Source organism: Oncorhynchus keta, chromosome 5, assembly GCF_023373465.1.
Source record: "Oncorhynchus keta strain PuntledgeMale-10-30-2019 chromosome 5, Oket_V2, whole genome shotgun sequence".
Lineage (NCBI taxonomy): Eukaryota > Metazoa > Chordata > Actinopteri > Salmoniformes > Salmonidae > Oncorhynchus > Oncorhynchus keta.
This window is the reverse complement of record NC_068425.1, coordinates 16000945-16289302: the sequence shown is the minus strand read 5'-3', so window position 1 is coordinate 16289302 and position 288358 is coordinate 16000945. Positions and strand designations below refer to the sequence as shown.

Sequence of the window (288358 nt, the reverse complement as noted above, 5' to 3'; positions counted from 1 at the left end):
TGAAGTAGATTTTTTAAATATTTTACATCTCTCTTTAAGATGCTTTTGGGAAACCAGACCCAGTTCTAATTTCAGAGCACAAATGGCAGTTCCCCCCCCAAAATGGCCGTTCTGGCGATCGTAATTTACATAGGCTTTCTAGGGCAGATCAGGTCCAGTTTCCCAACAGTGTTGGAATTTAGGCTTACGAGTGTTAACGATGTGTCGTTACAATAGTTGCTCCGTGCTGAAAATGATTCCGGAATATAGGCTCAACAGCTCGCAGTAGCTCTTAAAATGATTTATGGCTATTCAAAGTCATCAATACAGTTTTCCCATCAAGAGAAGAAATGTTCTGTAGCCTATAACAGTGCATTCGGAAAGTATTCAGACCCCATGACTTTTCCACATTCTGATCCAATACAGCTTTATTCTAAAATAGATTTTTAAAAAGCTACACCAATACCCAATAAAATACCCAATAATGACAAAGCAGTTCTTTGTTTAGCAAAACCTGAAATAGAAGTGTAAATGTGATTTCTGTATTTGTCTCTATATGGTATGCATGTATGTATGCGTATATTATTGTACTGCTCTAGGGATGCAATTATTGTTTGGATAACCTTACAATTATGTATTGATTTAAAAAAAATATGCGATGTGCAATGCAGAGAACACCGGAAGAAGAATTATAATTGAATTACCATAGTTAATTATTATAATGTTTGTTTATGCGTCAATTAATCCCATAAGGGATGGGCTGCCAATTTGACACAAATATATTTTTCTCCATTCATTCATAAATATTCAGACCCTTTACTCAGTACTTTGTTGAAGCACCTTTGGCAGTGATTACAGCTTCCGGTCTACTTGGGGATGATGCTAAAAGCTTGGCACACATGCATTCTTCTCTGCAGATCCTCTCAAGCTCTGTCAGGTTGGATGGGGATTGCACAGCTATTTTCAGGTCTCTCCAGAGATGTTCGATCGCATTCAAGTCCGGGCTCTGGCTGGGCCACTCAAGGACATTCAGAGACTGCTCCCGAAGCCACTCCTACATTGTCTGTGTGCTTAGGATCATTGTCCTATTGGAAGGTCAACCTTCACCCCAGTCCGAGGTCCTGAGCGCACTGGAGCAGGTTTTCATCAAGGATCTCTCTGTACTTTGTGCCGCTCATCTTTCCCTTGATCCTGACAAGTTTTCCAGTAACTGCCGCTGAAGAAAAATCCCACAGTATGATGCTGCCTCCAACATGCTTCACCATAGGGATGGTGCCGGGTTTCCTCCAGACGTGACGCTTGACATTCAGGCCAAAGAGTTCAATCTTTATTTTATCAGACCAACGAATCTTGTTTCTCATGGTCTGAGAGTCCTTCAGGTGCCTTTTGACAAACTCCAAGCGGGCTGTCACATGCATTTTACTATAGAGTGGCTTCCGTCTGGCCACTCTACCATAAAGGCCTGATTGGTAGAGTGCTGCAGAGATGGTTGTCCTTCTGGAAGGTTATCCCATCTCCACAGAGGAACTATAGAGCTCGGTCAGAGTGACCATCAGGTTCTTCGTCACCTCCCTGATGAAGGCCCTTCCCCAATTGCTCAGTTTGGCCGGGTAGTCAGCTCTAAGAGTCTTGGTGGTTCCAAACTTCTCCCATTTAAGAATGATGGAGGCCACTGTGTTCCTGGGGACCTTCAATGCTGCAGACATTTTTGGGAAACCTTCCCCAGATATGTGCCTCGACACAATCCTGTCTCGAAAGCTCTACAGACAATTCCTTCGACCTCGTGGTTTGGTCTTTGTTCTGCACTGTCAACTGTGGGACTTTATATAGACAGGAACGGGAATTTCCATGTCCATGTTCAATCAATTGAATTTACCACATGGACTCAAATTAATTTGTAGAAACATCTCAAGGATGATCAATTGAAACAGGTTGTACCTGAGCCCAGTTTCATGTCTCATAGCAAAGGGTCTGAATACTTATGCAAATAAGGTATCTGTTTAAGTTTAATACATTTTCTAAAACTACTAAAAAACTGTTTTTGCTTTGTCATTATGGGGTCTTGTCTGCAGATTGAGGATTTATATTTATTTAATCAATTTTAGAATAAGGCTGTACTGTAACAAAATGTGGAAAAAGTTTAAGTCTTCGTTTTAGAATGCATAACATATGGAAATCATATAAGTGTTTTCTCATGCTATTTTGTATGCAATGTTTGATTACAGATGGCATACAAGTTTGTTATTAAGGCAAATTAAAGTTAACATATTACACAAGGCATGTCTGCCAAAAAAAATATTTGTATTTATTCCTAAAAAAATAAGTTCAAATGCCCCTCCCATGAAGTAGTGACATGAAACATATGCCTAGCTTCTTGAAACAGGTCACATATGATTGAAATAAGCCTATAGCCTACTGGATTTATATTTTAATGCAGTCAACTCGGTTTTCATCTTAAGTCATATATATATATATATATATATATATATATATATATTTATTTATTTATTTTTTAGGAGCATATACCACCGTGGATGATTGAAAGATGAACTAAGGTCCACACTCCAGTCCAGTTGGTAGTGCATGGTTGGTAGTGGTAATGCACTTTAAAGTTGGTTGCCAACCACCATATAAAATCCAAAGAAGAAGCCTGAAGGAGGAGAGATTACTAGAAACAAACTCGGTTAACCTGTTTATCTGTGGATTAGTTGTCAGATTAGAGGACCTTGTGCAGGACTTTGTGCTCTACTGGGGCGGCAGGTAGCCTAGTGGTTAGAGCTTAAAAATGCACTTGTAACCAAAAGGTTGCAAGATCGAATCCCCGAGCTGACAAGGTCAAAATCTGTCGTTCTGCCCCTGAACAAGGTAGTGTTCCTATGCTGTCACTGAAAATAAGAATTTGTTCTTAACTGACTTGCCTAGTTAGGTTAAATAACATTTTTAAATCAGGTTAAATAACATTTTTAAATCAGGTAAAAACCAGTGTCAAATTAGCTAGCAACAGCAAGCTAGCTAGCTAAATTGACGTACATGTTTAATGCTTTTCGACCTGTCCCCAAATTAATAGTTGGTTCAAAGTTTGTTTTTATATTTTAACTTGCTTGTCCTGATCGCATCTTGTGTGGAGGGGCAAAATCAACATGCGCGCGATGGCGCAAACACACATGCGGTCTGGTCAGCATGTTAGATTAATAGTTTAAGTGCAACGTTTATAACGATGGTTTTGGGAAACAGCTCAGAGATTTAGCTGCTCCTACGAAGGTTCGAACGACTAATTTAGCCTTAAAGGGCAATTTCTAAATTGTTCAACTTCATATTCATAATCTCCAGCACCACCCCAACATCAACAAAACCCAGAAACACGCCATTTGGCATATATTGATGTTGGCGTGGTGCTAGATATTACATTTCTCTTTAAAATGCTTTTGGGAAACCAGACCCAGTTCTGTCACCACTGGAAATGTAAGAAACACATAATCCATAATGGCAGTAATGCATTAAATGTCCTAACGCCAGTTTGCTTTAAAATGTATGGGGGTTGTGAATGCACAAAGATTAAGCATGTATACATTTGGTTTACAGAGCCATTCAGCAAATGCCATGGTATAATTCACCAAGGGCATAATGCCTCTTAATACACATACTCTATATTTAACTAACGTTAGCCAGGGGGGTAGCTGTCATTCTAAATTCAAAGATGTTCAGCAAGTCAGTTTGAGGCGTATGGCGAAAGAATACACAAAAGGCGTTTCTTTGTGTAATTAAATGGCCACATTGTTCACTGTGTGGCGTTAGGTTGTCCAGCTAAATATAACTACAGTAAAAAAACATGTTCGAAAATGACATGGTTGTCAAATAGCGAATGCTAACTATGTTAGTTTGCTAGCTACCTGCAATACAATAGATGATTGGGACACTTCGATGCGGATATATAGCAAGCGCTAGCTAAAACAGTGCAGCACAGCAGACACAGAACATCACATTATTTGGCTAGGACTAACGTTATTCTGCCAACTCATTCGAATTTCGTGTTTCAAATGTAGCATTGTCATTCGCTGTCACGTACCTTGATTTTTTTCACCTCCTCCACTGTCAAATAAGCCGAGGCAAGAACGTCCCACTGACCATTAAACCCGTGTCAGTTCGTAGATAAACGTCAGTGCAATGGCTAGCTAACGTTTCAGCAAGATTTCCAGAAAGCAGCTGGACCACAACACAGCCTTCGCGAGCGTGCGTAAAGATTCGACGTGTTCGATCGTTCCGTCCTTCTCCCACTGTGGTACCTCCTACTCCAGGTTTTGAGGGAGGAGAAAATCCCGGAATTTCGCTCAATTTGCCTCCAATGATAACCACCCAGTGAAGAAGAACGAGATACTATTCATTATGCGACTGCAAGAGAAGGACCAAACATTGCTAAGAAGATGTGTGTGTGTGTGTGTGTTGAAAACGCTTTCATACAGTCGCATGAGGCGCGAGTGGCTGCTGAATTATTCATGAGGGGGCGGGTGCTCAGATCCTGCGTTCAAATTCAAGTGGGAAGGTGGTATTTTCGAGAAGGGTGCAATTGCAGCCCACAATGTGGGGGCGTTCCTGCACGTGGGCATTCCTTAATCTGCAGGAACTCTTCTCTATAGAAGGCAGTAGGTGGCGTTAATGCATAAATAACGTTGGATATCAGCTGATAAACCCCACAGAAGAAGGGGCGGGGACGACAATGGTGTGGGAGTGCTGTACTGTACGGGAGTGAAGGACACTTTGATTTGATTTGATTTTGATTTGAGTGAAGGACACTGTGTGCTAGCTTAGCCAGTTGGTCCTAAGGAGGACTCATGTACACAGCAGGCGGGAGGCGAGGGCGACACCGTGTGCTAGTGTAACCGATATGAAATGGCTAGCTAGTTAGCAGTGGTGCGCGCTAATAGCTTTTCAATCGGTGACGTCACTCGCTCTGAGACCTTGAAGTAGTGGTTCCCCTTGCTCTGCAAGGGCCGCGGCTTTTATGGAGCAATGTGTAACGATGCTTCGTGGGTGACTGTTGTCTGTGTGTGCAGAGGGTCCCTGGTTTGCGCCCGGGTAGGGGCAAGGGGACGGACTAAATTTATACTGTTACATTGATGCTGTTGACCCGGATCACTGGTTGCTGCGGAAAAGGAGGAGGTCAAAAGGGGGGTGAGTGTAACCAATGTGAAATGGCTAGCTAGTTAGCGGTGGTGCACGCTAATAGCATTTCAATCGGTGACGTCACTCGTTCTGAGACCTTGAAGTAGTGGTTCCCCTTGCTCTGCAAGGGCCACGGCTTTTGTGGAGCGATTGGTAATGATGCTTCGTGGGAGGCAGTTGTTGATGTGTGCAGAGGGTCCCTGGTGTGAGCCCAGGTATGGGCGAGGGGACGGTCTAAAGTTATACTGTTACACTAGCTAACTAGCAAGCTAGCACATGGTGTCGCTAACTATCAAGTTAGCTTGTTAGCTAGCACACAGTGTTGCCCTAGCCTCCCTAATGCTGTGCTTTAGACAGTGTCCTTCTCCCCCACCTGTCAGACACAGTTTTCTTCAGTACACAGCTGGCGGGAGGCAGGGGTAACTCCGTGCGCTAGCTAACTAACTAACAAGCTAGCACACAGTGTCGCTAACTAGCAAGCTGGCACATACTGTCACCCTAGCGGGAGGCTGGCGAGAAAAGGGGACGACCAGTAGACAGTGTCCTTCACCCCCGCCTGTCATGAACAGTTTTCTCCGGTACACAGCAGGCAGGAGTGACACTGTGTGCTAGCTAACTAGTAAGCTAGCACATGGTGTTCTGTTTGGCAGGCGGGAGCGAAGGACACTGTTTCCCCGCTAGCTAGGAAGGAGGACTCCAGTAGGCGTGGGTGATGCTTTCCTGCAAATGTTAGGACAGGTGGAAGGCAGTAGGTGGCGTTAATGCATAAATAACGTTGGATATCAGCTGCCGATAAACCCCACAGAAGAAGGGGCGGGGGCGACAATGGTAGCTAGCTAGCCGTACACCAGTGGTAGACAGTGTCCTTCGCAGTGGTAGACAGTGTCCTTCCCACATGCAGGAACGTCCCATATTGCTGGCTGCAGTTGCACACTATTGGTATTTACCACATACTGACTGGGAAAAATCCCACTTGAACGCCCCTCCAACTCTATCATCCCTGAGCTACGACTTCTCCCACATGCTGACCTCTCACGTCGCCTACTAAGAAAATTAGGATACCTCGATAACAGCATTTTCAGCAGATGCAACAACAAAATATTATTTATTAAAAGCAATCTATTAATATGGTTTTTGAACGCTATAATTTGTTTACAAGCATGATAGTTGTGCTTTTAGTTTATGCTTGACGTAGATTGTTGGCCATTAGTCAATCAGAGTATCTCAATGAGTTCAAAGCATGTGCACGCATCCAACTAGTATTTACAACTTAACAACTGGTCATTTCCACCTTCCCACTTGGTTATGAATGCAGCATTGTCAAAGTAGCATACTGTAAAATGCAAGGTCATGTCAATCAAATGTACATTATTTACGGAATAACTCTGTAGTAACAACATTGTAGGTACATAGGACCTGCTATGTAATTGCAATTGAGGTTATTTACACAAGTGGAGGGAGGTCTTGTGGGTTACGTAGCCAGTGTCTCCAATCTCGGAATGGGTCATGCTGGCTTCGTCTGACACACACACACACTGCTGTAGTCTCAGAGTTTTGTTTTGTCTAGGAAAGCTAACTCTTGATAGATACAGGCATTAATTTGACTTCTGGTCCATCCTTGCTTTGATTTATCATGGAGTTTTCTCATAGCGAAGATGATGATATCTGTCTGAGATCCACATACCTTGCTTACTCCTGCTTTAGATGTGTGTAATCTCTGTGAATCTTTGTGTGGGAAATACTATAATACTCACATATCGCAATACCCACATTCTATAGAGATGGAACACTACAATGTACAATCTAACAAATGAACATCCTCTCACCCATCAAATCAAACTATATTTGTCACATACCCCGAATACAACAGGTGTAGATCTTACCGTGAAATGCTTACTTTGCCTGTCACAAGTTGGAACTTTAAGCTAACTATTTCCTAACTATTTCCTTTTTCTTTTGATCCAACTACCTCTTACTTATTGTGTATTACCAGAATGAATGTGATAATATAATGAGGGTGTCACGACTTCCGCCGAGGTCTGTCCCTCTCCTTGTACGGGTGACGTTCGGCGGTCGACGTCACCGGTCTTCTAGCCATCGCTGATCCATCTTTCATTTTCCATTGGTTTTGTCTTTATTTTCTATACACCTGGTTTTCGTTATCCAATTACATGTTCAATCGGTAACCCTCTGTTTCCCCCATGTTTGTTGTGCGTGATTATTTCTATGTTCAGTTCAGTTCATTATGGTTGGTTTTTGATGGGTGCTGTGTTCACCCTTGCGTAATATTTACCGTTGGTTTTTGGTCAAGTGTATTTGTTTACCTTGTGCCTTTATTGTATGAGTAAAGTACATTGCTCACTCATTTTGCTCTCCTGCTCCTGACTTCATGCACCAGCTACACTCAGCTTCTGACAGAATCACGCACCAAACCATATGGAGTCAGCAGGAGCAGACAACCCCGGATTAGTGGTTGAAGAGCGCGTCCAGCAGCATGCAGCCATGTTACAACATCTCGGCATCGCCATGGATCGCGTCCTGCAGAATCTGGACCGCTGGGAGAGAAGAGGAGTCCTCCAGTGCCTCCACTATCACCACCAAGGACACCACTACTCACGCCTCCTTCACACTGTCCCAGTGGGATTCAGCTCGATCTTCGGAAGGGGTATGATGGGACGGCTGCGGGATGTCAGGGGTTCCTACTCCAGTTGGAGCTCTACCTAGCAACCATCCACCCGGCTCCCTCGGGCCAAAGGATCGTGTTCGCCCTCGTCTCCTGTCTCTCAGGGAAAGCCCTGGAGTGGGCCAATGCCGTATGGGAGGAAGGAGAAGCGGTGTTGGACTAATTCGAAGAACGGCTCGTCCAACTTAAACAGGGGACGAGGAGAGCACAGGAGTTCTCTCTGGACTTTCAGACCCTGGCCGCCAGCGCGGGATGGAACGACGGGGCCCTGATCGATCACTACCGTTGTAGTTTGAGCGAGGATGTCCGTCGGGAGTTGGCCTGCAGGGACACCACTCTCACCTTTGACCAGCTGTTGGACCTGTCCATCCGTTTGGACAACCTGCTGTCCAGATCGGGGTCTGTCGATTCCATCCCCCAGCACCACAGCTCCTACGCCCATGGAGCTGGGAGGTGCTGCACGTAGGGCGATCGGAGGAGGGGCCGGTCCATGCACCATCTGTGGCCGCAGAGGGCACACTGCCGGTCGGTGCTGGAGAGGTTCTTCTGGGAATCGAGGCAGCAGGCAGGGCACTCTTGTGTCACCCCAGGTGAGTCGGCACCAGGCTCACCCAGAGCCCTCAAACACATGTTTGTGTATATTCATTTTCCTGAGTTTTCCCCGCATTCCCAGCTTAAGGCGCTCGTAGATTCAAGCGCAGCTGGGAACTTTATTGACAGATCATTTGCCCATAGTTTAGGGATCCCTATTGTTCCAGTGGATATGCCCTTCCCAGTTCACGTCCTAGATAGTCGACCATTGGGGTCGGGGCTATTTATACCCGTGGTGCTGGGTATACCCTGGTTGGCCTGACATGACCCCACTATTTTGTGGCAACAGAGTGCCCTCGTGGGGTGGTCGCGAGAGTGCTCGGGAGGTGTTTAGGGCTTTCCGTCGGTGCGACTACGGTGGAAAGTCCAGACCAGGTTTCCACCGTGCGTATCCCCTCTGAAAATGCCGAATTAGCTCTCGACTCAATTACCACCCCATCGACGGGGGGGATTGTGCGATAAATCTCCTGGTTGACGCAGCACTTCCCAGGAGCCACGTGTATCCCCTGTCACAAGAGGAGATGGCGGGGGTACATTCGGCCCTCCACTTCACCTGCCTCCTCAAGTTTCTTTTTTGTGAAGAAGAAGGATGGAGGTCTGCGCCCGTGTATTGACTATCGAGGCATCAACCAGATCACGGTGAGGTACAGTTACCCCCTACCTCTCATAGCCAGTGCGATTGAGTCAATGCATGGGGCGCGCTTCTTCACAAAATTGGATCTCAGGATCTCATATCCGGGAGGGGGACGAGTGGAAGACCGCATTTAGTACCACCTCAGGGCACTATGAGTACCTCATCATGCCGTACGGGTTGATAAATGCTCCATCAGTCTTCCAGGCCTTTGTAGACGAGATTTTCCGGAACCTGCACGGGCAGGGTGTAGTGGTGTGTGTCCCTGGTGCGCAGCGTGCTTGGTCGACTGTTGGAGCATGGTCTGTATGTCAAGGCTGAGAAATGCCTGTTTTCCCAACAGTCTGTCTCCTTCCTAGGGTACCGCATTTCCACTTCAGGGGTGGAGATGGAGAATAACCGCATTACAGCCATGCGTAATTGGCCGACTCCCACCATGGTAAATAAAGTGCAGCAGTTTCTAGGGTTTGCCAAATACTACCGGAGGTTTATCCAGGGCTTTGGTCAGGTAGCGGCTCCCATTACCTCACTGCTGAAGGGAAGACCAGTCCGTTTGCAGTGGTCAGCTGAAGCGGACAGGTCTTTTGGTCAGCTGAGGGCTCTGTTTACCTTGGCTCCCGTGCTGGCTCATCCGGATCCCTCTTTGGCGTTCATAGTGGAGGTGGACGTGTCCGAGGCTGGAATAGGAGCCATGCTCTCTTCAGCACTCGGGCAATCCACCAAAGCTCCGCCCCTGTGCCTTCTTTTCGAAGAACCTCAGCCCGGCGGAGCGAAACTATGACCTGGGGGACCGGGAGTTGTTGTCTGTCGTCAAGGCTTTGAAGGGGTTGAGACATTGGCTTGAGGGGGCTAAACACCCTTTTCTCATCTGGACTGACCACCGCAATCTGGAGTACATCCGGGCGGCGAGGAGACTGAATCCTCGCCAGGCAAGTTGGGCCATATTTTTTACCCGTTTTGTTTTCATCCTATCCTACAGACCAGGTTCCCAGAACGTGAAGGCAGACGCACTGTCCCGGATGCACTGTCTCCAGTTTCAACTGTTCTGCCTTACTATTATTCAACCATGCTGGTCATTTATGAACATTTGAACATCTTGGCCACGTTCTGTTATAATCTCCACCCGGCACAGCCAGAAGAGGACTGGCCACCCCACATATGCTCTCTCTAATTCTCTCTTTCTTTCTCTCTCTCGGAGGACCTGAGCCCTAGGACCGTGCCCCAGGACTACCTGACATGATGGCTCCTTGCTGTCCCCAGTCCACCTGACTGTGCTGCTGCTCCAGTTTCAACTGTTCTGCCTTATTATTATTCGACCATGCTGGTCATTTATGAACATTTGAACATCTTGGTCATGTTCTGTTATAATCTCTACCCGGCACAGCCAGAAGAGGACTGGCCACCCCACATAGCCCGGTTCCTCTCTAGGTTTCTTCCTAGGTTTTGGCCTTTCTAGGGAGTTTTTCCTAGCCACTGTGCTTTTACACCTGCATTGTTTGCTGTTTGGGGTTTTAGGCTGGGTTTCTGTACAGCACTTTGAGATATCTGCTGATGTACGAAGGGCTATATAAATACATTTGATTTGATTTGATTTGGATGTATGACACAGAGGAGCGGCCCATGGATCCCACTCCCGGCCTCTTGCCTGGTGGCACCGGTAGTGTGGGAGCTGGACGACATCGAGTGGGCGGTACGTACAGAGCCCACTCCCCCCAATGTCCAACTGGGCGTCTGTACGTTCCGTCTGCTGTCCGCGACCGTTTGATCTATTGGGCCCATGCGTCACCCTCCCGTGCGTAATATTGAAGTGTATTTGTTTACCTTGTGCCTTTATTGTTTGAGTAAAGTACATTGCTCACTCATTTTGCTCTCCTGCGCCTGACTTCATGCACCAGCTACACTCACCTTCTGACAGAGGGTAGAGAAATTATCCTTGTCCTGCTGCCAAGTGTAGCCTACAGATCTAAAAGACATAAATCAAATTATTGTTAATTTTGGAAAGAATGTAAACATCTGGATCAGTCCTAGGGGTTGATCAAACAACAACGGTTCGGAAGGCCTGCACCTGGAGGTAAGGTGAAGAGAGACATGCAGACGAGGCTGGGATGCATTTCTGTGCTATCTTCTCATCATAATGCAAATGTATGATTCCCTCATCACAAACCAGAGATAGGAATGCCATTTCCCTTGGTCTCTGGACTATGTTTGAGAGATGCCAATCGTTCATGGGTACACAATGTACGAAATATATATGGGGTTGGACATTAATTACCTAACAATAGCCTATTCCCTCTCAGTGGACTCAAACAAAAGATAGTTATGTTCTAGAATGTATTTATTCTATTTTTCTAAGTCCTCCAAGGACCACACACATGCCATGCTGTCCCAAAAAATAGACACTAAAGCTTACTGAAGCCATTTTTGCAAACCCACTGAACCAGTTCTTCAGCACACAAATGAACCGTCAACAATAACGTGGCCTACATACTTACTATTTATGTAAATCAAGTGAATCATGTGACAACATGTCTGGTCAAAGTATCCACACACATCCTTCCATCTGTGATTTACATGCATACACAGACTGACAAAGAAAGACACATTCCTTTTGAAATGCAATGTGTTGAGTCAAAAGACTGTGCCAGGCCAACGTAATGGACAAAGTAAGGAAAAAGCCTAACGCAAAATAGATTAGATTCCCAGTTGTTCAGTGCCAATGCTTAATTGAATTAAACAGCGGTGATTGATAAGTCGGGTTTGTTGGCTGAGGCTTTGAACTGGCCTGAGAGAATGGATGGGATTTTAATGCTTTACCGCAGTGTTTCCAAACCATTTCATGCTTTAGACTGATGACCAGTTCCTCTTTGTGAAAGTCCCAAACCAGCTCTTAGCACCTTCAATTTGTGTTTATGATAACCAAGCTGTGCTGTTTGTTAGCTGCTTACACTAATATATCTTAACATTTCTATACACCCAAAACATTGTATTGAATGTGTCAAATTCTATTTATTACGATGTCAATGCATCATTTGCAGATCTGCTCTATAACCTGGAGTATAGCCAAGTACAGAGAGAAGTTATAGAAAAGAAGAACGCATTAATATGACAATGGAGCCATGCAGGCAGATAATTACAATAAAAAAATGAAAACACCCATAACATGGTAGTGACTTAAATAGAGAGATCAGGGAATGAACCGTGCTTACTTAAATATTATTTGTTGGATATGTTAAACATTGTGTATTTCCCAGTAGATTTCAATAGATTGTTCTTCATTTTACTGTATAAGGTCCACAATTCAACCTATCTTGATTTGAAATTGATACTGGAATTTCCCGGAGTCCAACTTCGCTCAACAGACAATGGCTGCCAGCATGCAGTAGGCAGCCGTTCCATCAACGTCAGTCAGTTGACATTGACTTACTGGTTTAAGTTGCTTCTCTTAATAAAAGTAATACCTGAGAAGGTCACGAGCCCCATATATCTGGTTAAGGGAGCCCTAACAAAATGTCACTTCCCACCTGCCTGGGATGAAAAGGCAAACTCTGATGAAAAATTGAATGGGCTGTTTAAGGAATCTTCGACCCATCCTCCCACATCAATACAACCTGAGGCCAAATTGAATTACGTGTAAGTCTCCTCACACACACACACACACACACACACACACACACACACACACACACACACACACACACACACACACACACACACACACACACACACACACACACACACACACACACACACACACACAGTAGGCCTCTTCATTCCTCTGAGACACATCTGCAACACACAAAATTATTAAGTTGTTTACGTTTGTTGGTTCCTTTGATCACAGGATAGATTACACATGTTCCAGACCCCTAGTCCCATTACACACAAGTTATTAAGGTCTATTATTTTTTTCAGCATTTCCATTTTTAGCGCCATTAAGTCCCACAGGTGGGTATCGGGGACTGCTGCAATAATCTAAATTGGATTTCCTTTCCGCAAGGCTGCACGTTTCATCCCCTCCGAGTCAGATCTCCCTGGGTGTCTATCTACTAATCTATCCCGCCCAGTTAATTTATTTTGCCCTGGCCCCTGGAGAGGAAACCCTGCCAGCCCTCCCTGGATGGATTCAACAAAGCAACATGGCAAAGCAGGTTGCTGCTGTTTACTTCCTGTCCCCTGTTGAACCTCTCCTGAGTTCATGATTAAACAGTACGGTAGCCTTAGTAACAGGCTCAAAATTTAAACAAACCTTAAGGCTCACTCAAGCACAGTTGGATTCATTATTTGTCAATGATTTGTCATGTGTCTAACATCATCTGTCATGTTTCTATGTCAGAATTGAGGGCTATGTAGATACATCTTAAGACAATGACATAAACATTCCCATAAACTATTGATCTTATGCCAATATCTAGTTAGGGGATTTAAGACATGTCTATCAGATGAGTAGAGGAACAAGAGGTCTCCTAGCATCTAGGAGCTAGTTAGTAAATGCTTATGATTACCTTTGCTCACTGTATTGAGGCTGTGTGCCCTTAATCAGTTTAATTCAATTCAATCAGGTTGACTCTCATGACAACATTACCCTTCACGTTGAACTGAGTGGGTTATACAACATGTTGCAGCATTAGCCACAAGATAGCAGAAGAAAGGTTGAATATTTTGGGGAGTTTCGGGTGTTGCTTATCCTGTTGACATTCTCTTTCTTCCTTGGAAGAACTAACCTCCGGGGTGGTTGAGATGACATTGGTGGAGCCCCCCTTTGTGGGTGCTGGAGATAGAAGGCTTATTTTGAGCTCCAGGCAGCATCCTTCCTATTGGTCCATGCCAGCTAAGCACCATCAGAGACGGAGCACATGCCAATTGATCCTGCTAATCATTTTATCCCACTCTGGTATATCTGTTTTGGAAGAATTTGGGCCAGCCATCAGTGTCACATCAAAAGTTGCGATTGAAATGTGTTCTTGGAATCTAACTGTCTTTTAATAAAATAAAAAAAAGTGTCCTTCAATTCATCTTCATTGGTATGGTATGCACTATGTAGCCTGTGTATGCATATGACTTTGCTGTTGTGAAGGTCATTGTGAAGGCAGTTATTGACTATATGATTTATTTATTTACTACGGTTTTCATCATGACAACCTTGTGTCATTTCACAGTGTGAATGGAGAGGAGGCTAGATTTCTCCCCAAATCATCCAATAAGGCATGCAAAAATGGTTTCATTTGAAGAGTGTCAGGTCAGGTCATACTGCACGCTGGTCCATAAGTGTCTCACAGTCATTTTGTGTCTTCTCAACTTGATCAGTGGAACTTTAGTTGCTGTCTTGCTACTGTGACACAAGGATAAAGAGGGACAAGGTGTCTTCTCTCTGAATGGTATGCAATAGTGACGGTGTGTGTGGTCAGTGTGTTTGTTATTCTGTGTGTGGGAGAGGTGATCATCACCAACTGTTAAAAAAACATGGCACTCTCTGCATGGCAACGGGGTAGCATAGCAACCAGTTGCTAGGGACTGGGGCTAAGGCCCCCCTCTGCGGTGTTGATGTGAGTCTCTGGCAAGTGAACCGTTAAATGGAGGAATTCCCCTGTGACAGTGGGCTATCGCATGCCACTAACCTGTTGCCATGGCGACCAGCATGTGGAGGTTGACGGTACAGACAACGGGGACCATTAGCTTCAGTGGAAGAGGGTCCTGGAGGGGGGCAGGATGTGGGCGTCTATCTCATTGAAGGGCGAGATGCCAACACACACAAGTGAGGGTCAACACACAAGTGAGGTTGTGGTAATTGTGACACCCTTTCTAGGTACCACCCAGTCTCCATTGGCACTTCTGACTACACACTGATACAAATTATTGTGCAAATGTCAGGACAACATTTGGGTTTATTTTTGGATCAACACTGAGAATAGTGAATTATCTACAGGGCTGTACTTTCTGAATGCTTGGTGTTTTCCCTCTATACATACAGTAGTGTCTGTGTATATGCATCTATTAGACAGGTTCAAACAACTGATTGTTTGGTGGTACAGTACATTTACCATTGAAGTCTTGTTTTAGTTTTGACTTACAGTCAGTGGTAGGAGGGTAAGAGGACAATTGTCATCACTGTATCAGAACAGGAGGAGAGAAGTGGTGACCCTTTGCTGGCCTCCACTGGCGAGAAGAGGAACAGTTGCCGAAAGCCTCTTCACCAAATTCAACCAACCGTATGTGAGTCAGTCAGGTACATGAAAAGGCTCTAAGCCTATCTGGACATCAAGCCCCACATTCGAACATGGGGTTCTGTTTGAGAGGGGAAATCATGGATGGAGCAATTTTTGATTGTGTAGAGAGATGAAAAATAAAAAATTGAAAGAAAACAAACAAAAAAGAAACATTGATTGCCTTACTTGAGAAGAATGTTGCTTTTGGCCGGCAAGCAGGTAATTGATTTAGTTGTGAACTAATTGCCTATTCAGAGGAAGAGGAAGGACTGCATGAGGCCTCTATCAGCACAGTAGAGTAATGACCTGACCTGGCATAACAAAACAATAGGTGTCAAATTTAGCTCCACACCACACCTCTAAATATCTACAGTATCTACATACTGGATCTCTAACTGGATCGGTGCCTAGCACCGGGTCAATCCAGGCGGGTGTTTTTACATAAGAACCTTCCCAGCTGGTAACCCAAACTCCACGGTACAATGTAACACGCCTGGTACTCCAAAGTATCTTGGGAATGTGAGATGTTAAAAATAGTTGGTACTTGATGCAAAGCAGAAGATTTCTGCCCTATAAAAAGCTCCCACAGAGGATATGTGAAAGAAGCAGGCCATGGCAGATAGCCCTTCTAGCATGCCTTTCTCTGTCATCACAATGTGTGTGTGGGATATTTAAGAAGGGAGTGGTTAATAGAGAGATGGATTAATAGAGAGGTGTGTGCGTGTGTGTGTGTGTGTGTGTGTGTGTGTGTGTGTGTGTGTGTGTGTGTGTGTGTGTGTGTGTGTGTGTGTGTGTGTGTGTGTGTGTGTGTGTGTGTGTGTGTGTGTTTGCTTGCGTGTATGATTGCTTTGCCTAAATGTGCTCATAAAGGCTTCTTTAAAAGAAGAAAGAAGTGTTAACTCTTTTTTTTTAAACATTTTGTAACTCAAGAGAAATTAACAAATGTATACATTTGAAATATTTTTCAGTACAATTGAACATTTTGTAACAATTTCTGTAGTATCGTGTTATGAACCATAATGTTAGTTAATTCACTCACAATTAATGTGAGTGACAATTAAAAAAGTCTAGCATTTTATTCTCTATCTCCAAAAGTCCATATTAAGATAGTTTTTACAATATTGAAGTTATGAAAACATAACATTTTCCCCTGATCTACAGCAAACAATGTGATGAATCAGTATGGGTTTATTTAAGCAAAGCAATCACACACACACACACACACACACACACACACACACACACACACACACACACACACACACACACACACACACACACACACACACACACACACACACACACACACACACACACACACACACACACACACACACACACACACACACCTCTCTATTAATCCATCTCTCTATTAACCACTCCCTTCTTAAATATCCCACACACACATTGTGATGACAGAGAAAGGCATGCTAGAAGGGCTATCTGCCATGGCCTGCATCTTTCACATATCCTCTGTGGGAGCTTATTATAGAGCGGAAATGTTCTGCTTTGCATCAAGTACCAAATATTATATCTGTTAACAATGAGGTCATCCGCCCGTTTTTAGGTTATCTACCACATCTATCTATCTATCTAACACAATGTTTTTGTGGATTGAAATTAGCTCTATTTTGAGCAAAATTTATTTAAGGTTTTTTGTTTACTTGGACTGAGAAGAAGTACACAGTTTTCCAATGAGGCCATTAAACATCAACATATTGCTGCTTTGGACCCACAATCAGTGATTTCAACTAATGTCCTTGTCTTTTGTATGTGAACATAAAAACAATGAAATTGCCACTGAGAGCTTTTGGATTGGCTTTACTTTCATATGCAATTACTAGACACTTTCTTACCTTGTTTAGCTAAAATAATCGTGGCACCTTTGTAATTGGAGTTGTATAATGATGTAGAGAGAAAAGCTTTCGTAAATTGTATCAATATGTATTAGCGTTTATTGTACACTGGCTCGATGTTGGCCAATCAATTCGAGTAGTGTTTGTGGAGTAGCACAACGTGTATGATTAGCTAAGTTTGTTAGCTCTACAAGTTGACTAAGGCTTTAGTGTTAACATCAAAATCCCTCTATATCATCTAAAGGACATTCATTCCAATGCTTTTAAACAGTAAATACGTAATGCAAAAACCAAAATGTCCACCCAGGTGGGTCCCAGGACCAAGTTTGGTATACCCTGGTATAGGGTAGAAGTTAAATGTTATGCATATCTTTCTGGTAAAAATGAAAACAATTATTTGGAAATAGAAATGTCTGAATGATGATGATGAATGCCCCCTTAACATCAGTTATCAAATGTCAGGAGTCAGTTCTATTATATAATAGGCCTAAATTATATCATACCTACAGATGGAAACACAAAACACCAAATATTGAAATGATGTAGCACACTCAATTGTTTTACGAATTACAAATTACTTTTATTTGGTCAACATAACATATCTAGCACATATCAGTGATACGCCTCATGCTCATGAACCTCATGCCACTCATGCCCATGTCTCTGAAGTTCCTGTACTCTCCAGGCCTCATGTAAGTCATCCTGCCTCTGAAGTGGGGCTGCTCGTACATCAGCCAGTGGCCATCCATCACGTTGCAGGACTGGCAGTCGGACATACGGTAACGGTCCATGATGGAGTCACAGTCGTCCATCATCTCGTGCATCTGACCTCCGAAGTTATCTCTCTCGTAGATCCTCATTCTGTAGGATCCTCTGTGCTGTTAGGAGGAAATAAGAATATGTTGAATGAATTACTGAATACATCAGACTGCTGAAAAGCGTCACAGAGCCAATGTGATTTATTATGGACATCACAAAGCTACTTTGAGCGGGCTGTTAACAGCAGACTAAGTATCATATTGCCTACCATGGGGATCGTGCGGCAGGACCTGATATCAGTCATTCCCATCATACTCTGGAAGTCAGAGTACTCTCCCCTCCTCATGAAGTACTGGTTTCCCATGTAGTTGTTGCGGTCGTAGACCATGAAGCAGCCGCTCTGAACCCTACAGGAGTGGCACCTGCTCAGGTAGGAGGACATGTCAGCGCAGTCGCTGCTGCACTCATAGGAACGACCCTGGAAGTTCCTGTCCTCGTAGAAGACGATCTGAAAATAAAAAGGGATAATTTCTATGAACTAAAATATTTTCCGAAACAAACATTTTTGAGAAATGTAGGAACTTTAAAGAACTTTAATGTTGTAGTTGGGGGTGCTAGAACACTACAGGTCTTTTGCATGACAATCTATGAAAATTAAAGTATATATTTTGGTTTTAAACTTACCCTGCCCATGTTCATGCTGGTGGACATGTTTGCTCACTGTGCTGCTGGTTGCTGCTCCTGAACTGATTCCTACCTGGTTTAACCCTTTCTTTTATACCTGACCAAACCTAAACAATTCCCAGCTCCATTGTTCAAACCCCTGACCCAGCAACATGCTATAGAAACCTGTAGAGGCCACTGAGGTTACGTCCACATTTCCAGTGACTGGATCCCTCAGTGTCTTTAGAAAGACTGTTTCTCAATTGTCTGTTTCTCAAACAAAGTAACATATAGCCTTTTGAGAGTTTACAACAGCTAGTAACAGCCTTGAAAAGGAATGTTCTCCATACATTATGTCACAATGCTTTTCTACGTTTGTAATCTTATTTGATCAAATATTAACGATACATGGCTCAATGTTATATTGTAAGCTCATTTGATTTAAGACATTTAGCATAAATCACACATATTGAATGAAGAGTGAAAATCTGGGGTTAACCTGTTTGTTTAAACTATGTATTGTTACTCATCTTTTGTTCAGTGTGCTGATTTAACCATTCTTAAACCTCAGTGGACGCGACGTAGACCGACATTCCTAACCAGTGAATACATCATCAAAAGTGAGTCGAACTTAACTAACATTTACGGTTCATAACATGATACTACAGAAATTGTTACAAAGCGTTCAATTGTATTGAAAAATATTTCAAATACTTCAATTTGTTAATTCATTTATGAAGCCTTTATGAAAGGTTTATAAAAGGGTCTGTAAATAGTTAATTAGAGTTAATAACACTTTATAGACTGTTATAATACTTTACAGTTTAGTTAATTCACACACAATGGTACACTCTGCCCCCCTAAATTCAATATTAAGATAGTTTTTACAATATTGAGGTTATGAAAACATATTTTCCTCTGATCTATAATCTGGGCACATTTAGGCAAAGCAATCATACACGCAAGCAGGCACACACGCACGCACGCACACACACACACACACACACACACACACACACACACACACACACACACACACACACACACACACACACACACACACACACACACACACACACACACACACACACACACACACACACACACACACACACACACACACACACATACACCTCTCTATTAATCCATCTCTCTATTAACCACTCCCGTCTTAAATATCCCACACACACATTGTGATGACAGAGAAAGGCATGCTAGAAGGGCTATCTGCCATGGCCTGCATCTTTCACATATCCTCTGTGGGAGCTTTTTATAGAGTGGAAATGTTCTGCTTTGCATCAAGTACCAACTATTTTTAACATCTCACATTCCCAAGATACTTTGGAGTACCAGGCGTGTTACATTGTACCGTGGAGTTTGGGTTACCAGCTGGGAAGGTTCTTATGTAAAAACACCCGCCTGGATTGACCCGGTGCTAAGCACCGATCCAGTTAGAGATCCAGTATGTAGATACTGTAGATATTTAGAGGTGTGGTATGGAGCTAAATTTGGCACCTATTGTTTTGTTATGCCAGGTCAGGTCATCACTCTACTGTGCTGATAGAAGCCTCATGCAGTCCTTCCTCTTCCTCTGAAAAGGCAATTAGTTTTCACTATGAAAAAATCCTGGAAGACTGCTCTGAATCCTGTTGAGCTTCTGCCTTTCAGTCTTATCAGAGATACTTCTTGGCTTGTTGAGTTTTTGCCAATGGTGTGCCTGATACCGATGCAGCAAAAGCTTGTTATTCTGCCCATTTTGTAGGTTATCTACCTAACACGCACGTTTCTGTGGATTGAAATAAGCTCTATTTTGAGCTAAATTCATTAAATGCTTTTTGTTTACTTGGACTGAGAAGAAGTACACAGTTTTCCAATGAGGCAAGGCCATTAAACATCAACATATTGCTGCTTTGGATCCACAATGAGTTGCACGGTGGTGATTTCAACTAATGTCCTTGTGTTTTGTATGTGAACATAAAAACAATGAAATTGCCACTGAGAGCTTTTGGAAGTCTTCATGAAATGTAAAAAGAAAATCTAAAATATGAAACTAGTAGTGCAACCACAAACAAAGGCTGTCATAAGGATTATGTTGAAAACATACAGAGGGGGATGTTGTCCATGAACAATTATCGTCCTATGACTTACAACATGAGCGTCATAGAAATCACACCAATATTGCTAATGTTACATATTTTAATATTAATAATAAAATGCCATTTAGCAGACACTTTTATCCAAGTGATGTACGCTACAGTGAGTTTATTTATTTTATTTCACCTTTATTTAACCAGGTAGGCTAGTTGAGAACAAGTTCTCATTTGCAACTGCGACCTGGCCAAGATAAAGCAAAGCAGTTCAACACATACAACAACACAGAGTTACACATGGAGTAAAACAAACATACAATCAATAATATAGTAGAAAAATCTATATACAGCATGTGCAAATGAGGTAGGATTCTTAACGTAAGGCAATAAATAGGCCATGGTGGCGAAGTAATTACAATATAGCAATTAAACACTGGAATGGTAGGATGTGCAGAAGATGAATGTGCAAGTAGAGATACTGGGGTGCAAAGAAGCTAAATAAATTAAAACAGTATGGGGATGAGGGAGATTGGATGGGCTATTTACAGATGAGCTATGTACAGGTGCAGTGATCTGTGAGCTGCTCTGACAGCTGGTGCTTAAAGCTGGTGAGGGAGGTAAGAGTCTCGAGCTTCAGAGATTTTTGAGGTTCATTCCAGTCATTGGCAGCAGAGAACTGGAAGGAGAGGCGGCCAAAGGAAGAATTGGCTTTGGGGGTGACCAGTGAGATATACCTGATGGAGCACGTGCTTCCGGTGGGTGCTGCCTTGGTGACCAGTGAGCTGAGATAAGACCGGGCTTTACCTAGCAGAGACTTATAGATGGCCTGGAGCCAGTGGGTTTGGCGACGAGTATGAAGCGAGGGCCAGCCAACGAGAGCATACAGGTCGCAGTGGTGGGAAGTATATGGGGCTTTGGTGACAAAACGGATGGCACTGTGATAGACTGCATCCAATTTTTTGAGTAGAGTGTTGGAGGCTATTTTGTAAATGACTTCGCCTAAGTCGAGGATCGGTAGGATGGTCAGTTTTACGAGAGGATGTTTGGCAGCATGAGTGAAGAATGCGTTGTTGCCAAATAGGAAGCCACTTCTAGATTTAATTTTGGATTTGAGATGCATACACTTCAGTATATGTAATCCCTGAGGGAAACAAACCTAGCACCACACAATTTCCAACTGAACCACACAGGACCAATAATATGGCCGGAGGGTGATTATCAAACTGAAGTCTCTATATTAGTCTTTTGTTGCTTCATTTACATTTATTTATGTACTTTGTCTTGATTTGACTGTATTTTTCACTGATGATTGGCTTTACTTTTATATGCAATTACTAGACACTTTCTTACCTTGTTTAGCGAAAATTATCGTGGCACCTTTGTAATTGGAGTTGTATAATGATGTAGAGAGAAAAGCTTTCGTAAATTGTATCAATATGTATTAGCGTTTATTGTACACTGGCTCGATGTTGGCCAATCAATTTGAGTAGTGTTTGTGGAGTAGCACAATGTGTATGATTAGCTAAGTTTGTTAGCTCTACAAGTTGACTAAGGCTTTAGTGTTAACATCAAAATCCCTCTATATCATCTAAAGGACATTCATTCCAATGCTTTTAAACAGTAAATACGTAATGCAAAAACCAGAACGTGCACATAGGTGTGTCCCAGGACCAAGTTTGGGATACCCTGGTATAGGGTAGAAGTTAAACGCCACGTATATCTTTCTGGTAAATATGATAACAGTTATTGGGAAATAGAAATGTCTGAATGATGATGATGAATGCCCCCTTAACACCAGTTATCAAATGGCAGGTGTCAATTATATTATACTACTGATCAAAAGTTTTAGAACACCTACTCATTCAAGCGATTTTATTGTTTTCTACTATTTTCAACATTGTAGAAAATACATAGTTGATAATAGTGAAGACATCAAAACTATGAAATAACACATATGGAATCATATAGTAACCAAAAAAGTGTTAAACAATCAAAATATATTTTATATTTGAGATTCTTCAAATAGCCACCCTTTGCCTTGATAAAAGCTTGGCATGCTCTTGGCATTCTCTCAACCAGCTTCATGAGGTAGTCACCAGGAATGCATTTCAATTAACAGGTGTACCTTCTTAAAAGTTAAGCCAATCAGTTGTGTTGTGACAAGGTAGGGGTGGTATACAGAAGATATCCCTATTTGGTAAAAGTCCAAGTCCATATAATGGCAAAAACAGCTCAAATAAGCAAAGAGAAACAACAGCCCATCATTACTTAAGACATGAAGGTCAGTCAATACGGAACATTTCAAGAACTTTGAACGTTTCTTCAAGTGCAGTTGCAAAAACAATCAAGCTCTATGATGAAACTGGCTCTCATGAGGACCGTCACAGGAATGGAAGATCCAGAGTTACCTTATGCCTTCATTAGAGTTAGCAGCCTCAGTAATTGTAGCCCAAATAAATGCTTCACAGAGTTCAAGTAACATACACATGTCAACATCAACTGTTCAGAGGAGACTGTGTGAATCAGGCCTTCATTGTCGAGTTGCTGCAAAGAAACCATGACTAAAGGACACTAAAAAGAAGAAGAGACTTGCTTGGGCCATGAAACACGAGCAATGGACCTTAGACCTGTGGAAATTTGTCATTTAGTCTAGAGTCCAAATTGGATATTTTTGGTTCCAACCGCCATGTCTTTGTGAGATGTGGTGTGGGTGAATGGATGATCTCCACATGTGTATTTCCCACCGTAAAGCATGGAGGAGGAGGTGTTATGGTGTGGGGGTGCTTTGCTAATGACACTGTCTTTGATTTATTTAGATTTAAAGGCACACTTAACCAGCATGGCTACCACAGCATTCTGCAGAGATACGCCATCCCATCTGGTTTGGGCTTAGTGGGACTATAATTTGTTGTTCGACAGTTCAATGACACAACACACCTCCAGGCTGTGTAAGGGCTATTTTACCAAGAAGATGAGTGATGGAGTGCTGCATCCGATGACCTGGCCTCCACAATCCCTGACCTCAACCAGATTGAGATGGTTTGGGATGAGTCGGACCGCAGAGTGAAGGAAAAGCAGCCAACAAGTGCTCAGCATATGTGGGAACTCCTTCAAGTCTGTTGGAAAAGCATTCCAGGTGAAGCTGGTTGAGAGAATGCCAAGAGTATGCAAAGCTGTCATCCATGCAAAGGGTGACTATTTGAAGAATCTCAAATATAAAATATATTTTGATTTGTTTAACACTTTTAGGTTTCCATATGTTTTATTTCATCGTTTTCATGCCTTCACTATTATTCTACAATGTAGAAAATAGTCAAAATAATAAAAACCCTTGAATGAGTAGGTGTTCTAAAGATTTTGACCGGTAGTATATATAATTGGCCTATGTTATATCATACCTACAGATGGAAACACAAAACACCAAATATTGAAATGATGTAGCACACTCAATTGTTACGGATTATCAATCACTTTTATTTGGTCAACATAACATATCTAGCACATATCAGTGATACGCCTCATGCTCATGAACCTCATGCCACTCATGCCCATGTCTCTGAAGTTCCTGTACTCTCCAGGCCTCATGTAAGTCATCCTGCCTCTGAAGTGGGGCTGCTCGTACATCAGCCAGTGGCCATCCATCACGTTGCAGGACTGGCAGTCGGACATACGGTAACGGTCCATGATGGAGTCACAGTCGTCCATCATCTCGTGCATCTGACCTCCGAAGTTATCTCTCTCGTAGATCCTCATTCTGTAGGATCCTCTGTGCTGTTAGGAGGAAATAAGAAAATGTTGAAGGAATTACTGAATACATCAGACTGTTGAAAAGCTCACCGAGCCAATATGATTTGTGTGATTATGGACATCACAAAGCTACTTTGAGCGGGGCTGTTAACAGCAGACTAAGTATCATATTGCCTACCATGGGGATTGTGCGGCAGGACCTGATATCAGTCATTCCCATCATACTCTGGAAGTCAGAGTACTCTCCCCTCCTCATGAAGTACTGGTTTCCCATGTAGTTGTTGCGGTCGTAGACCATGAAGCAGCCGCTCTGAACCCTACAGGAGTGGCACCTGCTCAGGTAGGAGGACATGTCAGCGCAGTCGCTGCTGCACTCATAGGAACGACCCTGGAAGTTCCTGTCCTCGTAGAAGACGATCTGAAAATAAAAAGGGATCATTTCTATGAACTAAAATATTTTATGAAACAAACATTTTTGAGAAATGTTGGAACTTTAAAGAACTTTAATGTTGTAGTTGGGGGTGCTAGAACACTACAGGTCTTTTGCATAACAATCTATGAAAATTAAAGTATATATTTTGGTTTTAAACTTACCCTGCCCATGTTCATGCTGGTGGACATGTTTGCTCACTGTGCTGCTGGTTGCTGCTCCTGAACTGATTCCTACCTGGTTTAACCCTTTCTTTTATACCTGACCAAACCTAAACAATTCCCAGCTCCATTGTTCAAACCCCTGACCCAGCAACATGCTATAGAAACCTGTAGAGGCCACTGAGGTTACGTCCACATTTCCAGTGACTGGATCCCTCAGTGTCTTTAGAAAGACTGTTTCTCAATTGTCTGTTTCTCAAACAAAGTAACATATAGCCTTTTGAGAGTTTACAACAGCTAGTAACAGCCTTGAAAAGGAATGTTCTCCATACATTATGTCACAATGCTTTTCTACGTTTGTAATCTTATTTGATCAAATATTAACGATACATGGCTCAATGTTATATTGTAAGCTCATTTGATTTAAGACATTTAGCATAAATCACACATATTGAATGAAGAGTGAAAATCTGGGGTTAACCTGTTTGTTTAAACTATGTATTGTTACTCATCTTTTGTTCAGTGTGCTGATTTAACCATTCTTAAACCTCAGTGGACGCGACGTAGACCGACATTCCTAACCAGCGAATACATCATCAAAAGTGAGTCGAACTTAACTAACATTTACGGTTCATAGCATGATATTACAGAAATTGTTACAAAGCGTTCAATTGTATTGAAAAATATTTCAAATACTTCAATTTGTTAATTAATTTATTAAGCTTTTATCTAGGGTTTATAAGGGATCTGTCAATAGTTAATTAGGGTTAATAATACTTTATAGACTGTTATAATACTTCGACTCACTTTTGATGATGTATTCACTGGTTAGGAATGTAGGTCTACGTCGCGTCCACTGAGGTTTAAGAATGGTTAAATCAGCACACTGAACAAAAGATGAGTAACAATACATAGTTTAAACAAACAGGTTAACCCCAGATTTTCACTCTTCATTCAATATGTGTGATTTATGCTAAATGTCTTAAATCAAATGAGCTTACAATATAACATTGAGCCATGTATCGTTAATATTTGATCAAATAAGATTACAAATGTAGAAAAGCATTGTGACATAATGTATGGAGAACATTCCTTTTCAAGGCTGTTACTAGCTGTTGTAAACTCTCAAAAGGCTATATGTTACTTTGTTTGAGAAACAGACAATTGAGAAACAGTCTTTCTAAAGACACTGAGGGATCCAGTCACTGGAAATGTGGACGTAACCTCAGTGGCCTCTACAGGTTTCTATAGCATGTTATGTTGCTGGGTCAGGGGTTTGAACAATGGAGCTGGGAATTGTTTAGGTTTGGTCAGGTATAAAAGAAAGGGTTAAACCAAGTAGGAATCAGTTCAGGAGCAGCAACCAGCAGCACAGTGAGCAAACATGTCCACCAGCATGAACATGGGCAGGGTAAGTTTAAAACCAAAATATATACTTTAATTTTCATAGATTGTCATGCAAAAGACCTGTAGTGTTCTAGCACCCCCAACTACAACATTAAAGTTCTTTAAAGTTCCTACATTTCTCAAAAATGTTTGTTCGGAAAATATTTTAGTTCATAGAAAAGATCCCTTTTTATTTTCAGATCGTCTTCTACGAGGACAGGAACTTCCAGGGTCGTTCCTATGAGTGCAGCAGCGACTGCGCTGACATGTCCTCCTACCTGAGCAGGTGCCACTCCTGTAGGGTTCAGAGCGGCTGCTTCATGGTCTACGACCGCAACAACTACATGGGAAACCAGTACTTCATGAGGAGGGGAGAGTACTCTGACTTCCAGAGTATGATGGGAATGACTGATATCAGGTCCTGCCGCACAATCCCCATGGTAGGCAATATGATACTTAGTCTGCTGTTAACAGCCCCGCTCAAAGTAGCTTTGTGATGTCCATAATCACACAAATCATATTGGCTCTGTGAGCTTTTCAACAGTCTGATGTATTCAGTAATTCATTCAACATATTCTTATTTCCTCCTAACAGCACAGAGGATCCTACAGAATGAGGATCTACGAGAGAGATAACTTCGGAGGTCAGATGCACGAGATGATGGACGACTGTGACTCCATCATGGACCGTTACCGTATGTCCGACTGCCAGTCCTGCAACGTGATGGATGGCCACTGGCTGATGTACGAGCAGCCCCACTTCAGAGGCAGGATGACTTACATGAGGCCTGGAGAGTACAGGAACTTCAGAGACATGGGCATGAGTGGCATGAGGTTCATGAGCATGAGGCGTATCACTGATATGTGCTAGATATGTTATGTTGACCAAATAAAAGTGATTGATAATCCGTAACAATTGAGTGTGCTACATCATTTCAATATTTGGTGTTTTGTGTTTCCATCTGTAGGTATGATATAACATAGGCCAATTATATATACTACCGGTCAAAATCTTTAGAACACCTACTCATTCAAGGGTTTTTATTATTTTTACTATTTTCTACATTGTAGAATAATAGTGAAGGCATGAAAACGATGAAATAAAACATATGGAAACCTAAAAAGTGTTAAACAAATCAAAATATATTTTATATTTGAGATTCTTCAAATAGTCACCCTTTGCATGGATGACAGCTTTGCACACTCTTGGCATTCTCTCAACCAGCTTCACCTGGAATGCTTTTCCAACAGACTTGAAGGAGTTCCCACATATGCTGAGCACTTGTTGGCTGCTTTTCCTTCACTCTGCGGTCCGACTCATCCCAAACCATCTCAATCTGGTTGAGGTCAGGGGATTGTGGAGGCCAGGTCATCGGATGCAGCACTCCATCACTCATCTTCTTGGTAAAATAGCCCTTACACAGCCTGGAGGTGTGTTGTGTCATTGAACTGTCGAACAACAAATGATAGTCCCACTAAGCCCAAACCAGATGGGATGGCGTATCTCTGCAGAATGCTGTGGTAGCCATGCTGGTTAAGTGTGCCTTTAAATCTAAATAAATCAAAGACAGTGTCATTAGCAAAGCACCCCCACACCATAACACCTCCTCCTCCATGCTTTACGGTGGGAAATACACATGTGGAGATCATCCATTCACCCACACCACATCTCACAAAGACATGGCGGTTGGAACCAAAAATATCCAATTTGGACTCTAGACTAAATGACAAATTTCCACAGGTCTAAGGTCCATTGCTCGTGTTTCATGGCCCAAGCAAGTCTCTTCTTCTTTTTAGTGTCCTTTAGTCATGGTTTCTTTGCAGCAACTCGACAATGAAGGCCTGATTCACACAGTCTCCTCTGAACAGTTGATGTTGACATGTGTATGTTACTTGAACTCTGTGAAGCATTTATTTGGGCTACAATTACTGAGGCTGCTAACTCTAATGAAGGCATAACTGCAGCAAAGGTAACTCTGGATCTTCCATTCCTGTGACGGTCCTCATGAGAGCCAGTTTCATCATAGAGCTTGATTGTTTTTGCAACTGCACTTGAAGAAACGTTCAAAGTTCTTGAAATGTTCCGTATTGACTGACCTTCATGTCTTAAGTAATGATGGGCTGTTGTTTCTCTTTGCTTATTTGAGCTGTTTTTGCCATTATATGGACTTGGACTTTTACCAAATAGGGATGTCTTCTGTATACCACCCCTACCTTGTCACAACACAACTGATTGGATTAACTTTTAAGAAGGTACACCTGTTAATTGAAATGCATTCCTGGTGACTACCTCATGAAGCTGGTTGAGAGAATTCCAAGAGCATGCAAAGCTGTCATCAAGCATTGAAATGAATGTCCTTTAGATGATAAAGAGGAATTTTGATGTTAACACTAAAGCATTAGTCAAATTGTAGAGCTAACAACTTAATCATACACATTTTGCTGTCTTCACTAAACACTCAACTAATTTATTTTCGAGCAATGTTGAAAATAGTAGAAAACAATAAAATACATAATGATAGGTTTTAAAACTTTTGATCAGTAGTATATATAATTGAACCTCCGCCATTTGATAACTGGTGTTAAGGGGCATTCATCATCATCAGGAAAAAGACATTCACTATTTGCTATTTAATGCATTTACCAGAAAGATACACTGGCTGCTCAAAAACAAATGCCCCTATACCAGGGTATCCCAAACAGCAGGGACACGACCAGGAACAACTGGTTTTTGTCATTACGTATTTACTGTTTAAAAGCATTGGAATGAATGTCCTTTACAATGAAACAGGCGGGATTTTGATGTCTAATAAAGCCTTAACTAATTGTAGAGCTAACAAACTTAGCTAATCAAACATTGTGCTACTCCACAAAACTACTCAAAATCAGTGGCAGCTAATGGGCCAGTGACGATAAACGCTAATACATATTGATACAAACGCGAAGGGGAGCTTTTCTCGGTCAAACATCATTATACAACTCCAATTAAAAAGGTGCCACGATAATTTTCGCTAAACAAGGTAAGAAAGTGTCTAGTAATTGCATATAAAAGTAAAGCCAATCATCAGTGAAAAATACAGTCAAATCAAGACAAAGTAAATAAATAAATGTAAATGAAGCAACAAAAGACTAATATAGAGACTTCAGTTTGATAATCACCCTCCAGCCATATTATTGGTCCTGTGTGGTTCAGTTGGAAATAGTGTGGTGCTAGGTTTGTTTCTCTCAGGGATTAAATAGAGTATACTGAAGTGTATGCATCGCTAATCCAAAATTAAATCTAGGATTGGCAACAAAGCATTCTTCACTCATGCTGCCAAACATACTCTCGTAAAACTGACCATCCTACCGATCCTCGACTTCAGCGATGTCATTTACAAAATAGCCTCCAACACTCTACTCAAAAAATTGGATGCAGTCTATCACAGTGCCATCCGTTTTGTCACCAAAGCCCCATATACTTCCCACCACTGCGACCTGTATGCTCTCGTTGGCTGGCCCTCGCTTCATACTCGTCGCCAAACCCACTGGCTCCAGGTCATCTACAAGTCTCTGCTAGGTAAAGCCCGGCCTTATCTCAGCTCACTGGTCACCAAGGCAGCACCCACCGGTAGCATGCGCTCCAGCAGGTATATCTCACTGGTCACCCCCAAAGCCAATTCTTCCTTTGGCCGCCTCTCCTTCCAGTTCTCTGCTGCCAATGACTGGAATGAACAGCAAAAATCTCTGAAGCTCGAGACTCTTACCTCCCTCACTAGCTTTAAGCACCAGCTGTCAGAGCAGCTCACATATCACTGCACCTGTACATAGCTCATCTGTAAATAGCCCATCCAATCTCCCTCATCCCCATACTGTTTTAATTTATTTAGCTTCTTTGCACCCCAGTATCTCTACTTGCACATTCATCTTCTGCACATCCTACCATTCCAGTGTTTAATTGCTATATTGTAATTACTTCGCCACCATGGCCTATTTATTGCCTTACGTTAAGAATCCTACCTCATTTGCACATGTTGTATATAGATTTTTCTACTATATTATTGATTGTGTGTTTGTTTTACTCCATGTGTAACTCTGTGTTGTTGTATGTGTCGAACTGCTTTGCTTTATCTTGGCCAGGTCGCAGTTGCAAATGAGAACTTGTTCTCAACTAACCTACCTGGTTAAATAAAATAAACTCACTGTAGCGTACATCACTTTGGATAAAAGTGTCTGCTAAATGGCATTTTATTATTAATATTAAATGTTAATGTTACATTAGCAATATTGGTTTGATTTCTATGATGCTCATGTTGTAAGTCATAGGACGATGATAATTGTTCATGGACAACATCCCCCTCTGTATGTTTTCAACATAATCCTTATGACAGCCTTTGTTTGTGGTTGCACTACTAGTTTCATATTTTAGATTTTCTTTTTACATTTCATGAAGACTTCCAAAAGCTCTGTGGCAATTTCATTGTTTTTATGTTCACATACAAAACACAAGGACATTAGTTGAAATCACCACCGTGCAACTCATTGTGGATCCAAAGCAGCAATATGTTGATATTTAATGGCCTTGCCTCATTGGAAAACTGTGTACTTCTTCTCAGTCCAAGTAAACAAAAAGCATTTAATGAATTTAGCTCAAAATAGAGCTTATTTCAATCCACAGAAACGTGCGTGTTAGGTAGATAACCTACAAAATGGGCAGAATAACAAGCTTTTGCTGCATCGATATCAGGCACACCATTGGCAAAAACTCAACAAGCCAAGAAGTATCTCTGATAAGACTGAAAGGCAGAAGCTCAACAGGATTCAGAGCAGTCTTCCAGGATTTGTACATAGTAAAAACGTATCATCCCAACCAAAATGCTATTGTCACTGACAAATATGAAGTATTCTTGTAAATGTCTGTGAAATATGTATCATTTTAAGAGTAAATTGAAAATCCATTATTAATGTGTGCTCTTTACTTTTTAATGACTGGCTCAACAACAGTTCCCTTGGCAAATAGTCTGGGTAGCCATTTGAGGTCTCCTTGGCAACCACTTAATTTAATCACCTGTTGCCATTTCAAACTTGGGTTCTGAGTGGCACAGTGATCTAAGACACTCCATCTCAGTGTAAGAGGTATCACTGCAATACCTAGTTGAAATCCAGGCTGCATCACATCTGGCTGTGAATGGGAGTCCCATAGGGCAGTGCACAATTGGCCCAGTATTGTCTGGTGTAGGCCATCATTGAAATAAGAATTTGTTCTTAACTGACTTTCCTAGTTTAAAAAAACACAAAAAAAACAGTGGAACGCCTCTGAGCAATCTTCCCCCCCATAATTTTCAAACATGAACCTTTTCAAACACACATTGCCCTTTATAAGTGTCAATTGTAAGTTGTATACCAGCTAGAGACTTCCTTGTCTGACTTGCATACATCACCAAGGTACCTCCAGTGAAAATGCCATTCAGCATCATCCCCATCTGCATCAATATGCATTGGATAAACCATCAGAAGATAAATAATATTTTCTTGACCTTAAAAAGCACTCAAAATAACTCCATATGTGGTGATATGAATGTGAAATAACATCAATTTCACTTTTCACAACAACCATCACAATTACATGACAATGCAAAATAGTATTCAGTGATTTTCAAATGTTTTAAAATATATTTTTAACACTTATAGTGATGTATAGGCAATATTGAATTCAGTCCACCCAGTAATAAATAAAATGTCATTGAGAGCCATTAACCAACCAGTGCTCCCGCACATTGGCTAACCGGGATATCTGCATTGTGTCCTGCCACCCACCAACCCCTCTTTTACACGACTTCTACTCTCTGTTCATCATATACTTCAACAATATCTACATGTACATACTACCTCAAGCAGCCTGACTAATCGGTGTCTGTATGTAGCCTCACTAATTTTATGGCCTCGCTACTGTATATAGCCTTTCTTTATACTGTTGTTTTATTTCTTTACTTACCTATTGTTCACCAAATACCATTTTTGCACTATTGGTTAGAGCCTGTAAGTAAGCGTTTCACTGTAAGGTGTAACCTGTTGTAACCTGTTGTATTCGGCACACATGACAAGTAAACTTTGATTTGAAATGTACACCCAAGTGTGCTGGTTGTTAGCCAGTGCAGCACTCCCCTCTAGTGGTTAAATGGCCTCCTGACAAATGTTCAAAATGTAGAAGACCACTTCTCTTTAAAAAAAGGCCATTTTAACATACTTTATACACAAAGCAGGAAGAATACATTTACAATGCATTTGGTAAATGTAATAGTCCATTACATACAGGCCAAACAGCATGAGAAGCACTGTGGATAGTATGCTGCTTGTGCTATACGAGACCTTTATTCAACAGCATTATCTGCTCTACAGCCTTCATACTGAGGCAACTCCTCTTTTTATTGAACACATCTCCAGCTTTGGTGAATATGCGCTCGCATGGCACAGACGAGGCGGGAACGCTGAGGTATTTCCGAGCCAGCTGGAACAGGTGCGGGTACACCTTGGAGTGCTTCTCCCAGTAGTGCATGGGGTTCTCCACTCGGTTCAGGTACGGGTCACTGAGGTAGTGTTGTACCTCCACCGCTGCGTCCGCCGTGCTGCTCTGGACGCTCTGTGTCTCACCCACTTTACTGTCAAACATCTCCCACAGACCCCCATCGTGGGACTTAGACGGAGATGTTGCCATGGAGATGGAAGCGGTTTCCATTGCCCAGGAGGTGTGGGGTGATGTCGGGGAGGGCGTCGTTGACCCGGTGGTGGACGGCGGAAGAGTGTCATCCTTGTCCGGATTTATCCGGATTAACGAAGCGCACTCGGACGTGAGGAGCTTCACCGCCTCCTGAGCGTAGCCTTGGTTCCCGAAGGCCAACATTTTGAAGCGCGGGTCTAGGAGAGCAGAGAGAGCCAGGATTGGCTCGGTCTCCACCATACTGCAGCTCGTCTGAAGCTCCCTCTGCAGGTTAGACGCCAGCTGTGTTGCCGTAGGGTGTATGATCGCACCGTGCTTCTTCTCAAGGGTTATCTTCAGCATCCGGACAAGAGGAATGACCTTGGAGGCCGAGACGCGTTTCTCTGAGGCGAGCTCAGCTGTGGCCTGGTTGAAGGAACCCAACACTCCGAGACACTGGTGGATGACCTCGTAGTCAGCAGATCCCAGAGGGATGATGTCCGTGTCCAGGGTGCTGAGAGCAGCAGCCACAGACTCCCTCTGATCAAAGACGCGTTCCAGCATAGAAAAGCTACTGTTCCATCTCGAGTCCACTTCCTGGATCAGCTTCTGCTCCGGCCTGCCTAGCTGCCCCTGCACCTCGGCTAACCTCATCTCTGCGTTCTGATTCGACTTGAAGAAAGACACGATAGCCCGCGCTTGGGAGCGGATGTCCTGCAGCTCCAAAGTAGCCTCCATGGACCTCTTAATCACAAGGTTCAGGACGTGTGCAAAAGAGGGCAACTGGAGGATTCCTAGTTTCTGAACCGTGGCTACCATATTTTCGCTGTTCTCTGTGACAAATGCAGCAACCCTGCTGTGGAGGCCCCAGCTCGCTACCAGTTGGTTTTTGGCCTCCTCAATGTGGATCACTTTGTGGTTTTCAGGCAGCTTAGAAATCCCAAGGAGGAAAGTGGATAACTGGGCATTTTCTGCTACCAAATGCCCCGTCACTGAAATGTAACTGTGCTTGTCTATAGATGTCCACATGTCCGAAGTCAGGCTGACAAAGTCAGAAATTACCATCTGAGATACAACATTATCATTGATGAATTCACACCGAGACCCCACCATTTTCTTTAGCGCTTGCTTGTTTGGAAGATTGTAGCTTGGGTCTAGCTTTTGGACGAAAGCAGCGAATCCCTCTTCCTCAACTACTGAAAATGGCTGGGTGTCTTTAACCAACATGTTGACTAGGGCATCATCCAGGTCTTCTTGTCTGGTGGTCCTGACTGTGAAATGAAACAGTATAATCAATTAAAATTGAATTAGATGTACAATGAATGCTAATCTAAATATAATAATTGATTGAAACAGGATGAAAACCATCTAGGAAACAAGGAAACATACCTTGGATGTGGTGTCCAGCAGCAGCATTGTTTGTAAACATTGAGTTTAGTCCTGTAGTACCAGAGAACGATGAGTGGACTCCAGCACTACTAATTATTGAGTTAGAGAACGTTGAGTGGACTCCAGATGTTGAGTTGCTTGTGCTTGAGTGGGCTCCAGATGTTGAGTTGCTGTACCAGGCCTCGCTTGGGTGCCTTGATCGTAGGTGCCTTAACATGGCGGAGGTGTTTTTGTTGAAGCTAAGCCGTTGTGAACAGAGGGCGCACTGGACCTTATTGGGTGTCACTAGAGTGAAGTGATCCCACACCAGTGAGAAGGCTCTCTTAAACTCAGTCATCGTCTAGCCTGCAAAATAAAATAAACTTCAATCATCTTGCTGCAGCAATGTAGTAAACAGATCGAAATGGTTTTGGTTGCTTATGGGAAACAACTGTTACTAGGTGTAAATAATTAGGCTTGTGTGAGCTACGTGTAACGTTATTAGAAAATGTGTAGTGGGCGTGATTTAAAACATGAAGGAAAAACTGGAAATCTAGCTAACGTTACATTTCTACTAATCTGAACAGTGCTTGTTTGTAGCTAGCTAGTTGGCTAGCTACATAAACCTCAAACGGGACAGAAAGTGAAATAAAAGGCTCAGGATTGGAAGTCACAACGTTACACCTTCAACTGACATGATGGGGTTCACACGTTCAGGTCTGTACTAGACAGAGATCCATTCTAATGATGTGGTGCTAGTAACTAGTTAACGTTAGCTAGCTGTGTGGGTATGTTGAGCAAGGCTTAGGTCTGCTGGACAAGGTAAATGTCGGACAAGTAGCTAGCGTTGTGTCTGTGTTTGGCATCGTCGTTTTATTTTAAAACAACAGGAGTGCATGGTTGCAAATATTAACTTACCTTTGATTATTCGTAATTTAATGTAAAATATATAGTCGTTGAGCGCTGTATGCTTCTGAGCGCGCGATTTGATGATGTACGTCGCAGAATTACGTCACCTCCGATTTTCGAACCGCTTACTGTCAGCTGTTTTGACCGACTGAGTGGGTGCGTTCGAGCTTATGTCAAGTCCGATGGTCACCCCCTTTCAAAGTGAGTTATATTATGGGGATAACATTGTCCGACTAGGGCCTACATGTCGAATGCATTAACTTTACAGAAATCATGTGATCAAAGGTCATTCAGTTTTGACTGCAGTCGACAGCAAGTTTCTGCAGTTGCTCTTCACCAACTTCATCCATCGCCTAGTGTCAACCAGTCATTAAAGTGTTGTTTGACCCACTTGAATGTGACCAAAGACATGACTGAAACAGTAATTGATTGTACAATGAACACACATATGATTTCAGTTTGTGAGTGTGTAATATGGGGGATGAAACCATGTTTATTTCGACATTGTAATGAAAAATGTCTTTATCAACACTCCCATGTTGATCTGAGACTTGCTGTTGGAAAACCACATTAGTGTCCAACTTTCGGATGTCACAGATGCACCTCCCCCGACTTCACTTCTTGACTTGTCTTTCGCCTTACTACTCAAACGTGTCCCGGGTCTTTTCTGACATTAGCAAAAGTTGTTTCAAATCTTAGTTTCAAGTTTACTCATATTCATTAATCTATTGACATCTATTGACAGTCTGTATTGTAAACTTTTGTTACAGTTAGTCTATGTGCTGGGACTGTTCAACCCAGACCCTATAGGCTTTGACTAAGATTTTAATCTTTAAAATATATTCCTAACAAAAAGTATTGATTTCAAAGTTTAACAAACCATACAATTCTATGCACAAGGACTACTTTTAACAATTTACACAGAACATTTCACAAAAGCACATTCACTGGAAGAACTGTGCAGATGCAAAGTTTGGTAACAGAATTATGGTAAAATCTCCCTCAGTTTTTTTTTATGCGACCATGATTAAAAAATATATATCTGCTCCGAATTAAAATTCAAAGATGTCTGTAGAAAGAATGGGTTGTCATCTATGACATGACACCTTGAGTTTGAATACATTTAATTTGGTTATTGAATTACAGTAGGTGAAGTGGATTTACATCTGGTAACGGAATTAAGGCAACAGAATTACATAATTGTTTCCTGATCTGTACAATACAGAAATGCATTATTATGGAAAGGTAAATCTTAATGCTACAGCATGCATGACATTCTAGATGATTCTGTGCTTCCAACTTTGTGGCAACAGTTTGGAGAAGGCCCTTTCCTGTTTCAGCATAACAATGCCCCCGTGTATAAAGCGAGGTCCATACAGAAATCGTTTGTTGAGATCGATGTGGAAGAAATTGACTGGCCTGCACAGAGCCCTGACCTCAACCCCATCGAAAACCTTTGGGATGAATTGTCGTGAAGAGGGCACGACAAACCTATTCCCCCTCAGGAGACTAAAAATATTTGGCATGGGTCCTCAGATCCTCAAAAGGTTCTACAGCTGCACCATCGTGAGCATCCTGACTGGTTGCATCACTGCCTGGTATGGCAACTGCTCGGCCTCCGACCGCAAGGCACTACAGAGGGTAGTGCGAACGGTCCAGTACATCACTGGGACCAAGCTTCCTGCCATCCAGTACCTCTATACCAGGCAGTGTCAGAGGAAGGCCCTAGAAATTGTCAAAGACTCCAGCCACCCTAGACATAGACTGTTCTCTCTGCTACTGCACAGCAAGCGGTACCGGAGCGCCAAGTCTAGGTCCAAGAGTCTTCTAAACAGCTTCTACCCCCAAGCCGTAAGACTCCCGAACACCTAATCAAATGGCTACCCAGACTATTTGCATTGTCCCCCCCCCCTCTCTTTTACACCTCTGCTACTCTCTGTTGTTATGATCTACTCTCTGTTGTTATGATCTATGAATGTCACTTTAATAACTCTACCAACATATAACATATAACATATTACCTCAACTAACCGGTGCCACCGCACATTGTCTCGCTATAGTCTCGCTATTGTTATTTTACTGCTGCTCTTTAATTACTTGTTACTTTTATTTCTTATTCTTATTCGTAATATTTTAAACTGCATTGTTGGTTAGGGGCTCGTAAAGTAAGCATTTCACTGGAAGGTCTACAACTGTTGTATTCAGTGCATGTGACTAATAAAATGTGATTTGATTTGAAAGCTGACTGCGAGCCAGGCCTAATCGCCCAACATCCGACCTCACTAATGCTCTTGTGGCTGAATGGAAGCAAGTCCCCACAGCAATGTTCCAACATCTTGTGGAAAGCCTTCCCAAAAGACTGGAGGCTGTTATAGCACCAAAGGGCAGACCAACTCCATATTAACGCCCATAATTTTGGAATGAGATGTTCGATGAGCAAGTGTCCACATACATTTGGCCATGTAGTGTAGCTTTACATTTACATTTACATTTAAGTCATTTAGCAGACGCTCTTATCCAGAGCGACTTACAAATTGGTGCATTCACCTTATGACATCCAGTGGAACAGCCGCTTTACAGCTTTCATTTGACACCTAATTTGATATGCTCCTATTAACTTCACATGTTGGTGCTCATGGGTCCTTTTAGATGGACATGCCCTAAAGATATGCCTTGTAAGGCCGATAAATGATGGCTGTATAGTCAACATTACAGATTGGCTAATGGAAAACGCTGCCCTATATTTTTCTACCAACCTGGGACGTTTTCCAAAAGCATCTTAAGGCTAAGTTCGGGAGGCAGCGCTCAGGATTCCCTCTGAAGACCAATCTCCCCTGCCCTCACTGCGCTATCAAAATAAAATTAAATGTATTGCATACTCTAATAACCTATGAGATACGCCTATGCAGTGCTATTCCATATATAACTCACAGTGTCTCAGTGGGCTTCATGCTATAGCTAGTTATTTACAGATTATCTCATTTTGTTCTTTAGTAGCTTTGTCAACTATGTGTGTCACGCCCTGACCTTAGAGAGCATTTTTATGTCTCTATTTGGTTTGGTCAGGGTGTGATTTGGGGTGGGCATTCTATGTTTTTGTTTTCTATGATTTTGTATTTTGTATTTCTATGTTTTGGCCGGGTATGGTTCTCAATCAGGAACAGCTGTCTATCGTTGTCTGATTGGGAACCATACTTAGGTAGCCCTTTCCCTCCTTTGTGTGTGGGAAGTCAACTTTGTTTGTGGCACATGGCCCGTAAGCGTCATGGTTGTTTTGTATTGTTTATTGTTTTTGTCGGCGTCATTTCTAAATAAAAGGAATACAGTATGTACGCTCGCCACGCTGCACCTTGGTCCACTTCCTTTGACGGCCGTGACAATGTGTGTGTTTTCAAAACCTGTTCGCACCTATCTCTGTAGACGTTAAAGACGTTCCTCACCCCTTGGCTTCAACTCTTCTAATTTAGTGTACCCTGCGCGCACAACACACCTAAACACCGAGTTCATCTCAGCCTATGCTGCCCTTTTCCCCCCTCCTTGCCTCTTTTCACCTCACCCTTTCCCAATCTCCTCCAACTCACAAGGCAGGCAATACGCTTGACTTCATCTTTACTAGAGGCCGCTCGCCCACTAATCTCACTGCAACCCCACTCCAGGTCTCTGATCACTACCTTGTTTCCTTTTCTGTCACCCTTTTCTTCAACCCTAACGACTCAGCCCCTACCCAGATGGTCATGCACCGTCGCAATCTTCGCTCTTTCTCTCTGCCACTACTCTGTCCTCTTCTAACCTATCATCTCTCCCTTCTGCTAAATCATTCTCCCTCCGGTCTCCTGATTCTGCCTCTTCGACCCTACTTTCTTCCCTTTCCGCATCCTATGACTCGCACTGTCCCCATTTCTTCCTGCCAGTTCTGCCCTCCCCTCCTACTCTGTGGCTGAGTGACTCATTGCGAGGGTACAGAACAGGGCTGCGGGCAGCTGAGTGAAAATGGAGGAAAACAAACTTCTGGAGGACCTGATTCAGAGGACCATGCTAGATTACGGAGATGTAATTTATAGATCGGCAAGTAAGGGCGCTCTTGAGCAGCTAGATGTTCTTTACCATTCGGATATCAGATTTGTTACCAATGCTCCTTATAGGACATATCACTGCACTCTATAATCTTCTGTAAACCGGTCGCAAGACCCACTGTTTGATGCTTATTTATAAAACCCTCTTAGGCCTCACTTCCCCCCATCTGAGATTTCTTCTGCAGCCCTCATCTTCCACATACAACACCTGTTCTGTCAGTCACATTCTGTTAAAGGTCCCCAAAGCACACACATCCCTGGGTCGCTCGTCTTTTCAGTTCATGGCAGCAAGCGACTGGAACGAGCTGCAACAAACACTTAAACTGGACATTTTTATCTTAAATTTATTCATTCAAAGACTCAATCATGGACACTCTTACTGACAGTTGTGGCTGCTTTGTGTCATGTATTGTTGTCTCTAGCTTCTTTCCCTTTGTGCTGTTGTCTGTGCCCAATAATGTTTATACCATGTTAGGTGCTGCTACCATGTGCTACTGCCATGTTGTGTTGCTACCATGCTGTGTTGTCATGTGTTGCTGTCATGCTATGTTGTTGTCTTAGGTCTCTCTTTATGTGTTGTGTTCTCTTGTCATGATGTGTGTTTTGTCCTATATTTTTATTTAATGTATATGTATATATGTTTATATGTATTTTATATAAAGCCTTTTATTTTTTGGTAGGCCTTCATTGTAAATATGAATTTGTTCTTAATTAACTGACTTGCCTAGTTAAATAAAGGTTAAATATAAATAATCCTTTAACTTCCTCCTCTTTATGTTCTCTTCCTCTGTATCCGCTGCTAATGCCACTTTCTACCATTCTAATTTTCAAGCTTCTGTCTCAAACCCTAGGAAACTCTTTTCCACCTTCTCCTCCCACCTTAATCCTCCACCCCCTCCTCCCTCTCTGCGGACGACTTTGTCAACCACTTTGAAAAAAAGGCCTACTCAGCCTATTGAGTCCCCTGGTCTCCCTCACACAGAACTATCCTACTCCTTGACCTCGTTCTCCCCTATCTCTCCAGATGACATCCTGTGACTAGTTAAGTCTGGCCCCTCAACAACCTGCCCCTCCTCCTTCCTCCAGACCATCTCTGGAGGCCTTCTCACTTCCCTCATCAACTCATCCCTGACCCCTCTGACTTCAAAACGGCCCGAGTTGCTCCCTTCCTCAAGGAACCAACACTTGACTCATCTGACGTCAACAATTATAGACCTCTCTCCCTTTCTTTTCTTTCCAAAACACTTGAGCATGCTGTCTCTGATCAACTTTCTCGTTATCTCTCTCAGAACGATCTTCTTGGCCCTTCAAGACGGGTCACTCAACTGAGACTGCTCTCCTCTGTGTCACGGAGGCTCTCTGCACTGCCAGAGCTGACGCTCTCTCCTCTGTTCTCATCCTCCTACATCTATCCACTGCCTTTGACACCGTGAACCATCAGATCATCCACTCCACCATCTCAGGGCCGGGCGTCTCAGGCTCTGCACACTCTTGGATTGCATCCTACCTTGCAGGCCACTCCTACCAGGTGACATGGAGAGGATCTGTGTCTGCACCACGTACTCTCTCTCACTACTGTGTCCCACAGGCCTCGGTTCTAGGCCCTCTCCTCTCTATACACCGTCACACGCCTCCGTCATATCCTCACATGGTCTCTCTTATCATTGCTATTGAGCATAACACTCAACTACTTTTCTCCTTCCAACCTTCTGACACCCAGGTGGCGACATGCTTTTCTGCGTGCCTGGCAGATATCTCAACCTCGACAAGACAGAATTGCCCGCTCAAAGATCTCTCCATCATAGTTGACAACTCCACAGTGTTGCCCTCCCAGAGTGCAAAGAACCTTGGTGTGACCCTGACAACCCTCTGTCTTTCTCTGCAAACATCAAAGCAGTGACCCGCTCCTGCAGGTTAGTGCTCTACAACATCCGTAGAGTATGACCCTACCTCACACAGGAAGCAGCACAGGGCCTAATCCAGGCACCTGTCCTCTCCCGTCTGGACTACTGCAAATTGCTGTTTGCTGGGCTTCCCGCGTGTGCCATTTAACCCCTGCAACTTATCCAGAACGCTGCAGCCCGCCTGGTGTTCTACCTTCCCAAGTTCTCTCATGTCACTCACTCCTCCACACACTACACTGGCTTCCAGTCGAAGCTCGCATCCACTACAAAATCATGGTGCTTACCTACAGAACAGCAAGAGGAACTGCCTCTCCTCCCTCTGAAACCCTACCTCAAACAGTATCTTAAATAATCCTCCTCCTCACCTCGACCCCCTCACCCCAAAATAAAGTATTAAAATTAATCAGCACTTTTACTTGACCCCGCCCCTTTCTAGCTCTCTACTGATAGCTACATTATTGAAGAAAAATGTACTTTCTATGCCTGTGCTGTGATATGTGGTTGTCCCACCTAGCTATCTTAAGATGAATGCACTAACTGTTAGTCGCTCTGGATAACAACAGCATCTACTGAATGACTAAAATGTAAGTACTTCCCTCTGGACAGTGGCCCTGACAGTAGCCTACATTTATAATCACCTGCATCAGGGTCCTGGTAAGTTGGTAACCCTTGACTCTGGCTCACATTTTGCCCTCAAAGCCACTGTGATGGCTCACTAATGTATGCCAAGAATCTTGAAGTTGAAGTGTGTAAGCCTACTGAAAACAACACACAATGACGGCCTCCCAAGAGATTGACACAAAATAGTGCTTCATACAGACTCAAAGCAGGCATTGACAGAAATCACCAGTGATACATGTGTTTAGTGTCTATCTAACAATATTGCAATCAAATATGACTTGTTTGCCATTGTCATGTAATTATTTTATCAGTGTTCATAAATTCCAATGATATTGATCTGTCTGATACCCAGAGGTTGTAAAGTTCTGGTCTTAAATAAAACAGACAGAATTCCCAGCTCACAATTGATTAGATCCCAATTTATTTGCGAGAGCTCTCAAGTTTTCACAAATACCTTCCTTCTTATACCATCCTAAACTACGCACATACATACACACCAACATGGATTTTCTTATGAGTCTAACCACAGTTTATAACCCCTCGGCTGACAGTTCCAGGCTCCCCCAGACACCATAACTCTGGAGGGGCCCTCCCGGTCCTCTCTTATCTCCACATACATTCCTTTCTTCCTAGGTACATGCCATATAACCCCTTCCTAATGAACAAACATTATTTAATACTACAAGAAAGACAGGGTAGAATTCTTGCCAGTTATAGTGTAGTATACCTCATTTAGTCATTATTGATTAAAAAAATCCCATAACAGCCATGTTCGCTTGTCAGCTGATTATTTTGTCAACATCAAGTTCGGCAAAAGCTCATCAGAATAACAAAACAGAATAACAATTTCCCTCCTTTGAATGTGGGTTTGTTTCAGTCTCATTAAACAGGGAACCATTATCCAAAATATAGTCACAATCTGGATGGACTCTTGGGAATTTCTGCCTCCACAAAAACATACTTATTATTTTCACATATTTGATATATTTTCCCTATGAACATAAGCACACTTTTACTAACGTAAACTCAGTGCTTAATTTGTCAATTGCGCAACGTTGCAGCCCAAGAACGCATGAAGAGAAAAGTCACTTTTATAATAAATCATTGCATGCATTATCATCGCCTTTGCGTACTGGCATAGAGCAGTAGAGTATAGAGAGGCGATTGCAGAAGTTACACACATGGGGAAATGTTTAGTCGCCTATGGTCCGGGAAAATGGCCTTCATAAACGTATTTCATACAATTCTACATGATTTTAGATGACTGGAGACTTTAGCCGAATATTTTTTAATACCTCACAAATGATCGAAATGACAGGCTGTACTTTGACACTGACAAACTGAGAATCGTAAATCAATGACAACGACTTTGTCTTGAATCCATCAATAGCCCAGGCCTAGGTGAGTGGTGACACACACACATATTGTACAAAATACATTTGTCCTAAAAAAGCTTTCGTTTCACTGACTCACTCAACGATACGCAGCTCACTCACCGGCGATGGCCGATACGCTCGTGCCAAAAGCATACCTCTCTCTTGTTTTACTTTGTAAAACAATGCTGTTCGCTCAATATGTATATTTGGAAGTTGATAATTTGCTAGCCTACAGACAGAATAGTCTTCTCTATTCATCAGGATCTGTGTTGTCCCGCGATTTGTATTTGCAGTGAATAGCCTGTTTTGGCTGACAGCAGTAATTCTATAACTTGGCAAAATGTATCAGAGGTTCTGTGATACCTCCAGCATCCTTCCCGCGGCTATGATTCTATAAGGAAATGAATGATTAAGTGCATAGCTGGAGAGATGAGAGTTGCATGATGATATGTATCAGAGCAGGGAAAGAGATTATAGAAAGTGACTCTCATTCTAGTTCTGAGGCGCACTTCTCTCATCACAGCAATGGCCACGCGTTGGTCTATTTGGACTACAACGTTGCGCAAACCATCCGGCTCAAATTAAGCACTGCTTAAACTCAGTATAAAACATTGGTTAATAGGGTTTAATGGTTAGTTCATACATCAGTGAAAGCAAACAACAAAGCCACCTAGCCCTGTTGTTGTAGCTCCAGAGTTGACACACACTCCCACATGCTGATGTGTGACTTGTTGACTGTAATTTGTAAGTCGCTCTGGATAAGAGCGTCTGCTAAATGACTTAAATGTAAATGTAAATGTAAGAGAAGAGTTGTAGATGTAACCCTACTCCATTATTCATTTTGTTCTGTCAGTGGTGTAGACAGACTTTGAGATACAGTCTTGCAACATGGGTCTGTGTTGTTCCAGTTAAGCCCACTAGGTGGCAACATCAATGCATTCCAAGTACAAGTGTAGTTCATTACATACTCTAACAAGATTAAGGAACATATGTCCTTCAGTTACCACATGGGTAGGTTAGGTGGGAATTTCATAGTATTGCTGTCACATACTCAGTTTTATTGGAGTGTTGGTGACCTACAGTAGGAGGCGAGGCAAGGATAGGGAGCCATTTATGAGTATTGGGACACAGCGTTGGACACCTTAGGCTGCATTTAGACAGTCCGCCCAATTATGATATTTTTTTCACTGATTGGTATTTTGACCAATCACATCAGAAAAGATCTGATGAATACCAGTTAGTGGAAAAAAATATTGGAATTGGCCAGGGATAATATAGGGTATGTGCATATTGATGGTCATTAGCATCCAAGGAAAGGAGGCCTCTCTTAAAAAGCCCACTCACTTTGAATGTATTTATCCCTCTTCTGTCTGAAAGAGCCCTAGCTTTTGTACTTGCATGCGGGCCCTGCTTGAGAAATTGTATGACCGGCGTGCTACTTGTCCATGTTTATTGAGTATGTTAACAACCTGGCAATATTCATCCAATGCCTTGTTTACAACTGGATTATTGCGTTATTACTACGCTACATATTATCATCCCACCTAAGTGCACACTTTAATATTCTGTTCACACTCAACAGTTCACATTGTTTTCCAACTGGTGAGCTTCCCTCTGTGTATGTTGGAATACACTTTCACAGTCAGGCATTTATGAGGATTGCTAAAGCCCTTGGAAAAGTTGCAAAAGCCACTAAGCTTTTAATGTAATATCATATCAATTTCCTTGACCTTCAAAAAAATAGGACCTCTGTTTATTATTCCCCTGTCAAGGCCCAGCCTCCATCCCCCTGCCCCGTGTCGGCTAAAGCAGAAAAGAACAGAGCGTATTGCACTGCCCGCCACGACGGGGAGATAAACAAACCATACAGCAGCAGAGAGAGCAGACAGAGAAGGGAGGACGACGTGCTGCTTTTTAGCTGGAATTGTGAAGAGCGCTGCGATTAGCATGTTGTCTACCGTGTGACCCATTTACATGCTGTTTCATGGGGATTTCTGTGCTACTCTTCTTTTCTGGAAAGGTGACTCTGCAGAAGCTCTCATCAAACATGAGTGATTAGCATTCGTGGGTGGCCGTCTGCTGCCATAGGAGCAATGTGTTCCTGCAGATAAGCTCCCCCTCTGACTGCTCCTCTCCCCTGCTCCACACAGCCTCTCTGTGAAGCTCATGTGACAGGTGGGGGATGGCTAGTTTAAGTCTCCTGGCAGTGGTTGTGAGGGCTATATCAGGTGCTGGGATTTGAGCTATCTATCTCCACGGTGCAAGCTCTTACACACACACACACAGGCGTACACACACACACTCATGAGGAGGGGATAAACAAAGAGTCCCTGGCCCTCTGTCTGTCTGTCGGTCTGATTGTAAGCATATGGCAACACACACCGGTCTACCCAGGAATCAAAGCCATAGCACATGCTCTCACTGGCTGGGGAGACAGTGACTGGAACTTCCCTGGCTGGAATCCTTAGTATGAGGGGAATGGGGTCAGTGTATCGCACAAGTCAACAGTAAGGTGTGTGTGGCACTCAGCTAATGTGACCTGAAATCACTTGGCCACACAACGCTAAGCCGCTCCCTCCACTTCGTCCCGGAAACCTGCTAAGATGAGGCCTCGGTCCGTGTCAGGGTGCTCACGTTAACCCTGGAATGGAGGAAATGTGTGTGTCTGTGGTGGAGAGTAACTGATGACGAAAATGTACCTACTGGGTGTGTTTTACATATCTATTCTTAATCGTTGATTGATATGCTACTACTGTGTTATATCACAAGTAACTGATGAGAATTTGTGAGATGTGTCAAACAGACATGAATAAACACCCTTTCCTATAACCACTATGCTATTACCCTTCCTTGACTAAATCTGCACACAACCCAACCCCCTATTACTGAGTTCATCATCAGACAAAAATACTTGACTGATGAGGACACGGTTGTAAACCTATTTTATAAGACAGTGAAACCTCTTTCAGCTTATGTGTATTGCTTTTGTCTCTGTGATTTAATTTCCTATTGAAGAGATTAGGTAGGTATAGCCTAGATTTAGATGGTCAGCTGTCTTTGTCTTTAGCTTAATCCAGACTTCTTGATGAAGCCTATTTCTACAGTGCCAGGATGGCAGGCTGGCAGGCCACTTGACATTAAGATGGATTCATTCATTTTGCTGTAGTCATTATCTCCATTTGTATCCTACCCACTTTTTCAACAGTGCCATATTATGTAATATTGCTAAAGATAATCAGTCAAAACCACAGATAAGTGGATAGCTCCTGTCCTGGGAGCAATTACCTCAGTAAAACAGTTATTATTATTATTAAGTTAATATACGTTTTGATGACTATTGTCCTCTGTTATCGTAATAATTTCCTTACAGTAGACATACAGTATAGCACATTATACAGGATAGTAAATCCAACATTCTAAACCAAAAGCTGGCATCTAAAGCCTTGGCACATTGCCAGAATGCATTCATATCACACTTGGACCAAGATTCTTGTGACTTATTAGGCTACCTTGAATAGTAAGTTTGCAAGTACTACTGTACAGTATGTTTAGGCTACTACACACCACAAACTAACAGCTTTCTAATTTCAAAGTAAACTTCATTAGAATGTTTTATTTTTTAGCAAATGTTAACTAAGAAAATATATACTGAACAAAAATATAAACGCAGCACGCAACAATTTCAAAGATTTTACTGAGTTACAGTTCATATGAGGAAATCAGCCAATTTAAATTAATTAATTAGACCCTAGTCATGGATTTCACATGACTAGGAATACAGATATGCATCCGTTGGTCACAGATCTCTTAAAAGAAATGGGCCTCAGAATGGGCCTCAGGATCTCATCACAGCATTTCTGTGCATTCAAATTGACATTGATAAAATGCAATTGTGTTCGTTGTCCGTAATTTATGCCTGCCCATAACATAACCCCACCACCACCATGGGGAACTCTGTTCACAACATTGACGTCAGCAAACTGCTCTCCCACATGACGCCATACACATGGTCTGCGGTTGTGAGGCCGGTTGGACGTACTACCAAATTCTCTAAAACAATGTTGGAGGCGGCTTATGGTAGAGAAATGAAAATGTAATTATCTGGCAACAGCTTTGGTGGACATTCCTGCAGGCAGCATACCAATTGCACGCTACCTCAACTTGAGACACCTGCACATTTCAGGGTGGCCTTTTATTGTCCCCAACACAAGGTGCACCTGTGTAATGAGCATGCTGTTCAATCAGCTTGTTGATATGCCACACCTGTCAGGTGGTTAGATTATTTTAACAAAGGAGAACTGCTCACTAACATGGATGTAAACACATTTGTGTACAAAATATGAGAAAGAAGCTTTTTGTGGAATGGAAAATAAAGTTTTGCGTGTATGGAAACTTTCTGGTATCTTTTATTTCAGCTCATGAAACATGGGACCGACACTTTACATGTTACGTTTATATTTTTGTTCAGTGTACGTTCAAGGGAACTATATCTTCTCAACCTATAATAGTCTATGGTTGCAGGCAAAATACAGATCCGAAATGTGTTTTGGGGGGTGGAGCTCATTGAGTGTTCACTGTGCGCTCGAGCAGTCTACCCGTTGTTGATACAGCGTTAATCCACATTGGGAGCGGACAGTTTGAAGACGTGCGACCAGAGACACGGTTTGAGGAATACTATCATTAATGTCATTTATTTTTCGTCTGTCTATGAGCAAGACCACGACCAAGTAAATTATATTTGGCGGATTTAAACAAGCACTTTTTACTAGGGAGAACTCGAACAACCTTCTTTCAGGTTGAGGTGAAGAGACTTGTGGGCACACTGTTTTTTGTATTGTTAGCCAATAGTCTAATATCCTATAGTTGAGTTGAACATACAAATCGAATTTATAAGCCAAATATGTAGACACCTTTTATATGTAGCCTATACTTATTTGTTTCATTTGGATTTTTGTAGCTTTTTGGTAGTTTTTATTTTTCGAAATAATTCACATTCCCTACAACCTATGATGTTCCCTTCTCCAGTTTATGTTTTTAAATAGCCTTCGTTCGGATTTGCAGATCCACTAGTTGGGACACAAGACCCACCTGTTTCATTTCGCGGCAAAACTCATAAAACAGACATGTCACAGCTTGAGGTCGACATGGCCGGACTGGGTTTCTCCAAATTACCTGCTGGGTTCGACGCCAACTCCTGCTTCCCTGGCCGAATACCACCAAGGCGCAGGAGACACTCCGCAAACTCCAGGAGAAACTCGTACAGGTTGAGCAAAATAAATACATTGGATTTGGAGCCTGAAGTTTACGATGATGCCCCTCTCTCCAAAACTCACTCCTGGTCTGCTGATGATATTTTAGCCGAAACAACGGCAGAGGAGAAAAAAGTGGACTCATCAGTACCAGCTTCACCTGTCTCAAGCCCGGGAACGAGTACGTGCTCACCTCCTGGTACCCAAGCATCAGACCCCAAACCACCACAGCCCAGCTCGCAAGCACAGGGCACAAGTTCAGATTCCGAGGAAGAAATCACTGACAAAAAGGTAATTTTATCTCGAGCTCCATTTGAAAGCAAACGGGAGCAAGAGGAAAAGGATGAAATTGAAACCAAAGCCGTGGCGACGTCACCTGATGGAAGGTTCCTCAAATTCAACATTGAAATTGGGAGAGGGTCGTTCAAGACGGTGTACAAAGGCCTGGATACGGAGACAACAGTAGAAGTGGCATGGTGTGAGCTACAGGTAAATAATTAATCTGCTATGTTTTGTGTACAGATGGGGAAAACTCAAAAGAACACACATCATTACCTTAAAATATCATTTGGGCCACCGCAAAAAAATAGTTTACAAAGGCTTTGGCTCAGCCAAGCAAAGTTCTCTCTAAATTGTGGAGTGGGTACCATGTGTGCTGTCTCGCTTAATTGGCTGGTGGCTCTACTATATGCGACAATGACATCAAATGAAATCCCAAATTCAATAACATTGGTAAACTGAGACAGTAGAAAACATAAAAAGGACAAATGAAAAAAATACATCTGCTCATTGCACTTCTTTATTGTCATGCCTTTATCAGATCAAGAAGTGTGCCAAATCCATAGTTCTTTTATACAAGTGTTTAGGTGATAATTACAATTGCCCACACCTTCTCGACATTATCAGCCACTCAGATAAGATGCCATACATGACTTCATTTATAATCTCTGTGCTATTTTGGTTTAGGCCTATCAGTTTTTGTCTGCTGTTATTGAGAACCTGTGTGGACCTACTGATTTTACAGCTCTCAAAGTAATCATACAAATAGCCCTATAAAGGACACTGCGTTTCCACACATGGGTGGGTGTCTTACATACAGTGGGTTTTGATCAGAGTTCTCGCTGCTCACCTTCCCACAATCCCCTGCACAATTCTCTTGAGTACCCTCGTTGAAAATGAATGGGGGTGGAACTTCTCCTGCTGAATTCGTTATTGGGGAAAACAGCAGGAGAAGTTCCACCCCATACGTTTCCAACGAGTACACACAGAGAAATGGGATTGTGGGAAGGAGAGCGGCGAGAACCTTGCTAGTCGTGTGGAAGAAAACGTTGAGTTATGCTCTACTTTATGCAAATTTCATGCGAAGCGAAGTGTTGGAGCGCAGCGTTGTTAAGATGAGGCGTTAACTCTGGTCAAAACCCAGTGCTAGGTGGTTACAATTTCAGAGGCCCCCCCCCAAAAAAAACTGTTACTGACGGCAAATAAACAATCTATAACTCCTCGTCTGCATTGTATAATAATATATATATATAATGTGTGAATATCTGTACTTCTCCAAACCGGCACCTATAACTCGGCTGTGATATAGAGAGTGGTAGGAAGCGCGGTTGCGAGCTGTCTAACACAGCGGACTTATCAAGTGATTTGAAAAGTGTCTTTAAAACCACTTGATAGTTGATAATTGCAGACAGAATACTTTGATTCGGTCAGTGTGTGCCCAGTGGGTAGGAAACAGTTGCCCCACTTAGTTTTCATATGCAGATCACCTGCAGCCAGACATAATGTGAACTACATTTGCCTGCACAAGGAAGCTGCCATCAGTTGAGGCTTCAGGAGTTGTGTAAGTAAGGAAATGTTATGTCTGATAATCGAAAACAAACATTGTATGATTTTAGTTGCAATTTAAACAGTTATCCACAACTGAGTATCACCACTGATGTTAAAGCAATTGAAAAATGGCAAAATCAGTTATAGGCCTATTTTCAACTGGGAAGCATATTATAAGTGTCTTTACTTACTTTAACCCCTTTATGAAGGGCATTGTGCTGTCACTGTTAATGCATATAAAGCCTATGACAAGGGGCGAGGTTGGAATGGTTTTCTATCATTGTTTTGCTGAATGCACACTAACAATTGACACAAGGGATTTTAGTCCAGACCAGATGGGGGGTGAGAATGGTCTTAATGATCGTAAAATGCTTGCATTGTCTTCATGATTGTTTCTCGCAAATTGTCACAATCCCCATGACAAGTGGTATCCTAGCAGCTGTCCTATGACTAGGAAGTGTGGGCAATGGGGTAAAGTGGGAGGTTTGTGGGGGTACACTACAAATTTTGACAAATACAGATGAAACACAGCAAAAAATAAAACAAAGTCTACCCTCAACAGAAAAGACTTGGTTTGCTTCTATGAAATCCCCTCCTTGCGCCACCCTCCATGGCCATATAAAATCTGTATCTCTTGGACTTTTTCTCTCTATCTTATCTCTGTGCACTGATTGAACTTCATGCTGTATGTGCTTGTGTAAGAGTAACTCAGTGCATGATATAGAGAAGATATCTGGTTTACCTGTCCATGGCAAGGCTTGCTTGCATGTTAAAGCCTTCACTAATCAATCAAAACACTCATTAAAATGACTAGATATTGCTTGGGAGATCTTCTTCTCAAGAACACACACTCATACAGCTGTGTTTCCTCTTTCAAAATGTCAAGATGTCAGTGGGAATCAGACCCATATATTTTGCAGTACACGTCAAGTTCGTATACATTTTCAAACCCCCGAGCTGACAAGGTACCAATCTGTCGTTCTGCCCCTGAACAGGCAGTTAACCCACTGTTCCACTGTTCCTAGGCCGTCATTGAAAATATGAATTTGTTCTTAACTGACTTGCCTAGTTAAATAAAGGTAAAATAAAATAAATCAAATTTACATTGATGGCCTACCCCGGACGATACTGGGCCAATTGCGCACCACCCTATGAGACTCCCAATCACGGCCGGTTATGATACAGCCTGGAATTGAACCAGGGTCAGTAGTGATGCCATAGACCACTGCCCCACTCGGGAACCTTATTGAGTGACCTTTTACAATGTACTGTAATGAGGAAAAGCCATTTTCATGCTGAGAGTACGAGTACATTCTGTAATCTATCTATGTGTGACCTCATAGTGTGAAAGCTGAACCTTGTGGTGGTGCTTGGGACAGAGAGATTAGTGGTAGTGTGACACTCAGTGCCTGACTGTCATCTTGCCTGGCCATTTCTCTTTTCATTGAGAACATTTTTACATTTACATTTAAGTCATTTAGCAGACGCTCTTATCCAGAGCGACTTACACTGGCACCAGCCAGCACTCAACCAGAGCTGCTTCTCACACTCAAATTTGAGCAATACTAGTTTAGAACAGATACACAGCAAGCAACTTGTTATTTCATGTATTTGTAAAATTTGCAACACAGTCATTCATTCACAGAAATGCTTATTACTGAGACTGACTGCCTGGCCTCCCGTTTATCTTCTAACACCTGCCACTTACCCAAGATCAAGATTACTCACACCAAAGTGACAATCAAGATCAAGATTACTCACACCAAAGTGACAATCATTAATTTTCAAGTTTAAAGTTTTTATTGTCACGTGCACAAGTACAGTAAAATGCCTTTCTTGCAAACGGAAAACTAATATCAGCATAGCTGTGCCCAGGAGTTCTACCACCCTAGAAGACAGATTTAATATATTTATGTTTCACTCAAAAATTATTATGGTAAAGCAATCAGTGTTCAGGACAGATCCACCATCTTTAAAATGCCTTTAACTCATCTTAATCTCCCCCAATGTCCCTCTGCAGAGCTTCCGCTGACAGCTTGCAGAGAGTTGTTTATAGCAGCAGCAGACTCCCTGGCCAGGCAGCAGCCATTGTAACAGGAGCCGCCCCCAACCCTCCAGGGGGCAGCTGGGAAGCTGGAGGGAATAGCAGGGACCAGGAGGTGTCATTCTAAAACAAGCCACATGATACAGTACAGGGGAGTGAAAGACGGCAGAGACTGGTGTGTCTTTATGAAACAGGTTTTGTGCACTGAAAGACAAAGTTGGTTGTGCTGCACTGACCTGTTGATTGTCGAAGTTCGTTGGCTACAGGGTTTCCAAGCAGGATGAGCAAGGTGCAGGGAGTCAGTGAACTCGGTTGAACAACCTCCTCAGAAATCAATCAAATTTCAATCAAATACATTTTATAAAGCCCTTTCTACATCAGCAGTTGTCACAAAGTGCTATACAGATACTCAGCCTAAAACCCTACAGAGCAAGCAATGCAGATGTAGGAGGAAAAACTCCCTAGAAAGGCAGGAACCTAGGAAGAAACCTAGAGGAACCAGGCTCCTAGGAGTGGCCAGTCCTCTTCTGTCTGTGTCAGGTGGAGATTATAAGAGCACATGGAAATTAAGGCCAGATTGTTCTTCAAGACGTTAAAATGTTCATAGATGACCACCAGGGTCAAATAATAACCACAGTCGTTATAGAAGGTGAAGCAGTTCAACACCTCAGGAGTAAATGTCAGTTGGCTTTTCATAGCCGAGCATTCAGAGGTCGAGACAACAGGTCCAAGAGAGAGAGAGAGTCGAAACAGCAGGGTCGGGACGAATTAGCACGTCTGGTGAAACAGGTAGTGGCAGCACAACCAGGTGGTTTGGGGACAGGGACAGGTAGTCCTGATGCATGGTCCTAGGGCTCATAGAGAGAGATCGAAGTTGCGAGAGAGTTCTTCGGACTCGTTGGCCTTAAACAAATCACACTGTGCATAATTACAAGGTCTCTCTCTCGCCCTCTCTTGGGAGTCCTGTAATGGCCCTTGAGTTCCTCCAGAGTGACTAACTACATGAGTAAACCAGAACAACAACCTGCCCAGGCTATGTATAGTGTGTGTGGTGTTCTTCTTTATCTGTCCTATGTGTGTTGGGCTTTTCTGTTCTCCTTTGTTTGCTGTACACTTCACACACTGGGAAGTTCAAGGAGAAGCCCTGCACTGTGGAATGTCACCACAAGATTGATTGTAGCAACACCTGGGTTAGGGTTGTGTTGTTGTTGTTTTTGGGGGAGGTGAGGGGGTCAAGAACACGAGGCCTGCCATTAATATGTTCTATGTTGTTGTGATGCATTTGATTTGTCATAGCAGTTGTTTATGATTCCCAATGACATCTGTTATGTAAGTATTAAGACAGCGCTGGCCTTCTGACCGAGGCTTCAGGTCAAGTGTTGACATAATGTCCCCTCATGAGGTACGATTACATACAAAATAGACCAATGCTTATTTAGGCAACACTGCCTAGAAATATAACATCCGTATCTCTTCGATTTTTCCTTTCTTTGTCTTCTCTGTGCACTGATTGAACTTTATGCTGTCTGTTCCTATGTAAGAGTAACTCAGTGCATGATATAGAGAAGATATCTGGTTTACCTGTCCATGGCAAGGCTTGCTTGCATGTTAAAGCCTTCACTAATCAATCAAAACCTTTAGACACTCATTAAAATGACTAGATATTGCTTGGGAGATCTTGTTCTCAAGAACACACACTCATACAGCTGTGTTTCCTTTTTCAAAATGTCAAGATGTCAGTGGGAATCAGACCCATGGGGAGAGAGAAAGAGAGGCCGCTTATACAAAGTATGAGCTGAACTAACTGAACCCTCCCTTACCCCACCTCTAGAAGAAAACAAGGAGGGCTTTCAGGCCAGAACTGACATTAGCTGTAAAAGCATTTGCCATACTAAACATGAGACTAGGATTTACAAAACCCAGACTGAGGCCAGGAGTCCATTGAATTGTCTCTCAGTCCCTCCGTCACTTGAAGCGTATTCCTGTGCCACACTAAGTGACAAGAGACTTGGTGACTAGTCTGGAACTTCCCTGGCTGGTAGCCCCTAATAATAAACGTCCTTTACCCCTATATATTTCCCAAACAAAGATGTATTTTCCCTCCCTTGGTGTTACTGTTCTCCAGGGGACACATTCTTCTGCTGCTCCAGCTGGAACCTTTTTTCCCCGTCAGCCTTTTCCACTTCAGAATGTCGCTCTTAACGCCTGTGGAGTGATTGAGCTAATCCGACTTTCCCTCTTCATTTATTTTACCCACAATACCAAGTTTAATTTGCCCTGATAAATTGCTGGCGGTCTCTACAAGGGCTACCATGGTGACGGTGGTCTGCTCTGACCCCCCACCTATCCCTAAACGTGTGTAAGTGAGACAAACACTGCCGTACTCATGGGCCTTCAGCGCAGCTAATGAGACTGCCCCAGGCTACCGGTAGTGATGCCACCGTGGCCACTGCTGACTACGTGGCTCTGATCAAGGATAACACCGACTGGCTGGCTGAGTGACTCAGCCTCTCAGCAGGCTTGCCCCCACACCCCCTGTCCATTCATTACCATGCAGTTTAGGGCTCATAATGTTTCATTTCCTTCACTGAGTGTGAAGGAAAACGGAGGGCAGCACTGCACACACTCAAGCAGCACTACATCCGTTTGGCTCTGTTTCATAAGCCGTGCTAACGGTGAAAAAAAGCAAACAACATTTAATTAAAACTGGCTATATTTAGGGGTCAACTGGTTTAATGGGAGTGCTGGCCAATATGTCCAGATGACTTGAATGGAGCCTGCTATCAGGAAAGCCAATCATCTCTCCTTCACCTGGGGCAGATTCAGTTTGCACAATGTTACATAAAGCTGTTGCCATGGAGGTAGAAATTGATTATAAATGCAGATAACTTCTATGATATCTATCATGCAGTGCTCTTAGTACTGAATATAGTCCTCATTCATCTCAGACTGCTTGATTGGTCGTGGCTGGGTTAGGGGTGGGAGGTGGGGCAAAGGAGGTGGGAACTAGCTTTATCTTTATGTGATGTCTGTGTTTTATGTACGTGTTGACGACAGTCCCCCCTTACACAAGACATTCTCTGTTACGTTTTGGAAAATGGGGCTTGGACGCCAGTTCTCATGGGGAACGATAATGGACACTGATCATGTCCGATCGAACTCATCCAACACATCTCATAAATACAGTGCCTTCGGAAAGTATTCAGACCCCTTGACTTTTTCCACATTTTATTTCGTTACAGCCTTATTCTAAAATATATATATTTTTTAATCCTCAGCAATCTACACACAATACCTCATAATAACAAAGTGAAAACAGGTTTTTAGACATTTTAGCAAATTGATTCAATATAAAAAACAGAAATGTACATTATTTACATAAGTATTCAGAGCCTTTGCTATGAGACTCAAAATTGATCTCAAGTGCATCCTGTTTCCATTGATCATCCTTGAGATGTTTCTACAACTTGATTGGAGTCGATCTGTGGTAAATTCAATTGATTTGGAAAGGCACACAACTGTCTATAAAAGGTCCCACAGTTGACAGTGCATGTCAGCAAAACCTAGCCATGAGGTCAAAAGAATTGTCCGTAGAGCTCAGAGACAGGATTGTATCTAGGCACAGATCTGGGGAAGGGTACCAAAACATTTCTGCAGCATTGACGGTCCCCAAGAACACAGTGGCATCCATCATTATTAAATGGAAGAAGTTAGGAACCACCAAAACTCTTCCTCGAGCTAGCCGCCCGGCCAAACTGGACCTCAAACTGGGGCGAAGGTTCACCTTCCAACAGGACAACGACCCAGAGCACACAGTCAAGACAACGCAGGAGTGGCTTTGGGACAAGTCTCTGAATGTCCTTGAGTGGCCCACCCAGAGCCCAGACATCTCTGGAGAGACCTGAAAGTAGCTGTGCAGCAACGCTCCCCATCCAACCCGACAGAGCTTGAGAGGATCTGCAGAGAAGAATGGGAGAAACTCCCCAAATACAGGTGTGCCAAGCTTCTAGCGTCATACACAAGAAGATTCGAGGCTGTAGTCGCTGCCAAAGGTGCTTCAACAAAGTACTGAATAAAGTGCCTGAATACTTATATTAGTTATAAATGAGCAAAATGTATATAAACCTGTTTTTGCTTTGTCAGTATGGGTTATTATGTGTAGATTGATGAGGGAAAAAATAACTATTTAGTCCATTTTAGAATAAAGCTGTAACGTAACAAAATGTGGAAAAGGTCAAGGGGGCTGAATACTTTACTACGGCATTGTACATGTTTTTTTTGTTACAAAGAAATGGTTAACTATAGATAAAATGCAGTAGTTGGTGGACAGCAAGTTGCCTTAAAGCGACCTCGTCACATCTCTCTGGGGTAATCTAAACTCAGTATTGCACCACTCCTGTCCCTCCCATGCCTCGGGTTGGTCTCTCTCAGAATCCCTGAAATGGCCCTTGAGGAGGGGTGGGTGAAACCTCCATAGTAACTAACCCTAAACCTGATTGAACCATAACAACGATGTGCCCAGGCCATGTATAGTTTGTGTGTGTGTGGGGGTGGTGTCCTTCTTTTTCTGTTGTGTGTTTGTTGGCCTTTCTGTTCTCCTTTGTTTGCTGTACACTTCACACACTGGGAAGTTCAAGGAGAAGCCCTGCACTGTGGAATGTCACCACAAGATTGATTGTAGCAACACCTGGGTTAGGGTTGTGTTGTTGTTGTTTTTGGGGGAGGTGAGGGGGTCAAGAACACGAGGCCTGCCATTAATATGTTCTATGTTGTTGTGATGCATTTGATTTGTCATAGCAGTTGTTTATGATTCCCAATGACATCTGTTATGTAAGTATTAAGACAGCGCTGGCCTTTTGACCGAGGCTTTAGGTCAAGTGTTGACATAATGTCCCCTTATAAGGTATGATCACATCAAAAATAGACCAATGCTTATTTAGGCAACACTGCCTTTTGTTGATTATACAGTGCCTTGCAAAAGTATTCATATCCCTTTGATTTTTTTCACATTTTATTGTGTTGTGGGATTGAAATTTATTTAATTGTAACTTTTTGTCAACATCCTACACAAAATACTTGAATGTCAAAGTGGAAGATTATTATTATTTATTTTTTAAGATGAATAGAAATATAGTTGTTGCATAAGTGTTCAGTCATGTTCAATACATGTTAGAAACCCCTTTGGTAGTGACTACAGCTGTGAGTCTTCTTGGAGCTTTACACATCTGGATTGTGCAATATTAACCCATTATTCTTTCCATAATTCTTCAAGCTCTGTCAAGATGTTGATGATTATGGCTGGACAGCAATTTTCATGTCTTGCCATAGATTTTCAAGCAGATTTAAGTCTAAACTGTGTTGTGTTGTAGATTATTGATCTGCTGAAAGGTGAATTGAGTCTGGTGTAAAGCAGACTGAAGTATGTTTTCCTCTAGGATTTTGGCTGTGCTTAGCTTCATCCCGTTTCTTTTTATCCTGAAAAACTCCCCGGTATTTGCAGATGTCAAGCATAGCCATACCATGAAGTAGCCACCACCATGCTTAAAAATGAGGTAGTTACTCAGTGATGTGTTCTTTTGGATTTTGCTACAAACATAAGTCTTTGCTTTTAGGCCAAAAAGCAAATTAATTTGCTATGTTTTTTCCAGTGTTAGTTTAGTGCCTTGTTGCATGTTTTAGAATATTCCTGTTCTGTTTATTTTCTGTCATTATTGTTGAGTAACTTTTATTTATCCCTTATTTTATCAGGTAAGTTGACTGAACACATTATTCTCATTTTACAGTAACAACCTGAGGAATAGTTACAGTGGAGAGAGATGAATGAGCCAATTGAAGCTGGGGATGATTAGGTGACTGTGTTGGTATGAGGGCCAGAATGGGAATTTAGCCAGGACACCAGGGTTAACACCCCTACTCTTACAATAAGGGCCATTGGATCTTTAGTGACCAGAGAATCAGGACACCCATTTAACATCCCATCTGAAAGACAGCACCCTACACAAGGCAATATCCCCAATCACTGCCTTGATGCATTGGGATATTTTTTTTAGACCAGATGAAAGGTCTCCCATTCAGGACCAACCCTGCTTAGCTTCAGAAGCAAGCCAGCAGTGGGATGCATGGTGGTATGCTGCAATGTTGATTCATCTTCAGTTTTCTCTTATCACACCCATTGAACTCAGTAACTGTTTTAAAATCACCAATGGCCTCATGGTAATGTCCCTGAGCAGTTTAATTATTTTCCTGCAGCGCAGTTCAGAAGGACGACTGTATTTTTCATGTGTCTGGGTGGTTTAATACATAATCTAAAGCATAGTTATTACCTTGATCATGCTTAGAGACATCAATGTTTGATTTGTTATTGTTACCCACCAATCACAGCCAACAAGTGCTCAGCATATGTGGGAACTCCTTCAAGACTATTGGAAAAGCATTCCAGGTGAAGCTGGTTGAGAGAATGCTAAGAGTGTGCAAAGTTGTTATCAAGGCAAAGGGTGGCTACTTTGAAGAATCTCAAATATAAATATATTTAGAATTGTAAAAAAAAAAATGTTACTACATGATTCCATGTGCGTTATTTCATAGTTTTGATGGCTTCAGTACTATTCTACAATGTAGAGAATAGTAAAAATAAAGAATAACCCTTGAATGAGTAGGTGTGTCCAATTCCACTTTGTAACAAAATAAAATAAATACAATAAAGAAATACAAGGGGTATGAATACTTTTGTAAGGCACTGTAGAGGCATGAATGGGTTTTTGTAGTATTTATTTTTAAACTCGTGTAGAAAACATCAACCCCCTTAGGGTACCTCCCATATTGGTCTCTTAAACCGTGAACCAGGCGTCCCGTCAACACGTATCCATTACGTAGAAGAAGAGCAACAGTGCCCCAGCTCTGCACTTTTCCTTTTGTTGTCTGACTTCTTTTGGCAGCTCATTTTAGAAAGAGAGGGTCCAGATTGTCTAGCCCAGCTGATTTGTAGGGAATTTCGATTTTGCAACTCTTCCAGAACATCAGCTCTCTGGATTTTGGTGAAGGAGAAGTGGGGGGTGGGGCAAGTTGCTGCGGGGGGTGCAGAGCTGTTGGCCGGGGTAGGAGTAGCCAGGTGGAAAGCATGGCCAGCCGTAGAAAAATGCTTATTGAAATTCTCGATTATCGTAGATTTATCGGTGGTGACAGTATTTCCTAGCCTCCGTGCAGTGGGCAGCTGGAAGGAGGTGCTCTTAGTCTCCATGGACTTTACGGTGTCTCAAAACTTTTTGGGAATCAGTGCTACAGGATGCAAATATCTGTTTGAAAAAGCTAGCCTTAGCTTTCCTAACTGACTGTATATTGGTTCCTGACTTCCCTGAACAGTTGCATATTGCAGGGGCTATTCGATGCTAAAGCAGTACGCCACGGGATGTTTTTGTGCTGGTCAAGGGCAGTCAAGTCTGGAGTGAACCAAGGGTTATATCTGTTCTTAGTTTTTTGAATGGGGCGTACTTATTTAAGATGGTGAGGAAAGCACTTTTAAAGAACAACCAGGCATCCTCTACTGACGGGATGAGGTCAGTATCCAGTATCCAGGATACCCGGGCCAGGTCGATTAGAAAGGCCTCCTCGTTGAAGTGTTTTTTTAGGGAGCGTTTGACAGTGATGAAGGGTGATCGTTTGACCGCAGGCCCCTTACGGACGCAGGCAATGAGGCAGTGATCGCTGAGATCCTGGTTGAAGACAGCAGAGGTGTATTTAGAGGGCAAGTTGGTCAGGATGATATCTATGAGGGTGCCCATGTTTACTGATATAGGGTTGTACCGGGTAGGTTCCTTGATCATTTGTGTGAAATTGAAGGCAATCTAGCTTAGTTTGTAGGACAGCCGGGGTGCTAAACATATCCCAGTTTAGGTCACCTAACAGTACGATCTCTGAAGATAGATGGGGGGCAATCAATTCACATATGGTGTCCAGGGCACAGCTGGGGGCTGAAGGGAGTCTATAACAAACAACAATAGTGAGAGACTTATTTCTGGAAAGGTGGATTTTTAAAAGTAGAAGCTTGAACTGTTTGGGCACAGACCTGGATAGTATGACAGAACTCTGCAGGCTATCTCTGCAGTAGATCGCAACTCCGCCCCCTTTGGCAAGTTGTAGATGGAGATGGAATTTCAGAATTTTTGGTGGCCTTCCTAAGCCAGGATTCAGACACGGCTAGTACATCAGGGTTGGCGGAGAGTGCTAAAGCAGTGACTAAAACAAATTTAGGGAGAAGGCTTCTGATGTTAACATGCATGAAACCAAGGCTTTTACGGTTACAGAAGTCAACAAATGAGGGCGCCTGGGGAATAGGTGTGATGCTGGGGGCTACAGGGCCAAGGTTAACCTCCACATCACCAGAGGAGGATTAGAATAAAGGTATGGCTAAAGGCTATAAGAACTGGTCGTCTAGTGCGTTGGGAACAGAGAATAAAAGGGGCAGATTTCTGGGCGTGTTAGAATAGATTCAGGGCATAATGTACAGCCAAGGGTATGGTAGGATGTGAGTACAGTGGGGGTAAACCTAGGCATTGTCGTTTCTTTGGCTATGCTGGCTATGACATGCTATTCTATCAAATAATTTATCCGTAATTAATATCACCTGATTGAGCTAATCATGTAAATGTAATTAACTAGAGAGTCGGGCACCACAAAATAATATTTATAGAGCTGTTATCTTCCGAATAAACTCTTAAAGACCTAGTAATATTTTACATCAATAGCAGTCAACATTAATCGTCACCTTAATTCAGTCTCATCTGAAAGTTGTAAATTCTTGGTTATCTGCAAGAACCCTGGCTAACAATTTGAATCAGCAATACAAAATTGGGTTTAATAATTTATTTACTAAATACCTAACTAATCACACAGAATTACACATACACATAATTAAATCATAACTTGATTACAAATTACGTCATAAAGGAAAACGTCCCTGGTGGAACAGATATGACAGCTGGTTACACAAAAGAAAAGGGCTGGGTTTCAGTGAAAGAGCGGGAAGACTGGGGAACAAAGGGAAAAAGCTGTGCTATCGTAAATACAGTATCTTATGCATTCTAAATTACCACCCATTTGGAAAAGGAAAATGCAATAAATATTTACTCTGAGCTGCGCTTCGGTAGGTTGGTGGTAGATGGAAGGCCGTGTTGCCCAACCGAGTCCTTTGAAGAATGTCTCTGGTGGTCAATTGGATACGTTGTAGTAACGTCGTTGTGTGGTAGACGGGATACTCTGTCTATTCCTTCCTAACCTGCATTTGCAGCTGCGGTTGCTAACTCAACAGCTAGGAGATATCACTTCTGTAGTGAATAAGAGTTCAAAGTTCATACCATACGCAACCAAAGCTCACGCTGATGTTGGCTTCGTTCTGTAGTTATTATCTGAACCATTCTGACATAGGACCGTCGTCCTACATCCCCGGAACAGGAAGTTCTATTGTCGTCAAGGCTTTATATAGGAAGAGAGAAAAGGTGTGTGTTTCATAGTTTACAACCTCTATCTCTTCCCGTGGGCGGGCCACTGAGTGAGCAGCCCTATCTTATGAAAACCCACATCTCACATTTTAGAAGTTAAAATCACATTTCATCCCCTCACAAATAATTTAATATTCAAACATTTAAATTGAACAACAATTCCATGTGAATCCGATAAATCTGATGTGTAGACTTTCCACTGTAGAGTTTATGTCATCTTATCATTGATGAGAATGTCTCAGATGACAACCGAACTGACATCATATTCATTAAGTACCACCGAATATGTTCCATTGGTCGGATTACCAGAATATAGTTCATTTCTCCCCACCTTCTGACGTTCCCAGAATCTCTATGTTAACCAAGGGTTTTACAAATGTAACCTCAGTAGGGTAGAGAGAGGAAAAAGGGGGGAAGGGGTATTTATGACTGTCATAAACCTACCCCCCGGGCCAAAGTCATGACAGCATTGAGTGACGATGAGAGAGCTTGCATCTTTGGAGACACCAGTGAAGCCAGGTGAGGTCTCCCCATGTGTGGGGTGTGATACAAAAGAGCTATCTAAGGCATGCTGAGCTGGAATTGGGGCTCTACAGTGAAATAAAACGATAACTAACCGAAACAGCAGAAGATAAGGCATATTGACATTAGAGACAGTCATGTGTAGCTGAGTGATCATAGGGTCCAATGAGCAGCCATAGGTGAGTCCGGGAGCCGTTCGGTAGTCGCTACCATGCAAGGCGAGCGGGAGGCACGGCGTTCAGAAAGCTAGCAGGCCGGGGCTAGCTGAAGGGTCTTCGGTGACAACGCAATGGGAAAGCCTGTTGAAACCACATCGGACGATTACGTTGGCAGACCAGTCGTGGTGGATCGGTGGGGCTCTGTGTCAGAAATAAAGGGTCCAGGCCAATTGGCAAAAGAGGTATTGTAGCCCACGAATTAGCGGTTATACCTCTTCGGCTAGCCTGGAGATGGGCCTAGCTCGAGGCAAACTGGTGCTTGCCTCGGGACAGAGGCATTAGCCAGTTATAGCCACTTGATTCCAGCTAGCTAGCTGCGATAATCCGGTGTAATGGACCAGTGCTTGCGGCAGGAGTCCTGTGATGTGGTGGAGAAAAGCAGTCCGATATCGTGCTGTGCAGACTGGCAGGTACTGACCGAGCTAAAGCTGGCTGGTGACCAAGCTAAAGGTGACTACTAGCTAGTAGCTAGTTAGCTGACTAGCTTCTGATAGAGGTTCTAGTTAAAACGTATAAAAATAGCAGATCCGTACTACATTGGGTGGTGCGGATTGCAGGAAAGTATATTTAGATCGTAGGTGGAAAGTGGGATTAAAATCTAGAAAAATAAATACGAAAAAAAAAACGATGAGACCTACTATTTACATGGGACAAGACAAACACACGACCGACTGCTATGACATTTGGATTCTCAAACATTCTATAAATGTGCTTGGGATAATGGGTGAGATTCTGTTTTAGTATGCTTTGCTAATCCTCCACTGGCACCTTTGCCAGTTGAATAACATTATCATATTCCCTTAGCATTTTTTTTAAATTCACAAACATCACTTTTTCCCTCCTTTCATATTCTTACAGAGCGGCATGGATCAGAGGAAAGTTTTTCAGAGCTTGTTTTTTTCAGGCAGTGGAAACTAAACACTTGCTGAAACCCTTTAAATGCTGTTCAAACACAGAGTATATAACCTGTCACAGTGTGTTTCACGACTCGTGAAATTTGCAACTCAGCATTCATTGTATGTATTGCACCCTTCAACATGGCTCTTCCTTTTCTCAGGACTCTTCTTATCTAACTACCAGTAGAGAGAGCTAGATAGAGACTGAGAAGTAGCCAGATAAATGTAAGGTGTGAAGGAGAGAGAGAGCAGAGTTGAATCATTTTAACTGAACTTAGAAGTCCCTGAGTATGTCTTTTTTAATCACTTCAGCTTCGCTATGAATGACGATTGGGTTCTGAAAGCCTCCATTCCCATTGCTGCGATTTCCATGGTTACCTTAAGAGATTTCACCTGTTCCTTAAACAAACAGTGAACAACTGCCATGATTCAAGAGCTGCGTTAGCAGACCAGAGAGAGAGAGAGAACTTCCACAAAGCTGTGAGTGATCTGAGAGACAAGGCAAGAAGGGCATTCTAAGCAAGCTCGTCCTGGGGCTCTGTTCACAAACACACCCCACAGAGCCCCAGGACAGCAACACAATTAGACCCAACCAAATCATGAGAAAACAAAAAGATAATTACTTGACACATTGGAAAGAATTAACAAAAAAACTGCGCAAACTAGAATGCTATTTGGCCCTAAACAGAGAGTACACAGTGGCAGAATACCTGACCACTGTGACTGACCCAAATTTAAGGAAAACATTGACTATGTACAGATTCAGTGAGCATAGCCTTGCTATTGAGAAAGGCCGCCGTAGGCAGACCTGGCTCTCAAGAGAAGACAGGCTATATGCACACTGCCCACAAAATGAGGTGGAAACTGAGCTGCACTTCCTAACCTCCTGCCCAATGTTTGACCATATTAGAGACACATCAGATTACACAGGTCCACAAAGAATTTGAAAACAAACCCGATTTTGATAAACTCCCATATCTACTGGGTGAAATACCATAGTGTGCTATCACTGCAGCAAGATTTGTGACCTGTTGCCACAAGAAAAGGTCAACGAGTGAAGAACAAACACCATTGTAAATACAACCCGTATTCCTGCTTATTTATTTTCCCTTTTGTACTTTGACCATTTGTACATCGTTACAACACTGTATATATACATAATATGACATTTGTAATGTCTTTATTCTTTTGAAACTTCTGTGAGTGTAATGTTTACTGTTAATTGCTATTGTTTATTTCACTTTTGTATATTATCTACCTCACTTGCTTTGACAATGTTAACATATGTTTCCCATGCCAATAAAGAGGATTGACAGCTCATTTTGAATCAGCCTGCTTTAACACCTTGGAGGATGCCTTGTCCGTCGGTTGTAAATGTTTTTCATATTTCTCGTTATCTCGTCACATTTTTTAGCTTGACATTAATTACCTTTGCCTTCGGAAATATATAATTAATGTTTCTCTGATCTGCTGTCTTTTAGAGTATTTTCCCTCCTTCAGTATCTTCTCAATAGGGATCCTAAATTCACTATAACTTAATATGGATGATAAAAGCTATTTGTGTTACCCATAGACCCCTTTGACATCTCTTCCTAAAAACAACTACTGGACGTAGACCAGTTATTTTTCAGCCCACCATCCATCTTTCTTGAGCTCTGTCCTCCCCTCTCCTCCTCTCTCATGGTCTTTGTCGCTGTCTCTTTTCCCTCTCCTCCCATGGTATCTATCTCTTTACTGTGTTTATTGCCTATACTGTTATTACCTCCCAAATCATATAGTGTAAGGGGAACAATCTTGTACAATATATTCATCGTCACATATGAGCCAGGCTATATACCTGTATAGTGTGTGGATAGCAACAGTTCCAACGGTACTGTCATCATCCTTACATGTCCCTGACCTTAACACCCTATTGGTTTAACAGGCTCAGGGGTCCTTATTAGAGGTCGACCGATTATGATTTTTTTTCAACGCAGATACCGATTATTGGAGCACCAAAAGAGCCGATACTGATTAATAATTATTTATTTATTTGTAATAATGACAATTACAACAATACTGAATGAACACTTATTTGAACTTAATATAATACATCAATAAAATCAATTTAGCCTCAAGTAAATAATGAAACATGTTAAATTTGGTTTAAATAATGCAAAAACAAAGTGTTGGAGAAGAATGTAAAAGTGCAATATGTGCTATGTAAGAAAGCTAACATTTCAGTTCCTTGTTCAGAACATGAGAAAGCTGGTGTTTTCTTAACATGAGTCTTCAATATTCCCAGGTAAGACGTTTTAGGTTGTAGTTATTATAGGACTATTTCTCTCTATACCATTTGTATTTCATTAACCTTTGACTATTAGATGTTCTTATAAGCACTTTAGTATTGCCAGTGTAACAGTATAGCTTCCATCCCTTTCCTTGCTCCTCCCTGGGCTTGAACCAGGAACACAAGGACAACAGCCACCATCGAAGCAGCGTTACCCATGCAGAGCAAGGGGAACAACTACTAGAAGGCTCAGAGCAAGTGATGTTTGAAACGCTATTAGCGCGCGCTAACTAGCTAGCAATTTCACATCGGTTACACCAGCCTCATCTCGGGGGTTGATAGGCTTGAAGTCATAAACAGCGCAATGCTTGATGCACCACGAAGAGCTGCTGGCAAAACGCACGAAAGTGCTGTTTGAATGCTGCTTCTGCCTACCACCGCTCTGTCAGATACTTAGATACTTGTATACTTGTATGCTCAGTCAGATTATATGCAACGCAGGACACGCTAGATAATATCTAGTAATATCATCAACCATGTGTAGTTAACTAGTGATTATGATTGATTGTTTTTTATAAGATTAGTTTAATGCTAGCTAGCAACTTACCTTGGCTTACAGCATTTGCGTAACAGGCAGTTTCCTTGTGGAGTGCAACGAGAGAGCGGCAGGTCGTTATTGCGTTGGACTAGTTAACTGTAAGGTTGCAAGAATGGATCCCCCGAGCTGACAAGGTGAAAATCTGTCGTTCTGCCCCTGAACGAGGCAGTTAACCCACCGTTCCTAGGCCGTCATTGAAAATAAGAATGTGTTCTTAACTGACTTGCCTAGTTAAATAAAGAAAAAAAATCCCCGCCCAGAAATACCGATTTGAAACTTGAAATCGGTCCTAATTAATTGGCCATTCCGATTAATCGGTCGACCTCTTGTCCTTATACACTTACAGTTGAACATGTGTACATGGATGTATCATGTTCTGTCTAGACATTGACATACTCAGAAGGGAGTTGTAACAGACCATTCAATCTAGATGTTCCTGGCAGTCGGCACTCGACAGATTGAGCAAGAGCGACGCATATCGGAAATATCATGTGTCAGTACAGTAATGGGCTACATACATATGAGCGAGATATTCAGGTCTTATAAATATGTGACAAAAGATATTGCAGTTGAATAATTTGATGACCTCACTAAACTCAAAGAAATGGGTCACTTTACTTCTTATCATTCAGAGCTCCTCTAGGTTATCTGTGAATGACCCCGGGTCGTAGTTCCACAACTCATACCATTAATTTTAACTGCTGAGTATTTTATTCTATAGTTCCACCCTTTACTTTCCAAGTGAACTGCATTAGAGGTGTCTCCAAGTGTCACAAAGGGTATAATGAAATAATAATTTCATTGTCGTTGAGCTTTGTTTTGCGCTATTAAAAGAGTGGGCATGGTTTTGCAGTTCTACTAGCATGTAGTGTTCTGTTGGTTTTTGCCAGTTGCCATCACCTGTATATGTAATGACTCATTAAACCTCCCAGTTTCACATTCAACACACCTGGACATTTTATCACAAACACCTATGAGCTGTCATGACGTTTACAATGATGTTTACAAACAACAGAATATCTCATTCATATTCATGATTCACTCCAATTACAGGCCTGAAAGGCCCATTATTTTTAGCATGGAAGCGGCCTGAAATATGCCCATTGTTTACTTCAGTGTAATGAAAAGAAACAGCTGTTTGTGAGATTGGGATTTGGTCCACGCTCAGCATTATTAACCTATTAAACCATGTGACTGTCCCGGCAGAAGCCCAATATACAATTAAGAGTAGTTATTTCCTGGTTACACACATACATTTAGGGGCCTTAAGCGAGATTTCGTCCCCCCGCCCCCCTTTTTTTAAAGTGAATTTCCTGCAATTGTACATATTTTACCATTGGGCAGAGAGAAATAAATTGCAGTTTTACAGCTAATTTCTTGCAATTCTACACATTTTGCCAGGACTTATTCCACGTTAATAATATCTGAGTGAAAGTGACTAACAAAATCAATAGGGCCCCGAGGTACATGCCCTGCGTGGGATTTGGGTGCCTCCTGCCCTGCGTGCCTCCTGCCCTGCGTGCCTCATGCTCTGCGTGCCTCATGCCCTGCGTGCCCGGTCGATATTTGGCCATGATTAATACAATTTTAGATGACTGGCTATAATTTACCAATCAAGGAATTGTTAACTGACATGGCTAAATGACTGACTGTCAAGTGACTGAAAAAACAAGAGAAAAATAGCTGATCCACAACCAAATATCGAACTTATGCCTTGTATATTCTGGTATTCTAACTCTCAACAATAAGTTGAGACCCCAACTGAGATCCTAAGAAATGTTTTATGATGTATGTGTATGTTGGGGGCCCCCTAGTGGCTTGAAGCCCAAAGCGACCGCTTATGTTGCTAATGCCTGGAGCCGGCTCTGCTGACACCTCATATACATCCTCTGTTTCAGATCATCATGCTCCATTACTCATTGACAGGACAGGACGGATAGACTGCACCGTTACCACTGCAGGTGTTGTTCCTGTTGCACTTGTGGATTTGTTTGGATGCAAATATCCATCTGAGGGTATTTCTGTTTGATTTATGGTTGCGGAAGGAAGTCTAAAGCGACAGTTGCCAAGAAATAACTCCTAGTGAATCCAAATCGTAGGAGCTAAGGGCTTTTTTATATTAGCTGTGAGTGTTATCAGCTTAGCCAAGCTGCTTTATCAAGCCACAGCTCTTATTTTTAGGGTCTGCAGTGCATATACAAACTGCCCAGGATTGGGAGTGTTACAACGAACACAAACTGGCTGCACGCGTGCACCGTCGTGCGCAATCGTGGATAAATGTATTTTGTCCCTGTAAGGATCTGGGTGTAGCTGGTGCAGAGGAGTCAGGCGCAGGAGAGCAGAGATGAGTAACACAAGGAACTTTACTCAAAATAGAAAGCCGGTGACGTCGACCACCGAACGCCGCCCGAACAAGGAGAGGGACCGACTTCGGCGGAAGTCGTGACAGTCCCCCCGGGACCAAACACGATCACGACACGCAGGTTAAAATATCAAACAAACTCTGAACCAATTACATTCATTTGTGGACAGGTCGAAAAGCATTTAACATTTATGGCAATTTAGCTAGCTAGCTTGCACTTGCTAGCTAATTTGTCCTATTTAGATAGCTTGCTGTTGCTAACTAATTTGTCCTGGGATATATAAACATTGAGTTGCTATTTTACCTGAAATGCACAAGGTCCTCTACTCCGACAATTAATCCACACATAAAACGGTCAACCGAATCGCTATTTTAGCCCTTGGCAACGCAGACACTTGTTGGTGCAATAATTGAATAATATTGATTTCTAAATGTATTTTGCAACGCTCGCGCACGCGACGCGAGAGGTGTAGTCAGTCTGTTACTGTGTGGTGGAGTGGAACTTGACTATGAGTGTATCTCTTTCACCCTGAATTAGGATACCAGGTGCTAAATGTATTTTCCCAAGTTTCCAATGCAGGTGCACAGGTCGAGAGAAGAATTTGAGTAATCAAGGTGACAGACAGTGACACGTTCAATACCACATTTCACACTCTTGTCTGCATCAAGCTGATCTAGGGTGTCATTAGTCCAACAGTTGCAGAAGAGACTTTCTTTTGGACGAATTCAAGTATGTTTATCCCCGTTTCGTTCCAGTTGCTTACGTTTTTAAGAAACGTTTTTGGATAGAATCGGCGGGATGAATACACCTGTGATCACACGCAAACACAGTTCACTTTCATAGCAGCCACATAAAAACAGCATGATCATTTTGCTCGTTGTAAAATTCCTTCTCGCATCTACGCCCTCTCCTCCTCTCACCTTTCCCCTTTGTTTGTGGACTTCAGTACACAACTCATTAGTTGTCTGTGACCAGGCGAAAAAACCTTTCCAAGCCAAACCTTCATATCATAACCATTAACTGCTACACACAGCCTACATCATTGTCACCGTATTAGCTAATGTCATAGCTAATCAACATAGCTACTAGAACTAACATGTTAGTAAACCCGCTACAGTCAGCCATAAGTTTAGCAATTACCCCGAAGGGCCCAGTGGCAATAAATTAATAAAATCAAAAGCTTACCTTGACTTGGAAGAGTTCCAGTATTGGATAGCCATAGTAAGCTAACTAACATAACATCCCTCTATGTTTGAGCCGAGTGTTTGAGTGGGCTAAACTAGCTAGCTGCATTCACTAACTAAGTGGAAGAAATCAAATACAACAAAATATCTCTCTCTCTCTTGCTTCTCCTTAATTTTTAAATACATTTGTTAAAAAATGTGTTCAACTACTCACCACATTTTATGCACCGCAGTGCTAGCTATCTGAAGCTTATGCTTTCAGTACTAGATTAATTCTCTGATCCTTTGATTGGGTGGACAACATGTCAGTTCATGCTGCAAGAGCTCTCATAGGTTGGAGGGCATACTCCGGAAGTTATCATAATTAGTCTATGGAAGGGGGTGAGAACCATGAGCCTCCTAGGTTTTGTATTGAAGTCAGTGTACCCAGAAGAGGACAGAAGCTATCTGTCCTCCGGCTACACCATGGTGCTACCATACAGAGTGATGTTGAGACTACTGTAGACCTTCATTGCAAAATGTTGTTTTAATCAATTATTTGGTGACTTGTGAATATATTTAGAATAGTTTTATCTAAAAAGGATAAATGTTTCACTTAATGTTTCACTAAATTCACTGAGGAGGATGGTCCTAAGCCTCCACTGTCCCACATGTCTTTTGTGTTTCTCAGTGTAGCTTCACTCCTGTGACTAGAGGTTGACTTAACATTTAGCACAAATTGATCTCCTTTTAAAAAAATCTGCAGATGGGGAATCTGGTCATTTTAAAACTGATTTTTGTGCCTTCATTTTCAACATCCTTCTTGCAGTGACAGTGTTATGTTTGATGATGCATAATCGTAATTGGAAGTGGCCTCTGGCTCCATCCATTTGGGATTACCTGAGGTCAGAGTGAAAGCCGAACAGGAGGAAGTGGTGTGAGCCGAACAGGAGGAAGTGGACCTTGCTAAGCAGGCAGCGTGACATCCTTTACACCAGCACGATCCCATTCAAATCATACACCCTTTAGTTCTGACGCTAAATGGCTTATCTAGGATCAAACTCTGCAGATCAATAGTTCTTAACCTCAGACTTATCATTACACATTTACTATTAGTTGTTAACCTATTTCTAGTTTAGTTAAACTTTGATTCAAAGTAGCAGGTGTGAAATTATCTGAAATTCTATCTGCTACAAACTACCTATCAAAGTAAAGCCCTACAATATTTACAGTATCAGTGTTCAATAGCTCCTGGATCTGGTAGTTCAAAGCTAATCTTATCGCCCTGTGTTTTAGTGTTTAACAGACACATTCTTGTTTCTCTGTTATTCCTTTCTTCTCCTGGTGGACATAGTAATTCTGTAGCCTTGACAGGCTCTGCTTCCGTACCTCCAAAGGCACTAGTTAAAGCCCTTGACGGGGAACATCTGTGGGGTAAAGATGCACCAGGCCTTTCCAGAGAACCCGGAGGCTTTACGAGACAGAGGCCGGTTTTTTGAGACATTCTCCACTGCTCTGGCCAGGGCTTTGGAGTTGCCCGTCCCTGACACACCCTCGCACAGCTTGATTTTCTATGGAGGGAATAGCTACACTGTTTGTATTCGGTCATGTTTCCGGTCACCTTCCCCTGATTAAAAGCAGTGGTTCGCGCTTTCAGTTTCACGTGAATGCTGCCATCAATCCACGGTTTCTGGTTTAGGAATGTTTTAATCGTTGCTATGGGAAAGACATCATCAATGCACTTTCTAATGAACTCGCTCACCGAATCAGTGTATTCGTCAATGTTGTTATTGGATGCTATGCGGCAGGGTAGCCTAGAGGTTAGAGCATTGGACTAGTAACTGGAAGGCTGCAAGTTCAAACCCCTGCGCTGACAAGGTAGTACTACTAATCTGTTGTTCTGCCCCTGAACAGGCAGTTAACCCACTTTTCCTAGGCTGTCATTGAAAATAAGAATTTGTTCTTAACTGACTTGCCTAGTTAAATAAAGGTAAAATTTAAAACATGCGTAACATATCCCAGTCTGTGTAATCGAAGCAGTCTTGAAGTGTGGAATCAGATTGGTCGGAGCAGTGTTGAACAGACCTGAGCGCGGGATCTGTCTGTAGGCAGGGAACAATAAAATTGAGTTTTCCGAAAGGAGGGCAGGGGAGGGCCTTATATGCGTCGCGGAAGTTAGAATAGCAATGATCCAAGCTTTTACCAGCCCTGGTTGCGCAATCGATATACCTTGTCTCCGGTTGGCTCTTGAGATTCAGGAAGGAGAAAAGTGGCTGTAGGTTAAATAAGTACCCTGTGGCACTCCGCACAAATACAAAAAGACCCAAACACTTGGCATGATAATAATCGTATGTCCGTTTCATGGCCTTTCACTGTCAATAGTGAATGTCTGTCAGTTTGAACTGCAATCACGTGCAAATCACTACAGTAGTTCAGCAGGTTTCTCAGCAAATCTCTGCAGGTGGATTTGCCTGGTTTGTTTTCATGGGAATTAAGATTTGTAATTTACCGGTAGTTAAATAGTTTAATACTATTAGCTCACGAGTCTCTAATCTCTACCAGCCCCTAACCTCTAGTTAGTAGACTATGTATGATGAATTGCCTAATAACCTGTGAACACATTCATTTCCATGTTGGCTTCATAGCTAATTAGCTGCTAATAAGCTACATACAATGTGCCTTATTCTAAAGTGTTACTTATCAGGATCTTTGGTACCCACCCTTCCCACTCCCGCCACACTCTCTCCCCTCCCAGCTGGTTGTGGGTTGCCAGGCCCTGCAAACCACAAAACAGTGCTTATGTAAGGGTGAGATGGCGTTCGCCGGCCAAATATGTAAGGGTGAGATGGCGTTCGCCGGCCAAATACCTCCTGGCTTTGCGGCGCATGCCGAGATCCTCTGGGACTAGTAATATCCCCCTCCAGCGTCCCAGAAAAGGGGGCCAGGTCCCTCCCCTCTCTGGGTTAGTTTTTGGAGGCTGACGCCTCATGTGATTTGAGGACACTCGGCCCAGAGGTTAATTTTGACCACCCTAGCATGGAGAGTACTAGGGTGGTCTGAACTGTATGCAGTTCAAGCAAAATTGCCCTATGTTTCCTTGGGATTACATAGTGGCAACTAGCTGTCCAGAACGGTCTGGATTTGGAGATTCACTTTGATTCTTCTGGGATAGATCCAGGCTGAATCACACCCGGCCGTGATTGGGAGTCCTATAGGGCGGCGCACAATTGGCCCAGTGTCGTCCAGGTTTGGCCGGGGTAGGCTGTCATTGTAAAATAAGAATTTGTTCTTAACGGACTTGCCTAGTTAAGTAAAGGTTAAATAATTCAAATCTGATTGTCTGTAAATATAAGTTAGTACATAAATGTTATGATATTAGTTAGATTAAAGAAGATATGCAAGCATTTTTTTGGACAATTAGTTGTTTTTAGCTGCTTGAGTTGTAGTTTCTTGTGCTCCTCCCTGAAGCTATGGTGGTCTTATACAGATTCATACAGTAACTGACTGCACTACAGCTAGTTGCCACTCAATCAGTAATCCTGCCTAGAAAATAGCTAAATGTTCTTCTGCCTCAGAGGCAAACCTAAAGCACAGTCATCTGAAGTAAATCGATTTTTCCTAATTGTAACATAATGTACAATGAAGCATTGTTTCTCTACTAATTTCAAAAAGATTGCCGTGTTTAACTATAAATGTTTCACAGAGTCTCATCTGTAACTGCTGGAGTTCTTAAAAGAACCTGATGGTTCAGACTGGACTCGCTGAACAGAAATTTGGTATTTTAGATACATCTTTGTACCTCCAATAAGTATGATATGTTACGTTTGGTATGGTTACCAAATACACAAGGTTACTTATAAGACAGAAACAATAGGAGAGAGGTTGGTCAGGGAGGATGGGTGGACGTATACTTTCAACCATCTAGCAATCCAAAGGTTGCGTGTTCGAGTCGTGTCAGAGACAACTGTAGCATTTAGCTAACTCTTCCCCTAACCCTTTTCTAACCTTAACCCAATAAACCTTTTCTGTAAATTCTCCTAACCTTTGTCTTTAGTTCTCCAAACCACCAACATAAATTCTCCCTATAATTCTCCTTTGTTATTCCGATGCAACATGCAACCTGGTCTCAGAGAAATATGTATAATACAAGACCATCAGAGATGTATAATAAGTTACATCATCCAATTTGTATGCTATTGTACAACTGGGTATGACGTATGATATTGTACGACCGCTATTCCATTCATAATGTAACCTAACCTAACATAAAGTATCATACTAAATGGGAGGACAGATTTCCGTACCAAATCTTACAAATTTCCCTGAGGTCAGGTTGCATGGTTGAAGAAAAGGGGCATTGGTGTCAACTCCCTCAGCTTAAAATCAGTGTGTCCTCGAGAAAAACAGGTTGTTCCTGATAAAGGTTAAAACATCCACTCCATCACTCTCTCTCACATACATTACACACAAACATGCACAGGCTCCATGGTGCTGCATTTGTGTTTCTGGTATTACTTTTCTGCTGCAGTCTCTACCTCAGGAAAAAAGGCATTAACAGTTAAAGGGCCATTTTTTTCTGCTGCCTTGCCGGGGTTTTTCTGGATCAAACTGGGGCTTAGGTGGTGGTGGGTGTGGTGAGTGCGTGGTTATGGCCAATGTTGCGGTCATCAACCGAAAATTTTCGAGGCACTCCTGTTGGCCATAGTGACACATTTTTTCATGTGGCGGAGATAAAATGTTGCAGTTTTAAAGCTAATTTTCTGCAGTTCTACACATTTTGTAGAACTGTTATTTATTGTTTTGCTCCTTTGCACCCCAGTATCTCTACTTGCACATTCATCTTCTGCACATCTATCACTCCAGTGTTTAATTGCTAAATTGTAATTATTTTGCCACTATGGCCTATTTTTTGCCTTACCTCCCTTATCTTACCTCATTTGTACATACTGCATATAGACTTTTTTTTCTCCCTATTGTGTTATTGACTGTATGTTTATTTATTAGATGTGTAACTGGGGGTGGCAGGGTAGCCTAGTGGTTAGAGCGTTGGACTACTAACCGGAAGGTTGCAAGTTCAAATCCCCAAGCTGACAAGGTACAAATCTGTTGTTCTGCCCCTGAACAGGCAGTTCCTAGGCCCTCATTGAAAATAAGAATTTGTTCTTAGTTCTGTAGTTAAATAAAGGTAAAATAACTCTGTGTTGTTTTTTGTGTCGCTTTGCTTTATCTTGGCCAGGTTGCAGTTGTAAATGAGAACTTGTTCTCAACAAGTCTACCTGGTTAAATAAAGGTGAAATACATTTTTTTTTGCCATGGCTTATGTTTTCTGAGTGACTGAAATATTATAACAAAATCAATGGAGGTCCCATGTCATGACAAAAATACTCCTGAATGCATAGGGAAGTTTTTATTTTCCCTGATTGTCTAGCTTTTATTTTGGTGATTGTAAGTTAAAGATGACCTTATTAAAAAATGTTAAGGTCCATTATATTTTCTGCATAGTTTTTATCTGGTTTTAGTAATTTAAGTTTACACTAAAAACCTTTTTTTCAATATCGAAAATGACTGTTTGGACATAGGCGGCCCGCCAAGAGTTTTCTATGCAGACAAAACCCTGTGTGCTCTTGGTATCTTTCTGCCGGAATGTGTTCAACAGCACCGTCATCCAAGAAAAAACTACTGAGAATTCTCCAAAACCACAGCCACTTGGACTGATCTCCTGCTAATGATTCAGACATAGACCCTATATCCACTCTTTAGGCACTGACAAAAAACATCACCTATTTTGGGCTGAATTCTGGCATTCTCTCATAGCTCCTGGGCACTGTTCTCGTTCTTAAAGATCTTTCCCTCCTAAAATCTTGACTTTGTCCTGGTTTAGTTTGGCACAGCAGGACATGGGTATATTAAACCACAACTTTGAAAGGCCTAATCAAATGTGAGCAGTATTTTATTTGAGTTATGGAGCCAGTGAGTTCCCCTTGCTTCCATTCACTTAAAAAAACTTTAAAAAATAAAAGCTCAGTTTCCTGTTAGATAAGTCATACTCAAACTAGCAGGTCCAGGAACAGGCGCGGAGTGCACCTCTTTCTATAGGCAGATAAGCATCCCACAAGATACAGTATACTCTACATGCCTCTATTTGGAGCCGAACAGTGATTTGACACCTACAGAAAAAGCATTTTCTGATGAATACAGCCATTCATTTTTTCTTAGACAGCAACCCAACATTTTTACATTACAGTGTTGGCAGCCAACTTCATGGAAAACAACTGACAAAAGAGGATCTGTACAATTTCTCCTAAGAAGTGAGCCATCCTGTCTGTATATATAGTAGGGCCTGAAATGATTGACACCCTTGATAAAGATCCGCAATAATTATATTATTTTATACGAATACAATTACTCAGATAAATACATTTTGTTGAACAAGTAATTGTTTATTTTCTCAAAGCTAGGGGCCAAAACTATTGACACCCCTAAAGATTCTTATAAATGAAGTAGTCAAATGTTTGTTCCCTTATTCCTAACAAACAATGAATACATCAAGCTTGTGACTCTACAAACTTGGATGTATTTGCAGTTAGTTTTGGCTGTTTTAGATTATTTTTTGCCCAATAAAAATGAATGGTAAATAATGTATTGTGGGGGAGGCAGGGTAGCCTAGTGGTTAGAGTGTTGGACTAGTAACCGGAAGGTTGCAAGTTCAAACCCCTGAGCTGACAAGGTACAAGTCTGTCATTCTGCCCCTGAACAGGCAGTTAACCCACTGTTCCTAGGCCGTTATTGAAAATAAGAATTTGTTCTTAACTGACTTGCCTAGTTAAATAAAGGTATAAAATATTGGAGTCACTTTTATTATAAATTAGAATATGCTTCTAACACATCTACGTTAATGTGGATGCTACCATGATTACTGATAATCCTGAATGAATCGTGACTAATGATCAGTGAGAAAGTTAGACACACACACTCTTACACATCATCTTCATGAAATTTGCCAATGGAGCCAGATCAAAGTTGCAGCAAATCAAAGTACCTGTCTTTTACTAGAATTGGTGGCAGAGAGTTAGAGGTGGTAAGTTCACTGCTTCTGACGGCTCCCTACTAAATAATTTCACTGGCTGGTGTTTGATCACCAAATCCGTTCCTGGTGGGTTGAAAGAGATCTAGAGAGATGGGGAGAGTGAGATGAAGTGAGGAGCCTCACACCGCTGTTTTTGTTTATGTGGGGTTCATTCCTGGAAGCGGCAAACCCCAAAATAGGTTGTCCAGTGAAGAAAGAAATCAACCCCCTGCTCTCTACCCCCATCACCCCTCCATCCCCCCACCAGCCAGTCATGACCTGCTCCCACTGCCACTCTTAGATAAGCTAGGTGGCATCGTTGGACATCCCGCATCATCCTGGCTCTCTGTGAACATAGTAAAATGGAGCTAGTGTGTGCTGTAAACAGGACAGCCTTCATTCAGGTTGACTTTGGCACCCACTTTGCACTGTCACTGTGCGTTAGTGTCACGATGCCCAGGTGCCAAATTCTACCAATAGTGCTCCTTGTTGTTGTGAGCTTGGCTCCTGGATCAGGACACTTGACAGAGAATGACAGCTTGGTGTTTGTGGGCAGAGCAGGCATGCAGTAGGACAGCCTGTGTTCTGAGTGGGACAGCAGAGTGCAGTGAGAACTACTGGCCTGATATCCCCGCCTTATTGTTGTGTAATCTTTAGAGTGAGTGTGGACAGTTGGTCTCCTACAGCACTTGTCTCCTGGGAGAGAGAGTGAGAGAGAGAGGCGTCTGTCGCTTTGTACTGAAATGTTGTTGTGTGTAAAAAAAAAAACCATCCAGCATTTTGGAAACACAAACAAACACACGCTGCTAAACCTCTCTGAAACAATCACTTTCCTTTTCTCTATAATTGATGCATTGATTTCTGAGAACTCTGCTCTAACCCCCTCCAACAACATTGAAGCTAGACTTGGTGCCATTAGAGAACTGTTACGCGTCAGTGTTTCCAAGCCCCTGGTAGAGTAATGCGTGCCTCATGAGAGGGCTGGGGTTGGCAGGTTTCTGGCTTGGCACAGCTCTTCCTCTTTGGTCTCTGGCACTGGTCTTTTACGTCTCCTCCCACCACAGGCTGATAGTTAGAGTACTGGCTACTGTATCAATACCGTCATCTTTTCACATCTAGATTTTTGTATATATATTGAAAGCTATATCTGTTAATCTGCAAATATTATGCAGTAAACTCACATGATTGTGTAACCTTATGCAATGAAACCCAGCCCCCTATAATTACATTGAGGGGCCTAGATACATTTGCAGCGTTGCATAATAGATGACTTAGCATTGGCCTGTACATTGTGTATTATATACTGTATGTTTGTGTCTCGTCCATTTAACCTCTAATGTCAATACTTCTGTATATAACAATGTATTCCCCTCTTCCCTCTCTTATTGATATATTTGTGTCTACTCTATTTTACCTCTATAACCTACTATGTGTATAGTCTCACCACTATAATAATGTATTCTCCTCTTCCTTCTCCAGACGCGGAGGCTGACGAAGGTGGAGCGCCAGCGTTTCAGTGAGGAGGTGGAGATGCTGAAGGGGCTGCAGCACCCCAATATCGTCCGCTTCTACGACTCCTGGAAGGACAACTGCAAGGGCCACAAGTGCATCCTTCTGGTCACCGAGCTCATGACATCAGGCACCCTCAAGACGTGAGTTAAAGGGATACAATTTGTATGTATCTACGTTCAGTTTGAAGGAAGTTAGAGGTAGTTTCACATGCCAATGCTAACCATCTTAGCACCAAGACTGAAAGTATGCTAGCTGTACCCGAAGACTTACAGTCTTTGTGATAAGCTAGTTAGCATTGGCTCACCGAACTACCTTTAACTTCCTTCATGCTGGACTCATGAAAATGGTTTCCATGAGTTCATCTGACTCTCGAAAAATAGATAAAGGTCTTCATTGCCAAAATCCCAAACTATCCCTTTAAGTCCATCCCCCCTGCCTGAGTAAATAGCAGATGGGGAAAAGTATGTGCCATTTTCTTACGTCATCTTCTTGTAAAAGGGTGTGCAAAAGACTCAAAGCAGTTATGCTTTCTTCTGTTCATGTTAGTTAATCTACTGAATTGGTGTGTTAACCATGTGGCTAACATCTGTCGAAATGAAGTGTCACTCTCAATTTGAGCATGACAGGAGAAAATTGTTTCCAGAGACAGATGGAATGGAAAATGCTACCTCATCCTCAGGCTCTCAGATTCAGTGTGAGCACCCCTGGTCCGTGGTGCTCTGTAACTTAGTAACACTTGTTGCTTACACTGTTGTACCCCGAGGTTCCAATCGCTCAGTTGGTTGGACACCAGGGTTTTGGGTTTGAGTCCTGCATAGGCTGCATGTACAGTACTCATATCAGCCTCACTCTGCAGGTACCTGAAGAGGTTCAAGGAGATGAAGCTGAAGCTGCTGCAGCGCTGGAGCCACCAGATCCTGAAGGGGCTCCACTTCCTCCACACCCGCACCCCGCCCATCATCCACAGGGACCTCAAGTGTGACAACATCTTCATCACCGGCCCCACAGGCTCCGTCAAGATCGGCGATCTGGGCCTGGCCACACTAAAGAGTGCCTCGTTCGCCAAGAGTGTCATTGGTGAGTCTCCCAACTACCCACAGCCACAGCCACTTCAACTGACACTCAGCATGATGGAGTGCATCAGAGCTCTATTCTAGACCCTATGACTATAGAATATATCTCAATGTAGGATACTACTAAGGTTTTAAAGTGAGACGTACGTAATAGCTGAAACCTCATATAGAATCTTAAAACGTTTTGTCACCTACAACACTTTACTCTTTGCTATTTGCTCTAACATCTTTTTAAAATGTTATTACAGAGATACAGTATTGTGTGAAACGGTTATTCAATATTTCAATGAATAAATCATACCTTCCAGTGGCAGTCACTCAGTGTCAAATAGAGTCCCAGTCCCACTGCTACCTGTGTACTGCTGTCCCTTTAGTGTGCTGTGACCTTAAACTGGAGCAACTGTAAATAAAGCCTTCAATGCCATGTTTTATGCTGGCCACTGTATTTATTTGGCGAGGTGTTTATTTTTATACTGTCATGGTGCATGGCGGCTAGTCTTTGGAGTGACGTCAGCACGGCTGCCCAACATGTTCTAATCTATACCACTGCTATCAATCAATCAATCAAATGTATTTATAAAGCCCTTTTTACATCAGCCGTTGTCAGAAAGTGCTGTACAGAAACCCAGCCTAAAACCCCAAACAGCAAGCAATGCAGATGTAGAAACACATGCCTCTATAGAAGGTAGGAATCAAAGGGTGTGTTCATAAATTCACTCTGGCTATGTACTCAGGTTTCAGAGCACTCATCTGAGTGTGTGTAGAAGGTATGACTCAAAGGGTGCGTTCATAAACTCACTCTGGCTATGTACTCAGGTTTCAGAACACTCATCTGAGTGTGTAGAAGGTAGGAATCAAAGGGTGCGTTCATAAATTCACTCTGGCTATGTACTCAGGTTTCAGAACACTCATCTGAGTGTGTAGAAGGTAGGAATCAAAGGGTGCGTTCATAAATTCACTCTGGCTATGTACTCAGGTTTCAGAACACTCATCTGAGTGTGTGTAGACGGTATGAATCAAAGGGTGCGTTCATAAATTCACTCTGGCTATGTACTCAGGTTTTAGAACACTCATCTGAGTGTGTGTAGAAGGTATGAATCAAAGGGTGCGTTCATAAACTCACTCTGGCTATGTACTCAGGTTTCAGAACACTCATCTGAGTGTGTAGAAGGTAGGAATCAAAGGGTGCGTTCATAAATTCACTCTGGCTATGTACTCAGGTTTCAGAACACTCATCTGAGTGTGTGTAGACGGTATGAATCAAAGGGTGCGTTCATAAATTCACTCTGGCTATGTACTCAGGTTTTAGAACACTCATCTGAGTGTGTGTAGAAGGTATGAATCAAAGGGTGCGTTCATAAATTCCCTCTGGCTATGTACTCAGGTTTCAGAACACTCATCTGAGTGTGTGTAGAAGGTAGGAATCAAAGGGTGCGTTCATAAATTCCCTCTGGCTATGTACTCAGGTTTCAGAACACTCATCTGAGTGTGTGTAGAAGGTAGGAATCAAAGGGTGCGTTCATAAACTCACTCTGGCTATGTACTCAGGTTTCAGAACACTCATCTGAGTGTGCCAGAGCGCAGAACTACTGATGGATTTACGAACGCGGAACACCCGTTGAATATGGCCAGTGTCAGTAAACTTCGGCAAAAAATATGAAATTGTTGCCAGCAGCACAGTTAGTCACCAACGCTCTGGATAACCAGGTCGGAAGTTTACATACACTTAGGTTGGAGTCATTTAAACCTTTTTTTCAACCACTCCACAAATTTCTTGTTAACAAACTATAGTTTTGGCAAGTCAGTTAGGACATCTACTTTGTGCATGACACACGTAATTTTTCCAACAATTGTTTACAGACAGATTACTTCACTTATAATTCACTGTAAAATTCAGGGCAAGTAAAATGTGTTTGGTCTCAGTAATTTTTTAATAGTGTGGATCATCTAAGTCCCATTTGGAAACCTTCAAACCTACAGACGTTTAACATTTGTTTTACATTATCGCGCTAGTATAAGATTTGGTGTTGTATCAATAAATAACTTATCTTTTGATTACCTCCTTGATTATTTTTTGCCATTTGAATACACTTGTACTGTAAATGAATACCAGAACAGTTGCTTGCCAATACACATTTTCCGCACTGTATTACAAGGCACACAGTTGGCTACTTGTTCCAAAGTGGTCAAAGTCAGAATGAATAAAGCCACTGTATTGTGAAGTGTAACTGCAGTTGTCAGTGAAGTAGGACCAGATTTTGCGCCATTCTCATAACCACTACCATTATACCCCCTCCTCACCTCACTCTACCCCCCACCCCCCTCTCTGTAGGGACTCCTGAGTTCATGGCTCCAGAGATGTACGAGGAGAAGTATGATGAGGCGGTGGATGTCTATGCCTTTGGGATGTGCATGCTTGAGATGACCACGTCTGAGTACCCCTACTCCGAGTGCCAGAACGCTGCCCAGATCTACCGTAAAGTCACCAGCGTGAGTGGATTTCTCTGTCTCTGGTGGTTTCTGTGTCCAGTCCATGTTGTTCAGTTTTTTTCTGTTGTTTCGCTAAATGTCGGTCAGATCTGAAGAGCAATTTGGCCATCTTTCTGGTTGCAGTTTGCAGTTTGACAGCACCACTTGTTCAGTGTAGTGCTGCTTGCCTCTGGGAAGAGGTAAGCAGGAAAGAGGCATTCAAAAGGCGTGCAACATGTGCAAGGATCATCATCTCTTGTTCCTTTCAACTAACTGCTGTTCTCTCTTTCTCTATCCATCCCCCTCTCAGTCTTTCTTTTGAAGTTGCTTGCTCTGCATCACTAATGTGACACTAAAACACTCGCAATTACATACTCTCAATTGAGCATTTTGCAGGTCTCGCTTCATTGTGAATGCTACCTACGTTCTCACTTCCATCCGGTCTCCTAAAATAGAAACCCTCCCTTTGTACCCAACCCTGTTATCTCTGTTAATGAGTGTTTATCCCACCACTAATGCTAATCTAACATCTCTCATTCTATGCAATGCTGCTGGGACATTTCTCCTCAGCAGAGTCAATTACAGGGTCTATGTGGAGCTATAATGGTATTTACCAAATGGACGCCTCTCTTTCACTGCTATAATCAGTTGTTGCACCGTAACGACCAGATTTGGAAGAGCTGAAGGGCTCGGACTTGATTGCTAATTACTGGAATTGGAATGATGCTTTAAGTCTTTTACTTGTCGGTGAACGAGGTCCACATGCAGGAATGGAAACGTCTCCACAATGCTGGATTGTCTCCACTCCACAATTCTGGATTTCTTTGCGGTCATTTGGCCAAACAAACGGAAATCCCCAAGGACGATCATGCACATCGTGGATTAATTTACATGCAGCTCTTCCAACTTGATTGACGCAGTAAGAACCCACGTGTTAGCTATGTGTGTGTGTCTGTCTGAGCTCGCTACAGCCCTGGAACAACATGAGCAGTATTTAGTGCTAGAGTCCAAAGGAGTGTTATAGCTTTGAGGAAGCAAGGCTCTTACTCCGTTATGGGTTTTCTGCCAGAACCACAAAAGTATTCAGACGTTCTCCCCAGCCAGCCTCTATATTCAGACGTTCTCCAGCCAGCCTCTGTATTCAGACGTTCTCCAGCCAGCCTCTGTATTCAGACGTTCTCCAGCCAGCCTCTGTATTCAGATGTTCTCCCCAGTCAGCCTCTGTATTCAGATGTTCTCCAGCCAGCCTCTGTATTCAGACGTTCTCCCCATTTAGCCTCTGTATTCAGACGTTCTCCCCAGCCAGCCTCTGTATTCAGACGTTCTCCCCATTTAGCCTCTGTATTCAGACGTTCTCCCCAGCCAGCCTCTGTATTCAGACGTTCTCCCCAGGCAGCCTCTGTATTCAGACGTTCTCCCCAGCCAGCCTCTGTATTCAGACGTTCTCCCCATTTAGCCTCTGTATTCAGACGTTCTCCCCAGCCAGCCTCTTTATTCAGACGTTCTCCCCAGGCAGCCTCTGTATTCAGACATTCTTCCCAGCCAGCCTCTGTATTCAGACGTTCTCCCCAGCCAGCCTCTGTATTCAGATGTTCTCCAGCCAGCCTCTGTATTCAGACGTTCTCCCCATTTAGCCTCTGTATTCAGACGTTCTCCCCAGCCAGCCTCTGTATTCAGACGTTCTCCCCAGGCAGCCTCTGTATTCAGACGTTCTCCCCAGCCAGCCTCTGTATTCAGACGTTCTCCCCAGCCAGCCTCTGTATTCAGACGTTCTCCCCAGCCAGCCTCTGTATTCAGACGTTCTCCCCAGCCAGCCTATTTATTCAGATGTTCTCCCCAGGCAGCCTCTGTATTCAGACGTTCTCCCCAGCCAGCCTCTGTATTCAGACATTCTCCACAGCCAGCCTCTGTATTCAGACATTCTCCCCATTTAGCCTCTCTATTCAGACGTTCTCCCCAGCCAGCCTCTTTATTCAGACGTTCTCCCCAGGCAGCCTCTGTATTCAGACATTCTCCCCAGCCAGCCTCTGTATTCAGACATTCTCCCCAGCCAGCCTCTGTATTCAGATGTTCTCCAGCAAGCCTCTGTATTCAGACGTTCTCCCCATTTAGCCTCTGTATTCAGACGTTCTCCCCAGCCAGCCTCTTTATTCAGACGTTCTCCCCAGGCAGCCTCTGTATTCAGACACTCTCCCCAGCCAGCCTCTGTATTCAGACGTTCTCCCCAGCCAGCCTCTGTATTCAGACGTTCTCCCCAGCCAGCCTCTGTATTCAGATGTTCTCCCCAGCCAGCCTCTGTATTCAGACGTTCTCCCCAGCCAGCCTCTGTATTCAGACATTCTCCCCATTTAGCCTCTGTATTCAGACATTCTCCCCAGCCAGCCTCTGTATTCAGACATTCTCCACAGCCAGCCTCTGTATTCAGACATTCTCCCCATTTAGCCTCTGTATTCAGACGTTCTCCAGCCAGCCTCTGTATTCAGACATTCTCCCCAGCCAGCCTCTGTATTCAGACATTCTCCCCAGCCAGCCTCTGTATTCAGACATTCTCCCCAGGCAGCCTCTGTATTCAGACGTTCTCCAGTCAGCCTCTGTATTCAGACATTCTCCCCATTTAGCCTCTGTATTCAGACGTTCTCCCCATTTAGCCTCTGTATTCAGACATTCTCCCCATTTAGCCTCTGTATTCAGACGTTCTCCAGCCAGCCTCTGTATTCAGACGTTCTCCCCAGCCAGCCTCTGTATTCAGACATTCTCCCCAGGCAGCCTCTGTATTCAGACGTTCTCCAGCCAGTCTCTGTATTCAGACGTTCTCCCCAGCCTCTGTATTCAGACGTTCTCCAGCCATTCTCTGTGTTCAGACGTTCTCCCCAGCCAGCCTCTGTATTCAGACATTCTCCCCATTTAGCCTCTGTATTCAGACGTTCTCCAGCCAGCCTCTGTATTCAGACTTACATACTTACTTACACTGTTGTTTCTTATTTGTGTTGACCTCAGCAGATAAGGATCTCCATGCTTCATTCATACCACAGTTCTAATTCAGCCGTGGGGCTTGACCTATAAAGGAAATGAATAGCAGATTATTACTGAGACTACAGCAAATGGCCACCATTCTCCTCCTACACTTGGCCAAGGATCATCATCTCTTGTTCCTTTCAACTAACTGCTGTTCTCTCTCTCTCTATCCATCCCCCTCTCAGTCTTTCTTTTGAAGTTGCTTGCTCTGCATCACTAATGTGACACAAAAACACTCGCAATTACATACTCTCAATTGAGCATTTTGCAGGTCTCGCTTCATTGTGAATGCTACCTACGTTCTCACTTCCATCCGGTCTCCTAAAATAGAAACCCTCCCTTTGTACCCAACCCCCCATCTCCCCATTTAGCCTCTGTATTCAGACGTTCTCCCCATTTAGCCTCTGTATTCAGACGTTCTCCCCAGCCAGCCTCTGTATTCAGACGTTCTGCCCATTTAGCCTCTGTATTCAGACGTTCTCCCCATTTAGCCTCTGTATTCAGACGTTCTCCCCATTTAGCCTCTGTATTCAGACGTTCTCCCCAGCCAGGCTCTGTATTCAGACGTTCTCCCCAGCCAGCCTCTGTATTCAGACGTTCTCCCCATTTAGCCTCTGTATTCAGACGTTCTCCCCATTTAGCCTCTGTATTCAGACATTCTCCCCAGCCAGCCTCTGTATTCAGACGTTCTCCCCAGCCAGCCTCTGTATTCAGACGTTCTCCAGCCAGCCTCTGTATTCAGACGTTCTCCCCATTTAGCCTCTGTATTCAGACATTCTCCCCATTTAGCCTCTGTATTCAGACGTTCTCCAGCCAGACTCTGTATTCAGACGTTCTCCCCAGCCAGCCTCTGTATTCAGACGTTCTCCCCAGCCTCTGTATTCAGACGTTCTCCAGCCAGCCTCTGTATTCAGACGTTCTCCCCAGGCAGCCTCTGTATTCAGACATTCTCCCCAGGCAGCCTCTGTATTCAGACGTTCTCCCCAGCCAGCCTCTGTATTCAGACATTGTCCCCAGGCAACCTCTGTATTCAGACGTTCTCCAGGCAGCCTCTGTATTCAGACGTTCTCCAGCCAGCCTCTGTATTCAGACGTTCTCCAGGCAGCCTCTGTATTCAGACGTTCTCCAGGCAGCCTCTGTATTCAGACGTTCTCCAGGCAGCCTCTGTATTCAGACGTTCTCCAGCCAGCCTCTGTATTCAGACGTTCTCCAGCCATCCTCTGTATTCAGACGTTCTCCAGGCAGCCTCTGTATTCAGACGTTCTCCAGCCAGCCTCTGTATTCAGACGTTCTCCAGGCAGCCTCTGTATTCAGACGTTCTCCAGCCAGCCTCTGTATTCAGACTTACATACTTACTTACACTGTTGTTTCTTATTTGTGTTGACCTCAGCAGATAAGGATCTCCATGCTTCATTCATACCACAGTTCTAATTCAGCCGTGGGGCTTGACCTATAAAGGAAATGAATAGCAGATTATTACTGAGACTACAGCAAATGGCCACCATTCTCCTCCTACACTTGGCCACAGTCTGACATCATTTTATGACAATGTCTGTGTCATCAAATTATTTTGTTCCCTTTCTCAGAGCTATATATTTATGCTATGATAGGAGAGCTGTATATCTTTGTTTACCTGATGGTGAAAGAGGAACGAAGTGGTCTATTGGTGGAATGATATCACTGTCATGTTTAGTAGCCTTCACCAACAGGACAAACAGTGGATATTATATATGGCTCAAGTTTCCCCTGTGCTGTGTGACGTGTGAGATGAGATATTATACGGTGTCTGCACAGAAAGACTGATTTGTTTTTCCTTCAGGTGAGATACATTGCCTTTTCAATTAGGTGTAAAAGCTTTGTCCTCCCTCATTCCTGTGTGTGTGTGTGTTTTACATGTGTGCAAGTGTGTATTGTGTGTGTTTGTGCATTCTCAGACACATTCATTGAAATGTGTGTGTGTCTGTGTGTGTGTGTGTGTGTGTGTGTGTGTGTGTGTGTGTGTGTGTGTATTTGTGTCTGAACATGTATCAGTATGAGCATGTGTGTGGGCGGCGGAATGACGCCAGTGTGTGGGTGCACAAAAGCCAAGACAATGCCCCCAAGTAACTTTCAAAAACAACAGAGTAAATCCTTTAGCCAATACACCTACAGCAAGTTAACTTGGACAGTAACACTGTCTTGTCTGGAAGTTCTAAGTTCTTACATACAGAAGCAGAACATTACCCAGTGCGTCAGCTGAGGAGGGGTTGCCGCCGCTGACAAAGCACATTGATACGGTGAACTGGCCCAGCATCTCTCCTCCAACTCTTCAAAGCCGTCTCTGTGCTGTGGTCTGACTGAGTGTGTGAGGAGACATAAACAGCCTTGTGACCAAGGCGCTAGCGGACGCCCGCTGCACCTCTTAAAAGTATGTACTACCAGTTTACAGCTGTGTATCTATGGAGGTTACTGGCCTGTTAAATGTCGTCATAAAATCTATGATTGTAAGGTGGTCCTCATAAGAATGTACTCTAATTGGCTAAGGACTTGTACCTGTAAAGCCACCTAGGGACTTCCTAGGATAGGATAGCTGGTGCCAGCTATATACAGTACAGTACCAATTGGATACACAGGTCCTTCCCTAGGACAACAGTACTAAGGAAGGGGTTTAAAGAGGTATACCCAAGGAGTGGCATACAGGTTAGAGTAATCCTTTCTGGAGGGAATCCCCATTTTAAAGGTTCATGTACACAAAATTTGCCCCTATGTTATCTTGAACAAGAGGCATGTTTTGACTGTGCACTATCTACTCAATAATAGATACACTACATGACCAAAAGTATGTGGACACCTGCTCATCGAACTTCTCATCCCAAAATCATGGGTATTAATATGGAGTTGGTCCTCCTTTTGCCCCTATAACATCCTCACTCTTCTGGGAAGGCTTTCCACTAGATGTGGGAACATTGCTGCGGGGGGGCTTGCTTCCATTCAGCCACAAGAGCATTAGTGAGGTTGGGAACTGATGTTGGGCGATTAGGCCTGGCTTGCTGTGGGCGTTCCAATTCATCCCAAAGGTGTTTGATGGGGTTGAGGTCAGGGCTCTGTACAGGCCAGTCAAGTTCTTCCACACTGACAAACCATTTCTGTATGGACCTCGCTTTGCGCACGAGGGAATTGTCCAAACTGTTGCCACAAAGTTGGAAGCAGGTGTACCTATGATGAAAATTACAGGCCTCTCATCTTTTTAAGTGGGAGAACTTGCACAATTGGTGGCTGACTAAATACTTTTTTGCCCCACTGTACCTGTCAGCAATGGGTGTGGCTGAAACAGCCTAATCCACTAATTTGCAAATATAGTGTATGTTCATTCAATGTGCAGAATACAGAATATAATACATTTCCATTGATCCTACCAACAATATCAACACATTCGTGATTTCACATGGTAAGGAGAAAATCGCATTCTAGGAATTCCAGGAACCTTTGTTCCACACAACAAATTACCATTAAACAAGAAGTCAACAGGGTTTAATGAAGGCTTCAAGGAATAGGAGTTCTTGGCAGCTTACCAGACTGTGTAGTTGACATGGCTACCAGCCCTCTAACCCTCCCTCCTCTATCAATTGTCCAATGAGTAACAAATGGCGAGAGTCACCTCTGTGATGAATCTTGTTGAATCAAATGAGTAGATCTCAAGCACCACTGAGCCATTCATTCACCTTTATGGAAAAATTGCTAAGAGGATAAAGCTAAGAGGCTTGTGTGATTTCAGTAGATCTGTGTGGTAAGGTGACGTTTACGTCACGGTATTGGGAGGTGTGATTGAAAGTCATTGCCTGAAGCCCCATACCTAAGCTCACAGTCTTCACTGAGCGGCAGTCATATTGTTTTCAACATGGGGTCCAACTATGGGGTGAACAAGGTCTTACCATGCCTTGATTCAGATGGGTTGGGTTAAATGCGGAAGACACATTTAAATTGAATGCATTCAGTTGTACAACTGATGAGGTGTCCCCCTTTCCCCTTATTAAACATGATCTGACTCCATACAATGACATCTTGAGGGCCAATTAAAGTCAATGGGAGAGTCAGACTAATACCACACAACAAAGAGCCTCATGTGCTGCTATGGGGGTACATTGCCTGTTGCCCTTTTTAGTGAGGGTGTGAGGAAACAGACACCCCTGGCCATGCCCTCTCTCTACCACCCCTGGGCTGACCCTCTCTCCAACACCCCTGGGCTGACCCTCTTTCCACCACCCCTGGGCTGACCCTCTCTCCAACACCCCTGGGCTGACCCTCTCTCCAACACCCCTGGGCTGACCCTCTCTCCAACACCCCTGGGCTGACCCTCTTTCCACCACCCCTGGGCTGACCCTCTCTCCAACACCCCTGGGCTGACCCTCTCTCCAACACCCCTGGGCTGACCCTCTCTCCAACACCCCTGGGCTTGACCCTCACTAGTCTCTACTATTTTCTGCCTCCCAACCAGCCAGTGTTGTGTAGATGTTATAACTCCACAGCCCCTCCTCTACCTCTCTACTCCACTGCTGGGTTATAATTAGCTAGCAGAGCCATGGACGCCACCACACCACCACTGTCCCTCCTCCTCCACATGTTTCTGCCCACACACACCAAACACACACGAGGCAATAAGGAGATCTGACGCACTTCCTTTCTGTGTGTGTGTGTGTTTGTGTGGTGGGGGGTCATCCTGATTGTGTTTGAAATAAAATCGAATCCAATTTTACTTGTCAAATGCGCCGAATACTACAGTGTAAAGGAAAAAATAGATATGATTTTAAAATAATAATAATGAAAGAGCAGCAGTAAAATATCAATAGCGAGGCTATGTACAGGGGCTACCGGTACAGAGGCTATGTACAGGGGCTACCGGTACAGAGTCAATGTGCAGGGGCACCGGTTCGTCGTTTATTATGTTTCAGCGCTTGTTTCCAGTGACAAAGTGAGGGAGGAGGGAGATTGGTGAAATGAAGAGAGACATAAAGAATGGAGAACTTAATTAAGGTGTTATAATTGACATAGATATCCCTGTTTTAGTGGTCATCTCCCAAGGCAGATCATACTAACACACGTACTCTACACACACATACATTGTAATATTGTATGGTGGTATTTTACATTTGGTTTGTAGATATGTAGTGGTGTAAAAATGTTGTACAGTTGTATGTTTTGTTTTATATGTAATGTAAGTGCCTTAATGTGTTTGGGCCCAAGGAAGAGTAGCTGCTGCCTTGGCAACAGCTAATGGGGATCCCTAATAAATACAAATACAAAATACAAAGGCCCCTCTCAAAGAGAAAATTAATAACAGTGTGAAAAACAAACATAGAAGGAGCTCTCTCTGTCTCGCTGTCTCTCTCTCTCTGTCTCGCTCTCTGTCTGTCTCGCTGTCTCTCTCTCTGTCTCGCTCTCTGTCTCGCTGTCTCTCTCTCTGTCTCGCTCTCTGTCTCGCTCTCTCTCGCTGTCTCTCTCTCTCTCTGTCTCGCTCTCTGTCTGTCTCTCTCTGTCTCTCTGTCTGTCTGTCTGTGTCTGTCTGTCTGTCTGTGTCTCTCTCTCTCTCTCTCTCTCTCTGTCTCACTCTCTGTCTGTCTCGCTGTCTCTCTCTCTGTCTCGCTCTCTGTCTGTCTCTCTCTCGCTGTCTCTCTCTCTCTGTCTCGCTCTCTGTCTGTCTCGCTGTCTCTCTCTCTGTCTCGCTCTCTGTCTGTCTCTCTCTCGCTGTCTCTCTCTCTCTGTCTCTCTGTCTGTCTCGCTGTCTCTCTCTCTCTGTCTCGCTCTCTCTCTGTCTCGCTCTCTGTCTGTCTCGCTGTCTCTCTCTCTCTGTCTCGCTGTCTCTCTCTCTCTGTCTCGCTGTCTCTCTCTCGCTGTCTCTCTCTGTCTCGCTGTCTCTCTGTCTCGCTCGCTGTCTCTCTCTCTGTCTCGCTGTCTCTCCCTCTCTCTCTCTCTGTCTCGCTCTCTGTCTCTCTCTCTGTCTCGCTCTCTGTCTCGCTCTCTGTCTCACTCTCTGTCTGTCTCGCTGTCTGTCTCTCTGTCTCGCTCTCTGTCTGTCTCTCTCTCGCTGTCTCTCTCTCTCTGTCTCGCTCTCTGTCTGTCTCGCTGTCTCTCTCTGTCTCACAGTCTCTCTGTCTCGCTCGCTGTCTCTCTCTCTGTCTCGCTGTCTCTCCCTCTCTCTCTCTCTGTCTCGCTCTCTGTCTCTCTCTCTGTCTCGCTCTCGCTGTCTCGCTCTCGCGCTCTCTCTCTCTGTCTCGCTGTCTCTGTCTCACCGTCTCTCTCTCTCTGTCTCGCCGTCTCTCTCTCTCTGTCTCGCCATCTCTCTCTCTGTCTCGCCGTCTCTCTCGCTGTCTTGCCGTCTCTCTCTCTGTCTAGCCGTCTCTGTTTCTCTCTCGCTCTTTCTTTCTTGCTCTCTCTCTGTCTCGCTCTCTGTCTCGCCGTCTCTCTCTGTCTCACCGTCTCTCTCTGTCTCGCCGTCTCTCTCTCTCTCTGTCTCGCTCTCTGTCTCGCCATCTGTCTCGCCGTCTGTCTCGCCGTCTCTCTCTCTCTCTGTCTCGCCGTCTCTCTCTCTCTGTCTCGCCGTCTCTCTCTCTCTGTCTCGCCGTCTCTCTGTCTCGCTGTCTCTCTCTCTCTGTCTCGCTCTCTGTCTGTCTCGCTGTCTCTCTCTCTGTCTCGCTCTCTGTCTCGCTCTCTCTCGCTGTCTCTCTCTCTCTCTGTCTCGCTCTCTGTCTGTCTCTCTCTGTCTCTCTCTCTCTGTCTCTCTGTCTGTCTGTCTGTCTGTGTCTGTCTGTCTGTCTGTGTCTCTCTCTCTCTCTCTCTCTCTCTCTGTCTCACTCTCTGTCTGTCTCGCTGTCTCTCTCTCTGTCTCGCTCTCTGTCTGTCTCTCTCTCGCTGTCTCTCTCTCTCTGTCTCTCTCTCTGTCTGTCTCGCTCTCTCTCTCTCTGTCTCGCTCTCTGTCTGTCTCTCTCTCGCTGTCTCTCTCTCTCTGTCTCTCTGTCTGTCTCGTCTGTCTCTCTCTCTCTCTGTCTCGCTCTCTCTCTGTCTCGCTCTCTGTCTGTCTCGCTGTCTCTCTCTCTCTGTCTCGCTGTCTCTCTCTCTCTGTCTCTGCTGTCTCTGTCTCTCGCTGTCTCTCTCTCTCTGTCTCGCTGTCTCTCTCTGTCTCGCTTTCTCTCTGTCTCGCTCGCTGTCTCTCTCTCTGTCTCGCTGTCTCTCTCTCTCTCTCTCTCTGTCTCTCTCTCTGTCTCTCTCTCTGTCTCGCTCTCTGTCTCGCTCTCTGTCTCACTCTCTGTCTGTCTCGCTGTCTGTCTCTCTGTCTCGCTCTCTGTCTGTCTCTCTCTCGCTGTCTCTCTCTCTCTGTCTCGCTCTCTGTCTGTCTCGCTGTCTCTCTCTCTCTGTCTCGCTCTCTGTGTGTCTCTCTCTCTCTGTCTCGCTGTCTCTCTCTGTCTCACAGTCTCTCTGTCTCGCTCGCTGTCTCTCTCTCTGTCTCGCTGTCTCTCCCTCTCTCTCTCTCTGTCTCGCTCTCTGTCTCTCTCTCTGTCTCGCTCTCTGTCTCACTCTCTGTCTCGCTCTCGCTGTCTCGCTCTCGCGCTCTCTCTCTCTGTCTCGCTGTCTCTGTCTCACCGTCTCTCTCTCTCTGTCTCGCCGTCTCTCTCTCTCTGTCTCGCCATCTCTCTCTCTGTCTCGCCGTCTCTCTCGCTGTCTTGCCGTCTCTCTCTCTGTCTAGCCGTCTCTGTTTCTCTCTCGCTCTTTCTTTCTTGCTCTCTCTCTGTCTCGCTCTCTGTCTCGCCGTCTCTCTCTGTCTCACCGTCTCTCTCTGTCTCGCCGTCTCTCTCTCTCTCTGTCTCGCTCTCTGTCTCGCCATCTCTCTCTCTGTCTCGCTCTCTGTCTGTCTCTCTCTCGCTGTCTCTCTCTCTCTGTCTCTCTGTCTGTCTCGCTCTCTCTCTGTCTCGCTCTCTGTCTGTCTCGCTGTCTCTCTCTCTCTGTCTCGCTGTCTCTCTCTCTCTGTCTCGCTGTCTCTCTCTCGCTGTCTCTCTCTCTCTGTCTCGCTGTCTCTCTCTGTCTCGCTGTCTCTCTGTCTCGCTCGCTGTCTCTCTCTCTGTCTCGCTGTCTCTCCCTCTCTCTCTCTCTGTCTCTCTCTCTGTCTCTCTCTCTGTCTCGCTCTCTGTCTCGCTCTCTGTCTCACTCTCTGTCTGTCTCGCTGTCTGTCTCTCTGTCTCGCTCTCTGTCTGTCTCTCTCTCGCTGTCTCTCTCTCTCTGTCTCGCTCTCTGTCTGTCTCGCTGTCTCTCTCTCTCTGTCTCGCTCTCTGTGTGTCTCTCTCTCTCTGTCTCGCTGTCTCTCTCTGTCTCACAGTCTCTCTGTCTCGCTCGCTGTCTCTCTCTCTGTCTCGCTGTCTCTCCCCTCTCTCTCTCTCTGTCTCGCTCTCTGTCTCTCTCTCTGTCTCGCTCTCTGTCTCACTCTCTGTCTCGCTCTCGCTGTCTCGCTCTCGCGCTCTCTCTCTCTGTCTCGCTGTCTCTGTCTCACCGTCTCTCTCTCTCTGTCTCGCCGTCTCTCTCTCTCTGTCTCGCCATCTCTCTCTCTGTCTCGCCGTCTCTCTCGCTGTCTTGCCGTCTCTCTCTCTGTCTAGCCGTCTCTGTTTCTCTCTCGCTCTTTCTTTCTTGCTCTCTCTCTGTCTCGCTCTCTGTCTCGCCGTCTCTCTCTGTCTCACCGTCTCTCTCTGTCTCGCCGTCTCTCTCTCTCTCTGTCTCGCTCTCTGTCTCGCCATCTCTCTCTCTGTCTCGCCGTCTGTCTCGCCGTCTCTCTCTCTCTCTGTCTCGCCGTCTCTCTCTCTCTGTCTCGCCGTCTCTCTCTCTCTGTCTCGCCGTCTCTCTGTCTCGCTGTCTCTCTCTCTCTGTCTCGCCGTCTCTCTCTCTTGTCTCGCTCTCTGTCTCGCCGTCTCTCTCTCTCTGTCTCGCTCTCTGTCTCGCCGTCTCTCTCTCTGTCTCGCTCTCTGTCTCGCCGTCTCTTTCTCTCTGTCTCGCCGTCTCTCTCTCTGTCTCGCCGCCTCTCTCTGTCTCGTTCTCTGTCTCGCTGTCTCTCTCTGTCTGTCTCACTGTTTCTCTCTCTGTCTCATTCTGTCTCGCTGTCTCGCTCTCTCTCTCTCGCTGTCTCTCTCTCGCTGTCTCTGTCGGTCTCGCTGTCTCTCTGTCTCGCTCTCTGTCTCGCTGTCTCTCTTTCTCTGTCTCGCTGTCTCTCTTTCTCTGTCTCGCCGCCTCTCTCTGTCTCGCCGTCTCTGTCTCCCTGTTTCTTTCTGTCTGTCTCGCTCTCTCGCTCTCTCTCGCTGTCTCTCTCTCGCTGTCTCTCTCTGTCTGTCTCGCTCTCTCTGTCTCGCTGTCTCTCTCTCTGTCTCACTCTCTGTCTCGCCATCTCTCTCTGTCTGTCTTGCTGTTTCTCACTCTTTCTCGCTGTCTCTCTCTGTCTGTCTCACTGTCTCTCTCTTTCTCGCTGTCTCTCTGTCGCTGTCTCTCTCTCGATGTCTCTGTCTGTTTCGCTGTCTCTCTCTCTCTCTCTGTCTCACTCTCTGTCTCGCCATCTCTCTCTGTCTGTCTCGCTGTCTCTTTCTCTGTCTCGCCGTCTCTCTCTGTCTTGCTGTCTCTGACTCGCTGTTTCTCTCTGTCTGTCTCGCTGTCTCTCTCTCTCTCTGTCTCTGTCTGTCTCGCTCTCTCTCTGTCTCGCTCTCTGTCTCCCCGTCTCTCTCTGTCTATTTTGCGGTCTCTCTCTCTGTCTCACTCTCTGTCTCGCTGTCTCTCTCTCTGTCTCACTCTCTGTCTCGCTGTCTCTCTCTCTGTCTCACTCTCTGTCTCTCTGTCTCGCTGTCTCTCTGTCTCGCCGTCTCTGTCTCGCTGTTTCTCTGTCTGTCTCGCCGTCTCTCTCTCTCTCTCTGTTTTGCTGTTTATCTCACTGTCTCTCTCTCTGTTTCTCTGTTTCTCTCTCTGTCTCGCTGTTTCTCACTCTATCTCGCTGTCTCTCTCTGTCTGTCTCGCTGTTTCTCTCTGTCTCATTCTCTATCTCGCTGTCTCTCGCTGTCTCGCTGTCTCTCTCTCACTGTCTCTCTCTCTGTCTCGCTGTCTTTCTCTTTGTCTCGCTGTCTCTCTCTGTCTTGCTGCATCTCTCTCTGTCTTGCTGTCTCTCTCTCTGTCTTGCTGTCTCTCTTTTTCTCGCTGTCTCTCTCTGTCTGTCTCGCTGTCTCTCTCTGTCTGTCTCGCTGTCTCTCGCTGTAATATCTAACAAGTAATCTAACCTAACAATTTCACAACTACCTTATACACACAAGTGGAATGAATAAGAATATGTACATACAAATATATGAATGAGTGATGGCTGAACGGCATAGGCAAGATGCAGTAGATGGTATAGAGTACAGTATATACATATGAGATGAGTAATGTAGGGTATGTAAACATTATATAAAGTGGCATTGTTTAAAGTGGATAGTGATACATGTATTACATCAATTTTTGTCAACGGGACAACAGTGACAACGGGACAAAAATAACCATACATTGAACAATAACAATAAGCTTACAGGCAAGGACATGTGCAGGTTGATTGGTCTGTCAGACACTGTCCCTCAACTTATGGCAGGCAGTAATGTAGTGTGCTGCCAACCCGCAGCTCTCTGCGTCCTCCCCCAACAGGACGGGTAGCCTATCCTCATCAGAGAGGTCTTTGAAACCTTGAATAAGGGTTTCAAATTTGGGGAAATGACACTCTAATTGTTTTATATTTTTTACATTTTGTCAGGAAATGCAGCTCCGTCTCAGGTTCTGCTGTTGTGCAGTGGTTGCACAGCCTTTCCTCTACAGGGAGCCAAGTTTTCCTGTGTCTACCCTTCTCAATGGCAAGGCTGTGCTCACTGAGCCTGTACTTTGTCAAGGTTTTTCTAATGCTTTGATCAGTAACCATGGTCAAATATTTAGCCACAGTGTACTGTCAATTTAGGGCCAGATAGTACTGCATTTTGCTTTGTTTTTGTGTTTCCCAATAAGCAATATAGTTTTGTTTTGACTGTGTTGTAATTTGGTTTATCCTGATAGATTGGATGTTCTGGTCCTGAGGCTTCAGTGTGTTAGTAGAACAGGTTTGTGAACTCAGCCCCAGGACCAGCTGGATGAGGGGACTGAGGCTTCAGTGTGTTAGTGGAACAGGTTTGTGAACTCAGCCCCAGGACCAGCTGGATGAGGGGACTGAGGCTTCAGTGTGTTAGTAGAACAGGTTTGTGAACTCAGCCCCAGGACCAGCTGGATGAGGGGACTGAGGCTTCAGTGTGTTAGTGGAACAGGTTTGTGAACTCAGCCCCAGGACCAGCTGGATGAGGGGACTGAGGCTTCAGTGTGTTAGTGGAACAGGTTTGTGAACTCAGCCCCAGGACCAGCTGGATGAGGGGACTGAGGCTTCAGTGTGTTAGTGGAACAGGTTTGTGAACTCAGCCCCAGGACCAGCTGGATGAGGGGACTGAGGCTTCAGTGTGTTAGTAGAACAGGTTTGTGAACTCAGCCCCAGGACCAGCTCAATGAGGGGACTGAGGCTTCAGTGTGTTAGTGGAACAGGTTTGTGAACTCAGCCCCAGGACCAGCTGGATGAGGGGACTGAGGCTTCAGTGTGTTAGTGGAACAGGTTTGTGAACTCAGCCCCAGGACCAGCTGGATGAGGGGACTGAGGCTTCAGTGTGTTAGTGGAACAGGTTTGTGAACTCAGCCCCAGGACCAGCTGGATGAGGGGACTGAGGCTTCAGTGTGTTAGTGGAACAGGTTTGTGAACTCAGCCCCAGGACCAGCTGGATGAGGGGACTGAGGCTTCAGTGTGTTAGTAGAACAGGTTTGTGAACTCAGCCCCAGGACCAGCTCAATGAGGGGACTGAGGCTTCAGTGTGTTAGTGGAACAGGTTTGTGAACTCAGCCCCAGGACCAGCTGGATGAGGGGACTGAGGCTTCAGTGTGTTAGTGGAACAGGTTTGTGAACTCAGCCCCAGGACCAGCTGGATGAGGGGACTGAGGCTTCAGTGTGTTAGTAGAACAGGTTTGTGAACTCAGCCCCAGGACCAGCTCAATGAGGGGACTGAGGCTTCAGTGTGTTAGTGGAACAGGTTTGTGAACTCAGCCCCAGGACCAGCTGGATGAGGGGACTCTTTTCTTTGCTCAGCTCTTGTCTCTCCGTTTCTCTCTCTCAAATTCAGATTGCTTTATTGACATGAAATACAATTGGTAGGTATTGCCAAAGCAGTATAGTGGCACAGCATTTCAGTAAATACAGTGCAATGCATTGAGGATAATAAAATACAGTTAATTTCAGTAGTAATAATAATAGTACATATAATGTATACATGTATACAGGTACAACACTTCTGCTGTTGTACTGTGTAATCTTCGGTCAGTACATTTAATTAAATACAAATAAGATTATAAAAAGAAAAAGAAAGAATGTCTAATAAAAACAACAGAATGTACATGATGATTGTTACACTATGTATTACTATTAAGTTATATACAATGTAAATACTACAGGGAATTAATGGTCATGGGATGTCCCTCAGACTATGGCAGTCATATACATATCTGGCAGTAATATTTGCGGTTTCTCCCTCAACCAGAATAATTCCCAGCTTTATGTTATTAGTAAATGCACAGAGGTTGGAAATTGATTGAGATTTTTTAAGATAAACTTATTTGGGAGTATTTCTCACAGTAGAGGAAAAAGTGCATCTCTGTCTCTACCTCCCCTGTCTTGCAGTGACCACATAGACACTCCTCTTTGGGTAGCCATGTCTTTTAATGTCTCCCTTTTCTATAGCCAATCGCCGAGCCTGTATTTGGTCAGGATCTGTCTCTGTTTTGTATCTCTGACAGAGTACAGATATTCTGCCAATTTGTATTTTCATTTGAGGGCCAAATAGCAATTTAGTTTATTCTGTGTTTTTGTTTCATTTTCCCAATTTGTCAAGTTAGAGGTTTTCATTTCTGTAACAGTGTGATTGATTTCCCTGTGTGATTGGATAACAGGGTTGTGTAGTGTATTAACAACTGACCCAGGGGACTCTTTTCAGGGTTCAGGTCTTGGGTTTCCAGTGCTTTGAATTGTAAGGATGTTTTGGGGGTTAATTTCAAATGGTGCCAACATTTTAGTGCCATTTTATTTATATTTACAGTTTAAGGGAATCGTCAGAGTTCCGCCCTGCATCCATTATTTGGTACTTTCTTTTGGATATTTAGGATAATTCTAGATTTTCTATAGTTTTTTTTCTCCCAGTGCTTATAAATGTTAATTGGTGGACCCCAAACCTTGCATCCATATAATGCAATTGGTAACATTACACTATTGAATATTGTGCACCAGATTTGGATAGGAATATAACATTTTTTGAACTCTGTCATGTGTGCATAATTAGAGTATCCGTGTAATTGACGTAATTAATTCTATCCGTCTCAGGCAAACTGGCTGTTTTAGTGGTCATCTCCCTAGGCAGACCATGCAAAGACTCTCAAAGAGAAAAAGACTACGAGCGTGAGAAACAACCGTAGAAGGACCTCACTCTGTCTCTCTCTGTCTCTATCTCTCTGTCTCTCTTTCTATGTCTCTCTGTCTCTGTCTCTGTCTCTATCTCTCTGTCTCTCTGTATCTCTCTGTCTCTCTTTCAATTCAATTCAATTCAATTCAAGGGCTTTATTGGCATGTGTTAACATTGCCAAAGCAAGTGAGGTAGATAATATATAAAGTGAAATATGTCTCTGTCTCTCAATTCAATTCAGGTGCTTTTACACCTGCATTGTTTGCTGTTTGGGGTTTTAGGCTGGGTTTCTGTACAGCACTTTGAGATATCAGCTGATGTACGAAGGGCTATATAAATAAATTTGATTTGAATTTGATTTGAATTCAAGGGCTTTATTGGCATGGGAAACGTGTTAACATTGCCAAAGCAAGTGAGGTAGATAATATATGAAGTGAATATATAAAGTGAAATAAACAATACAAATTAACAGTAAACATAACACATACAGAAGTTTCAAAACAATAAAGACATTACAAATGTCATATTATATATATATATATATATATATATATATACACAGTGTTTTAACAATGTACAAATGGTAAAGGACACAAGATAAAATAAATCTCTCTCTCTCTCTATCTCTATCTCTCAATTCAATTTAACCCTGCTTTATTGGCATTAGAAACATATGTTTACATTGCCAAAGTAAGTGAAATAGATAATAAACAAAAGTGAAATAAACAATAAAAAATTCACAGTAAACATTACATAAGTTCCACAGAAATAGAGAGATTTCAAATGTCATTTTATGTCTATATACAGTGTTGTAACCATGTGCAAATAGTTAAAGTAGAGAAGGGAAAATAAATAAACATATAGGGTGTCATGCATAGGTGTAGTAGGTGGCAGGGAAGTCAGGCGCAGGAGAGTCAAATGGAGTGTAAAATGGAGTCTTTTAATAAAGTCCACGGAGTATGCTACATAACACTAAATGTACATAAACAAACAAACAAACATGGGTACGAGGACCCGATGCGCACCTATACAACAATCACACTACGCACCTATACAACAATCACACTACACTGACAATAAAACAATCTCTGACAAAGACATGAGGGGAAACAGAGGGTTAAATACACAACAGGTAATGAATGGGATTGAAAACAGGTGTGTGGGAAGACAAGACAAAACCAATGGAAAATGAAAAAAGGATCAATGATGGCTAGAAGACCGGTGACGTCGAACGCCGAGCACCGCCCGAACAAGGAGAGGCAACGACTTCGGCAGAAGTCGTGACATAGGGGTTGGATTTATAATGGTGTTTGATCTTTACTGGTTGCATTTATCTTGTAGCAACAGGTCACAAATATTGCTGCTGTGATGGCACACTGTGGTGTTTCACCCAGTAGATATGGGAGTTTATCAAAATTGGATTTGTTTTTGAATTCTTTGTTGGTGTGTGTAATCTGAGGGAAATATGTGTCTCTAATATGGTCATTTGGCAGGGCCTGGGTCTGAACCTTTTTGGAAACACCATTATTTTTGTCTTACTGAGATTTACTGTCAGGGCCCAGGTCTGTCAGAATCTGTGCAGCAGATCTAGGTGCTGCTGTAGGACCTTCTTGGTTGGGGACAGAAGCACCAGATAATCAGCAAACAGTAGACATTTGACTTCAGATTCTAGTAGAGTGAGGCCAGGTTCTGCAGACTGTTCTAGTGCCCTCGCCAATTGTATATATATGTTGAAGAGGGTGGGACTCAAGCTGCATCCCTGTCTCACTCCACGGCCCTGTGGAAAGAAATGTGTGTTTTTTGCCAATGTTAACCACACACTTATTATTTGTGTACATGGATTTTATAATGTTGGCTGTTTTTCCCTCAACACCTCTTCCGATCAATTTGTATAGCAGACCCTCATGTCAAATGGAGTCTAAAGATTTTTGGAGACAAACAAAGCATGAGAAGACTTTGCCTTTGTTTTGGTTTGTTTGTTTGTCAATTAGGGTGTGCAGGGAGAATACATGGTCTGTTGTACAGTAATTTGGTAAAAATCCAATTTGACGTTTGCTCAGTACATCGTTTTCATTGAGGAAATGTACGAATCTGATGTTAATGATAATGCAGTGGATTTTCCCAAGGTTGCTGTTGACGCATATCCCACAGTAGATATTGGGTTCAAGTTTATCTCCACTTTTGTGGATTGGGGTGATCAGTCCTTGGTTCCAAATATTGGGGTAGATGCCAGGGCTGTGGATGATGTTAAAAAGTTTAAGTATAGCCACTTGGAATTTGTTGTCTGTATATTTTATCATTTCATTTAGGATACCATCAACACCACATGCCTTTTTGGGTTGGAGGGTTTGTATTTGGTTCTGTAGTTCATTCTAAGTAATTGGAGAATCCAGTGAGGTTTGGTCATCTTTAATAGTTCTAAGATTTGTATTTGATCATGTCTATGTTTTGGCACTTTGTTCTTTGTTATATAGCCAAAAAGATTGTCGAAGTGGTTTACCCATACATCTCCATTTTGGATAGATAACTCTTCATGTGTTCCAATTTTCCCAGAAGTGGTTAGAGTCTATGGATTCTTCAATTACATTGAGCTGATTTCTGACATGCTGTTCCTTCTTTTTTGTAGTGTATTTATGTATTGTTTTAGTTTTTCACCATAGTGAAGGTGTAGGTGCAGGTTTTTTTTTATTTCTTAGGTATTTGCATTCTTCATCAAACCATTTGTCATAGTTGTTCATTTTCTTAGGTTGTCTGCTTGAAATGTTTAGATTTGATAGGGAAGCTGAGAGGTCAAATATACTGTTTAGGTTTTGTACTGCCAGGTATACACCTTCACTATTACACTCAAACGATTTGTCCAGGAAGTTGTCTAAAAGGGGTCGAATTTGTTGTTGCCTAATTGTTTTTGGTTGGTTTATACACTACTTTCCTTCCATCTATAGAATGTCTTAATATTATTCAGTTCCTTTGGCTTTAATGCCTCATGATTCAGTATTGCTCTATTCAAGTAGACTGTGATTTTGCTGTTATCTGATAGGGGTGTTCAGTGGGCTGACTGTGAATGCTCTGAGAGACTCTGGGTTGAGGTCAGTGATAAAGTTAACTCAGTGATAAAGTCTCTCTCTGTCTCTCTCTGTCTATTTATCTCCCTGTCTCGCTATTTTAGTGGTCTCTCTGTCTGTCTCGCTCTCTTGCTATCCCTGTCTCTCTCTTTCTCTCTCTCTCTGTCTCTCTCTCTCTTGCTCTCCCTGTCTCTCTCCCTGTTTCTGTCTCTCTCTTTCTTGCTCTCCATGTCTCTCTCTCTGTCTATCTCTCTCCTTCTGTCTATCTCTCTGTCTCTCTTGCTCTCCCCATCTCTTTCTCTCTCTCCCTGTCTATCTCTCTGTCTCTGTCTCTGTCTCTGTCTCTGTCTCTGTCTCTGTCTCTGTCTGTCTCTCTGTCTCTCTGTCTCTCTGTCTCTCTCTCTCTCTCTCTCTCTCTCTCTCTCTCTCTCTCTCTCTCTCTCTCTCTCTCTCTCTCTCTCATTTCTATCCATCTCAGGCAAACTAGAGTCTGTGTGATTGAATCATGTAATAAGGAACGCGCGTGTACACAGACCTGTGGCCCTTATCCTCCCACACATGTTTCATACATGTACAGTGGGGCAAAAAAGTATTTAGTCAGCCACCAATTGTGCAAGTTCTCCCACTTAAAAAGATGAGAGAGGCCTGCAATTTTCATCATAGGTACACTTCAAGTATGACAGACGAAATTAGGAAAAAAAATCCAGAAAATCACATTGTAGGATTTTTAATGAATTTATTTGCAGATTTTGGTGGAAAATAAGTATTTGGTCACCTACAAACAAGCAAGATGTCTGGCTCTCACAGACCTGTAAATTCTTCTTTAAGAGGCTCCTCTGTCCTCCACTCGTTACCTGTATTAATGGCACCTGTTTGAACTTGTTATCACTATAAAAGACACCTGTCCACAACCTCAAACAGTCACACTCCAAACTCTACTATGGCCAAGACCAAAGAGCTGTCAAAGGACACCAGAAACACAATTGTAGACCTGCACCAGGCTGGGAAGTCTGAATCTGCAATAGGTAAGCAGCTTGGTTTGAAGAAATCAACTGTGGGGGCAATTATTAGGAAATGGAAGACATACAAGACCACTGATAATCTCCCTCGATCTGGGGCTCCACGCAAGATCTCACCCCGTGGGGTCAAAATGATCACAAGAACGGTGAGCAAAAATCTCAGAATCACACGGGGGGAACTAGTGAATGACCTGCAGAGAGCTGGGACCAAAGTAACAAAGCCTACCATCAGTAACACACTACGCCGCCAGGGACTCAAATCCTGCAGTGTCCCCCTGCTTAAGCCAGTACATGTCCAGGGCCGTCTGAAGTTTGCTAGAGAGCATTTGGATGATCCAGAAGAAGATTGGGAGAATGTCATACGGTCAGATGAAACCAAAATATAACTTTTTGGTAAAAACTCAACTCGTCATATTGGGAGGACAAAGAATGATGAGTTGCATCCAAAGAACACCCTACCTACTGTGAAGCGTGGGGGTGGAAACATCATTCTTTGGGGCTGTTTTTCTGCAAAGGGACCAGGACGACTGATTCGTGTTAAGGAAAGAATGAATGGGGCCATGTATCGTGAGATTAAAAAAAATATATATATATATATTATTTTCGCATTTTCCAATTAAGAACATTCAAAACAAAAGTGAAAAGATATTAGACAACGATAGGACAAAGTGACAGTAACAGACGAACGTAACAAAAATAAATTATAATTATAGTTATATAAACAAACATACAATAATAAATAAAATAAATAAATAAAAATTAAAAATATATATAAAAATAAAAAAAATAACGAGACATTGGATCACCTGCCGTAGGCTACATAATATACATTACGTGTGAAACATTATGTGAGGATTATATATAGATTCAATCAATGAGATGTGGGGGGAGATTCTCCATATAGTCAATAAAAGGTTGCCAAATTCTGTAAAATGTCTTTAACTTATTCCTCAAGCAGTAAGTGATTTTCTCCAAAGGGATACAACTATTAACTTCCGATAGCCACATTGCAACTGGCAGGGAGGAATCCAATTTCCATTTCAAGGCAATACATTTCTTGGCAATCGCTAGCAATATTTCTGTTAGCTTTATAGTATGATTTTAACTAAGATTGGTGTTAGTAAAGTTACCCAGTAGACAGACCTCCGGGTCTAAAGGGAATGCAACCCCATGAATTGAGGATATGGTATCGCATACCCCCTGCCAGAAACCGTGTAGTTTTGAACACTGCCAAGTGGAATGGAGGAATGTTCCTTCATCTGAGCCACATCTAAATAGGTAGGAGATATCTGGGTTGAACCTGTGCATTCTAGATGGGGTGATATAGAGCTGATGGAGGAAATTAAACTGGATCAGTCTGTATCTGGAGTTCAATGTGGATGTAACCCCATCCCTGCAGAGGTCACTCCATAGATCCTCATCAAGATCAATACCCAGATCTCTCTCCCATCTAAGTCGGGGTTTATCTAGCCCAGGCAGTGTTAGTCCTGACATAAGAGCATTGTAAACACGGGAAATGGTCTTGAACAGTGGTTGGTCTGCGTGGCAGAGTTGTTCAATAGGTGACATCTTAGGTAGGTTCCATTGTCCCTTGAGAGTCACCCTAATAAAGTTTTGTAGTTGTAGGTAGCTAAAGAAGTCCCTGTTAGGCAAGTGGTATTTCTGTTTCAGCTGATCAAAAGACATAAGAACTCCCTCCTCGTAACAATGTTCCAGAAGAGTGATCCCCTTATCAGACCATGGTCTAAAGTTACTATTCTGGAAAAACATAGGGATCAATCTATTGTTCCATAAAGGGGTTTTAGGGGAAAGGAATCCCCCTCGTCCGAACAGCTCACGTAGTTTGCACCATGCCAGGACAGAATGTATGATTAAAGGGTTGTCTGTGATGGTTTTTATAGATTTTCTGTCCCATTTGTAAAACAAATCTGCCCCAGTGTCATCATTTACCTCAAGCTTTTCAATGTTCAACCATGAGGGAGAGGGACCATTGTCAAACCTCTGAGCCAGAAACCTAGACTGTGCAGCCCAGTAGGACATTCTAAAATTGGGGAGGTTTAAGCCCCCTTGACTGTAATCAAGGGTCAGTTTATCCAGGCCAACCCTAAGGGTTTTGCCGTGCCAGATAAACCGTCTGGTCAGCTTGTCGAGAGAGGAAAAAAATGCTGCGGGAACAGGGATAGGGAGAGATTGAAACAGATATAGAAACCTGGGCAGGACATTCATTTTAATTACATTGATTCTACCCAGTAGAGTGAGAGGTAAGTCCATCCTTTTACAAAGGTCAACCTCCACCTTTTGCAACAAATTGGCCAGCTTGAGTTTATAGAGGTTGTTCAGATTACCATCCACCATTATGCCCAAATATGTGAAGCCCATAGGCGACCATCTAAAAGGAAACTTGTGCTTGATGGTATGATGGTCAAAGACAGACAACGGTAAGATTTAGCTTTTATCAAGATTGACCTTATATCCAGAGAAAGAACTATAACACTGTAGTAGGATCTGCAAGTGAGAGAGGGAGTGTTCTGGGTTTGTTAGGAATAAGATAAGGTCGTCCGCAAAGAGTGATAATTTATGGGTATGGGGGCCCACCTCAAAGCCATGTATGTCAGGGCACGTTCTAATAGCCTCAGCCAACGGTTCGATGGCGAGGGCAAAGAGGTGGGGGCTAATTGGGCAACCTTGTCTGTTCCCCCTATAAAGAGGGAAAGAGGAGGAAGTAATCCCATTGGTAGCAATCCTAGCTTTAGGAGATTTGTAGAGTGATTTTATCAAATTTACAAACACGGTACCTAAACCGAACTTTTCCAAGACGCGAAAGAGGTATGGCCATTCAACCCTATCAAAGGCCTTTTCAGCGTCGAGGGAGACTGCGACACCAGGTATTTTGTTTTTGTTAGCAAGGTGAATTATATCAAAGAACCTTCTGAGATTATTGGAGGACAATCTATTAATTATGAAGCCAGTCTGATCTGGGTTGACCAACAGGGGAAGACATGACTCCAGTCTCTTAGATAGCATCTTGGTGACCAGTTTACAATCTGTGTTAAGGAGAGAGATTGGTCTATAGGAGGCACACTTTAGCGGGTTCTTCCCTTTCTTGTGGATTACAGTAATCACTGCTTGAGAGAAGGACTCTGGAAAGCAGTTGTCTTCTCTGGCTTTTTTAAGTACCTCCATAAGGTAGGGGACCAACAGCTCCCTAAATTCTTTATAGAACTCTGGAGGGAAGCCATCCTCCCCAGGAGATTTATTAGAAGGTAAGGATTTAATGGCCTCCAACAATTCAGGGACTGAGAAGTGTTCACTAAGGCGCTCGCTGTCTTCCCCTGACAGGCATGGGAGGTTGAGAGAGGAGAGAAAGGAGTCTATCTCTGATAGATCATCACTTGATTGGGAAGTGTAGAGGTCTTCATAGTATTTCTTAAAAGTATTATTAATTTCAGTAGGGTCGAAAGATATCTATTTAGTGAGAGTTTCTATGGCATTAATTGTCCTCTTTCCTCTGCTTTCAGTTGCCATGCCAATACTTTGTGAGCTTTCTCTCCAAGCTCATAATAACGCTGTTTTAATTTAGTGATGGCCCTCTCAGCTTGATATGTGTTCAGAATATTATATTTAAGTTTTTTATTTACCAAAAGCCTGTATAGATCTTTAGTCGGGCCTCTTTGGTAGGTTTTCTCTAGCTCAGAGATTTCAGATTCAAGAGCACTCAGTTCCGCACCGTGTTTTTTCTTCAGCCCTTTAGTATAGGAAATAATCTGTCCCCTCAGGTAGGCCTTCAATGTGTCCCAAAGAATGAAGCTGTCAGGAGCAGAGGGTTTGTTTGTCAAAGTAAAAATATTGATCTGCTCTTTGATGAATGCACAAAATTGAGGTTGCTTTAGAAGTGTAGAATTTAGTCTCCATCTATATGCTCCATTTACCTTGGTAGGAATGGAGATTGATAATACCAGAGGAGAATGGAAAAGTTATCTATGCGTGTGTGTGTCTTGTGTGGGTGTGAATAAAAAGAGTAGTCCCTATCCTGTGGGTGCAACTGTCTCCAGATGTCTATTAAATTGAGATCTTTCATGAATGACATGGTGAGCTTGCCGGCTTTGGTAAGAAGTGAGGGTTTATCAGAAGACCTATCAAGAAATGTATCTAAGCAAAAATTAAAATCTCCTCCAACCAGTAGCCATCCTGGTGGTGCTTGAGCAACCTGAAGGAAGACATTCTGAATAAACATATGGTCATCGAAGTTAGGAGCATAAATATTCAATAGGGTCCAAGACCCTGAAAACATATGCCCCTGCACCAAAACAAACCTGCCAGAGGGATCAGAGATGGTGTTGTTGACGCAGAAGGGGATGTGTCTACTTATCAAAATTGCAGTTCCTCTTGCTTTGGAGTTAAAAGAGGATGCAAAAACTTGTCCTACCCATTCCCTCTTCAATTTCTTGTGTTCACTGGCTGTAAGATGTGTTTCTTGTAAAAACACAATGTCAGCCTTTAATTTCTTAAGGTATGTATAGACTATTTTCCTTTTAATCGGGCTGTTAAGACCTTTTATGTTGAATGTGACATATTTTAGTGGATTAAGCATAGGTTGGGTTTCAAATATGTAACTGAATAGAAATCTATCATATGCAGATAATTAGGAAATGTTTCAACTTTGGTTTGAGCACAAAAGTGACCTGTGTGTCTCTTTAGGAAGGAAACAATAAACATAGAAAAAAGGAAGAAAAAAATAATAAAAATCCCACCCAAACCGATTGTCAGACTAGAACAACAGTCCCAACAATCAAACATGAATACACTTGTAGAGATACGTTGCTGCTCGCTTTCCATATTGCTCTTACTAGCTAAACCTTGGCGTAAACTAAAACCTGCGAGCTCTCTAAATTGAAAACAAACGTTGTGAATAGATGTGGCTGAATATTTACTGCCCACGGTAAGGGCTGCTTGAGTCTCTTTACGAAAGATTAACATAAATGAGGGGGAAAGCAGTGCGCCTAAATTGCTTCGCCCAGTAGATATGGACTAGACCAAAATATACTCTCCTGTAAATGTAATAGAACTCACCCCGGGAAGATACGGTTAGTTGAAAATGTACAAATCAATTAAAGTGACCGGGAGATACCAGCAGTTCAATCCGGATAAGAGAAAACAAACGAACTGCATTTTATCCCCCAGAGAGACCGTCCTGGCTCAGACTCAGACGTTGCTCAGTTCTTTGAGAAAAGTGTGCACTTCTCCCGGTGTGTTGAAGAGATGGCTTCGGCCTTTGTACTGAACTTTCATCCGCGCAGGGTGGATGAGGTAGCCGGTGATGTTCTTCTCCTTCAGAGCTTTGGCGGCAGGTCTGAACTGCTTGCGGCGTCTGGCGAGATCCGCGCTCATATCCGGGAAAAGGCTGGCCCTCTTCCCATCGATGGTGATGTCCTCTTTGGCTCTTGCGAGTTGCAGTATCTTCTCTCTGTCTTGGAAACGGAGGAACCTGATCAGGACGGCTCGTGGGGGCTCATATGGCCAGGGTTTCGGCCCTGATGTTCTGTGGGTGCGTTCGATTTCCAGCGGCTTGGTAAAGTTGGTTATGCCTAGGACCTCCGGGATCCATTGAGTGAAGAAACGGACCGGGTCACGGCCCTCGCTGTCCTCTTTCAATCCAAACAAACCACCTCAAACCAAACCACGGATATTACTACGTCTACTCTGGTTCTCCATCTGATCTACTTTGTCCTTTTGTGTCAAGACCTGGTCATGTCTAGCGATGGTATCTTCAACTGGGTGCTAATGCGCAACTCTGCCTCAGTCGTTCTCAAAAGGAGATCATTCATGGAGGATTTCAGGTCGTCAATGGAAGAATGGAGTTCAGCCGATTTCTTATCGATTTTCAGAGAAAGACCTCTGTTACCATCCTGAATTTCCCGGAGGAGAGTAGCCAGCATGTCGGCAGGCTCGCAAGAGGCTGCTGAGAGCAACAGTCTGGAACTGTCGTCTGAGTTATGAGGGCTAATGCTAATCTTGCTAGCTGTAGCGTTATCGTTATCTCGGGAACCAACAACGTTTTGGTCGTCCTTCTTGCCTCTCGGTCAGAGGTCCATGGCTCTTTGGGAAGGTAAGTACTTGACAATTTATCAGCCAATGTTAGAATATTGTTTCAACGTTGTTATTTAGGTAAAAATAGAATAACTTTGAAGAGCTCGGTTTGTCAACGTCTGCTCAGCTCCGCGGCATCACGTGTCTCCGTATCGTGAGATTTTGAGTGAAAACCTCCTTCCGTCAGCAAGGGCATTGGAGATGAAACGTGGCTGGGTCTTTCAGCATGACAATGATCCCAAACACACCTTCCGGGCAACGAAGGAGTGGCTTCGTAAGAAGCATTTCAAGGTCCTGGAGTGGCCTAGCCAGTCTCCAGATCTCAACCCCATACAAAATCTTTGGAGGGAGTTGAAAGTCCGTGTTGCCCAGCAACAGCCCTAAAACATCACTGCTCTAGAGGAGATCTGCATGGAGGAATGGGCCAAAATACCAGCAACAGTGTGTGAAAACCTTGTGAAGACATACAGAAAACGTTTGACCTCTGTCATTGCCAACAAAGGGTATATAACAAAGTATTGAGATAAACTTTTGTTATTGACCAAATACTTATTTTCCACCATAATTTGCAAATAAATTCATTAACAATCCTACAATGTGATTTTCTGGATTTTCTTTCTCATTTTTTCTGTCATAGTTGAAGTGTACCTATGATGAAAATTACAGGCCTCTCTCATCTTTTTAAGTGCAAGAACTTGCACAATTGGTGGCTGACTAAATATTTTTTTGCCCCACTATACATTTGTTTCCCTGACTGAGTTAGATTATGGTTCTACTCTAGTTTTGTTCTCAGAACCACTAGCATTATACCCTTGTTTTAGCAGCAGGGAGCCAGCCTGTAAGCTTTGTATTAAAAAGGCCAGAAGCGCAATAACTTTGCATTGGTCTGCTCATAAAACTTCAGTCATCAAGTCATAGTATTTCCATGGGAAACATTTTCAATTTGATCGTCATTTATTTATTTTACGTGAGAAGATTAAAGCATCCACATCAAGCCATTTTTCAAAGGGCTTTCTGAGTGCTAGAAGTCAAGAAGCTATAGCACAATGGAAAATGGGGTCTTTTCATCTCATGACACAAGGTCACTGTTTGTTTGTGTTAGAGGCTGATGTCACCGACCAAACAAAAGCCACTGTACAGAGCAGGCTCTGTGACTCCTCCCTAAGCCTCTCTAAAGACTGAAGGGTTTATTCATGTCTTCAGAGGGTTTTCATATCAGCCATTAAGACAGACACCATTTAGCTTTTTTATTTCTCAATTTTTGTTGCTTAGAATGTCTTGTTTGTTTTGTTATTATGTCTTTTCCCTTCCCTTTTCTCTGACGTAGTTAAACGCTGTAATTATCTGCTCGGATAACACCAGAGAATTCGATAGAGTCCATTTTCCATTAGTAAGTCCTGCTGCCTCCCCTCACTTTAGTGGGAAAATAGAAGCATTTGGGGGCCACTGTCGTCACCACTGGGGTAAAAAAAACACATTTTTCAAATCACACTGGTCTCCAATTTTGTATTTTTACTGCTACATATTTCACACTATTCGTCACATGGAACCGGTTGAGCAACTTAAAGTTCCTCCACAAATTTGCCACTGTGTTCTTTAATCCAATATAATCTCACCTCGTTTTTATAGTCGTTTTTTGAGGAGTTATGTAATAAAAACAAGCTGCATTACATCACTCACTTTGTGCGGACAGGTTCCTTTTGCTGAAAACCTTGTGATCAACTCCGCTCACCCTCTGTGCTCTGTGTTAAACGATTTCTGTGTCTGTGTGTGTCTGTGTGTTTATGTGTGATAAACGCGGACCAGGCTTCCCATTTCGTATCTCGTTGCCGTCATCTTGTTGTTTCCTCCTCGTACATTTTACACGGAGGAGGTTTACCTTGCTTTTCCGCTCAGGAACTCCAGACCTTGACCCTCCAGGCCTTGTTTAATGTGGAGGCCATGGAGGCGACAGACTGTGAAATAGTGGTATTTTCCTCTGTCGGGGAGTCTTATCACCTCAATGAAATGTGTTCATCTTCTCTGCTAGACTTGCGTGTTCTGTTCATGAAGCTTCAAAGGTTTCTTGTGGTAATACCTCTTGAAGCGTTTATCTTCTTTCCACCCACACCGTGTTTCCCATCCTTTCACTGAAAAGACCTGTGGTCTAGTGATGTGGCCGTGTCTGTATACGCGTGTGGTTCTGTGTGTGACATTGGCTTTATCGTGTGTGAATGTGTTTGTTCATGCAGATTGTTCAGTAGGACACAGCCCTGTTGGTTGTTTCTCTCACCCTCCCTGTGCTGTGTCTGGTGATAGTTACCTCATAAACCTAAAGAGCATATTGGATCACCTCTAAGCATTAACACACAGCATTATAGAAAGTATCCCATTTACCTGTGTGACCCAGTCATTGTATTGACCTCCACACAGGCTTAGGCTACTATGTAGTACAATGACTGCTGCTTGGTATTCATGCTCACGCTACGTTAGCTATTAGCTAACAGCCCCATAGGAAGTCTCTCTCTATTTGTATCCGGTCACGACAGCTACTGTATGGACACCTGTTATACCCATCACTATCCTCCTAGATGGTTTTGTACATGTTGTATTATTTCACTGAACGTTTGTGTCTAAACCAAATAAACATGAGCTATGAGCTGACTGCCCTTTAGGAAACCACATGGTAGTTAGTAATCAGTGCTCTGCACCCACACAGACCTGCGTGCTCTGGATGGGTTTGGACATTATGTATCATGACCTGAGTGTTTGTGTACAACACCATTAGCTAACAGGCTAGCACTGCAATACTCTGACACACACCACTACTCTCTCACCACATTCAACCTTTGGTTCTAACAGGCCATAGAATCGGAAGAGAAACCAAACAGTGAATGGGTTTGGACACAGTCGAACCCTCCTCTTTGTGTGTGTGTTGGTGCGTTTGTTCGTGTTTGTTTGTGTGCATAGCCATGCTCCGTTATGTCTGAACTCTATGGCGATGGCCCACAGAGGATGTCTCTGACGGGAACACCCTGTTTTTTGACATTGTGCCCCTGGGCAGGGTGTTCGGGCAACTGTTGCCAATGACATCACAACCTAAAGTTACTGATAACAACGAAACCTTTAACTCCATTTAGACATTTATAATATATATATTTCATTTTTAATGGTATTCTCCCCGGGAGAACTACCAATGTGAATAGAGGATGTACATCTACTGTGTCTCTGAAGCATAGAGACACACTTATAAAGTATTCCATCCATCATAGTGGTGTAGGGCAGGCTCGGGAATAATCTCCACATTGTCCCTCACTCCCGTATCACCCTGGCTCCTTCAGGACAGAGTAGGTGAGCGTAGTTGAGCGGTTGGCTATCCCGCTCATGGAGCAGTGCTTGGGCACTCCACGTCCTTTCCAACCGCTCCACTAAAAACCTCCATGCGCTAACAGAAGAAAAAAACCTGCCTATCCAAATTCGCTCCATTCATTAAAATCAAAATTTAACCAACACCCATCTATTTTTGTGGCTACCTGGACCTACCATTTGGTTTTGAAGTATTGAAACTAAACCTTATGCAAGCATTTCACTACGCCCACAATAACATCTGTATGTGAGCAATACATTTGATTTGATTTGAATGAAAAGGTGAATGTAAGAAGCGCTCATCATTTCATATAGGCTACATGTCATACTAAACAGCATATTAACACTAAATAGGTCAGGCACCAGACAGGGAGACTAAGAAGGAACAAAAAGGATTATTTAGGCTGTATTATTTCAATTATTTCAAGGCTATAGCTACAAAGAAATAAATTGTGAAGCATTTGTGAATGTGACACACTAGGCTGGTAGGGAGTCAGGGACATTAAGCGCTCAGCATTTAAACAACATTTCGTTGTATTAAATAATTATAGTCTATAAATTGCCTATATAGGCTGTGACTTACTTAAGCAATAATGCCTGAGGGGGTGTGGTATATGGCCAATATTCCATGGCTAAGGACTGGATGTCATAAGGTGAATGCACCAATTTGTAAGTCGCTCTGGATAAGAGCGTCTGATAAATGACTTAAATGTAAATGTATGTAAATGACTGTTCTTATGCATGATGCAACGCGGAGTGCCTGGATACACAGCCCTTAGCCGTGGTATGTTGGTCGTCTACCACAAACCCGAGAGTTGCCTTATCACTATTATAAACAGGTTACCAATGTAATTAGAGCAGTAAAAATTAATGTTTTGTCATACCCGTTGTATACGGTCTCAATCAAAACAGAAAATTCCTTGAGAGTTGGAATATGCCAGACCTATTGGGAAATCAATTATGGCCTATTGTATAGATAATAAAACAAAAATTAAGGAATCTTTTAAGAGGTCAGATTTTTTGTTTAGAAGTACTTTGCTACGGTGACACACTTAATTAGCTATCCACCTCATTCCTTTATTTTAGCATATGCATGTAGTAAGTAGCCATCATGCTTTCGGGAAATGTGTATTTTCAGATTCCACAATGATTCTTTAGTTGTGGACACTACATCACCACACTCCCTCTCTTGCTCTTAGTCCTCATCTTTGTAAGTCACCTTGATTTTGCACCTGTGTGTTTCTTTATTAAAATATTTAGGGAACTCCATGACAGTAGCTAAAGCAAGGGGTTATAGCAGCACCCAAGTAGACTACAAATGCATGCTGGGCCGGGCATGCCCCGAGCTCGTGAAGTGAGCTCTGCTGGAGCGGGCGCGAAGGCTGAAGCTCCAGCCTTTGGGAATCTCGCTCCAGTCAAATTGGGCACGCTCCACTCGCCGCTCTGTTCCTACTCCACTCTGCTCACATACTCCGCTTCAGGGGTCCTTCTGCCTGCGTCAGTCCTCTCCTCTCCCAAATGGTGGAGTGAATGACATCGGTGACATATCTAACCGTTCCTCTTTTCCCCTCCTTCTTTCTCCTCACAGGGAATTAAGCCGGACAGCTTCTTCAAAGTAAAAGTCCCTGAGTTGAAAGAGATCATAGAGGGATGCATCCGCATAAATACAGACCAGAGGTAGAGTAATCAGATAGGAATTCTCTTTACTCACCTTACTTCAGACATCCGCTTTCAGTCTGGCACTGCGGGGGGAGGGGTATCAAATGTTGGATAGATTCTCGGTTGAAATGTGTGTGTGTGTGTATTCTTAATGTGTGCAAACATTAGACAGACAGATTTGTTCCTCCTAGACAAAGGATATTATACCTGTCAGGCTAGTTTGTCTAGACCCTTTGTCGCTCTCTCTCCAACATTAATCTAAGGGCACTGACATTGGAACAAAATTAATTGTATCAGTCTCAGCCAACAACTGTGTAAATGCCCTGACGAAAACAGTTTTATGATTAAATGAGCTTTTCTAATTTCTCATTCTCTTTCAAAGCATTGATCGAATGATGTTGAGCTAAAAATAACAGTGAGAAACAACTTCAGACATACATAATTCAAATGTTGCCACATTACTATGGCGAGGGAACTGGGTGACACACATCGACCATCGTTAATGGTGTCAGGTTTCAGGCCCCATGGGGTTCCAATGAGATGATACCTGACCTGCTGTTAAATAGGGGCACATTACATTACACACCTATCCATCTCTCTCCTTTCCTTTTCTGTCAATAGTCTAAAGTGGCACAGAGTCTGACTCACCACATCCACCCACCTATAGTAAAATACTGTTGTTTTTATGTTTAGTTAATGACTATAAAAAGAACAGACTGAGAAAATACAGTAATATTCAATTCAATGGATTATAGAACTAAGAAAACAGTGGCCTCTCCAGGTACACCATCCAAGACCTGCTGGAACACACCTTCTTCAAGGAGAACAATGGCGTCCATGTTGAGCTGGCGGAGGAGGACGACACGGTGAAGTCTGGCCTGAAGCTGTGGCTGCGTATGGATGACACCAAGAAGCTGCATGGGAAGTACAAGGACAACAACGCCATCGAGTTCCTGTTTGAACTCTACAAGGATTTACCCGAGGAGGTGGCCCAGGAGATGGTGGGTTGTTGATGGATTTCCGTACCCCTTTCACATTTTGTGGATCTCAAGTGTCAAGTTCACTGATTGCTCTCACCCTCCCCCTCCCTCTTTCTAATCTTCTCCCTCACCACCCCTTTCCTTCCCTCTCCCTCATCCTCTCCCCCCTCCCCTCCCCCTAGGTGGTGCTGGGCTTCGTCTGTGAGGCAGACTACAAGCTGGTGGCCAAAGCCATCCGGGAGCGCGCCACCGCCATCAAGCGGCAGCGGGAGAAGCAGCGCCGGATAGCCGAGGAGGCCTTGCGCCAACAACAGGAAACTGTCATTGAGGAAGAACCAGAGTCGGCCCCCGAGCCAGAACCGCCCACCCCCAAACCTCAAATAGCCCTTCCCATCAAACCGCCCAACCCCGCCCCTGTCTCGTCAGCCCCTGACCAGACTCCGACCACTCCGACCGTTTCGAGACCGGTGATGTCCGTGACTAACAGCTCGGTGGATTCGGGGATAAACGCCAGCTTCACAGCAGAGACGGAGGAGCAGGAGGCAGACCAGCGGCTGCACTACAACATCAGACACGCCAGCTACTCCTCTGCCACATGTGAGGATACACTCACTATACCAGTGGTTCTCAAACCTCTCTTTCGGGGACCCTCGGACATGAACTAGCTCAACTGATTAATCTATTCAAGGACTTGATGATTCGTTAACAAGTTGAATCAGGTGTGCTAGCTCTGGAGTGGCTGGGGGTCCCTGAGGAGAGGTTTGAGATCCGCTGCACTATAGTGCAATCACATGGTTATATATAGCAGAGACATTTATCCCAACCTTGTGTCGCTTCGTAGCTGAGCTCCTGAAGCTACACATTTGCCCACAGACAGCATGTGCAGTCGAGCCTTCTCATGTCTTGGCAACATGCAAAGTGCATTGGCCTGGCCTATAAGCATGACACAGATAGATAAGCATGGTCCACAAGTTTACCGTAAACAAGATATAGAACACAGATACCCTATTCACACAACCTTCAAGATATAGAAAACAGATACCCTATTCACACAACCTTTAAGATTAGTACCTGAGGCACATACTCACTGATAAATGTGGAAGGTTTAGCCAAAACATGCTTCAAACATTCATTGCTCACATGCTCATGCCCTGGATTCCGTATTACAGTATCACAGTTGCACTGTGTGTGTATGTGTGTGCATGGGCCCACACGTTTCCTTATATCTGTACAGCTAAAGGGGTATCAGTGGAGCGTGTACTGGAAACTGTTGGCTCAACAGACTTTGCCTAGGGCACGTGCAACATAGCCCTGTGTATATCCCATGTGTTTTTTTTATATATCTCTTAAGTAGGCTAATCTTTTGCAGTTGTGTCTCTGTCCATTTGTTGTGGTTACCCTCGAGCCCTGCTAATCCATGTAGCCGTCCCTCACGGTGCCTGTTAGTGGAGCCCAAAAAGGACCCCTCCCTCAGGCCATGTTAGGATTTTTCTTTCATTAACAAATAAAAAGAAACATTGAGTATACATTATTTCCAGACAAGACATATCCTTTACAGTATATGTTGAACACAGTCAGGGGTACATGACACTTCCCACTTCCCTTCCTTTAACCATGATGTCTCCATGGCAGCCGACTGCGAGATGGACGGCTACCTGAGCTCTTCTGGTTTCCAGGATCCCGGGGATTCCCCTCTCCAGCCTCCTATTAACTCCGCCCCTTCCTCCATCACTCCTGTTCCGTTGCCCCTGGAGATCCCTCATATCGAGGCCCTGGCCATCAAGGCTCCTCCCCCTGACGCTCCACCAATCCCGGCTCTCCGCTTCCCCTCGGTAGGTAGCCTGTATGAAGGTCTTGAGGTTTATATTTCTATGGATGTAGAGCTCAACAGTCCAAATAGTAATTATCATGACTTCTTATAACTGTTATATTTAAGCAATAAGGCCCGTGGGGGTGTGGTATATGGCCAATATACCACGGCTAAGGGCTGTTTTTATGCACAACGCAACGCGGAGTGCCTGGGCACCGCCCTTAGCCATAGTATATTGGCCATATATCACAAACCACCGAGGTGCCTTATTGCTATTATAAACTGGTTACCAATGTAATTAAAGCAGTACAAAATAAATGTTTTGTCATACCCATGGTATACGGTCTGATATGCCATGGCTGTCAGCCAATCAGCATTCACGGCTCGTGCCAGCCAGTTTATAAAATGTGTGTTAGGACTCTTACACAACACCGTACCAAGTTTCTGGGCCCTACTAGTTATCTAGCGGGGATATGTGTTTATGATTAGAGTGATGAGTGGATAAGCCATTAAAACCCAGAATAGCCATGAGTGTGTAATTTTAGCACCCTACCTCAACAGGCTATTCTGACCCTCTGTCCCTCCCCCAGAGTATCGCTGTATCCAACACTATCATGCCCCAGTCAGGAAACGCCAGTGGTTTCTCTTCTCCTGTCGACAGGTAACCCAAACACATGTAGAACCCCTCTTCCATGATGAGGGTATAAAGAAAGGCAAAGGCCTGCACCACACACCTTATGGCCAGTATCTAAGTATAATGTGATGTGTGTATGGCAGTGTTGCATTCAAGAGAACAAAGGCCCAACAAAGGAACAAACATTTCAAATGTTCTATAGAAGTATACAACCACTATACAAGCACTTTGCTGCTTTTATCTAGTTAAATAAAGGTTAAATTAAATAAATAAATAAAACTAAAATGGACTACTTCTCTGTCTAATGGGTGGATATCCGTGCAGTTAACACACAATTATGGTACTATCCATTAAAACAGGACAGGTGTGTGTGAACTTGAAGGTGATATTTTATAGAGCCTGTGTGTGGTTCTCTATCCCCATGGGAAATAGCCAGCGAGTTTGACGTGGCGAACAACACTTTGATGAATGATGCCATGTGAATGTCTGTTTAAAGCGCTCCATTGGAGTGTGCTTCCCTTTCTCCTGTGTGACTCACCTAACACACACACACACACACTCTCTCTCTCTCCCCCATCCTCCCCCTGCCCTCGTCCCCCAATCACTCCATTTCCTGTGTGCAATTAGAACGAGAGTGGAGCAAGAGGGATCAGAGCACTTCCTTCCCTTCAGGTGCCTTTCTGACTGTAATGGTCTTGGGGGAGAAGGTCAATGGTCTTAATAGGCTTTTCCTTCTGGGAACTGGGTGGGATGGAAATAACCTTTTTAATAGGAGTTAGAAGACTCTCAGGGGTTTGTTTGGTCATACACTGCAGCCTCATTAATAATAACCAGTTCATTATTAGTTGTGTAGTATAAATAAGATTAGAAGTAGACATCTCCTGGTCAGTTGTCATAACCCACTTCCTGATTATCCCCACAGCTATGCCTCTGATGTGACGTCAGGCTTGAGTGATGGCAATGAGGGCCTATCAGAAAAGAGTGCCAACAAACGTACCGGTACCAAGCTCTTCAGGAGGAGAGCCCGCTCACGCTTAAGAATCACTGGGGTATGGAATGTCTGTCTGTCTATTTCTCTGTCTATTTCTGTCTGTCTGTCTGTCTGTCTGTCTGTCTGTCTGTCTGTCTGTCTGTCTGTCTGTCTGTCTGTCTGTCTGTCTGTCTGTCTGTCTGTCTGTTAGCTAGCAGTTGTAATGAATTAATCACGTACAAAGAGGATTGCAATCCAAGTCATCCTTGGTCTTGTCAAGTGGCTACGTGTTCTGAGTGGATAAACTCTCGTTTTTCTCCTGTCCTTCCAGTTGTCTGACAAAGTGGACCGTGTGGTGGAGTGTCAGCTCCAGACTCACAACAGTAAGATGGTGACCTTTAAGTTTGATCTGGACGGAGACAACCCGGAGGACATTGCTGCTGTCATGGTGAGTGCACTGTGTGTGTGTGTGTGTGCGTGCGCGTATCTTCAACTCAACCAATTCTTATCCACTGAGCTACTGTAATCTCATCCAGTGTTACAAAACATCAGGCTTTTTTCAAGCAGAACCATAACTTCCCAGAGAACACAGAAGAACACTATGCATGCTCCTTGAGAATATAACATCTAATTATCCAATCAAGTAAATAGTGTTTACTGTGTAAGAAAGTGAAACCGACCATGGATTCCAGCAAGATCTCTCACAGTTTTGGAAAGAATGTTGTTTGGCCTTGGCCCTGGGAACGCATGGTTAACGGTTTTGATTGAATATGCCCCAGTTATGGGGGAACATTTCCCTAGTTCTTAAAACTTCATAGCAGTTGCTCACATCATGGAGTTGATTAAAACAAGCTGAAAAATACTGCAGAGAGCAATTTTGCATTGGTGCAATGCAAAAAGTGAAATCTAAACAAGCTGAAATATCTTATATTGAGTGATAATTCATACCAAGGGAAATTATCTAACATCATTGGCAGATTGCATATTTTAACCTATAAAAGGCTTAATACAAGTAATTTATCTTATTTGAAGATATTTTCCAAGATATTTTACCTTAATATGAAATAATATAACATCTCTTGAAAAATGTCTTGAAACGAGATAAATTACTTGTATTATACCTTTTTTTGGTTCCATAAGCAAAATTAACTGCCCAAATAATGGAAACATTTCAAATGAGGGATACAAAGTATACTAAAATTAGGTGCTTCCACACAGGTGTGGGTCTTGAGTCAATTAAGCAATTAACATCCCATCATGCTTAAGGTCATGTACAAAAATGCTGGGCAGGCCATTATTTTGGCTAGCATGGCTATGCCCCATAGGATGACAATGCCCCCATCCACAGGGCACGAGTGGTCACTGAATGGTTTGATGAGCATGAAAACACTGTAAACCATATGCCATGGCTGTCTCATTCACCAAATCTCATGTCACGACTTACGCCGAGGTCGGGTCCTTTCCTTGTTCGGGCGGTGCTCGGCGGTCGGCGTCGCTGGTCTTCTAGCCATCATCGATCCACTTTTCATTTTCCATGTGTTTTGTCTTGTTTTTCCTCACACCTGGTTTCAATTACCTCAATTACTTGTTGTATATTTAACCCTCTCTTCCCCCCAAGTCTTTGTGTGGGATTGTGTATTGTAAGTGCATGTGCATGTTTTCTCAGGTGCACGTTTTCTCTGGTGCATGTTTTCTCAGGTGCATGTTTTCTCTGGTGTATGTTTTCTCTGGTGCACGTTTTCTCTGGTGCACGTTTTCTCTGGTGCATGTTTTCTCAGGTGCACGTTTTCTCTGGTGCATGTTTTCTCTGGTGCATGTTTTCTCAGGTGCATGTTTTCTCTGGTGCATGTTTTCTCTGGTGTATGTTTTCTCTGGTGCACGTTTTCTCAAGTGCATGTTTTCTCTGGTGCACGTTTTCTCAGGTGCACGTTTTCTCAGGTGCACATTTTCTCTGGTGCACGTTTTCTCAGGTGCACGTTTTCTCAGGTGCACATTTTCTCTGGTGCGCGACGGGTTTTGTACCCATTTGTTTGTTTTTCTGGTTTCCGGTGGTTTTATGAATAAAACTTATCCGTTGATGACCCAGTTTTGCTCTCCTGCGCCTGACTTCCCTGCTACCAGTTACGCACTCCCTTACATCTCAACCCAATTGAACACTTATGGGAGATTCTGGAGCGGTGTCCGAGTGTGTTTTCCACTACCATCAACAAAACACCAAATTATTCAATTTCTTATGGCAGAATGGTGGTGCAACACCCTATTAAGACACTTTATGTTGATGTTCCACTTTATTTTGGCAGTTACCTGTATAATGCACTTGGAATTTCAAGACCTGCGAAACTAGTTTCAAAACTAGTGTGTATGAAAGCTATCGACTCACTGCTCCAATAGCCATCTGCCTAAGTGGTAGCCCTGACACATGGCTATAGACTCCTATAGCGGCTAGGAGTCTACAGCCATGTTTCAGGGCTAGCTAAGTGGGTGTCTGTTATGAAATCCTGTCAACAACAAGCGAAGATGATTGTTGACTCACGTTCAAAATCTTCCTCTCTTTCTTCCCTAACTTTGTCCATCTGTGTCCGTGTTTGTCTCAATCGTCAAATCTGTCACATCTAACTGTTCCCTCACTCATATCTATTTTATTGATTTAATGACTCATTTACTGATTGATTGACTGATTTAACTCCTTCAGGTCCACAATGAGTTCATCCTTCCCTCCGAGCAGGAGGGCTTCATCTACCGCATGCGTGACATCATCAAGCGTGCAGAGGCCCTGATGAGGAGGGGCGAGCCCCTGAGTCTGGGGGACGCTGCCCACCAGCTCTACCCCTACCTCAGCGAAGTGGGCACCCTGTCCGCCTCGCAGGTGAGTGCCATAGAAATATACATCAGTGGTCAGTGCCACGATGCCAGGTTTTTTTATATTTTTATTTCACCTTTATTTAACCAAGTAGGTTCTCATTTACAACTGCGACCTGGCCAAGATAAAGTAAAGCAGTGCGACACAAACAACAACACAGAGTTAAACATGGAATAAACAAACGTACAGTCAATAACACAATAGAAAAAGTCTATATACAGTGTGTGCAAATGGCGTGAGGAGGTAAGGCAATAAATAGTCCATAGTAGTGAAGTAATTACAATTTTAGCAAATTAATACTGGAGTGATAGATGTGCATATGATGATGTGCAAGTAGAAATACTGTTAATATGCTGCCCATTGTTGGCATGGTTACAAAACCAATAGTTACAAAATAGTTACATAACCAACCATCTATACTGAACAAAACCATAAAAGCAACATGAATGCAACAATTTCTAAGATTTTACTGAGTTTGGGTTCATATAAGGAAATCAGTCACTAGAAATAAATTCATTAGGACTTAATCTATTGATTTCACATGACTGGGCAGAGGTGAGCCTGGGAGGGCATAGGGCCACCCACTTGGGAGCCGGTCCCAGCCAATCAGAATTACTTTTTCCCAACAAAAGGGCTTTGTTACAGACAGGAATAGTCCTCAGCACCACCCCTCCCCCTCCTCAGATGATCCCGCATGTGAAGAAGCCAGATGTGGCAGTCCTGAGCTGGTGTGCTTACTTGTGGTCTGGTTGTGAGGCCGGTTGGATGTACAGCCAAATTCACTAAAACAACATTGGAGGTGGCTTATGGTAGAGAAATGAACATGGAATTCTCTGGCAACAGCTCTGTTGGACATTCCTGTAGTCAGCATGCCAACTGCACGCTCCCTCAAAACTTGAGACATCTGTGGCATTGTGTTGTGTGACCAAACTGCACATTTTAGAGTGGCCTTTTAATGTCCCCAGCACAAGGTGCACCTGTGTAATGATCATGTTGTTTAATCAGCTTCTTGATACGCCACACCTGTCAGGTGGATGGATTATCTTGGCAAAGGAGAAATGCTCACTACCATGGAAATTAACACATTTGTGCACAACATTTTAGAGAAAAAGCATTTTGGGCGTATGAAACATTTCTGGGATCTTTTATTTCAGCTCATGAAACATGGGACCAACACTTTACATGTTGCATTTATATTTTTGTTCAGTGTATATACAGTGTGGAGAACAAGTATTTGATACACTGCCGATTTTGCAGGTTTTCCTACTAACAAAGCATGTAGAGGTCTGTAATTTTTATCATAGGTACACTTCAACTGTGAGAGACGGAATCTAAAACAAAAATCCATAAAATCACATTGTATGATTTGTAAGTAATTAATTAGCATTTTATTGCATGACATAAGTATTTGATCACCTACCAACCAGTAAGAATTCCGGCTCTTACAGACCTGTTAGTTTTTCTTTAAGAATCCCTCCTGTTCTCCACTCATTACCTGTATTAACTGCACGTGTTTGAACTCGTTACCTGGCTGGGATGGGCTACAGGACAATAGGCAAGCAGGTTGGTGAGAAGGCAACAACTGTTGGCGCAATTATTAGAAAATGGAAGAAGGTCAAGATGACGGTCAATCACCCTCGGTCTGGGGCTCCATGCAAGATCTCACCTCGTGGGGCATCAATGATCATGAGGAAGATGAGGGATCAGCCCAGAACCACACGGCAGGACCTGGTCAATGACCTGAAGAGAGCTGGGACCACAGTCTCAAAGAAAACCATTTGTAACACACTATTCTGCCATGGATTAAAATCCTGCAGCGCACGCAAGGTCCCCACTGCTCAAGCCAGCGCATGTCCAGGCCCGTCTGAAGTTTGCCAATGACCATCTGGATGATCCAGAGGAGGAATAGGAGAATGTCATGTGGTTTGATGAGACAAAAATAGAGCTTTTTGGTCTAAACTCCACTCGCCATGTTTGGAGGAAGAAAAAGGATGAGTACAACCCCAAGAACACCATCCCAACCGTGAAGCATGTAGGTGGAAACATCATTCTTTGGGGATGCTTTTCTGCAAAGGGGACAGGACGACTGCACCGTATTGAGGGGAGGATGGATGGGGCCATGTATCAAGGGATCTTGGACAACAACCTCCTGCCTTCAGTAAGAGCATTGAAGATGGGTCGTGGCTGTGTCTTCCAGCATGACAATGGCCCGAAACACACAGCCAGGGCAACTAAGGAGTGGCTCCGTAAGAAGCATTTCAAGGTCCTGGAGTGGCCTAGCCAGTCTCCAGACCTGAACCCAATAGAAAATCTTTGGATGGAGCTGAAAGTCCGTATTGCCCAGCGACAGCCCCGAAACCTGAAGGATCTGGAGAAGGTCTGTATGGAGGAGTGGGTCAAAATCCCTGCTGCAGTGTGTGCAAACCTGGTCAAGAACTACAGGAAACGTATGATCTCTGTAATTGCAAACAAAGGTTTCTGTACCAAATATTAAGTTCTGCTTTTCTGATGTATCAAATACTTATGTCATGCAATAAAATGCAAATGAATTACTTAAAAATCATACAATGTGATTTTCTGGATTTTTGTTTTAGATTCCGTCTCTCACAGTTGAAGTGTACCTATGATAAAAATTACAGACCTCTACATGCTTTGTAAGTAGGAAACACTGCCGATTTTGCAGGTTATCAAATACTTGTTCTCCCCACTGTAAAGTGGTGCACACCTCCAGTCCTTGAGGGCCACAGTCCTGATTTTCGTCTTGAATTTAACAATGGGATTGATTTCTATCTGGGAAAGGAGGTAATTTGCACTCTCCAGCCAGTCAGTAACATCAATCAACTGCCTGGTGAAAAATCCAATCAGCACGACTGAAGAACTCAAAGACCAGAGATATGCACCCCTGAGACAGATGGTTGGTTTTGTCTGTTGTTGTTTTGTAAGTTGTGCACTTGTTGGTCCCACTTACAATGAACAACAACTTTCAGGCCCTGGGTTATTTGCCCCTGATCTTAAGAACAATTTAACAACAAAAGCAAGTGCATGGCAATCCTCTGCAGCAAGACAGCATATGACATGGAGTGATTTTAACAGTTGATTGGTTGACTTGCTTTGTGATTGTATTTCAGCCGAACTTACATGCGCATGGACTGGAACGCACACATTCCTCTTCATCTTTGCCCGGTAAGGAAGATTCCCTGTGTGCGTGTGCAATATATGTATAGATGTATGTTTCTATAGTACCTATAGAAAGTTCTGCACCCCCTTGAACTTCTTTCACATTTTGTTGCGTTACAAGGTGGGATTGAAATAGATTTAATTGTATGTTTTTGTCATTGATCTACACAAAATACTCTAATGTCAAAGCGAAAAGAAAATTCTACACATTTTTACAAATTAGTAAAAGTTTAATAACTAAAATGTAGTCGTTGCATAAGTATTTACCCCCTTCCTCTGTCCCCCATACATACAACATCTGTAAGGTCCCTCAGTCAGGTATTGAATTTCAACCAGAGATTCAACTACAAAGATCAGGGAGCTTTTCGAACGCCTCATAAAGAAGGGCAGTGATTGGTAGATGGGTAAAAATAACAAATCAGACGTTGATGATTTTACAGCGACGACTACAATGGCTGTGTTGGGAGAAAACTGAAGATGGATCAACAACATTGTAGTGACTCTACAATAATGACCTAAATGACAGAGTGAAAAGAAGAATACAAATATACAGAATACAAATATTCCAAAACATGCAGATGTATGCAGCATGCCACTAAAGTAATACTGAAAAGAAACCACAACACAGGGCTACAATTTTTGGCCTAAATGCAAAGCCTTATGTTTGGGGCATATCCAACACAACACATCACTGAGTAACTGCCTCCTTATTTTCAAGCATGGTGGTGGCTGCATCATCGTATGGGTATGCTTGACATCGGCAAAGACTGGGGAGTTTTTCAGGATGAATAAAATGGGATGGAGCCAAGCGTAGGAAAACCTGCTTTACGGGACAATAACCTACAATACAAAAAAATATGCACTGGAGTTGCTTACAAAGAAGACAGTGAATGTTCCTGAGTGGCCAAGTTACAGTTTTGACTTAAATCTGCTTGAAAATCTATGGCAAAACTTGAACATTGCTGTCTAGTCATGATCCCCAACACCCTTGAAGAATTTTGAAAATAATAATTGGCAAATATTTCACAATACATGTGTACAAACTTACCCATGAAGACTCACAGCTGTAATCATTGCCAAAGGTGTTTCTAACATGTAGCAACACTCAGGGGAGTGAATACTAATCAAGGTACAGTATATGAGTGTTTTATATTTCATTAATCTTTGACAAATATTAGAATTTTTCTTCCACTTTGACATTACAGAGTATTTTGTGTAGATCGTTGACAACAAATGACAATAAAAATCTATTTTAATCCCACTTTGTAACACAATGTGAAGAAATCCAAGGGGATGTAGACTTTCTATAGGCACTGTATGTCTGTAACTATAATGTTTTTGCACATTGTACTTTAGGGGCCATAATATAAATAATTATCTGATTTATTGCACTATCCCTGTCACGTTTGTAAATGTATGTACTGTGTGTATATGTACTTTCTTAACCTGGTAATAAAATCAATAAATCAATCAACTGAGTTGAATTGGTAACCTAAGCAGCACAGTGACGTCCATCACATATAGATTTGTCATCAGTCCCCACAAACACATCGATACGGTATGATCAATGTCACTTTGGTGTATCTGCGCATGTTTATTTGTTTATTTGTCTCTCTGGGCCAGACTTTACTGAGGGCAGCGTTGCTCAGCTCCGAGGTTCATCTCCTGTGGCGCCTGTTGGAGACTTCTACATCGACCCAAAGGCAGTCCCTTCTGTTCGTCCCCTCCGCTCTCAGTCCTTCCAGACCACGTCAAGTACGTACCACACTCCAACCCCAGAAACACTGTCTGGCTGCTCACCATCAACCACAGTAACAAAAACCTTTCATTTATAGCTAGAATCCTTAACAGGTGAAACTGCCACGTCTGTTTGGGATGTTACAATAACAAAAAAGTTACTGCAAACAACAAACACTGTTTTTTCCTCCTCGGACATCAGACTTTGAGTCTTAGACTTTGAATGCTTATTACAGTAGTAGTTTGAGCAGTGGTTTTGATATACTTTGATATTGCCAAAGTATATATATGCTTACCAATCGGGCATTGAGATAGGCAGAATAAGAAGGAAAGAAGATTTCCATTAGAAACAATAGGCCGTCTGGCAATTGGAGTCAAAACATGTGATACTCTATATGGGCATAAGGTTATTGGAACAACTGGTATCCCCACTCAGACACACCCACTCACCTCTAGTGTTCAGGTTTACTGTAGAGCAGAGTGCTATCAGCCAGCACTGTGCGTCACTTCCTCCTCTCAGGCACCTCACAGTCTGAGTTCGCCCCACAGCAGGGTCCCCTGGGTATTTACCTCAACCACCCAGAGGGGGGACGGTTCAGGCCTGAATGCCCTCGCTTATTCTCTCATTCTCTCTCTCTCCTCCCCCCCCTCCAGTTGCTCTCTCATAATGTTTACTGACCGATACAGTGGAGATTTTCCCTCTCTGTCTCAGCTCTACTTAGAGTTGCCATTCAGTCTCTTTTAACAGGTGTGAGGTTTATATGCAGCTGCAATGTGAAATACGAGTTAAGTGAGTTACATAATCCATCCATCATTGACACATTTGAGCTTTTGTTTATTTTTGTTTTCTTTAATTACTTTTGACACTCTGGGCGAGTCAAATTTCCTTTTGACTGCCATGATTTCATGGGAACCTGTGCTTAACTGAGCTGAAGTTGTGCTGCAGAATTATATCTCTGTCCATTGGTAAGATTGAAAAAGGAAGGAAGTATCTACATTTGTGAGAGGAAACGTGAATGTAACCAATACTGTGTCACTGTATCTGTATCTGAGTGAAAATAGGTCTTCCCTCATGTGGTCCAGTTTGATTTATGTTGTAAATAACTGATTGGTTACTTTAGATGTGGTGCTTGGCATAAGGGAATGCTGTCTACGTAACATAAACTCTTCAGAACAGGTCTTTATTCTGTTTGTGGATGGAACCCATTCAACCAGTCATAAGTCAGATTGTTGCCCTACTTATGAGTCTAACCCCAATATTCCTTATGCGTCTTCCAGGTTCTTCCCAGATCTTCCACCCGCCTGCTTCCCATTACCCCCAGTATTCCAACCCCGAGGCCGTGCCCCCCATGATGCCCCTCAATCAGCTGCCTCCCCTGCCCCAGCAGTACCCCAAGCACCCCTATGTCCACAACACCCACTTCCCCTTCCCTTACCCTGTCACCCAGAACTCCTCAATGCCCGCCAGCGCCCCCTTCACCCCCGAGACCCTCCACCGGGTCCTAAGCAACTCCAACCTCTCCTCCTCTTCCCCATCCCCTTCCTCCTCCCCGGCCAAGCCGGCCACCCCAGGGCAGCAGCAGAGGGGTGAAATGTTACCTCTGAGCGGTGATGTAGTGGGCAGTACCCCCCAGCCTACCCCTCCAGCTCAACAGCAGCAGAACCCAGGCATGTGGCCCCCAAACAGCCACAACCAGCCCCTCTTTTCCCTGGCCAACGTGTTGTCCCTGGCCATGAGCGTGGCCCAGTCCTTCATGCCCCCCACCTCCATGCCCAGCGGTCTGAACCCAGCCCAGTCTGGCTCCTACCACCCCTCCATGTTTTGCCCTCCCCAGCTGATGCCAGGGGAGAGCCCCTACCAACCCCAGGGCAAAATAACAGCAGGCCAGTATCTGGACATGTACCAGCAGTATGCAGACACCCAGGCTCTGCACCAACAGAGCCTGTTGAAAACCAACGTAGCCCCAGGGTCACCCCAGCCTGGCGGACTAGTGGATGGGACTGCATTCAGGCAAGCTGGCTCCAGCCTCTCTCCTCCAGGATCCAGGGCGAGTCCCCAGATGTATTGCCAGCTGGGGCCCAGGGTGGGGTTCCAGGAGCAGACAGACAGCTCAGCCTCCACCTCTATCACCAGCTCCCCCTCCTCCTCAGCTCCAGACAGCCCACAGAGCACCGTGAGTCACTTAATAAATATGTGCTCATATACATGAAGAAGTGTATACTGTAGGATATGAATTTGCTTCAACCTGTGTTGCCTTACCTTTAAAACCTCAAACCTGTTCCTCTACAGTGTTGTATCGATTAGACACACCTGTAACATGTTTTGGCATAGTGTATTATTACAGTACTGAGCTGGTAAAGCTGAAAAAATGTTGTTATTTTACCCTGCAGGTGTCTTCACCCAGGCTAAGAACCTCTTCCACCCTGGTGGTGTCAGAGTCGGGAGCAAACGCTGCCAAAAACAGACTGTCACCTATCTCTGAGGGTAAGCTCTCTCTCCATGCCATACACCTTTTCATTGTGTATGCATTTGGCATGATGAGCTAAATATAGTCAATCACGTCAATTAATTTTTAATTCATGTACATTTTTAAAGCACTGTCTGTTTCCAAGGCAGCCGATATGTCAGGAAAAACCACATTGTATTTTTGCACCTGCTGTGTCCATGGCAACTTAATATACGATACTGTGGATCACTAATTTATCAATTCACTTTTTACTGTGTACTTGTATGACCCCAAGGTACTCTCTCAAGCAACATGACTAAGTCTGCCCCCCAAGTGCCCAACCTGTAGTATGAACTTTGATGAGAAATACTTTGTTGTGTAGATGAGTAGGCTGGCTTAATGTCAATGACTTTCTAGACACCATTATAATACGTAATGTGAAATAACTCTCACTCTCCCCTGCTCTCTTCTTCTCTCTCTCTCTCTCCCTCCAACAGAGAAAAAGCCTACAGTTACCGTCGGCCGTTTCCAAGTCACACCCAGCAGAGAGATCCCTGCAGCCTCCGCTAACCCCGCCCAGGATCCTCCCCAAACCCACCCACAACACCAAACCCCGCCCACAGTCACCGTTAGCACCAGCCCTTCCTCCCGGGACAGTGAATCTGATACCAGCACTGAGGAGCAGGGGGGTGAATCAGAAAGCAGCATTAGCACTGTAACCGTGTCCCTTCCCCAGCGATCCCCCGGCGGGCCCCTGTGTAACCTAGACATCGCCCACTCCTTGCCTGGAGGCCCTAAGCAGACAGAGCAGGAGGACCAGCAGGAGAGTGAGGAGGAGACCGACAAGGAGCCCGACAAGGAGCCAGACAAGGAGCAAAAGGAAGGGGAGGAGGATGAGGAGGAGGAGCTGAGGAGAAGGGGGGGCCGGAGGCTGAGCCTGAGCCTGTGGGAGGGTACAGCGGGGAGCCCCCAGTTTAGCGGGAGCAACCTAAACCAGCCCTGGATGAGCTACACACGCAGCGCCTCGTATGTCAGCAGTGACGAGACAGAGAGCGAGAACGAGGATATGTGCGAGGAGCTACAGGAACTCAGGGACAGGTGAGTGGAGGAGAGGAGGCGCATCATTTCTGTTTTTGAAGTTAAGTCTCTGAGGTTGTGAACAAACACAGTCAAAGTACAAAACGTTAGTCCACCAATCAAGGTCACCGGTTCCTCCCCAGTCCTCCAAAACAAAACAAATGAGTTATGGCCACACTGTTGATAGGAAGTAGAGGTGTGTCTTTATCACTCTAGTTGAATTAAAAAGACTTCAAAGAACTGTTGACATCAACATGTGTAATAAGGTCATAAGCATTGTCATTCAGTGGAGGCTGGTGGAAGGAGCTATAGGGGGATGGGCTCATTGTAATGGTTGAAATGGAATCAATGGAACGGAGTCAAACATGCGGTTTCCATATGTTTGATACCATATGTTTGATACCTTTCCATTTATCTCTCTCTCTCTCTCTCTCTCTCTCTCTCTCTCTCTCTCTCTCTCAGGCACCTGTCAGAGGCGCAGGCCCTCCAGCTCACTCAGAAGAGGGAGATTGAGGCGCTGTATGAGCAGATGGGAAAGGTGCCTCCCCCTGGCATCATGTCCCCCGCCGCGATGCTCAACAACCGCCAGAGGCGCCTCTCCAAGAGCGGCAACTACCCCGGCTCGCGTCGGAACAGCCTGCAGAGACTGGATATACTGCCCCCTGCAGGTCAGTTGGTATTGTAGTAGTTATCTTGCTGTCTGGTTGGGAGTTCGTTATGACTTAGCTATTCCCTCCATGTCTTACAAACACAGGGATCATGCGTAAAAACTCAGTCAGTGGCAGCAGCAGTGGCTCTCAGGAGAGGTCCAGTAAAGGGGTGACCTTTGCCCCCGACTACAACCGGATGGTGAGCAAGCACCCTGTCTGACCCATGATCCCTGAACCCTGACCTTGTCAGTCTGAACAATAACTTAGAACATTTTGACAGGTGTAATCATTCTAAAAACCTGTGCAGTGATGAAAATAATATGTTAACGTAGTCACCTTGGTTTTTCTTTGTTAACCTGCTTGGTTACTTGGTGAACACACTACGCCCTCTGACCTCTAACCTCTCTCCTACTAGTGAGACTCGTCTCCCTGTGTGATCCGGAGGACAGGGGGTTGGGGCAGGTGATACTGTGGCCAGCCGCCTCCCCTCCCAACCACCAACCAGGAAGAGAGGGAGCCCAATGATGACCAATAAGTTGCCACGCCCAGTGCTGAACAGATAGCTCCCAGCCTGAGCCTTGGAATGGGGAAACCGGATGGCCAGAAGACATGGGCCTTTTCTCAATTGGATTTGCTCAACTCCTGCGTCCTCTTTCCTCTGTCCTCTCTCCTCCTTTTGAAAAAGGTAATTGTGGAGAGGTAGCAAGGAGAGTGAACGAGGACGATAATGAGCTTGTAGGAAATTAGACTCCTTCTCCACTCAGGCAAATTACGTTTACAGGGGTGGATCCCAAAATAAATGTGTAGAGTGATAAAAACAAATAAAGTTAGTTGTTCAAGACATTTTCTAGATACAACTACAAGTAGCATATTGTTTGTAAACATGTGCATGCTTTTCTCCATCAAAAAAACTAACGCTGATTCAAAGGGGGTGTGGCAGATTTCTAAATTATTCGGTGAAGGACTCAGGTAGGACACACATGACTATCATCTATGAAAGATGGCTAACAAGGAGGAAGAACACACTTTTGTTCGCCTTGACCACTTATCAGTTTCTGAGTCACGGAGGAGAGAGGACGGAGGAGAGGTTGGAGGACGGACTTTTTCCCAAATGAGAAAAGGCCATGGTCATCCACACGATGGGCCTCACTAAACACTCCTCCTAACGACGATAGATAAGGATCCCATTGTCAGAGCACCAAAGCACCCTATCTGCCATCTGGTTCATGTGCAATACCATGAGTTAGTATTGTGACACTAAGCCAAGGAAGTCCCCCTCCTGTTCTTAAGGATGCTAAGCTTATATAGCTGTGTGTAGCGTCAGGTCAAATGGAAAGTGAGGATAGGAAGGCTTAAGGTGTGTGTTTCTGCGTGTGCTCTTATGCGGATGCTGCCTGTGCTATTCCTGGATAACACGTCCCAGAAGCCCTGCTCTCTCCTGCACTTCGTCATCCAACTGCTGCAAGCAGGAACTCCTCTTAATACAATATGACCCTATTCAATCCGAAGTGCTGAAGATCTGCTTAATGTTGCGATTGACAACTAAAGGCAATGTTCCTGCGGTCACGGAGACTGTATTCACGGTAAACGCTGCATATGTCTGCTCAGGAGATAAGATAGCAGGATGAGATGTAATCATTGCCTAAAAACAGTGTATTTGTATGGTTTATAATATTGCGTAAGGAATGGGATGAACAAATATGCATCTATCTCATGTATTGACCGGCAAGTCAGGTCAGCAGTTTTCCATTTTGCAGCTCCGCTTACTTGGTGTGCTTGGCGAACTAAATCAAGTACACCGAAATAAGAGTCAATCCAAGCTGCCTGCAAGTCTCAGCAAAACAACAGAGTTGTATTTGGTGTAAACAAATGTTCATGAAGTAACACAAATCACACATGGTGCATGAAAAACTAAATGTCACTTTACTGAATTTACACTGAACAAAAATATAAACGCAACATGTAAAGTGTTTGTCCCATGTTTCATGAGCTGAAGTAAAAGATCCCAGAAATGTTCCATATGCACAAAAAACCTAGTTCTCTAAAATGACATTTGTTTACATCCCGGTGAGTGAGCATTTCTCCTTTGTCAAGATATTCCAGCCTCCTTCATCCTTCAAGAAGCTGATTAAACAGCACGATCATTACACAATGCTACAGATGTCTCAAGTTTTGAGGGCATGTGCAATTGGCATGCTGACTGCAGGAATGTCCACCAGGCCTGTTGCCAGAGCAGTTAACATTCATTTAACATTAATTTAAACCGACTCCAACTTCGTTTAAGAGAATGTGACATCCAACCAGCCTCACAACCACATACCACGTGTATGGCGTCATGGGTTGAGTGGTTTGCTGATTACAACGTTGTGAACAGAGTGTCCCATGGTGGCGGTGGGGTTATGGTATGGGCAGGCATAAGCTACGGACAACGAACACAATTGCATTTTATCGATGGCAATTTTAAATGCACAGAAATACCGTGACGAGATCATGAGGCCCATTGCGAGACCCATTTTTTGTTAAGGTATCTGTGACCAACAGATGCATATCTGTATTTCCTGTGATATGAAATCCAAAGATTAGGGCCTAATGAATTCATTTCATTTGACTGATTTCCTTATATGAACTGTAACTCAGTAAAATCTTTGAAATTGTTGCATGTTGCGTTACATTTTTTGTTCAGTATACAAACACTCCAGGTCTTATAATATACTACACATTGTTCATTTGTTACTCACTTTCTATGGCCAAGTAGTAAAGATACTGGGTGTCACTTATCAGAATGGACGCTTATGCTTTAAAAACGTATTTTAATCTATGGATTGATACAATGCACTTTCCATAGGGGTCGTTCACTATTGCTATTGAACAATTGCGTACCTATAAATAATAGCGGGGTAAAGATGTATAGTTATATATTTTAAATCGGTATGCGTGCCTATGCATTTAGTGTTGGTAATTATTTGATTAATGACAAAGACCTGAAGCTGTGAAGAATTCTGAGCTATTTGCCTTAAAGTATGCACATGGGGAACGATTGCAGTAGAACACATGAAATATATTACTCAGATTGTGTTCTTCTAAATCAAGACATCAACAGTAAATATACAATATATATTTAGGATGTCATGAGCTCTATTTTGTTGTCAATCGTGTTTCTAGAAAACATACTGCCATGCAGATTCTGTGCCTTTAACATTTGTTTTTTACCTTTCAAGCGTGATTGTTTCCTAAATCATATTTGTAAATATTGCTAATAAATGACAATTCAACATCATGCAATGTTTTTCTTTTTTTATTTTCTCCCCAATTTTGTGGTATCCAATTGTTAGTAGTTACTGTCTTGTCTCATCGCTACAACTCCCGTACGGGCCCTGGATAGACGAAGGTCGAAAGCCATGCGTCCCCCGAAACACAACCCAACCAAGCCTCACCGCTTCTTAACACAGCGCGCATCCAACCCGGAAGCCAGCCGCACCAATGTGTCGGAGGAAACACCGTACACCTAGCGACCTGGTCAGCGTGCACTGCGCCCGGCCCGCCACAGGAGTCGCTAGTGCGCGATGAGACAAGGATATCCCTACCGGCCAAACCCTCCCTAACCCGGATGACGCTAGGCCAATTGTGCATGTCCCCATGGACCTCCCGGTCACGGCCGGCTGCGACAGAGCCTGGGCTCGAACCCAGAGTCTCTGGTGGCACAGCTAGCACGGCGATGCAGTGCCTCATCATGCAATGTTTTGAGTTTTCTTTCCCTGTAGGTTGATGCCCAAATTGAGCAGCCCTATCTTGTGAAAATCCAAATCTCACATTTTAGAAGCTAAAATCACATTTCATCCCATCACAAATAATTTCATATTCAAATATTTAAATTGAACAACAATTCCTTGTGAATCTGATAACTCTGATGTATAGACTTTCCACTGTAGAGTTTGTCATCTTATCATTGATGAGAATGTCTCAGATGACAACCGAACTGACATCATATTCATTAAGTACCACCGCGTATGTTCAGTTGTTCGGATTACCAGAATATAGTTCATTTCCCCCCACATACGGATGTTCCCAGAATCTCTATGTTAACCAAGTTTTTTTTTAAATGTAACCTCAGTAGGTTAGAGAAGGGAAAAGGGGGGGAAGAGGTATTTATGACTGTCATAAACCAATCCCCCAGGCCAACGTCATGACAGTACTTTACTATTTATATTTTTGACAACTTGTACTTTTTACTCCATACATTTTCTGTGATACTCTGGAGGAAACACCATACACTCTGATCTAGCGGACTCACTAAACACAAATGCTTCATTGTGTAAATTTAAATTGAAAAAAACATAACATAAGGAATCTGGAATCTATTTTAGCAATTAAAATGACTTTTGATACTTAAGTATATTTAAAACCCAATACTTTTAGACTTACTCAAGTAGTATTTTACTGGGTGACTTTCACATTTACTTGAGTCATTTTCTTTACTTTTACTCAAGTATGACAATTTCCACCACTAAATGTACCTCAATAGGTAGTACTTTCACACAATGGAGAAACCTAATATTCCACAAATGACTCATTTCATTGACAGGTTTTTGTATTAACATTTTAGCTTTTTATAACAAACAAATGTCTTTACAGTTTATAGGGCTCAAAAGTAGCTAGAAATGAATATTGGTACAATAGAAAAAAACATGCTGGTGCTTCTAAATGTTATGATCCTAACTTTAAATTGGGTGCCCCTGTACTACCAATGAAAAATGTCAAGCCCATTTTTCTACCAACCTACTTTCCGATACTTCCTTAATTCCTGACTTGGAAGACAGCGCATGTCTTCTAAACATCAATGGCTAGTTAGAATTTAATCTAAAAATGTTTTTGCTCCATTAAGTAATCCAGCAATGTGTATGCTGTCATCTTGTCTATTTTAAATCTTCTCTCATTGATTGAGACACCTGGGTGTCCACCCCAAAAGGCCCTCCCTATATCAGGGTCGCAACTTTGGTTTTAGAAGTGGGGGGGACAATTATTATTATTTTTTATCCAGTGGGATACACATTCCAAACAGCCTAGTTGACTGCACAGAGGTATCCGCATGGTCCTAAAGCACACCTTTGCTTTGTTCTGTATCACATTTCAATGATAAAACTGGGGGGGACAAAAATACGATTTCAGTACGTGGCCCCCCCTTCCCCAGTGAATGTTGCCCCCCTGCAATATATTGACTAGATACTTAGTATCTGCTCTAACAATTAAAATAAATGTCTTAAAAAATGAAAGGCAGTCAGGAGGCGGCAAATCAGGTGGGCCCATTTTAGCCCGTGAGAGGGCATATGCAAGTGAACAACAGGTACAACTCCGATATAGTTGCCAGGATGTTATGTCCTCCTTATATCAGTACACCTGTACCAACCTATGCATTACAAAACTTATTTTTCAATGAGCCAGATGTAGCAAATAAGCCACTACATTTGTTAACCAAATTTGACACACATTGACCTGCATACAAAAACTCCTCAGGTAGCAGAAAAAAAGGAAAACACCACCTGCTGGAGAAGAAAGATTTGGGCCCAGTTATCCATCTTGCTTCACATCTTCCTCTCTGACACTCACCTGTCTCGATCAATGAGTGTTCGTGCTAACTTGGATCCTTAGGATGTCCCTACCCTTTATATCAACTTCAATGGGGGGGTGACTTCCAAGGAATCCAGATTGCAAGGACCATCAATGAGAATATTTGAAATAGACAAGATGGTGTACACATTTTTGCTTTACTTCATGGAGAACAAAAATTGACATTTATTATTTAATAACAGAGCATATTCTAAATGTAATTATAAACTGTGTGGTTCGAGCCCTGAATGCTGATTGGCTGACAGCCGTGGAATATCAGACGGTTATGACAGAACATTTATTTTTACTGCTCTAATTACGTTGGTAACCAGTTTAATATCAATAAGGGTTTGTGATGTATGGCCAATATACCACGGCTAAGGTGCCTATTGGCCTTATACCACACCTCATTGCTTAAACAAACCAAGGACGTTTAGCAACAAGCCAAGGACGTTTAGCAACAAGCCAAGGACGTTTAGACGCATGCGTTGTCTTCCAAGTCAGGAATTGAGGAAGTATTGTCAAGTAAATGTTTGTCAAATTCTCTGTGCTACGCTTTACACTAAGTAATGACCGCTATCATCCAGCTGGAACAGTTGTAACGTTAAACGGTCCGACTGAGATATGTATGGCACCCTAGATGGAAGGATACACATGCCGATGACAAACGCCCCGATAGCTAGTCCAGCTATGCGGTTGCGACTACGTATTTTTAGCGCGTTTTTCTTCCAAAAGTCGAGATCTTGTCTTTTCCTGAGAAGCTGTTTCTGTGCCGCTGTAAATTGCTCCTTAGAAGCCATTTCAGTGTTATTATGTGTCTGATAGAAATGACGTACGTTGTTTTATGTTCTTTGGTTTGTGACTGTACTGGACAGCCCAGCAACTGGTGCATTTCCGCCCTCTATCGTTTTGGAGTAGCCTACAAAGCCCACACATTCTGGCTGCGTTCCAGCACGTTTTTATTGCCGTCGCGCTGCGCAGATCACCAATTAGTGGAAAGTAGACTTTACTCCAGCCATTAACAGTTAATTCAAATGATATTATATTTTAACGTTGTCTTCAAAATCAAATCAAATGTAATTGGTCACATACACATGTTTAGCAGTTTTTATTATGGGTGAAATTATGTAATGAAATGCTTTGCAAATACTTTCAAAACTTTGGGGTAATGATTTGCAGGGTGTTATAGGCTAATTATTGTCATCACGTTGTCAATTTCATTCATCCTCAATCATTTTCAAGGTAAAATAAATAATTGTAAGTGAGGACTTGGTGGACTGTATATTCTTTAGGTTAGGTTTTACTTAATGTGTTCGTTCCTGTGTTCTGGTAAGGGCACAGATGACAGACAGGTAGGATTCCAGTTGAGGTGGTTTACTAATGCCGAAGATGCACCAGCACGGAACAGCACCGCACAGTGTGTGTAGTATGAATGAGCTAAGGCACTTAGTGGTCTGGCAACTTGCTTTAACCAAAGTTAGTGTGTGTGTGTGGTATATGCACAAGGACACACACTGGTCTTGGCTAACACAATGAAAGCTAACTGGTGGGAAAACACAAGGATGGCTGTAACTTTCTCTCACTTGACTACTGATCTTCCTCTCTGAGCTGTAGATCGCCCAGCATGCTCTGCTCCACTTCACCGGTGGACAGAGCTATATTTGATGAACTAACATTACTGATATGATTAACTACAAATACTTCACAGCCTTTTGGACAGAAACATTGACAGAAATGGAATTATTTTATTGGAAGAACATTCATTTATAAGGTAAGATGAACTCTTATGTACACAGAAAAAGTTGTTCAAAATATCTTGATATATTGTTCTTATCCTTGTTCTGTAATAATATTAATACTATAAAACAGCCATAATGTACAGTTATGCTCTATCATAATATATTTTCATATATACTGCCCATAACGTACAGCCAAGTTATGCATAATGAACCACAATATAGTCGCAAGTGGTATTCCTTGATAAATTCACAGCCTTTTTCTAAATTAGGAAGTAATCAAATAACTTTACAGTCAAGGCAGTGGTTTGCTATCTGTATGGCTCGCCAAAAGGAAAGCAACAACCATTTTAATTGGTTGTATTGTTGATAAGGTAACATTCGGGAAGGTATACAATATTTAAGCTTTTTCATAGACTTTAACATATAGTTAGGAGGTCATCCACTAAAAAGACCGATCTGTCTCAGATATGTCACTCCAAACCATGGATACGACATCAGAATATTCCCCCAAATACATGTACACCTACATGTAATATAGATTTAATTTGTCAAACTAAACATGATGCCTATTGCTAGGTGTTGTCATAGGATCCATGGTAAACTTTGGTATGTCAACATGTTCATCCATTTTTCCCCTCAACCTACTTTTTTGTCAATGTTCTTGTGAGTGGAAGTACCAAAACAGATGGATGACTGGACAGCACGAGTTTGAAACTTGGGATGAAGGTTGAAGGCTTGGAGCTACCACAGTTAAAGGCTAGTTCACTGACAGAAAATAATCTCCCTTTACCAAATCTAGCAACCCATGTAACCATCAGTCTTTTCCCAGGGCTTGGCAACCCCCATTGTCTCTGTCCTTCTTGACTCATGGGTGCCATAGAAAATGTCTCAGCTGGGGGCAAATACTGTCTCAAACTCTTTGAGGATGAGCTCCACAATCTGGTTCTGGTAGACCATGTAAACGGTGATGTTGGCCGATTCAGTCTGGGGCCTGAGTAACGTAGGGCCAAACACGATGGCCACACTCTGGACTGACATACGGTTCTTTTCCCCAAACTCAATCACTCTGGAAGAGAGGAAGAGGGGATGAGGAGAAGAAGGAGTGGGAGGAAGTATGAGGAGGTTGGAAAGTGTTTAGTATATCAGTTATTTATATAATTTGTATAGTTTTATATAAAACAGAATTGTATATATATATATATATACACAGTTGAAGACGGAAGTTTACATACACTTAGACGAGTCATTAAAACTCGTTTTTCAACCATTCCACAAATTTCTTGTTAACAAACTATAGTTTTGGCAGGTTGGTTAGGACTTCTACTTTGTGCATGACACAAGTAATTTTTCCAACAATTGTTTACAGACATGTTATTTCACTTATAATTCCAGTGGGTCAGAAGTTTACATACACTAAGTTGACTGTGCCTTTAAACAGCTTGGAAAATTCCAGAAAATTATGTCATGGCTTTAGAAGCTTCTGATAGGCTAATTGGCATCATTTGAGTCAATAAGAGGTGAACCTATGGATGCATTTCAAGGCCTGCCTTCAAACTCAGTGCCTCTTTGCTTGACATCATGGGAAAATCAAAAGAAATCAGCCAAGACCTCAGAAAAAAATTGTAGATTTCCAAACGCATGAAGGTACCACGTTCATCTGTACAAACAATAGTACGCAAGTATAAACACCATGGGACCACGCAGCCGTCATACCACTCAGGAAGGAGACTCGCTCTGCCTCCTAGAGATGAATGTATTTTGGTGTGAAAAGTGCTAATCAATCCCAGAACAACAGCAAAGGACCTTGTGAATCCTTGTGGATTCTCTGCCTCTAACCCTGTTACGGGGGCTGAGTCACTGGCTTGCTGGGGCTCTCTCGTGCCGTCCCTGGGTGGGGTGCGTCACCTGGGTGGGTTGATTCACTGTGGTCGGCCTGTCTGGGTTGCCCCCCTGGGTTGTACCGTGTCAGAGATCTTTGTGGGCTATACTCGGCCTTGTCTCAGGATGGTAAGTTGGTGGTTGAAGATATCCCTCTAGTGGTGTGGGGGCTGTGCTTTGGCAAAGTGGGTGGGGTTATATCCTTCCTGTTTGGCCCTGTCCGGGGGTGTCCTCGGATGGGGCCACAGTGTCTCCTGACCCCTCCTGTCTCAGCCTCCAGTATTTATGCTGCAGTAGTTTATGTGTCGGGGGCTAGGGTCAGTTTGTTATATCTGGAGTACTTCTCCTGTCCTATTCGGTGTCCTGTGTGAATCTAAGTGTGCGTTCTCTAATTCTCTCCTTCTCTCTTTCTTTCTCTCTCTCGGAGGACCTGAGCCCTAGGACCATGCCCCAGGACTACCTGACATGATGACTCCTTGCTGTCCCCAGTCCACCTGGCCATGCTGCTGCTCCAGTTTCAACTGGCCTGGGCCCTAGGACCATGTCCCAGGACTACCTGACATGAGGACTCCTTGCTGTCCCCAGTCCACCTGGCCATGCTCCTGCTCCAGTTTCAACTGTTCTGCCTTATTATTATTCGACCATGCTGGGTCATTTATGAACATTTGAACATCTTGGCCACGTTCTGTTATAATCTCCACCCGGCACAGCCAAAAGAGGACTGGCCACCCCACATATGCTCTCTCTAATTCTCTCTTTCTTTCTCTCTCTCTCGGAGGACCTGAGCCCTAGGACAGTGCCCCAGGACTACCTGACATGATGGCTCCTTGCTGTCCCCATTCCACCTGACTGCTGCCGCTCCAGTTTCAACTGTTCTGCCTTATTATTATTCGACCATGCTGGTCATTTATGAACATTTGAACATCTTGGTCATGTTCTGTTATAATCTCTACCCGGCACAGCCAGAAGAGGACTGGCCACCCCACATAGCCCGGTTCCTCTCTAGGTTTCTTCCTAGGTTTTGGCCTTTCTAGGGAGTTTTTCCTAGCCACCGTGCTTTTACACCTGCATTGTTTGCTGTTTGGGGTTTTAGGCTGGGTTTCTGTACAGCACTTTGAGATATCAGCTGATGTACGAAGGGCTATATAAATACATTTGATTTGATTTGATTTGAAGATGCTGGAGGAAACAGGCACAAAAGTATCTATATCCACACTAAAATTAGTCCTATATCGACAACCTGAAAGGCCGCTCAGCAAGGAAGAAGCCACTGCTCCAAAACCGCCATTAAAAAAAGCCAGACTACGGTTTGCAACTTGACATGGGTGACAAAGATCGTACTTTTTGGAGAAATGTCCTCTGATGAAACAAAAATATAACTGTTTGGCCATAATGACCATCGTTATGTTTGGAGGAAAAGGGGGGAGCAAACCAAAGAACACCATCCCATGAAGCACGAGGGTGGCCGCATCATGTTGTGGGGGTGCTTTACTGCAGGAGGGACTGGTGCACTTCACAAAATGGATGGCATCATGAGAAAGTAAAATTATGTGGATATATTAAAGCAAAATCTCAAGACATCCAAAGTTGTGGTAAAATGGCTCAAGGACAAGAAAGTCAAGGTTTGGAGTGGCCATCACAAAGCCCTGACCTCAATCCTATAGAATATTTGTGGCGGGAGCTGAAAAAGCTTGTGTGAGCAAGGAGACCTACAAACCTGACTCAGCTCTGTCAGGAGGAATGGGCCAAAATTCACTCAATTTATTGTGGGAAGCTTGTGGAAGGCTACCGAAAATGTTTGACCCAATTTAAAGGCAATGCTACTAGTTGTGTGCATGTAAACTTCTGAATGTGATAGTTTTTTTTTTATTTTACACCTTTTTTCCTCCCCAAATGTTAGTAGTTACTGTCTTGTCTCATTGCTGCAACTCGTGAACGGACTCGGGAGAGGCAAAGGTCGAGAGTCATGCGTCCTCCGAAACACAACCCAACCAAGCCGCACTGCTTCTTAACACAATGCACATCCAACCCAGAAGCCAGCCGCGCCACTGTGCTGGAGGAAACACCATACACCTGGCAACCTTGTCAGGGCACATTGCGCCCGGCCTACCACAGGAGTCGCTGGTGTGCGATGAGACAAGGATATCCCTACCGGCCAAACCCTCCCTAACCAGGACGACGCTGGGACAATTGTGCGTCACCCCATGGACCTCCTGGTCGTGGCCGGCTGCGACAGAGCCTGGGCTCAAACCCAGAATCTCTGGTGGCACAGAGAACCAATGCGCCACCCGAGAGGCCCATGAGACAGGGAATTTTTAACTGAGTTTTTAAATGTATTTGGCTAAGGTGTATGTAAACTTCAGACTTCAACTGTATATAAAAAAAATGCCAGTTTCTACCACAACACCCACTCACTTGAGGAGGTGTTTGAAAAGGAGGTACATGGTGTCGTGGTTGGGCAGGGGAAGGGACCTCACCAGGTCACGGAAGTACAACACCTTCTGAGGATAGTCCTGGATTTCTACCAGAGAAAGAGTCATCCCAAATGTCAATTTACTCACATCCTTTCATGCTATTTAGGTCAGACTATGTCAGTTCATTACTATCATGTCATTTGAGTCTGACTATTGAGATGTATGCAGAATGTTTTTTTAGGGCCTGGCCTAGACTTACTGATGGCAGCGATAAACTTGTCGAATAAGCTGTAAGGGAAGAGAGGTTCAGGCAGCTCCCTCAGGAAGAGCTTTAGCGCCCCCGTGATCACATGAATCTCCTCCCACTGACCATCCTCTAGGTCCAGATTTTCCTCTGGAGGGAGGGAGGGAGGGAGAGAGCATGAGGACATATCATATGGTTGATAATACTGCAAGATGCTCCATCTACAAATTCATTACTCGTCCTTGAAACTTGCTTTACCATGATCTGCTTTGTGGCGTAGTCTCTGAATGACAGCTAGATTCCCATTAACTCTGTAGATCCCATCAATGTCCAGACCTAAGGGGAATGTACAATTGTGTTACCTCTTTAGAGGTGGTAAAGGTTGATATTACGGTATCAGGATAAAGAAGGAATACCTACCTCTAATCTCCACTGCCCTGATGCACTTCTCCGCAAACCTGGGCACAGTGCTGTTCTCTCGATGGCACAGCGTGTCCAGATGACAACCAAACACATTATCTAGAGAACCACGGTGAAAAACAATCTGAGTGCCATAAAGGTAACATAAGGTACAATAAGGATACTCTGCTATGTCATTTAACCATGTTAGAAAGCCCAGTCTCACCTCTTATGTAGCCCTTCTCCTTCACTGACTGCAGTGTGGGCCTCTTTTGGAGAAACTTGCGTAGTTTGGTGCGGACACGCCCCTGATCTGATGACTCGGCACTGATGCCAGGCGTAATTTTAGTGGCTGCTGGAGGGGGCAATTAATGATGGGTGCAGCTTTCGTTAACTACCTGATGCTCAGTTACCAAATATTGACATTTTACACCTATTTACACCTCAAAAGCATTGAAAGACCTGGTGGTTCATAATAGTAGGTTGTAGGACACTCATACTTACAGCTGGTCCTCTTGTCTCTGTCTGAAGCAAGTGGAGATTTCTCCATAGGCTCCTCCTCTTCCTCTTCCGAAAAGTGATCTTGGTCCTGAGAGAGGAGAGGTTATAATGAAGACCGACGCCCCCTTGGCCTACTCTAATTACAACTTGTTACATAGACACCTCCTGGATGCTCACCAGCTGTCTGACGGTGTCCAGTATGATCCTGTGCCAGTCACAAATGATGCTCTCTGTGTCGTACTGGACCAGGTACTCACACCCATGACGCGTTTTCAACTGGAGCGGGAGAGGGAAAAAGCCATACCAAGAGTTAAATTCAATTACTTTTGATTCAGTTCCTGAATTTAATGAAATAGAACTGACTTCAACCCTGATAGACCTTAAACAGAGCCCATACCTCCAGAACGTTCTTCTTGCTGGACTTGTCCTTGGGGGCCCAGCCCACAGTGGCTCCACGCAGCTCCACTGTGTACTCTGGGGTGATCTGATTGGTCTTGTTCTGAGGAATCACGGACCAATGACATTCATTCAACAGACCTGGTGGTTCGTAATTGTAGGTTGTAGGACACCCAATCCTGACAAGCAAGCAAATCATTCTTTATGAATACAATGAGCTTATTTTCTAAAGTGGTGGCTGTGAGTGGTTATTGTAGCAAAATGTTCTTACAGAGTTTCCCGAGGGTGCAGATTTTGGGTCTTTGTGAAACGTGAGAATGCCTCCATGCAGCACTGTCCATGACGGACTCCAATTCTTCCTATTAGAAAACCAGAAAATAAGGAATCATTGGTCCATTGAGCAAATCAATGTGTTGTAAATGTTGCTGTTGACTTGACATTACCTAATTCTTTTCCCATTGTCAGCCACCTTGGTTTTGTTCAAGATCCCTGCCTTCTCCAGTAGATGTGTCTAAAACAAGCAAAATAGAGACATATATTAACAAAATATCAAACGACAGAGGGGGAGTATATGAACATTTCTACTAATGGTGATTACCAGGAACCCACATACCTCAGATCAGGTTTAAAGATTTTGTTAGTTGTATTGTACTGTACATCAGTGGAGGCTGCTGAGGGGAGGACGGCTCATTATAATGTCCGCAATAGAGTGAATGGTATCAAACACATGGTTCTCATGGTTTTCACTGACATACATAGGTAAATGAGTTGAGCAGTTAGTGTCCACATTGAGCCATATGCTACTGGACATTGCCCATCGGCCTACTGGCTGATATGAACATTGGACTGTTCATGTTGCAGATTATTGTAATTATGGGCTATAATTTTAGGCCAAGATAAAGTATTGTTGTGACTTTGCAATGCATATGCTAGGCCACTAGGTGGCAGCAACAAATGTTTGTGTTGGCAGTGTTCCAGGTTATGCTGAATTCTTGGGCTATGAGTCCACAGGTAAAGATCAAAGAGTATAAGTAGAAGATTCTTTACAGCTTTGAAATGTGAGTCAGGTATCAACATAGGAGTGGTCAATCTTTGTGTGTGTGTGTGTGCGCGCGCGCATATCTTTGTGCATGAATGCACAGTTATACATGCTTGGGCGTGAGTGTGTTTGCATGGATTCATAAAATGGGAAATAATCCTTTGGGGTTGACTTTGCTTATGGCACTGACATTCAGCACATTGACATTACTGTGCCTACTTCGTAAGACAGCACCATATGTACATTCAGCACAATGCTTTGAAAGGCAATGCAATAAAATATGGTGTCAATCAGATCTGAAAGTACTACCCAACAAGCCACCACTTGGACCACAACGTCCAACAAAAACTACAAATGCTCCCTCTCCCCACTAGGGGGTAGTGTCGATGGTGGTCTATCATGACACGATCATTTAGTACAGGGTTGATTCAAGTAATCAAAGCTTGATGATGATTGGTTATTTGAATCAGCTGTGTAGTGCTAGTGCAAAAACCAAAATGTGCACCCGGGGGGCCCTAGGACAAATTTGTAAAACCCTGATTTAGCAGATGCTTGTATTCCAGATCCCTTTCTTATCCACACACGAAGCAAAGCGAGAGAACAACCCATTCAAAGTGAGTAGTTTCACTTAAACACCACATAATAAACTCTTAATCAGCCCTTTTAAGAGCATACATGTATATAGTATGTACTGTAACCAATATCTAATTCATTAGCTCCCCTTCCCAAGCGTTAGTTCTCCTATCCAATTCTATATCATAGTCTGTTAGTTAGATCAGAACACCCACACACCTATCCATGCATCTATCTATCAGGCCTGACGTGGCCCGTAAGAACCTACATGCTCATGATGTGAGTCTGTGCTCAGATGTGACAGTCTACTCCGTACTCCCAACCTATCAGTCTTTATGGAGAAAACAATACAAGTCTTCAATGAATGGGATAATGGTAGGATTAATGGTAGAGTACATTTTATTGAGTTAGTAGAAGGCTTGGGAAATGAAAGAATTCAATTCCTAAAATGAACAATAAAATAATTGTTGAAAAACAATGCAATTTCCAATTCAATTATTGTGTGTACTAGTCCAACACGTATAATATATTATTGAGGGCCAGTAGAAAATGACCTGACAAAGATCCCTATGGATTCAAAACCTTATCGTGTCATACGTTCTTAATGTACTTACATGGCGTGGCGTCTCAGGGGAGTTGCCTGAGCTGGATGCTTCACTGGTGACGTCCGAAACGTTTCTCCTATGTGTTGGAAAGAACCTCTGCCAAACGGAAGGGAGGGAATTGGGTTCAGGTTGGTTAGTCAACAAATCAAATCAAATCAAATTTATTTATATAGCCCTTCGTACATCAGCTGATATCTCAAAGTGCTGTACAGAAACCCAGCCTAAAACCCCAAACAGCAAACAATGCAGGTGTAAAAGCACGGTGGCTAGGAAAAACTCCCTAGAAAGGCCAAAACCTAGGAAGAAACCTAGAGAGGAACCGGGCTATGTGGGGTGGCCAGTCCTCTTCTGGCTGTGCCGGGTAGAGATTATAACAGAACATGACCAAGATGTTCAAATGTTCATAAATGACCAGCATGGTCGAATAATAATAAGGCAGAACAGTTGAAACTGGAGCAGCAGCACAGTCAGGTGGACTGGGGACAGCAAGGAGCCTTCATGTCAGGTAGTCCTGGGGCACGGTCCTAGGGCTCAGGTCAGTTGAAACTGGAGCAGGAGCATGGCCAGGTGGACTGGGGACAGCAAGGAGTCCTCATGTCAGGTAGTCCTGGGACATGGTCCTAGGGCTCAGGTCCTCCGAGAGAGAGAAAGAAAGAGAGAAGGAGAGAATTAGAGAACGCACACTTAGATTCACACAGGACACCGAATAGGACAGGAGAAGTACTCCAGATATAACAAACTGACCCTAGCCCCCGACACATAAACTACTGCAGCATAAATACTGGAGGCTGAGACAGGAGGGGTCAGGAGACACTGTGGCCCCATCCGAGGACACCCCGGACAGGGCCAAACAGGAAGGATATAACCCCACCCACTTTGCCAAAGCACATCCCCCACACCACTAGAGGGATATCTTCAACCACCAACTTACCATCCTGAGACAAGGCCGAGTATAGCCCACAAAGATCTCCGCCACGGTACAACCCAAGGGGGGCAACCCAGCCAGGCCGACCACAACAGTGAATCAACCCACCCAGGTGACGCACCCCCCCAGGGACGGCACGAGAGAGCCCCAGCAAGCCAGTGACTCAGCCCCGTAACAGGGTTAGAGGCAGAGAATCCCAGTGGAAAGAGGGGAACCGGCCAGGCAGAGACAGCAAGGGCGGTTCGTTGCTCCAGAGCCTTTCCGTTCACCTTCCCACTCCTGGGCCAGACTACACTCAATCATATGACCCACTGAAGAGATGAGTCTTCAGTAAAGACTTAAAGGTTGAGACCGAGTTTGCGTCTCTGACATGGGTAGGCAGACCGTTCCATAAAAATGGAGCTCTATAGGAGAAAGCCCTGCCTCCAGCTGTTTGCTTAGAAATTCTAGGGACAATTAGGAGGCCTGCGTCTTGTGACCGTAGCGTACGTGTAGGTATGTACGGCAGGACCAAATCAGAGAGGTAGGTAGGAGCAAGCCCATGTAATGCTTTGTAGGTTAGCAGTAAAACCTTGAAATCAGCCCTTGCTTTGACAGGAAGCCAGTGTAGAGAGGCTAGCACTGGAGTAATATGATCAAATTTTTTGGTTCTAGTCAGGATTCTAGCAGCCGTATTTAGCACTAACTGAAGTTTATTTAGTGCTTTATCCGGGTAGCCGGAAAATAGAGCATTGCAGTAGTCTAACCTAGAAGTGACAAAAGCATGGATTAATTTTTCTGCATCATTTTTGGACAGAAAGTTTCTGATTTTTGCAATGTTACATAGATGGAAAAAAGCTGTCCTCGAAATGGTCTTGATATGTTCTTCAAAAGAGAGATCAGGGTCCAGAGTAACGCCGAGGTCCTTCACAGTTTTATTTGAGACGACTGTACAACCATTAAGATTAATTGTCAGATTCAACAGAAGATCTCTTTGTTTCTTGGGACCTAGAACAAGCATCTCTGTTTTGTCCGAGTTTAATAGTAGAAAGTTTGCAGCCATCCACTTCCTTATGTCTGAAACACATGCTTCTAGCGAGGGCAATTTTGGGGCTTCACCATGTTTCATTGAAATGTACAGCTGTGTGTCATCCGCATAGCAGTGAAAGTTTACATTATGTTTTCGAATAACATCCCCAAGAGGTAAAATATATAGTGAAAACAATAGTGGTCCTAAAACAGAACCTTGAGGAACACCGAAATGTACAGTTGATTTGTCAGAGGACAAACCATTCACAGAGACAAACTGATATCTTTCCGACAGATAAGATCTAAACCAGGCCAGAACTTGTCCGTGTAGACCAATTTGGGTTTCCAATCTCTCCAAAAGAATGTGGTGATCGATGGTATCAAAAGCAGCACTAAGGTCTAGGAGCACGAGGACAGATGCAGAGCCTCGGTCCGATGCCATTAAAATGTCATTTACCACCTTCACAAGTGCCGTCTCAGTGCTATGATGGGGTCTAAAACCAGACTGAAGCATTTCGTATACATTGTTTGTCTTCAGGAAGGCAGTGAGTTGCTGCGCAACAGCCTTCTCTAAAATCTTTGAGAGGAATGGAAGATTCGATATAGGCCGATAGTTTTTATATTTTCTGGGTCAAGGTTTGGCTTTTTCAAGAGAGGCTTTATTACTGCCACTTTTAGTGAGTTTGGTACACATCCAGTGGATAGAGAGCCGTTTATTATGTTCAACATAGGAGGGCCAAGCACAGGAAGCAGCTCTTTCAGTAGTTTAGTTGGAATAGGGTCCAGTATACAGCTTGAAGGTTTAGAGGCCATGATTATTTTCATCATTGTGTCAAGAGATATAGTACTAAAACACTTGAGCGTCTCTCTTGATCCTAGGTCCTGGCAGAGTTGTGCAGACTCAGGACAACTGAGGTTTGGAGGAATACGCAGGTTTAAAGAGGAGTCCGTAATTTGCTTTCTAATAATCATAATCTTTTCCTCAAAGAAGTTCATGAATTTATCACTGCTAAAGTGAAAGTCATCCTCTCTTGGGGAATGCTGCTTTTTAGTTAGCTTTGCCACAGTATCAAAAAGGAATTTCGGATTGTTCTTATTTTCCTCAATTAAGTTAGAAAAATAGGACGATCGAGCAGCAGTAAGGGCTCTTCGGTACTGCACGGTACCGTCCTTCCAAGCTAGTCGGAAGACTTCAACAGTGGTCGATAGGGCCTTATTGTTCGAACAGAGCAGAAATCCTGTCAAATTTGATGAGTCATAATTCTATCCTCTTTCTCCCCTGCCCCCTCCATTATTGTTGTATTTTCTCCCATTTCCGTTTGTAAGTGACTTCCTGAGGGGAAATCAACTAGGGCAGGTGTTTCCATCTCCTGTCGAGAGAGTCGACAACGACACAAACACAACGACATCATTCCACAAGGGCATTGTGCATAAAGCTGTGAGGGCAAGGTGTCTCATGTCAGGGACTAGTCCTAATGGCTTGATTGCTTGGGACTACCAGAACAGCAAATGCTGCAGTTTCTATGTTCCTATACCGTAGTGCCAAATTCAGTCTAGATTCCAAAAAGAGATTCTAATGGCCCATAAACATCTGTTGCTATACCAACGGTGTGAAACCTCCTTCAACGTCCCTGTCCATGCTCTGGGCTCCCCAGCTACTCACATTGTCTTCTTGGGAGGGGCCAAACTGAGCTGGGCCCATTGTGTGTCTCCAGTTCTTCAGAACCAGCGGGCTGTCCTGGTCCACTCCATTCCCCACCTTGGACAGACTGGCTGCACCTGGGAGCTGAGAGGGTTAACAGAAACAAACAGTGTAAAGGCCCTGGCCTATTTAATCAAACCCAGTAACTGGTTATCTTTTTTTCACCTACAGAAGTTTACATACACTTAGGTCGGAGTCATTAAAACTAGTTTTTCAACCACTCCACAAATTTCTTGTTAACAAACTATAGTTTTGGCAAGTCGGTTAGGACATTTACTTCGTGCATGACACAAGTCATTTTCCAACAATTGTTTACAGACAGATTATTTCACTGTATCACAATTCCAGTCAGAAGTTTACATGGACAATTCCAGAAAATTATGTAATGGCTTTAGAAGCTTCTGATAGGCTAATTGACATCATTTGAGTCAATTGGAGGTGTATCTGTGGATGTATTTCAAGGCCTACCTTCAAACTCCGTGCCTCTTTGCTTGACATCATGGGAAAATCCAAATAAATCAGCCAAGACCTCAGAAACAAAATTGTAGACCTTCACAAGTCTGCTTCATCCTTGGGAGCAATTTCCAAATGCCTGAAGGTACCACAATCATCTATACAAACAAAGGTATGCAAGCATCAACACCATGGGACCACGCAGCCGTCATACTGCTCAGGAAGGAGACGCGTTCTGTCTCCTACAGATGAACATACTTTGATGCGAAAAGTGCAAATCAATCCCAGAACAGCAAAGGACCCTGTGAAGATGCTGGAGGAAACGGGTACAAAAGTATCTCTATCAACAGTAAAACGACCAGTAAAATAACCTGAAAGATCGCTCAGCAAGGAGGAAGGGGGACAAAAGATAGGACATTTCTCCAAATGTACACTGGTCTGATGAAACAAAAATAGAACTGTTGAATGGCCATTGTTATGTTTGGAGAAAAAAGGGGGAGGCTTACAAGCCGAAGAACACCATCCCAACCGTGAAGCACAGGGATGGCATCATCTTGTGGGGGTGCTTTGCTGCAGGGAGGACTGGTGCACTTCACAAGATAGATGGCATCACGAGGGAGGAGAATTCTTTGGATATATTGAAGCAACATCTCAAAACATCAGTGAGGAAGTTAAAGCTTGGTCACAAATGGGTCTTCCAAATGGACAATGACCTCAAGTATACTTCCAAAGTCGTGGCAAATGGCTGAAGGACAAGAAAGTCAAGGTATTGGGGTGGCCATCACAAAGCCCTGACGTCAATACTATAGCGTTTGCGAGCAAGGAGGCATACAAACCTGACTCTGTTACACCAGCTCTGTCAGAAGGAATGGTCCAGAATTCACCCAACTTATTGTGGGAAGCTTGTGGATGTCTCCCCGAAACGTTTGACCCACGTTCAACAATTTAAAGGCAATGCTACCAAATACTAATTGAGTGTAAACTTCTGACCCACTGGGAATATGATGAAATAAATAAAAGCTGAAATAAATCATTCTCTACTATTATTCTGACATTTCACATTCTCAAAATAAAGTTGTGATCCTAACTGACCTAAGATTAAGTGTCAGGAATTGTGAAAAACTGAGTTTAAATGTATTAGCTAAGGTGTATGTAAACTTCCGACTTCAACTATATGTACAGTACAGAGTTGCCCCATACATTGTCGCCCCATACTTTGTCAAGCTCTTTGAGACCTGGTAAAAAGCCACTCAATCATTCCTTGAAATTACAATATTGCTTCTCTTCACCTCTGCTGGAAGGTTCCACTGGGATCTGGAGCCGTCTCTCAGGTAGTAGTAAGTCTTTCCTTCTTGATCCACAGACTTGAGCCACTGCCAGGATACACACACACAGGACAAAACAGTGTATGACACACACTGCATGGTTTCTCAAACCACTCCCCTTTCAAAGCAATAGACCTCCATTCAATACACTTACCTGCTCCTGTGTGCGTTCGCTGGTGAATACGGTCTTCCCATCTGCCTCCATGGAGCGCTTCCAGCCCGCCGGGACACTGTCTAGAATGGCCCGGGGTATGACGGACAGTTTAGCCTGCGGCATGGGCAGGATGTCTTTGGGGAACACAGAGGAGGTGTCTGGAGCTTCGTGCTCTTCTGTCAGGTAGTCTTCCTTTGGGAGAGGGGGCTGAGGAACAGAAGATTTGTCAATGCTTTTAAGATGGAACTCAAACTGAGTGGCCAATTTCTAAAAGGTTTATGACATGGTTCATAACATGCTAGCGATTCTGCTGAAATGGCAAACGTTCTTAGTAACTTCGCTAGTAACACTGTGAATAAACAGCAAAAAGCATGTGTATGCCATAGCAGGCTTTAGACATAACTAGCTAATGAACTAACAAAACAAGACTCCCTCAAGACCATGAAACAGATGTTAATGCGCTGGTGTCTGACAGACTGCTTTAGCAGTCAACAATATTTTAGAAGCCTTATCTGTTGATGAGCTTGAAACAATGGCCATATTAGTCAAATAAAGCATAAGCTAACCCCTACCGGTCCTCTGTTTGGGAGCTTCAGCACAGGAGGCTCAGTAACAGGAGAGGGGGCGATGGGCTCCGGAGCTCCCCAGGACGTGGCCCCAGAGGTGAGGTTATAGAAGTAGTTTAGACCGGTGGTCTCATCAAACACCTGTTCCCAGTTGGAACCCTGAGATGAGGCTGGTGAGAGGGCCAGGGCTGGGGACAGGGCCGGGGACAGGGCCAGGGCTGGAGACAGGGCCGGGGACAGGCCCGGGGCCAGGGCTGGTGAGAGGGCCGGGGACAGGGCCGGGGCTGGAGATAGGGCCGGGGAAAGGGCCGGGGCTGGAGATAGGGCCGGGGAAAGGGCTGGTGAGAGGGCCGGGGACAGGGCCGGGACAGACAACGCCTCCTTGGGCAGCTCCATGTCTGTGGAGGGGAGGGTGCTGCGGGGGTCGGCCCAAGTGGTTTGGCCCGTGGCTGGGCGGTAATAGAACTCTTTCCCGCTGTCCTTGTCAGTGTGCACCTGCCATCCCTCCTGGGTAAGGGGCAAGTCAGTAGTCAGAGCTTCTAACGGAGGGGATTGTGGGATGTTTTTCTTCAGCTCTGTGACGTTGGCGTAAACAGCAGTGTTGGGGCTGGCATTCTCCGCCTGGAGACAGAGATGAAAGAGAGGTCACAGGTCAGTCGTCAGGAATAACATGAGGAAGAAACATTTCACCCCCCGTCCTAAAGGCCAGCGAGCCACCAGTCCATAATATCTTGTGCTCTATATGAACAGAGTACTGACTGCCTGCGTAGTACTACCTAAACTCACCTTGTTTGTGGTGAAGCCAATGGCCCCATCAGCCCCTATGAGAACAATCCGTGAGATCCTCCACAACACAAAAGACAGAGGGGGAAAAGTTCTCTCTACCTGCACCTCCCTTTACTCCCATCAAGTAACAAAGCACTGACTTGGGATCAAATATCGTTCTCCCAACCCCTTTGTTCGAATAGGCTGAGTTACCCAACTCATCACAATATGCCCATTCTTACAAAGTGCATGCATTTAAAGAGCTACATGTGGATCTCACTTTTGAGTGTTATTTTCTTTCTTAAAAGAGTACAGACAACATCGACATTCAATTGTAAGCCTTTTTTCAGTTTCAGAGGAAATGGCCAGACGTCAGTAATATCTGCATCCAAAAACGTGATTTGTCCCGTTAATGTCTTTCCCGAACCCTACATACATCTCAGGGGTGTGGAAGTGAAGAGCAAAACATCACATCTCAGACAGAGGAGATTTCCACCACGTGGAGTAGACCACAGGGAGCTGTGTGGCAGACCGTCACTTCATTGACAAACCCAAGAACATTTCAACATGAGCCAGACATGATAAAAAAGCTATAAAGACTGGGGAAGTTTGAACGACAACGCAGATGATGTCACAGCTAAATACAGTACTATAGGCCACATTTACATTTGAGTAATTTAGCAGACACTCTTATCCAGAGCGACTTACAGGAGCAATTTTTTTTTTTTTTTTTACCTTTATTTAACCAGGCAAGTCAGTTAAGAACATATTCTTATTTTCAATGACGGCCTGTTCAGGGGCAGAACGACAGATTTGTACCTTGTCAGCTCGGGGGTTTGAATTCGCAACCTTCCGGTTACTAGTCCAACGCTCTAACCACTAGGCTACGCTGCCACCCCAATAATTAATTAAGGTTAAGTGCAGACAGATCTTTCACCTAGTCGACCTTTCGGTTACTGGCCGAACGCTCTTAACCTCTAGGGCACTGTACCTGTCGCCCTCACATGTAGGCTAAGTACTGCAGGCATAGAATTGAACATGTAATTCAATTGGCACAGACACAAATATTAGGACAGGCTGAGTGAAATGACCATGAAGTCTTAGATTAGTGAAGGAAAATACCATAATTGGGATGCACACCCTTAGGTACTTACCTTGGAGACACCCAGAAAAGTCACAAGCCTGTGTCTGAAGCTACGGCAAGCCTTGAAGATCATGTCGGTCATATTCCCTGAAAAAGGCACCTCTTCGAACAACGTAATGATCAAATATGTTGCATCTCATCAGGGGATATAACATTTTAACTAATAGATCCAAAAGCAGAAGTATTGGCAAGGACATACCACAGGTTTTTCAGACCATGTACCAGTTCCTTCTTTTGATTACTACCTGGCTTGAAGAGGGGCTTTTTGTTGTTGCTTTGAATACGTTTTTAAGAAACACTGAAAAAGCCAGAGACCAGGGAATAACTGTTTTCGGTTTGCCCAATTCGCACCTTATAAAACAGACATTCTTCATGAAAAATAGCTTTAAAGGAAAAGCCTTGCTCAGAGGTAAGGTTTCTTTGGTATCGGCAAGACTCTTCTGTGTATCACACATGGACATATACTGGCCTGAACACACAGACAGACTATACCGACCTAAATACTTGTAAGAAAAACACAAATAAGATACATGGGTGGGTGGAGGGAGGGAGGGAGGGAGTCGACTGTCCAACTGTCCTATGAACAGCTGGCATTGATTGTACAAAACATTAGGAAGTCCTACGATTTCCATGACACAGACTGACCAGGTGAATCCAGGTGAAAGCTATGATCTCTTATTGATGTCACCTGTTAAATCCACTTCAATCAGTGTAGATGAAGGGGAGGAGACCGGTTAAGTAATGATTTTTAAGCCCTGAGACAATTGAGAATTGGATTGTATATGTGTGCCATTCAGAGGGTGGAGTTAACATGGGCCAGCATCCCTGTGAAACGCTTTCGACACCTTGTCATCCATTTCCCAATTAATTGAGTCTGTTCTGGGTAAAGGGGGGTGCAAATCAATATTAGTAAGGTGGGTATCAGTGTGCATAACGCAACCGATGACAACATCATAAAAAGAACTCCATACTCTTGTACCAACATAATTGTTTTGTTATTCAAATGGTACCTCCGACAGACACACCCTAGAAACCACCTGGGTTACAAAGCTGCAGGCAAGAGGTTGATCCTAGAATCATTATTTAATAATCACTATACAGTTCTGTTTCATTAGACAGAGTAATAAACGCTACAAATGAATAAACTCGCCTTGGGCAACGCAGAGCATGGGCAGCAGTAAATATGCAAGCAAAACTATAAACAAACACTCACTCTCAGGTTTCGTTTAACACCACCTGATAAGTTCTTCTTTGTGGTTGGAGAGTTGTCTTTAGAATGTGGCAGTGACTACTGGCTACACATTCAGGTTAAAACATCCAAACCTGCCTGTGGAAAGCCCCAGTTTTTCGAAAGAAGATATTAATGATGCTTAGCCTTCCCCTCTTCCTTTACAGTAGCAACACAACAATAAGCTACAAGTGCAGGTGTGTGTAGCAGAAGAATCTAAAATGATATTTAATAACAGATGCGTAATAGTAATAAAAGTGATTGTGGTGATGATTCTTTCAATCAACCCGAAGCACATTGTTTCTTATGCGCTAAAGCCTCCAAGCTAAATAGCATACCAGCCTCCTCAAACGAAATGGAAAGGATACCGGAATGACTGGTTCACACACAGCAACATGAACATTTTCTGTCAGTCAGCAATACCTGTCATGCCAACCATTTGTTTGGAGCCTAGGTGGATAGTGGCAATATAGTGACTTTTTGTAATCTCTCTAGGATAGGCCTGCTGTCACAGAAGGAGAAGAGATATCACACCTTTACATCAGATTATGTCCCTGGCTGCGTGTATCCAAGCAGGTTATGGTCAAGTATTAACTTTCTGCTTGTGACTCATTGTCAATGATTTATATTTACAAGCAATGGAAACCAAGATGGCATTCCTCCCTTGTAGTTTGACCCCTTCTCCCTGGCAGGGTTGGAGCCAACCTTGTCATGCCCATCATCATAATATTATCACACTTACAATTACATCAAGCTTTTTGACACTGCATAAACAGGACCAAGGAAGTCAAAGACAATTATGGATGTACATACTGTACCCAATGTGTCATTTATGACAACGTAATTGCATATAATATGCCAGAATATTCAAGAAATTACAACTGATTGACACTTTACAGTTTAAAATGAACTACAACTGATTGACACTTGAAGCTTTAAAATGTACTATTGTAAAACCACTGTAGTGGAATAGAGATACACTGAGTGTACGAAATATTAGGAACACCTGCCAGGTGAATCCAGGTGAAAGCTATGATTGACGTCACTTGTTAAATCCACTTCAATCAATGTTGATGAAGGGGAGGATTAAAGAATTTGTAAGCCTTGAGACAATTGAGACATGGATTGTGTATGTGTCCCATTCAGAGGGTGAATGGGCAAGACAAAATATTGAAGTTCCTTTGAACGGTGCCAGGAGAACTGGTTTGAGTGTGTCAAGAACTGCAACGCTGCTGGGTTTTTCACTCACATCAGTTTCTTATGTGTATCAAGACTGGTCCACCACCCAAAGGACATCCAGCCAACTTGACACAACTGTGGGAAGCATTGGAGTCAACATTTTGGGCGGCAGGTAGCCTATTGGTTAGAGTGTTGGGCCAGTAACTGAAAGGTTTCTGGATCGAATCCCCGAGCTGACAAGGTAAAAATCTGTCGCCCCTGAACAAGGCACTGTTCCCAGGTAGGCCGTCCTTGTAAATAAGAATTTGTTCTTAACTGACTTGCCTAGTTAAATAAAGGTAAACAAATAAATAAAACATGGGCCAGCATCCCTGTGGAATGGTCTCGACACCTTGTAGTCCATGCCCTGATGAATTGAGGCTGTTCTGAGGGCAAAAGGGGATGCAACTCAATATTAGGAAGGTTATCCTAATGTTTTGTACACTCAGTGTATATGGACAGATTGGAACTATATAAGAGCATAATCTCAGTCTCGCTTTATACTGTCTTCATCTTAAATCTTCGAACGCTCACTCAGTATTGACCTTAGAAATCAGATGAGGTGACTGAATGCTGCATGGCAGTGAGTGCCACATGGTTTACTGGTTGATGTGCTTTTCCATTCAATCACCAGTGGACTGACTCATCAATTCCTCATATTGATAAACTGAAGAAAAAACAGCTGACACTATCAAGATCTAAATAGACAAGAGTTATGGACCCATATTCAGCCTGTAGATATTTAGAGTAATAGTAAGTAGCCTATAGAGCATTACATAAATACCCCCCTACAGAACAAGAACCTCATGGTCTGGGCTAATGCATAATCACAGTCTATACCTGAGCTATTTTGCATCTGAGGGTCAAACACTGTGTATGTCAGAGGTCATTGACCGACACTGTGGTCTATGTCATTTTCATGTGCAAATATACAGTATATAGACAAGATAAGTCAACTGGAGGAAGGTCATGTTTTCAAAAATGTAATGTGTGCTCAAATAATACCAGGTTATTGCCAGTGACCAAAATGAAATTTGATAGAAATTAATGCTTACTCTGAATCACTGTAATTTACACCACATGTATAATACAGGTATTAAAACTGTTACAGTTAGTAGCTATTAATGCGCATAAAATCCTATTTAAACAGAGCAAAGCCTCAATCCAAATCTAAACAACAAACGGAGCCATCACGACCATAAAAAGGGCAAATTACCTGTTTAAAGTGTGTTTGGTTAATCCCAGGCTCAATGTAGAGTAGACTATCCTTCAAAGATATCATTTAGAAGTTATAGACTTCAGCTTTCCCTTAATCCAGTTTTAAAGTACAGTATTCACCTTACTATTCCACACTGTACACTCACACACTCCATGCCTTGTCAGGTACGCTACAGTACAGGTAAAGCCACTGCCTAGCAGCAGCAAATCTTGGGAGTGGTTGCAATGTTCCTCAGTTTAACCCTCTCTTCCCTGCATAGATCGCGAGCACACATAATGTACAGATTGCAGCCAACACAACACTGATACCTTGCATAACTAAATAATAACGTTTTAGAAAAGCATGTGCGTGTAATTGAGAAGCACTGAAGGGAGTATCTTTACTCAATCGCCTGTTTACATTTAGCTAATTAAATAATTATGTCATGAGAACATTTCAGGATTCAGGAGCTCAGCAAACAGTTCTGCTCAAAAACTTGAGTGTGTGTGTGTGTCAGTGTTTGTGTGCGGCCTGGCGTGGCATGGGGGCTAGCCTATTGGAGCGGATTATGGAAACATGTGTTTGTGTGTGTTTGTTTCCAGTTGTTTGGAGCAAGGCTTGCAGTCCGACAGTACAGGAAAGGGCTCCTCCTTTGTTTTGTAAACACAGTGGCCCAGCGGTGCTGCTAACTGGGTACTATGGCTGGGTGGGTGTACCTAATTTCTACCAGCATGTCACGTGTGCAACTTTACTCCACACACAGAGATGTGTACAAAGTTCTCCCTCGCCCTCCATTTTGCCAATCTGACCATAATTATATCCTCCTGATTCCTGCTTACAAGCAAAAACTCAAGCAGTGACTCGCTCAATATGTGGCAGGGCTTGCAAACTATTACGGATTACAAAGGGAAACCCAACCGCTAGATGCCTAGCATTGAAAGCCTACCAGACAAGCTTTATGCCTTCTATGCTTGCTCTGAGGCAAGCAACCCTGAACCATGCATTAGAGCACCAGCTGTTCCGGCGACTGTGTGATCACGCTCTCCTTAGCCGATGTGAGTAAGACCTTTTAAACAGGTCAATATTCACAAGGCCACAGGGACAGATGGATTACCAGGATGCGTACTCAACGCATGTGCTGATCAACTGGCAAGTGTCTTCACTGACATTTTCAACCTCTCCCTGACCGAGTCTGTAATACCTTCACGTTTCAAGCAGACCACCATAGTCCCTGTGCCCAAGAATGCCAAGGTAACCTGCATAAATGATTACCGACCCGTAGCACTCACGTCTGTAGCCATGAAGTGCTTTGAAAGGCTGGTCATGGCTCATATGAACTCCATCATCCCAGAAACCCTAGACCCACTCCAATTAGCATACCACACCAACAGATCCACAGATGACGCTATCTATATTGTACTCCACATTGCCCTTTCCCACCTGGACAAAAGAAACACCTACATGAGAATGCTGTTCGGCATTCATCACCATAGTGGCCTCAAAGCTCATCACTAAGGTAAGGACCCTGAGACTAAACACCTCCCTCTGCAACTGGATCCGGGACTTCCTGATGGACTGCCCCCAGATGGTAAGGGTAGGCAACAACACATCCACCACGCTGATCCTCAACACAGGGGCCCCTCAGGGATGCGTGCTTAGTCCACTCCTTTACTCCCTGTTCACCCACGGCTTCGTGTCCACGCACATCTCCAACACCACCATTAAGTTTTCCAATGACACAATGGTGGTAGGCCTGATCATCGACAACGATGAGACAGCCTATAGGGAGGGGATCACAGACCTGGCAGTGTGGTGCTAGGACAACAACCTCTCCCTCAACATGAGAAAGACAAAGGAGCTGTGGACTACAGGAAAAGAAGGGCCCATTCACATCAACAGGGTTGTAGTGGAGATGGTCGAATGCTTCAAGTTCCTTGATGTCCACATCACTAAAAAAACTATCATGGTCCAAACACACCAAGACAGTCATGAAGGGCGCACAACAATGCCTATTCCCCCTCAGGAGACTGAAAATATTTGACTTGGGTCCTCAAAATGTTCTACAGGTGCACCGTTGAGAGCAAAACGACAGATTTTTTAACTTAATCTTGCAACTTTTGGCCCTAAAAATGATCAAAGACTCCAGCCACCCAAGTCATAGACTTGAATTCAGTGCATGTGACAAATACAATTTGATTTGATTTGTATCACTTACTGAGTGACAGAAACAGAGAAGAGTGCATGTATTGCTTAAGAGCTATATAAAATGTCATAGTACTGTGAGTGAAACATGATCAGATGATCGAAAGCTCATTGAGTCATACTGCATGTTACATCCTGTCCAATATGTATGTTGCTAATTATACCTCTACCACAAAGCATCTAGCAGTTATTTATTCTCATGATGTTGCAGTCAGACACAGGCTACATTTAGAATGACTTAGCTATTAAGGCAAGAAGAAAAGTTCACCCTCTCATGACTGTCTACACTTGAAGAGTTTATTTCCTAAATGCTATATCCACCAATTGTTCACATTTGGTTGCTTATGGGTACCTTCATGTGTGTGTAAAATAGTACTGTTCTCAGATTTTTTTATTAATAGATTTTAGATGTGTATGAAAATGTTTAATTTTTTTTTATTATACAGTATATCCAGTCTTTAGCCGGAATGGAATGTTCGTATCCTGTATATTTGACTGTGATATCTGGTTGTCTCACCCAGCAATTTTAAGATGAAGGCACTTACTGCAAGTCGCTCTGGATAAGCAATGACGAAACAATGTTTGTATATATTGATGTCACAAATGTATCATTTGTACATTTCTTTATACAACATGTAGTTATTTGTCATATTTAACTGTGTTAAACCTAGCAGTACTACTTATCTAAGAGTGAGGTGGATATATAATATTTAGCAAAAAATAAGATTTTTTGTCTCTGAAATGAAACGATCAAGTGATAGATTTGAAACAAATACATGTCTGTCATTGAACAACCAAATGCCATGATTAGATAGTGAACAACCCCATGCCATGATTAGATAGTGAACAACCCCATGCCATGATTAGATATCATGCCATGATTAGATAGTGAACAACCCCATGCCATGATTTTGAACAAAACAAATATGCCATGATTAGATAGTCTGTCATGATTAGATTGAACAAATGCCATGATTAGATAATGCCATGAACAACCCCATGATTAGATAGTGAACAACCCCATGCCATGATGCCATGATTAGATAGTGAACAACCCCATGCCATGATTAGATAGTGAATTAGATTAGATAGTGAACAACCCCATGCCATGATTAGATAGTGAACAACCCCATGATGATTAGATAGTGAACAACCCCATGCCATGATTAGATAGTGAACAACCCCATGCCATGATTAGATAGTGAACAACCCCATGCCATGATTAGATAGTGAACAACCCCATGCCATGATTAGATAGTGAACAACCCCATGCCATGATTAGATAGTGAACAACCCCATGCCATGATTAGATAGTGAACAACCCCATGCCATGATTAGATAGTGAACAACCCCATGCCATGATTAGATAGTGAACAACCCCATGCCATGATTAGATAGTGAACAACCCCATGCCATGATTAGATAGTGAACAACCCCATGCCATGATTAGATAGTGAACAACCCCATGCCATGATTAGATAGTGAACAACCCCATGCCATGATTAGATAGTGAACAACCCCATGCCATGATTAGATAGTGACCCCATGCCATGATTAGATAGTGAACAACCCCATGATTAGATAGTGAACAACCCCATGCCATGATTAGATAGTGAACAACCCCATGCCATGATTAGATATGATTAGATTAGATGAACAACCCCATGCCATGATTAGATAGTGAACAACCCCAATGCCATGATTAGATAGTGAACAACCCCATGCCATGATTAGATAGTGAAAAACCCATGCCATGATTAGATAGTGAACCATATGATTAGATAGTGAACAACCCCATGCCATGATTAGATAGTGAACAACCCCATGCCAACCCCATGCCATGATTAGATAGTGAACAACCCCATGCCATGATTAGATAGTGAACAACCCCATGCCATGATTAGATAGTGAAAAAACACCCATCTGTTTCAGAATTTCTTCAAACAATAAAAGCTAATTTATCGACATTTCTGAAATTGGATATAGAGCGTGAAGTTTTTAACTCCTACAGCTTGGGTGGTTATCAGGTTAAGGGGTGCATACCTTAAATGATTTGGAAGGGATACAGGCTTTATAAATGATAATGGATTCTTCCTTATGGAGCTGCTTACAGAAGTTGACCAACTCATTAGCTGTCAAGTTCTAAATATAATGTCCACTACTCCAAATGTAATTGAATGATTCCATGTTTCTCAGCCATGATAAATGATTGTTTAATGTCACCTACAGTTCGGCTTCCATATAACAAACATTTATTGTCTATTGCTGTATGTAGAACCTATATCAAGTCACTTGACCAAAGGCCACAGAATCAAAAGCCGAAACCTAGGAATCACACAATGTTTATTTTGTGTCAAACGCAAAGAGGTGAACAGACACTGAATGTGGCTGAAATCCAACCGATTGTTATTGTGCAGACATCCATAAGAGTCCTTTTTAGTGAGTGGCCATGTTTTAAAGACACTTCAGTTTGTTTCTTACTGGAACTCAGGCTTCTGTGTACCTGCTTAAACATAACAGACATCAAACTGTGCAGGTGAGAATGAAGCAAATACCTCTAAAATAGTGAAGGCTGCTAATAATGGCCAGAATGGAGTGAACAGAATGGTATCACACACATGGTTTTCATGTGTTTAATGCCATTCCATGAACTCCATTCCAGACATTATTAGGAGCCGTCCTCCCCTCAGCAGCCTCCACTGCAGTCTAAAAGTAGTACTATGTTGACTAAAATGTAACCCAAGGTTACTAATCTTTGTGCAGGTTCAGATATTCCCCAGCAGTCTATAGGCATGTGGTGACTTCAGTTCTGCTTAAAATGTATTCAATGTCAACCAGTTTTGTAACAAGAAGTGTAAAAAGTTGAGTAATCAATAAAAAGATAAGATATTGATTACATAGAATGGTTACATGTGAATTACTTTACACAGATAGTAGGCAGGACAAAGAGCGTTACACACATTCAATTGTTAACTTAACACTGGTGCAGCAGCTCAAACATAAAATGCAGATTCAAATTTTTTTTTAAATTATCATCAGAGAATTTAAAACAGGCATGTAATAATGACTCGAAAGTCAAACATGAAACTACTTTTTTATTATATTTAAACTACATTAGAACAGCATGAACTTTGAACTTACCCTGGCTCTATCTATTGCATTCTCAGTGTCACCAGATCACGAACTTCTGACATAAATGCCTGTCAATTGTAATCCAAACCTGACAAAACCATGGGACTCCACTTTTGACACCTGAATAAGTTTGTCTCTTTGCGCCTATGAGAGATCTGAAGCCGTTGACCCTCCTCTCTGCACAACATACTTGTGTCTGAGCGTTGTAATTGCATGGTTCCTGCATCATAACATATCTCCCTTCCCAGTCAGATCCAAGCCTGATAAAGTTCCTTTGGGAGAAGAAGTTCAGGCTTTATGAGGGAAATGTGTATTTCAAAGTATCTTGCCCCATAAGTGAATATGTTGTTTGACGTGTCTTTTGTCGTGTTGTTTCAAGTGACAACATTAGACTGCGGTGTAATGCATATCATCTCTGCAGTTCATGTAAAGCGGTGATTCAGGATAGCTTATAAATTATGAATGTGAACATTTTTATTTCAGAATCTAGACATACTCCATATGTTAGAGCACACTATAAAGGAGGATAATGACACCAAGATGTTGTCTGTATCATGTACATTTCACAGGTTATAGGTGTCACGTTCTGACCTTAGTTCCTTTGTTTTGTGTTTGTTTTAGTATGGTCAGGGCGTGATTTGGGGTGGGCAGTCTATGTTCTTTTTTCTATAATTTTGGTTTTCTGTGTTTGGCCTGGTATGGTTCTAATTCAGAGGCAGCTGTCAATCGTTGTCCCTGAATGAGAACCATACTTAGGTAGCCTGGTTTCACCTTTGAGTTGTGGGTGATTATTTTCTGTTCTGTGTTTTTCTTCACCGTACAGGACTGTTCATTTGTTTTGTTTTCCAGTATTCAGTTGTTTCATTAAAGAATATGAACACTACCACGCTGTGCATTGGTCCTCCTCTTCTTCCACCCATGATGAGCGTTACAATAGGGTCTTACAGGAGGCATGTAAAATGGCCTCTTTCATCGTGATTTTCAAAAAAAATGTTTGTGATAGAAATGTAAAAAGCATGTTAACCATCCTTTCGCTGAAGTTTCTATGCGAGATCTGCCAAAACAATCTCTTTGCAAGATCACCCCCGCTGGCTTGGAATCGCCCACTGAACAACCCTGACCTAGATCCTCCCGTCTCTCCTATCATTTTCCTATTACTCTATCTGACCTAAAAACATGTTCATGCACTTTTTTACAGCTCTTTAAATCACTGTGATTTACATTTTCATATTGTTTGAAAATTGAAAAGCGTCCTGGATTAATTCCCCTCTTCCCCTGGAGTCAAACTCACCACTTCCTGCCACCACGGCTCAAAAAAGCATATTCTCCGTTGACGTTACCTCAGCAGTGCCGGCCTGTAACTGACCCTCTTTTCTTTTGTCTTCCATGGTTTCCTCTGTCCTCCCTATTTCATTATCTCTGTGGCCAAAGCATTAAATGGACTGGCCACAACCTCATGACTAACGCTAGCAGACAGAACCTCATGTGTTTCTCCTGACTATTGTGTGTGATGTCACTGACAGCAGGGGTCATGCTGATCACCATTGTATTCCCGCTCTTTTCTTTTGAACACACTTCCTTCACCACTATTGGCAATTGAGGAGTCACAGATTCAAGACTGAACTATAGCTGAGAAGTTGAACTTGTTCAACGAATCAGTTGACTGAAACTTTCAGTGAAAAAGTCAAGTAACCAAACAGAAATACGGTAAACAAATCTCTTCCTGATGTTTTAACTTGAATATTTAATTGCATTCGTCACATGCTTCGTAAATAACAGGTTTAGACTAACAGTGAAATGCTTACTTACGGCCCTTCCCAACAATGCAGAGAGAAAGAAAATAGAGAAATAATAGAAAAGTAAAATACTTAATAATAAATACATAATGAGTAACAATAACTTGCCTATATACACAGGGGGCCAGTACCGAGTTGTCGGGAGCTTCATGAAATGGGTTTCCATGGCCGAGAAGCCTAAGATCACCATGCTCAATGCCAACCATCGGCTGGAGTGGTGTAAAGGTCACCGCCATTGGACTGTGGAGGAGTGGAAACGCGTTCTCTGGAGTGATGAATCACGTTTCACCATCTGGCAGTCTAACGGACAAATCTGGGTTTGGCGGATGCCAGGAGAACGCTACCTGCCCCAATGCATAGTGCCAACTGTAAAGTTTGGTGGAAAAGGAATAATGGTCTGGAGCTATGCGCCTTATATCCATGGTTTGGGCTAGGCCCCTTAGCTCCAGTGAAGCAAAATCTTAACGATACAGCATTCAATGACTTTCTAGATGATTCTGTGCTTCCAACTTTCTGGCAACAGTTCAGGGGAGGCCCTTTCCTGTTTCAGCATGAAAATGCCCCTGTGCACAAAACGAGGTCCATACAGAAATGGTTTGTCGAGATCGGTGTGGAAGAACTTGACTGGCCTACACAGAGCCCGGACCTCAACCCCATCAAACACCTTTGGGATGTATTGGAAAACTGACTGCGAGCCAGGCCTAATCAGTGCCCGACCTCACTAATGCTCTTGCGGCTGCATGGAAGCAAGTCCCCGCAGCAATATTCCATCATCTAGTGGAAAGCCTTCCCAGCAGAGTGGTGGCTGTTATAGCAGCAATGGGGGACCAACCACATATTATTGCCCATAATTTTGCAATGATATACTTTTGGTCATGTACTGTGTAAACATATAACTAGCAATATTATGCCAGATAAAAACTGTAGTAGCAACGCATATGATGAGCCAAAAAGTTTGTGCAAAAAGGGTCAATGCAGATAGTCCGGGTAGCTATTTGGTTAACTATTTAGCAAACAATTTAGCAGTCTTATGGCTTGGGGGCAGAAGCTGAATATGTGGATGTTGCCAGGAACTACCTTGATTTCCTCAACAACATTTAGTTGAAGACAGTGCCTCCCTGTGGTATCTTAAGTTATGGAGGAAAGAAAATGTCCACCATCCGTGAACAGGTTCTTCTGCACCCTGCCCACAGTGTTACCTGTCTGACTTGATATGCTATTCCAACTATTTGCTGTTAGCCAGCCTGCCAGCTTAGTGGAGTCTGCCACTAGCACAGTCAGTGTAGTCAACTCAGCTATCCCCATTGTCTGTGCCTCGACCTGGGTTGGGCAAAACTAAACATGGCGGTGTTCACCTTAGCAATCTCACTAGGATAAGGACCTCCTCCATTCCTGTCATTATTGAAAGAGATCGTGATACCTCACATCTCAAAATAGGGCTACTTAATGTTAGATCCCTTACTTCAAAGGCAATTATAGTCAATGAACTAATCACTGATCATAATCTTGATGTGATTGGCTTGACTGAAACATGGCTTAAGCCTAATGAATTTACTGTGTTAAATGAGGCCTCACCTCCTGGTTACACTAGTGACCATATCCCCCGTGCATCCTGCAAAGGCGGAGGTGTTGCTAACATTTACAATACAATACAAAAAATCTCATTTTTGGTGACTTTAATATTCACATGGAAAGGTCCACAGACTCACTCCAAAAGGCTTTCGGAGCCATCATCGACTCAGTGGGTTTTGTCCAACATGTCTCTGGACCCACTCACTGTCACAGTCATAATCTGGACCTAGTTTTGTCCCATGGAATAAATGTTGTGGATCTTAATGTTTTTCGTCATAATCCTGGACTATCGGACCACCATTTTATTACGTTTGCAATTGCAACAAATAATCTGCTCAGATCCCAACCAAGGAGCATCAAAAGTCGTGCTATAAATTCACAGACAACACAAAGATTCCTTGATGCCCTTCCAGACTCCTTCTGCCTAACCAAGGAAGTCAGAGGACAAAAATCTGTTAACCATCTAACTGAGGAACTCAATTTAACCTTGTGCAATACCCTAGATGCAGTTGCACCCCTAAAAACTAAAAACATTTGTCATAAGAAACTAGCTCCCTGGTATACAGAAAATACCCGAGCTCTGAAGCAAGCTTCCAGAAAATTGGAGCGGAAATGGCGCCACACCAAACTGGAAGTCTTCAGACTAGCTTGGAAAGACAGTACCGTGCAGTACCGAAGAGCCCTCACTGCTGCTCGATCATCCTATTTTTCCAACTTAATTGAGGAAAATAAGAACAATCCAAAATGTATTTTTGATACTGTTGCAAAGCTAACTAAAAAGCAGTATTCCCCAAGTGAGGATGGCTTTCACTTCAGCAGTAATAAATTCATGAACTTTGAGGAAAAGATCATGATTATTAGAAAGCAAATTACGGACTCCTCTTTAAATCTGCGTATTCCTTCAAAGCTCAGTTTACCTGAGTCTGCACAACTCTGCCAGGACCTAGGATCAAGAGAGACACTCAAGTGTTTTAGTACTATATCTCTTGACACAATGATGAAAATAATCATGGCCTCTAAACCTTCAAGCTGCATACTGGACCCTATATTCCAACAAAACTACTGAAAGAGCTGCTTCCTGTGCTTGGTCCTCCTATGTTGAACATAATAAACGGACGTTTACTCTCTATCCACCGGATATGTACCAAACTCACTAAAAGTGTCAGTAATAAAGCCTCTCTTGAAAAAGCCAAACCTTGACCCAGAAAATATAAAAAACTATCGGCCTATATCGAATTTTCCATTCCTCTCAAAAAATGTAGAAAAGGCTGTTGTGCAGCAACTCACTGCCTTCCTGAAGACAAACAATGTATACGAAATGCTTCAGTCTGGTTTTAGACCCCATCATTGCACTGAGACTGCACTTGTGAAGGTGGTAAATTACCTTTTAATGGCATCAGACCGAGGCTCTGCATCTGTCCTCGTGCTCCTAGACCTTAGTGCTGCTTTTGATACCATCGATCACCACATTCTTTTGGAGAGATTGGAAACCCAAATTGGTCTAGATCTAAACCTGGCCTGGTTTAGATCTTATCTGTCGGAAAGATATCAGTTTGTCTCTGTGAATGGTTTGTCCTCTGACAAATCAACTGTACATTTTGGTGTTCCTCACGGTTCCGTTTTAGGACCACTGTTGTTTTCACTGTATATTTTACCTCTTGGGGATGTCATTCGAAAACATAATGTTAACTTTCACTGCTATGCTGATGACACACAGCTGTACATTTCAATGAAACCTGGTGAAGCCCCAAAATTGCCCTCGCAAAAAGCCTGTGTTTCAGACATAAGGAAGTGGATGGCTGCAAACTTTCTACTTTTAAACTCGGACAAAACAGAGATGCTTGTTCTAGGTCCCAAGAAACAAAGAGATCTTCTGTTGAATCTGACAATTAATCTTAATGGTTGTACAGTCGTCTCAAATAAAACTGTAAAGGACCTCGGCGTTACTCTGGACCCTGATCTCTCTTTTGACGAACATATCAAGACTGTTCCATCTACGTAACATTGCAAAAATCAGAAACTTTCTGTCAAGAAATGATGCAGAAAAATGAATCCATGCTTTTGTTACTTCTAGGATAGACTACTGCAATGCTCTACTTTCCGGCTACCTGGATAAAGCACTAAATAAACTTTGGTTAGTGTTAAATACGGCTGCTAGAATCCTGACTAGAACCCCAAAATTTGATCATATTACTCCAGTGCTTGCCTCCCTACACTGGCTTCCTGTCAAGGCAAGGGCTGATTTCAAGGTTTTACTGCTAACCTACAAAGCATTACATGGGCTTGCTCCTACCTATCTCTCTGATTTGGTCCTGCCGTACATACCGACACGTACGCTACGGTCACAAGACGCAGGCCTCCTAATTGTCCCTAGAATTTCTAAGCAAACTGCTGGAGGCAGGACTTTCTCCTATAGAGCTCCATTTTTTATGGAATGGTCTGCCTACCCATGTGAGAGACGCGAACTCGGTCTCAACCTTTAAGTCTTTACTGAAGACTCATCTCTTCAGTGGGTCATATGATTGAGTGTAGTCTGGCCCACGTGTGTGAAGATGAACGGAAAGGCTCTGGAGCAACGAAACACCCTTGCTGTCTCTGCCTGGCCGGTTTCCCTCTTTCCACTGGGATTCTCTGCCTCTAACCCTATTACAGGGGCTGAGTCACTGGCTTACTGGTGTTCTTTCATGCCGTCCCTAGGAGGGGTGCGTCACTTGAGTGGGTTGAGTCACTGATGTGATCTTCCTGTCTGGGTTGCCACCCCCCCCCCTTGGGTTGTGCCGTGGCGGAGATCTTTGTGGGCTATACTCTGCCTTGTCTCAGGATGGTAAGTTGGTGGTTGAAGATATCCCTCTAGTGGTGTGGGGGCTGTGCTTTGGCATAATGGGTGGGGTTATATCCTTCCTGTTTGGACCTGTCCGGGGGTATCATCGGATGGGGCCACAGTGTCTCCTGACCCCTCCTGTCTTAGCCTCTGGTAATTATGCTGCTGTCATTGATGTGTCGGGGGCTAGGATCAATTTGTTATATCTGGAGTACTTCTCCTGTCTTATCAGGTGTCCTGTGTGAATTTAAGTATGCTTTCTAATTCTCTCTTTCTCTCTGTCTTTCTCTCTCTCGGAGGACCTGAGCCCTAGGACCATGCCTCAGGACTACCTGGCATGATGACTCCTTGCTGTCCCCAGTCCACCTGGCCATGCCGCTGCTCCAGTTCCAACTGTTCTGCCTGCGGCTATGGAATCCCGACCTGTTCACCGGACATGTTACCTGTCCCAGACCTATTATTTGACCATGCTGGTCATTTATGAACATTTGAACATCTTGGCCATGTTCTGTTATAATCTCCACCCGGCACAGCCAGAAGAGGACTGGCCACCCCTCATAGCCTGGTTCCTCTCTAGGTTTCTTCCTAGGTTTTGGCCTTTCTAGGGAGTCTTTCCTAGCCAACGTGCTTCAACACCTGCAACGCTTGCTTTTTGGGGTTTTAGGCTGGGTTTCTGTACAGCACTTTGAGATATCAGCTGATGTACGAAGGGCTATATAAATCAATTTGATTTGATTTGATTTGATACTATCACTCTATGAACTGTAAAAGGCCCAGTAAAGACCCCATGTAATGAAGGGCCTCACCTTTAATCAACAGTCATCCCTTCATAGCCACATACATAGTGTGAGGGAAAGACTGTGGCCCCAATGCGATCAAATAGGCCAGTCGCACTGCAGGTTCACTACTTACAACCACTTTACAGATAATACTTTTACCTGTGTCTGTGTTGGAGAAGTGGGAGTGATAACAGGTGTAGGTTCAGCCACAGCAGCAGGACTCACTGTCGGAGCCTTCTCCACTATTATAGGGGACTCATCCAGCTTCAGGTCCAATATGGATTCATAAATATTCTCAGTGTCCTCCTTCGATTCGTCCTCAGGCTCCACACTAGATTTCTCATTTTCTCCCTCCTCCAGCTCCAGAGGACATTCCGGCTCTTTCAGAGGTTCCTGATGGGGAATCCCGCCACCGGTGACCTCGGCATCAGGGATGAGGGACCTCTCCACTGGGATGGCCTGGGAGGGCCGTTGGAGGGGGTCAGCTGGGCTGAAGCTGGGGGCTCGGGGGTTCAGGAAGAGAGGCTCCTCCACCGACAGGGAAGAGCCAAAGAGCACACCGGAACTCAGGCTAAATTGCTTCTTGTGTTTGGCACTATTGTTGGCTTGAGGCGAGGGCACTGTTAAGGGGACCTCAAGGGCAACGGTGGAGTGAAGGCCCGGCAGAGAGTCGGTCAGCTCGCCGCTCTTCAACGCCCTGGGAGACGGGTCGTGGAATTCTAAGGGTACGCCAAATGTGGACATGCGGTGCTCAGTCTTCTGATGTCTCTTCGGGGAGCGGAGACGGATAGTCACCTCATCTCCTGCCCTCGTTTCTGCCCGGTCTGGTACGGAGTGCTTTGGGACTGTCACTGGCACCGGCGCAGGAACCGGGACCAAATCGGGACTGGGTGGATCAGCAAAGTCCAGCGGGGATGGGATCTCTGCGGGGAGCTCCTTGACGTATTTAGCAGGTATATAGAAGGGCCTTGCTTGCTCGTTCTTCCTCACGTGCCACCAGTGGTCGTTGGTCTTGGCCAGCAGGATGTATCGTTCGTTGGGCTTGATGGACACCAGGCCCCCATCGCGGCCCGTGTACTCGTACTCAAACTCTACCAGCACCAGCCCCATGTTGCACACCAAGGAGGACATGTGTCTGTTGTGGCCACACCCCCTCTCTTTCCCCAAGGACGGTCAAGGCTCCACTGCAGCCCTCCTAAAGGGAACAAAAAATATATAAAAATTGGTTCACTACATTACTCATACTTTACAAAGGTATTGCATTACCTTACTCTTCTTGTAGATATACAGTATGTTCTGTACATATACAGTTGAAGTCGAAAGTTTACATACACCTTAGCCAAAAACATTGAAACTTCGTTTTTTCAAAATTTCTGACATTTAATCCGAGTAAAAAATTCCCTGTCTTAGGTCAGTTAGGATCACCACTTTATTTTAAGAATGTGAAATGCCAGAATAATAGTAGAAATAATGATTTATTTCAGCTTTCATTGCTTTCATCACATTCCCAGTGGGTCAGAAGTTTAAATACACTCAATTAGTATTTGGTAGCATTGCCTGTAAATTGTTTAACTTGGGTCAAACGTTTCGGGTAGCCTTCCACAAGCTTCCCACAATAAGTTGGTTGAATTTTGGTCCATTCCTCCTGACAGAGCTGGTGTAACTGATTCAGGTTTGTAGGCCTCCTTGCTCGCACACGCTTTTTCAGTTCTGCCCACAAATACAGTGCCTTGCGAACGTATTCGGCCCCCTTGAACTTTGCGACCTTTTGCCACATTTCAGGCTTCTAACATAAAGATATAAAACTGTATTTTTTTGTGAAGAATCAACAACAAGTGGGACACAATCATGAAGTGGAACGACATTTATTGGATATGTCAAACTTTTTTAACAAATCAAAAACTGAAGAATTGGGCGTGCAAAATTTATTCAGCCCGTTTACTTTCAGTGCAGCAAACTCTCTCCAGAAGTTCAGTGAGGATCTCTGAATGATCCAATGTTGACCTAAATGACTAATGATGATAAATACAATCCACCTGTGTGTAATCAAGTCTCCGTATAAATGCACCTGCACTGTGATAATCTCAGAGGTCCGTTAAAAGCGCAGAGAGCATCATGAAGAACAAGGAACACACCAGGCAGGTCCGAGATACTGTTGTGAAGAAGTTTAAAGCCGGATTTGGATACAAAAATATTTCCCAAGCTTTAAACATCCCAAGGAGCACCGTGCAAGCGATAATATTGAAATGGAAGGAGTATCAGACCACTGCAAGTCTACCAAGACCTGGCCGTCCCTCTAAACTTTCAGCTCATACAAGGAGAAGACTGATCAGAGATGCAGCCAAGAGGCCCATGATCACTCTGGATGAACTGCAGAGATCTACAGCTGAGGTGGGAGACTCTGTCCATAGGACAACAATCAGTCGTATATTGCACAAATCTGGCCTTTATGGAAGAGTGGCAAGAAGAAAGCCATTTCTTAAAGATATCCATAAAAAGTGTTGTTTAAGGATTGCCACAAGCCACCTGGGAGACACACCAAACATGTGGAAGAAGGTGCTCTGGTCAGATGAAACCAAAATTGAACTTTTTGGCAACAATGCAAAACGTTATGTTTGGCGTAAAAGCAACACAGCTCATCACCCTGAACACACCATCCCCACTGTCAAACATGGTGGTGGCAGCATCATGGTTTGGGCCTGCTTTTCTTCAGCAGGGACAGGGAAGATGGTTCAAATTGATGGGAAGATGGATGGAGCCAAATACAGGACCATTCTGGAAGAAAACCTGATGGAGTCTGCAAAAGACCTGAGACTGGGATGGAGATTTGTCTTCTAACAAGACAATGATCCAAAACATAAAGCAAAATCTACAATGGAATGGTTCAAAAATAAACATATCCAGGTGTTAGAATCTGTGGAAAGAACTGAAAACTGCTGTTCACAAATGCTCTCCATCCAACCTCACTGAGCTCGAGCTGTTTTGCAAGGAGGAATGGGAAAATAATTCAGTCTCTCGATGTGCAAAACTGATAGAGACATACCCCAAGCAACTTACAGCTGTAATCGCAGCAAAAGGTGGCGCTAGAAAGTATTATCTTAAGGGGGCTGAATAATTTTGCACGCCCAATTTTTCAGTTTTTGATTTGTTAAAAAAGTTTGAAATATCCAATAAATGTCGTTCCACTTCATGATTGTGTCCCACTTGTTGTTGATTCTTCACAAAAAAAATACAGTTTTATATCTTTATGTTTGAAGCCTGAAATGTGGCAAAAGGTCACAAAGTTCAAGGGGGGCGAATACTTTCGCAAGGCACTGTAATTCTATCGGATTGAGGTCAGGGCTTAGTGATGGCCACTCCAATACCTTGACTTTCTTGTCCTGAAGCCATTTTACCACGACTTTGGAAGTATGCTTGGGGTTATTGTCCATTTGGAAGACTCATTTGCGACCAAGCTTTAACTTCCTGACTGATGTCTTGAGATTTTGCTTCAATATATCCACATAATTTTCCTCCCTCATGATGCCATCTATTTGGTGAAGTGCACCAGTCCCTCCTGCAAAAAAGCACCCCCACAACATGATGCTGCCACCCCCGTGCTTCACTGTTGGGATGTTCTTCGGCTTGCAAGCCTCCCCCTTTTTCCTCCAAACATAATGATGGTCATTATGGCCAAACAGTTCCATTTTTGTTTCATCAGACCAGAGGACATTTCTCCAAAAGTACGATATTTGTCCCCATGTGCAGTTGCAAACCGTAGTCTGGCTTTTTTTATGGCGGTTTTGGAGCAGTGGCCTCTTCCTTGCTGAGCGGCCTTACAGGTTATGTTGAGATAGGACTCGTTTTACTGTGGATATAGACACTTTTGTACCTGTTTTCGCCAGCATCGTCACAAGGTCCTTTGCTGTTGTTCTGGGATTGATTTGCACTTTTCGCAAATCAATCAATTCTAGTTCATCTCTAGGAGACAGAACCCGTCTCCTTCCTGAGCGGTATGACAGCTGCGTGGTCCCGTGGTGTTTATACTTGCGTACTATTGTTTGTACAGATGAACGTGGTACCTTCATGCGTTTGGAAATTGCTCCCAAGGATGAACCAGACTTGTGAAGGTCTACAATTGTTTTCTGGGGTCTTGGCTGATTCATTTGGATTTCCCATGATGTCAAGCAAAGAGGCACTGAGTTTGAAGGTAGGCCATGAAATACATCCACAGGTACAACTTCATTTGACTCAAATGATGTCAATTAGCCTATCAGAAGTTTCTAAAGCCATGACATAATTTTCTGGAATTTTCCAAGCTGTTTAAAGGCACAGTCACTGGAATTGTGATACAGTGAATTATATGTTAAATAATCTGTCTGTAAACAATTGTTGGAAAAATTACTTGTGTCATGCACAAAGTAGATGTCCTAACCGACTTGCCAAAACTATAGTGTGTTAACAAGAAATTTGTGGAGTGGTTGAAAAACTAGTTTTAATGACTCCAACCTAAGTGTATGTAAACGTCCGACTTCAACTGTACATCTTCACATTTTTAAATATACATATACACATTGCAGTACACATGATTTTGTCACTATCAAATGGTATATCTGTATATGTGAATGTGTACATTAGGTCATTCCAGTTGAAGCACCAATACTACAGAATATGTTCAGCAAACATGGCAGATCTCTCGATGGCCACGAACCACACGCCCATTGTCAACAGATAATGTTTAACTTCAAAGATTACCCAGCTGCCAAGTGGTCACACACACACTACCAGTAGATATAATAGTCAACCCCCTATAGCTCTATATCATGACAGAACTGCTTGTGACACATCTGGACATCCAGCAAATGTGGAAATGACATGTCATGATAATGCTGTTCTCCATTTAGAAGTTTCATATAAGTCCTTTAAGGAAGTTGGGTGGAATGCATTTGATTTGGTTGATATGCATGTCCATTTTAGGGCTTAAAATGTACTGTTTCAAGCCCTAAAATGGACAAGTGTTATGTCATGAAAAAAGCAGAACATGTCATATGTTCCCTTTTAGCTTTCCTAAATGATTGTTCTGACTATGCATGTCACCACATTGTGTTAGCCTGTTAAGCTAAACTCTAGGTATTATCTTGGGGAGTATTCAGGTCTCTGGCAAGCGTCGTCACCTCTTGTTGCACTAACTAGCTAGTTTGGTAGAGCATAATGTATAATGGTAGAGTATAATGTCATTTGGTAGAGGATGATATTTTCATGGTGTTTTTCATGGTCATTGTAAATATTACAGATTTCCCTGACTGGTGAAAAATCACAGCACCGGAAGCCTTTCCTAAGCTTTAAACATCCTATAAATACCTTGTCTCTCCTCTCCTCTGCGTGTTTGTCTGTCCCAGTCAATCATTTGGCTAACCCTTATTTTCAGGATTTTAATGAATATCTGCATTGCTTGATTTGCGAGTGTGACAGTTTAGTGGTAGTTCCTTCCTCTCTTTGGGCTGGCTGGGCTGAGTCGTACACAAAGAGAGAAGCAGGAAAAAGTAGTGTTGTTCTCAGCAACATGCCAAAATATATCATAACACTGACCAGTCCGTGGCAGGCCAGACATCATGAAACAGGATGTGCTCGCGATGGAAATCGTTCCTCATCACAGATCTGGGAGCAGCATACCCTACACTAATACCCTTGTACTAACTGTAATCCTTAGGGGTCAAAACTGACCTTAGATCAGCTGAAAGGTCACATGCATGCACATACAATGCACGCCCACACATGTGCATAAACAGACCTCACCTCACACACAATAGGAAAATTCCATATCCATTTTGACATCATAGCCTGTTTTGGTCTTGTTTAAAAAGTGAGAACGAGTTGACCTCTCTCCTCAATGCCAATTTAGAGCAGTCAAAAGATGTTGACATAGAAACCAAGTGAACCCTCTTTGTCTCACATCTTGAGAATATCACACAGACACACACCCACACACATATATGTCTCTCTTATCTCAGACCACAACGCTAAACCACACACTGTCTACCACTCAAGGAAACACAACTCTCTTTAACCTAAGGGAAATGGTGGTATTTGCCTATTACAACACTGAAAATGAAAATACATTGCATTTCTATGCTTTTATATCAGTATTCTGCAGGCAGATTGAACGGCTTTCTTTATTATTACTAATGACTGACACTCTGCATAATGCTTGCCATTGTGTGCAGGCCCAAATACCAGTAGTCAAACACAATGACAGTGCATTTTAACACTACATTGCATACAGCATGTTCTTGTACAGGTGTATCCTCTCAATAGATTTGTCTTATGCATCAACTTCTCTTAGAACAACACAGTGGAGCTTGAGCAATTCCCATAGACCAGTAGTAGAACAGCCCACAGAGCACGTCTGCTAATGCTACAATGTGTCTGGCTTGTATTTCTGGCCTAACCTGATTCTACTACGTGATCAGATGTGCTCACTGCTCAGGTAATTAACCAGTGACGAAGGACTGACAATCAAAAATAACTCTGGGGAGGGAGAGGGGACAAGGCAGAACTAGTCATGTGATATATCCTTTCTGTGTCTGTCGCTGCAGTGGGTAGAAAGAGAGATGAGAGATTGAGAGAACTTAGAGAAAGAGAAAATGAGAGAAAGAGGGTTTAGAGATAAAGAGAGAGAGGCGAGAAAGATAGAGAAGGGGAAAAGAGAAAAAAAATCACTGGCCAGCTATTCCCTTTATCCCTCTCTACTTTGTTTACACTGTAAACACTGGCCCCTTCCAGCTCCACCTCTGCATGGAACCTGTAAGCCACTCCCATCATTCACTCCAACCTAACAACAAAACTGGTTAACAGACTGGATGACATATTAGGTGGGACTCCAGTGCAAGGCAGTGCATTTCAATTGAATAACCTACACCATTCCATAGTCATTTTTAGGCCTTAGGGATGTTTTGTGGATTATCTGTTCAGAATCAGACCTACATCTGTAGCAGCCGAGCCATCCTCCCTATATCGCTGACAACCTGCTCCAGCATGCCCGAATAGCAGAGTGGGTCCTCTGCAGAGGGTAGAACCACCACAGCCTGAGAGAGCAGAGGGTGGAGATGGAGAGAGAGGAACAGCCCAGCCCCGCTTCTACACTGAATAGAGGGAGGGAGTTGGCCCACCGGAATGGCAATCCTGTGGTTTACCAAAGGAACAGAAATCCAAGAAGGGAGCACCTAACCCGGCTCCTGAGATAAAGCCACACAAACTCTCAGTGCCAAGCTCACTGCTCATGTATCCATATCTCCTAACATGACATAACAAATAGGGCTTTGTAAAAATGCAGAGTTTCATAGGATTGAACTAGGCCGCTTCTTGTAGAGAAAAGTAACCTGTTTGACGACTTGATAACATTTCAGAGACTCCCTCCCTCTGGGAACGGACAGAAAGGGAGAAGAATGATTGATATGCTCAATGCAGTGATTCATCGTGCCCGTCCCAGCAAACTTTTTCTGGGTCTCAAAACGTTCCCAAAATGCTTATAAAATGTTTTCAGAACAGATTCTGTACATTGTTCTTGCCTTTCACTGTACCATTTCAATCACACACATGCATTTATTTCTTACAATGCACAATGTTTTCATAACTTCATCACGTGTGATTGTAGACTTTTTGTGTTCAGAAAGAGTCTGTTGTAGCATGAATGTCTTAACATTGGCTCAAAATAACAAATACAGAATCTAACACTCAACGAACATCCTTGCTGGGTTGGTATCTATGCTGTTGAGGAACACCCTCCAACTCAAAAAGGCTGATGAAAAGAGAGAACAATTGGAGGAGGCAGATCCCATTCAGCCTGTGTTTAAATACGGAAACCTTTCTTTTTCCTCTGGTTGGGCTCCCTTTGACCTCGCTCAGTGTCTCTGGTTCCTGGCCGGATGTCTAGGATGGAAAAGAGTAAGGCTGCGCTGCTTAGCTTACCCCTGCAAATATGGGACACCTCTGGACTGTGGCGCTCCACACTCCCAGGCCTCGACATTAAACCTTGTTACAAATTTAGCACTGCTCTCTATTCTCTAATTTTGTTAACCTTTCAAATAAGGCTATGCTGAGCTCAAGGCAGAACAATGGCGCATAATCTTAGAGCTTTAAAGATTCAAGAGAAAAGCAGTGATGGTGGTTAATGCAACCACATTAAATGGGTAGCTGAGTGGGTAGAGCGTTGGGCCAGTAACTGAAAGGTTGCTAGAATCCCTGAGCTGACAAGGTAAAAATCTGTTGTTCTTCCCCTGAACAAGGCAGTTAACCCACTGTTCCTAGGCTGTCATTGTAAATAAGAATTTGTTCTTAACTGACTTGCCTAGTTAAATAAATAAAAGTAGTCACATAACCACTATGAACCAATGGTTCATTTCTGCTATTCAAAAATGAACCAAAACACCTGAACAAGGTGATGTTGGTTTGTGAGACCACAGAAGTGTCTCAATAGGAGGGAGGGTGGACTTGCTGGAATGTGTCCTGCACAGATGTAGGATCTATATTGTCGCAGCAAATTAATCCTACAGCAACAGGACTTGAAAGTTTAGTCCATAATGTTGCTTTTGATCGGTGGTTATGGTTTTAGCAGGCCAAAAGTAGGTTACATGAAAAGTCTGATACTGTTAAAGCAACCCTATGTGAGAGTGTGTGTTTTCAGTGAATGTATGTAAAGCTCATCTGCATTTCCTGCGGTGCAGGAACACTCTCATCAACAAAAAAGGGATCTAATTAAGATCCTACACCTGTATGTGTATAACCAAGCCCGCGGCACTACCCTCTTTCCCTCCACACCCACCCCAACCAGGCAGGGGCAGGAATGTAGTGTGAGTGCTCCAGGGACACATACACTCAATATGTTCCTGTCCTGTAAACACACCCAACAACACACCCAACAACACACTCAACAACACACCCAACAACACACCCAACAACACACTCAACAACACACCCAACAACACACTCAACAACACACCCAACAACACACTCAACAACACACCCAACAACACACTCAACAACACACCCAACAACACACTCAACAACACACTCAACAACACACTCAACAACACACTCAACAACACACCCAACAACACACTCAACAACACACCCAACAACACACTCAACAACACTCCCAACAACACACTCAACAACACACCCAACAACACACCCAACAACACTCCCAACAACACACTCAACAACACACCCAACAACACACCCAACAACACACTCAAAACAGAGACAGAAAGGAATATAAAGGGACTATCTCTGAATGTCATAAAATCCAATGCTGAGATTAGCCACAGAAAGCGATGAAAAACTAAACCCGAAGGTGAAGGTTTAGATATGTATATGAACCACTGGGGTGTTGACCAAACACCACAAGATCATTCTCAGAGATCAACACGTGACACAATCGTAATTTTCCTGAGTGATTCGCATGTGACAGAATCACAACAACATCCATGGTGAACATTCACCCTTTCACTAAGTATGTGATCGGTCAAACACAGACAACAACAGCCAAACAGCAGTCACACACTGGGCATCTAGTGTTAAACTTGTGTTGTTTTCATACATTCGAATAAGAGCCCTCGCTCCTGGCTTGTTAAATAAAGGTCCTACTTCCCTACAGAACCCTCAAACAACATTTCTGCCATGGCAAAAAAATACAAAATAAAACATACACTTCTCAGTAACAAGGTGTGATAAGGTACAACAATCACAATATAAATAAGTCTATTAAAAGGTTTTTGCAGAAAATGTACCTGGAGCAAGAGGACAGCAAAACCATCCTATAGCCTGTGTTCCCAGCTCCCACGGTTTCTTCAGCAGAGTCCCAGAGCTTACGAACAGGTTGCTCTGTTCTGTCTTTCACTCTTTTCTTCTCACTGATCCCCCCTGCCCTCTCCTTCTTCTTCCTCTGGCCGGCCTCCACTCCCCTCCTCCGCTTTCTGTCTTTTCACCTGGGGCTGAAAGGTTCCAGCTCTGGTTGGAGGAGCTCTGGGCAGTGTGTGTGAGGTGTGTGTGTGAGAGAGAGAATGTGTGTGTGTGTGTGTGTGTGTGTGTGTGTGTGTGTGTGTGTGTGTGTGTGTGTGTGTGTGTGTGTGTGTGTGTGTGTGTGTGTGTGTGTGCGTGCGTGCGTGCGTGCGTGCGTGCGTGCGTGCGTGCGTGCGTGCGTGCGTGTGTGAGGGAGAGTGCTCTTTGTGTGTGCCGGTCGCAGCTTGCCTGCCTCTTCTGTCTGCATTCATTTCCTGTTCTAGCGTGCACATCCCCGCTTCAGAGAAGTGAGAGGCAGAGCAACAGGAAGAAAGAATGAGACAGAGAGAGAGAGAACAAACACCATTGTAAATACAACCCATATGTATGTTTATTTATTTTCCCTTTTGTACTTTAACTATTTCTACATCGTTATACACTGTATAGAGACATAATATAACATTTGACATTTCTTTATTATTTTGGAACTTCTGTGAGTGTAAGATTTACTGTTAATTTGTATTGTTTATTTCACTTTTGTTTATTATCTACTTCACTTGCTTTGGCAAAGTTAACATATGTGTCCCATACCAATAAAGCCTTTAAATTGAATTGAAATTGAGAGAGAGAGACAGAGACAGACAGAAAGAGAGAGATAGAACACTAGGTGGGGGTCTATGTGTGGGCATTACGAGGGCAGCTAGTCTCTCATTCACAGGTCTTTGAAAGATTCTGATGAATAGATAGAGGAAAACATATGACTGGCTGCAATGAGCTATTATCGACAACAGCATTTAAATTATTGAAAAATGGCAAAGTTGATTTGGTAAAAATGATTTTAGGATGTAGACAAAAGGGAGGTAGTTGTCTTAATAAAGTTGTAGAGTGAGGGCTAAAAAGCATTAAACAACAGATTTTGTCTATCCAATAAGTTTTATAATGATAAGTTATTAATAATGAAATTCTGTGTGAGTTGGCAAAACAGAAACACCCTTTTATATGCCCCATTTTATCCTAGGGGAAACATGAATTTAGTGTGTGAGCCAAATAGTGATTTGGGTTCGAAGTGAACATATAATGTAGCCAACTTCGTTTTTTTCCCTGTGGGAGGCAGCAAAAATCATGTAAAAAAGTATTCTGCATCATCTGACTGAGTTTGCATTGCGTGCATAGCTGCAGGAAGTAGGGGCAATGGAGAATAAAACGTATGTGTATATATATAAAACATGTTTTTATTTCAGAAAAATATATTATTTCACAAAAGTAGTGCACTCACTCGGGCCTTTAATAGTCACAAACGAATTCCAGCAGCTATGGTTGTGTGACATCAGACTAGGCAGTGTAGTAAGACACATGACTAATGGACAAGAGACTATACACACACAGTCAGCGACTCTGGCTTGATGACTGGGATGCCCATCAAAAATAGAAACCTTGCAGATAGACCATAGAGCTAAAAAATTATAAATGTAGTTTCCAGGGGTGAAATTAATTCATACCAACCAACAACTCACACCCATAAGGGCTCTGTTGGAACCGCCATAGAACCGCTATCATTCCGTTTTTATTTACTATTGAAGGGCGCATTGGCGCCATCTATTGGCCGCTTTTGTCATCGCATGAAAGTGGTCCATGATGACGTCGATGAACGAAACAGTAACAAATGTATCAAGCAAACAAGCTTCCTCTAAAAACGGCAACAATATCATCACCCCTGTAAGCTCCTTTATGCCTTGCTAAGCATTAGTCTTGTAGCTAGTTAAGTAAAAGCAGAATATTGTTGTATGTTAGCAACTATGTATTTATTCTTTCTGTAATTAACTGAGCCGATGTTCATATAAACAATAACTTTCTGCAAGATGCTTGCTAGCTAGTCTGTCTAGCAAGTAACTGTCTGTTTTGATTAATGTTAGCGTAGCTCCATCATGGAGATTGTACTGTAATTATGTTTAAGCAAAGCATTGTTTTTCCAAAGTAATGTTTTCACAGTTCACAAATTTGACATTTCACAAACTTTTGTGGATTTTATTGGGTTTAGCTGACTCTTAACTATTAAGAAACACAGTGAGGACAGAGCAGGTCTATTTTTCCACAGTTTAACAACTGCTAGATTTAACACATAAATATGCCAACTTTGATTCATTATTTCTCAATTATGCTTTTAGATACCAGTGTCATATGTCAACAATCCTTCCTCTGAAGGACTATTCTATGGATCACATTTTGTGAAAATCACCAAAATATTGGTTTCTCTGGGTTTCGTGAGGAATTACTATTTCACCCTAGCCAAAACCTCCCTCCTTAGGTAACATCATCCACTCCCTCCATGTCTCCCTCCTACATGATATCTTCCCCATCCTCACTCCTTTCCTACTGTTATACTATTCCTCCAACTCCATTATCCTTTTCCCCCTCTCACCCAGACCACATCCTTACTCATCCTATAAACACTTGCTATAATTATCATCCCTCTCACAAAGATAAAATCCTTGCATGAAATGGCTTCAAAGATAATGATCAAAAGGCAATATCGCTTTTTCTCATAATATACTTTTTGATGGCAAGTGTCTAAGGAATTGTGCGCCTTATGTCTAGGTCTGTTCTCTTGAATTTTGTTCTCAACAAAGATAAGCTTCGCCTCTTCCCATCTGTCTTCACCAATGATGTACACTACATGACTAAAAGTATGTGTACACCTGCTCGTCAACACATCTCTTTCCAAAATCATGGGCATTAATATGGATTTGGTACCTTTGCTGCTATTACAGCCTCTATTACAGCTTTCCCTTATATGTTGGAACATTCCTGCAGGGACTTGCTTCCATTTAGGCACAAGAGCATTAGTGAGGTTGGGCACTGATGTTGGGCGATTAGGCCTGGCTCGCAGTTAGCGTTCCAATTCATTCCAAATGTGTTTAATGGGGTTGAGGTCAGGGCTCTGTGCAGGCCAGTCAAGTTCTTCCACACTGATCTCGACAAACCATTTCTGTATGGACCTCGCTTTGTGCACGGGGGCATTGTCATGGTGAAACAGGAAAGGGCCTTCCCCAAACTGTTGCCACAAAGTTGGAAACACAGAATCATCTAAATGTCTATTGTATGCTGTAGTGTTTAGATTTCCATTGACAGGAACAGCCCCAGACCATTATTCCTCCTCCACCAAACTTTACAGTTGGCACTATGCATTCGGGCAGTTAGCATTCTCCTGGCATCCGCTAAACCCATATTCGTCCGTTGGACTGCCAGATGGTGAAGCATGATTCATCACTCCAGAGAACGCGTTTCGACTGCTCCAGAGTCCAATCAAATTGTATTTGTCACATGCGCTGAATAAACATGCATTATTCAAGGTCTGACAACACGCATTTTTTGTTATTTTGACCAGTTTTCAGTTTCTGCAAATAAATGCTCTAAAATATATTATTTTTATTTGGAATTTGGGAGAAATATTGTCAGTAGTTTATAGAATAAAACAAAAATGTTAATTTTACCCAAACACATACCTATCAATAGTAAAACCAGAGAAACTGATCATTTTGCAGTGGTCTCTTAATTTTTTCCAGAGCAGTATATAGTGTATATAAACCCTGGATTGCTAATTCTATGTATTGGCCATTGAGAGGCTTTGAAGCCATATTGGCACTCACTAGTAGGCGCAGTCCTCCAGGAATGAATGGAATTCTACAGTATTTCACTTAAATGTTTCAAGCACAAAATTGCATTTTATTTAAGTATTTACATGTTTTCAAGTCAAAGGTTTTTATATTTTTTTTATGTTTAGCTCACTTAATGTAATTTAAACGTATGCTTTAAGATGTGTGTAATATGTGTCTGTAAAATGTCAAAAACGAATGTAGACATCAACAAATGCTTTTATTTTGCTCCCCAAAAGATTATTTTTTACAGTTGAGAAGTATCAAGGGGGCTTCAATACAGCGTCCTTTGTCAGCCACCAAGCGTTTATACACACAATTGAGCTTCACTCACCTCATTTTTTCTTTACTGTTTTCAGTGTTCCACGTGTGACCCCTGCCATTCATGACTGGACAATTAGTAAATAATTGCACATGAAGTTGCACAATGTTTACTTTGTTTTAATTTTGAAAGCAGAGGCCCTCTGGTAGTTGTTTATGACCGCCACCTGTAGGATGTTATCGCCAACACCAGAGGGCGATATAGGCTTAATCGACCGGACGTGAAATATCTGGTATGTCTGCGGAACTTTATATCCCATGATTCCTTTTTCCGTCTTCCTCTTTCCCTTTAGCAGCAATGTCTAAGAGAGGTAAGAGACTTGCTAAGAAAAATCCACATTCATCTACCCGTTTGCAGAATGTCTAACATAGGAACATAATATTATTTGGATAATGGACGATTTATGAATAATTGTCATTCATATTGGCTTGAAAATGTGAAGTACTGATCATTGTTAAGAGGGATGATTTTAGGCGCTTGTTATCGAAGCCATGTTTGCTGTTATTTAGCTGATTAGCTTTTGGCGTGTTAGCTAAAATACATGAATTGGTGAGCTTATTTTCTAATCCGTTTCACGTATAAGCACAGTTGCCATTCCAGTACAATGTCCAACAAATGAGTGGCAGGTGAACTACTTATTTGAGAGTGTTATAGTCAGTGCGTGGTAGCATAGCGTCTGACTAAAAGCAAGGCATGACTCCAAATCATGGACACCGCTGAAGCCCTAGGCTGACTAGCTACTGTAGCTACGTGTGCAGTGTAAGCAATGATTTCCCCGGCTAGCCAAGTTGAGCCATGTTGTATTGTTTTTAACTTCCCCCAAAACATCAACCAAAGGCACTGATTCCATCTGTGATATAACGTTATTTTACTTGCTAACTAGCTAGTTTCCTTCAACTCTTCTCCCAGGCCATGCAAGTAATTGCTAACTAGCTAGCTTACCTTACAGCAGTCTACTCACAACTAGCTGGACAATTACTTTGCAAGCTACCCTAGTGGTGTGCATTAGACAAGGGGTAGAACTGTCAACATGGGCTGCCTTTTTGTAGTGCAAGCAGTAATGTTAGCCAGTGTTAAATCACGTCTAATCTTGAGGCCGTTTGGTTTGGAAATGTGAAGTTGAACCCCTTTCAAAAAGCACTTGCTTTGTCTGGTCAGTGGCTGGGTGAGTTGTCGAAGAAGGGTATAGTAATCATCACTGGTGGGTGAGATGGCAGTCACCTATACTGAACAATCTCAATCCGTGATGGAACAACTTGGATAATATTAGCTTGATTTAAGCAATGTGCTCTCTCTGCACCATGCAAAGTTTACTTCAATGGAATCTCTTCTCTTAAGGACGTGGTGGGTCATCTGGGGCGAAGTTTCGCATCTCGCTGGGTCTCCCAGTGGGCGCGGTCATAAACTGCGCTGACAACACAGGTATGTTACATTCAGATCTGTTAGAATATATATAACCTTCAAAAAGCACTTGCTTTGTCTGGTCAATAGCTCGGCGAGTTGTCGAAAGGGTATAGAAAGCTCATCACTGTGGGTGAGATGGCAGTCTCATTTTGGCTGAGCAGTCTCAATCAGTGATGGAACATGTAATGTATTTCAACCTTGTCTTAAAATGGCCTAGAAGGATCTGTACCTTGAATCAAGCCTGGGCAGTGGAACCATCTCCAACCTGTCATATATTCACCATCTTCCCCCTTTCTCACCAGGTGCTAAGAACCTGTACATCATCTCTGTCAAGGGCATCAAGGGGCGTCTGAACCGTCTTCCTGCTGCTGGTGTGGGTGACATGGTCATGGCCACTGTCAAGAAAGGCAAACCAGAACTCAGAAAAAAGGGTGAGTGTTCTGCATTCTGTATTCAATTACTAGAGTAGGGTGAACTGGGACTAGCTAATCAAGAGATTATGGTGGTTGGCATAGTAATTTGATTGGTCTTTAAAATAAATGACTTGTAGTTTTCAGTACAGTAGTAGTCCCAGACCAATCGTTTAACTGAATGGTGAAAATCAACAGTGTAGCGATGTGAGTTATGTCAGGTTGCTGGATTCTGATAGTCTTTCTCTTTCCCACAGTGCATCCTGCGGTTGTGATACGGCAGCGGAAGTCGTATCGGCGAAAGGATGGCGTGTTTCTCTACTTTGAAGACAATGCGGGGGTCATAGTGAATGTCAAAGGAGAAATGAAAGGTGAGTTTTGATTTTGAGTCTTTGGTCCCCCATCCCAGGTCATGGAGGTTCTTCATAAGGATGTTTTTGGTTGGGTTTCTTTGGGTTCTTTTCAAATTCTGGATTTGGATTTTGAGTACTCTAAATTTTAATTTTCTCATATTTTGTTGCGAAATATAAATTACACCCCTTCAAAAAGCACTTGCTTTGTCTGGTCAGTAGCTCGGTGAGTTGTCGAAGAAGGGGATAGATAGTAAGATCATCACTGTGGGTGAGATGGCAGTCTCATTTTGGCTGACCAATCTCAATCAGTGATGAAACATTTGTTCACTGGATAGTGCTCATCCTTTTGAATACATTTAGATATAGTGAAATAATAGCGGCAGTGTGATTCTCTACTTTTCTCCTGGAAGTGTGTACGTCCTCAATCAGTCGTTGATTTAAAAACATTGGATTGGTATGCACACCTGTCCATTCCTTTCAAGTTCACTTGGGGAGATGGGTAGAGAATCTCACTGCTATGTATCATATTTTGATTTTACAATGCCAAGTGGGGTTATTTTCTAGGTAGCATTATAGGAATTGATCTTGAAAAGGTAGTGAGTTGTTAGTCAACAACCAAAGTAAAGTGTGGATGTTCAAAATTCAAATTGAGTCTGTAGTGTTCTTGTGGATGCATGAGCTCCATAACTGTTTTTCTTCACATTGTAAGTGGTAGGTCTGCAAAGAGTGAAATGTTACTGCTCTGATGCAAGGCCAAAGGCATCTTGTCCACTATTTTATCTCATTTCTGTTGTGGGTTAAATTTGTCTTCTGTGTCACAGGTTCGGCCATCACAGGTCCGGTGGCCAAGGAATGTGCAGACCTGTGGCCCAGGATTGCTTCAAATGCTGGCAGCATAGCGTGATCCTTGATCCTGGCTTGTTGTTTTCAATAAAAACCGTTGTAAAGTCAGTGTCCTGTTTGCAAAATCCCAACGCAGTATCAAACTACACAGTATCTACTGTATACATCTGTTAGTCTCACTGGGTGTACGAACAGGAGCACATTCAACAATATTAACACAGCTTTTCTTTTTACATTTTATTTATCTAGGCAAGTCAGTTAAGAACAAATTGATATTTTACGATGACTGCCTACCCCGGCCAAACCCTCCCCTAAAGACGCTGGGTAAATTGTGCGCCGCCCTATGGGACTCTTGATCACGGCTGGTTGTGATACAGCCCGTGATTTACCCAGGGTCTGTAGTGGCACGTCTAGCACTGAGATGCAGTCTCTTAGACTGCTGTACAATTCAGGAGCCCAAAAATTGTCTGAAGGGTCCATTGAATTGTGGTTCACGTCAGGATATATTTGATAACTTGTCTATGTTAATGGATGACTAAATTATGGATAGCAGAGGTAAATTATTTATGGAGAATTTATCTTCATGGCTGAAAATACAAATCCATTTTGCAGGAGGTTGCTCATCTAAGAGCCTAAATTAAGTTTCCATTGAGGGATATGATGAATGGGCCACCTTGTTAGAGTATAGAACAAGAAGGCCCGCACAAAAACAAATTGTATTTAATAATGAGATGGGTACATGTACCAGAAAATATCTCTTTACAAAATGACCAAGTGGGTAACCTAGAAGGCAAGACAAAAGTAACAATCATGTAAGAAACTTTGCCAAGAGCCCTGAGATCCGATGGAATCCTTGTCCAGGGAAAAGTCTAGGGTGGGGTAGGCAATCCTGGTCTTGTAGTGCCACAGCCACTTCATGTTTTTGATTTAACTAACCTGGAAGACCAGGTGTGTTGAATTTGGGCAATCACTGAATTGGTCATGTGGTGCCTAGTTGGAACAAAACCCTGCTGTACTTGTGGCACTCCAGGAACAGGGTTACATACCCCTGGTGTAGGAGCTTGCCTGCATGTAAACAAGTATAAGGATGGGACATTGTCATTCATTCGACTGCGTCCGTATCAAACGTCTCCGTAAAAGGGTTGATCTGGGGTCAGGGCCCCTTATCCATGTAATCTATTAAAGGCAAAACTGATCCTAAATTGCCACTTGAATCAGATGCTTGATACATATGTTTCCTGATGTCTATTTGATAATATGCCAATCAAAGCTACACTTCATAGAACCACAAGTTAATATACATACAGAAAAAAGGAACATTTCCATTTCAGCATTAGAACCATTCTGAGATGGAAATCTTTTAAGTTAGTAAAGAAACAACAGTAGTCAAAGATAAATATACAGTGAAAAGTTAATGTGCACTAGTGTAAACCTGAGATTAATGAAAGGGTGAATGTTGCCACCATCTCTTAAGTGTCCACTTACACCAGCCCTTTGATGACAAAACCAGACTACTGCAAGTGAAGGAAAATTAAGACATTAATTTCAACAAACTATATGTTATAGTTGTGTATTGTCTTGAATGTGCACCATACATTGTCCCTGTGTGCAAAGTTTTATATATTATTGCATAAACACTACTAGCTAGTAATGTTATTGTGGTTGTATAATGTGGTGTAGGTCATCCCTGGCCCTAAGCCCTATGCAGACTGCACTCAGCAGGGCACGGAAAACAACCTGCCCCATCATTTCCCCGTTTCCCCTTGGCGCACTGTTACCCTCACACCCACCCTCCTGCCTGCTCACGGGATCCAGTCCAGCCTGGGGCGGAAGTCCCTGTCCATCTGCTTGGTCTTGTCTTCCTCGGGGGGCTCAGAGGGGCTGGGGTTGAGATCGGGGTCCGGCAGCGGGCGCTGCTCGCAGGTGGCATGGGGGTGCATCTGCCAGGTGCCGTCCCGGTAGGTGCAGTAACACACAGTCTGCTTGTCTATCTGCACCCGCTCCCCTGCCGAGATCACTCTATCGCCCACAAAACAATTGGGCCCTGTAGGCAGGATGTAGAAAAATTATGTAAAATAAATCGATAATATATCAGTTGTCACCTTAAATGTGAATTCCGTACGTTTTTGACAGTTAATTGTGTACTTAATGTACTTGTTTTATCAGCATTGCAATGAGATACTTCTGTAGTATTATTAAAATCATCCTACTGTCATTTGCAGCACCAATATGCTATACTTTGTAGAGTTACTTACACATCCATAAAGGCAGACATACAGTTGTGGCTAAATAAATTGGCACCCTTGCACTTTTACTTAAATAATTCCCTACACAAGAAACGTCAATTGGACTTCGCAAAAACCCACTTAAGCAACCCTAAACTCTGGGGAAAATGTTCTGTGGACCAATACAATACAAATCAGCACTATGTTTACTGATGACCAAATTAAGCATTCAAAGAAAGACACTTCCTACAATCAAACATGGGGGAGTTTTAATAATGCTGTGGGATTGCTTTGCTGCCTCTGGTACTGGGGGCCTTGAACATGTGCAAGGCATCATGAAATCTGCAGATTATCAGTCCAATGTTTCAACGCACTGTACAAAAACTGGGTCTATCGAAGGTTGTAGGTCTTCTAGCAGGACAACAAACCCAAATACGCATCAAAAAGCACCCAGGAATCATTCAAGAAGAAACACCAGACTGTTCTGGAGTGGCCAGCATTGAGTTCAGATCTGATTCCATCTAAAACATATGGTGAGATCTGAAAACAGCAGTTGGTGGAAGGCACCCCTCAAACATTGCAGAATTGGAGCAGTTTGCAGCTGAAGAGTGGGCCAAACTTCCAGTAGAAAAGAACTAATTGAAGGCTTCAAGAAGCATTTGTCAGCAGTTACTGTCTCTTGGCCAAAGGCTATGCAACCAAGTATTAGCTGCCTTTCTAAGGTCTTTGAAAGCCAAGTTAACAAACAGATCACCGACCATTTTGAATCTCACCGTACCTTCTCCGCTATGCAATCTGGTTTCCGAGCTGGTCATGGGTGCATCTCAGCCACGCTCAAGGTCCTAAACTATATCATAACCACCATCAATAAAAGACAATACTGTGCAGCCGTATTCATCGACCTGGCCAAGGCTTTCGACTCTGTCAATCACCACATTCTTATCAGCAGACTCAACAGCCTTGGTTTCTCAAATGACTGCCTTGCCTGGTTCGCCAAATACTTCTCAGACAGAGTTCAGTGTGTCAAATCGGAGACCTCTGGCAGTCTCTATGGGGGTGCCACAGGGTTCAATTCTCGGGCTGTCTCTTTTCTCTGTATACATCAATAATGTTGCTCTTGCTGCTGGTGATTCTCTGATCCACCTCTATGCAGATGACACCATACTGTATACTTCTGGCCCTTCTTTGGATACTGTGCTAACTAACCTTCAGACGAGCTTCAATGCCATACAACTCTCCTTCCGTGGCCTCCAACTGCCCTTAAATGCAAGTATAAATGCATGCTCTTCAACCGATCGCTGCCCGCAGTTGCCCGCCCATCCAGCATCACTACTCTGGACGGTTCTGACTTAGAATATGTGGACAATTACAAATACCTAGGTGTCTGGTTAGACTGTAAACTCTCCTTCCAGACTCTCCAATCCAAAATTAAATCTAGAATCAGCTTCCTATTTCGCAACAAAGCATCCTTCACACATGCTGCCAAAGATGCAGTAGATGGTATCGTGTACAGTATATACATAGGAGATGAGTAGGTAAACAAAGTGGCATAGTTCAAATGGCTAGTGATACATGTATTACATAAAGATGCAGTAGATGATTTTGAGTATATACGTACGTATACATATGAGATAAATAATGTAGGGTATGTAAACATTATATTAAGTAGCATTGTTAAAAGTGGCTAGTGATATATTTTACATCAATTCCCATTATTAAAGTGCTGGAGTTGAGTCAGTGTGTTGGCAGCAGCTACTCAATGTTAGTGGTGGCTGTTTAACAGTCTGATGGCCTTGAGACAGAAGCTGTTTTTCAGTCTCTTGGTCCCAGCTTTGATGCACCTGTACTGACCTCGCCTTCTGGATGATAGCGGGGTGAACAGGCAGTGGCTCGGGTGGTTGTTGTCCTTGATGATCTTTATGGCCTTCCTGTGACATCGGGTGGTGTAGGTGTCCTGGAGGGCAGGTAGTTTGCCCCCGGTGATGCGTTGTGCAGACCTCACTACCCTCTGAAGAGCTTTACAGTTGTGGGCGGAGCAGTTACCGTACCAGGCGGTGATACAGCCCGACAGGATACTCTCGATTGTGCATCTGTAGAAGTTTGTGAGTGCTTTTGGTGACAACCCGAATTTCTTCAGCCTCCTGAGGTTGAAGAGGCGCCGCTGCGCCTTCTTCACGATGCTGTCTGTGTGGGTGGACCAATTCAGTTTGTCTGTGATGTGTACGCCGAGGAACTTAAAACTTACTACCCTCTCCACTACTGTTCCATCGATGTGGATAGGGGGGTGTTCCCTCTGCTGTTTCCTGAAGTCCACAATCATCTCCTTAGTCTTGTTGACGTTGAGTGTGAGGTTATTTTCCTGACACCACACTCCGAGGGCCCTCACCTCCTCGCTGTAGGCCGTCTCGTCGTTGTTGGTAATCAAGCCTACCACTGTAGTATCGTCCGCAAACTTGATGATTGAGTTGGAGGCGTGCATTGCCACGCAGTCGTGGGTGAACAGGGAGTACAGGAGAGGGCTCAGAATGCACCCTTGTGGGGCCCCAGTGTTGAGGATCAGCGGGGTGGAGATGTTGTTACCTACCCTCACCACCTGGGGGCGGCCCGTCAGGAAGTCCAGTACCCAGTTGCACAGGGCGGGGTCGAAATCCCAGGGTCTCGAGCTTGATGATGAGTTTGGAGGGTACTATGGTGTTAAATGCTGAGCTGTAGTCGATGAACAGCATTCTCACATAGGTATTCCTCTTGTCCAGATGGGTTAGGGCAGTGTGCAGTGTGGTTGAGATTGCATCATCTGTGGACCTATTTGGGCGGTAAGCAAATTGGAGTGGGCCTAGGGTGTCAGTCTCTCAAAGCACTTCATGATGACGGAGGTGAGTGCTACGGGGCGGTAGTCGTTTAGCTCAGTTACCTTAGCTTTCTTGGGAACAGGAACAATGGTGGCCCTCTTGAAGCATGTGGGAACAGCAGACCGGGATAGGGATCGATTGAATATGTCCGTAAACACACCAGCCAGCTGGTCTGCGCATGCTCTGAGGGCGCGACTGGGGATGCCATCTGGGCCTGCAGCCTTGCGAGGGTTAACACATTTAAATGTTTTACTCACCTCGGCTGCAGTGAAGGAGAGTCCGCATGTTTTGGTTGTGGGCCGTGTCAGTGGCGCTGTATTGTCCTCAAAGCGGGCAAAAAAGTTATTTAGTCTGCCTGGGAGCAAGGCATCCTGGTCCGTGACTGGGCTGGTTTTCTTTTTGTAATCCGTGATTGACTGTAGACCCTGCCACATACCTCTTGTGTCTGAGCCGTTGAATTGCGATTCTACTTTGTCTCTATACTGACGCTTAGCTTGTTTGATTGCCTTGCGGAGGGAATAGCTACACTGTTTGTATTCGGTCATGTTTCCGGTCACCTTGCCCTGATTAAAAGCAGTGGTTCGCGATTTCAGTTTCACGCGAATGCTGCCATCAATCCACGGTTTCTGGTTTGGGAATGTTTCAATCGTTGCTATGGGAACGACATCTTCAACGCTATCCTGTCAATCACTTGAACTAATTGCAAAAATCACTGAAGCTGAAGACTCATATCTCCCTCACTACCTTTAAGCATCAGCTGTCAGAGCAGCTCACAGATCACTGCACCTATACATAGCCCATCTGTAAATAGCCCATGCAACTAGCTCATCCCCATATTGTTATTTTTTTTTTTGCTCCTTTGCACCCCAGTATCTCTACTTGCACATTCATCTTCTGCACATATATCTCTCCAGTGTTTAATTGCTAAATTGTAATTACTTCAGCACTAAGGCCTATTTATTGCCTTACCCCCCTAAACTTACCTCATTTGCACACACTGTATATAGATTTATTTATATTGTGTTATTGACGGTACATTTATTTATTCCATGTTTAACTCTGTCTTGTTGTTTGTGTTGCACTGCTTTGCTTTATCTTGGCCAGGTCGCAGTTGTAAATGAGAACTTGTTCTCAACGGGCCTACCTGGTTAAATAAAGGTTGAATAAATAAAAGATAATTATAAAAAGCTCATGGGTGCTAATAATTGAGTCCATGCCATTTGTTTTTATTTTCTCAATTAAAATTGTAAACTTACGTTTCAAAAAACAAAATTGCTTCTTCAATGTTGAAAATCCAATGCGTGGAGACCAAACTTATTATTTTTTAATTACAACTTATTATTGAAGAAAAAGGGAATTATTTAAGAAAAGTGAAAGGGTGCCAATATATACTGAAAAAATATATAAACGCAACATGCAACAATTTCAAAGATTTTACTGAGTTACAGTTCATATAAGGAAAGCAGTCAATTGAAATAAATTAATTGGGCCCTAATCTATGAATTTCACGACTGGGAATACAGATATGCATCTGTTGGTCACAGACACATTGAGAAAAGGTGGGAGAGTGGATCAGAAAACCGTTCAGTATCTGGCGTGACCACCTCAGGCAGCGCGACACATCGCCTTCGCATAAAGTTGAGCAGGCTGTTGATTGTGGCCTGTGGAATGTCCCACTCCTCATCAATGGGTTTGCGAAGTAGCAGGATATTGTAGTGTTGTGTTGTGTTATGTCGTGTTGTGTTATTTAGCGTTGTGGTGTCTTTCTTGTTGTGATGTGTGTTTTGTCCTTTTTTTTTTATTTCCAGCTCATGAAACATGGAATCAACACTTTAGATGTTGGGTGTATATTTGTGTTCAGTCTACATCTGCATTGCTTGCTATTTGGGGTTTTAGACTGGGCTTCTGTATAAGCACTTTGTGATAACTGTTGATGTAAAAGGGCTTTATAAATAAATGTGATTGATTTACTGATTGAACTATATACGGCACACACAAGCTGTTCCTTTACTGCCTGCTGTTGGATGGCTGGCCCCATGCCCCACTATCCCACCAGGCTGGGGGCTAGTTACTATTCCTGTGTTGGACAGAGCACTATCGAGCAGTTTGATCTGTGCAATGCTGAATTCCATAGTTTAGTTCTAAGGATGCTTGGATCCCACATCAGTGACTAAATATTTGAAATATTTCCAAAACTCCTTGGCTTGACTCTAACTAATAATTGAGCTTGTTATGAATATGATGTACATATCATGTTGAACGCATAGTACAGATGGTACCAGTGCAGTGGAGCAGTGATTAAAGAAACACTGACTCCAACTGGGGGCAGCGGCCAACTACTGCCATCGTAAACATTACATAAGAAGAGCTGCAGCTGTGTCAAAGCTAATTATTGATGGTTGAAATCAAATCAATGTTTATTGGTCGCATACACAGTTAATTAAGCAGGTGTTATAGCAGGTGCAGCAAAATGCTTGAGTTACATACAGTTGAAGTCGGAAGTTTACATACACTTAAGTTGGAGTCATTAAAACGTGTTTTTCAACCACTCCACAAATGTCTTGTTATCATGCTAAGGTTTTGGCAAGTCGATTAGGACATCTACTTTGTGCATGACCCAAGTCATTTTTCCAACAATTGTTTACAGACAGATTATTTCACTTATATTCCCTATATCACAATTTAAATATAAAGAAGCTTACAATATAAAGAAGTTTACATACACTAAGTTGACCCCAAGCATACTTCCAAAGTTGTGGCAAAATGGCTTAAGAACTACAAAGTCAATGTATTGGGGTGGCCATCACAAAGCCCTGATCTCAATCCTATAGAAAATTTGTGGGCGGGAACTGAAAAAGTGTGTGCGAGCCAGGAGGCCTACAAACCTGACTCAGTTAGACCAGCTCTGTCAGTTGGAATGGGCCAAAATTCACCAAATTTATTGTGGGAAGCTTGTGGAAGGCTACCTGAAACGTTTGACCCAAGCTAAACCATTTAAAGGCAATGCTACCAAATACTAATTGAGTGTATGTAAACTTCTGACCCATTGGGAATGTGATGAAATAAAAGCTGAAATAAATAATTTTCTCTACTATTATTCTGACATTGCACATTCTTAAAATAAAGTGGTGATCCTAACAGACCTAAAACAGGGAATTTTTACTAGGATTAAATGTCAGGAATTGTGAAAAACTGAGTTTAAATGTATTTGGCTAAGGTGTATGTAAACTTCAGACTTCAACTGTATGACCAGGCTTATGGACTCTGTATATTTGCGTTGTATGTTCGGGTCAAATTATACAGAACACATCTGTATGTGTGTATGTCCACGCTATCATTATAGCATGCAAACTAGTGTGCAAGAAATGGTGTGTTTCTGAGGGTAGAGACCATTAATTGTGTTGGAAAGTTGTGTGTTTGTAGAAGTGAACTCACCAGTGTAGCAGACAGGACAGCAGTGGTTGGGCTCATATGTAGGGTTGACACAGTGTGGTGCAGGACAGTCAGAGATGGAACAGGACACCTCCCTGTTGGACTCGCAACGACATCTCTCACAGCGTGACAACTGAAACAGCAGGTTAGACACACCTTTAGACATGTTTTCTACCACACTCACTTTCATTCTCTCTACAGTTACACTCTGTGTTCTCCTGTCATTTGGAAGGAAGCATAATACTTGAGAAACCTATGAAGCATGTATCAATGTGATACCTGAATACTGTTTTCAATTGCCATCTCAACTGCTGACCCCCACATGACCCCTTGTTGATGGAGAGTACTGTTATGATTACACTTGACAATAGGCCTACATCTCTCATGCAATTAATCAATAACCAATGTCCCCATCTTCACCATCAGGCTAGACACACACAAAAACACTGCTTTGACATGAGTATAAAACAGTATAATAAACTAATTCAAAGGTCCAACCTTGGATAATGTACACAGTCACTTAAAGTAGATGGAGCATATTTTGTCATGTTTCTTTTAAAAATAAATCTCACCCTGAATTCCTCGAATATTCTGTACATTTTGCCACCATATACACACACTTTGCTAACTGCCTCACACACTGGACAGCAGGACTTGTATTTAATCCGCGTACATCGAGGATGAATGCGAGGACACTTGGGTCGTATGCACACGGGTCCGTCTTCAGTGCAGGTGCACGGACAAGCAGATGGACTGGGATAGTACACCTCCCCGATGCTATACACAAATCCGTGGTCGTCTAAACACCACTTGCCCCGGTAATCCCCAAACTCGTACTCCGAGTCAGTATTGGTTGAGTATTCCGTCAATGTTTTGGGAATTGGGTAGAGGAGCGCGATGTAGAGGCAAAGCGCACGGCTGTTCATTATTCCTGATATCTGCAGTGGCCGTCTGGTGCTCCCTCGTGCTCTTTTCAAGAGGTGTGACGACGCATGGATGGTAGAGAAGGCGACGAGGCAAGAAAAGTGGGCATGCAACCACATTCCCCACAATGGCCAACGAGATTTTACTCACAGTAGTAGTCCAAAAGTCAGACCCCCCAATTTGAAATAATTGTAAAATAATTAAGGGATGTTTGATAATACATTGTCGATATCAAAATTACAATGCTGAGTTATAATTGACTGGGCAGTCTAAGCAATCATATACCTACATCTAGAGGAAGACAAAACATTTGAAATAAACCACAAGTCAGAAAGACAGAAATTACTTTTATTTGGGCAAGAGGCTTGACAGTACAAAAAAAGATGCAAATTGCAGAGGCATACTCAAATTCAAGTAAAAACAGTCATTTGAATGCATGAGGTTATCTGAGGTTCATCCTGACCATTTCTCTAGTGGTGATACACAGAAACAGGGTTTGACACAGCTGTGCAGTTGCAAACAGCTAATGTAAAACAGTTCACAAATTATCCATTTGCTGTGATATAATAGGTGATATTCAAGGACTGGCCATTTCATATGAATTCTGAATTTAATCTATCACTAACAGTCCACACCATATTGATTACTAACTAAAAGTTAGATTTAAAAAATTAAAAAAGGCAACAAAAACAGCATTTAAAAACCATTGTCAATTGGGTATGGAATAAATTAGGCCTAGGCCCCTCCCTGTTCTATCAACGCCAATAGCTAAAGAGGAACGGTTGGCTTGTGGTATGAATCCAGAAATCCATAAGATCATTAGAAATGTCAAACAAACTGAGTGTGGGGATGGTGGAAGAACATCACAGGGTCATATTTAAATGGGCACAGGGTTGCACGACATCGCAAATAACACACAGAATGTACAAAACTATGGACATCTCTACCCATGAAATGACTTCTATACATTCTAATATTTTTGATATGCAGCACTGTGCCCACAAAGCATGACCCTAGTCTACAAGTTGGAGGGTGTCCTCAGAGAGAGACGTGCCCTTCTACAGAGATGTTATTGGGAGGGCTGGCTGGCTGGGCGTTCCTCTGGGGCAGGTTCAGCTGAAGCAGGGGGGTCTGCAGGGGGTCCGGTGCTGCTCTCGGATGGGGCGGTGCTGTCACTGGTTCCCTCGTCCGTGATGCTCTCCACCGGTGGGCCCTGCTGCTTCTCTGCAGCAGGTGTGCCCTCCTCAGCCTCAGGCTGGGTCTCAGATGTCTCTGATGCAGGAGTCTCTTCTGAAGGAAAGGAGGAAAGTGTGTAGGTCAGGTGTCTTTATGTAGATTGTAATGATCATTGATCACAATGCTCAGTCTGAATGCCACAACGGTTAACATGGTACTGCAATAAAAGCACTACTTGTATCAGGCTTTTTCTTACTCCAAACAGCAAGTTACTGAAATAACAGAGAAAACGCTGTAGTTAGTGTTAGTGAGATGTTGGTATGACTGACCGGTCTCCATAGGAGTTGGCTTGTCCTGGTCCTCCTTGTTCTCTGTGGTTGGTGGGGTGGTGTTGTTCTGTTCAGTGATGGGCAGGGTAGATGAAGCGGAGGCTGCTGCTGCCTGCTGCTGCTCTTGCTGTTCCTGGGCCTGAGTCGCCTTCTCTGCCTGCTCCGCCGCTTCCTTCTCCCTCTCCTCTGCCCGCCGCCTTGCAGTCTCCTCTGCCACAGCAATCTCTGCTGCCAGCTTCTCCATGTCTACCTCCACCTTCTGACCGCACAGCTGCTCACAGACAAACACATCTAGTTTCAGACACTGCAGCTTTGAGCAGTTACGACAAATCCGACTATTGTACAACACACCAGAGCTACAAAGACAAACTTGAACAGCAACAGAGTACAAACTATCATCTCAGCACAGCTGCTGATAAAAGTAAACAAATTATCTCCACTAGTACAAAAAAAAAAAAAAAAAAAAGACTAAGGCTATCAGCTGTTGCACTTTGTATGAGGAGATTCTCATTTTGGACACTGTGGGGTGGGGGCACATACCCGTTTGAGCTCACTGTTGAAGGAGTCTGTAGTCTCCAGGAATCTCCTCTTCTTGTCCTGGTGCCGGTCCTCTATTTGCAGCAGCTCTGCTTCCAGCTTCCTCTGTGGAAAGGAACCGTGTCAAACCAGACTTCTGTGATTGCAGTCCAGTGTGCGTCTTCCACTAGCTTTGCTTACCTGGTGCACCATGAGGGACTGGACCTGGCGCTTGAGGACTTGCATGCGTGCAGTGGTGACGACAGAGCGCACATCTGGCACCACAATCTCACTGAGGATGTCACTGATGAGCCGGTGGTTCCTCTGGAAGCGAGCGGTGGCCGTGTGCTTCATGGAGAACCCATCGTCATAGTCTACGGAAAGGACAAACTTTGGCTTTCAATACACACAATATGGATAAACAAAAAAAGGTACAGGAGAGACAGAATTTCTAGTCCCCAGGCCATTACCATCTGGGTCTTCAGCAGGCTGGATGCTCATGTAAGGTTCTCCCTTCTCAACGCGGGTCTGCCGCTGTCTGCTCTCCTCCTCCAGAGCCGCCTCGGCACGGTTCTTGGCATTGATGTAGGCCAGGTAAGCCGGTGAGTTGTGGTAGGCCTTCAGGGAGTCGTTGTACTCAATCTATAGAGGCAGTAGTTATAAAATCTTGGTGAAAAGACTTGACTCATTTACCCAAGGCAAAATAGCTAGGGCATTGGAAAACTGAAGCTCCCAACTGCCCTCACCTTTTCCGCTTCATATTCATTCAAGTAATCCTGCTTCTCCTCTTCAGTGAGGTCCCTCCACATGCCACCAATAATCTTTCCAATCTCCCATAACTTCAGATCCGGATTGGAGGCTTTGACTTGGTCCCAGACCTGGCAAAAAGGAGGCACCATGGTCAAAACAGAGCAGCAACAGCCGGAAAATGTATATAAATACACAAGAGGAAGAAAGAGGGAGAGAAAGATTTGATTTGGAGGAGACAAAGGGAAAGCAAGCATAACAGGTCACACAGAAACCAGGACAGACAGACTCAACAATGAAGACAGGTGTTGAAGAGGAGTGGATCCAGATGGTGGTGTAACTCAGCTGTCTCCGACCTCCAATCCAGAGGGGGTAAGATGTGAGGAACATACCACCAGGGGTCATCAACAGTGGGGTCCCCGGCCATCCAGACGGTTGGCTGGGCGACCCCCTGTACAAGCAGTAAAAGTAGACACCGTGGGTGTCTTACCTTCCTGCTTACCTTCCGGCTGTACCGCATGTAGGGCATCAGCGGCTTGTCTGGCGGTTTGGGCGGCTTGGGAACAGTGATTCCTGAGGAATTCTGGGAAAGAGAGCCAAAGAAAATATCAATAGGTCAAACCAACGGACATAGTTATTACAGAAAGCACTTATGTACTACTTTGAAGAAGGGGCAGGGCCACAACTGAAAATGACAATCTGCTTTAAGTGAAGCGCTTAAGGAGATTCATTCCAAAATCCTGCACCTTATTTTTTGGATAGTGTTTCATGCATAGCTGGTATGTCGAGGACAAATTATTGCCCTCTCAGTGTTGAGGGCTATAATTCAAATGAATACTGCTATCAATTTTGGCTGCCTTGTGATTAAAACACCAACCAGTATGAACCTCTGACACGCCAAGTCATGAGCCGTGAATGGACGGGGCAACATGCTGCTGCTCCCTAGCAGGCTGTACAAGCAGGGGAGGGGCATGGCAGAGGTGCAATTGCTCTAACATGAAATGCTTTTGCATCAAGGAGTGGGACAAGATGAGGGGAGCTGGTGACACTTCGAACAAACAATCACATGTGGTTGGTGGGTCATCAAGCGGAGCATCAAATCAGTTGGAATAAGATGATCGTGTTAGTTTTACAGAAGATTATAGGAGGACTTTGGGGCAATTACTGACCTCACTTGACCACTGCCAGCAGCTGTTTTTGTTGTACCATTTATCCCCCCCAAATGTATCCTTTCCTGCATGTTGAATATATATGCGTATATATTTTTTCTTTCTTCACCATTCTATTGTTGTACCAAACACTCATTTCCCTTTTCTCCCAATTATCCTTGTCTCACTCAGGGAATAGCCAGCCTTACTCCTTGGGCTCTAGCCCTGGATGGCATTGGTCCTACCATTACCCTGTTGTTGCTGCCGGTATTCCCTCCCAGCCTGTAGTTGTTGTAGGCCAGATGGCTGTATGGGTTGTACCCCACAAACCCAGGGGTGTTGGGCACTTGCTGATGGAGACAAATGAGACAAAACACAAATGAGAAATGACACAAACAAGGGGGAGGGACAACAAAAAATGAAAAGGATTTTGGGGGTAATGATTTAAAGCAGCGCATAGTCATTGGCTTATTTCTGTCATAGGAGCATCACAAAATAAAAAGATAGCAAAGGGGGAGGTAAACAGCTGGTAACTGGCCAGTTCTACTTCCATCTATTGATGTTCAAAATGTATAGCAGCATGTGATTTAGATGAAGGGAAATGTTTGTCTGTGAGCCACATACTTGCAAATGTATTGACAGAACATCCTGAGCTAATACGTCCGTGCGGTCCTCGAGCACCACCGTACATTACTGAGCTCATGTTGATTGTATAGAAGACCCACTCCTCTGGCATTGGGAGAAAATGGGAGGACTGATGTTGGATGGTATGTGATACTTACAGTTGTGGGGGCTGGGGTGGGGGGAGGTGCATATGATGGCCTTTCTGTGTAAAGTAAATGTTAAGACAAAGTTTAGACATACCAAAACAAAAAGAGTAAATTGGACTCCCTGTATCATTAAACTCTATAATGCAGTTAGCATTTAACCTGTATCTAAACCTACATGTCAGTTGTATTGGTCCCAGGCTACCTGCCACACCAATTCAAAACAAATTGACATAAATATCTACTTACTTGACATCTTGGCTGAGGAATTGTGGATTTCAAGCTATTCTTGTCATTGGCACTGTAATAAAAACATTGAGCTTGTTATAGGCAAATAATAATATCAATGCCAAAAACGGCTAGTGCGCCCAGTGCAAGAGATTGAAAGATCATGGCATCTGGGAAACAGACCGTAGGATTCACACCGTTTGTTGTTGGCTCCATAAATACAATGTAACCAGTAGGCTGCATACAAAACATGTTGTCGTTTCCTTATAATAAGAACAATTTTAAGCAGTTTCTATACTGACAGACTAGCTTTCGTCCACGCATGCATCTCGGCAGATCCAACGCAAACTCATGGACTCTTCTCTACCGCCTATTGTGGCGGTAGAGAAATTGCTAACAAAAAATACTTTATTTCGTATTTGGGGATTAATGGCATCCTACGCATACATAAACACGTTCTCTAGCAACAACCCTAGCAACATCTTTACTTTCATAAATGTATAAAGTTTAGTGAAGCTAGTCATGAACGCAGAGCCTCATACTGAGCAAAGTAAATTAACGTAAATCAACTGGAGGGAGGCGGTAGGCCCCCACGTTGGTTGAAACCGGCCTAATTTATTTTGTTGACGTCAAAATTGCGTCAGGCGTTTAACACATATTGATTTATTAACCCATTGCAATGCTAAGATATTAGTAATTGACTAGAGACATATGCAAGTACAAGATACCAGTGTGTGAGAATCTACCCGACAATGCCAATGTGATGACACAATGGTTGGAAAATGTCGAGAAGTGGCTAGTAAAGAGTGCTAGCCGCATAGTGGGATAGCTACAGTAACTAGTTAAATCATTCTAGGTTGAAACTAGCTACGTAAAGGACGTAATCTCAAAACATACGCTAAAGTTAATTAAACATCCAAACTAGCAAAGTTACAGAATGCAGTTAGCTAATCTAGTAAGCAGAGTTAACGACAACAGTTACTGTTAGCTAGCCCTTAAACCCCTTTCCATATTTAAGGTTTTCATTTGTTACATTCGCCCACATTTGGCTCCATGTGAACTACAATTCCGACGCTGTGTTTTAACTTTTAGATAAAGTCAATAGCCACTCCTTCAAAACCGATTTTCTAAACATATGCTGATATGCCCCTTATCTTTCATATCAGTGAGAAATAAACTTTCAAATACAAAATAAGCACTTACAGTATTTGCACAGAAGTTGTTTCTCCAGTTGAAGAACTACACTTCCTCCCCACTGTTGCGTACAGCCAGGTGTTCGAAGCAAGCTCGATAGCTCATTAGCACAGGTGGCCGGCTATGATTTCTGTCTGGCTTCCGTAAACAAGAGCTGGAGATATGGCCTTGTGGGAACACCAACCCTATAAAAAAAGGTGTAGCAATTTAACCTTTAGTTCTTTCAATTATTTATCGCTGATATGAAATACAAGTCTACAAAAACGTATCGCAAGCGATGCATGTTAATGTTTAGAGCAGGAGTCGGGGCTCAACAAAACCTACACTGGTCAGCTATCGTTAATATGCGCTAAAGCAGTTAGCGTCTATGAAAGGAGTCACAGTTAGCTAGCGAACGTTAGCTAAGCCTTGCTTGAAAGTAAATGCAGATAGTATTTGGTTTGAATGAAAATACAATTCTATTCAGTTGTGAAATCATCTCCACCTTCATCTGACCTTTTCGAAAAGTAAAATGCAAAACTATCGAAAGGATCTACACTTGAAAATTAACTCACCCCGAGCTCCTTTCTTTGTTCCCTCGAAAGCGCGTCTGTATTTTTTTCGCTGGTGAATAACTGCGGATTTAAAACACGATTTCGTAGAACACGCCGTCTACTGATTCGGAGAGGAACCGCTGACTTGCACCCAGTGAGTTAATATGCTTAATCATTGCTTACCGCTAGGTGGCTGCAGAACACCGCTACTGATTTTATGCAGACTGCTTTTAGGTATTGCATGGCTGCCCTCATGGCTTGAGCAAAGATAAAACAAAACTGATATTGGGTCAGCTCTCAATCCCGTACCGTTATTGAAGTTCAAGCACAGACAGATTACCTTATCCCGATTGTCCTCCCCTCCTCAAGATGTTTCACACAAATGTTTCACCTCTTGTCTTTCTTACACTTCTGTGCACACAGATGCACAGAACACATAAAAATGGTATGTTTGAGATTCAAGCTCAGTTGTAGTTATTTAGCCCCTACAAAGCCCTGTAAACTTAGTAATGTACAGTTTCAGTTCATTTGTATAACACCACCACTTCTTGACTAAATTGTGGGTGAGATGTGTGGTAGTACGTCCCCAGAGCTTCCATGTTGCTGTGAGTGAGCTGGATATGTATTAGTCTTCTCCGTTTTATTCAAAGGATTGCTGCTAGAGTGCATCCCCAGAAAGAAGCAGACAGGACTGTGAAGTAAAGCCCTAATAATGAAGGGCAGGTTTTCTCCTGAAGACCAGACATCTAGGCTAAACCTCTTGTGTGAATATTGCCCAACACCAAGGCGCAAAATGTCCCCATGAGTGTTTACTTGGGGTCTTTTTACATTCTTACTGTCTTGTGAGCTTAATGAAGATGTAAAATGTATGAGTGCTATATTATGTTTCTGCTCAAGGTTTGAATGGTGCAACTTGTGTGTGTGCGTGATGAGTCTGTGGAAGAGGGGGAACTGGGATTTGTCTCCACTTGACATAGTTGAACAGCGACAGATGGATGCTGTCAGATGTTGAAACATGTATTTCCAATATGGAGTGTCTTTTCCCAGGGGTGTTTAACCTCCTTTCCCACTCCCACTTCTCCATTCTGGCTAGACTGCATTGAGAGAATGTGCTGTTCTTGCTCTGTCTGTACTTTTTCAAACTGCTCCAAATGGAAACGTCCCCAAAGTAACATAGACAAGAGCAGAATGCAATACTTTTTTCAATGATTCTGTGATTATTTTTCAAGCCAGCAGCTGCATCATTTATTTTCAGTCAATCATGAAACCAACAATATCCTTCAGGATTGTCAAGTCATTGAAACATAGCTTCATGATGAGGACCGTAGTATAATTATACTAAAATATAGGCCTACTTGCAGTGTATAGAACTAATATGGTCCAAAGATGGCGACAAGATATGACTTGAACATAAATCTGAATGATGAATATCTCTGTCTGAGATTAATATCTCTGTTGTCTGAGGAATGCCATAGTAACCGTGAACACCAATCACCTGCACACAGACATGCATGTTGAAGAATAATGAATATTTATTTCTGGGGGCACAGATGGTGTAGTAAAATAGGTTGCTAGGTAACGCTAGCTGACCAAGGCTGGGGCTCCTGCAGATGATACATCTGATGAATGCTTATAAGATTTCTCTTTGAGAGAGAACATGTACACCAAACAAAAATATAAACGCAACATGCAACAATTTCAAATATTTTACAGAGTTAGAGTTCATTTCAGGAAATCCGTCAATTGAATTGCATTTACTAGGCCCTATTCTATGGATTTCACATGACTGGGAATACAGATATGCTTGTTAATCACAGATGCCTTAAGGTCACAGATACCTTAAAAACAAAAGGTAGGGGCGTGGATCAAAAAACCAGTCAGTATCTGGAGTGACCACCATTTGCACAGTGGTCTAAGGCACTGTATCTCAGTGCTACAGGTGTCACTACAGACCCTGGTTCGATTCCAGGCAGTATCACAACCGGCTGTGATTGGGAGTCCCATAGGGCAGCGCACAGTTGGCCCAGTGTCATCCGGGTTTGGCTGGGGTAGGCCGTCATTGTAAATAAGAATTTGTTCTTAACTGGCTTGCCTAGTTAAATAGACATGAAATAAATACAAAATAAATGCAGTGCAACACAACTCCTTCCCATAGAGTTGATCAGGCTGTTGATTGTACCCTGTGGAATGTTGTTCCACTCCTCTTCAATGGATGTGCGAAGTTGCTTGATAATGGCGGGAACTGGAACACGCTGTCCTACACGTCGATCCCAAACATGCTCAATAGGTGACATGTCTAGTTAGTATGCAGGCCATGGAAGAACTGGCACATTTTCAGCTTCCAGGAATTGGGTAGAGATCCTTGCGACATGGTGCTGTGCGTTATTATGCTGAAACATGAGGTGATGGCGGCGGACAATGGGCCTCGGGATCTCGTCAGGGTATCTCTGCATTCAAATTGCCATTGATAAAATGCAATTGTGTTCAGTGTCCATAGTTTATGCCTACTGGGACATAATCCCACCGCCACCATGGAGCATTCTGTCCACAACGTTGACATCCGCGCTCGTGCACACGACACCATACGGTGTCTGCCGTCTACCCGGTAGAGTTGAAACCGGGATTCATCCGTGAAGAGCACACTTCTCCAGCGTGCCAGTGGCCATCGAAGGTGAGCATTTGCCCTCTGAAGTCGGTTATGATGCTGAACTGCAGTCAGGTCAAGACCCTGGTGAGTACGAGCAGGCAGATGCGCTTCCCTGAGACGGTTTTGGACAGTTTGTGCAGGAATTATTCTGTTTTGCAAACCCATAGTTTCATGGGGCTGGCCGGGATGACCGGTCTCAGACGATCCCACATGTGAAGAAGCCGGATGTGGAGGTCCTGGGCTGACGTGGTTGCACGTGGTCTGCGGTTGTGAGGCCGGACGGACGGACTGCCAAATTCTCTAAAACAACGTTGGAGGTGGCTTATGGCAGTTAAATTAGCATTAAATTCTCTGGCCACAGCTCTGGTGGACATTACTGCAGTCAGCATGCTAATTGCACGCTCCCTCAAAACTTTAGGTATCTGCGGCATTGTGTTGTGTTACAAAATTGCACATTTTAGAGTGGCCTTTTAATGTCCCCAGCACAAGGTGCACTTGTGCAATGATCATGCGGTTTAATCAGCTTCTTGATATGCCACACCTGTCAGGTGAATGGATTATCTTGGCAAAGGAGAAAAGCTCACTAACAGGGATGTAAACACATTTGTGCATAACATTTGAGAAAAAAAGCTTTTTTGTACGTTTAGAACATTTCTGGGATCTTTTATTTCAGTTCATGAAACCTGGGACCAACACTTTATATGTTGTGTTTATATTTGTTCAGTATACAGTTGAAGTCGGAAGTTTACATACTTTTAGGTTGGAGTCATTGAAACTAGTTTTTCAACCACTCCACACATTTCTTGTTAACAAACTAGAGTTTTGGCAAGTTGGTAAGGACATCTACTTTGTGCATGACACAAGTCATTTTCCAACAATTGTTTACAGACAGATTATTTCACTTATAATTCACTGTATCACAATTCCAGTGGGTCAGAAGTTTACATACACTAAGTTGACTGTGCCTTTAAACAGCTTGGACAATTCCAGAAAATGTCATGGCTTTAGAAGCTTCTGATAGGCTAATTGGCATCATTTGAGTCAATTGGAGGTGTACCTGTGGATGTATTTCAAGGCCTACCATCAAACTCAGTGCCTCTTTGCTTGACATTATGGAAAATCAAAATAATTCAGCCAAGACCTCAGAAAAAAATTGTAGACCTCTACAAGTCTGGTTCATTCTTGGGAGCAATTTGCAAACGTCTCAAGGTACCACGTTCATCTGTACAAACAATAGTATGCAAGTATAAACACCACAGGACCACGCAGCCGTCATACAGCTCAGGTAGGAGACGCGTTCTGTCTCCTAGAGATGACAGTGTTTTGGTGCAAAAAATGCAAATCAATCCCAAAACAACAGCAAATGACCTTGTGAAGATGCTGGAGGAAACCGGTACAAAAGTATCTATAGCCACAGTAAAACAAGTCCTATATCGACATAACCTGAAAGGCCGCTCAGCAAGGAAGAAGCCACTGCTCCAAAACCGCCATAAATAAGCCAGACTACGGTTTGCAACCGCACATGAGGACAAAGATCGTACTTTTTGGAGAAATGTCCTCTGGTCTGATGAAACTAAAATAGAACTGTTTGGCCATAATGACCATTCTTATGTTTGGAGGAAAAATGCTTGCAAGCTGAAGAACACCATGCCAACCGTGACGCACGGGGGTGGCAACATCATGTTGTGGGGGTGTTTTGCTGCAGGAGGGAATGGTGCACTTCACAAAATAGATGGCATCATGAAGGAGGAAAATTATTTTGATATATTGAAGCAACATCAATACTTCAGTCAGGAAGTTAAAGCTTGGTCACAAATGGGTCTTCCAAATGGACAAATGACCCCAAGCATACTTCCAGAGTTGTGGCAAAATGGCTTAAGAACAACATAGTCAAGCTATTCACAAAGCCCTGACCTCAATCATATAGAAAATTTGTGGGCAGAACTGAAAAAGCATGTGCGAGCAAGGAGGCATACAAACCTGACTCAGTGACTGACACAAGCTCTGTCAGGAGGAATGGGCCAAAATTCACCCAACTTATTTTGGGAAGCTTGTGGAAGGCTTCCCAAACTGTTTGACCCAAGTTAAACAATTTAAAGGCAATGCTACCAAATACTAATTGAGTGTATGTAAACTTCTGACCCACTGGGAATGTGATGAAAGAAATAAAAGCTGAAATAAATAATTCTCTACTATTATTCTGACATTTCACATTTTTAAAATAAAGTGGTGATCCTAACTTTTACTAGGATTAAATGTCAGGGATTGTAAAAAACTAAGTTTAAATGTATTTGGCTAAGGTGTATGTAAACTTCCGACTTCAACTGTGTTTATATATCTTTAGGCATTGTGATATCATACAGAAAGAGTACATATATGATATTGTGTTTAGACAAAGACTTCAGCCACCCAAACCATGGATGGCCTCTCTGCTACCTTCCAGCAAGCGGTATCAGAGAATCTGGTCTTGGACCAACAGGCTGAGACAGCTTCTACAGTGCCTTCGGAAAGTATTCAGACCCCTTGACCTTTTCCACATTTTGTTACGTTACGGCCTTATATTGAAATTGAATCAATATTTTTTTCTCAGCAATCTACACACAATACCACACAATGACAAAGCAAAAACAGTTTAGACATTTTTGATAATTTATTAAAAATAAAAAACAGAAATACCTTATTTACATATGTATTCAGCCCCTTTGCTATGGACTGAAATTGAACAGGTGCATCCTGTTTCCACTGATCATCCTTGAGATGTTTCTACAACTTGATTGTTGTCCATCTGTGGTAAGTTCAATTGATTGATTTGGTAAAAAACGCATCTGTCTATATAATGTCCCACAGTTGACAGTGCATGTCAGAGCAAAAACCAAGGCATGAGGTCAAAGGAATTCTGTAACGCAACAAAACGTGGAAAAAGGGGTCTGAATACTTTCCGAAGGCACAAGCATACTGATGCCCCAAGAATAAGACAGTTGAATAGTTATCCAATGGTTACCCCAACTATCTGCACGGCACTATTTTGCACTCTCACGTGACTTGATCCTGACACTCTCACACAAACACACATACACACGCATACTGACGCCACACAAACACACATGTACACATACACTACAAAAAAAGGTGCTAAGTAGAACCATATAGAGTTCAGTTTGTCCCTATAGAGTTCTTCAAAGAAACCCGTGTAGGGTTCTACCTACAGTGCCTTGCGAAAGTATTCGGCCCCCTTGAACTTTGACCTTTTGCCACATTTCAGGCTTCAAACATAAAGATATAAAACTATTTTTTTGTGAAGAATCAACAACAAGTGGGACACAATCATGAAGTGGAACGACATTTATTGGATATTTAAAACTTTTTTAACAAATCAAAAACTGAAAAATTGGGCGTGCCTAATTATTCAGCCCCCTTAAGTTAATACTTTGTAGCGCCACCTTTTGCTGCGATTACAGCTGTAAGTCGCTTGGGGTATGTCTCTTATCAGTTTTGCACATCGAGAGACTGAATTTTTTTCCCCATTCCTCCTTGCAAAACAGCTCGAGCTCAGTGAGGTTGGATGGAGAGCATTTGTGAACAGCAGTTTTCAGTTCTTTCCACAGATTCTCGATTGGATTCAGGTCTGGACTTTGACTTGGCCATTCTAACACCTGGATATGTTTATTTTTGAACCATTCCATTGTAGATTTTGCTTTATGTTTTGGATCATTGTCTTGTTGGAAGACAAATCTCCGTCCCAGTCTCAGGTCTTTTGCAGACTCCATCAGGTTTTCTTCCAGAATGGTCCTGTATTTGGCTCCATCCATCTTCCCATCAATTTTAACCATCTTCCCTGTCCCTGCTGAAGAAAAGCAGGCCCAAACCATGATGCTGCCACCACCATGTTTGACAGTGGGGATGGTGTGTTCAGGGTGATGAGCTGTGTTGCTTTTACGCCAAACATAACGTTTTGCATTGTTGCCAAAAAGTTCAATTTTGGTTTCATCTGACCAGAGCACCTTCTTCCACATGTTTGGTGTGTCTCCCAGGTGGCTTGTGGCAAACTTTAAACAACACTTTTTATGGATATCTTTAAGAAATGGCTTTCTTCTTGCCACTCTTCCATAAAGGCCAGATTTGTGCAATATACGACTGATTGTTGTCCTATGGACAGTCTCCCACCTCAGCTGTAGATCTCTGCAGTTCATCCAGAGTGATCATGGGCCTCTTGGCTGCATCTCTGATCAGTCTTCTCCTTGTATGAGCTGAAAGTTGAGGGACGGCCAGGTCTTGGTAGATTTGCAGTGGTCTGATACTCCTTCCATTTCAATATTATCGCTTGCACAGTGCTCCTTGGGATGTTTAAAGCTCGGGAAATCTTTTTGTATCCAAATCCAGCTTTAAACTTCTTCACACCAGTATCTCGGACCTGCCTGGTGTGTTCCTTGTTCTTCATGATGCTCTCTGCGCTTTTAACGGACCTCTGAGACTATCACAGTGCAGGTGCATTTATACGGAGACACACAGGTGGATTGTATTTATCATCATTAGTCATTTAGGTCAACATTAGATCATTCAGAGATCCTCACTGAACTTCTGGAGAGAGTTTGCTGCACTGAAAGTAAAGGGGCTGAATAATTTTGCTCGCCCAATTTTTCAGTTTTTGATTTGTTAAAAAAGTTTGAAATATCAAATAAATGTCATTCCACTTCATGATTGTGTCCCACTTGTTGTTGATTCTTCACAAAAAAATAGTTTTATATCTTTATGTTTGAAGCCTGAAATGTGGCAAAAGGTCGCAAAGTTCAAGGGGGCCGAATACTTTCGCAAGGCACTGTATATCCAACAAGTGGAATTGTTAAATCACCCGCAATCTGCATTCAGAATGACTGTCAGTCATAGGTTATGGAAGATTGAGATAGTATTCAATCATCTAAACTGGAACAGCCATCTCAGTAATAGGTGCAATAAATCCAATAACTAACAGATTGGATTATTTTAGAAAACTGTTATTTATCTTTGTGTAGCATGAAATTAATCAACCAATCAATGTACATGCGAAAACACAGATAATACAGTAAAACAAACCATTCTTAATCTCCCTACAATAGAGCATACTGGGAAATATTATGTATGGTTTTATGTAGAACCCTTCTTGCCTTCCAAAGACTCATCAAATCACCCTTTCTTCCCAAAATGGTTCTCAGGATGTTAAATGTTCTAGGTAGAACCCTTTGCCTTACAAAATAATCATTGTCTTCCAAATAGGGTTCTTTAGATCAAAACGGTTCTTGGTAGAACCCTATCCCTCCGCAAATAACCCCTTTGTAAACCTTTTTTCAAAGAGTGTACACTCACAATCATATACGCTGCTACTACTTTGTTTTTATACTCTTATTATTATCTATCCTGATGCCTAGTGACTTTAACCCTACCTACATGTACAGTGCATTCAGAAAGTATTCACACCCACTGATATACACACACAATACCCCATAATGTCAAAGTGGAATTATGTTTTTATACATTTTTACAAATTAGGAAAAATCGAAAAGCTGAAGTCGCTTCAATATAAGTATTCAACCCCTTTGTTATGGGAAGCCTAAATAAGTTCAGGAGTACAAATGTGCTTAACAAGTCACATAATAAGTCGCATGGACTCGGTGTGCTGGTGTTTAACAAGATTTGTTTAATGACTACTTCATCTCTGTAACCCACACATACAATTATCTGGGTCCCCCAGTCGAGCAGTGAATTTCAAGCACAGATTCAACCACAAAGATCATGTACATTAGGTTTTCCAATACCACACAAAGAAGGGCACCTAAATGAGTAAAAAATAAAAAAAGCAGACATTGAATATCCCTTTGAGCATGGTGAAGTTATTAATTACAGTTTTGATGGTGTATTAATACACCCAGTCACCACAAAGATACTGGCGTCCTTCCCAGCTCAGTTTCCGAAGAGGACGGAAACTGCTCAGGGATTTCTCCATGTGGCCAATGGGGATTTTAAAACAGAGTTTAATGGCTGTGATGGGAGAAAACTGAAGATGTATCAACAATATTGTAGTTACTCCTCAATACTAACCTAAACAACAGAGTGAAAAGAAGGAAGCCTGTACAGAATACACATATTCCAAAACATGCATCCTGTTTGCAATAAGGCAATAAAGTAATACTGCAAAAGATGTGGCAAAGAAATTAACTTTTTGTCCTGAATGCAAAGCATCACTGACTAACACTCTTATTTTCAAGCATGAAGTTGGTTGCATCATATTATGGGTATGGTTGTCATTGGCAAGGACTAAGTAGTTTTAAAAAAACACAAAAAAACAGAATAGAGCTAAGCACAGGCAAAATCCTAGAGGAAAACCTGGTTCAGTTGGCTTTCCAACAGACACTGGGAGACAAATTCACCTTTCAGCCGCACAATAGCCTAAACGCTAGGCCAATTATACACTGGAATTGCTTACCAAGACGGCATTCAATGTTTCTGAGTGTCCTAGTTAAAGTTGGCTTAAATTGGCAAAAAAAAAAAGAAATCTATGGTAAGACTTGAAAATGGCTGTCTAGCAAAGACCAATAACCAGAGCTTGAAGAATTGTAAAAATAATAAAGGGCAAATATTGTACAATCCAGGTGTACAAAGCTCTTAAACTTACCCAGAAAGACTCACAGTTGTAATCACTGCCAAAGGTGATTCTAACATGTATTGACTCAAGGGGTTGAATACTTAGTGTTTTATTTTCCATTTAATTCAAAATAAAAATGATAATTTTTCTTCCAATTTGACATTAGACTATTTTGTTTAGATTGTTGCCAAAAAAATGACAATTCAATTCATATAAATCCTACTTTGTCAAGGGGTTTGAATATTTTCTGAAGGCACTGTATATACTTACCTCAACTACCTCGTATCCCTGCAAATTGATATGGTATATTGGTACTCCCTGTATTTAGCTTCATTCTTGTGTGTTATTTCTCTTGTGTTTTTATCTTCTTGTTTTACTCTGCATCGGTGGGAAAGAGCTTGTTCGTAAAGCATATCACTCTAGACCTGTTGTTGTATTTGACACGTGACAAATACAATTGTATTTGTTTCGTTGCCACAAAACGAGGAGATTTATCCTATTTAATGAGAAATACAATGCTCAGGAGAGAGCGCACACACACACACACACACACACACACACACACACACACACACACACACACACACACACACACACACACACACACACACACACACACACACACACACACACACACGCGCGCACACACGCGCGCACACACACACACAAACCCACATTGCCTGTAACACCATACACAGCTCTGAATTGAAAATGAGGATAAATAATTGATAAGGAATGCCTTGTAACTGCTTAAAGAATTTGCAGACAAATCACGTCCCATGCTCTATTCAGTGCTAGACAATATACAATTCTTAAACAGCATATACTATATAGGCCTTATGTAAAGTGTTATTTTATCTTAGATAATTCTTTGAAACAGGTTAATTGGGCTGCTATCATTAAAATAAACAGAATGAAATTGTAAACAATTAAAACAGAGAAAAGGCAAATGGCCCAAAATGGCTAGAAAAGTTGAGCAAATACAGTATAAAATACTGGATTTCCCAAGTCTATGGCTAGGAGTGTTTCCTGACTATGTGGTCTGAACAGGAAAATCTCTTGCCATGGTGTTTTACTGGTGCCCAGAATTTTTCCTGGTTAGGTCACATGGTCAGGAAATGTTTCTGCATTTGTAACATTTATTCAGTACACCTTTTGCTTGTGACATGGTTATGTAGAAGCTTTCATCACCAGAAGAGCACCCATCATATTCAGATTCCTAGCTTGATGTTAGATCTGATGGAATGCTTTTGGTATCAAAACACGTTATGGTTGTATCTGTGATTACATTTAGCTAATTTCAAGAAGTGTTGGTTCTTTGAGATCTTTGGGTACTCAAGTGAATCTGATGATGATGATGTCATAAAAGAGGTCCTCGTTATCTCCACTGCAGAGGTCAGTAAATGGCGGAGCCTGCTGAATTTCCATTCAGCCCATTGCCATTAGCTCTGTAGAAGAATTACAGTTGTGCAGCCTTAAAAGTTACACTTTTCAATCTTTCCTTGTCTTACTTTGCAATGTCAAACATATTCAAAAAACAGTCTCTCTGCTGATAATGTATTATTTCCACATTCAAATCAAGTCTTGAGAGTCAGGATCCAATATTTAGTATTTATCCTGTTGTATTGTACAGCATGTTCATCTTTTTCCTACTTCAGAAGCCACTGGTTTACTGGAAAGAGAACAAAGAGATGTGGAGGTTAGCATAAACTGCTTGAACTGGAAACAAAGTCAATGCTTGAGACATTGAACCTGTTCATTTTGAGGGACGAGGCATTTCTCTATAGACATCTCAGAACTATAGAAGACAGAAAACATACACTCAGTGGGCAGCTTATTAGGTACACCCATCTAGTACTGGGTCGGACCCCCCTTTGCATCCAGAACAGCCTGAATTCCCCAAGGCATGGAAACATCGCTCAATTGGTATCAAGGGACCTAATGTGTGCCAGGAAAATCTTCCCCACACCATACACCACCGCCACCAACCTGTATCGTTGACACCAGGCAGGATGGGGCCATGGACTAATGCTGCTTACGCCAAAGCCTGACTCTGACATCAGCATGACGCAACAGGAACTGGGATTTGTCAGACCAGGCAAAGTTTTTCCACTCCTCAATTGTCCAGTGTTTGTGATTGCATGCCCACTGGAGCCATTTCTTCTTGTTTTTAGCTGATTGTAGTAGAACCCAGTGTGGTTGTCTGCTGCAATGCCTTTCTGCACACAACTGTTGTACTGTAACATTATTTACTTATTTGTGGCCAGCTTGTTAGCTTGCACGATTCTTGCCATTATCCTTCGACCTCTCTCATCAACAAGCTATTTTCACCCACAGGACTGCCACTGACTGGATGTTTTTTGTGTGTTGCACCGTTCAAATCAAATCAAAATGTATTTGTCACATACACATGGTTAGCAGATGTTAATGCGAGTGTAGCGAAATGCTTGTGCTTCTAGTTCCGACAATGCAGTAATAACCAACAACTAATCTAGCTAAAAATTCCAAAACTACTACCATATAGACACAAGTGTAAGGGGATAAGAATATGTACATAAAGATATATGAGTGAGTGATGGTACAGAGCGGCATAGGCAAGATACAGTAGATGGTATTGAGTGCAGTATATACATATGAGAGGAGTATGTAAACAAAGTGGCATAGTTAAAGTGGCTAGTGATACATGTATTACATAAAGATACAGTAGATGATATAGAGTACAGTATATACATATGAGATGAATAATGTAGGGTATGTAAACATTATATTAGGTAGCATTGTTTAAAGTGGCTAGTGATATATTTTACATCATTTCCCATCAATTCCCATTATTAAAGTGGCTGGAGTTGAGTCAGTGTGTTGGCAGCAGCCACTCAATGTTAGTGGTGGCTGTTTAACAGTCTGATGGCCTTGAGATAGAGTCTGTTTTTCCAGTCTCTCGGTCCCAGCTTTGATGCACCTGTACTGACCTCACCTTCTGGATGATAGCCGGGTGAACAGGCAGTGGCTCGGGTGGTTGTTGTCCTTGATGATCTTTATGGCCTTCCTGTGACATCGGGTAGTGTAGGTGTCCTGGAGGGCAGGTAGTTTGCCCCCGGTGATGCGTTGTGCAGACCTCACTACCCTCTGGAGAGCCTTACGGTTGTGGGCGGGTGGTGATACAGCCCGACAGGATGCTCTCGATTGTGCATCTGTAGAAGTTTATGAGTGCTTTTGGTGACAAGCCAAATTTCTTCAGCCTCCTGAGGTTGAAGAGGCGCTGCTGCGCCTTCTTCACGATGCTGTCTGTGTGGGTGGACCAATTCAGTTTGTCTGTGATGTGTACGCCGAGGAACCTAAAACTTACTACCCTCTCCACTACTGTCCCATCAATGTGGATAGGGGGGTGTTCCCTCTGCTGTTTCCTGAAGTCCCCAATCATCTCCTTAGTTTTGTTGACGTTGAGTGTGAGGTTATTTTCCTGACACCACACTCCGAGGGCCCTCACCTCCTCCCTGTAGGCCGTCTCGTCGTTGTTGGTAATCAAGCCTACCACTGTTGTGTCGTCCGCAAACATGATGATTGAGTTGGAGGCGTGCGTGGCCACGCAGTCGTGGGTGAACAGGGAGTACAGGAGAGGGCTCAGAACGCACCCTTGTGGGGCACCAGTGTTGAGGATCAGCGGGGTGGAAATGTTGTTGCCTACCCTCACCACCTGGGGGCGGCCCGTCAGGAAGTCCAGTACCCAGTTGCACAGGGCGGGGTCGAGACCCAGGGTCTCGAGCTTGATGACGAGCTTGGAGGGCACTATGGTGTTAAATGCCAAGCTGTAGTCGATTCTCGTTAAACCCTAGACACGATCAAGCATGAAAAGCCCAGGAGGCCGGATGTTTCTGAGATACTGGAACCGGCGCACCTGGCACCGACGATCATACCACACTCAGTCGCTTAGGTCACTGGTTTTGCCCATTCTAACGTTCAATCAAACATTAACTGAATGCCTTGATGCCACGGTCTGTAGGAGTGAACCATTTTCGTGAATGGGGTAGTGTACCTAATATACTGGTCACTGAGTGTATATTGAATTTCTAAAAACACAAACAGTTTCAGAATACAGTATGTGCAGTTTATATTACTATGACAACCTTCTTCCTCACAGTCTGTTTTTACCAATACCTGAATTTTACCGGAAATTTTAAAGTAACTGTGTTGATTGAATAAAGATCCTAAACACATGCGTTCAGACATACCTCGATACTGGGGCCTCAGGGCACGGTTGTTGGGGCAGTCCCGGCCCTGCTTGCTGAAGTTGATGTTGGTGCGGATACAGCGCTGTAGGAGAGGCTGGGCGGGCCGCGTGTTGTCACTCATACTGAGGAATATCTTATATGGCTCATTCTGGCTTAGCAGTCGCAGAGAATGCATCTAAAGAGACGGAGAGAGAGAAAGTTGGACAGATAAGGTTTATGGTAGAGAATCTACAGTCTCAAATACGGCCAATTATCAAGTAACTTCTGGCAAACATGAGTTAATGTTATTATTGAGTCTATGATCGAGGGTGAGTTACCTGCATCTGCGTGACGTACACAGGTTTGTTCATGAGGATCCAGGTGGCTGTCTCGAAGCAGGGCGGGATAGTCATGGAGCCCTCGTATGTTATAAAACGTGTAGTGTCTGGATATAGATCTGCTATGTTGAGCCCCATGAGTAAAAATGCGTCATCTGGAGGTGGACCAAAACAGAGGTAATCAGATTCATACTGTACCATCCTCAACACTTTATACACTGTATTACAGAATAATAATAATAACACATTTCATTTGTATAGCGCTTTTCATTACAGTGTTATCCCAAAGCTCTACATAGGCAAAAAAGAATGATAATAAAATAAAAACTACAGTAACAACAAATCAAGGCAGGAAATAGCAATAGTAGGCTAGTTGCTAAAAGGACTTTCCAGATTAGGACTATAAGAAAGACAGTCTGTAGAAATGTGTTTAAAAACCTGTTTTAAAAGCTCTGTTTGATGGAGCGGTTCTCAAATGGTCAGGGAGAGTATTCCATAGGCGAGGGAGCAGAAGGCTCGGTCCCCCATAGTATTGAGACGTGTCTTGGGATCCTGAAGCAGTGGTGAGTTCCTGGAGTGGAGAGTGCGAGGTGGCTCATTGATATAAATTATATTGTTGATGTAGGTGGGACTCAATCCATTCAAGGCTTTAAACACTAGGAGGAGGATTTTAAAGTCAATCTTATTGTTGACCGGTACCCAGTGGAGTTCAGCAAGGATGGGGGTGATGTGGGCTGACTTCTTGGTCCTGGCAGGACTCTTCTGGAGAAGTTGTGGCCTCTGAAGTGATTTGGTTGAAAGGCCCCCGAACAGAGCATTGCCATAGTCGATCTGGGAGAAGATGAAGGCGTGGACGAGTTTCTCTGCATCTGGCTGGGAGAGCGATGGTTTGAGCCAGGCAATGTTTCTTAGATGGAAAAATTATGTTTTGCAGATACGTTTTATATGGGCATCAAAGGACGAAAAGGATCAAACTTAACTTCCAGGTTAGAGATGACAGAGGACAGATGGATGACTTGACCGTCACTAGTAGGGCAGATGTTTCCAGCACTAGTGACCTGCCTGTGTGTCCCAATAAGCATAGCCTCAGTCTTGCTGCTGTTCAGCAGTTCTCTTTCATCCATGCCCTGATGTCATGTAGGCAGCTGCCAAGTTTTGCTAGGCCTGAGATGGTGTCCGGATTGATGTAAATATACACTTGGGTATCGTCAGTGCAGCAGTGGAAGTTGATGTTATAGACTCTGAGGATTTGGGTGAGAAGGAGCATGTAGATTAGGAACAGAATAGGATGCAAAACGGACTCCTGTGGGATGTCGCATGTGACTGTAGACTCCACCGATCTAGACTCTCCATTCGGGATAGATTGCTTCCTATTGGAGAGGTAAGAGGAGAACCAGTTCAGAGCAGTTCCAGAGACCGAAGTGTGTTCTCTGATGCTGCAGGAGGATGTTGTGGTCAGCAGTGTCAAAAGTGCACTGAGATCTAGTGGGAGGCTAGGTGATCCAGATTCTGTAGCCATAAGTAGGTTATTGGTAACTTTCACCATAGCTGTTTCGGTGCTGTGCAAGGACTGGAAACCTCACTGGAAAAATGTGTTCAGCCAATTGGAAAACAGATGGGATTGAAGCTGGTTTGCAATCCCTTTTTCCAGTACTTTTGATAGGAAGAAGTTGGAGATGGGCCTGTAGTTGGATAAGAGGTCAAGGTTGGGTGTCTTCAGTAAGGGGGTGACTGCATCTGTTTTGACGAATGATAGTACCTCCCCGGTCAGCAGGGACTTGTAATACAGTATAACATCCAATTATTATAATAATGGGATACAAATAAAATGATGATTAGTGATTTATTTAATGTAATTTGTTTAACTTAATTTAATTAATGAAAATGGAATGACAAAACAGACTAAATGAAGAGCATAAAACTGAAAGAAAAGAGAGTTTGGGTAGAGGCTGTTAATACTAACTATAGCAATGTTACATAATTGTTGTCTTTAAAGGAATGCCAATTTTCGATCAGCTTAGAACATTCTGAAAGTGCCACAGAGTTATTTCTGTCAGTTAGAAACAGGAGATGACTCAAACATCTCTCAGGGTTGGGGGCAGTTTCTATTGTTACACATCTTATCCATTGAACCAGGAGGATCACATTGGTAATGTAGCTGGTTAATTCAGAAGTTGGAATGAATTTCACTCAATCTCTGATTAAGTCAATCTCTGGCAACCGTCCAATTAGCCAAATTAATTCAATTGCTAGATATTCTTTTTTTATGGCGGATCCAGAAATGGAGCTGACTACTATTCTATCTGTGACTACTGTAGATTTGACAACGTGTGTGCATAAACCCACACATCTTAAATGCCTGAGGGTGCTTACGTTTGTATGTTATTCTCGTGATGGTGTCTCTGTTCAGCATGCGATTCAGGAATACATTTGGAGACTCGGATATCTGAGAGGGAAGAGATTTAAAAGAACATGAAATATTCAGCATCCGCAGCACAGTCCCATGGGATTCTGAATATAAAGACCACTGTCACTACAATAGAACACCACAGAGAAGGAGATTGTCTGCATCAAGCACAAACAGACCTTTATGAATATGGACACAATAGCTACGCCATTGGGGCTCTTGGCTGCCTCACTGTAGTTGGCATAGAGTTCCTGGTTGTAGTGTATAAGTTGCACCTGTAAGTGAGGCGAGATAAAGACAAAACAAACAGTGAGTCCTTCCTTTCCTGGTGTTAGACCATGTGAGATAGAAAGGTGAATTTGTCTTGCACATGAAAGCATTATGTCAGATTAAACTAATCTTATCCATCCAACCCTCACTCGAAGACAAACTCAAGAAATTCAGGAATATTTTACTTTGACACTTGTCTGCTCAGTAGAGTTCCAATTTAGAACAGGATTCAGCTCTAATTATCTGGGCAGCCGCTTACTTTTGGCAACATATCTTCCTCACTTAAAAATGGTGATTAAGGACTGGAAAGCGTTTGCCAATTCTCAGTTAAATCGTGACAGACAAACTCAGTTTGGCACCTGATAAGTTTACTGTTTTTTACTTTCCATTATAATATCGCTCTCCTCCACTGAAAAAACCCACTGCCACTAAAAACTCACTGCCATTTGTAGATCCAGCCTTTGCTGTTGCTCTTCTACCCCACCCGTCAAAGGCCCTGTACATGTGATTAGTGGACTGAGTGACAGAGGTAGTTCAGCATATTTTATCCTTGTCCATTGTTTGAGGAAATCTTCCACACAAACAAGCCTCAGTAGGGCTGTGTAAAGCAGTGAAGCCTTAACTGTAATGCAAGTTTGATTGAATTGAGCTCTTAGTCTAATGAAAGCAACTTGCAGGTGATTGGATTGTTTATAGACACAGCAAAGATAAATATAATCCCTCTCGGCTCATTGGCTCGTTCCCTCTCACCTCTGCAGGGAAGGACTGTCCATTGAGCAGGTGCTCCGAGCCCTGGCCGTCCTCGCTACCGAAGTGCAGGCGGATCTCCTCCAGCCGGTGACTGTAACCCAGAGGCCCACCGGAGATGTTCACCAGGTGAGCCTTGTCTGGCCGCAGCGACACGTGGCGCCCTGTGTTGTACATGGTGCCTCCCATCTGCACAGAGAGGAGTCAAGTGAGGTGTGGTGTATGTGTGGTAAAAGAGAAGGGGGGAGTAAGTTTCTCACCCGAGAGACCTCTACAGAAGAGGAAATGGAGATAACTCATGTTAATACACTGAACTAAAATATAAAATCACAACATGCACAATTTCTAAGATTTTACCGAGTTACAGTGGCCATCAAAGGTCAGCATTTGCCTACTGAAGTCTGTTACAACGCCGAACTGCAGTCAGGTGAAGACCCTGGTGAGGATGACGAACATGCAGATGAGCTTCCCTGAGACGGTCTCTGCACATTTTAGAGAGGTATTTTATTTTCCCCAGCACAAGGTGCACCTGTTTAATGATCATGCTGTTTGATCAGCTTCTTGATATGCCACACCTGTCAGGTGGATGGATTATCTTGGCAAAGGATAAATGCTCAGTAACAGGGATGTAAACAAAATTATTTTATTTCAATTGCACTTTTCCATTACTGCAATGTAAAATCACAATATTCCTCAGGCTCATAATCACAGAATAATTCTTTGGGATTGGCTATAGGCCTGCAGTAAATTAGGTTTTTAAAAGGTGGATTAAAATAAAAAATGAGAAAATCATCTTCCAAATCTCATCTCATTAAGGAAGCAGGTGAAATTAATAATAAACTGAGAAACCAACTCTCACGTTGTTTGAAGTGACACATCGAAATGCCCAACAGGTAAAGGAAGACCTTCAAAGCTTTCTTCCATTCTTTCATATAAAACTAGGATAACATTAAGACTTATAATGAAATGAGAGGGAGGTAAGGAGAAAAAGTGACGGGAGGGAGTTCAGTGTTATGCCTGTGTAGATCGTGATGGAGTCATTCATCATAGGGTGATCCACTTCGTTACAGTGCCTTGCGAAATTATTCGGCCCCCTTGAACTTTGCGACCTTTTGCCACATTTCAGGCTTCAAACATAAAGATATAAAACTATTGTTTTGTGAAGAATCAACAACAAGTGGGACACAATCATGAAGTGGAACGACATTTATTGGATATTTCGAACTGAATTTTTCAGTTTTTGATTTGTTAAAAAAGTTTGAAATATCCAATAAATGTCGTTCCACTTCATGATTGTGTCCCACTTGTTGTTGATTCTTCACAAAAAAATACAGTTTTATATCTTTACGTTTGAAGACTGAAATGTGGCAAAAGGTCGCAAAGTTCAAGGGGGCCAAATAATTTCGCAAGGCCCTGTAATTTATTCAGAGACAAAAAAATACAGAAAAATATATACATGGATATACATGGTTAAATGAAGTAGGAAAAGCAATATATTTCACTTGACGTGTTTTTAATAGCCCTTTAAACAGGGACCCTTTCTATTCCCTCTTAGTGCATAATGCATGTAATCAAATGAGCAAAATGGTGAGAGCTGAACATTAATTCAATTCCTCAACAGTGTTATGTATTAGACCAAATCTTCCACTGACACCTATTCTAATTACTAGGCAAAATAAGCACTCAGCAGGTACTGAGCTGGCACAGAGCTGGCACTGGGGCCAATACTTTGTGCATGAGAAGACGGCAATATGGGTTCGGAGTTGTAGGTTCTGTTTTGGGGATGATATAATCTCTACTGGCTAGTAAGCAAACAAATGTGATGAGGCCCTTTGGGATGTGATAATGTAGCTGGCTTGCTTTGTCATAATAATATCCACCTACTGTTAACAAAACAGCCTTCAAAAATCCTTCTGATAACAGTGGTGCATTCAAATCTGATAGACAAAGATATAATAAGAACATTTAGAGTACCCACTTAACAGTGCATTTAAGGTACAGAATGAGTACGTGTGTCCACATTTTCAACTGGTACTATATATATATATATATAACAATAGTTGCAGACAGATTTTAGGTCATATTACATTTTTTCACAGGGTTTTGATTTTCTTTTTATAGGACCAGATGTTTAAAGTTGTTCAGTTCCTGTATTCATCTTGTGCAGCGACGACTATACTCTAAATCAGTGCTTTTATACTGGCCAGGTATGGTCACTCAATCAAACCAAATCAAATCTCTTAACATAACTTCAATTTATTAAGAGTAGCATGGACAATCAATTGGATATTCTATCACAAAGTGTCTTTCAAATGCTCTCCATTCTGTGCGGTCTCATTGACACCACAGACTGACTAGGCCTACCTAACAGGTAGAAATACTGCAGTTGAACCTCAATTCCATTCAAATTCACAATGATCATTGATTATGACAACGCACAATGCCCTAGCTACATTGAATGCAATATATTTGGATGTAAAGTCATGCTAGAGGAGGAGCTGACACAACACTCCTGTTGAGGGATTTAGCGATTTTGCTGTCCGCTTTAAGCATTCCCAAACAGAGCATAAAAGCTGCTTACCATGACCAAAAATCCCCCACGCTTCATTGAGTTAAAAAGGCTTGGGACTAATTGCTGTTCTGCTTCAGTGAATTGAGTCCAAATATTGAGGGCTTACATTTTTGGGGACATTTGATTATAATTTGAAATTTGTTTTGTATCAGGTTAGGTTAAACTTTTCCCCTCTGCTGTACAGTGGACTGTCCCTCAGGCTTGAGAGATGGGTTCTACAGTGCCTTCAGAAAGTATTCACACCCCTTGACTTTCCAAATCTTGTGTTACTAAGTGGGATCCAAATGGATTTAATTGTCCTTTTCTTTGTCAATGATCAACACAAAATACTCTGTCAAAGTAGAAGAAAAATTCTAACATTTGTAAAAAAAGAAATCCCAGTGTCTTGTGGAAAGCAGAATGAACCAGGTTTTCCTCTAGCATTTTGCCTGTGCTTAGCTCCAGCAGCCATCACCATGCTTCAACATATGGAGAACGCTACTCAGTAATGCGTTGTATTGGATTTACCCCAAACATATCACTTTGTATTCAGGACAAAAAACTGCTTTGCAGTACTACTTTAGTGCCTTGTTGCAAACAGGATGCATGTTTTGGAATATTTTTATTCTGTACAGGCTTCCTTCTTTTCACTCTGTCAATTAGGTTAGTATTGTGGATTAACTACAATGTTGTGGTTCCATCCTTAGTTCTCTCTTATCACAGCCATTAAACTCTTTAACTGTTTTAAAGTCACCATTGGCCTCATGGTGAAATCCCTGAGCAGTTTCCTTCCTCTCCTGCAACGGAGTTAGGAAGGACGCTTGCATCTTTGTAGAGAGTGGGTATATTGATACACCACCCAAAGTGTAATTAATAACTTCAGCATGCTCAAAGGGATATTCAATGCCTGCTTTTTAAAGAATTGTACCCATTTACCAATAGGTGCCCTTCTTTCCGAGGCTTTGGAAAAACTCCCTGATCTTTGTGGTTGAATCTGTGTTTGAAATTTACTGCTCGACTGAGGGACCTTAGAGATAATTGTATGTGTGGGGTATAGAGATGAAGTAGCCATTCAAATATAAAGTTAAACACTTATTTCCGATAAAGCGAGTCCATGCAACTTATTATGTGACTTGTTAAGCCAATTTTTACTCATGACCTTATTTAGGCTAGCCAATACAGGGGTTGAATACTCACTGACTTATTGAAGAAGAATCAACAACAAGTGGGACACAATCATGACTTATTGACTTAATTTTTTATTAATTTGAAAAAAATGTCTAAAAACATAATTCCACTCTGACAATATGGGGTATTGTGTGTAGGCCAGTGACAAAAAACATCTAAAATGTAAACAATTTTTAATTCAGGCTGTAACAGAACAAAATGTGGAAATAGTCAAGGGGCGTGAATACTTTCTGAAGGCACTGTACGTGTCATACCTCACTTTTATGCAGAACGCAAGACTCTCCCATTATTATATCAATGAAAAGTACATTTCAGTGACTGCCCTCAAAACAGTGAGAACGGGAGGTAGTTTTGGATTTCCACCATGTTTTGAGAAGAGAAGTTAGATTAGTTTTGATTAGATTATTAAATCCCCCATCAGTTTTCTCTCGGTTCCCTGGAGGCCCTCTACTGTCTGCCTGAAAAATACACATTTTACATTTACATCATTTAGCAGATGCTCTTATCCAGAGCAAAATACAGGAGCAATTAGCGGTAAGTGCCTTGCTCAAGGGCACAGCACAGATGATTCACCTAGTCAGCTCGTGGATTCTAACCAGTGACATTTTGGTTACTGGCCCAACACTCTTAACCGCTAGGCTACCTGCCACCCTCGAACTGTGGCCTTTACACTCTGAAGTGAGCTCCTCTCTGTGGGGGAACTCATTCTATGCAACGAGGCACGTCTACTGGCTCTGTTTCAAAGTTGGGATTTTACTTCACACACACTCAGCATGAGATCCACAATAGTAGTATAATGGAGAGAATTTTGTCTCGGGCTAAACACGAGCAGCAGAGAGAATCTCCAGTGAACACACGTTGACAGAAACACTGCCTGTTCCTGGCAGTTCAATGCAGTTGGGTGGTAAAGCAACAGAAGGCATGTTATTTGTTCCGCCAACACAGTAAGGTTACAATATGCAAAATAGAAATTCTCACAAAATCGTGCACGAGAAGCGCATCCGTAGCTCTCTCTTTGGCTGGTTAATTAACCATCATTTTGCAACTTGAAAGACAAAATATGCTAAAACATCTCCGCCAATAAAGTGTGTTTTCTAAATTCCCTTTTCATGGTGTCTGTTTGAATGTTGTGTGGACCTCAGACAACCCCTAAACATCTTTGTTAAAGAGACTCTCAGTACTTTTGTATACTGTTTAGCCAGTAGTTCTGAAAGTAGCACTCATGAGCCAAAAGAGGACTCCGGAAATGGTGTACTGCAGATACGTGCACCACGTCCTTGCTCTTGCTCTAGCTCTGCTGTGTGGCATCAAGTGCATAGCTAGCTGTCACTCATATGGCGAAGGGTTGAAGCTCATTGGTTGAACTCAAATTGCTTAGGGGGCAAATGTAGGGAAAAATGGTGCAGCACAGCTCCCAGAAAAACAGTTACTTTCAACTATGGATTTTGTGGCTAATTAAGGTAAGACGGTAATTCTGCTCATAGATTGTGCATTTATGAACTACATATTGACACATCCAAACCCCAAAAATTATTTGTACTATGTGGTGCATTTTCTGTCCCCAGGAAATATAATTTCTTATTTAGTTTAAAATGTGAATTCCAAATACTTGAAATATAAGGTCAGGTATCCTTTACCTTAAAAACACAAACATTTGGATGTTGAAAGGAAATGCCATTTGAACACTTTTTTTCCCCTTATGTCCCACTGTTCAGCATCCTGCATCTGTCCTATGTCCCACTGTTCAGCATCCTGCATCTGTCCTATGTCCCACTGTTCAGCATCCTGCATCTGTCCTATGTCCCACTGTTCAGCATCCTGCATCTGTCCTATGTCCCACTGTTCAGCATCTTTCATCTGTCCTATGTCCCACTGTTCAGCATCCTTCATCTGTCCTATGTCCCACTGTTCAGCATCCTTCATCTGTCCTATGTCCCACTGTTCAGCATCCTTCATCTGTCCTATGTCCCACTGTTCAGCATCCTGCATCTGTCCTATGTCCCACTGTTCAGCATCCTGCATCTGTCCTATGTCCCACTGTTCAGCATCCTGCATCTGTCCTATGTCCCACTGTTCAGCATCTTTCATCTGTCCTATGTCCCACTGTTCAGCATCCTGCATCTGTCCTATGTCCCACTGTTCAGCATCCTGCATCTGTCCTATGTCCCACTGTTCAGCATCTTTCATCTGTCCTATGTCCCACTGTTCAGCATCTTTCATCTGTCCTATGTCCCACTGTTCAGCATCCTTCATCTGTCCTATGTCCCACTGTTCAGCATCCTTCATCTGTCCTATGTCCCACTGTTCAGCATCTTTCATCTGTCCTATGTCCCACTGTTCAGCATCCTGCATCTGTCCTATGTCCCACTGTTCAGCATCCTGCATCTGTCCTATGTCCCACTGTTCAGCATCCTGCATCTGTCCTATGTCCCACTGTTCAGCATCCTGCATCTGTCCTATGTCCCACTGTTCAGCATCTTTCATCTGTCCTATGTCCCACTGTTCAGCATCCTGCATCTGTCCTATGTCCCACTGTTCAGCATCCTGCATCTGTCCTATGTCCCACTGTTCAGCATCTTTCATCTGTCCTATGTCCCACTGTTCAGCATCCTGCATCTGTCCTATGTCCCACTGTTCAGCATCTTTCATCTGTCCTATGTCCCACTGTTCAGCATCCTGCATCTGTCCTATGTCCCACTGTTCAGCATCTTTCATCTGTCCTATGTCCCACTGTTCAGCATCCTGCATCTGTCCTATGTCCCACTGTTCAGCATCCTGCATCTGTCCTATGTCCCACTGTTCAGCATCCTGCATCTGTCCTATGTCCCACTGTTCATCATCCTGCATCTGTCCTATGTCCCACTGTGCATCTGTCCTATGTCCCGCTGTTCAGCATCTTTCATCTGTCCTATGTCCCACTGTTCAGCATCCTGCATCTGTCCTATGTCCCACTGTTCAGCATCCTGCATCTGTCCTATGTCCCACTGTTCAGCATCTTTCATCTGTCCTATGTCCCACTGTTCAGCATCCTGCATCTGTCCTATGTCCCACTGTTCATCATCCTGCATCTGTCCTATGTCCCACTGTGCATCATCCTGCATCTGTCCTATGTCCCACTGTTCAGCATCTTTCATCTGTCCTATGTCCCACTGTTCAGCATCCTGCATCTGTCCTATGTCCCACTGTTCAGCATCTTTCATCTGTCCTATGTCCCACTGTTCAGCATCCTGCATCTGTCCTATGTCCCACTGTTCAGCAGTGGAATGAAACTTGCCCTGCTCCTATTCTTACTGAACAGTGAGACCCTTAATCTCTTTATGCTAACTCAATCTTGCTCACTCACAGAGCTATGGCTAATTTAGGCTCCAAATTTCCACCCTGTTAGGTTCCACCCTGGTAGGATTACGCACCTAACAGGTTGGAAAATGCACATAAAAAAAGTGACCAATATGTTTTTCTGAAAGTCATTCTGGTAGAATACAAAAATTATGAGATCCAAAAAGGCACCGCAATGTAGGAATGAGTCACCAAAGTTCCGGAGCATGTCTTTAAGTGGTGACACTCCATGTGAAGTCTGTCAGAATGATGAATCCTCCTGTTATTTGACCCAACACTCACCTCACCCACCTTACTTCTCATTTAGTCTCTGTCACTCCTAAGCCACTTTGTACTCCCTCCCTTCCTTGAGGATTCAAGAATTGAAGTCCTTCAACATTCGAAAGGTTCGAAAGGAACTATGGTAACTTTTTAAAATCTTATCTCAAACTTGTCACTTGGTAATAGCAGGCTGTTTTCTGGATAAACAAAACAATAAGGATACTCTAGCCCTGGATTACATTACATTACATGAAATAGGTCATACTGTATAATTGCACTAATATTTTCAAAGGACCGACATTTCCCGACTGACAGTTTTCCTCATGGGTGCTTTGCCAAATGCCAACTTGTTGCCTACTAAATGTTTTCTATGCGCAACTGTTTGTGCTTTACTAGGGTAAGTTAATGAGAAACTACGTCTTCATGAGTGAATTTGGTGACAGTGTGTGTGAGTGAGTATGGCTTTGTGGACATCATGGGAGCAAGTGAGATAGGAAATGACTAATGTCCTGCTATTGACTGTCGCAGCATCCAAATTATTACTAAATGTCAACACGTTGAAGTCAATTCAAAGATGCTGTGAACAGAACCATTTATCAAGCAAAGGATTATCACCACAGTTTCATGTTGTCGTTTTTCATGACAAAGATTGCCACACTAAATCACTTCTTAGGATGAATTGTCTGTATCAAGTATCGAAAATGCAAATTGCTATTCAGTCGCTGCCTGAGCATACAAGTTGAAAATATTTCCCTAACATTCAAGTGAAGTGAACAAATACACTTCTGTTAAAGTGCAGTTTTTGGAGAGCAGCAACTGCATCTTATCGTTCGATCTTTGACCACAACAAGTCTATTTCACACTTTCTCCAACAGTTAAATGCCTTTACAAAACAGGTTCCTCAGAATCTCAGCATCCCCTCCACCTGAGCATCTGTCTCCACCTGACGTTTTCTGTGGTAAAGTGAGACTCCACCACAAGGTCTAACATCCCAAGTGCTTAATAACAAGATGGAAATTCATTTACACAACCACCTTTTTCAAGCAACCACCTTTCATCAAGCTGTAGATCAAAGCTCAATGTTAATCAGGAATAACACTTATTCTATTTGTGTGCGAGTTGAGTTTGTTTGTGTGTGGTGCCGTATGTGTGTGTTAATGGCACATGACAATATTTAAAACTAAAATAGTGTATACATCTCAATAAATAGCTGCAGGAAAAGAGGCAATTAACTGGGAGAGTAAACATGTCCATCTGTTGATGGACAAATATCTGGGAGTATCGAGTAGACGAGCTGTGGTGAATGTAAAAACATCCTGGCTAACTTAATTTATCCCCTCTCCCACAGTCCTCCCACAGACACACGCCAGCACAGATGGCCCAGCTCTCTGCGCTCTCGCTCAGCAGATGCACACTAGCATTAATCATAAAACAAGACTTACAAAGACTATTTAACCCTCTCTTACATGGACTGTTCTTTACCAATCCTCCCTGGCTCCTTGTGGTATTTTTCTGATTCTAACAAAATGAGAGTACTATTCATGGGAACCAAATGCTGGGGGAGGTGGACTCTCTTAATCAAAGTGTTTTGTCCTCTGAAAAATGGTCACCACATACCTTACAGTAAGTCCATTTTCATTCTCACACAACCCCGCTAAGAACAAAAAGATACATCAATAAAATGTAATTGCATCAAATAGGCTCGGTAATAGTTAAATTGTCACCATTTGAACTACAGTACTGAGTGTAATTCTGTTGTCATTCTCATTTGACATGATTAGTGATTTCCCCTATTCCCTAGTGGACTTTATGCCCTGTGGTGAACGATGGTCATGCCCCCTTGTCCCCAGCTTGCAGCTTGAGCTTGGGGCATCCTGCCAACACCCTTTGATAATGTTAGTGAAATCCTACAATAAATACTATCTGCTATATGGGTCATTTGATGGGATCGGGATGGGAGAGATTCAGAAGGAAACTGTGAAAGCAGAGCATGATGTACAACTAAAGGAGAGCCATGGGGCCAGATAGCGGGGGTGTTGCTAGTGACATTTAGAAAATTCACCCAGTCAGTGTAGTCGAAAGAATTCTGAGAGAAGATGTTTTAATTTGATGTTACTTCATACTATAAATCTAGAAGCATTTATTCTGTAAACATAATTTTTCCCACCTACACCTTGTTTTGATGATGGCTGAGCATACTAGTCCTCATTACCCATTGTAAATGTAATATGAACACACACAACTGGAATCCAATAATAGCATTCAGACGATCAACGTCTCCTGAAGTTTAAGTCCTGATGCCCTTCAGATCTACAAGCTCAAGAGTCATCTGGGAGTTTAAGATCAAGTATTCCACAATCTCCTTACCTTGCTGCGTCCGCCTGTGTTGAGACGTAGAGGGGTGAGGAAGGGGTCAAAGATCATGCGACTGGTCTCGACGTTGACCGGCGACTGCCTCTTTCCCATGGCACACAGGTTCCAGGCGGAATTCACTAGTCCCCAGAAGGATGGTACTGTGGACAACAAGCACAGTTCAATGTCCTTTATCATGTCTAATATCATGTTGATGTGTGAGATGAGTAAGTTCTTAAAACAGCACTTGGACTATCAACACTTTGACAGGAACCACTGAGGAGGAAACACTGAGTAAGGAAATGAATTAAAGATATCCCTTTAATTAAAGTCCTTGCCTTACTGTAACCAAAACAGCAGCAGTTAGAGTATGGAGTATGCCATCAGTACAACATTCCATATTATGATTGTACAGTACTAGGAAGAGCTATTTTGAGAGAAGGGCACGTGAGTAATGCCAAAGTTGATTATGTATGTATGTATGTATGTATGTATGTAATGTATGTATGTATGTATGTATGTATGTATGTATGTATGTATGTATGTATGTATGTATGTATGTATGTATGTATGTATGTATGTATGTATGTATGTAGATCCTACTAGATTTAGATAGAATCCCTCTATATCAGAATCAGTTTAAATGCTTCCAGAATCTGATTTAAGATCAGCTGAAATAATCTTAGTTATCCGTCCCTCGCTACTTGCACATGACAGAAGGGACTGGGGAGAACCCTCCTCTCCTCTTAGTATGGGTCAGAGCCTGGCAGTGGCACAGGAGCAGGGCAGCTGTGACAGATGTGGCAGGCCTCAAGAGTGCCATCACTACCCCATTCTGACACGTGTGACATCATCCAGCCGTGATTACATCACGTGGGTCAGCTTGAATGGAGTGGGCCGCCCAGCTGTGAAGCAGATGAGGGTTCAGGACTATTACGTTCTCTCCCTTAGCATAGGGATTAGAGGCTGATACTCATCTGAACTGTCGGACGGAGACTCCTGGGACAACCAGTACTTTTTCATAATAATTTATGGGTAAGGGGCATGCCTTCATGTGCAAAGCCCAATGGTGGTTAAGGACTATCAGATCAGTGCCACAACCCCTTATAGATGTTTCTACAAAAAGAGGAAATCATGACTAGGAGTCAATTTCAGAATTAAGAATCAGCTAATGAATCAATCTGCTAGTGATTCTGCTAAGTAGGGAACTCTCAAAATAATCTGAATAAAGATTCAACTAGCTAATAAGCAATGGATTAGCCACCCTAAGATGATCAGTGACCTATATTACATGCTGATCTTGGCCAAACTACTCTTAATGCATAATAATGAAATGCAGTAGATGAGGATCTGGAATGATGTTGGAATTTCTGAATGTCAACAAAGCTCATGTTGCATATCTTCCTGCTTTCTGAGCCACCACATTGTTTACCAGTTGTAGCTTCATGTGTAGTGGGTTCAATATAGTGTTTATCAAAAAAACACAATGTTTAGTCAAATTCACACAAAATGAAGCCTAGGCAATTTTAACTAAACTACCATTGTTTTAACGAACTGATCCAGGGAAAAACTAACACGGTTGTTGATAGTTTCGAAGGCAGTAATTATTGGCAACAATTATTACTTTTGCCAAAAAAACGAGGTAATGTGACATACAGTATGTAAACGCCTTTGTGTCCTGAAACAGTGATGTAACTGTGTTGTAATCCCACTCAGTGGCATTTGGTGAGCACAACAGTCGCAAGCAAGAGAGGATAAGTGAGAACCATACTCAAAGGGAAAAAAAGATAGCATTACACTCAACTCATGGCAATAAAACTGTTGTTTTAACTTTTGAACCACTTTAATTGATTGTTGATTTGGTGGAGCAAGAGTGATAAAAACATCTAAATAAATGATGAGGCATTCATTGTTAAGGATGCTTCATAAGGCAGATTCAAACAAACGTTATTGTTTTGGCAGCGAAAGGTGCTTAGAGGTGCACCTGGACATTACTGAGGCTGAGCAGGAAAGACAAAAATTTCCATTAGAAAACTCAGCGAGAAAAGTTTAAGTATGTCTAAATCCTCACATGTGAACTCTCACCCCCTTTACCCATGCTGCATAGTGATCATGATCTCTATTCCAGTACAGGTATATTATTGGATCAGGTAGCAGGTGCATGCAGCAGGTGAAATGCAGTACGTCCCAGCCAAGAGCTGAAAACCAGACCCTACAGTACAACTACCTCTAGGGAGACTTCACAACACGTGTTGGGATATGCAGCTAATTGAAGCCTAGAGGTTTTTTCCAGAGCAAAATAGTCAGGATATAAACATAACGTTACAGAGAACAAACTAAAATGAGCACATAAATGTCAATGGGTCTGGAGAGACCACTAGTACTGAGGACTGGCCAATTCACAGCAATCACAATTCACAAAATTCACTCTGATTTTATATCAAAATGACCAGGGAAATCCTCCCCTCAGATCGTAGGGATTACATTTCCAATTTTCGAAGCAGCATAAACAAAGAAGACAAAATTGGGACAGGTTTCTGTCTATTGAACCTGCTGAACTGTGCAGAGACACTCCCGACTCCAGTGTAATGCTTTCCTAAGGTCCTGTGGATATAATTAAAGTGGAGGAATAGCTGATGATCCATCATGCAGTTTAACATAAGAGAGCAGATGTCTTGGGATGTGAGAGAACTACAGATGGAACTACAATTAGTTCAAATAACTGTGTTGCAACTGCAAAATTGTTTGCCAAATACTAGGACACAGTAGATCTTTTCACACTCAGACAACCGACTCATGAAAACTATAGGCTCTGGAGTGAGAAAATCAAATCAAAGTTTGTCACGTGCGCCAAATACAACAGGTGTAAACCTTAGTGAAATGCTTACTTACAGGCTCTAACCAATGGTGCCAAAAAAAGGTGTGTGTGTGTGTGTAGGTAGGTAAGTAAAGAAATAAAACAACAGTAGAAAGACATTTGAAAAAAGAGTAGCAAGGCTATATACAAACACCTGTTAGTCAGGCTTATTGAGGTAGTACAGTGCCTTGCCCCCTTGAACTTTGCGACCTTTTGCCACATTTCAGGCTTCAAACATAAAGATATAAAACTGTATTGTTTTGTGAAGAATCAACAACAAGTGGGACACAATCATGAAGTGGAACGACATTGATTGGATATTTCAAACTTTTTTAACAAATCAAAAACTGAAAAATTGGGTGTGCAAAATTATTCAGCTCCCTTAAGTTAATACTTTGTAGCGCCACCTTTTGCTGCGATTACAGCTGTAAGTCGCTTGGGGTATGTCTCTATCAGTTTTGCACATCGAGAGACTGACATTTTTTCCCATTCCTCCTTGCAAAACAGCTCGAGCTCAGTGAGGTTGGATGGAGAGCATTTGTGAACAGCAGTTTTCAGTTCTTTCCACAGATTCTCGATTGGATTCAGGTCTGGACTTTGACTTGGCCATTCTAACACCTGGATATGTTTATTTTTGAACCATTCCATTGTAGATTTTGCTTTATGTTTTGGATCATTTTCTTGTTGGAAGACAAATCTCCGTCCCAGTCTCAGGTCTTTTGCAGACTCCATCAGGTTCTCTTCCAGAATGGTCCTGTATTTGGCTCCATCCATCTTCCCGTCAATTGTAACCATCTTCCCTGTCCCTGCTGAAGAAAAGCAGGCCCAAACCATGATGCTGCCACCACCATGTTTGACAGTGGGGATGGTGTGTTCAGGGTGATGAGCTGTGTTGCTTTTACGCCAAACATAACGTTTTGCATTATTGCCAAAAAGTTACATTTTGGTTTCATCTGACCAGAGCACATTCTTCCACATGTTTGGTGTGTCTCCCAGGTGGCTTGTGGCAAACTTTAAAACAACCCTTTTTATGGATATCTTTAAGAAATGGCTTTCTTTTTGCCACTCTTCCAGATTTGTGCAATATACGACCGATTGTTGTCCTATGGACAGAGTCTCCCACCTCAGCTGTAGATCTCTGCAGTTCATCCAGAGTGATCATGGGCCTCTTGGCTGCATCTCTGATCAGTCTTCTCCTTGTATGAGCTGAAAGTTTAGAGGGACGGCCAGGTCTTGGTAGATTTGCAGTGGTCTGATACTCCTTCCATTTCAATATTATCGCTTGCACAGTGCTCCTTGGGATGTTTAAAGCTTGGGAAATATTTTTGTATCCAAATCCGGCTTTAAACTTCTTCACAACAGTATCTCGGACCTGCCTGGTGTGTTCCTTGTTCTTCATGATGCTCTCTGCGCTTTTAACGGACCTCGAGACTATCACAGTGCAGGTGCATTTATACGGAGACTTGATTACACACAAGGGGATTGTATTTATCATCATTAGTAATTTAGGTCAACATTGGATCATTCAGAGATCCTCACTGAACTTCTGGAGAGAGTTTGCTGCACTGAAAGTAAAGGGGCTGAATCATTTTGCACGCCTAATTTTTCAGTTTTTGATTTGTTAAAAAAGTTTGAAATATCCAATAAATGTCGTTCCACTTCATGATTGTGTCCCACTTGTTGTTGATTCTTCACAAAAAAAATACAGTTTTATATCTTTATGTTTGAAGCCTGAAATGTGGCAAAAGGTCGCAAAGTTCAAGGGGGCCGAATACTTTCGCAAGGCACTATATGTACATGAATGTATAGTTAAAATGACTAAGCATATAAGATAAACAGAGAGTAGCAGAGTGTAAAAGAGGGGTTGAGGGGGAAGGCGCACAATGCAAATAGTCTGGGTAACCATTGGTTACCTGTTCAGGATTCTTATGGCTTGGGGGTAAAAACAGTTGAGAAGCCTTTTTGTCCTAGACTTGGCACTCCGGTACCGCTTGCCATGCGATAGTATAGAGAACAGTCTATGACTGGAGTGGCTGGGGTCTTTGACAATTTTTAGGGCCTTCCTTGGACACCGCCTGGTGTAGAGGTCCTGGATGGCAGGTAGCTTTGCCCCAGTGATGTACTAGGCCGTACGCACTACCCTCTGAAGTGCCTTGCGGTCGGAGGGCGAGCAATTTCCGTACCAGGCAGTGATGCAACTGGTCAGGATGCTCTCGATGTTGCAGCTGTAGAACCTTTTGAGGATCTGCCAAATCTTTTTAGTTTCCTGAGGGGGAATAGACTTTGTCGTGCTCTCTTCACGACTGTCTTGGTGTCTTTGGACCAATCTAGTTTGTTGTTGATGTGGACACCAAGGAATTTGAAGCTCTCAACCTGCTCCACTACAGCCCCGTCAATGAGAATGGGGACGTGCTCGGTGCTCCTTTTCCTGTAGTCCACAATCATCTACTTAGTCTTGGTTACATTGAGGGATAGGTTGTTATTCCGGCACCACCCGGCCAGGTCTCTGACCTCCTCCCTATAGGCTGTCTAGTCATTGTCGGTGATCAGGCCTACCACTGTTGTGTCGTCAGCAAACTTAATGATGGTGTTGGAGTCGTGCCTGGCCATGCTGTCGTGGGTGAACAGGGAGTACAGGAGGGGACTGAGCACGCACCCCTGGGGAGCTCCAGTGTTGAGGATCAGCGTGGCAGATGTGTTGCTACCTACCCTCACCACCTGGGGGCAGCCTGTCAGGAAGTTCAGGATCCAGTTGCAGAGGGATCCAGTCCCAGGATCCTTAGCTTGGTGATGAGCTTTGAGGGTACTTTGGTGTTGAACGCTGAGCTGTAATCAATGAACAGCATTCTCACATAGGTGTTCCTTTTGTCCAGGTGGGAAAGGGCAGTGTGGAGTGCAATAGAGATTGCGTCCTCTGTGGATCTGTTTGGGCGATATGCAAATTGGAGTGGGTCTAGGGTTTCTGGGATAATGGTGTTGATGTGAGCCATTACCAGCCTCCATTACCAGCTATTAATCAGAGTAATGATGAAGGTGGAATTGTTCTTCAATAAACAGTGCTTAAAAGGGTGCTGTAAGCCAAGGGATAATTCCATGGAGCAATTTATTTAAAAGCAGCCGGCCGCCACCGGGAGGTCCGTGGGGCGATGCACAATTTGCCTAGCGTCATCCGGGTTAGGGAGGGTTTGGCCGGTAGGGATATTCTTGTCTCATCGTGTACTAGCGACTCCTGTGGCGGGCCGGTCGCAGTGCATGCTAACCAAGTCGCCAGGTGCACGGTGTTTCCTCTGACACATTGGTGCGGCTGGCTTCCGGGTTGGATGGTGCTGTGTTAAGAAGCGGTGCGGCTTGGTTGGGTTGTGTTTCGGAGGACGCATGGCTTTCGACCTTCGTCTCTCCCGAGCCCGTACGGGAGTTGTAGCGATGAGACAAGATAGTAATTACTAACAATTGGATACCACGATTTAGATGGGTTTCCATCACATTTTCAACTCTAGCGATGGAATGTAAAGGTTAAATGTAAACCTGGTTACTGACAAGCTTCTGGTTTGACAGGATAATATTCCTAGGTCTAGACCTTATCATCATAGAGGATTTAACACCATCTACTGTAGGAGGTTATTTTGCTCAGCCCTCAAACAAATCAAATCTTACTTTGACACGGCAAGGAGGAATAAGCCACTGCTTTTCTGACCTTTCTTTTGAGCATCTTCCTTTATCACAGCTGTAAATTACTTGGCTGGCTCGCCTACAAATGATTTGGTTGTTAACGGTCTTAAATGCCAGCCATAATCTAGCACTTTCACACAATGTTTTAGCTTTGAGGACAATGTTGTAGCTACTTGCTCCAATACCAAACCTATCCGCTCATCCTCCAGGCCACCATACCTGCAGGTAGAAATACAGCAGCAATATGCTTGAACATATGTATGTTCATCACATTAGTCGGTGGGTGGGAAAAGGAGGAAGAGCTTAACATTATTATAGCTCTGAGTGAGAGTGAATAATGTAAAGTGTCCTGTGAATATGGCCTGTTAATACCAATAGTATTAAATACCACCAAGATTTTTGAGAGCATAGGAATCATAATTCTATTCTAGCCTCTTCCCATTCCATTTAAATTCCCCCAGAACTCTTTGCGTGGGAGGGATTCTGTTTCTTCCTTCCGCACGTCTTTTTTGCCCCTCAGTCTTTGCAAGGGCATCTGTGTATATGAGAGAGAGAGAGAGAGAGAGAGAGAGAGAGAGAGAGAGAGAGAGAGAGAGAGAGAGAGAGAGAGAGAGAGAGAGAGAGAGAGAGAGAGAGAGAAGTAGAGAGAGAGAGAGAGCTGGCTGTGATCACTAACTTGGTGACCTACTTTCCAAGACTGCAGCACATACAAATAATAATACAGAGTTATGCTCCTGTAAGAATATACAGAAGGAAGGTGATACCTTTGTTTCTGACAAAAGTTTCAGTTGAATTGAAATCTGTATCAAAAAGTTAATGGGCTAAGGCATAACTGCACTCTTCTTGAGCCCGTTTAGATCAATTCGGTTTCCTTTCTATTTCAAAAAGTTAAGTCTTAAATTAGATGGCTCCAAATGTACATTCTAGCTGTAGAGTTTCCCCGTTTTCATCAAAAAGGGCTTGAGGCGAATGAATGTACAATAGCAAAAACATCCCACCAACTTGGCTTCCACCCATATGACACACAGCACATACACAGAGTCACTGTCACTTGCTGTGTGTGGATGTCTCCTCTCCTGTGTAAAGGTCTCTGTGGTGATAGACAGGAAGCTTCCCTGCACCTAGGCTGAGAGGCTGAAGGGGCTCTCCTCGTGAGTCCACACATACACTAGCAGCAGACATAAAGTTAAAGGTCAGGGAGCATCCCACAACCTTCTACAAAAGACTTCCAAAGGCCTCTGTGTCACCTGCTGTGCTTATCTGTCACAGCTAATAAATAGGCCTTTCTCCTAAGGTAATCCAATGACAGGGTTAAACATGGACCAGTTGAGAACAGCGCTGGCCCTCGAGGCAGCAGTTTCTGCTGGTGTCACATATCCTTATAGGAGCCCATTGGCTCATCCAAATTTGCACCATTCCTTGAGGCCCACATTGACAATTGGGGTGGGATGATAGCAGTATCGTGATACTCGTTAGTATCATGGCAAAGGAAACAAAACAAAGCGGATTTGACTTCTTTAGGAAAACAGCGCTAATGTTGGAAACAAACATCATTATGTTGTCATCCACAGCAGAACCGGCGCCAGGATAAAGTGAGTAAGGGGGCAGTGGAAATCGGCGAGGGGGATACATTTTGGGGTGTTCTTGCACTGGAATTATATGTAATTCTGCTTATCACGCTTTACCAAAATAAACATAAAGTTCAAATGCAGAGACTCCGAGATCAGTGAGTGCTTTTGAAGTGACAGGTTGGCGCGAAGTCTGTAATCTATCTCCGCTACGCCGTGTCAGTGTAAAATAGGGTCCTTCTAGCAGTCACAAGGACACATATTCAGCAGGAGGAGGCAGTTAGAGATGCAAATTAGTTGGATTTATTTTACACAGCACTGGGGTTTCAAAGATGACGGCGATATTTATATTGATATTTAAACGAGCACTGGGTACATGATACACATTGACCAACATGGTATGTCCATTTGGTGAATGTAGATTAACAGAGCAAATAAAGGACCATCATAGCAGTTGCCCCAAGCCAGATGAACACTTTTCCCAAGCTCTAAACACCATCCAATAATCTTTTGGCAATGCAGGGGTACAAACTTCCCCACGTGGGCCTTTTTTTCTAGCAGGTAAGAGAGAATTCTCTCCTGAACAATGCACAGTGGATACTGGGGTTGTCTCCAGACTCCCCAGCTGTGACAACTTCCGTGCCACTCCCAGGAAATTTTTTGCAGTGCAGTCCTTTTCTCTCCAAGCCCAAGGAAAGGGACAAGAGTACACCCTACCACCCTCTCCAGGGAGAGAGCTAAGTCATCATCAATTCAGTGTCAGTCAATGTCGGGATGAAAACCTCACTCATAGGAAGAGCAGAGGAGCAGGAAGGAGACAATTGGGCCGCCAACACTTAAAACGGGTAAACTTGACCCCGCCCTTATAAATCTAAATCAAATATTACATGCCGAGGTGTACAACGTTATTCACTTAGCATACCACAGAAATGAGACACATTTTTTCCCGCTTTTTATGGAAACTCAAAGGAGTCATACCTAACTGCCCCAGTGGCTTTCCATAGCCCCCCTACACACACAGTGGCTTTCCATAGCCCCCCTACACACACAGTGGCGCACCCTGTCCATTGTGCTGACAGCGAAGATAGTTTTATTTTTAAAAATAGCTCAATCTGACAGGGGCTAGGCCCCCTTTAGCCCCCTCGTGGAGCCAGGTACGATTCAGAGTCACATGTATTTATTTCCCAAGATATAGCACAAACTATTTTACATAGAGCAGGTTTTCAAAGGACCACAGAGTTTGGTCTGCTTCATTTTCATTTTTGCTATGGAAAAAACATTGTCATACTGGTATCACCCTGACCCTATTGACAATAGTGTAAGTCTTGGCAATTGATTCCTGCAAACAGGAAGTCACCTTTCTGTGTATGATATAATAATTATGTCAAATGTACCTTTTAACGAACAACAGCCTTATGTTGTATTACTGAAATTTTACCAGACTGCACTTGACTCCATAGTTATATTGGTCATTCGATCCTTCCTCCTTGAAAAGGTCTGAGACCTCGATTTTATTCATTGTGCTGCCATTCTTCTTCTGTATACTTGTATGTCTGTGCTCCCCTTGATTATGGAATGAAGAAGCACAGGGAGGGAGGAAGATGGAGAGAGGGCTGTGATAAAAATTTCATAAGACCTGCAGTCAGAACAGTAGTGAACCTGAAGCTCCTGCTGCAGAGACAGAGAGCGGAGGAAGAAGCCAGCAACATGTCAATAACACTGCCCAAGAGCAAGAACGTTAGTAACAAGCGAACCCTCCTGGTTAACAAGAAATGTTCCCTTCCCAAAACAGAGAGGAATGTTTGGTCTGGCTTTCTGTTACAAAACAACCCACTGGACAAAAACTGGTTGAATCAACATTGTTTCCATGTCAGTTCAACAAAAATAATGAAATATGATGACATTGAATCAATGTGGAAAACTGATAGGACCATCTCTGAATAGTGGGCCATGGGACACCAAGGCTTTGAGTTCATGTGATGTCAGTGTTTGTTCAACATCGAAAATAATTACCTGGAACAAAGCTCCCTTGGATTGCATCTTTGTACGCCCACCAACCATCATGAATCTTTGGTGAAATTAGCTGTGCTGCAGTAGGAAAAAAACAAAACCACAGAAACTATCATGTCGCTGAAAATGATCATCAACTCACTTGTTAGAACACTATTAACTTTCACTTCTTCTTAAGTTTAATATTACCTTTAAAGAGACAATGAGAGAGATTAGAGATAAAAACTGAATTGAGGCCCTGGCTTTTGTGGTCAGCCTGACCACATTAAAGAGACGTAGGGTTTGGAACGTTCAAGTGGATACCTCCATTTAATAGGATATGTTACGTTACAAATAATAATGGTCTGGTTACTTAAGACAGAAATGAAAAGTAGGGAGGTTGGTCCATAACCAAGGGAAGTAGGGTGCACAAGCATTTCGCTACACTCACAATAACATCTACTAACCATGTGTATGTGACCAATAAAATGTGATTTGATTTCGATTAGGGGTGCTGAGGGTACGGAGGTACCCTCTGAAAAATCTGAAAAAAAGTATAAAAATAAAGCAACCAAAGGTTGTGTGTTCGAGTTGGGTCGGGGACAACTGTAGCATTTAAGCTAACACTTTCCCTAACTTCAACCTAATTCTAACCTGCAACGTACATTCTCCTAACCTTTGTCCTTACCACAAATGCTAACAAAAGTACAAGCAGCCTGGAATGAGAGCAAGATGTATAGTACTTCCTTTTTATAACCAGGTAAGTCAGTTAAGAACAAATTCTTATGAACTGCAGTGTTCAGGGGAAGAATGACAGATTTTTACCTTGTCAGCTCAGGGATTTGATCCAGCACCCTTTCGGTGACTGGCCCACCACTTTAACCACTAGGCTACTGCCACCCTATACGTCATCCAAGATGCATTATACATTTCATCATCCAATTCGTATGATATTGTTCGGCAGGGTAAGACGTGATACTACACGTCCTCCAATTCATATGATATTGTACGACAGCTATTCCATTCATAACATATCATACTTAATGGAGGGGAACAAATTTAGATCCCAAATCCTATGAATTGCCCTAAGGCCAAGTTGTTGTGGTACAGGTGGTAGATCACCTGCCTCTGCACCACACAGGATCTGGGGAGCGTGCCCCCTGTCAGTTGTCCTCGCTCTTACTCTCTTGCTACATTGGTGGCAGGCAGCAATGGGATCATTCCGGAGGTTTCTAGGGCCCTGGTTTGCAGACGGTGCTCTGTGCGAATGGACAAGTCTCGAAGGGAGAGAATACTGAAACACTGTTTATGTGAGTGGTTCTACTGCCTCTATCACAGGCCCAGGGTTTTGTGGTACATCACTTGCCCTCTGCACTTCTGGATCTTGGGGTCAAGCCCCACAGTCAGCTGTTCTTCACACTAAACATCATGTCAGCGGTCATGATGGTAAGAACATAATATACAATTTATTGCTGTCTGGCAGATGTAAATAAGAACAGAAATTAGATGGAACTTTTCAAGTATGTTTATTGACAAATGAGTCTCTGTCATAGCTTATTTTGGGAAAGAGGCCTCCTAGGATGATGTAAGATGTGGGTAATAATGATATCCATGCAACATGTAAAGAGCAACGCCTAATGTTGAATCTAATCTCAGCATTACAAATTTTACAGGCGCAGAGAGATTTTGTAAAACGTTCTCTCATTTGTACCAAATTGGGGGCGGGACAAAAAAAAATCTATAATCCTAAACACAAATAGCGTATTATATAATATTGTGACTAAGATTCACGAGAATGGCTAGATAATCAACGATTACAGTAATTGTGTTGCCAACTCACGCGCAAGTGGAGCAAAGATTTGCTTTATTGACCTTTAAAGACTCGTCATGCTTAAACCTACATTGAAACAATTATTGGTAGACAGCTGCAACACCCGTGCCCTACATTGCACGGTTTACAGTTGCAACCGTATCATCAACAGAAGACTATTCTGTATTTCCTTATCCAAATACATTTAAGTGTTACAATATTCTGTGCTTTGTTCAAGCCCTGAAGTTCATCACTTCATCTCATTAATTACATTTAATAACCGCAGGCTTCAAGGCTTACCTGATGTACAGATGAAATATGCTTGAAAAATCAAAAATATTTCCCAAACGATATGCATTCTTCATTCATTCCAAGTTAATTTTGCAAAAGCTTAAATATATTAATTGTAAAGTTTGAGTTCTTAACGATGACAAACTTTGATGAGGCATTTTCCCCAATCCGTCAACGATCCAAGGTGTCACTTTCAGAGTGGGGCGCGCTCTGCCAAAATGGTATGCCAAAAGAACGCGCGTCAAAAACCACTACCGCTCAAAACACGTTGTAATATGAGCAATAAAATAAAAACATCTATAATTACGACACGATGCCGTCGTTCGCTTCGCCATTTAATGTGTTTGAAGACCGAGTACGAACTAAAGCTACATGACTGGCTATCTTTGAGTGGACTCAACTTGTCACTGCGTGCCGCAGACCATCACCATGGGCAGACTGATCTCGTGGACTAGACGTAGCATAGTAAACGTAAGTACGGGACACTCAAATTAGTACAATACTTTATGTTTGGTATGCTTATATAAGATAGTAGGTTACTTAAGGCAAAAACGAAAGGAAAGTGGTTGGTCGTGGTGGTTGAGTGACATAACGCAAAAGTCTAGCAACTCAAAGGTTACATGGTCAAATCTTATCACAGACAGCTTTTGCATTTGAACTAATTAGCAACTACTTACTTATTTTTAGGTACTTTGCAACTACTCATTAGCGGTGCATGGGTAATATTACTGAGGAAGCCAAGGCAGTACAAAAGCCATATTACGTGAAAATTGCATTGTTTGCTTTATAAGCTATTCGTTCATACGCCACCATGATATACAATAAGGCAGTGACAAGAAAAAGACAACAGTCACACAGTGGCGGAAATAATTTCAAATACACATATGTTAGTTTCGTCACAAAACCGGAGAGCAACATCTGTCCAGTGAAGTCCACAGAGAAAATATAGCATGTAACAAGCAGTTATGTGACCTGCAGCATGGTCAAGCGTGTTAATGTTTTCAACAGTTTACTAAACAACTACTGATTTAGAACCACAGAGTTACACCAAGCACCATTTCAATTTAAACATTGTCAAATCGACAAGGCTATATACAGTGAGGCAAAAAAGTATTTAGTCAGCTACCAATTGTGCAAGTTCTCCCACTTAAAAATATGAGAGAGTCCTGTAATTTTCATCATAGGTCGACTTCAACTATGTCAGATAAAATGAGAAAAGAATCACATTGTATGATTTTTAATGAATTTATTTGCAAATTATGGTGGAAAATAAGTATTTGTTCACCTACAAACAAGCAAGATTTCTGGCTCTCACAGACCTGTAACTTCTTCTTTAAGAGGCTCCTCTGTCCTCCACTCGTGCCCTGTATTAATGGCACCTGTTTGAACTTGTTATCAGTATAAAAGACACATGTCCACAACCTCAAACAGTCACACTCCAAACTCATACAAATTGTCATTTGTAACATATCATACAACATGGATGATGGACATCCACAAATGAATACATACCATACGAAAGGAAACATATCATACTAAATGTAGTGTCTCGGATTTCCGTATAAAATAATACGAAATACTCTGAGACCATGTTGCCATGAGACAGTGACATGCCAGCAAGGTGTGAAAAAAGAATGATGATCAGTCAATAGATAAGCTACTCTGAATCTGTATTCTTTACTTTTATTAATTCATGTAGTAATGCATCTTAACAGGAAGGGCATGTAGCCTACGTTTTGGCAGTTTGTAATGTATTGCCAAATGGCCATATTTATGAGGCTACAAGTTTTAATTTGTGTGATTAAATCTGTGCTTATGATACCCACAAATCATGACAGGCCTACACAATACAACAATATAACTTAATCCCTACCTAACTACCTAGCCCATAATATTTGGAAAAATGTAGATACATGTAGATACATTTCATAATTTCCCACATAGCTAGAAAATAAATTCAATGCAAATGAATGGATAATGTGAACACTTAGAGACATCTGGTGGTTGTACTTAGCTAGTTGATCTCCAGGAAAAATGTTTGCTGATATACAAACATGGAGGTATTCCACCCATTGTAGACTATACTGTACATAGTCCCACTGTAACACCTATAGGGCTTGGATATAATTGAGTTGAGAAAACAATTATTGTTGGTACCCTATAATTGGTAGTCAGCTTTCCACTGGATCAGGTGTTGGACTAAGGGTTAGGCCTATACTGTATGACAGACTGGAGTTTGGGGCCACTGTTAACTATGGGTTCCTATGAGAACTCATGTTGCTCATGTTGCCACTAATGTCAATACTAATATTCTAACTGCAGGCTAGTAATTCAATAGCCATTTCATTGTTACATATGAAATTCACTTATTTTCTTGCCTGCGCTTGATAGCCTTCTCAATCTCCCTGAGGATTTTCCCCTTATTGTTTCTCATGTTTGCAGATGCCTTTTCTAGAAGGTGTTACATCTTCCCTACAGTGTAAGACAGTACAAATGTGGTGTACTCAACCATCTCCTTTTTTATTTCCTCCTCACCTAGAGACGTGATAAGAAACATCAGGATCAGACACATCAAGCAAAGAAAGGATACACAAAGAGAAGGAAAGCATAGAATGAGATGACATACCTTTACAATTCTACATATTGAAGAGGGGCATGTATATGATGGTGGGGTCACTCGGTTGCACTCAGACACGTAGCAGTCCTTTGGATGGTCTTTTTCATTTGTCACACTGTCGCCTTTTTTAATAGTCCCTGGAGTACATCACATTCTGTGGGTAAAGAAGGTATTAGGGTGCGTCCCAAATGGCACACTACTCCCTATAGTGCTTTACTTTAGACCGAGAACCAGGGACTAGTGCACTACATAGGGGAATACTGTGCCATTTCGGATGAAGACTTGAATGTGGCTGAACCATCTAGGCCGCGGGTGTCACATTTGGACACGGGATAGCGCTGGGATAAATATATTCCAAATTATTTTTGTTCCAGATGACAAATAATATTTGTTATTTTTGTCCTTTCATTTATTCTAATTGTTTCTCTCCCTCTGTACCAATCTAAGAGCACAGAGTAATACCTTTAATCCAGTCGGTTGTGATCTCCTTTTCATTACATTTACATTTACATTTAAGTCATTCAGCAGACGCTCTTATCCAGAGCGACTTACAAATTGGTGCATTCACCTTATGACATCCAGTGGAACAGCCACTTTACAATAGTGCATCTAAATCTTTTAAGGGGGGTGAGAAGGATTACTTTATCCTATCCTAGGTATTCCTTAAAGAGGTGGGGTCTTTCATCTGCCAAAGCACATCCCAATATATCTGTAATTAGTGACATCACCATTGAAGAACATACATATTTATCACAGGTGTTCATGTATCTGTTACATAGTATTTATAACAGGACCAACACTAACTATAACACGTAAAAGTGCAACATAATGTATCTATGTATGATCTATTAGAGATGGGCACCAATATGGAAAATCTATCGATCATTTAGATTTTCCGATACGATTTTGACATCGGTTTACAAAAAAAAACATTGCAAATGTCTCTGGGCAGAGAACTGCTCGCTAATTGCCACCTGGGCCAGGAGTGAATGTTCTAGGAGCGTAAACCTACGGTGCACAGACCATTTGGGGAGCAGGTACTCAAAACAAAAAATCTGCAACCGTGGTCACAGACTTAGTTGAACAAACTTGACGGATTATTTAGTTACATAGAAGCAATAGATGGCCACATCGTAAGAGCTAATTAAATTACACATATTTAATACGAATTTAACGACGACTTGCGAGATGTGGCTTCAGAACAACAAGGACAAAAACTGTATAGATTTTAGATATTAGATATTTAGATATATTAGATATTATAGATAGTTTTTTTAAGGGGCATGTGCTCTGTACAGGTAAAGCCCTATCTAAAAGTTCTGTGGGAGGAATTTGTGCATGCAGAACAGTCATATGTTTTTTTTTGTTGCATAATAGTGTAGGTTAACAGAAAAGATCAACTGATATCATGATATTCTTTGCTTATATTGATCAAACAATATTGATATCGTGGGCTCCCGAGTGTCACAGTGGTCAAAGGCACTCCATCTCAGTGATAGAGGCATCACTACAGACCTTGGTTCCGATTCCAGGCTGTATCACAACCGGCCGTGATTGGGAGTCCCATAGGTGGCGCACAATTGGCCCACAGTTGTCCGAGTTAGGGTATGGCCCTGGGAGGCCGTTATTGTAAATAAGAATTTGTTCTTAACTGACTTGCCTAGTTAAATAAAGGTTAAATAAAAAAATATATAAGCTGCCACCGATCCCTTTTTCCCCTTTTTGTTTGATGTTATGTCAACAGGTGTTCCTGTTTATTGTTGGGTTTTTTCGCTGTCCGGCGTATGTACCAGTTTGTACTTGGGTAGAGTGTTTTATGCCTGTGTTCGGTGTTACCCGTTTGTACGCTATTTCAGTTGGACATTAAAGAGTTTTTCCCGAATCCTCTGCTCTCTGCGCCTGACTCCACACCCATCACTCTTCGAGCGTTACAGAAGCCCGCACCACTACAATGGAGTCAGCAGGAGCAGCGACCACCCCTCTCACCACGATGGAGGAGCATGTCCTTCATCACACGGCCATCTTCTATCGCATCGGATCAGCGATGGATCAGATGATGGAGAGGATGGACCGCTGGGAGAGGAGTGGTCTCCCTACTTCCCCTCCAACCCTCCCACCTGCAACGCTACAACCTCCTCCAGCGGTATCCGGTACCAGCGCCCTGCGTATTGCGCCTCCGAGGGAGTACGATGGAGCGGCAGCGGGGTGCCAGGGATTCCTGCTCCAACTCCAGCTTTACCTGGCCACAGTTCGGCCGGCTCCCTCGGACGAGGAGAGGTTGAGTGTCCTCGTCTCTTGCTTGACGGGTAGAGCCCTGGAGTTGGCCAATGCCGTCTGGAACGGGCCCGACTCGGCGAGGGGCCACTACCCGGAGTTCACCCTCCGTTTCCGGGCCGTGTTCGATCACCCTCCGGAGGGCCGAGGGGCAGGTGAGAGATTGTTCCATCTCAGGCAGGGAACCTTGGAGCGGGGTGGAACGACAGGGCCCTGATAGAACATTACAGGTGTAGCCTGAGAGAGGACGTCCGCAGGGAGCTGGCTTGTCGGGACACTTCGCTCACCCTGGACGAGCTTATAGACCTGTCGATCCGGCTAGACAATCTGCTGGCTGCTTGCGGACGCTCTGAAATGGTCCTGTCTGTTCCACCTCCTGGCTCTCCCGCTCCCATACCTATGGAGCTAGGGAGGGCTGCATCTAGGGAGACCGGAGGAGGAGGCTCCTCCTCCACCAGCTGTGGCCGGAGAGGGTCTGTGCTGGAGGAGTCCATCTGGGAGTTGAGAGGGCAGGCAGAACACTTCTCGGTCACCCCAGGTGAGTCAGCACCACACTCACCCAGAGCTTCCTGTTGGTCACATGTTTTCATTAATTTGTTTCCTTAAGTTTTCTCCTTCTCTCCAGCATAAGGCGCTAGTCGATTCAGGCGCAGCTAGGAACTTTATAGATCGCGGACTCGCCCAGAGGTTGAGGATTCCGTTAGTACAGGTAGACCCCCCCTTCCCCGTGCACTCCTTAGATAGTCGACCGTTAGGGTCAGGGCTGGTGAGGGAGGGAGGCCACGGTTCCACTGGAGATGATTACGCAGGGGGATCATAAGGAGCGGATTAGTCTGTTCCTTATCGATTCACCTGCGTTTCCGGTGGTGCTGGGGGTTCCCTGGCTGGCTATTCACAATCCTAGGATTTCATGGAGACAGGGAGCTCTCCAGGGGTGGTCTGATGAATGTTCAGGCAGGTGTGTAGGAGTTTCCATCAGTGTGAAGACGGTGGAGAGTCCAGACCAGGTTTCCACCGTGCGCATTCCCGCTGAGTATGCCGATTTGGCAATCGCCTTCAGTAAAAAGAAGGTGACCCAATTACCACCCCATCGACAGGGGGATTGCGTGATAAACCTCCAGCTAAACGCTGCACTGCCAAGGAGTCACGTGTACCCTTTGTCCCAGGAGGAGACGTTGGCTATGGAGACATATGTCACGGAAGCTCTGGGACAGGGGTACATTCGGCCCTCCATGTCACCCGTCTCCTCGAGTTTCTTTTATTCGTGAAGAAAAAGGAGGGTGGTTTGCGTCCGTGCATTGATTATCGAGGTCTCAATTCCATCACTGTGGGTTTTAGTTACCCACTACCTCTTATTGCTACTGCGGTGGAATCATTTCACGAGGCGCGGTTCTTCACGAAACTGGACCTCAGGAGCACGTATAATCTAGTGCGTATTCGGGAGGGAGATAAGTGGAAAACTGCATTCAGTACCACATCAGGCCATTAGGAGTACCTCGTCATGCCATATGGGTTAAAGAATGCTCCAGCCATCTTTCAATCCTTCGTCGACGAGATTCTCAGGGACCTGCACGGACAGGGTGTGGTGGTGTATATTGACGATATTTTGATCTACTCCGCTACACACACCGCGCATGTGTCTCTGGTGCGCAAGGTTCTTGGGTGACCTATACGTGAAGGCGGAGAAATGTGAGTTTTCCAAACGAGCCGTTTCCTTCCTGGGTTATCGCATTTCCACCTCGGGGGTGGTGATGGAGTGTGACCGCGTCAAGGCCGTGCGTAATTGGACGACTCCGACCACGGTAAAGGTGGTGCAGCGGTTCTTAGGGTTTACCAATTACTACCGGAGGTTTATCCAGGGTTTTGGTCAGGTGGCGGCTCCCATTACCTCACGTTCATAGTGGCGTTCATAGTGGAGGTGGACGCATCCGAGGCTGGGGTTGGAGCCGTGCTCTCACAGCGCTCGGGTGCACCACCTAAGCTCCGCCCCCATACTTTTTTTTTTGAAGAAGCTCAGGCCGGCGGAGCAAAACTATGATGTGGGGGACAGGGAGTTGTTGGCTGTGGTTAAAGCCCTGAAGGTGTGGAGACACTGGCTCGAGGGGGCTAAGCACCCTTTCCTCATCTGGACTCACCACCGTAACCTGGAGTATATCCGAGCAGCTAGGAGACTGAATCCTCGTCAGACAAGGTGGGCCATGTATTTCACCAGATTTAGATTCACGATCTTGTATAGACCAGGTTCCCTTAACACTAAGGCCGACGCACTGTCCCGTCTCTACGACACCGAGGACCGGTCCATTGATCCTACTCCTATCATTCCGGCGGCTAGGCTGGTGGCACCGGTAGTATGGGAGGTGGACACGGACATCGAGCGGGTGCTAAGGGGGGAACCTGTGCCTCCACAGTGCCCGGAGGGTCGTAGGTACGTGCCGCTCGCTGTTCGTGATCAATTGATTTGGTGGGCTCATAGTCTACCCTCGTCGGGTCACCCAGGGATTTCGAGGACAGTGCGGGGTCTTAGGGGGAAGTACTGGTGGCCCACCTTAGTTAAGGACGTGCGATTATATGTCTCCTCCTGTTCAGTGTGCGCCCAGAGCAAGGCTCCTAGGCACTTGCCACGAGGGAAGTTACAACCCCTCCCCGTTGCACAACAGCCGTGGTCCTATCTATCGGTGGACTTTCTCACTGATCTTCCCCTGTCTCAGGGAGACACGACGATCCTGGTCGTTGTGGATCGGTTCTCTAAGTCCTGCCGTCTTATCCCGTTGCCCGGTCTCCCTACGGCCCTACAGACTGCGGAGGCTCTGTTCACCTACGTCTTCCGGCATTACGGGGTGCCAGAGGACATCGTTTCTGATCGGGGTCCCCAGTTCACATCCCGAGTGTGGAACGTCTGGGGGTCTCTGTCAGCCTGACCTCGGGGTATCACCCGGAGAGTAATGGGCAGGTGGAGAGAGTGAACCAGGAGGTGGGTAGATTTCTGCGGTCGTATTGCCAGGACCGGACGGGGGAGTGGGCGAGATACGTCCCCTGGGCTGAAATGGCCCAGAACTCACTACGCCACTCCTCTACCAACATGTCACCGTTTCAGTGCGTGTTGGAGTACCAGCCGGTTCTGGCACCATGGCATCAGAGCCAGACCGAGGCTCCTGCGGTGGAGTGGGTGCAGCGCTCTAAGGAGACCTGGAGGGCCGTCCAGGAATCACTATGTCAGGAGAGTGGACGGCAGAAGAAGAGCGCTGACCGTCACCGCAGTGAGGCCCCCGTGTTCGCACCGGGGGACAGGGTCTGGCTCTCAACCCGAGGAGCACCAGTTTGAGTGGGTCAAGAACTGCAATGCTGCTGGATTTTTCACGCTCAACAGTTTCCTGTGTGTATCAAGAATGGTCCACCACCCAAAGGCCATCTAGCCTTGACAAAACTGTGGGACGCTTTGCAGTCAACATGGGCCAGCATCCCTGTGGAACACTTTCACCACCTTGTAGAGTCCATGCCCAGAGAAATTGAGGCTGCTCTGAGGGCAAAAGGGGGTGCAACTCAATTTTCCTAATGTTTTGGACACTCAGTGTATATTTGCCTTCACAAAAAGCAATTCAATTAATCAAGTAGTTAATGACTGTCATGTGTCAACTTGCACTAAGTACACACACACACACATATGGACCTTCCATAGGTCCATTTATGAAGCAGTATTTCTCTATGACACTGTAGATGGGGTAGGGATTGGTCGCATCTCTCTGCGACTCCTCAGAAAGACGCCGATTGTCAATCTGATCAAAGACAAAGGAAATGATACAGGAAACAGAGGTTGTAATGAGTGTAAATTACTGCAATAATGCACAGTTCACTGCCAGTGAACTGTGGATAAACAATGACAAAATTATTACTGAGCATAGGAATTAATACAGGATGCATTTATATTTATTATGGATCCCCATTAGTTCCTGCCAAGGCAGCAGGTACTCTTCCTGGGGTCTACCAAAATTTTAAAAACATGCCATTACATTTCACACCCATTAGATGTGTGCCCTCAGGCCACTACTCTATTACCACACATATCTCCAAACCAAAATCCATGTGTACATGTGTGTGTATGTAGTGCGTACGTTATCATGTGTGTGTGTATGAGTGTGTCTGTGCCTCTGTGTGTCTCTTCACAGTCCCCGCTGTTCCATAAGGTGTATTTTTATGTTTTTTGTAATGTGATTTTACTGCTTGTCTATGGTGCTGACCTCTTCCATGACCCCGGCTGCTGTGAAGACACCCTAGTCGTCTGTGAGAGAGAAAGCCCTCCACCTCCACTCTGTCGGTTAACCAACTCTGGACCTCTCCAAAGCCTACACTGGGTCCCTTTATGGTCTCAATCGTTTTGTCTGGATGACAGGCAACTTCTTTAAAAGGGGAAGTGTGTGTGTGTGTGTGTGTGTGTGTGTGTGTGTGTGTGTGTGTGTGTGTGTGTGTGTGTGTGTGTGTGTGTGTGTGTGTGTGTGTGTGTGTGTGTGTGTGTGTGTGTGTGAGGGTGTGTGTGAGGGTGCAATGATAATTGTGGGTTATAACGTGCTATCAAAATCAATGCATTTCCTTACTGCTAAATACATATTTAAGATTTCTTTCCCTGAACCTACTTGCTCTCTACTTGTGTTCTAATGTATATATTTACTGTACGATAATACACGGTATCTGTCTGTGCTTACCAGGTGGACTCAGACACCACACGCACATACAGGAGGCAGTCCAGCAGGTCATCCATGCCCATCTAATGAAGACACGAGCATGGTCACTGCAGCCCTTTGTCCACCTGCTGAACCGAGCAGTGCTATGTGTGACACGCTCTGATTGTTTCAATATGAAAAGATAATCAACAAAGAACTCCAAACAATCATGAAGGTTGTGTTCTTTACACTTGGAAACCTCTTACTCATGTGACTGTCTACATTTAATTCAGTTTCACACTGTTAAGTTGAATACATTTCATGCAGTTCATTTTGCTGCCATGAGAGGAGGAGAAATCCAGGGGTATCTGACAATTTGATCCACATATCGGTTCACAGTTGATGTCATTCCTCCTCAACCATTCTAGAATGTTATGTTTCTTCTTCACAACATACTTCTCCCCTACAACTAGAGTGAGACTTCTGAACTGTCTGCTGAGATGAACAACACAAATTCTTATTATCAAAGAAGGCAATAATTAACAACAAATGTGTCATAGTACAAATGAACAGACTCTTAACGTTTTGTGAATTTCTTGAATGTTTCTCCATGATTTTTCAAAGTAATTGTTTGCAAAATGGGCATCATGCGTAGGCGTACAAGGTTTCAAAACAGAGCTGAAAGTATGCCTCCAGTATGCCATATACTTTATGACATGTAGGCCTAATGTACACTACATGACCAAAAGTATGTGGACACTCGTCGAACATCTCATTCCAAAATCATGGGCATTATTATGGAGTTGGTCCCCCGTTTGTTGCTATGACAGCCTCGACTCTTCTGGGAAGGCTTTCCACTAGATGTTGGAACATTGCTGCGTGGACTTGCTTCCATTCAGCCACAAGAGCATTAGTGAGGTCAGGCATAGATGTTGGGCGATTAGGCCTGGCTTGCAGTCAGCGTTCCAATTCATTCCAAAGGTGTTCGATGGGGTTAAAGTCATGGCTCTGTGCAGGCCAGTCAAGTTCTTCCTCAGCGATCGCGACAAACCATTTCTGTATGGACCTCGCTTTGTGTACAAGGGCATTGTCATACTGAAACAGGAAAGGGCATTCCCTAAACTGTTGCCACAAAGTTGGAGGCACAGTATTATCTAGAATGTCATTCATTGTAAGCTGTAGCGTTAAGATTTCCCTTCACAGGAGCTAATGGGCCTAGACCAAACCATGAAAAACAGTCCCAGACCATTATTCCTCTTCCACCAAACTTTACAGTTGGCACTATACATTCAGGCAGGTAGCGTTCTCCTAGCATCTGGCAAATCCTGACTCGTCCGACGGACTGTCAGATGGTGAAGCGTGATTCATTACGCCAATGGAGGCAAGCTTTGCACCACTCCAACCGACGCTTGGCATTGCACATTGTGATCTTAGGCTTGTATGCGGCTGCTCGGCCATGAAACCCATTTCATGAAGCTCCCGACAAAACTGTTTTTGTGATGACATTGATTCCAGAGGCGGTTTGGAACTCTGTAGTTATCGTTGCAACCAAGGACAGACAATTTTTACGCTCAACGTGCTTCAGCACTCGGGGGTCCCGTTCTGTGAGCTTGTGTGGCCTACCACTTCGCAGCTGAGCCATTGTTGCTCCTAGATGTTTCCACTTCACAATAACAGCACTTACAGTTGACTGGGGCTTCTTTAGCATGGCAGAAATTTGACAAACTAACTTGTTGGAAAGGTGGCATCCTATGACGGTGTCACGATGAAAGTCACTGAGCTCTTCAGTAAGGCCATTCTACTGCCAATGTGTGTCTATGGAGATTGCATGGCTGTGTGTTTAGACACCTGTCACCAATGTGTGTGCCTGAAATAGCTGAATCCACTCATTTCAAGGTGTGTCCACATACTTTTTAAAAATATATAGTGTATGTTGTAAAGCAGGTTTGTGGGTGGGAATCCACTAAACAAATTATAGTACATTCCTATTTTCCTCCTTCTTATACAGATTATTTGATCAGGTTGAATTTGCTAAATTACTTTGGAACAATGCTTTGAAACAAAGTACAGTATTCAAATACATTTTTTTATTTATTATCCACTATCTGTTATAGATTAAAAACTCGGCCAAAGGTCAATAACCTCAAAGATCCATTAAAATGGTGCCTAAAACTTGTATGTTTGAGACATTTGATTTATGAGATTTCTGTTGATTTGTATTTGGTGCCCTGCAATTTCATTGGCTGTTGGCGAGGGGTTCCGCTAGACAGGTTTAAATCATAAAAACAGACTATTAGTCTGTTGTGTTCATTTCATAGCGGTACTTCTGGACCGAGCCTCGCGAGAGTTTGGTGTCAGAAACTTTTGAAGACTGGGATCACGTCATTATCTTTACTAACCACAAGAGGGCAATATGTCCTTAAATTCGTTTTTTAGGTACCACCCTTATTTATTGAAGTCCTCTATATAGGCTGGGCAGAGTTTATTGAACCGATGTTAATGATTGGGTATGACTATGGATTTTAGGGTGAACATAGATGGTCAGTAATAGGTATTGTGACTGTGCAGTTATAGTTTATTGGCTTGTTCTCCTTATATCTGGTTGAATTACAGGAGTCATCAGAGCAGGGATGTAACTATACCTGCGACCTGCCCCAGTACCTGTGCGTTAGAGATGACGACGATAGCTCTAACGTACAGATAGATACTGGTGTACCGTTCGACCTTATTCAAAAACTCTCATTATCTTATAGAAGGATAGTTTCAGCTCAACTGCGACGTTATGGTATGTAAAACTTAGTGTATCACCTTTTGTGTTGTTTTGCAAAACATGGGCCTACCACCCCCAGAACTTCCATTTAAATTCAGTACTTTCAATGTGTAGGCCATAAAACAAAGCGTTGCATCGGGGGTGCATTTGCCATTGCGTAAAATGCTCATAACATTGTTACGTCATAATTGATGAGGTTTAAAACTGAACAGAAAAACTGGTTGGATCAGTCTTATCTTCGTTGTTGACTGGACGACCTAGTGTTAATCAATTGGATGCGCATTCACTTATTTTTACAAGGAAAAGACATGGAGAGTAAAGTATCTGAGGTATGTTACTTTATTTTCAATGCTGTGATTATTGTAAATGAGAAGAAGAATCATTATACAGATTTTACAGCAGGATAACATCCAATTGTATTCATTTATCTGGGTTAAAAGGTAGCCTATAGGCTGTCATTGACCAAAACATTTAAGTAATAGACCAGTCATAGGCTACTGTAAAGATAGGCTAGATGTAGCATGTAGGCCAACTTTCTAATGACTTCAGGGGGTCAAAGGTTATGACCCTTAGGTTGGGTGCAAGCAAAGATGATCAGTTATATTGACACGGTAGTTGAGTGGCCACACAATGGAAATAGATATCCTGGAAGGCAGGCGGGAGGGGGTGAGATCAGGTATGACCATTCTAGCCAAGGAGAGTGGAGATGCATGTGTGAACAACAGGCACAAAAAATAAAGTAATTTTTTACAAAGTTGCTGAAATGCCACGAGTGTCCCCTTATATCAGTGCATTCCAAACAACCTAACCATTACTAAACTTCTATTCGATCAAATAATCATCACGCAGCAAATTACCAATGACATTTTTTGTTGTTCAAGTTCAATACTCTCATTGACCTCCATACAAATTCTTCACTTCGTGGTCTTATTTTCGCTGACAAATTTTGGGTAAAGTAAACCCTCGCTTTGCCTCTTCCTCTCTGGTGAAAGAGTTGCAATAGGTCAAAGGATATAACCTCGCCTTCACTATAGATAAGATGAGACCAACGAGATGGCTAAAGGTGAGGCATGTACAGTTCTTTCTGATGTCTTTCAGGGGTCAGAGGTCAAAAGTGATGACCTCGCCCTCATAGACATTGGAATCACAGCCTCTTGAGGACCCTATCAATATTGCTGATGACATGCAGGATGAAGTCAGGTACGTAATTTACACAAATTATCCATTCACACATAGGTCAAAGGTCTATATAGACATTATGGCTAGGTCCCAGTGATCATAGAGAGATTATTTTCCTCTGCACAGATATGAAAAAGATCAGCCTGATACTGGGAGCCTGGCCCAATTCTTTGCTGATCAAGAAATAGCCAGCCCAACTCAGTCAATAGCGGCTGAACCAGATGCAGAGATGCAGGAGGCTGATCTGAAGTCAGCTGACCCAACCCAGTCACTAGAGGCTGAAATAGAAAGTGAGATGCAGGCTGATCTAGAGACAGCCGGCCCATCCCATGTACAAGAGCCACACCAGACTTCTCTACTCAACTCTGGAGACCTGGAACTGGAGGTGAGGACTGTAGTCACCTCTCAATCTAATCTACTAGTTGCATTGTGTGTGTGTGTTTGGGAGGACAGAGTACTAGAGTCGATTGAATTCCAGCCTAACTGTACTTCCTCTCGTCCCCAGGATACTGATGTGACCTTCACCACCACGCCCACGGCCCCCCAGGTTGCAACGTCCCAGGACAGCCTTGTCAGGCGGCAAAGAAGCTCCCCAGACCTCTCCACCTTTGTGCAGGACATGACTGACAAGTATGTTGCTCTGTGGCTTTCCTATTCTCCCCTTGACTGGTTGGTTGTATTATAAATCTTTTAGATGCCCAACTCAACTGGGCTTCCTAGATATGTTCCCCATTAGAAAAGGTATCTTTTATTTACTTTTCAGACACTGGAATCTGTTGAGTGAGAATATGCGTGCCAAGGTGAGTTAAAGTCAGTTCCTGTCTGCTTGGTTAGTTAAATGGTGAGTAATCACATGGCTCTAAGTCATTATATCAGTACAGTGTCTTACTTCTCTATATGTTCATTGCAGTTAACCAGAGATGAGTTTACTGCCAAGTGCATGGACATTGTCACATGGGTGAAGAAGATCAAATCGACAGTTGTGGTTCCAGCCCTTGACCTCACCATGCAGATAGAGCTGACTGAGTTGCCAGGCTCTCCTGGATCAGGAAGTGAGGAGGCAGTAACTTCTCTTTCCCGCACTGTGCGATTAAGTAGGAGTAGGAGCACCAGCTCTAAAACTTCCTGGAGCACACCTACACCTTTCCCCTCCACTCACAGGTAAGCACCACTATCCACTTCCCTCCAAGAAGTTCTACCCTCACACATTACTCCCATACCCCTCACCATGTGTACCAATAACCAGCCCCACTTAGTGAGAGATACTGCTTAGATGGATACAAGCGCTCTAAAATATTTATTGGTTTACTTCCTTTTCAGTAGTAATAATAATGAGGTTGAGTCCAAAACGCCATGGACATTTTTGTTACTATGTCTCTGTTGTGTGAATTCTCTAGGTCCATGACCTCTTTGCTGAGTGAAGAGGACGATGAAGACTTGATCCCCGGAAAGTTCACATATCTCTCTACACCTGAGGGGGACAATAGAGAGGTGAAGGACAGACCCTGCTCAGAACCACTCAGGTCTGTGTTTGGCCTGTCTCAGAGCTGTGTTTTCAATCAAATAGTCCACAGTGGAGCATGTAGGTCGCTGAGTGAGATTGTACTGCCGTCCAGCCGGAGTAGGCAGAGGAAGCTCATGCCCATCATCGTCTCTGCAGACACCCGGTTGGTAATGGAAATTGTGGAGATGGTGATGAAAGTCATCAACTCCAGGCTAGCTCAGCTAATGCTACATATGGGTTGTGATCAGGGAACTGAAGGTCATGGCAGCAACTCAGCAAGCATTCGGTTTGCTCAAGAGATGCTGAGCATGGCAATTGCATCAATGTATGCCCACGCCATGGCGCATATTGCGCACGGAAGCAAGTCCAGCAGTCGCCAGTCCAAAAAGTCTCCGCTTGAATTAGAGGGGGAGCTTGAAGCCATATTGGGTCCTCTGGCTGGACAGGTAATAGTCACCATCATTAATAGTATCCTCAGGACTAAAGACAATGGAAGAACTGAGCAGGAACGGACCACCCCTTTGAGTTACTTCCTTACTGCGGTTTCTGCTGAAATTCAAAGCATGGTAGTTCAAAGATCTGCAAGTAGACATTCCTCCAGGCAGTCCATCAGAGACCACTTGTTGAATGTCTCCAAGGGCAAGATCGTGAAAGCCGTTCAAATGAAAATGTCACAACTCTATGGCGAGTCTACCAATGAAAGCTGCATATCAGCAACTCCATCAATCCAGAGCTTGTCCATGTGCTCATCCAAAGAATCCCTTTGTGATTGGACCTCAGACGACGTGCATCCAGCTAAGTTCCTGTCTAGCAACAGAATTACAGCATTGTCGAATGATGTTGTGGATGTTGTGTTTGGTGATGTTCTTTATCATCTTGGACTTTTGGACAGCCAAACACATTTAAATTCACAGAGCACCGGCTCCAGCTCATCAATAGACATCAGCGGTGTTGCTGGGGAGATGGTCAGACAAGTCTCCGTAAAACTCCAACCCTTTGTTTCTGAGAGCAGTCTGGGGGCCATGTCCATGACTCACGACTCACCATCTCTGCCCATCTCAGACTCTGACTTGAAGTTCTTGTGCTCTCACTCAGCATTTGCTGTGGCAACTGCCTGCCAAGCAATTCAAAATGAGCTTGAGATTGAGATGAGTCTCAACCCAGCCACAGAGGCCGGCTCCCAGGGTAACCTTGCTGCCAGAGACCTGGTATCTTCTCTGTCACAGAGTCTTGAGGACATAGATGTTTCTCACATCATTCAGGGCCTTAAGGAGGAAGATGTGACATTTGCCAATCTGAACAAAACCCCTTCAAGCGACACTATTAGATTAGAGGAAATCTTATCTGCCCATATTTCCCCTGAAAGTATTGCAGCGGCATCGGTTGATCTTTTTGATGGCGTATTAGGAGACTTGCATGAGGCATTTGAGGCAAATAAGGTCTCAGCAGCCACAAAATCTGGTCGCAAAAAATTCTGGGTGGAAGTACATTCAAGTTCACGAAACCTGTACACCAATGTGCTGGACAAACTAAATAAGTGGTTCAGTTTACACCATTTCACTGAGGAAAAAGACGTCCCTCTGAATACCAAGCTCTCTGCAACTGGACCACTCCCAACTGAGGCCTGTTTGGAGGTCTCTCCTGTGCAAAAGACAAGTATTAACAGCTCAGGTATGTCCTTCAGGTCTCTGAGTGATATCTCAGACAACCAGCCAACCCTCAACACATGCACTAAAGAGGTCATCAAAAAGGTGGCCTCAGTTCTGAAGGTTGAGGCTTCTAAGGAAGACTGTTCTTCTTCTGTTGGAGGGAGGACATTAAATATGTTCTTGGAGTTCAGCCAGAAGTTGGATGCTCTCATCTCAAAGTTGGAGGACCTCCCCATTTCAGGTGAGATTTCCTCGCTCACACAGCCACAAAGTGCAGTTAGCAGCAGCAGAACCTCTAATATTTCCATCCAGAGTATTCTAAGTATGGAGTTCCACACAAAGGCTAACCAAATCGTGAGTGAGGCCATCTTTGGAGCTGCAATTGTTTTCATTGCTCGCAAGGCCAACCATTTGGAGCTACTGAATATGCCTGCTACCTATTCACAACAACTGTTTGCAGCAGCCTCGGACATTGTGAACATTATTGTGGAAGACCTAGAGAGAGAAACCATGGATACAGAGTCCCACCTCATACCTAAAATAGTTTTTGATGAGTTCCTGGATGTGGCTCACAACATCTACTACCGAGTGAGGGATAGGCTGAAGGTCTTCTTCTCCATGTCCCCAGTGCCAGCCTCCAAAACCAAAGATATGGTGGATTCCATGCCTGTGGAGAAACATGGATACTTTGAGGCCTCTGACACTGCTCATGACCCGGAGCAACCTCAATCTGTCAGGAGTGAGAAGATATTGACAAAAGACAGTTTAGCCAATGTTGAAAGGTCTAAATCCCTTGCGTCTCAGGGTGACGCGTCAACAGAAAATCAAGACTTTGACACCTTCACATTGACACCCACCAAGAGCATGTCAGTGTTGAGTGATCACAGTTTGAAAGGAGATTTTTCTCTCTTGAGTGAAAGTTGCCAACCACTTTTGGCTCTCCAAGACTCAACAGTGCCAGTCACTAAGCAGAGTTTCACCAAATCTGCTAAGAACATCCTCAGCCAGATCCTAAATGTGATCAAGTGCAGAGTTGTTGCCTCGAATAATTCATCTGTTGGAAAGAAGACAACTGACATGTTGGACTCTCTTCTTGAGAGCCTTGACCAGTTGACTGCAGATGAGATAAAGGGGACAGCGTCCCACAGCTTGATCACAATAGATGTGCCAGAATCACTGTCTAAGCAATCCTTGACAAAATACTTGTCAACTCATGAGAGGAACCAGGGTTCTTCCCCTGCAGAGCTTGTATGTCAACCATCATGTCTGATACCAACATCCATGTCTGACACCAACATTATATTGCAAACTATAATGGAAATGCTGGTGACGGACGAATCAAGGAAGACTTCAGCAGAGGAAAACCTTGAGAGGCTCGTCTCCATTGAAACCATTCAAGGTGTGTCAGACGACCTCATCACAAAGGTCCATGGTCTCATTCAGGAGATCACAATAAGCCGGCAACTTCAATCCATGGCTGGCCACAGGAGCTTCTCTGAACCGGCATTGCCAAAGCCAGCCCTGAAAAAGCTGTCAAGGAATGATGCCTTTGAGCTCGCCTACAGCTTTGCCGAAAATTCTGTTAGGACTCTCCTGGGGCAGTGTTTAAATGTGTCACTCGTTTCCACCGGAGTAAGGCAGACGATGGATCAGGTCACTAGGATAATGACCAACACAGTGATGGACACCCTGACTGATGTGTCCAAGCCCACAGTGAAGTCAGAGGATGGTAAGTTAAATTGCCATTTTAACTCTGTAGAGGAATCTTTTGTAACGTGCTCAATAGATTGTTTCTTATGGTGTAAAGTTTACTGACTTCAACTGTGCCTAATGTATCGTCTCTACTTCTCCTAGAATTAGTTTCCAGGTTAGTCCAACCAGATGAATTCCCCACCAGGAGCCTTAACCCAGCTGATGGCAACGCTGAGGTGACGCCTCGCTCTGCTGGAGGGGAAAAGAATAGCAAGAAGTGGCGTTTCCTTTTCAAAATTCCTAACATCCCGAAGATCAGGATCAAGGTAGGGAGCTTTGTGTTTTGGAATTGCCTCTTAAGTTAGGGCTGCGATTTAATTATCCCACAGCCAGTGGGCTTATGAGATATTGTGAGGGCTCTAATGTCAGGATATATTTTGTCAACAGGTGTTCAAGAGAAAAGGACAATCCAAGAAGCACCCTGAACTGGAAGCACTGCCAACAAAACGTTTCAGTGATATGTCACTGAGTGAGTAATAAGCATTGATTATGTCATTTTAATTCATCACCATGTGACCAGTTTGTAACAACCTTGGCAAGAGTGAACAAAGATACAGTACCAGTCAAACGTTTGGACACACCTACTCAGTCAAGGGTTTTTCTCCAGGTTTTACTATTTTCTACATAGTACAATAACACATAGAATCATGTTGTAACCAAAAAAGTGTTAAACAAATCAGACTATATGTATATTTGAGATTCTTCAAAGTAGCCTTGATGACAGCATTGCACACTTTTGGTTTCAGAGGTTCCTTCCGCTTCCCCGCCCATGGAGGACCTGATACCTGCACTTACTGCACAGGATCCCCAGTCCCGTAAATGCCCCTTCCTGGTTAGGGTGTTTCGGGCCCTCTCTCGAGCCATCACCAGACCCTTCAGAGGAGCTTCAGGGAAGAAGCACTAGATAAATGCCTGATTTTAATAAACATTACTGCATTTATTTTTGTGTCTACAGCAGTCGTATGTGCAAAATAACAAGATTAGTACTTGTTATTAGTACTTTATAGTGGTAGACTTTTTATGGTCATTGATTGTGGAATACTGATAAAGACAAAATATTGCTTCTTATAGGGATACCTTACCTTCAGTGTGGCATGCCCATATTCCAAATGTCAAATAGGGAATCCCCAGCTACCCACCTCTAAGACTCCTGAGACGCACTGATAATTCTCACAGTATCCCACTCATCCCACTCCTAGCTTATTGTCTATGGCTGGTTTAACAACAGTACTTCATCATTCGTTTTTACATCTGGATCGCTTAGAATTAACAGGGTGACGCCTCATACGTTTGATGCACACGATGACTGTAGTAGGTGTGGGGGAGCACATGGGCCAAGACTGTGACGAAACTATAAGCCTTCCTAATGGGAATTCCTCGAACAGTGTGGCTTTTCCGAAGGGTATACAGCACATCCTACCATCATTTACATGGATCACTCTCAACACCAAAGCTTCACCCTTCACATGTCTTTCTCCATCATGGAATTTCACTCAATCTTTACCCCTGTTGATCATATCTTTGGTCTGCATGTTTGAGTGGAACATCAGACGGATTATTTGTTTGTGTGTAATATAGGACATCAAAGGCTTTGCTCGTGGTATTTTAGTCTTAATAGGGAAATGAGTGTCAAATATGTAAACAATAAGGAAGTAGACTTCAAACCAGGTAACTGAAATCAAATAGCAAGCCATTTCTTACATTCACAGAATTGTCTGTATTAGAACTCACATTGACATTAGCATTTTGACAGATGACATTGACTGATGAGTTCAGAGAGCAGTGAAAGCTGTTCGACGGAGGGCTCAGCTCAGGATTCTAATAATGTAATATTGTCCACACGACCCTGAGCCCACAGCACTTTGATGGATAACATTGTTGAATCATGAATATGCCTCCCTCTGACGGTGACACAGGCATCCGCCCCCTAACCCTGCACATACCATCTGGGACCAACCCTCATATTCTATTCAGCAGTAGTCAACAGCTTATATTGGTGCTGCTTCATCATCTGTGAAGACAGGGTAAATGACTGACACACGCCTCCCAACAAACACACCGGCAGACACGTACACTCCCCCTGGACAGTGATTCACTATTAATAATATTCTCAGCGTGAGGCAAAGTAAATGATTATTCCCATCTCCCTAACAAATGGAAGGGATAAAAGGAAAAACAGCATCGCCCCATGAGGTCAATCAGCCAATGGTCCAGGATGAAGAGAAGAGTAATGGTGCAGTGAGGTATACAGTGATGGTCTGTGGATGATGTGTCTCATACATTATGGATGAAACCTTATGTTTTCCATCACTGTCAGATGTGCTTTGCTGCTGTCATCTGCCAGCGATTTAGTTCCTAAACTTCCCTATTTAGAATTCTATATTCGAGGGCCACCGTCAATTGAAACATTGAATGTACAAAATGGCAATTATGAGTCACCCGCATTGCTCATCGGTGTTAGTAATTAGTTACTTGCACCAGTTCCCAGGGCATGAGAAAGTGGTTTGGAAACGGATGAACTCACCCTACTGTGTGTGTGTGTGTGTGTGGATCACACAGGATCTAACCCCTCCCTTCCCCCCTCATCTCATTTCCAAAAGAAAATGTAATCTCACACAGATACACAACCCCCTGTGAAGATCATCCAACCTAACCAACCTCCATTATCCAATCAGACACAACCGTGGAGGAACAATCTGCCGCTAATTCAGTGGGCGGGAAAGGAACCCTACGGGGAGGGGCTACTCTGTCTCCCCACTTCTACCCCCTCTCACACCCATGTTTTATAATCAGGTGGTATTTCACTGGGCACTGTGAATCGTAAAAAACTGACTTTAAAAATCATTCTTCACATCCGTGGCATTGTCAGTTTAGTGGTAAGGTCAACCATTTGAAAAGGAAGATTGTCTTTAAGGATAGTGGGCTGTATAATTTTATGGATGTTTCTCTGGGGGAGGCTAGAGTGTGCGTTTTTGTGCCTGTCACTAACACACATACACAGTTGGCTTTGTAAACAGTAAACACGTAGCTCATCACTAGAACAAAGACACACGGACAACAGCATGAGAGTGATGTCAGCTGCCTTCACCAGGTCCTGATTAAGAAGAGCTTCATTGGGGTATTGGCCCCTATGGGATCAGTTAGATCCTAAAGATGTCCTTTTGAGCTGGTCAATAAGCCAAACACAGACAGCTAAATAGAGCCTGATGACACATGTTGTTCTGCAGGACTGAGGTCATCTACATGAGATCATTTAGCATCTAGTTATTGGGCAGAAAGGGAGCAGCTGGGGTGGGGGTGGGGGGTTGGGTGTTATTATTGGCACTTACAAAATGTCTTACTAGTCATACTACTGACAAATGTTGACATCATAAAATGTGCAGAGTGTACAGGAGTGTGTGCAGAAGTCATTTTTATTTATTGGATGTGACCCTTTCCATTTTGCAGTGATAACTACGATTTCTTCTGCGTTATACCTAAAATGTATGTCTGTGTAGCTATGACATATGTTTTCCATTAGTGAGTCCTTTACTGTAGTAGTGAGTCCTTTACTGTAGTAGTGAGTCCTTTACTGTAGTAGTCAGTCCTTTACTGTAGTAGTCAGTCCTTTACTGTAGTAGTGAGTCCTTTACTGTAGTAGTCAGTCCTTTACTGTAGTAGTCAGTCCTTTACTGTAGTAGTGAGTCCTTTACTGTAGTAGTCAGTCCTTTACTGTAGTAGTCAGTCCTTTACTGTAGTAGTGAGTCCTTTACTGTAGCAGTGAGTCCTTTACTGTAGTAGTCAGTCCTTTACAGTCTGTTTTATTTTGAAGAACCACCTGCCTCCTCAGTCCTGTATCTCCTCCTCAACCCCAGGGGGCGATCACAGTCAGGTGCAGAACAGGCCAGGCCATGTTCTCTGTCTTGTAGCCTCCTCTCATGGTTCCTGCTCCTGTCCATGGCTCAGTACATTTAGGTAGCTTCCTGGGCATGGCTCTCATTGCGTAACTGATAAATGAACTTTGTCTGGAGGAAAAGTAGCTGAAAAGTTGGCTAAAGTTTTTCGTAGCCAGCTGGCATCATGCTGATCAAGGAGGAGTGTGCAATGTAACCCACTTTCATCTCCCCATTACGTCTGAAAGAAAAATGTTGGTGCCCTCCATTTTGTGCACAATAACTGAGTTCAGAAAGAGTGCCTCACCACTGACATCAGGAATTACAGAAATATAGAATGTCTGAAAATGTCTTAACAACATCACTCATGTCTTTATACAGAATATCTAGACTAAAATTACAGTTATAAAGCTTTTGAGACTAAATCGTTTGTGGCTTCTTTTTTTAAATGATGTCCCATTTTTTTCTCTCGCTCATTACAACACATCTGCATTAAATTTGCCTCATTATGTTTCATGTATCACATTAGGCTAGGCTGGACAGACTCCCCAGCCCATAGCCAGAGCCTGAGAAATACAGTTGTTTATACGGTCTATGGCTGATCCTCACTGGAACAACCCATATATTTTGAACAACGCATTAAGCCCCTATATTCCAGCTATCATTTGTGCAGCCATCACGTGTGCTCTAGAGAGCGCAGCTCCCCTGTCTGTCCTCTGGCTCTATTGTCCCTGTTGACAGTATAGGAGATATTTTGCTAAATTACTCGAGCAGGCACTTTTCTAAGACAATGGAGCTCCTACAGACCCGGCCTCAGAACAATGGCACAGCGGTGCTTAATAACCATCTGTCTGTCAACTTGAAGGATTAGACCCACACACACAGGGGTTATCAGCTGAGGGTGTGGAGTGTGGATCTGGCTGTGTGTGGGTGAGGGGGTAGGGGATGAGGGTGCAAAGATTAAGCAGATTAATATGACAAGTGTAAACCAGTGCGTGCGTGTGTGTGTGCGCACATGTATATCTGTGTTTCTCTATGAGTGTGTTACAGAGAGAGCCTATGAATCTGTGTGTGTCTGTATTTGTCAGCCCAGCAGGATTCACTTGGGGACAAGTGGGAGTGTAACCACATATCCGGACCATTGAGCCTCAGTGACCCACCAGAAGGCTCTCCACACAGAACCAACATTTAACCAGATTAGAGTATTTGGGTCCTCTGGCACTTCACAAGGCTGAATCAGGACAGCTCTCTGGCTGTGTATTAACAAGGAATGTAAAAAAACAAACATCTGTCACTTAAGTGTGATTTGCCACTGTGAATGTTCTGCATTTAAATGAAGCCATTACTGTCAGCAAAGCTATTGGATTGTCATGTCTCATCACCAAATGGCTTCAACAATCTATCTGACATGATGCCGTGTAATAGCTATGCAATTGTAATGTTCCCTGGCCCTCAAAACAAAAAGTGTTGGTGAGTTTTGGGCAGAGATGCAGTTTGCTGAGATTTTTATTTGAACCTTTATTTAACTAGGCAGGTCAGTTAAAAACAAATTCTTATTTACAATGATGGTCTAACCTGGCCAAACGCTAACCCGAACGACGCTGATACTGTAGTGCATGTCTGCATTTGGAGAACCAACCAGAAGTTGTGTTTTTTTGTACCCATTCTATTTTTGTGCCTGGACTATCATTCCCCTAAAATCAACCAATTTTGGGTGAGTGTTGGACATTGATTCCAAATGCACTGACAGAAATCTGAACAGGCTTTGAAGAAAAGTTTTCTACAAAGGATTTGTGAAATGAAAGGATTCCAAAAACCATTTCCACCCATCAGTGACCTCCACCCACACAAACATACTGTATACTTACACAGAACACCTACATGTGGGTACAACACACACACACACACACACACACACACACACACACACACACACACACACACACACACACACACACACACACACACACACACACACACACACACACACACACACACACACACACACACACACACACACACACACACACACACACACACACATCTTCCCTGTTTATGCCCCTGAAAACAGGGGAGAAATAATCAAGAGAGTGATACGGTGTTGTATTCTCGGTTCCCGACGTTCACCAAAAATAGCCGTTTGTTCGCAAACGACCAATCGTCATTACTGCGCACTCCCACAGGGCCAGAGAGGGTGGTGTGAGTCCGTTAGGTAACCAGGGAGTGAACTTGACACTTTTAGTAAAGCAAATGTTTTGAGACGTTGATTTTCTGTTACTTACACCACCAAAAAGATATGGGTAACCGTGTCGCTCGTGAGGATTACGAATGGGTTTATACAGATCAGCCACATGCCGACAGGAGGAAAGACATTTTGGCAAAGTACCCAGAAATAAAGACACTCATGGGGCCTGATCCCAGGCTGAAGTGGATTGTTTGCATGATGGTAATCATCCAGTTCTTAGCGTTCTACCTGGTCAAAGACCTGGACTGGAAATGGGTCCTGTTCTGGACTTATGCCTTTGGCAGCTGCATCAACCACTCTATGACCCTGGCCATCCACGAGATCTCCCACAACAAGGCATTTGGCAACAACAGGGCCATGTGGAACCGCTGGTTTGCCATGTTTGCCAACCTGCCCATCGGGCTGCCGTATTCTGCCTCCTTTAAGCGCTACCACCTGGACCACCACCGCTACCTGGGAGGAGACGGTATAGACGTAGACATCCCTACTGATTTTGAGGGCTGGTTCTTCTGCACACGCTTCCGCAAGTTTGTCTGGATCATCCTCCAGCCTCTGTTCTACGCCATCCGCCCTCTCTGCATCAACCCCAAGCCCATCACCGGCCTGGAGCTGGCCAACGTGGCCGTGCAGCTGTCCTTCAACGTGGCCCTCTACTGGTTGTGTGGAGCCAAGCCTGTGGTGTACATGATGGCGGGCTCCTTGCTGGGAATGGGCCTGCACCCCATCTCTGGACACTTTATCGCTGAGCACTACATGTTTCTCAAGGGCCATGAGACCTACTCCTACTATGGCTCCCTCAACCTGCTCACCTTCAATGTGGGCTACCACAACGAGCACCACGACTTCCCCAGCATTCCAGGACGTAGGCTACCTATGGTGAAGAATATGAAGAGTTTGACTTCCTAACCCAGCCCTGGACTATGAGGTCATAAATTTAACCCTTCATCTCCTGATACAGTGGCCTGGGCACTGACATGTATGTGCGCTTTACTGGTTCAGAGTCCTTTAGAGAAATAGTCATTTTCAATCGTTCAATGCAGCCAATGTCATTGTCTGATCTGGAGAAGGAGTGACACTCTTCTCTAAGTATTTGCCTAACAACCTCTCTCTGCTCTTCGGTTAGGTGAGTTAAACCTACTGGTGGATCCCACTGTTCAGTAGCAGTACATGGGGTTCGAACGCTGGTGTGATTCACTGTGGCTGAGGTGACAGTTTTTTCAAAGACTTGGGCAGGTAACACAGTCATGATGGTTTGTACTGTACCGATGATTGTGCGTCCTAGCAGGGCAATGTCGTGGTCAGTGGGGTTAGAGACATCAAGCAGGATAACTGGAAAAACACCTTTCCTGACTCTGACTAGTGTGTCAAAGAACTCAAGGTCGTCTGGCCACTGCGGGTTCAGGTCTGGCTGGAAAAGCATTGTCATGTCATCTTTGAAAGGCTGGGAAGCTACACGGCACTCAATCTGAATGCTACTGTGTTTTGGTACAGCAACCTTCTCTTTCTTGGTTTTCACTGCGTATTCATCTGTCTGTTCTGCGCTAACAGCCTGTATAAAAGCTCTCACCTTGTTTCTATTGAGGCTTGGGAAAGCTGTTTTTACTGTACTGTATTGTTTAGTCTTTTCGTTCATTGTCAGGATGTGCTCGATAACATTGAAACCTATGATGGGATGAGATAGGTGACAGCCTTTCATTACCAGCACTGGGATGATCAGTTCCTTTGTTTGGTCAGTTTCAGAGGCTAGCCGAAAAGTTGTTTCAATCCATCCCAGGTACGGCATTTCAGTCCCATTTGCTGCAGTCAACCTTAGATCATCAGGTGAGTCCAGGATTTCTGAAACATCTCTCAGCCTTGCGTTACCTGAGAGCCTGTGTCCCATAGAGCTTGGAGGTGGTGGCGATTCAGGTGACACTCAATAAGGCACTGTCTGCCGACTAGCGAGGTGACCTTCTGGGGGTGGCAACCTTGAGCTAGGGATGGTAAGGAGTGGGCATTTTCCTCTGTGCAGGAAAACCTTTCACTATTAGAGTAAATTTTCAGGTGAGTGCATTTTTCCTTATGTTTAGTCCAATGTTGGTTTTGACATACTTTGGAACAGTACAGTGTCTCTTTACATGATGAACATTGTTTCAGGTTCTCAAATGAATCTTCTCTGGCACAATTTGCTGGACTACACTTACAGTTGTAGCAGGCTGTGGGCCATTAAACCGCTTTTTGTTTCGTCTTTCTATCTCATTAGCACAAGCAATGTTAAGCTTCTCTAGCAAAACCTAATCTGATGTTTTGCTCTCTAGCAGGAGAGGCTGCATGTCTATCCTGATACTGTCACTCTGGAGACCCGTAAGGACTGTGTGAAAACACATGCTCTGGACTAGAGCAGGGTCATACTTAAGCCCTGATTCTGACTCCTGGGATGCAAACAGTACTTTTTGCCTCAAATCTAAAACGCGCATCAGGAAGCTTTGAGGGGTCTCCTTGCTATGCTGTGCTTCTGAAGCTAGCTGTTTGTAAAGCTCTGTTGCACTCTTCTCTTGGAAGTGGGAACGCAGGATACATCTAAGTGTGGGAAGAGTTAGCTGGGGTTTACCTTCCAAGTAGCTGCGTTGCTGTGAGCCTGGAGAAATAGCCCTGACTACTGCGTCTACTATTTCTACCTCAGGATAGCCTCTGTTAAGTCCATTTTCAATCTGATGGGCAAGGCTGGAAAAAATCAGTTTTTCTTTCTGGCCCGGTTCACCTATCTGACCAGAAATGTTAAACTCTTTGCGCCAGTATGAGCTGGGCTGTGCATTGGGTGAGAGCGGCACACTCCCCTGAAGATTGGCATGGTGTTGGGGCTGACACAGAGAATCACTGACTTTGGCTGCAGTAATCTGCTCAGTTCCCGCCCCTTGTTGTGGGGTTACAGTTCTCAGTTCCTCTATTCTGTTCCGGCTGGTTCAATATCATGGTCAACTTGCCCTGTTTTGTTATCTATGCCACTGATCATCTCTGTCATTTCGTCTCTAAGTAGCAAGAATTCCGACATGCCGCCATCTTCTAACTCTGAGACTTCCTCTCTTTCAAGGAACATCATAATGCGAGTCATTAATGCTATGCGGGATTTATCTTTAACATCTCTTCTCTGTTCTCCTGATATTTCAAGGAAATCACATATCTCTAGTAATTTGTCTTTAGTCAGGGTGTGTAATTCTCCTACTACCTCTTCCTGTAGTTCTTCCAAGGCGCTTGCAGGAGTTGACTCTGAATTAGATGGTCCTTACTGTCTCTGATGGTTGATCAATGGCCTCAGTTGACACGTACTTAACCACTAACTTCCAGCTTCCCTCGAACAGCAACACTTTCCTCACTGCAGCCTGCCTGAGTTGTTATGTGGAGATTTAGCTGGCTCGGAATTCAGCGACCACGGTGTGGAAACTGGACATCTGAGCAGCTATCTCAGCGGTGCCTCCAAAAATGTTACGCCCCTGAAAACAGGGGAGAAATAATCACAAGAGTGATACGGTGTTGTATTCTCAAGTCAACATTTATTTCAATCATTTCACAAAAGTAACACATTACATAACAACAGAAAACCCATTATACAAATAACACAGCAAAATATCTTATTAACAACACGCATGTTCATTCACAATCGACATAAAATGGCAGCTACTCTCAGTACGATGCTATCCTTCACTTCAACCGAGCAGGGCTAATATTACTCTCTTCAAACTTAACTCTAACTTCCTCAAGACGTTACTAAAACACACCTTAAACACTCTTGACATGTTCGCTAGTTATAACATTTAAATTACTATTTTTATCATCAATAAAGTACCTGGCACGTTTGGGTGAATCCTCGATGTTGAATCCTTCCCATGTAGAATTCATGAGTATTTTAATATGTTTTCTTGTTATAGCCTACTACAAATGTCTCTAGGAGGGAAAGGGTGTTTATCCTATTCATTACTCCTATATGGCTGTGTGACTGCCTCAACAACTCAAATTGGGAAGTAGACTAGTGTTATTAGTTCACTGTGCGTGTGTCTTGACTCACTGAACTGTGACAGCTGTTTCCATGGTACCCAGAGAAAGACCTGATAGTTGGGTATCATGTTGTATACCCCACATAAGTCCATCATCTCTATACTTTTCAAGACTTCACCAATTGCTCAGGTATGACTCCCACGCTCTGACATGGTCAGGGATACTCGGGTTACAAATGTTGAATAAACCATCTGTATACAGTACCTCCAGTACCTCCAGGCTCTGATCAGGCCCTACACCCAAACAAGGGCACTGCATTCATCCACCTCTGGCCTGCTCGCCTCCCTACCACTGAGGAAGTACAGTTCCCGCTCAGCCCAGTCAAAACTGTTCGCTGCTCTGGCCCCCCAATGGTGGAACAAACTCCCTCACGACGCCAGGACAGCGGAGTCAATCACCACCTTCCGGAGACACCTGAAACCCCACCTCATTAAGAAATACCTAGGATAGGATAAGTAATCCTTCTCACCCCCCTAAAAGATTTAGATGCACTATTGTAAAGTGGCTGTTCCACTGGATGTCATAAGGTGAATGCACCAATTTGTAAGTCGCTCTGGATAAGAGCGTCTGCTAAATGACTTAAATGTAAATGTAAATGTATACCGTACCCTCCCTACTGTAACCTACTGTAGCACACCGACCCCTCTCCAGCTTTATCTAACCACCTTGTCAACATTTCCAATCTGCATTGCACAAATAACCCCATTAGGGGTGTTATTAGCTGTGGAAGCCGCAATATGCTAGTTAGATAGCTCTCCGCTGGCTAGCAGGGGCTCTCTCTGTTTGCCTGATATGAGCAGATTACAGTAATTTTATCTGCAGGGGGGAAACAGCAGGATACGAGAAAGAGGCCTGTGTATAATGACAGGATGATCGGGTGAGAGTGGAGAATGGGTTGCAGAGGCTGGATCTGTTCCACACAAAAAGGCTAACAAACAGAGCCAGGATTGTGTTTACTGAAGTTAGTCCCCCAGCTGTTAGCCTAGATCTCAACTACTCTGTCAATGTAACCTGACAACCGTTTCCCTGTTAGGTAATGTTGTTTTCTGTCAACATAGCTGGTTGGTAATGGAACCACTCAATCTGTGGTAATATGTTTGTTATTGTGGGTACTGCTATATCTATAGCTTATTGTACACTTGTCCTCCACCAATACGTTTTATAATTAGTTTATCTCCTGAGGAGTTAACTGAACCAATCTTCAACAAATCTGCTGGATAGCTAACTTGATCACTATTCCATTGTGTCTCTACGAGGCATAAAAACAGTTGACTGAGGACGGCACTGTGCAGATCCAAGCGACAGTTAAAGTGAGTGGCGTCCATCCATATCTCTGTTCTCTTCCTCCGGCCGGCCCTCTCTCAGGAGACTGGTTAATCTAATGGGATCCATACTGATGAAAGAGCTCAGCCTGCAAACCTGATGACTTCAGCTCTGGTCAGCAGTAATTAGAACCAGTTTACCACATGGCCACATGGCCGCATGCCCCCCTTTGATTTCATACAGTCTAGATGTACTTCTGTAGTCTTCATCAATGAGGTCTCCCAGGAATGGATGAAGAAACATTGGCCATTGCATGCTATGAAGTCATCGCGGTCAGCTCAATAGAGCTGAGACACAGGCTGAGTTATAGACAAATGACCCGGAACTAAGCAAAACTAATAAAGCCATTAAAAAAATGTCATTGGAAAACAGGACTGGTTCTCATGAATGACCCCCATCTCAGCCCTATCTCCATACCAGGTCCTGAGCGTGATCAGCAATGACAGAACTGCTCACTTCTATGGCACACCAACCACTGATGCAGAAACGCCAACCAACCCAGGCAGGGTCACAGTAAGCTATACCCGTGCTCCAGCCAGGTAGAAGCCATTGAATCGCTAGAAGAAGAGTACATTTCAGATGAGAGAGTTGGAGCTCAACAGACCATAGAAACCAGGTCACCTAGTCACCAAGTAGACACCCGTATAAATCAGACCCATATAGCTACAGTACATGTCAGTATATCTATAGTAAGGCAGTGTTTCCTATCCTAACCCCTCCTTGAGTGTACCCAGCCGAACCACTTATTCAATGTATTCTAGGCACATAGCATCAAGACATTGATTAGTTGTAGCGGACTAACTGTAAAATACAATGAAACCAAAACGTTTGCTGTTTCGCTGGTGACCACTAAGACTCTGACCATACCTGGCAAACTCCATTAGCACTACAGATAAAGGGTCACATGGCACCAGTATGTACATCTGACGATCCCCACCATGGCCTGTACTCTTGTGGTTATCTGGGACTGGGTTTCCAGTACTGTGGTTACATAAATGGAGGGCTCGGTGCTGATGGAGAGATTGCGATTCCATTAATAAAGGACTTAAGAGAGGCAGCTGATCTGTTCCACGGAGGGAGAGCCCAGGGCATGTTCTTTGTGTGGTCACAATGAGGCCAGCATCACTAATGGGAAGACCGACCTCTCTGTGTTGTGTGTGTGTGAGTGACCTGGGCTTATCGCTTCAAACAGTTATGTGAGAGAGCAAGGAAGAATGAGGCAGAGTGAGAGAGATGGAGAGATGGAAAGAAAGAGAGAGAGGCAGGCCACAGGCCACTGCACATCATTACACATCGTATTGCAGGAACAGAACTGATACTGTGCGAAGAGCGAGGAGTCAGTAACCCTCGCCCTGGGCCCTGTACTGTACAGTTATAGTTAGTTATATAAGTCAAGGTCCGACTGACAACATTGTGTCCAAGATGTAGCCTGAGTCTAAAATAGATAGAAAGATACTGTACTATGGCTATTCTGCAGTACTACATTGCTGTAAGAAGACAGACGATATTGAAATGAGAAGTCTTGTCTGGAAGGAAGATGCAAGGTAGATGCATTTTTATGGCCAACTGATTTGTATAATGGGCTCTTTCAGTGATATCCCTAAAATAGAATTGAAAAATTATAGAGCGAAGTAGAAACACTCATAACGAAGGAGGGAACAGCGGTCTTAACACTGAGCTCATCTAGAGTAACACTGATGGTTTCTAATGCATGAACAGCACACTCTCCTCCCATGCTATTCTCCCTGCTCTTGTATCAACAACATTACACAAACAACATCTCAATAGACATTGGGGCGTGGGTGATGCGATACTTCATCTTTACTATGATTGAGCAGCTGTTGCAGTCGATAAAGCAAGCTATAATTACTATCAAACAATCAGAGGAAAAATTTGAGGAAAAATTAAATGTCTCCCGTTGAGTATGCTAATACATTGTCATTCATGCTACAATAATGGGCCTTGCCCTGCCCACAACAAATTATAGCTTAGCTACCCTTTAACTTAAGCACCTGTAAATGGAATTCTTAAAGGCCCATTGCAGCCGTTTTTATATCAATATCAAATTATTTCTGGGTAACAATTAAGTACCTTACTATCCACGTTTCCATCCAACCATTTCATGCAGATGATTTACCTGATGCATGAAAAAAGTCACAACCCAGCTGATGGAAACATTAAATGCCAGTATAAATGAAGCTGCAGGGTAACCTAGTGGTTAGAGCATTGGACTAGTAACCGAAAGGTTGCAAGTTCAAATCCCCAAGCCGACAAGGTACAAATCTGTCCTTCTGCCCCTGAACAGGCAGTTATAACCCACTGTTCCCAGGCCATCATTGAAAATAACTTGCCTAGTTAAATAATAACTTGCCTAGTTATGGTGGGAATTTTTTGTGTCGGTAAAATTAAATATGTGAGAAATGGCAGTGGAAATGCCTTTATGCGCAAATATTGACATAATAACCATCATATTGAAGTAAAATTGGAGTAACGCAATGTGTTATCTTATTGACAGAGAGGTTTGGAGATCTCTTTATTGGTCTAGTAACTAATTTACCACATGGTGATGTCACCATGGATAACCAAAACTCTGCCCATGTACAGTAAGCCTTGGGATTAGAAGGTCCTGTGTAGATTGATATTTTCAATCAGCATCTATCAGGAAATAGAATAACACTCATCAAATATTTTCACACTTCTATAGTGTTAGTTTCATCAGCTATTGCACAATATGATATAAAACAGAGGAAAAACTGCATTTTGTCTAAAAGGCAGATTAATTACAGAACAAGTCCTATACAATAACCACATGTTATTAATAATGAATGTTGTCATTAATACATGAAGAAAACTGGGTCTATATACAGTAAGCTCAGGGGCCAATGTGATCATAGCAGCTGTTCTTCCTTCTTCTCCACAGAGTAGATCTAGAGGCATTCTGCCGGTTGTGTGCTCTCATGGCACTCAATCCGACCGTGACAAGGTTGGCTTTGCATTGCAGCCAATTCCTTGGTGACCCGACTACCTACTAAGGAAAAGTGTGTTTGCGTAACTGTTTTTAGGCCCTTGAATTTGATGGTCAGCGGTTTTCATCGATCTGTCTCTTTAATGTCATGCGCTGTAGGCCTATAGGCTTATGCGTTGTTGCGTTTACTTGTGTGAGAAGGAGCCTACAGTGTATGAGGAAAATAGAAGAGAACAGTACATCTTGTTACATCTTTGCTAAAAAATACTACAATGATATAGATTCAGTGACAGATTCTTTAATGATGTCGCATCGGATATCTTCCTTAGCTAAACTTAGGCTTTTTACAAGTGGGCCATAGGCATGATTGCAATAGGCTGTAATGTGTAAGAGAGAGTTAGAAGTAACACTCAAACACATTATGAATGCCATGTTCCCTCCAAATTGCCTCTATTATTCAGAGGCCAAACTGCAAAACATTCTAGCAGAATCAGAGGGAGTAGGCCCATACACTATGTATGACATTCTCATCTACTAGGTTTGTGTAGGACTGGGATCATCCCTGTGCAGAACTGTATCTCCCCTCACAACAACTCAGCGGTTCACTGGATCACATCAATCAATTCAATAAGACCAACAGCGCCTTTGTTTTTGAAAGATGCGCCTTTGAAAGCATGCCAATTTTCAGTGTGTTGGAGTTTCTCACAGCCAGGCAGTATCCACCACCCGGCTAAATCTGGGCCAAATCCTGCAGACAAAAGAACGTTTTGACTCATGTCTGTCCCCAGAACACTCTTAACACCTCACTTTCCACACTGGTCCCCAATCACTCCACTGTGGCAGTCACCAAGATGAGACAAGAATTGATAATCTCACAAAGGAGGTCTGCTCTAAACTGACCGACAGGTTACACACTAAAGGCTAGTTTACGGTCCGCAGGTTGACTGTGGCTCAACTGACCCCGAGTCCCAGCCTAATCTTGTGGCTCTTTGACCCCCTGGGGTTTATAAAGATCAGCTAGTATAACATTGAAAGTATCCCAACTGGCTATTTATACCACAAGAAGAGGGCAGAACAGTATCCCCTGACATGGGCTTATTACTCATCCACAGAGAGAAATTCTGATCTCATTCATAGCCACAAAGCTCTTCTCTAACATAACACTGGTGGGCACAGATCTGGAGGTTAATGGGTTATTTAATGGGTTATTTAATGGGTTATTTAATGGGTTATTTAATGGTTTAAAATAATTTCCCCCAGTAATATGAGTGCCAGGCACATTACAGGCTTCACCCAATTTGTATATTTTTTTCCTCAGAAATCATTTTCCTGGCTTTAGGGAGATAGCCATTCCTGATCTAATGCCAATCATCCCTTGGCAATCATCCCTTGGCATCAACCCAATACATTTATGAAATATGTCACATGTGGATTAAAGGTGGCATAATTTTGCTGTTCTCTGAGAAACAAAATTAGATTTAGTAACAGGCTACATCTACTTGGAGTAAACCAACCTGGACAGTTATTACAGAATCACTATGATATCTACATGCAACATTTCACTGAATTTGGCTTGTTAATACACTTGCGTGTGCAGGCATGTGCTGTAGTTATATTACGGCTATGCTAAGTTCCATATTAATGCTACACTAATTCATTAGTAGAGCCCTAAAGGGCTAGCCATTTCATGAACGACAAGGCATTGCAGTGCCATTCACACACTGGTAAGACATAACCACACTTAATTGGTTCTCTCTCATCCAATTCTACATTGTGCTACTCAATAAACAGACTAGCGTCACCCTCCTCTCGCTGTGTCATGATGGCTTGACTGTCTGTGAGTTACACACAGAGAGCATGCTCCTCTGTCTGCCTGCTCGCTAGCGTGATGCTGAGAGGAGAGGCACAACAGGCTCATGTTAGGGCAGCAGAGGCTGCCTCTTGCACGGCCCTCTGGGTACAGTCATGGCATTGTTACCGGGCAGATCCTCCAGCCTGTAGCACGCTCTGTGAGAGACTGGGTTGTGAGTGGGTGAGCCAGCAAAGCGGCCTATGACTTGTAATGATATGACAGATCAGGAACAGACGCACCATGGGAAAAGTCTGTTGTGGTTCTGGGACCTACTTTTGGGACAGTGGAAAGGATGGGACAGGTTGTGGGATGGGGATGGCGGTGCATGTGTGAGCGTGTGGTGTGTACGTGCGTATGTCTACATAAATCCTTGATGCAAACGGTGCATGGAGAACGATGCCCACATCCTCACTCTAGATGTTGGATAAACAAATTCTTAGGCATGGGGATAGTATCACAGATGATTGAGTGAAGATTGCTGTGTGAGGGTTACTGTATGCACTTAATGTGATATGTTTGCCCAGAGTGTGACATGTGCCTCAATGTCTGAGCATGTTTACATGTCTCCGTTCCAAGGGCCATTAAGGTCCATAACAGCTTCACAGTTGAGACCACTGCTTGATTTACCCGTGAGTGGTACTACGTATGCGTCAAACTATACAAAACCCTATGTTCTGTCGAATCTACTTTGATCCACACACACGTACGCACAGGCCTGCAAGCACGTGCGCACACACTTCATAAACAAATATTCACTACAATTGGCACAAGAACAGACAGAACAAGAACGCACAGCACATCCTTGCATGCACATACTACCTGTAGGCTATGTACACAAACCAACAGCCATATTGTCTGTGCACTTGATATGACCACGAGGAAAATATGTGTAATAGGGACTGTACGGAGGATTTCATGTGGTTTTCAGACACGTGTACAGTATAAAAACACATGTATGCACAAATCATGTGAGAAATGTCATTTAAATTACAAAAGGTTAACTTGAGTTAACTTGAACATGAACTTAGTACATGTAAAAAATATAGTTTCAAATGTGAAATTTCAGCTCAATGTGAAAACAGCCACATGTGAAACTCAAAATGTCACTTTTTGTTGTTGTTGTAAGGGCCCAGTTGTCTACGTGTCAGTCTGTTTGTACAGTAGATAAGTGTTATAGTGACTGTACAGAGGACTTCAATGCCCCAGTTGTCTCCGTGTCAGTCTGTTGTACAGCAGATGACATGTGTGGCTCTGCCAAGGTCTATTCCTGTGGAACAGACTCTGTCTTGGCTGGGCTCCCTCTGAGCTCACTGCTTCAAGAAGAGACCCATTGTTTTGCTTTCAGACTACAGATAGGGTTTCCTCCACCTGCAGTCAAAAAGAGATTTGAACAGCCTTGTCCAATCTATGTGTACTGTCTAAAGACAGACTCATTCATTGTTCACAATAACTTTATTAACCCTAGAACAACTGTGAAATCCAGGGAATAATGTTGTGTGCGTGTGTGTCCTTGTGTTGTAGTGTGTGTGTGATCGTGTGTGTGTGTGTATTTACACATGTACAGTACCAGTCAAAAGTTTGCACACACCTACTTATTCAAGGGTTTTCTTCATTTTTACTATTTTCTACATTGTAGAATAATAGTGAAGACATCAAAACTATAAAATAACACATATGGAATCATGTAGTAACCAAAAAAGTGTTAAACAAATCATAAATATATTTGAGATTTGAGATTCTTCAAAGTAGCCACCCTTTACCTTGATGACAGCTTTGCACACTCTTGGCATTCTCTCAGCCAGCTTCATGAGGTTGTCACCTGGAATGATTTCAATTACCAGGTGTGTGTAACGTCTGCTTCCAACTCACACTCTCAAACACGTAGATCCCCTGAACGAAGCTCACTTTCCAGCTCACACTCTTAAACACATAGATCCCCTGAACGCAGCTCACTTTCCAGCCCACTTTCCAGCTCACACTCTCAAACACATAGATCCCCTGAACGCAGCTCAGTCTCCAGATCCCAATCACCTGAATTCTGATCACCTGTTCATACACATGTAGGTCCTTTACACACACTATTTAGTTAAGTTCTTTGCGCCCCATCATTGTGAGGTATTGTTTGTTTTGTTACACGGTCTTGCCGGAGCGCAGTTCATCTTCCTGTGTATTATAGTTTTTGGCCATCCTCACTAACGAGGGCCTGATCTCCCGGACTACGTTATTAGCCTTTCCCTGCCTGTACTGTTACCCTTTTGGAGTCCCTGTGAATGACCTTCTTCCTGTCCCTGGACCCAGCTACCTGCCTCTTCCTGCTGCGCCCTGTGCTTGAAACCAGCACTCTGTCTCCCATCGTATTCATTACAGTGTGCCTTGTTAAAAGTTCATTTGTGGAATTTATTTTCTTCTTAATGCTTTTGAGCCAATCAGTTGTGTTGTGACAAGGTTTAGAGGAGGCTGTTTAGAGGAGGCTGTGTGAGTCAGGCCTTCATGCACAAATTGCTGCAAAGAAACCACTTCTAAAGGACACCAACAATAAGAAGAGACTTGCTTGGGCCAAGAAACACGAGCAATGGACATTAGACCGGTGGAAATCTGTTTTTTGGTCTGATGAGCCCAAATTAGAGTTTTTTGGTTGCAACCGCTGTGTCTTTGTGAGATGCAAAGTAGGTGCATGGATTATCTCTGCATGTGTGGTTCCCACCTTGATGCATGGAGGAGGAGGTATGCTGGTGTGGGGGTGCTTTGCTGGGGACACTGTCAGTGATTTATTTAGAATTTAAGGCACACTTAACCAGCATGGCGACCGCAGCATTCTGCAGCGATACGCCATCGCATCTGGTTTGCGCTTAGTGGGACTATCATTAGTTTTTCAACAGGACAATGATCCAACACACCTCCAGGCTGTGTAAGGGCTATTTGACCAAGAAGGAGAGTGATGGAGTTCTGCATCAGATGACCTGGCCTTCACAATCACTCGACCTCAACCCAATTGAGATGGTTCGGGGTGAGTTGGACTACAGAGTGAAGGAAAAGCAGCCAACAAGTGCTCAGCATATATGGTAACTCCTTCAAGACTGTTGGAAAAGCATTCCAGGTGAAGCTGGTTGAGAGAATGCCAAGTGTGTGCAAAGCTGTCATCAAGGTCAAAGGGTGGCTACTTTGAAGAATCTAAAATCTAAACTATATTTCTTGGTTACTACATGATTCCATGTGTGTTATTTCATAGTTGTGATGTCTTCACTATTATTCTACAATGTAGAACATAGTAAAAATAATGAAAACCCTTGAATGAGTAGGTGTGTCCAAACTTATGACTGGTACTGTACATGCTAACATATGCAGGAAAGGGTGGACAGTGGGCGGTGTGGGTGTGGGTGTGGGTGTAAGTTAGTGGAGGAGGTCACAATGTTAAGAGAAAAAAAACAGGTGTCAACTGCTCAGCTTGAGGTTGGGTTTCTGAGATGAGATGGTGGAGTCTGGGGCATGTACTGTAGCAATAAAGCTAAACTGCAGACAATGTCTCTCCACCCCGAATATCCAACCCCCAACCATTAATATTTAATGGACTTTGACAAATAATTGTCCCATCTGTTACAGTAAGTGCTGCCTCAGCCGCCGACAATAAAAATAATGATCCTGCCGTAGCCCGCAGCCCATGACAGCCAAGTTGATAATTCAATTGGCTTCACTTGGCTTCGGTTGCTGTTGCTGTCTGTACAGCAGCTGACTGGAGAGAGAGAGGAGGACGGTAGTAAAGATGTGTAGACTTGTCACCAGCTAGCACTTCCAAAACAGAATGCCACATGAGCTAATGGCTGCAACCTTGACAGAGTTTCCCATCCCATCCCACACACACATCCACCCTCACACAAGAAGAGCCTCTACTCCAGCAAGCAACAATGTGAAGCATAGAAAGACACAAACATAAATTATTCTGGAGACACAAATCTTGCGGCCGGAGGAGTAGCTTATCAGTGTCACTGTCTCAGCATTAGGCCTCTATATGAAAGGATAACTGACAATTTTACCAAAACATTTATATCAGAGAGATTAGTAGACATCAAAATACTGCATACAAACAGCAAGTGGAACTCTCCCTTACAAAAAGAAAAACATGAAAAAATTACGTGAAAAGAGCATGTGAAAAAACTAGAACAAATCACATGGGAAAAATAGACACAAGTGAGACATAACATTTGGTCTTCGGACACATGTGAGGTTTCACATGGATTTTTCACATGATTTCCCAACATTTCACATGTGTTTTTGTCACTGCTAGGATTAGAACCAGGGTCTTCTACAGGACAAGCCAACACCTTGACCAGTTTTCTTACAAGTGAAACTGCAAATGCAATTCCACATGTGAATGTGAGATTCTCAAGTGAGAAAGTTTTTCACGTGTGAAACTGCATATCCGATTTTCACATGTGAAAGTTTTTAACATACGAAACTGCAAATTTCACGTTTGTTTTATTTTTACTTTATTTCACCTTTATATAAGTAGGTAGGCCAGTTGAGAACAAGTTCTCATTTACAACTGCCACCTGGCCAAGATGAAGCAAAGTGGTGCGACAAAAAACAACAACACAGTTACACATGAAATAAACAAATACCGTCAATAACACAATAGAAAAATGTATATACAGTGTGTGAAAAGGTGGTTTTAACATTTGAATTCCAAATTGAATACATGTGAAAATATGGTTTCATATCTGAAATTTAAGCTCAACATGTGAAAACAGCTATTTCGCAAGTGAAAATGAGATTTCACAAAAAGGGCTGTGGCTCAGCTCTGGACATCCACCCCAAAAAACGGAAACTGAACCGGATTGATCCCGTCAACACTGGTGTCACCACGTTGTGAGTGACGTCACAGAGATTAAGTTGTGGGTCGCGTCGAGGGAAGACTTCTTTCAAGAGGATCAGATGGTCCTGATCTTGTTAGGTCATTCACAAGATCCTTGCTGGCCTCTGGGGTTGTGCAGTTTCACCTGGCCAGAAATGACCTGCTGCTGTGGGTCCTTAGAGTACAGTATGTAGTGGATGGCCAAGTTAACATTGCACTGTGACGTCATCAACCTGAGACCTGAGGTTCAAACCCTGCCAACCAAAGCCATGCCATTTCAGTATTGTGGCATCAACCCACACTCTTAGAAAAAAATATGCTTTCTAGGACTGAAAAGGGTTATTAAGCTTTCCCCATAGGAGAAGCCCTTTTGGTTCCATGTAGAACCCTTTTGATTACAGGTAGAACCCTTAGGGTTTGTTGTAGAACCTTTTCCACAGAGGGTTCTACATAGTACCCAAAAGAGTTCTACCTGGAACCAAAAAGGGTTTTCCTATGGGGACAGCCGCAGAACTCTTTTGGAACCCTTTAATCTATGAGTGTACTAAATATGTTTCAAGTTTTATTAGTCGTATGTATGGGATACGCATGGTATATATTGTCTAACTAAATTCTTACTTGTAGGTTCCTTCTCGACAAGGCAGCAACAATAAGAAATAACAAAAGATAAGAATATGAACATAAAGTAAGTGCTAATTACTATTACAGGGATCCAGACTAATTACTATTACAGGGATCCAGACTAATTACTATTACAGGGATCCAGACAAATTACTATTACAGGGATCCAGACTAATTACTATTACAGGGATCCAGACTAACATGTTCCCCTGAATCAACACCTACCCTTAGTGTTCATTACTATTACAGGGATCCAGACTAACATGTTCCCCTGAATCAACACCTAATTTTAGTGTTAATTACTATTACAGGGATCCAGACTAACATGTTCCCCTGAATCACACCTATCCTTAGTGTTAATTTTAGTGTTAATTACTATTACAGGGATCCAGACTAACATGTTCCCCTGAATCAACACCTATCCTTAGTGTTAATTACTATTTCCAGACATGTTCCCCTGGTGATTACAGGGATCCAGACTAACACATGTTCCCCTGAATCAACACCTATCCTTAGTGTTAATTACTATTACAGGGATCCAGACTAACATGTTCCCCTGATTCAACACCTACCCTTAGTGTTAATTACTATTACAGGGATCCAGACTAACATGTTCCCCTGAATCAACACCTACCCTTAGTGTTAATTACTATTACAGGGATCCAGACTAACATGTTCCCCTGAATCAACACCTATCCTTAGTGTTAATTACTATTACAGGGATCCAGACTAACAGGTTCCCCTGAATCAACACCTACCCTTAGTGTTAATTACTATTACAGGGATCCAGACGAACAGGTTCCCCTGAATCAACACCTATCCTTAGTGTTAATTACTATTACAGGGATCCAGACAAACATGTTCCCCTGAATCAACACCTACCCTTAGTGTTAATTACTATTACAGGGATCCAGACTAACATGTTCCCCTGAATCAACACCTGCCCTTAGTGTTAATTACTATTACAGGGATCCAGACTAACATGTTCCCCTGAATCAACACCTACCCTTCGTGTTAATTACTATTACAGGGATCCAGACTAACATGTTCCCCTGAATCAACACCTATCCTTAGTGTTAATTACTATTACAGGGATCCAGACTAACATGTTCCCCTGAATCAACACCTATCCTTAGTGTTAATTACTATTACAGGGATCCAGACTAACATGTTCCCCTGAATCAACACCCACCCTTAGTGTTAATTACTATTACAGGGAGCCAGACTAACATGTTCCCCTGAATCAACACCTATCCTTAGTGTTAATTACTATTACAGGGATCCAGACTAACATGTTCCCCTGAAACTAACTAAATTCTTACTTGCAGGCTCCTTCTCGACAAGGCAGCAACAATAAGAAATAACAAAAGATAAGAATATGAATATAAAGTAAATGGCTCAGTAGAATAGAATAAACATTTTAGTATAAGTATAATACAGGAAGGTACAATTTATAGTCCAATGTTTACATGTGTATTGGGAAAGGGGGATGGGGTCAGTGTATAAACTGAGCAGTAATAAGAGTCTGGTAGCATCAGTTGTGATTTGTCGGTAGCATGAATGTGTGTGTGTGTGTGTGTGTGTGTGTGTGTGTGTGTGTGTGTGTGTGTGTGTGTGTGTGTGTGTGTGTGTGTGTGTGTGTGTGTGTGTGTGTGTGTGTGTGTGTGTGTGTGTGTGTGTGTGTGTGTGTGTGTGTGTGTGTGTGTGTGAGTGAGTGTGTGAGTGCATGTGTGCTAAGGTGTGGAGAATCAGAGCAGGTGGTCAGTCCAGTTCAAGTGCTCAGCAGTCTGATGGCTTGTAGTTAGAAACTGTCTCTGAGCCTGTTGGTATCAGACCTTGAGAACAGCTTGCAACTGTCCTGGATGGGTGGGAGCATGGTCCCGGGATGTACTGGGCCGTCTTCACCACCATCTAGAGAGCCTTGCGGTCGTGGACTGAGCAATTACCGTACCAGGCTGTGATGCAACCACTATCGATGGAGCAGCAATAGTATTTGGAGAGGACACGCCTCAGGGATCCAGACTAACATGTTCCCCTGAATCAACACCTATCCTCAGTGTTAATTACTATTACAGGGATCCAGACTAACATGTTCCCCTGAATCAACACCTACCCTTAGTGTTAATTACTATTACAGGGATCCAGACTAACATGTTCCCCTGAATCAACACCTACCATTAGTGTTAATTACTATTACAGGGATCCAGACTAACATGTTCCCCTGAATCAACACCTATCCTTAGTGTTAATTACTATTACAGGGATCCAGACTAACATGTTCCCCTGAATCAACACCTACCCTTAGTGTTAATTACTATTACAGGGAACCAGACTAACATGTTCCCCTGAATCAACACCTACCCTTAGTGTTAATTACTATTACAGGGATCCAGACTAACATGTTCCCCTGAATCAACACCTACCATTAGTGTTAATTACTATTACAGGGATCCAGACTAACATGTTCCCCTGAATCAACACCTATCCTTAGTGTTAATTACTATTACAGGGATCCAGACTAACATGTTCCCCCGAATCAACACCTACCCTTAGTGTTAATTACTATTACAGGGATCCAGACTAACATGTTCCCCTGAATCAACACCTACCCTTAGTGTTAATTACTATTACAGGGATCCAGACTAACATGTTCCCCTGAATCAACACCTACCCTTAGTGTTAATTACTATTACAGGGATCCAGACTAACATGTTCCCCTGAATCAACACCTATCCTTAGTGTTAATTACTATTACAGGGATCCAGACTAACATGTTCCCCTGAATCAACACCTATCCTTAGTGTTAATTACTATTACAGGGATCCAGACTAACATGTTCCCCTGAATCAACACCTACCCTTAGTGTTAATTACTATTACAGGGATCCAGACTAACATGTTCCCCTGAGTCAACACCTATCCTTAGTGTTAATTACTATTACAGGGATCCAGACTAACATGTTCCCCTGAATCAACACCTATCCTTAGTGTTAATTACTATTACAGTGATTTAGAATAACATGATTGACTGGTGCCACTAAGTTTTACAGTTGGTCATGAGTATTCATCTATAAAATAATTCATAGTGCTTTATTAAGAAGTGTAATAAATTGACTACTGAGGTGTTCAAAGAATAAGTTGTTTCTTCTATCACGTTCAAGCAAGAATTCACGATTCAAGATATTTTTATGTGCAACCTAATCCAGTGATTGTCATGCATTTTGTGTTTACAATTAGTCTATAGTTGCTATATTTTACTGTTAAAATAGACTCCAGAATTTACAGTTTTTTTCAGTAGAGATAAATTACATAGAGTACAGTATGTGTACTAACTAATATCACAGGCTATTTAATTTGGGGTTCAACACCTGAGGAGGTTGAAATTCAAAACACATGAACTAGATCGCTAACTCTAAATAGAATACCCACTGCTAGTAGTCATGTATTCATCCAACAGTAAATGTTATGTCCTAAAAATACTTTTCAGTTGTAGACAACAGGACCTTTAGGCCCATGTCCTTGCAATGGCCGGTGTGCATTTCACTCCATATCAAATATCTTGGTTGTAAAATAGTTGCTATTGAACTGAATATTGAGAGTTAAGAAATATAAATTATACCTACAGAAAGTTGAGACCTTCCTCTGGCCGATAAGAAAAAGCAGATGAAGCTTCCAAAGCTGTGTTTTTCCCACAACTGCTTTTTGAAATGTTATACGATCAGAACGTCTTTTTCTCCCACGCGCATGGGGGTGGTTCGCTCATTACAGCAGCGGGCCCTAGCGATGGCACAGGGGAGGATAATGCACTTTATTGTTTGACCAAATCATGGTTTTAGTTGCCCCAAAAAATGATGTTTTGATTGAGGTGACAGTGTAGAATGTGCTCTTTCTATAGGCAGCCTTTTCACATTTTGAGATCCATGATCTTGGCTGTCTAACTGATGACAGTCGGAGCAGGTCTCTTTGCTGATACAGCGTTTGATTTTGAATGTGGGGGGCTGGCTGTTGCCCACTGATCAGCCAAAGGCTCATTACAGATTAGTATAACAGAGAAATTGCACAAAAACCTTCAACATTTTTATTGAAAGGCTGCAGGCCATGTCACATTTTCATTGTTTTGGTGCGTCATTTTCGACCAGCCCACCCAACAAAAAAATTGTCTTGCCCATCTGGCATTTGCCAGAATTGCCAGATGGCCAATCCGCCCCTGCTACTTTGTGATGCCTTTTCCTTCATAATGTGAAGTAGATGAAAGAAAGAATATGATGCATTTAGAAGTCTCATTACTTTTACAGTGAACACTTCATCTAGGGTTATGTTGTTTAGGTTATGAATTAGATATGGAGCCTACAGTGGAGGCAGTCTGAAAGATGAAAAACTAACCTTCAGAAAGGCAGAATGAACAAATAAAAAAGGGAGCCTTCCATTCTGATAGAAGAAGTTGTGTACTTCAGGATCAGTATTTAGTAGCAGCATTATCACATAAAATTGTTTCAGCTGTCAAAAACCTCTAAACTCAAAAACGGCAATGTAGAATCTCAGCTCTGTCAGCGTATCGATCCTTGTCTGTCTTCTTGCTTCATCTTCGTCCTTTTAGAAAAGGAAGAAAACAGGAGGGCTCCATCTTGAATTAAAAGAAAAAAGAAAAGTTGTTATTTAAAGCTGCATGACTTTAATAATTCAAGTGAAAGGGCTGTCTTTGCTAATTTTCACCCTGGCTAAGAGAGGTGGCTTGTAGTCTTCCTCATTCTCTCTCTCTTTCTCTCCCTCCTCTCCGCATTGCAGCAAACGATGCCAGCTCATGACGAGGCTCCAGCAGCTGGCAGGTCCTCAGGCTCTGGCACACTCCCGCTGTCACCTCCCATGGGACCTGTGTATGTGTGAGTGTGATGGGTGCCTGCGTGCGTATCTGTGAGCATGCGTGCCTCAGTGTATGTACATGTATGTGTGTGTGTGTGTGTTTGCATTCAGATCCTGTCAGAGAAGTTGCTCTGCTGTTGGCGGGCGACATATCACAGCAGCACAAACCAAGGACACCGTCTTTCTGGGTGTCAATGCAATCGAAAATTCCACAGACTCCCTGCTGGGTTCTGTAACTGCTTGGTTATTTACTTCCTTCCTGTCCTGTTCTCCTTAAGTGTCCTTGCCGTGCTGCGTGACTATGGGCAGGATGCTGCATACCAGCTATGACCTACATACTGTAGTCATCAGCAGATAGGAAGGAGGGAGAGAGAGTACGTTTAATCACAACCAGGAAGAAAAGAACAGGACTCTGGCTATTGCACTGTGACATCATCAACCTACACGTTGCATTGGCTGCCAAGGTCGATACCACACACACACACTCACTCGCAAACACATATTGTTAATTACTAAGAGAGCCATATAGCCTACACACACACATTCACTCATGCAAGCACACATGTATGGACACACACACACACACACACCACCTCTTGAGCCACAGAGGACATATAGGTAACTAATGAAGGAGAACATCAGAGCAGGACAGCAGAGCCAAAGAGGCTATCAAATTTAATGGAAGGTCTCAGTGAGGTCATTGTTCAACAAAATGACTGTTCAACAAAGAATGAACAATGTCAACCACAAACATGTTCAATAATCACTTGCCGTCATTACAGTATTATCATTGCTATAGCTGCGCTCTTAGTCAATCACTGAGTCGTTTTGGTGCAATATTCAATAGCTACAGTATAATGTGATATAGTGTATAATATTATACAGTGCATTTAGAATGTTTTCAAACCCCTTGACTTTTTACACATTATGTTCCATTAAAGCTATGATATTAGAAATTGAGCTCAGGTGCATCTTGTTTCCATTCCATTGTGCAGCGACCCCCCCCCATCCAACCTGACAGAGCTTGAGAGGATCTTCAGAGAGGAACCTGTTGTGGGGTGGCAGGTAAACTAGTGGTTAGGGCGTTGGGCCAAGGTAAAAATCTGTCGTTCTGCCCCTGAACAAGCAGCTAACCCATCATTGTAAATAAGAGTTTGTTCTTAACTGACTTGCCTAGTTCAATTAAAATATCACTGCCAAAGTTACAAAAATACTTACATAAATCTAATATTTCATTTTTTATTTTTAATACATTTGCAAAAGAATTCTATAAACCTGTTTTTGCTTTGTCATTATGGGATATTGTGTCTAGATTGATGAGGAGGAAAAAATATTTTTAATCAATTTTATAATAAGGCTGTAACATATTTTCGCTGTGTGATGTAGCCTACTGTTCTGTGATATGACTTGATGTGATATAAAATGATATGACATGTACACCTGGGTCAACAGGAAGGTTATCATCCTGTGATGAAGTCATATCCTAGACCAAGTCAGATCATGCCAAGGCAGCGAAACTTGAACAGGAAATTTAAAAAGCTGATGTTTAGTCAGTGAGCCAAGTTATTATATCCTACTGGTCAATGTTAGGTTTAGATCTGGGAACATAATGTAGGCCATGGGCATACATGGAATGCAACTTGGATTCTAATCACCCTAAGATGATGCAGACAGTCATGTAGCCCTTCCCTGCAGTCAATGACCAGAAGCGTCCTCTGTGGCCTCATGGGTG

At 43.2% G+C, this 288358-nt stretch overlaps 12 protein-coding genes across 19 annotated transcripts; 5 read left to right on the top strand and 7 right to left on the bottom strand.

Annotated features, from left to right (window-relative positions):
• Positions 1-17661: 17661 nt before the first annotated feature.
• On the bottom strand, positions 17662-18683 carry LOC127930022 (gamma-crystallin M3-like). Its single transcript, XM_052518833.1, has 3 exons — positions 18547-18683; positions 18131-18370; positions 17662-17981 (listed from the first exon to the last, which is right to left on the bottom strand). Exons 1-3 carry the CDS (start codon positions 18571-18573, stop codon positions 17706-17708), a joined length of 543 nt encoding a protein of 180 aa, XP_052374793.1. The 5' UTR covers positions 18574-18683; the 3' UTR covers positions 17662-17705.
• Positions 18684-24065: 5382 nt separating this feature from the next.
• LOC118384791 (gamma-crystallin M3-like) lies at positions 24066-25093 on the bottom strand. Its single transcript, XM_035771520.2, has 3 exons — positions 24957-25093; positions 24541-24780; positions 24066-24386 (listed from the first exon to the last, which is right to left on the bottom strand). The coding sequence occupies exons 1-3, from the start codon at positions 24981-24983 to the stop codon at positions 24111-24113; spliced, it is 543 nt and encodes a 180-aa protein (XP_035627413.1). The 5' UTR covers positions 24984-25093; the 3' UTR covers positions 24066-24110.
• Positions 25094-26222: 1129 nt separating this feature from the next.
• Positions 26223-27254, top strand: LOC127930021 (gamma-crystallin M3-like). The gene is made up of 3 exons (XM_052518832.1): positions 26223-26364; positions 26540-26779; positions 26934-27254. Exons 1-3 carry the CDS (start codon positions 26338-26340, stop codon positions 27207-27209), a joined length of 543 nt encoding a protein of 180 aa, XP_052374792.1. The 5' UTR covers positions 26223-26337; the 3' UTR covers positions 27210-27254.
• Positions 27255-30532: 3278 nt separating this feature from the next.
• On the bottom strand, positions 30533-35466 carry LOC118384568 (zinc finger BED domain-containing protein 6-like). The gene is made up of 3 exons (XM_035771201.2): positions 35301-35466; positions 34404-34748; positions 30533-34285 (listed from the first exon to the last, which is right to left on the bottom strand). Exons 2-3 carry the CDS (start codon positions 34738-34740, stop codon positions 32676-32678), a joined length of 1947 nt encoding a protein of 648 aa, XP_035627094.2. The 5' UTR covers positions 34741-34748; positions 35301-35466; the 3' UTR covers positions 30533-32675.
• A 12393-nt stretch (positions 35467-47859) lies between these two features.
• Positions 47860-133369, top strand: LOC118384567 (serine/threonine-protein kinase WNK4-like). The gene is made up of 20 exons (XM_035771200.2): positions 47860-49003; positions 78454-78626; positions 79343-79563; positions 81892-82049; positions 113680-113768; positions 114532-114751; positions 114913-115327; positions 116363-116562; positions 117131-117201; positions 118097-118223; positions 118476-118592; positions 120837-121010; positions 124133-124187; positions 125805-125936; positions 127197-128092; positions 128310-128403; positions 128863-129463; positions 129905-130110; positions 130197-130291; positions 130508-133369. Exons 1-20 carry the CDS (start codon positions 48389-48391, stop codon positions 130508-130510), a joined length of 4662 nt encoding a protein of 1553 aa, XP_035627093.2. The 5' UTR covers positions 47860-48388; the 3' UTR covers positions 130511-133369.
• A 4052-nt stretch (positions 133370-137421) lies between these two features.
• On the bottom strand, positions 137422-179685 carry LOC118384566 (rho GTPase-activating protein 27-like). 5 transcript variants are annotated; one of them, XM_035771194.2, is made up of 19 exons: positions 179240-179683; positions 169632-170667; positions 151624-152238; positions 151052-151258; positions 150862-150945; positions 149081-149203; positions 145494-145580; positions 145148-145210; positions 143711-143778; positions 143539-143626; positions 143269-143370; positions 143049-143147; positions 142875-142959; positions 142597-142722; positions 142392-142490; positions 142230-142307; positions 141987-142121; positions 141729-141834; positions 137422-138501 (listed from the first exon to the last, which is right to left on the bottom strand). In XM_035771194.2, the coding sequence occupies exons 2-19, from the start codon at positions 170601-170603 to the stop codon at positions 138324-138326; spliced, it is 3315 nt and encodes a 1104-aa protein (XP_035627087.2). In that variant the 5' UTR covers positions 170604-170667; positions 179240-179683; the 3' UTR covers positions 137422-138323. The 5 variants fall into 5 exon arrangements, with proteins under 5 accessions (XP_035627087.2, XP_035627085.2, XP_035627088.2 ...); XM_035771192.2 differs by having other exon boundaries at positions 142597-142725; positions 179240-179681; XM_035771195.2 differs by lacking the exon at positions 145148-145210 and having other exon boundaries at positions 142597-142725; positions 179240-179681.
• Positions 179686-183621: 3936 nt separating this feature from the next.
• On the top strand, positions 183622-186543 carry LOC118384565 (60S ribosomal protein L23). Its single transcript, XM_035771191.2, has 5 exons — positions 183622-183735; positions 184764-184847; positions 185132-185260; positions 185497-185610; positions 186414-186543. The coding sequence occupies exons 1-5, from the start codon at positions 183723-183725 to the stop codon at positions 186494-186496; spliced, it is 423 nt and encodes a 140-aa protein (XP_035627084.1). The 5' UTR covers positions 183622-183722; the 3' UTR covers positions 186497-186543.
• Positions 186544-188237: 1694 nt separating this feature from the next.
• LOC118384564 (von Willebrand factor C domain-containing protein 2-like) lies at positions 188238-195897 on the bottom strand. The gene is made up of 3 exons (XM_035771190.2): positions 195514-195897; positions 194945-195074; positions 188238-188479 (listed from the first exon to the last, which is right to left on the bottom strand). The coding sequence occupies exons 1-3, from the start codon at positions 195865-195867 to the stop codon at positions 188238-188240; spliced, it is 726 nt and encodes a 241-aa protein (XP_035627083.2). The 5' UTR covers positions 195868-195897.
• Positions 195898-196199: 302 nt separating this feature from the next.
• On the bottom strand, positions 196200-202693 carry LOC118384563 (SWI/SNF-related matrix-associated actin-dependent regulator of chromatin subfamily E member 1-like). 4 transcript variants are annotated; one of them, XM_035771186.2, is made up of 12 exons: positions 202525-202693; positions 201980-202155; positions 200798-200849; positions 200564-200607; positions 200033-200131; positions 199124-199216; positions 198633-198764; positions 198357-198528; positions 198088-198260; positions 197911-198012; positions 197371-197641; positions 196200-197155 (listed from the first exon to the last, which is right to left on the bottom strand). In XM_035771186.2, exons 3-12 carry the CDS (start codon positions 200802-200804, stop codon positions 196935-196937), a joined length of 1314 nt encoding a protein of 437 aa, XP_035627079.1. In that variant the 5' UTR covers positions 200805-200849; positions 201980-202155; positions 202525-202693; the 3' UTR covers positions 196200-196934. The 4 variants fall into 4 exon arrangements, with proteins under 4 accessions (XP_035627079.1, XP_035627082.1, XP_035627080.1 ...); XM_035771189.2 differs by having other exon boundaries at positions 199136-199216; positions 202525-202692; XM_035771187.2 differs by lacking the exon at positions 202525-202693 and adding an exon at positions 202295-202457.
• An 8108-nt stretch (positions 202694-210801) lies between these two features.
• LOC118384562 (carbonic anhydrase-related protein 10-like) lies at positions 210802-241954 on the bottom strand. Its single transcript, XM_035771185.2, has 9 exons — positions 241618-241954; positions 239532-239606; positions 229440-229585; positions 219740-219925; positions 218899-218994; positions 218686-218758; positions 216313-216467; positions 215996-216170; positions 210802-213438 (listed from the first exon to the last, which is right to left on the bottom strand). Exons 1-9 carry the CDS (start codon positions 241673-241675, stop codon positions 213416-213418), a joined length of 987 nt encoding a protein of 328 aa, XP_035627078.2. The 5' UTR covers positions 241676-241954; the 3' UTR covers positions 210802-213415.
• Positions 241955-253636: 11682 nt separating this feature from the next.
• On the top strand, positions 253637-260942 carry LOC118384561 (uncharacterized). The gene is made up of 10 exons (XM_035771183.2): positions 253637-253939; positions 255023-255124; positions 255230-255488; positions 255609-255733; positions 255867-255903; positions 256014-256264; positions 256501-259985; positions 260111-260274; positions 260396-260477; positions 260755-260942. The coding sequence occupies exons 2-10, from the start codon at positions 255108-255110 to the stop codon at positions 260910-260912; spliced, it is 4578 nt and encodes a 1525-aa protein (XP_035627076.2). The 5' UTR covers positions 253637-253939; positions 255023-255107; the 3' UTR covers positions 260913-260942.
• Positions 260943-266077: 5135 nt separating this feature from the next.
• Positions 266078-267031, top strand: LOC118384167 (sphingolipid delta(4)-desaturase DES1-like). The gene has a single exon (XM_052518309.1). The coding sequence runs from the start codon at positions 266177-266179 to the stop codon at positions 267029-267031; it is 855 nt and encodes a 284-aa protein (XP_052374269.1). The 5' UTR covers positions 266078-266176.
• Positions 267032-288358: the final 21327 nt, after the last annotated feature.

Excerpts from the sequence above, each read along its gene's own strand:
- LOC118384562 (XM_035771185.2), bottom strand. The coding sequence starts at position 241,675 with ATGCATATCGTTTGGGAAATATTTTTGATTTTTCAAGCATATTTCATC. Across the intron at positions 216,468-218,685 it reads CACGAGAATAACATACAAAC|ATGACGCATTTTTACTCATG; the intron begins GTAAGCACCCTC and ends GTCCACCTCCAG. Across the intron at positions 213,439-215,995 it reads CCTGAGGCCCCAGTATCGAG|TAAACCAGTGGCTTCTGAAG; the intron begins GTATGTCTGAAC and ends TTCTCTTTCCAG.
- LOC118384566 (XM_035771192.2), bottom strand. The coding sequence starts at position 170,603 with ATGTCCTCCTTGGTGTGCAACATGGGGCTGGTGCTGGTAGAGTTTGAG. Across the intron at positions 151,259-151,623 it reads AGCTCCCAAACAGAGGACCG|CCCCCTCTCCCAAAGGAAGA; the intron begins GTAGGGGTTAGC and ends TCTGTTCCTCAG. Across the intron at positions 141,835-141,986 it reads CAAGTTTATCGCTGCCATCA|AAATCCAGGACTATCCTCAG; the intron begins GTAAGTCTAGGC and ends TTTCTCTGGTAG.
- LOC118384568 (XM_035771201.2), bottom strand. The coding sequence starts at position 34,740 with ATGACTGAGTTTAAGAGAGCCTTCTCACTGGTGTGGGATCACTTCACT. Across the intron at positions 34,286-34,403 it reads TGCTGGACACCACATCCAAG|TCAGGACCACCAGACAAGAA; the intron begins GTATGTTTCCTT and ends TTCATTTCACAG.
- LOC118384561 (XM_035771183.2), top strand. Across the intron at positions 256,265-256,500 it reads CCTTTCCCCTCCACTCACAG|GTCCATGACCTCTTTGCTGA; the intron begins GTAAGCACCACT and ends TGAATTCTCTAG. Across the intron at positions 260,275-260,395 it reads TCCCGAAGATCAGGATCAAG|GTGTTCAAGAGAAAAGGACA; the intron begins GTAGGGAGCTTT and ends TTTTGTCAACAG.
- LOC118384565 (XM_035771191.2), top strand. Across the intron at positions 184,848-185,131 it reads AAACTGCGCTGACAACACAG|GTGCTAAGAACCTGTACATC; the intron begins GTATGTTACATT and ends CTTTCTCACCAG. Across the intron at positions 185,611-186,413 it reads TGTCAAAGGAGAAATGAAAG|GTTCGGCCATCACAGGTCCG; the intron begins GTGAGTTTTGAT and ends TCTGTGTCACAG.
- LOC118384167 (XM_052518309.1), top strand. The coding sequence starts at position 266,177 with ATGGGTAACCGTGTCGCTCGTGAGGATTACGAATGGGTTTATACAGAT.
- LOC118384563 (XM_035771186.2), bottom strand. Across the intron at positions 199,217-200,032 it reads ATACCGGCAGCAACAACAGG|AATTCCTCAGGAATCACTGT; the intron begins GTAATGGTAGGA and ends TCTCTTTCCCAG. Across the intron at positions 198,013-198,087 it reads AGTCCCTCATGGTGCACCAG|AGGAAGCTGGAAGCAGAGCT; the intron begins GTAAGCAAAGCT and ends TCCTTTCCACAG.
- LOC127930021 (XM_052518832.1), top strand. The coding sequence starts at position 26,338 with ATGTCCACCAGCATGAACATGGGCAGG. Across the intron at positions 26,365-26,539 it reads CCAGCATGAACATGGGCAGG|ATCGTCTTCTACGAGGACAG; the intron begins GTAAGTTTAAAA and ends TTTTATTTTCAG. Across the intron at positions 26,780-26,933 it reads CCTGCCGCACAATCCCCATG|CACAGAGGATCCTACAGAAT; the intron begins GTAGGCAATATG and ends TCCTCCTAACAG.
- LOC118384791 (XM_035771520.2), bottom strand. The coding sequence starts at position 24,983 with ATGTCCACCAGCATGAACATGGGCAGG. Across the intron at positions 24,781-24,956 it reads CCAGCATGAACATGGGCAGG|ATCGTCTTCTACGAGGACAG; the intron begins GTAAGTTTAAAA and ends TTTTATTTTCAG. Across the intron at positions 24,387-24,540 it reads CCTGCCGCACAATCCCCATG|CACAGAGGATCCTACAGAAT; the intron begins GTAGGCAATATG and ends TCCTCCTAACAG.
- LOC127930022 (XM_052518833.1), bottom strand. The coding sequence starts at position 18,573 with ATGTCCACCAGCATGAACATGGGCAGG. Across the intron at positions 18,371-18,546 it reads CCAGCATGAACATGGGCAGG|ATCGTCTTCTACGAGGACAG; the intron begins GTAAGTTTAAAA and ends TTTTATTTTCAG. Across the intron at positions 17,982-18,130 it reads CCTGCCGCACGATCCCCATG|CACAGAGGATCCTACAGAAT; the intron begins GTAGGCAATATG and ends TCCTCCTAACAG.
- LOC118384564 (XM_035771190.2), bottom strand. The coding sequence starts at position 195,867 with ATGAACAGCCGTGCGCTTTGCCTCTACATCGCGCTCCTCTACCCAATT. Across the intron at positions 195,075-195,513 it reads GAATATTCGAGGAATTCAGG|TTGTCACGCTGTGAGAGATG; the intron begins GTGAGATTTATT and ends CTGCTGTTTCAG. Across the intron at positions 188,480-194,944 it reads CTGTCCTGTCTGCTACACTG|GGCCCAATTGTTTTGTGGGC; the intron begins GTGAGTTCACTT and ends TCCTGCCTACAG.
- LOC118384567 (XM_035771200.2), top strand. The coding sequence starts at position 48,389 with ATGTCACAGCTTGAGGTCGACATGGCCGGACTGGGTTTCTCCAAATTA. Across the intron at positions 118,593-120,836 it reads AGGACATTGCTGCTGTCATG|GTCCACAATGAGTTCATCCT; the intron begins GTGAGTGCACTG and ends TAACTCCTTCAG. Across the intron at positions 124,188-125,804 it reads TTCCTCTTCATCTTTGCCCG|ACTTTACTGAGGGCAGCGTT; the intron begins GTAAGGAAGATT and ends TCTCTGGGCCAG.